Source organism: Perna viridis, chromosome 2, assembly GCF_037379345.1.
Source record: "Perna viridis isolate PV_CMFRI_1.1 ecotype Kerala chromosome 2, ASM3737934v1, whole genome shotgun sequence".
In the NCBI taxonomy this organism is placed as follows: Eukaryota; Metazoa; Mollusca; class Bivalvia; order Mytilida; family Mytilidae; genus Perna; species Perna viridis.
In genome coordinates this window covers 59,592,761-59,824,450 of record NC_142446.1, presented here as the reverse complement: position 1 = coordinate 59,824,450, position 231,690 = coordinate 59,592,761, and the positions used below count along the sequence as shown (strand labels likewise).

At 33.0% G+C, this 231,690-nt stretch overlaps 2 protein-coding genes, 2 long non-coding RNA genes and 2 pseudogenes across 14 annotated transcripts; 4 read left to right on the top strand and 2 right to left on the bottom strand.

Moving 5' to 3' along the window:
• The first annotated feature begins 329 nt into the window (after positions 1-329).
• Positions 330-16,295, top strand: LOC148626290 (uncharacterized). Of its 5 annotated transcripts, XM_088570171.1 has the most exons (6): positions 356-431; positions 660-816; positions 4,426-4,557; positions 8,102-8,149; positions 10,919-11,221; positions 15,930-16,295. In XM_088570171.1, the coding sequence occupies exons 4-6, from the start codon at positions 8,107-8,109 to the stop codon at positions 16,094-16,096; spliced, it is 513 nt and encodes a 170-aa protein (XP_088426297.1). In that variant the 5' UTR covers positions 356-431; positions 660-816; positions 4,426-4,557; positions 8,102-8,106; the 3' UTR covers positions 16,097-16,295. The 5 variants fall into 5 exon arrangements, with proteins under 5 accessions (XP_088426299.1, XP_088426295.1, XP_088426297.1 ...); XM_088570170.1 differs by lacking the exon at positions 660-816; XM_088570172.1 differs by lacking the exon at positions 4,426-4,557.
• Positions 16,296-32,708: 16,413 nt separating this feature from the next.
• LOC148626287 (poly [ADP-ribose] polymerase tankyrase-like) lies at positions 32,709-204,731 on the bottom strand. The gene is made up of 51 exons (XM_088570167.1): positions 204,557-204,731; positions 198,409-198,490; positions 196,321-196,504; positions 195,539-195,889; positions 191,822-191,893; positions 190,375-190,434; positions 184,706-184,835; positions 183,306-183,423; positions 174,352-174,521; positions 170,246-170,333; positions 166,909-167,028; positions 166,104-166,217; positions 158,169-158,249; positions 157,185-157,348; positions 153,455-153,564; positions 151,908-152,023; positions 140,686-140,842; positions 138,787-138,998; positions 136,944-137,043; positions 134,867-134,988; positions 131,670-131,729; positions 129,387-129,512; positions 124,455-124,604; positions 121,932-122,162; positions 116,411-116,573; positions 113,399-113,577; positions 110,691-110,779; positions 106,778-106,887; positions 98,172-98,406; positions 96,557-96,716; positions 95,225-95,301; positions 92,185-92,431; positions 88,213-88,371; positions 85,485-85,605; positions 84,141-84,255; positions 82,427-82,691; positions 77,628-77,805; positions 73,806-74,000; positions 68,138-68,403; positions 62,868-63,040; positions 62,198-62,303; positions 60,247-60,416; positions 57,546-57,684; positions 55,538-55,659; positions 53,484-53,574; positions 51,100-51,277; positions 48,005-48,112; positions 46,599-46,792; positions 42,288-42,380; positions 39,362-39,497; positions 32,709-37,394 (listed from the first exon to the last, which is right to left on the bottom strand). Exons 1-51 carry the CDS (start codon positions 204,562-204,564, stop codon positions 37,252-37,254), a joined length of 7,338 nt encoding a protein of 2,445 aa, XP_088426293.1. The 5' UTR covers positions 204,565-204,731; the 3' UTR covers positions 32,709-37,251.
• On the top strand, positions 160,454-162,521 carry LOC148626289 (uncharacterized; annotated as a pseudogene).
• LOC148626288 (uncharacterized) lies at positions 162,474-163,629 on the top strand (annotated as a pseudogene).
• Positions 204,732-206,064: 1,333 nt separating the features above from the next.
• Positions 206,065-225,606, top strand: LOC148626285 (uncharacterized). 7 transcript variants are annotated; one of them, XR_015920023.1, is made up of 4 exons: positions 206,065-206,205; positions 223,107-223,215; positions 223,713-223,808; positions 224,377-225,606. It is a non-coding gene; the product is annotated as an uncharacterized LOC148626285 (long non-coding RNA). The 7 variants fall into 7 exon arrangements; XR_015920021.1 differs by lacking the exon at positions 206,065-206,205 and adding an exon at positions 218,201-218,317; XR_015920020.1 differs by lacking the exon at positions 206,065-206,205 and adding an exon at positions 222,176-222,314.
• On the bottom strand, positions 215,680-218,210 carry LOC148626286 (uncharacterized). Its single transcript, XR_015920018.1, has 4 exons — positions 218,071-218,210; positions 216,890-216,956; positions 216,152-216,222; positions 215,680-215,825 (listed from the first exon to the last, which is right to left on the bottom strand). It is a non-coding gene; the product is annotated as an uncharacterized LOC148626286 (long non-coding RNA).
• Positions 225,607-231,690: the final 6,084 nt, after the last annotated feature.

Genomic DNA, 231,690 nt, shown 5'->3' with positions numbered 1-231,690 from the left:
AGTGATTATATAGGTTTGTTCCCATTTAAGGCGAATTGTGTAGTTCAATGTTCAAAATTTATTATATCCAAAATCAATGGCCTGCTAAGGACAGAATAACAATACAAATTATATGATTCAATAACGATACCGTATTTGACAAAAGAAAAAAAAAAGAGTATGCAATAGTGTACATGAGTATATTTATAAAATAAGATAAATAATGCTGTAGGATATATGATAGTTGGGATTCGTTATGGGGTTACAGGCGTTTGAATTGCGTACTATAAGGTATGCTTTTTCCCTATTAATTAACCCTCCCTGTGCCTAGTCATTCGGGGTATATAAACTAAGTGACGATCTGTCTAGGTATGAGGCCGATTTGTCTTGGTATCGAAAAGTCTTTCATATGTACCGAAATGTTCTGGTGATTCCTTCCACTCGTTGCAACTGTAAGTGTCCAAAATAAGACCAAGTAATGCATGTTTCTTTGTAACACGTATAACACAGAGACCTGAAATCCAAAATTAATTTCAGAAGGAGCTTCTCTCGTAGAGATTAAAAACAATATACCAAATCCTCTCCAACACTACTTGATCAATCAATGCAGTTCATGTGAACACAGGAGATGGAAAATACTTATTTCCACACTGCTCAAAGCGTAGTTTTCGATTTTTCAGTGCCATGAAATTCAAGTTGAGTGCCAAGCATTGTTTTTCTCGAAGTACACATGAAATATTACTGTCAATGACATTGGCAATTAAATCTAGTCAGCGAAGTTAGTGCAATCTTCTTGCAGTACGATCTGGAACAATTTGCTCCAGATTAGCTTTTAAGGTTTGTACTAATAGTGCATGTACAACAAATAGATTAGTTGATACTGCTATTGCACAGATGCTTGATGCATGTGCTTATTCACTATAAAATGTGTTTACATATAATTTCATGAGATCAATTTTAGATCATGCATAAGTTGAGAAAATTCACCCTTTGTTTTAGTGAATTACATGTATGTGCCATTCACAAAATTGTCTCCCTCGACAATGATCAAAGTGCCATTGTTGGAATAATATTTGCTTTTCCTATTTTTCCCTAAAAATAATGTAATAGTAATTGAAAGAGTGTGACAACTTTAACCAAGGCTAATTTTTTGTTGCATCTTGAAGTAAACAGATTGTGGGAAACAATTTCAGTTGTTTTACTTGCATCAAGCAGATATACATGTAGATTAGAATAATAATAAAAAAGTCAACTTCTTACAAGAGTTAGTTTGAATAAATGTAAAGCATTTTGTTTGCTTTGCATGAGAAATCAAATTGTGCACGAGATTCTAGACCAAATGTGTAAGTTTGTGATAATTAAAAATTTACTAAAAACATGAGGAACTGGTACAATTAAGAGTGAAACCTGTTCATTTTGTAAGTTGGTAATTTGAAATAATCTTGATATCAAGAGTTTGGTATGAAATAAAATGCTGAAAATTACTTATGTAAAAATAACATCAGCCTGAAATCGGCTCCCTGGCACTGTATGTTGTATGCACAGATCAGTCCAGACTATGCTTCAGTAGTATAGGGATTAGTTCAGAGTCAGAGCTTATTCTTATTTTCAATTCCTCAATGACATACCCATACATGTAGATCTTATATCAACAAACAGGTTATTTGCAGAGGATAAAAATTTGAAAAAAGTACAGGAAAGGGAAGCTCTTTTCAAAATGGCTACTAAAAGTAGACCACAGGGAACAAATTGCAAAATTTTGTCAATAACTCTTAGCTAAAATCTGGCTGGGAGTAAAGTTGTTCAGCACAGTTGGATTGACAGAAAGATTTTCAGAAAGATCTGTTGATGGATGTTCGAGTTATAGGTCCTGAAATGGATTTTTTCCCCCAAATTTGAAATTACTGGATGGATTGAAACAATACTTCAGAAATGATTTGGAATTAGAAACTGTGAAAAAAAGATGTAACAAATTTCCATGTTTACAGTATACATTTCATGTAAAGGCAGTTGATCTTGTTACTTTTGTGCATCTGATTGCACACTCACTAACTTGATAGAGAGAAGATAATGCAGTGTTCTAGGATTTTTCAGGAATTGAGGTTTCCTCAGGAAATAATCCATATAAAATCAACTTTCCCACAGTCAATGACTGCTTTCCTAACAAAACAAATCCTAACAGCATATGAAGTTTTCAACTTGCCACAGGAAAGTGTAACTAAGTACCTAACTTTCCCTGACTCAATTTTCACTTGCCCCGGGTATCAGGAAATATGAAGTAAGAATAAAGGTATGTTCAGCCGGTGTGGCTATCATCATTAACAGATTTTTTTTGTTGTTTTAATGTGTTCAACTCTCTGAAAACAATTGCAACAAAATTTATTGAAAGTTGGCATAATTTTTTTTTAGGATTTTCTCCACAAACTGATCATTTAAAATTTTTCATCAGTCAAAAAACATGGCAGTTGTTACTAAAAATAGTACATACATGTAGTGGACTAAATGCTTTTTTTGCTATTTTTTCCTCAACTATAGAAGAATAAAGAAAATGATAGCTACCCATAAGAAGAGGCCATGTGAGCTATTGCCATCACTTGGTGTCCGTCGTCGTTGTTAACAATTTTTCAAAAATCTTCTACTCTGAAACGCAGAGAGGAATTATATGAAACTTTGCATAGATGTTCCTTAGGGTATCTTGCACTAAAATTGTGTTTAGATTTTTGATCCGTCAAAAAACATGGCTGCCATTACTAAAACTAGATCATAGGGGTCAGACTGTAGTTTTTCACATATATCTCCAAAACTGCTAGATTAAGCCAAATTTTGACATAGGTAAAAGTGTTCAACATGATGAGATCTATCTGTAATCAAATTTTCATTTTAATCTGTCAAGGTCTCACTAACCACTTCTAACGTTTCCATTATTTTACATGTTAAAAAAAAGTAATTTTGAAAGTTTCACTGTGAATTCCCAGGACAAATGACATCTTAAAGTTGCATACCATTGCGAAGCTTGGAAAATAAGGCTTCCAAAATCATTATGCTAATGGTACGATGATTGTAGAAATTCTTCACAAAGTTTACTTGAATAAATAATACAGAAAATCCACATTTTTACCTTTTCTGCTGACAGCATGGAGGCAAATTACTCACACATGTAAACAATATTCATACACTTTTGTAGTTAATTGCATATATGATTTTAAAGTACACATTCTCAGCTTTATTTTGACTACTTTTAATCATAATACACACAAATAATGCACTTACAATGCATATGTCTAGGTTCAGTGTGTTTTGGATACTACATAGAGGGGTGGCCATTTGACCTGGAAGTCGTTAGTGAGACCTTAAAAACATTTTATGAGTTCTTATATTTTTCTGTTTTTACATTTTATGAAAGCTTGTGGTACTGTGAGTCTATTAAGACCAAAACTATCAAAATCAGACATAGGACTTAAAAAAAATGGTAATTTTTATATCATGCCCCTCAGTGATATTTTCCTTAAATTACTAAAAAATGACAATTTGTCACACCAAATTGATACCTATGATAATTCAAGAAGTTGTAATAGTAAATATCATTTGTCATTATGAAAGAAGGATAGATTTCAACAATTTATGTCATACCTATTTCATCACTGTGTGACCATTTGAGTACTTTGGGTATCCAAGCAGTGACGTTAGGTATTTCAGGGATGATGTCAAGTTATGAGTCACTTTTACTGGTAAAAATCTTGTTATTTTTTAAAATACCTTGCACAATGCACCTCTTAAAATATAGCCAGATTACCAATATCACTACACTGATTTTATGGGAAAATGGAAATAGTGACCCGGTAAGGCAATTTTCCTCAAATTATGCATTTGGTACTACATAGAGGGGTGGCCATTTGACCTGGAAGTGGTTAGTGAGACCCAAGCCATTTAGGAGTTATTGCCCTTTCTTTGATGTTTTCTTGCTATTTTTAATGTTACATGTATTTCTTTAAAAAATCTTCTCTCACACTACTTGACCAATTGGAACCAAACTTGGTATGAATGTTCTTTGGGGTACCTTGCACAAAAAGTATGTTTAGATTTTTGATCCATAAAAAACATGGCCGCCATTACTAAAAATAGAACATGGGGTCAGACTAGATTTTCGATTATATACATGTATCTCCAAAACCGTTCTGATTAAAATTCTGACATAGGGTAAAAGTGTTTAGCCTGATGATGTAATGATCCTTATGATATTATTAGGCAACTTTTTGTTAAATTTATTGTCATTGAAAGACAAAATTTAACAAGGTGAGCTATTTCGGCTCCTGGGAGCCTCTTGATTTACTTGCTTTGATTTCAACGATAATTGATTTATATAATAGACATGGTCTCCTGATGTGAATGGTAATTATGAAAATTTTGGATACCCATGGTTTAACTTCATTTTATGTTCTTTTGCAGCAAATGTGTAACGGGCTAATGCCCTCTCAGACCTGATGGAATAATAGGGCATAGGGAGACACTTGCCAAAATTTTTTTCCAGAGATTCTGAAAACACTTTGAAGGCATTTCCAATATTTTACAGTGTCTTAGGTACTCTTTTGAACTTACAGCATTTATCAATATATGCTCTTTTTCCGCAGTTTTTCATCAAACATGGTAACAAAGCATGATACCTTTACTTACTTATTTAATGCGGTATGGTTTGTCAGGTGAGCGATTTGGGCTCTATGAGAGCCTCTTGTTTTTACATCTGATTGAAACGGATCTCTTGGATACAATGTATTATCGCATACCAGATGAATGGAAACACTATTGATTTTTGGGGAATTTTGTTTGCAGTCAAGGTCACAGTTGTCAAAAAAACTTTTTTTAAGTTTCTGGATAATTACTCGACATGTTTGCATTCGATTCAAATGGAACTTTGAGATATTGTACCAGGTAAGTGAGAACCCTATTGATTTATGGGTAATTTCATGCATGGCCAAGGTTACAGTCACAAAAAACTTTTTTTTTTCATGAAAGTATTTTGGTACAAATAGTGTAACGTGCATTAACTTTCAATGTCATTACATTCCACCAATTTTGGTTGAAAACAAGTTACTTTTGAGCTGTGTAAGGCTATTTACCATGTGGTCAATTTTAAAATATTTGAGGAGTACATAAGAATTACTCTTGTGTGCCTATCTGTCAATAACTGTTCATCTTTCTGTTCACATTTCACATAAATGGAACCCCTATCAACTATATGATGCATTTCAGTGAAACTTTTTTTAAATATTAACCATCATATGTAGACAAGTGCATGAAGGAAGGTAATTGCTGATGGCATACTGTAAATTTTTAAAGAATTTTTTTTCATGCTAAGACCTTGCCAGCACTAACATCTTGAAGGATTTTTTACATCCAGTATACATTATTTGTTCAATTTTATACTAACATCAATACTGACTTAGGTAGTCTTTTTTTGTAACTACTACTAGAACAACCAGAGCATATGAAGGATATATTAAGAATTTAACACCTGTATGAGTGCAAGATAGGAAAATCTCAGACACCCATGGGTCATTTTCTAATCATTCTCAAACAAGACTCCACAGAGGTAAAGAACTATAATCTTACCCAAGGATGTCTGAAATATCCCAGTCTAGCATGAGAAGAGCTGGTGTATGCTCCTTTTTCTCACTTGAGTTTGTTTTCGGATTAAGGATTAAATGTTTGAATTGAAATTACCTACATTTTTAACAGCTGATGACATGGCCAGTGACAATGTAACTGCCTTCCATCCTAATATTTAGGAAAAGTGTAAATTTTTACTTGAAATTGTGAGTTTCGTATAAAGTTATTCCCAAAGTATTTTGAGCCTTGCTGTTCTTACCAATTGGTTGTGTTTACCTCCACCTTAACCTGACATCTTTGACCTACTCCTCTAATAAACCAAGGAATAACAGACAGACACACACACACACACACACACACACAAAGAAATGAAACACAGCAGAAAAAAACTCAAAGAAATAAAGTGGGAATGAAATAAGAAATGATCAAAAAGAACTAAATTCACCAATGTTGAATTTTTAGCTCACCTTGCCAAAGGCCATGTGAGCTATTTCCATCACTTGGTGTCCGTCGTCGTCAGTCGTCGTCATTAACAATTATACAAAACTCTTCTTCTCTGAAACTACTGGATTGATTAGAACCAAACTTGGTTTAAATGTTCCTTGGGGTATCCTGCTTAGAACTGAAGTGGGGATTTTTGATTCATCAAAAAACATGGCTGCCATTACTAAAAATAGAACATAGGGGTCAGACAGTAGTTTTTCACATATATCTCCAAAATCATTAGGTTTAACTAAATTCTGACACAGGTAAAAATGTTCAACATGATGAAATCTATCTGCGGTCAAATTTTGGTTTCAATCCATGAAGCCATGTTGGAGTCATTACCCTTTTTCAACGATTTTTGCCATTTTTAATGTTATTTCTTTCAAAAATCTTCTCCTCTGACACCACCTGACCAATTGGAACCAAACTTGGTATGAATGTTTCTTGGGGTATCGTGCATAGAACTGATGTGAGGATTTTTGATTTGTTGAAAAACATGGCCACCGTTACTAAAAATAGAACATAGGGGTCAGACAGTAGTTTTTCACATTTATCTCCAATACCATTGGGTTTAGCCAAATTTTGACGGGATAAAATTTTTCAGCATGAAGAGATCTATCTGTGGTCAAATTTTGGTGAAAATTTGTTGACCCATGTTGGAGTTGTTGCCCTTTTTGGACATTTTTTTGCTGTTTTTAATGTTATTATTTTAAAAAATCTTCTCCTCAGTAACTACTTTCCAGATTTCAATGAAAGTTGGTATTTTTGTTTTAAAGGGCATTCTTAACAAAATGACCATTTGGATTTTTTATCTGTTGTAAAGCATGGCTGCTGTTACTAAAATTTGAACATTGGGGTCAGACAGCAGATTTTTGCATATATCTCCAAAACAGTTGGGTTTAACCAAAATCTGACATGGGATAAAATTATTCAGCAGGAAGAATCTATCTGTGGTCAAATTTTGGTGAAAATTTGTTGACCCATGTTGGAGTTGTTGCCCTTTTTGGACATTTTTTTGCTGTTTTTAATGTTATTATTTTAAAAAATCTTCTCCTCAGAAACTACTTTCCAGATTTCAATGAAAGTTGGTATTTTTGTTTTAAAGGGCATTCTTAACAAAATGACCATTTGGATTTTTTATCTGTTGTAAAGCATGGCTGCTGTTACTAAAATTTGAACATTGGGGTCAGACAGCAGATTTTTGCATATATCTCCAAAACAGTTGGGTTTAACCAAAATCTGACATGGGATAAAATTATTCAGCAGGAAGAATCTATCTGTGGTAAAATTTTGGTGAAAATTTGTTGACCCATGGAGTTATTGCCCTTTTTGGACGTTTTTTTCTGTTTATGATGTTATTACTTTAAAAAAATCTTCTCCTCATAAACTACTCTACAGAATTCAATGAAACTTGACATTTTTGTTTTATAGGGTATCCTTAACGAAATAACAGATTTTTGATCGTTGAAAAAACATGGCTGCCATTTCTAAAAATAGAACAATGGAGTCAGCAGATTTTTGCATACATCTCCAAATCTGTTAGGTTTAGCCAATAGCTTTCAATTGCTGAACTGATCCTTATTATAAGGCTTACAAATGTATCCAATGAATCAAATGGAGTCAAAATTGTCTGACAACTCCTTGTTAGAGTTATTGCCCTTAAAAGGCAAAAATTTACCAGATGAGTGATTCAGGCTCCTGGGAGCCTCTTGTTTTATGTTTGCATTTTTATTTATTAAAAAAGCTACATAAATTACATAAAATTTTAATAAAATAACCCATTTGTAAACCCAAACTGTATACATGGTAGTTACCAGAACATGTACATCTGTATTCATCCTTCTCATCTCTCAGAAGAGTATGAGGTGATTGGTTTAAATAGTTTGAATTGATTAGATGTTTTTGATAAACCTTTGCACCAGGCAAAATAACAAGAATCTTTTGAACTTTGACCTTATTTAACCTTGATAACCCAAGTTGCTTGTATTAAGTGAACAATTTTTTATTGTAACAACTTTTTTTCTTTCTGCAGTAAAAATGGGTAGTATACTGAGTGAAGAACTGAAAAAGATCTATGGAAGTAAGATGTTATTTATGTCAATATTACGCCAGAGTGTATATTCTTCCCTTTGTTAGCTCAGGTATATAATTGTAACCACTTTGCATTTGTCCCCTAACACCAGGATAGGTGTTCATTATTTGATAGATTTCCATCAAATTTCAAGCAATAAAAGCTTTGATGGGAGTGATTTTCAAAGAAATCTGTCCAGGAGAGACCAATCGTTTTGGGAGTTGGACTAACTAAAAAAAAAAGAATTGATTGAAGCTAGTGACTCCATTTTCTTGAAAGATTTCCTTCAAAATTTGGTGAAAGGTTAGTTGCAATTACTTTTGCCATTTACCAGTCTTCACTTTGACATTCAGAGCACTGTGCAGAAATAACAGTGTGTCAACACTAGGTGACCGTCATGGCAATGTTTTAATTAGATGCTCTCTATTGATGTAATGATTCTTGTGACAATAGTACAGTAGGATCAAGATTTAAATGGCTGACAAGACTATTTTTGACCAGTGGAGCAGTTCAGTCTCTAGTTGAGTTTTTAGTTTGATTTTGATTTTTTTCCTTTGAAAATCCGAACCAGTGTTTTTCAATCAGATTTCAGATATCTCTTACGTTTTTGCATTATAAGGGGTCATGAGGTTCATCACTCATCTACTTTCTGTTTACTGATAGACTTTTAGTAATGTTTCACGTGAGGCATACCAGTTAATTGGAATTTTTGTAACAGATTTCTTATCTTCTATTGTAGGGAACAATAAAATTGCTTTTGCATGATGACTAGTACTGTTGCTCGTCCACTTCTTCTTTACTGTACTAGGACTAAGTAATTTTTTAAGTGATGCATAATCAAAATTTTTGTAACTGATTTCTCAGCTCCTTTTGGAGGGAAGTTTAAATATTTTGTGTATTGCTTTTGCATGAAATCTATAAGCATTTGTGATTCTATATAGATGGACACCATGCTGTAAGCGATTTTGGTTGCTGTGAAATATCAACTTCCTTTTTTGTGGGCTTGTACAAGTGGCGGTATACCTAGTACAACATTGCATGCAAATATTGGTTTAGTTGTATTATTAACACTGTTACTGTTTATTGATATGATCATAATGTCAATGTTTTGTCCCATGTGGTTGAACAAAATTCTTTGACATTATACATGTGTAATTTTCAAGTATATTTAGAACTATTAAATCAAATATAAGAACAGCGTTCCAATGAAAATTTTTTTAACTTCACTGAAATTTTCTAAGTCCAAAGGCCATAAATTCCGTAAAAATCATTCATCTGTAACCAAAGTCAAACTTAATCTGTAACTTCTCATAGTAACACTACATAAAAATATAAAATCATTTGGTAAAAGCATTACAAAAAAAGTATGGATAACTAAACTCACTGAAATTTTCTAAGTCCAAGGGCCATAACTTCTGTAAAAATCATTCAACTGTAACCAAAGTCAAACTTAATCTGTAACTTCTGAGAGTAAGACCACATACAAAATATAAAATCAATTGGTAAAAGCATTACAAAAAAAAGTGTGGATAACTTTAAATTCACTGACATTTTCTAAGTCCAAGGACAATAACTTCTGTTAAAATTATTCAACCATAACCAGTCAAACTTAATCTGTAACTTCTCAAAGTAAGACTACATACAAAATTTATATTTAAAATCAGTTGGTAAAAGCATTACAAAGAAAGTCCAAAGGCCATTACTTCTGTAAAAATCATTCAACAGTAACCAAAGTTGAACTTAATTTGTAACTCCTCATAATAAGGCCACATACCAAAAAACAAACTTATTTGGATAAAGCATAACAAAAAAAATGAAATTAGAAAAAAAATAAATAGTAAATACTTTTTGAGATTACCAAAAAAACGCCTTTAAGTAAGCTCTGACAGGTCCAGACAACAAGAACAACAAAATCCATATTAACAAAACAATCAAAGTAAAACAAAAAGATAAAGTAATGACTCAAAGACACATTAATGACCAACATCTCCTGAGTATAGACAGGTGCATGTCTGTTTTTTTTGTTTTTGCCATTTTGCCATTACCGGTAGCTGTATTAAGCTGAAATTTTATCAAGAAAGGGGCCAGGAACAAGCCATTTCCGATTGTTTAAACCTCATAAGTACAACTCCTCTGAAACAACTCGAAGGGAATTTGATGGAATTATAAAGAAAGGTTGGGCAACATATATAGATGTACATAATGGAATATACTTACTTACTTAGCAAATGCTTAGACTATCAAACTTTAGGTTAAAACCTTGTAAGCCCAACTCTTAATCCACTGAAGGATTTTTATGAAGTTTCATGGGAAGGTTGGGTATCATTTGTAGATGTGCAAGAAGGAATATAATTACTGTTTTAGGACTTAAAAGGGAGATAATCCATCTTAAGGCATTTTCATTTCTTGATAGTGTACAGCCAAATGTGGCCTGTAACTGTTTCTGAATTAGAAATTTGCATGCATGATTCACCTCCTCTCTGATTTTTATAAAGACTATTACTTTAATTCAAGACTGTTGTTTAATTCTGATTGGTCAAAGTTGTACCATTGCCACTTATAGTTTTTTTTTTTTTTTTTGGGGGGGGGGGGGGGGGGGGGGGGGGGTGGGGGGTTAATGTAAACTTGCAGGTGAGTAATCCCATTCAGGCTTTTTGCAGATTTTTTTTCCGGGTTTTATTGGGATTAAAAGCAACAAATAGGGTGATTTGCCTATCATATGCTTCAAGTGAAGCTATTCATTCACTAGTTGCCTTATTATATAATATTCTATTTTAGGTATAGCAAAGGAAAATAATATTGCAGATAGACAGAAAGAAAGTTCTGAAGCAAATCAGATTCATAAAAAGGCACATTCAAATTTAGATAATACAGGGCAAACTTATACAGAAAATGACTATCAAAAAGTAGTGGACAAGTATTTAAATGGAAAAGACTGTTTCTCATGCAAAGTGATAGCAACTGTTAATCCTCTATTGTTGGCAGGGTTTACCTTATTTGCTTATAGAAGAAACAAAGTAACACATTTGAAGCCAGCTTCACGGTATGCTTTCCATGGGCTCTATCTATCAACCATTGGGTGTAAGTATTTTTTGTTGCTGTACATTAGAAAATAGGATTGATATTAGTTCCCTGGGTTTACCATAGGGGACTTCTACTATGTTATTCTTTCTGTCAGTCTGTTGTGACACACATCCTTTATAATTTTTTTTTCTAAATGTGTTTAGATGCCAGTCTCTATCAATCCTCCTATCACACATACCAATAGTTTATCCTATTTATCTGAATACTAACTCATATGTTATGCCAGAGCTTGCTGAAACCACGCTGACTTTATGTTTTGTGCTAGATTTCTTACAATTAGACTTCCAGAATATGATTATGTTGCCACAAGTCATCACTACAAAATGTTTATGGTACCCACCTGCACCATTAGAAATGATATTTGTTTATTGTATCACAGTTTTTCTAAACCCTTTTTCCTCTACCCAGGATGTAACCTTTTATTGGCAACTCAGTGTTTCTAGAAAAGCAGAGAACAATGCACCTGGTCTCAAGTTTTTGGTAGAGCCCAGGTTGCTCATTTACTTTTGTTTCCTTGTTTATTTCTTGCTCCTTTTTTCCCTGACTAGTTTTGAATATTTTGGTTATGTTCTTTTGATTACTGTTCAAATTCTAGATTCCATATGTTGAAATGATTTTTAACCACAAAATTTGTGGTTGTTTAGTGGTTTGGGCACTGTCCTCATATGTGTCTTTATCATTTATGTCATTGCCATGTCTTCATTGGTAGACACCTTTTCTTTGTGATTACTTGTATATTAGTTAGTTGATCTTTTTGAAATATAATGTCAAGGTTCCAAACCTCAAGAGGAAATATGAGCTAAAAAAGGGCCAAAGCACGCATTTCATTGATTTAACAATATAACTCCAAGAAAAGCATATGGATGTATACATGTATGATATTCTTCTGCAATATTATATACCATTTGATGGTTGAAAATTTTATGTTTTCAGATGGTACTCTCATTTTATTCTTCTGACAGAGCTTTAATACACACCAAAAGGTTATTTAATTTCATGCATGAATTCCTTTTAGAAATTCTGTGTTCTAAATATACTGTTATCACAAAAATCACTATCTATTGACTTTAATATCTTTAAAAAAAGAGATGGCCGATGCAGCAAAATTTTGTTCTTTTAACTTAAAATTTTCTATATTTCATTCAAGAAACACATGGGATGCAATTTCAATTTCCGATGCAATTTTTTCGAATGCCACTAAGTTATCAGTATTTGGCCAATCGGGAAACAGAATTGTGATCAGGTGACTTGGGTTTCCATAAAATAGCATCTTTAAGGTCAAAGGGTAAAAAGCGAAACCATACCGATTGCGTTGAAAAAAAACACCATGTGCAACAGTTGTGACATATCTCTTTCATAACAGTTTATTATATCTCTTGCCTATATAGTGTCCATCCATTTGTCTATTTGTCCTGTCCATCCATTCGTTTGTTTGTCCATTCCCAGATCTAATTGGCAGCACTTCTTAAATTGCTGAATGGATTTCAATTAAGCTTTCAAACTTCTTTTATCTCATGATCCTATTTCAGATCTCTTATTTTGTTTTTCCATCTGAATCCTGCTGCAAAACACAGACTTAGTCTTTGGTCAACCTAGAAGAACCATCTTCTAATTCCCAACTCCTTTTAAATGGCTGATTGGAATTCAATTTAACTTTTACACCTTCTTTATCACATGATGCCATTTTGCACCTCCTATTTTATTTTTCCATCTGAATTTTTTTTTAGATATCCAGATGCAAAATATGGACTTTCTTTTAGGTTATGAGTGGTTTATTGTATATAGTATTCTTTATGAGAGTTAAAGAAAAATACACCAGCTAGGTCAGGGCCATTTTATCAGTTGCCTTCAACAAATGTGGTGCAAAAATAATCGCGAGATCGATTTCTGTTGGTAAAGAAGATTGATAGGTTTTTGTGTATGGTCAAGAGATGAGAATATTCTTGACAGGCCAAAATCAAAATAAAATTTCTTCCCACTTACACTACCTACCCATAAACATTGGCCTTATCCAAATAATGTTATTGCCATTATTATTGACAAGATTTAAAAAAAAAATTCAAGGCAAAGTTATTCACTTTTCATACAACTGCAAAAATTTTGTGGTCCTGTAATGGTATGATACTCTCTTTTTGTCAATAGACATAAGCATTTTCTGAATGTCTGAATAATAACTTGAATTGAAAGTGAATGAATCTCTTTGAAATTGTATAACAAGGTGCCATGCCAGCAAAGTAAGGAGGGGGATGATTTTTGGGGTTAAGATTTGAACCTTTTTGGAATCAGGGTCCTGAAACAAGCATTTTCTGAATGTCTTGATAATAACTTGAGTTGAAAGTGAATGCATCTGTTTGAAATTGTATAACAAGATGCCATGCCACCAAAGTAAGGAGGGGAATAATTTTTAGGGTTAAGATTTGAACCTTTTTGGAATCAGGGCCCTGAAACAAGCATTTTCTGAATGTCTTGATAATAACTTGAGTTGAAAGTGAATGGATCTCTTTGAAATTGTATAACAAGGTGCCATGCCACCAAAGTAAGGAGGGGGATGATTTTTGGGGTTACGATTTGAACCTTTTTGGAATCAGGGTCCTGAAACAAGCATTTTCTGAATGTCTTGATAATAACTTGAGTTGAAAGTGAATGGATCTCTTTGAAATTGTATAACAAGATGCCATGCCACCAAAGTAAGGAGGGGAATGATTTTTGGGGTTAAGATTTGAACCTTTTTGGAATAAGGGCCCTGAAACAAGCATTTTCTGAATGTCTTGATAATAACTTGAGTTGAAAGTGAATGGATCTCTTTGAAATTGTATAACAAGATGCCATGCCACCAAAGTAAGGAGGGGAATGATTTTTGGGGTTAAGATTTGAACCTTTTTGGAATAAGGGCCCTGAAACAAGCATTTTCTGACTGTCTGGATAATAACTTGAGTTGAAAGTGAATGGATCTCTTTGAAATTGTATAACAAGGTGCCATGCCACCAAAGTAAGGAGGGGGATGATTTTTGGGGTTACGATTTGAACCTTTTTGGAATCAGGGTCCTGAAACAAGCATTTTCTGAATGTCTGGATAATAACTTGAGTTGAAAGTGAATGGATCTCTTTGAAATTGTATAACAAGGTGTCATGCCACCAAAGTAAGGAAGGGAATGATTTTGGGGTTAAGATTTGAACCTTTTTGGAATCAGGGCCCTGAAACAAGCATTTTCTGAATGTCTGGATAATAACTTGAGTTGAAAATAAATGGATCTCTTTGAAATTGTATTACAATATGCCATATTTATATATATATGGATTGATTTAATGGGTTGTGACTTCGACCAAGTAAGAATTAGGGACCACAAAGCAATCAGAAATAAGTATTTATTTCTGATTTCTTGATAATAAGGTCAGTAATAGATATGGATTGCTTTGAAATTGTACCACAAGGTACCACACCATTCCCCCAAAGGAAGGTTGGAATTGATTTTGGTGGTTTAGTCTGGAACCATTTAGGAATTAGGGGCATAAAAGTAATCACTTTTATTCTGGTTAAATTATTATTCTATGTCAAACATCTAATTGTAATCAAATTTCAAAGATGTATCAAGTTTGAATGGTGTGTCCATATTTGCCCCAACTCTTCAGGGTTTCGGCCTCTGCTGTGTATCAAGCTGTGCCCCGTGAAGCATTTTATTTGAGTATGTTTTTTTTTTCAGAATCCAGTTGAATTTTCATTGGAGCAAAGTATATTTCAGTAGAACAACAAGTAATAATTGCACTTACAGCTAGCCATACGTCAAATGTTCAGTTTAAGAATTTTTTACTATAAATGTTCCAAGAAAAAATATTTCGACCTTAAAATTTCAAACCATTAATTGAATTATTAATTAAATATTTAACATAAGCATTGTATCTAAAGTTGATGAACTTGGCCAAATGAAATAATCTGTGGTGTTTTTTTTAACTATGTTAATTTTCACCTGGGTTAATTACCTTTATTTATTCAATTTATGTCATGTTTGGCTTATGTCGAACTTGAGTTGTCTCTCTTAATCTGCTTGTAGTGGTATGACTTTGAGAAAGGACAAGAATGTAAAGATTATTATTATTTACAAATCAATCAATCAAAAGGTGTAATATTGGTGAAGATAAGACATACATTTTGTATTTAGATGTAAGGCATTTACCATCACTGTCAAAAATAATATTAAAACTAGGCAGATCCAAGGCGTGGCCCCCTTATAAATTTGATACTTAATGAAAATAACTTATTTTGATGTGTATATGCACACATTAAAAAAAAATGTTTAACAAAAAAATATTTTTGTGGGGCCTTCTGCCCCCCCCCCTCCCCTCTTTCGATGATTCTCTGGATCCACCACTGTCTGTGATACTCCTTTATGTAAGGAGAAGAATGTTCACCCTTCCTTTGGGATCCTTCCTTAGGGCTTAAGTGCTAAAATGTGTTCCATCAATGCAACCAAAACATTTGGAATTCCTGTCATGGTAAAAAAAATCTTATTTAATTTCCTGTTTCCTTGCATTTATTGGCCACTTTATAAACTCTTCCTTCCTTTCAACTAGCACAAGTTACTTGTACCTTTAGGCTTATCAACAACCCTTGACACCATGCTCTTATCAAATCACTTGGTGTCCCATACAACAGTTGAATATTCAATACAAATGTAGTCACTATTCTTGTATTATTTTACTTTTATAGTTTTCCTAACCATGTCATTTCTGAGTTTAACTGGATCATATACACTAAAAGACTCAGAGGAAGGTTGGTCTGAATATTTGCGAAGAGACAGACAGACAATGGTAAACCAGATACGCTCATTGTATAGGTCACCAACTTCGAAGAGATGTGAAAGTGTAGACAAATGATGCATATTTATTTTTATATCAAGGCAAAGGAAATGTGTTTGTACAATATCATGGCACTGGCAGTGATGCCCATAGACATCTAAGCAAGCACTTGAAGGTTTATAAAGTTGTACCATAAGGTTCAATACCACAAAAGATAGGCTGAAGTTGGTTCTTATGACTTGAACCATTTAGAAATAAAGATCTTAAAAACAGTGAATATGAAATTTATTCTGATATTGCACTTTTTTGTAATTTGTGCAATATATTACTTGGCATGTCAGTTGGTCTGGTGGTGTTTCATTGTCGCCGTTAAAAGAGGCCAAAAGTCAAAGTTTTCTTTGGTTCAGACATGAACGTAACCATTTCTTTGAAATTGTACCTAGATTTAATATGTCCATTTAAGGATTACCATATTCTTGGTATCTGCACAAAACTTGGGTAAAATTGTATGAATTTCTTTGATATTGCACCACAAGGCTCCAAATTCTGTAGAGTGCCTAGGCTTGAATGGGATTATATGTTGTGACTGGGATCATTTGATAAAGCCAAAAGATACTTTAAATAAACATTTTTCTGGTTTAAATTCAATGACTTGTGTAAAAGTGTATTGTAAAAGTTTTCTCTAAATTTGTAGCAAAATGTTTCTTAAAACATCAAGCTGGGAGAGTAATCTAAAGAACCAATATTCTAGCAGAAATCAAAAGAAGAAAATTCAGGGACAAAGACCAGACATGGAAAACTGACGCAACAAGGAATATAAAATAACCAAAATAATACATACAAAGCAACAAAAGTAAATGAGCAACTTGGACTCCACTATAAACTGGGAGCATGAACCAGGTGCAGTGGTAGGGAAAGCGTCCTCTGCTTTTCTAGAAACACCTGCTAAGCTGCTCATAAAAAATCAAGTTCAGGGTAGATGAAAGAGGAAAGGAAAAGTGTGACAGGTTGAAAAAATAGAGATATTCTTGGGAATTGTGTTATCCCCCATTTTTAGCTAATTTTTACTAAATACAGGCCATAGGGGTCAAATTGCAGAATTTTGCAAATAACTCGAAAACAGTTGGATTCAGCTGAAATCTGGTGGTGTAAAATTGTTCAGTATGATAGGATGGACCTATGCAGAAATTTTCAGAAAGATTGTTGACAAATGAATGAGTTATGGGTCCTGAAATGGTTTTCCAGAATTTTACATTTCCAACTTTGAAAATCTCTGTAACTTCTATATAGACTGAAATAAAATTTAGCATAAATGTTATTTAGAACATCTTTAACAATCTGTGCTTGGGGATTTTTTTATCTAGTGAAGAACATGACCGCTGTTACTAAATATAGACCACAGGGATCAAATTGTAGAATTTTGCATGTAACTCAAAAGGAGTTGGGTTTATCTAAAATCAGGCAGGGAGTAAAATTGTTCAACTTGATTGGATTGACCTGTGCTGAAATTGTCAGAAAGATCCCTTTATAGATTAATGAGTTATGGGTACTGAAATGGATTTTTTTTCAGAATTTTTGTATTTCCAACTTTGAAAGTCTACTCCTGAACTACCAGATGGATTGCAACCAAACTTGGCATAAATGTACCTTACAATATCCTTAACAATCTTCCTGTTAATTTTTGATCTGGCAAAAACCATGGTCAATGTTACTAAAAAAGAACATAGGGGGTCCAATTGAAGATTTTTGGAAATTGGTTTAAGCTGAATTCTGATACAGTAAAATTGATCAACATGGTGAGACTGACCTATGCCGAAATTTTCATAAAGATCTGTTGACCAATGTCGGAGTTATTGCCCTTGAAGAATAAAAAAATGACGAGATTTGTTTTATAATATGAAAACTCAGTAGATAACTAAGATGTTTTCTATGATTAAATGATTCTTGTTACAATAGTACAGTTAGGTCAAGAGTCCAGCTTTAGATAGATAAAAAAAACTATCTGTGATCAGGTGAGCGATTCAGGCTCTCTAGAGCCTCGAAATACATATTTTTTTTCCTTTCTTTCTGTCTTGACTCCCTTTTGGACGTGCAACTCCTGGATGACTACTGTGCCATATTTTAGGAAACTATGTAGGTAGTGATCATGAGGACATGATATGTAGTTAAACAACATGAGGACATGCACCAGCGTACAACCTAAATAGAAAGACCATCAAAATGTCTTTAAAAAAGTGTAAACATGTCTTTAAGCTCTGAAAGGCCCTGACAACAAACGATCCGCGGTAACAGAACGGTGATAATTCTTTAAAATCAATTAAAATGTCAAAATCTCGATCACATGCGCTATTAATCGGAGACTCCTATATCACCCAAGGGCCACAGGGTTGATACCACATGTGATACAGATTTTTACATGTCATGTTCATTATATCATATAGATATATATTAACTATACAATTATAGTTAGTGAAAGATGCAATATAGGTCCAGGTGTGATATAGCCGAAAGGCCGTAGCAAAGGGGTGCGACGGGTGCAATCGCACCCCCCCCCCCCCTCTTTTGAAAAAAAAAAATATAAAAAAAAACTTTGATTTACATCTTACCCTGTAATTAAAGAGAAATCATACCTAATAACCAAGTAAAACTGCTTATCAGTGATCACTTCACAACCCCCCTCCATTCAGAAAACCTGGCTACGGCGCGCCCTATTAGAGTATGTCATTTAGGTCTAGGGCGCGATATAGGTCTAGAGGTGTAATACAGGTAATGCGATATAGGATTTAACTGTCAAATCAGCGAAGCAAATTTTGGTCGTTCCCTCCGCGGGACTCGAACTCTTACCGCTGTGGCGTCTATGGCAACACCGCCTGCACCCTTGACCACTTGGCCAGCTAGGCGATATAAAAATGCAGCTTTCGCTGGCCGGGTCATTCCATCTCGTAGATTAATCTAGGGCTTCCCATGTAGATTTTGAAGGTGGAGGGTTGTGATCATGCCAAAGTACTTTGATATGGATTGAAATAAGTTTTTCGGGCTTAAAATGTTCCTATATTTATCATCGAACATATTTAATATTGACGATAACATCAACCGCATAATACGATCGAGCACACAGTTTGTAATTCAACACTTCTGATTTCCTCTTAAAAACAGCTATATGTCATAAATAGCTGGTATACATACATCGAATACCATATTAGGTACATTGACTCCATGAATAAATAACGTAAGAATACGTTTATCTCGAATGATATTAAAAATAGTCTTAAATGACCAGGATTAGTGTAATGTCCGGACGAAAATAAATTACATACGCGTCTTGTCAACTTACAGCAAGATATGTCAAACTATTGGAAGTTAAACATTTGCCTTTTAATTGAGAGATGGGGGCGTAGCCAGACTTTCTTTGAAGTGGAAGCCCAGATTCGGCAGGGGGTCTAGGGACCGCTCAAGGCCCCCTGTGGTTGACAGGAACCGAAGCACCATGAAGTTTCCGGTGTTAGAGCGTTTTACACCCATAAAACAGGGGCGTAGCTAGGCCTGTTTTAGTTGTACGCAAAATTACGGCGAGGGGTCTTGGGGGGGGGGGTCGCTCAAGGCCCCCAGTAAGTCCGGCAAGGCAAAGCCATGAGGGAAACTCCTGAATTTTAACGATTTTGGAGCCAGTTTTTCAGAGCCTATACTACGTTCATGGTATGCATATGTGATAAATAACCTTTATTTCATCTTTAAAATGTGTGTTTTTATTTTTGTTACTTTTTCCTAAAGTACGCAACTGCGTATTTGCGTATAGGCAGCTACGCCCCTGCATAAAAGTTAGTCAAAGTTTATGCTAAAAAAAGGCTTTACTGCCAGATAATTTTGTGGATTTTTTATTTCTTTTTCTTTTTTTTATAAACAATAGTGGACACAGACTGGTATTTCCCGAGGGGCAAGTAAGGATGCAGACTGGTATTACTTGAAGAGCAAATTTGAACATGCATACTTTTGTCTTGAATGTGTTTGCATTGTCTAGAAAACTCCTCAATTTATTGATATCAATAATTGAATTATGCATATGTTGATAAGTATCCATTAACATATGTTACTAAATATCGACTGACGCCATTACATGGGGAACAAATTCCACAATGGCTTGCCGTAACCATAAGACACGTCATATACATATAACAATGTTTCTTTATCGAAGGTGTACATGCATGGGTGTGTTGAATTTGATATGTCGTGTTAAGGATTGACCATTTTACTTTATGTACGTTAACTTGGTAAGTTCTGGACTCTCAGTTTTTTTTTTAAATTAACAGAAACCAACAGCCTGGTATCTGTCAGTTACAAAGATGGCCCTAATTTGAAAACGGTAGGGGTCATAAACTCAAAATTAAAGAGGTGCATTCCTTTAGTAGTTAGTAAAATCATATCAAAATTTCATAACAATTAATTAACCATAACTAAAGGCATCTCACGAAAACCAAGTGAATATGGACGACGACGACAAGGACGCCGCCGACGATGACGCCGCTGTCAGCACCATACCAATATACGACCGCATTTTTTTTACATATATAAGGTCTTTGATTTTAAATTAGTCTTAGACAGTTCTATATTAAAACAGAATAAAACTAAAAATTTTCCCACCTACAGTCATGTACTCAACAGAAAACATTCAAAATTCTTATGAATCAAAATTACAATACCGGTATATGAAGGACGTTAAGGCTAAATTCCATCGATACTGGCTCACAGTTAACACTTCAAAATCAATATTTCAACTAAATTTGGTATCAAACAATTTTATCAACTTCTAAATAGCCTGAAAAATGTTTCCTATACTATAGTACTTGTTTTGCAGCTGTATAAAATATATCTAGAGGCACTGCTAGTATTATTTGGTTTCAGAACCAACATAACGCGTATGTACATTCAGTACTTCACAACACTGTCATTTACTTTAGAATCTCTATTTCATTAAATCTTGTAAATCTTCACAATTTAACAAAACTTAGTTGTTTTTATGTGTGTAGTATTAATGTCTTGATACTTAATAAAATCCCCACCCTTTTAAAAAATGTTCAAGTATAAATGTGACTAAAATTATATTTTTATGTACATGTACAAACTTTACTTTATCAGCATGAAGTCATACACAAAAAATTGTTCAATTAAAATCATATAAAGAGTTGTCAGTTCATGTAGTCTGACATATACATATATAGCAAAACTAAAAACCGTTGGAGCACTTACATGTACACTGTACTTTTACGTGTACATAATGTCTATAGGTATAATGTAGAGTCCCCGAAACTTCATGTTACAGTAATGGGCAGCTAGTTGGACTACCTCAACTCAACAGATTCCTCAATGCCATGTGTTTTGCGACTAAATAGCTTGCCAGACAACCTCTAGCACTGCTTGAGTAATAAATAGACCATCCTATTAGGCCTAAAAATATGTTATGTTTCCGCTCGCCCGACCGACCCTCCTTCAGCCCCCTACCCGAAAGTTTTTATTTGTTATTTTGAAAAAGAATAATTATAAAGTCTGCCGATTGTCATTCAGAAAAAAAAGAAGTCGAATATAAAGCCATAGATTTTTTTCCTATCTTACATGGAAAAACAAAGAGAGATATTGGTTGTTTATATTTAGATTCGATTGTAAACACACATGACGTGAGTTGTCTCTTGGCACTTTAATTAAATATTTTTTCATTTTGACCACCGCCGTTAAAACAAAAAAAAATATCTCAAGGACCGAATCCCCAAATGGATTAGGCCGTGGACTAAATCTATTAGTTTTTTCGTATTTGGTTCATTGTTTTCTAAGTTTGGTGTCACTATGACTTATTACATTTTTTAAATTTTAAATAAAAATAAATCCCTACCTACCGACCCGACAAAATTTTAGAATGGTGATCGGAAACATAACATTATTTTTTCGGCCTTGGAGATTGACTGGCTTGCACTATTAAATTGACCAACCTTTCGGTCTTACATGCACTTGGAGGTGTTGATTTTATCCAAAAAGTATTTTGCTGGGTCAAAGATTCAGCAAATGTTGTAGGCTGTACAATATATAGCGCACAGATTACAAATTGGAACACTACGTCACGGATCGACATTAAATCACGTGATAATGCATTTAATGAATTTAATGAATGAATGATGTCCATACTATGCCCGGGGACTGTGTAAACGTTTCAATGCTTTACAGTAACACCGTCCTTGAGAGACTCCAAATGATGGCCAAGAGCGTTAAGAAGCCCCTCTGGCCGTCATGTATTACAAATATCACTTATAAGTGCAAACCGGGACTAACAGTATTGAGTATATATGTTAGAACGAAAACGAAAATTAAACCAAGTATAGGAACACGTACAGTCAGCTGATGGTCGGCGCCACTCATATCGTGCAAATGATTGGCTAACACTGTGTTACGAAAGATTTTTTTTGGGGGGGGATATTAGTGGGTGTCATCCCAGTTGTCCAACATTTTATAATTACAGGTAAAAATGTGTGGGACAAGTGGGAATTGTGTACATGTTAATTAGTTGTTTTCACACCCTTATTACAATAGGTAATTATGTATAGTCTCTTTCAGATTCTTTTTTTATTCTCTAAACACCATTACAGTACAGAGAAGACAATACAGTTAATACATAAATATTCAGCGCATGACAATTGTGGAAACTATAATAAGATAACAGAAAAAAAGATTAAGTAAATAACATTTTAACACATTTTGACAAATTTCAGATAGTGGCATTGTAGAGGACTAACCTTGAGAAACATTTTTAAAATCAATTTCGATGAGTTTAACAAATTTACATAGGTTTCGTAATTCATGCTTGTTTTTTGTCTGAAACAGATCTTTAAATTTCAGAATATTCACTCGCTCGAAATATCTTTTGTTTAAAAATTGCTTCCTCGTGTCCGAAAAATGGAGACATTGGAAAATGACATGGAACTCATCTCCATGTTCTCCATTATTACATAAGGTACATAAACTTGAGTTATCAAAGTTTTGCCAAGTTGCTGTTTCGCTTGGTAGTCTATGGTTGCCTACTCTGAATCTACAAAGAGTAATAGCATCCTTTTCGTGTAAAATATCTAAATAGTTTTCGAATTCAAATTTTTCTTTAATCAATTTATAACAAAAGCATTTATGCGAGTTTTCTACGTCGGATCTCCATGTTTGTTGAAACTGGTCTTTTAATCGCAGACTAATAGATTTTGTAAACCACTCTGAATGAAAACCTCCCGCAAACTGAATGTGCCAAATGTTCCCAAACCCACAATTATCTAGAGTGTTTTTAGTCATGTTAACCCATGGGGATTCAAATATGTTTTGAATATATAGTTCATACATATATCTATAAAGTACATTTGAAAGTTTACTGGATTTGCCATTTACGAGTCTAGACCAATATCCCATCATACGAGACTTAATTTGAACAGCTAAAGGGTAAGCACCGAGCTCACCATATATCATATCATTTGGCGTGCTCCTCTTTAAGTTAAGCAATAGCTTACAGAATTTCAAATGAACCCTCTCAATAATGTCTAAGTTAGTATGGCCCCATATCTCGCAACCATATAAAAGAATAGGTTTTTACTATCTTGTCAAATAAGTCATATTGGTCTCGTATTGACAGGTTATGTAGTCTACCCTTCTTAAGAACATCATACATAGCTATGGTAGCCTTTTTAACATTCATCTTTTTCGCTGATGTTAAACTGCCTGATCTTGAAAATAATTGACCGAGGTATGAAAATTCTTTAACAATTTCAATCGCATTACCGTTATATGAAAAATGTGTATTTCTAGGTATGCGACCTGAAGAAAAAATGACTACTTTTGTTTTATTAGTATTAACATACAGTTTCCATTGAGTGCAATATTCATAAAATTTATCAATTTGAAACTGTAAATCTTCTTTTGCCTCTGCTAATAACACTGTGTCATCAGCATATAAAAGTAAAAATAGTTTGATAAATATGTTGAGTTGATCACCTATCTCATCAGATAGGCTGTTCAACCCCCTAACATCAGTCTCTACGAAGAATTGTTCTAAATCATTTAAAAATAAGGCAAATAAGAAAGGAGATAAATTTTCTCCCTGTCTAACACCAATATTACATTCAAAGTATTCAGACATACTACCATTGTATAAAATTCTCGACTTAATACTACTATACATGTTGAAAATAATATTATACATTTTACCATTTATATTGTTTAGTAACATTTTATTCCAGAGACCAAGACGCCAGACTTTATCGAAAGCTTTTTCAAAATCAATAAACAAACAATATAATTTCTTCCTCTTATATTGTCTTATCAGATCAAAAAGGGAATTCAGAACAAATAAATTATCTATCGTTGAGTATCCTGGTCGAAACCCTCCCTGATTTTCACATATCAGGTTCACTTCTTCTGAAAATTTGTTCAATCTATAGTTTAAGACAGAGGTAAACAATTTTCCAAAACAGCTTATAATAGTAATAGGCCTAAAATTCTTTGGATCGAATTGGTCTCCTTTGTTCTTATAGATTGGTATAATATTACCAAGAAGCCACTCATCGGGAACAATGCCACTATCAAAAATTATATTAAATAATCTAACATATACATTAGGCATGATAGAGAATGAATATTTCAAATATTCATTTACAATATTATCGTCACCTGACGATTTGTCATTTTTCAAGCGTTTTATAACTTGTTCTATTTCTTCATAAGAAAAAGTATGATTAATTTGTTCATTTACAACATCTACCTCGGGTAGATCAAAATCATCATTGTGTGGATTAATGTTAAGGGTTTTGAAAAAATCAAATAAACTTTCTATTTGAATATCTGGTGACTTTTTCTTTTTATAACCATTTATAGTTTTCCAATACTCCTTTGGGTTTTTAGTTTTCAAATTATTTAATTTCCTTTTTAACTGCTGCCTGTGTAATTTTATATTAACATCCAAAGTGGATTTGTATTCTTTTTCTAGTTGCTTTGTTTGATTCTTCAAAGCCTCTGTTTTAGTACTTCTAAATTGACGTTTTGAACGTTTATAACGCCTTCGAGCTAATTTACAATCAGCACTGAACCACGGTTTATCATTTTTCTTCTTTTTATTTTGCTTATTAGAAGGAATATATGTTCCAAAGGTATTTTCGGCAGCATCTGTCAGAATTTCACCAACTTTCTGAACGAGCCCATTTATAATATTTTTGTCAATATTGTTCATGTTGACATTTTCTATTTCTTGCAAAATAATATCAATATTTTGAGTATTTAAATAATTTTGAAAGTCGCCAGCTTTTTCATTATCCCATCTCTTAGTTTTCTTGATCAGTGATACGTTTTCTTGCTCCATTTCATTTGGTTTACTAATACATTTCAAAACAAGATGGATAGGATTATGTACATCAGACAATAACTTACTAAAATCTAAAATTGAAAACTCATTTATAATGCTAAAAAATACTGGAGAGCAAACAACAAAATCTACAACACTAGTTCCTTTACAAGTAAAATTTCCAACATTTTTATCATCTCCAGCTCTACCGTTAACTATAAATAAAGAGTTGTTTCTACAGAACTCTAGTAAGGAGTTACCAAAATTATTCCTTATTTTGTCACAATTAGTTCTATCTAATGGTACATTCAATTCGTTCAGAATTTCTGAACCATTAGTTTGACTTTCTAACTTTCTGAATATTATCTAATTGTATTATGTAGTATCTACAGATAAATTGTTCCTGAAGTATATTTATTGCTATAAAATATGTAACTTAATATAAAATAAAATAGATCTTTTCCAATCCTTTGTACTGATGCCTGGTAACAGAGGGAGATATTCCATGTGGATAGTTTGAATGCATTTTGAACTGTGCTTTCTGATGATGCTTTTTCCATTTTAATATTTTTCTCCTTGGGTGATAATTGAAACAACAATAATTTTTTTCTAATATTTATTAATTGCTTTATGATATATTTCAATATTTATGAAAATAACAAGATTCACAAAAATTAACAGAATGATAATAATGCACTATTACAGTATAAAACAAACAGTAATATGTTCATACACTTCTACCCAAGGTGAATAAGCTGAGATGCCGCATCAGCATAATTGATAACTGTGATTTCCCCGTTGCGTAGTCTTTGTTTGAATAGTTGCAGTCTGTTGTCAATATTTCTGTATTTGCGGCGCTTTCTTGTTGGTAGTCCCCCTGCTCTAATTTGGATGATATTTACTTCATTGGCTGACTGGATCTGCTTGAGATGAGTAATGAATGTGTAGATGTTCGGATGTGCCTGCTGTATTTGTTTCTTAATCTTGGAATGCCATCCCTCTAAGTGGTTGGTTGTTCTGGATTCATCATGGTCAAAGTGGTTCCAGATTTGCTGATCAGACTCTACCAACTGCGTTGTTACATAGTCTGTAAATGGTATTGGGTTGATGTTAATATCGGCATTTTCCAAGTCAGTCAAAGCATTAAACCACACATCTTCTACACTCTGCAGAGGAACTAAGGGTAGCACTGCTGCTCTGCGTACCAGTGTCTTGATGACTTCATTTTCTTTGTACTGTGTTTGTAGTCCTGATTGCTGTGTCTTCCTCCAAATACACTGCGTGAAATGAAAAAAAAAACACCCTCGAATTGCAATGTTAGGAATATATATACCTCTTTTGAGATGTGTTCACATTGATTTCAACAAGCTGAAGTGGGATGTTGCTCATAAGCAAGCCCACTTAGAGAGAAATTGATTAGCCAATTAATGTGGTCAGTTATTAAAAGTTATTATATGACTGCTGGTTTAATTAGTTAAAATAATTAACTTCACTTATTATTTTTATTATTATTATTTTTTTTTAATTCCAATCAAAAATATGTATCTACATGTATATGACTAGATGGTGATAGTGGAGTACTAGAAAAATACTATAACTTTGTCAAAACACTAATTAATTATTTGTTGTTATAAGAATGTTGGACAACTGGGAATATAGTTTTTTTTCAAATGTGGGACAAATGGGAATAAACCTATTAGTGGTTTATTTCCACAAAGACAGTCGAATTATCAGCTCAAAGCAACCATGTCCTAGCTTTATAATGCACGAAATGAAGGATGTAACGGATATACGGAAAGCGCTATCTTTTTCAATTTTCTTGTTATAGTGTTATTTAATTCGGATAAAACTAAAATGAAGAAATTGTCCTCCCCAATTTGATATGTTGTATTTTGTATTGTTTCGGCACCTGTGAATGGAGTTTTCATATCACAACTCGTAGGATATGCAAGAGCTTGCTGTAATTACGTAGACTTTTTGTACCGCGCTAGACTTCTGACAATTAAGTATCTGGAACAGGGTTTTGTTGCTACAAGATTGAAGTCGTCACTACAGAAGTTTTATGGTCGTTATTGTGAACTCGTGGATCGTTATGGTGTATCCATCTGCACCATGAGGACCGGTTTGTTCAGCGTGTTATATTTTTGCTATCCTCTTTCATCTTCCCCAGACTTGACTTTTTATGAGCAACTCGACGGGTGTTTCTAGAAAAGCAGAGGACACTTACCCTATCGGTACACCTGGTCCATTCCTCCAGTTTCTTTGTGGAATCCTAGTTGCTCATTTACTTTTTGTGTTGCTTTGTCCGTGTTATTTTAGTTTTTTTTTTTGCGGGTTTTTTTTGCGCATGCGTCGTCTTGTCTATAGGGTACATTCTTTTGAATCTAGAATCTTGGTTCCCTTGATTACTAATTGTACCTTACAGTGGTCTCAGAAATAGTTGTATCTCGACTCAGGTTCCATAGGTTACCTGATTTTTAAGCTTTTGAAAAAAAAAAACAATTTATGCAACATATTCCTTCAACTATTTTGGAAAGAATCTGATACACTTTAAATAAAGAATAGTCCATCAAGTTTTGAAGTAATCATTGCAATCACCATCAATTTGGTAAATCGTCATTCATGTCTAGAGATCAATTAAATTTCGAATAAGTAAATGCTGCTCATTCTGCGATAGTACACCTGAGTCTATATGTATTCCTTCTATGAGGTCTGATTGTTTTTGTCTGTTTTTTTTTTCAAGCTCATATAATGACTTTTAATCCGTAATTAAAAGTGTATGATATAAAGTACTAGCAAATGGGTAACGTTGACATTTGACTTCTTAAGGTCCAATCCAGAGGGCCTGGGTCCAATCTTTATATTAACTGACTTATGGTCCACACACAGTATACATTGTTTGTCACTTTTTCAGACAAACTAGATCTGTCTTGAACTTAGACAAATTCAAACCATTTAAAAGACGTATATATGTTACCTTTATGAAAATGGGATTCCGAGTTTTACATGATAAACCCGTGTTTTTATTCAATGAGGACATAGTAAATCACGAAACAACATAAATATCCTCATACAATATCGCTTCCATAAATTACCTCCTCATCTTCATTTTTTTCTATCTCTTTATTTTATTCTACTTCATTTTGTTAATTTTTTTTAAATGATGTGGAAGCTCAGGAAACGCGCCAGAGAGTATCGGAAGTTTATGTATGTCTATGAAAATAAAAATGTCCTTTCCCGGGGTAAACATTATTTGCATCCTAAATATAACGAGAACAGGTATGATTGTACATGTCAAAGAGACAACAATCCTACCGGGATGAAAATGTCAGCCCAAGGCCATCCATTGGTCTTCAATGAACGACGAGGATGCCCTCATACCACAAGGCAGGTTACAACTAAACTCTACATATGTAAAGTTTTATGAACGTTCACCGAAAACATATTATTTTCTAACCAAGAATTTTAAACAACGTATATAAAACACCTTTAGCATATTTGTAGGTTTGCGAAGAACAAGAACTATGGTAAAATACGTGAATTAAAATCAAAATGTTTTTGTTTATTGACCAGGTGATAAAAGTTTTGCATTAATACTGGGAAAGGACACCAAAGGGTATCCAAACATCCTTGGGTATACAAGCTTATTATCTTACAATGTTACATCAACACTTTCATGTTGTTGTCTGCCACTGTGTGTGTGAAATTCCTGGCCTCTGATGAGAGACTTGATTTTATTCTCTTTAACTGTACATAAACTTTTCACTGTTATTTATTGAATATCAATTTTTCGTGAGTTTTATACGGTAACCCCTCGTTTTTGAAATGAAGGGGTTTCCCGTCCTTTACTTTCAGCTTTTTAATTGTAATAAACTTTTAACTGTTCTTTATTGACTTTAATTTTTCATGAGTTTTATATGGTAGCCCCTTATTTTTGAAATCCAGGGGAATTCCCATTCTGTAGTTCAGCTCATTGACACCTAGGAGCGCCCCGTGCAGGTCCGGGTGTTAAAAGAATAGGCCTGCAGCAGCGCTAAGCTTGTCGTATAAGGCGACTAAATAGTGCTCAGAAACCTAGCCAGGGGCTAGGCGCTCTGCCCACAGAGCAACTGGGATGTGTGCCCCAGGTGGTGGAATGGGGTACCCCTGGCGTGTTACATGCTGGGGTTGTCAGGCTATAATACGGAAAACCTGACCGCAAACCATAGTGGTGCACCGTGTTGGGAAAGATGCCACGTTCCTCGCACGTTAAAGAACCCTGCTGTAGTATTTGATAGGAGTAGGAACCTTTGCGCTCCGCCACAGGAGGCTAAATTGCCCGACCTTACCCATTCCCCCTTTTTCCAGTGGCAATCAAAATTTGGCGACCCTATTGTCCTTGTGTCCCATCCTTTTTTTTTCATTTCATGTTCATTTTATCATCCATTTCATGTTCATCGTCTGAATATAGCTGAAATATTGCTGCTCGGACGTTAAACCCCAACAAACAAACAAAACAAACAGACACCTAGGAGCAGGTGTTGCACTGAGGGAATATAAGGGTTTTTTTGTGTATACATGCATCATATCTTCTTCAGGTTAAACTTCATGTTGAAGTGTTTATATAATGTATAATATATTGTACGAAGTGGAAGTGGAATTACTATTACAGTAATAATCATTAAAAGGTGTGATGGTTTAAAAATTCCTGCAAAACATTTTCAGCGCACTGCCAGAAATTAGTGCAAGATGCTAATGAATAATTAATTTGATTAATTAACAGCAATCGGTCATACTTTTGAGGCTCAAAATAGTAAACAAAATGGATTAATACTAATACCTCGCATTGGAAGAATTGGGATTTATTTTACAAACGATGGGGACATAACTTTTTGTAGGTTTAAACTGGTCTTGAGCTGGCATGTCAGTTAACTGCTAGTAGTCCTTAGATAGTACATTTGTGTAATTTATATTCAGTTTCTTTACTTTCGTTGTAACAGGGGACGCAGACCTTTTTGAAATGATTTTTATGTGTGTCTTAATTGTTCACACCAATGGGTGGCCTTGGGCTGATATTTTCATCTCGGTGGGGTTGTTGTCTCTTTGACATACACACCATACCTATTCTCGTTTTAAATTAAGTAATTTCACTTATTCGTTGGCATAAAATTAGTTATTAAAATAACTTTACATATATGGTTCATATAAAGACTTGTAATTAATAGTTTTATTGCATTCTTATTGCATTTATGGGGAAATGTCCGAAATTCAACTTTCGTCACATTTGTTTTAATACCACTACAGCTAGATTAATTTTTTTTGTTAAATATTTTCTTTTCTGTTTAGTAATTATCGTATCGAGATGTTACTTTTATAAGAATGTTTCATAACTTGTGGGTTTATTTTCAGTTATACAACACAGACAGAAATCAACCATTAAGCAGGGAGACTTTTTCTCGTATCGGCGTATAGTAGACATTATTTTGCGTTGCTTTTATATAGATTTACTTTGGTTTTCCTGCTTCTACTTCTAAGCTGTTCTCGCATTTGTCAAATCTGTTTTTATATAGATCTGTGTATAATAATTAAGTAATTATGGGTGTTCCTAGGTAAGTATATATATATATTGGTATTTTATGAAATTGCTGGAACCAGGATTCGAAGGGTTATCAAAAGAATATAATAAAAGGATAACAACTAGACAGGGAAAATAGTCACACACTTCAAAGAACATGAAATAGGGGTGTTGCTACAGATAAAAGGAAAGTTGATGATACGGAATGAGCAGTCGTTGCACTTGTCGTATAGTTTGGTAATGAGTTTTCCCTTTCCATCGATCTGTGAGAGTAAATCAGGATAAGAGGCTGACTTCGTATCAAATTCTTTGGGGCAGATGCGATGTCTAAAATCTCCGAATCTAGGATTGTTTGTAGACAAAGCGCCATCTATAAAGCATATACTAAAGTGTGTCAGTCCAATACGTGTGAAGGAATAGGTCAGCGAGTAGTACAGTTTGTTCACATTTGAACGCCGACCGTCGGTGAAGCTTTTATTGTACTCGCTCTCCATGTAATTTATACAGAATCAGTTCTTTACATTACCTTTGACTCAAAGTGTCAACAATTTTGAAAATAATAGTTTACATTGCCTTTAACAGTCAATAATTAGGATCGAGTTTGCATAGGTTTTAGTTTCCCATTGTATATACTGTTTTTTTCAACACAGCAAGCAAGAATCCGAGAATAACGACCCTATTCTGAACAGATTAGTTCAGCTCATTTTTACTTAATTTTAACCAGGCAAGACCCGAACTTATAAGGGGGTTACAGAATTCTAGACAGCCGGATACAGGGTACCCCAGACCCAAAATGTTAACATTCTGTATCCGAATCAAACCGGACCCAGAGTTATGCGACACCGGTCGTATAAAAACAGAGCTTTTTAATGGTATTTAACATTTTTTTTTCTTCATTGGAAAACTCAGTTCTCACCAAATTTCATCAGTTTTACGTCACAGTCGTCACTATTTCTATAATCCTGAGCTAGCGCTACACTTATTTTTTGGCAAACAGGCAGAAATGTGTTTCAAATACTTCAATAATGAACGCTAAATCCCTCTAGGCGGAGTTGGTATGCGGGTCAATGGTAAAAAAAAAGACGGGAGTATAAAAAGAAGGATCAACTATGAAATAGATACATGCAAAAATAGTTCAATATCAAAATAAGACATATTTTTGTATCATAGAAATAAATCGATTAAGCGCCATGGAATTCCTTTTCTAGTTTTAAAGTAAACAATTGTTTTCTGCCAAATAATGTTTATTTGATAAAAATCTTACAAGGGATGCGGAATAAATAAGTTTGATCAGTCATGAGTGAATCCAACGTCTTTGTAGCTTCTGTAGAATAGAAAATGAAAATTCAAAAGTGCAGTTACATCGAACTACACTCCAAACTTAAGAGCATACTTCATCTTACAAAGTTATAAATAAATATCGGTGGAATTTTCTTGCATGAATATACTTATAATACAGACAGTCAGTGTAAATAAATAAAGGAGAAAAACACATTTTTTCAACGAACACATGTTCATAATTCATGTATATAATGCCGCCACAAAAAAATATAAAAAAAAAATCCTGTAAAATTTGCTGAATTAAAATGTCGGCGCAATATGGTCAACTACAAATGGTAACCTATTATCCAACAAAAAATGATCAAAATCCGTCAAGTGGTTTCCAAGGAGTTGCGTCCACAATTATGACCGGACGGGCACCAGTATTTCTGTCCATTTCCTGTGGGGGCAAAGACCACAAAACAGTGTTCACTGGGTAAGGAAAAACCAATAACAATACCAAATAGGTGACATATTTATTTATACAATATTACAAAATACAATTCATTTTCACAATAAGTCTGATTGTAACGGGCTTTTGCCTCAATCTCATTACACATTTGATGGGTTTAAAACATACAACAATAAAGCCTAGTGGTCGACTAATCTTTGTGCAGGTGGTGTTGCCATAAATGTCAGAGAAGGGTTCGAATCCCGCCGAGGGAGCGACCAAATTTGCAGGCTCGTATCAATTCCAGAGTTTGGATTGTATATAAACAAAGTTTTGAAAACCAGAAATATTTCATATCTAAAACTATATCTGTACACTTTTGTTGCCCACTTCTCTAACACGTTTTACTTTACAGCATTTTTGAGTACCTATTAAAAATGTATCCTCTAAAAGGTATTCCTTACAATACACAATTGTCAGGGCTATAATCATTTGGAACCTTTTTGATAAAAGGACTCTCCGAATGAGAATAAAAAAATTACCTTGAATAATTAGCATTGCAATACATGTATTCCAATCTTAAACGTTGAAAGTAAAGCTAGCTCTGTTTGTCAGCAATATAATTAGTCATCTTGTGAGTAGTCAGCTGGACCATTGGATAAAATTAATTCTATTTTAAAGATTTAAATAAACGACAATCTGCTCAGGGTAATATGTTTTTTCCCTTATTGCAGCACTGCTTTCCGTGAGAGGAAATTCATCTTTACTTAGACACACTTTACGATAATTTAGAGGTAGTATTCATAGAATATTTCCTAGACCAGCCTATATATGACTTATGCAGATGTGTTGTATGCATCGCGGTAAAAATTCTTCTCAGGACTTACTACACCCTTGAACATTTAACCCAAAATGAGAATTTATTTTTATTTCATTCAATGGTACAATAATAAAATTCTAATTATAATTGGTAAAAATATCTAGAATATTCCTAGAATCAATTGTCATTTTAAACTTATAGTCTGGTTTCCTTAAAAAAATTGTAAGAGCCCTTAACAAATTACTTTTGGTGAGAAACATATAAAAAGTTAGGAATGTATTAAATGAAGCAGCAACATAATACCAGAAAAATGTCCTACAAATACGGTTCATTTCTCATAGAATATAAACCTATCAACCCTGGTGTTAACGGTTCAATACCAGATATATTAAACGCTTTCAGACCAAGTTCAACCCTTCCCTGTGTTGCACGACACATTGTGATAAAATTTCACATTGATCTATACACTTATACTTAAAGGTATTGCCCGTACATAAATTTTGCAAATCAATAATAACACTTAAAAAAATCTGGAGTTAACATTTAGCTTGCAACCATCTCTATAAAGCTAAAAATTGAAACTAAATTTGGATGCCACAATTCTAAAGACCAATCTTGAAACACTCTCTGCAGAAATTAAAAAAAAAACCAACAAAAATGTAAGCTATTAGGAGCATGGGTTCAAAAGTAACAGACTTTCTATGAAAATAAACACAAAAAAATAAGAAAAATGAATAAGAAAAAAAATCAAGCTTTTTAAGTCTACAAGACCTGCTTCGTCAATTAATTTCTCTTGTCTTAAATGAGTGCTCCAGAAATGTGTAGGTCATTTAGTAGTTTTTCATATTCGTACCAGGTCATTACTTGTTATCATGCGAATTGTATATTGAACTCGAGAAAACAATGAACACACGATTTTTGCAGCCTTATAAGCTATGTCCAATTCATATCATTTTTAACTCTTGGGATCATAACCCCTAAAATATATACAAATTCCCTTTTGTCGTTTGAAACCTTGTTATAATTTATACTTATTGACTGGGTATAAGGGAATAACAAGTTTATTTTTCCCAAAGTATATCATTTGCCTGAGGCATAGTCGAGTGCAATAGTTGTAACCTATGAGAAAATAAACTTACAATTCCCCGAATATACAGTCAGTAAGTGTTCATATCTTATCGAAAGATACAATAAACATAAATTTATACCAAAGACTGGAAGAGACAAAAGATAGCAGGAAATTAGTAATGCCGCATACCTATTTCATTAGTCACATTTGGGACCAACCGACAAGCAAATCGACCTGCCGAATTAGCTCTGTTCATGATTGAAATCTGAAATCTCTGGACTCAATTAATCTTGAATAACTATGAATGCTGATCATGAGAATTCCAATTGGAGTGTTAAAAACCTAGCCAATGAAAATTCGGTGAAATATGATTAGTACAATGTGATCAAAAAATTTCGGGGAGGGTAATAGTTAGGAAAGTATTGACACCTAAAGATCAACCAATATTTAAATTTGTGCAGGAAAACCAAATGTCTATGGACAACAACCACTGGGACATAATGACAACATGAAGTACAACAGAACCAAACCATTATACGACTGAAGTACAACAGAACCAAACCATTATACGACTGCAGTACAACAGGACCAAACCATTATACAACTGCAGTACAACAGGACCAAACCATTATACGACTGCAATTTTTTGCAGGTTATATAAAAAAACATCAGTAATCTCTACTTTTATTCAATTTTGTCTTAAAATACATAACCCCAGATATTCAACTAAACAAGGATTTTTTTTATAGTGGACAACTGGTGAACTTGTACTATTTAACCGGATGGAATATCCGCCGTTTCAATTTCGATACAAAATTTCAGAAATATGGGAAAATGTAATATTTTTTCTCCTGCTTTTGAATACTTAAAAACATTTATATTCCATTCACGTTATCTTTGGTTGAATGAAATTCATTCGAAGTATCAACAATCAAGTATCAACAATCGTTGTTTTCATTTTAGGATATCTAAAATACCTACTTACAAAAATATCACTAGTAATATTTTATGAAAAAAAAAAAACATGTTGAACTTTTACAACCTATTATAACCTGCTTCTTTATGGTTTTATTCTCCCACATATAATCACTGATCTGATTACATGCAACTTTTGCCCTTAAAATTGATTTGGATCAAAATTCAGAAAAAGGAGCACAATGCTAATCTGTGACTTTCATTAAATTATGGTCAGGGGTGAAGGAGGAGTAATGGATAAGAGATCAGTACCCTCATGTCCCCATATCCAAATATGACAAGTCCACTGTTTGCTATGTAAACTCCCAACTGCAAAAGTATTTTGGGTCAAAATCTACATTAGCAGGTACACAATGGGTTCATGTAATAAAGATTCTGTGAAAGTTTCATCAAATTAGTTGTGAAGAAGTAGCAGATAAAAGATGGGTCTCCATCTGCTTAATTGAAGAAAGGAAGTACCGACACCCCTATTACTATGGAATGTAGGACCTTTAGTGACAGGGCAGAGAGTCACAATTGAAATTTTAGTTCCATTAGGACGGAAGGTCACTGAACAAAAATTAAGTAGTTGGGAGAAGGTCACTTTAATCAAATTTCTTATGTTTTCATGTCAATATTTTTCCTAAACTGTCAAATAAGTTGTTGAATGATCATATTTGCAATATTAAACAAAAAATACAACAAGTTTAGTAGGTGCATACTTACTTAGCCTTTGGTATATTTACCACTGTCAAAACAAATTGTCAATTCTGTTAAAGGCATGTATGGATTTTTAATAAAATTTTCTACTGATTTTGAATTATCTGGTACTTTTGCAAACAATGAGAATGGAGACATTCCATATTTTTCTTCATGTATAGAAAAATAAACAAAAATTTCTAGTGTCCAGAAAATGGTGTACCAGTACCTTAAATTAAGAAGCTTCATATGTTTATTCTTTCAGGTGGACCTAAAACTGTAAATTAAGTCCACTATAAATGAAGGAAATTTGTATTTTTGTAATATCTGATCAGGTCATCTAAAATTTTATTTTTCATGATTTCGTGACTTTTTGCCTTATGATAGTTTTGTCCTATGAAGTAAAAAATAAATATTGTGACTTTTTGTCCTACCAGATTTGTGACTTTTTGCATGTTTACCTCACTATATATCCTCACTGCAATTGGGGATGCAGTGAAGGTATAATGGAAACAATTCATCTTTCCATTGTTATTGAATAAATAAACATTATACATGAAAACTAATTATATGAACTAATTGGTACAAACTAATAACATAAAGTAATCAACAAGTCCCATGTAAGGTAATCATTGATTAACTGTTGACTGCACATCAAATAACTGACACCTGTCCAACAATAAACAATGAACTATATTATTCAAATAGCAGTTTAATTCTTATACACATCAATTGCCTGAGAGCTAAGCTAGACATAACTTTCAGAAATTATTGAAAGTACCTAGAACATATCTTACAATCACTTAAATTAACACTTATTTCCTTGCCAACTGAAAGCTTGAAAAAAAAAGTTGAAACTTTAACATAATACTAGCCAGCTTTGCCAAAGATGAATCAGTCCAAAATTTTAAAACCCATTAAATGACAACAAATCTGATCATCAAAATCATGTAATGACACAAAAAATCCAGAAACATGATCATTCAAAAATATCTGTATTCACAAAATAAAAAATGAAGCATTACACAAAACTACATCTACCATTTGATGAGATATATCCTGTCTACACTAGAGTTAATGCCTGGGAGTAACTGTTGAAAACTCCACCAGATACCTCAAACAAACCTGAGATGAATCATTTACAACGTATTCTCTATATGGCATCTTAAAGCCACCGGATTCTATAGTAATCAGCTGTCCAACAGGCATTACAGCCCCTGTAATGAAACATTTCATTAAAATCCACTATGATGTTGGAATTTTTGATACACAATTACAGTCTTAAAAACATTTTTAAATAAAAAGCTTAGCTCAACGCAGCATGACACAAGCGTAGCCAGTTTAACTGTTCACTAGAGGCAAGTGTGGACATAATATTAGTTTTTGACACACTAAACACGGGGACTTACAGTTCATTACTGACGCAACAACTTATTTGGACACAATACTGCACAATTGTTGAATTCAATTTAAGTATAAAAGTCTGCTTCTGGATGCATTCATGAACTACTTTGTATCTCATTATCTCAAAAACAGTAAATAATAGGAGCAATCTTCTTAAAACCTTTGTATTAAGGCTGGGTTTTTCATACAGAATCTAAATAAGTCCATTTTTTGAGGCATGGTCCGCTTCGGCCCCTATAATTTGAAAACTGTAAAAGATATCTGAAATCTGATTGAAAAAATGCAGGCAAAGATTTTCATCCGGAATATAATAAAAAAACTGTTTAAAATCAGACCAGTAAAAAACAAACTATTTTTGGGTCCAATAGTGGGTAAGAAATGTAATAAATGTGTCCTGTAAAAATTAGACTTGATTTAAAAACGATTATGACTGCAGTATAAAGACAATAACAGAATTAATAATTGACTGATGCAAAAACCATATACGAATTTGGCACAAATCAGAAAAAAAAAAAAAAAAAAAAAAAACGCTTAGTAAGCCCTCCCGATTCTAGGCCTCATCCATGTAATTGTTTTTATTTCAAGTCAATTCACTGTTATTGTCTGCATCTATGAATTGGAATTGCCATTAAATATATGGCAAAGCTCAAGATTCTGACACAGACCTTAACATATGAAATTGAATAATTACCTATTATGTTACAAAATCAATAAATTGCTTCCACAATTCAACAAAACAGCTGGAACTAGTATAGAAACAACATCAAAGCTTCATTTACAGCTCTGAATTAGAACAGTATTAAATGGCTTCATTTGTGTCAGACTGAAAGTGATAAAAAATATGGCTTCACAAGAAGAGGTGGCCTCTTGTGAGAAGTTTGGTCATATTTTAAAAAATAATCTTTCATAAGTTTGTCTACTTCAAGCTATATTGTGAATTGTTTAACAAATACAATTTTAATTTTATTTCATAGTTGTTGTTTTACTCATTTAACTCAGATAACATTAGACCAATCAATTATACAAGGTGTGAACAAATGTCACTAATTCGTCAATCCACATGTATATGGTAAATTGTCTCTAGATGACAATTAATAATTAAGCTAGACATAATTGTTTAAAATGTTGGGAGTTGAAGCATTAACTGTATTGAAATCCCTGATTAGCATATTTATATGTCAAGAAAATGCTAACACTTAACCTTACTTTATAAAAGGAACAAAACATGCCTTGTTGACAACACATTAGATTCACAACGCACCAGACCAAGTTCTGCTGAAAAACGCTTAAGTCCAACAGCAGTCATTTCTACAATTTTTGTTCAAACGTGAATTCCTGACAAAATGCACATCTCCATATGGTAGTCTAACACCGTATTAAGTTTCGTAACAATTCTGTAAATTGTTAAGGAGTTATGGACCACCCATGAGACCAAGTTTTTTTGAAAAGCGCCTAAGTTCCAACAGCCATCATTTCTACAATTTTTGTCTAAACATAAATTCCTGACAGTATGCACATATCAAATCACACAAAGTTTCAAAATAATGTTCTTAGCTGCTTAGAAAACAGTTGGACAGACGGATAGACAGACAGGATGAAACCTAAATACCCCACTTAACTTCATTTGCAGGGGGTATAAGAATGTTAAAAAAATAAAATGCAACAGTTGTTTTAACTATCTTATTCCTTCTATGTCATCATGGAAAATCATGGTCAGCGAAATGAAATTTTCTTAGCATTTCATGTAAGACTATCTTTGATTACCAATACTTCTTCTTACCATAAGGTAATGTCACATTAAAATCTTTGTTAGGTAACACACGTCCGTCTACTACTTTACTTTGATATTCTGAGTTTCTCAAGTCTTGGTCCATATCACTGCGACGTCCCACATCATAAATGTTACCTAGGGCAACCTACAATTTAAAGCATAAATCTTTGTTTACAAAAATTGAAAATCTTGTCTTTAGATTTGTTAAACTCTGACACAATCAAATGAGTCACAGCATACAGCTAATGGTACAGCAACAAAGGTTGAATCCTGAATAGTTGGAACAAGCGTCAGGACACAACACTCAAACTGGATACAGCTCAGAATTTGGATTGTGCAAGTGCTTGACAGAGTATAAGATTCCTACTAGAATGATAGAGGTCAAAGAACAAAACAAATAAAAATATTATACTAATATACTATTTCCTGTCTCTTTTTGGTCCACAATTTGTAAAATGTAAGGAATATAAGCTTATATCAAACAAAACATTCCACTGTGTTAGGATTTTATCAAGATCCATAAACTTTTACTCTAGAATTTGCATAGACACAAGAAAATGTTTATTTCTAGATCCTATCAGACCATTAATTCCTCAACTGTTCACAACAATTGATTCCAATTATCCCTTGGTAAAATTTAATTTCAAAGAGATGCACATAATTACACTCAATTACTGTTCTTATATCTATCATCAGGAAACTAAGCTTGTTTCCAGTCCCTGATTCATATGTGATTCCAGTCAAAACCTCAGAATTCATTCTTGATTTTGCTCATTGCTAAAAAAGTGGGAAAAATAGGAATTTGGGGGTATGTTCCAGAAAAAAAAAGCTTTCTGCCTGTTCACACAAAAAAAGTATGAAAAAAATCTATATCTGAATATTAATCCCAGCTTTCGTTTTAGGATATGGAGCAGTGTGCTTCAACTTGACAAAGATACATTCACTTTTACTCAAAGGAGACATGACACAAAAAAATATCTTTTCCTTGATTATAATAATTAGAAAACCTAAATAAGTCTATTTACAAGTAAAAATTAAATGTGTGCTCACCAGGTTAGCTATACATTTTGTGGTACTGCAGGTATATGTACCATAAAACTACCAAGACTTAGTGTATTCCACCTACTTTGCAGTTCAAAATTATTTAAAAACAAGCATTATTGGCTTAACTAGAAATCATTGAGGTGAATCCGTCTCCGTGCCCCCCCCCCCCCTGTACAACAGCAATGTATAAACATTCAATTTATCACATAAAACTCATTACAACCCAAACACAAAAAAGATATGCAAAAATCATTAATATGACCTTGAGGTCAAGCTCAAATGTAACCAACCATGGAATGAAACACCTAGTTCTGAGTTGATATACCTTCATTTCCCCTGTCTAACAGGATAAAAATAGAATTCTTGTCCCTTTCATTGCATAAATCCTAACTATTGAAAAACAAATTAAAAATAAAATGCTTTACAGGGAAAAGCTTAATACAACAGCAGAGGCCGAGCCGTTTGGCAAGTATGAACATACCATTCAATCTTGATACAGCTGTGAATTATAATTATGATTAGATATTTGACAAATGATAAAAATTTGACCAGAATTGAAGCAGTCACTTTTTGGCCCCTTTTTCCTAAATGGTTGAAAGTTGAAACCTACAAACTCAACCCAAAACATCCTATGGTACAATTTCAAAGCAATTCATTCCCATTTACATAAATTATCCAGATTAAAAAAATATATACTTGTTTCTGGCCCCTTTGTGGTCATTCTTACTTGGCTCAAGTCACAACCTGAAAAATCAATCCCAGTTTTCCTTTGGTGGTATGGCACCTTGTAGTAAAATTTATGTGAGATCCATTCATTGTTACTCAAGTTATTGTCCGAACATAAGGAAAATGCTTGTTCCAGGCCCATTTTTGGACCATAATTTCTTAACTATTCAAGTCTTAACCCCTAAAATCCATATCAGTCTGTTATTGTGGTATACAATATTGTGGAATATCATATGCTTTAACTAGAGCTACAAGTTAAATTCTATGAAATGCTTTGTGGTCCCTTTTTCCAAAACAGTTCAGGCCATAACCCCCAAAATCAATACCAAACTTCCTTTTGTGGTGCAGAACCTTGTTATAAAATGCTATGGGAGGAAAACCAAGTGTCTACAAACAACAACAGAAATGACTACGAGAGCATTTTACCATTATATGACTGAGGAAAGGGATTGATTTGTGGTATCACACCTTGTAGTACAATTTCTGGAAGATCCATTCACAATTAATCAAGTTATTGTGCCCTAAGGAACAATAATGCTATGTTTCACCCAAATGCATTCATTAGTTTCAGAGAAGATGTTTAAAAAATTATTATCGACGAAGACAACCATGGTGATGGCAGACGAAAGTGATGGTAATAGCCAACATGGCCTATGGCCAGGTGAGCCAAAAAGACGTTTCTTTTGAGCATGGCCCCTTTTGACCACTTGAACACCGTAATAGATATCTGAAATCTGGGTTGATATATGAAGGCAGAGATTTTCAACAGGAATCTTAAAAAAGATTCAAAATCAGACTAGTTCATTTTTTTTTTTAAGATTGTTGATTGATTGTTGGGGTTTAACGTCCGAGCAAGAGTGGCCCCATAGACTGAAAATGCTAAATCCAATTTAAAACCTGCTAATTATTCTTAAATCAGAATTTAATAAGAAACAAATCAAAAAAGTATTGTCATAAACCTACATCACTTTTAAAAATACACCTATTTTACCCCTTTTTTGCAGAATGGTGTAGCAAGCTTCCTCAGGCTGCAAGTAACAATATATCAAAATTTCATGACATTTGGTTCACTACAACTAATGATGATGATAATAACAATTATATAATACAAAATAATAAACAAATCAGAGCATACAGAGATGATGAAAAGTTTAAAATAACATACCTGACATAACAAAGCAAGTCTGGTGTTTGAAGTCGGGTTAGAATTGTAGGAGTACATCTGGCATTTGAAAAATGCATCTGATGAATACAAACCCTAAAATACAAAAATAATAAAAAAAAAATGATTTTAAACACAAAGAATGACACAACAATGTAAAAAAAAAACCAACTGGAATAAGACCCACACATGTCTTGACCTGCATCACCTTCATATATTTGTAAGAACATAAGGCCAAATAAACTTAAACAGTAGATTCTCATCCAACCTTAAAAAAAAATATGGGACATTTTTTTATTTCTTACTAGAAATCTGCAAGCCTTATTTTTGCTATTTGAAGTATGGATATGTTCTATACTTAAAATAGCTATGTTCAGTTACATCATGTGCTAATGTTAATGTTCGCACTATAGATTTACTTATGAGAAAGTATCACTCGGTTAACGAAAGCCATATTTCTATATAAAGCCTAGTGGTCTAGATCGTTGGACTTAGTGCAGGTGGTGTTACCATAGATGACAGAGAAGAAAAGGGGTTTGAATCCCGCTGAGGGAGCAACTGAATTTGCATTGCAAATTTGCAATCTGACATTGATTCCAGAGTTGGGAAGCTTAGACTTGATTATATATATATATAAAATAAATGAATTTGCATTGTTATAAATTCCGACTATTGAATACATTTTTTTTACAATACTAAAAAAAATATTTCAATATAGCATAGAAAAAATGACAAAAGAAAAAAAATCAAACTGCTTTCACCCACACTTTCACACAAGTCTCTCACATTCTCTGTGGATTTGATAAGTAAGCTTTTTTCACTTTTTTTGCTTATGCAAATTATTTTTACAACATATAAATACAATGTATAAAATTTATGGTAACATTTGTCTAAAAGGGATCAATCTCCTTTCAAAAAGTAACATCTGCTTATTCTTTAGTGCAATAATGGTCTGTCTTAGGTATTTTTATCAGATATTATTGAGCATATCCATCTTGCTAAATTATAAGGCATGTTCAATTTGGTATATTTTGGGTGGCATGACTGGAATATTAGGTACTGTTTCTAATCTGTAGGTTTAAAATAGAAGTCAGTTTTGATTATATTTTTATTCTTTACAATAAGGATGTCTAAAAATTGAAGCTTATAAATTATCAGTTGCTATTTATTCTATTCAATAAGACTGAATTCCGTAAGTTTTTCATTTGTATATTTCCAAAGTATGAAACAGTCATCTAAATATCTTGTTTTTGCAGGAAGTTACAAACGAATTCACCAAATGTAGCTTGAGATTGTTCATATCTCTAGATAGCCCGTTACTAGGTTAAATTACTTAGGGGCAACTTTAGCTCCCATTACTGTCCCTGTTTATTGCCTAAAACATGTAGTTGAACATGAAGCAGTTGGTTCCAGTATGAATTTGAATCCATTTGTATATTGATTCTGCTTCGAAGGATGTTGGGGTATGTTTTAACCAATAAGATATTGCTTCTTTGGGAAATAGTGTAAAGATTGAATACATCAAAATAATACTAGTATTGTTTCTTTGCTCACTGTTTTTGGAAGGTGGTTGAGTTATCAATATTATCTCTGACATAACTCTTTATATAATGAAGAAATATCTAGATAATTGCTGAATCTATGAGACTCACATGCTGGTTTCAAAATTATTGTTAAGAATTTTAGATCTGGTCGTGAGCTCAGTGTTGATGAGTTTTTGCAAGCACCGCTTACAATTTTACTTTATGCCAGTTCTTTTTTTTTTTTTTTTGCTTTTCAGAATTTTTTCACAGCACTTTAAACAGGTGGGGCTAGGGTAAAAATTTAGCACAGAGGAGAAAATTTTAGAAAGAAATAACATTAAACACAGCAAAAAAAATATAAAAAAAAGGGCAATAACTTGAACATGACTTTACAGATGAACACAAACATTTGACCACTTATAGACCTCATCATGCTTAACACTTTTACCCATGTCAGAATTCGACTGTACAATAAATGATTTGTCCCAGTCACTGCCAGTGGTAAATGACATAAAATGTGCTAGTGATTTTTTGTCAGCCTATAAAAGCATAACTTAAGTATGACATAGTTAAATACTCCCATTTGCTTGAGTCTAGAATAAAATAAACCATTGAAATGTATTCATTTTGATGCATGGTACATGTCAAGAAAAAATGATGCAGGAGAAATCTGTGGTGCATGAGAAATATTTTACTATTTAGATATACTTCATACAAAAGTTTGTAAAACAGATAAAAAGTATGTAGGTTCCTACTCTGAGAGAATACAACAGCAGGGTTCTATTATGTGTGAGGAATATGGCATCTTTTCCCAACACAGTGCACCACTATGGTTTGTAGTCAGGTGTTCCATGTTATGGCCCGACTACCCCAGCATGAAGCATGTCAGGAGTAACCCATTCCACCATCTTTGACACACAACCCAGATGAGATCCATTCACTTTTACTAAAGTCATTGTTCAGACATGTTTCTGTTCCCTTTTTGGCCCCTAATTCCTAAAAAGTTTAAGTTTTAACCCACAAAATAAATCAAAATAATCTTTTGGTGGTATGGCACATGGTAATTCAATATCAAACAGATCCATTAAAAATAATCAAGTTTTTGTTTTGACATCTGAGTAATACATGTTTCTATTCCCCTTTTTAGCCTTAAATTACTGAAATGTTCTAGTCTCAACCACTCCCCCCCCAAAAAAAAAATAAAAATAAAAAATAAATAAATAAATATATATATCTCCCAGTCTACCTTTAGTGGTACAGAATTTGTGGAACAATAAAATTTATAGACAGCCATACACTTTTAATGGAGGTGTATAGTTAAATTATATGAAATACTTTTGGCACCTTTTACTAAAACTGTTGAGGCCATAACCACCAAAATCAATACCAACCTTTCTTTTTGTAGTTTAGAACCTTATTACAAAAATTACTTATACTCTACATGTTTAGCTAACAAACATATAGTAGTAGACATCATACATGAGAACCTATCAATCAGTAGGTCATTCCTACCAGAATGCGAACCTTTCTACAGTTCTACTATTGGAACAGGAAATCTATTGCTTTCTGAACATTACAGTGACTATTGCTAATCTGATCTACAAAATTTCTAATTCAAACCCCAAAATCGAATTTCACTTCCATTTCTTTGATAAGTAGAGCTACTAATTTGACAGAAGGTAATAATTGATGTCTAAATAGGTAAAGGAGTGTTTAATGACAGGTAAATAATCACTAAGGAGCAATCAGCTGATCAAGCCTATCGATGATGACTGACAATTAAATAATTGATCTTGATTGGATATATCACCATTTTAAGGACAGCCATTTTCTGAAGATTAAAGTCTACTGCTTCATTAATTGGACAAATATAGTCAATTTAACAGGTCTAAATTTTAAAGAATCACATTTGTATACAAGTTATAAAATGACCATTGTTGAGGCAAAATGTCAGTTACCTCCCTTATAATTTTCTTTAATTTCAACAGTACAGTGTATTTCTCAAGTTTTGTTTGCAATAGTTATAGGAAATACTATCCCTTTAAAATGGTGATCATTTTGGAAATTTCGTAGCAGCACATGAAAAAAAACATCAGTCATTTATGCTGCATGCACTTGATCAACTCGAAAAAGCACTTAAGTACTACAGAGGTTGATTCAAATTTACAATACTATAGATAAGCCCATGCAGTTGGCAAAAATGCCTGTTCTCACATTACCTTTTCTTTGTCTACTACAACAAAGCCATAACTTTGTTTTTGTTTGTTTGTTGGGGTTTAACGTCCGAGCAGCAATATTTCAGCAATATTCAGACGATGAACATGAAATTGATGACAAAATGAACATGAAACGATGATGAAATGAAAAAGGGATGGGACACTAGGACAATGGGGTCGACAAATTTTGATTGCCACTGGAAATAGGGAGAGGTGGGTAGGGTCGGGCAATTTAGCCTCCTGTGGCAGAACCCTATGGTTCCTACTCCGGGAGAATACCACAGTAGGGTTCTTTAACGTGCGAGGAACATGGCATCTTTCCCAACACAGTGCACCACTATGGTTTGTGGTCAGGTTTTCCGTATTATAGCTTGATAACCCCAGCATGTAACACGCCAGGGATACCCCATTCCACCACCTGGGGCACACATCCCAGTTGCTCTGTGAGCAGAGCGCCCTAGCCCCCGGCTAGGCTTCTGAGCACTATTTAGTCGCCTTTTACGACAAGCTTAGCACTGCTGCAGGCCTATTCTTTTAACACCCGGACCTGCACGGGGCACAAGGCCATAACTAACCTCTCCAAACAGAGCACCAGTAACAGGTGCTTCAGGTGGTGCTACCAATAGTCCACGATGTAAGATGCTTATGAAATTTGACATACTACTTCCATGCCACAAAAGTTTATGATTTTTCATATTTAAACTTCGTATCCTAGTATCTTCACCTGGACGGCTGAGTTTGTATACTGCTTGAACATGACATTCTTTACCTGTTAAAATAGTGTAGTTTATTCAAGAGTTTCAAAATTTCTTTTCACACCACATGGAATATATTTTAATTTTAGAAGTCAGTATCAGACCAAACTAATTTAACTTCTTGTTCTTCAGATTTGTGGCCGCCAGAAAATGGAGCAAGCAAGCAATTTAAATTAAAAAAAAAAATATTTAGGAAGTTAAAGAGGTGAAGCTTGAAAAGTTTGGGTGAGTAATTAGGCCACACCAATTTGATTTCTTGTTGGATGGACCCCCACACACTCAATTTTTTATAAAACAAATATAACTAAACCTTCCTCCTCCCAATACTCCAATAGATTTTTATACCCTGCCATTATATAGCTGTCATTGAAAATAAAACAATTTCCAACCAAAGATCATTTGAAGATGAAAAAATGCACATACATTCATTGAAATGTGCATTCTTTACAAACTTTTCCAAACAATGAGATTTTCAAACTTAATTACTATAAAGAACCAACCATTAGAGGGGTAGATAGTAACCCAAGTTGAGGGTTAACTCCACCTTCCCAACCTAATGGAGGTTAATATAGACATATTGTAAGGGTTTGACAAATGCACTTTCAAAGCAATCTGGTAAGTTTAGTTCTAAAACATCTAAAAGTGTACTAATTAGGTGTTTAACATATATGTCCTCATTTTCAGTAATGTTCCCATGGTGAATACATTTCTGATACAATTCAAAAACAAAGTACTACCAGAAAAAGTCTAGAGGTGTTAATTAGAACTTCAATTCCATAGTCACCTTTAATGTTAACGACAAAGATCGTCATTACAATTACATTATGTATTTCACCTTGCTATCCTCGAACATCTCATGATAACCATTGAAAAAACATTCTCACAATCACAGTGAAATATCGTATAAAACTATAAAAGGGAGGCAGTAAATGGACTCAATGGTTTTTGGACGCGGAAAGTGGGATTTAAACAAATAATTATTATTTCCGTTTGAATAAAATATTTGTGCATAGGTCTGTCAAACAAGAAATCAATACGATGTTGCCTAATCTGTATCAATTGTACAAAGTTTTTAAAACATTCATTAATCCATTCCTAAGGACATACAAGTAACTTTTTGATGGGCATCACATAATACCTTGCCACTTTGTGGGGGGTATGGAGGGATTAGGGTTTACTTATCTTTCTTATGGACTAAGTGTACATGCATACAAGTATAAACTTACATGAAGCATGAATATATTTAAGTATATACTGAGATTCTACACATTCTTCACTAAGAAGCTGAATTTTACATCCAATGGCTTGATAGATGTAGTCAAGTGGGTTCATACCTAAAAATAAAATGATTCTATTAAGAACAGCATGTACTGTGAGATATTACATGTCAAATGATACTTCAGCTATAATAAAATAAAATGCTTGGCAGGGTGCAGCTCAATATGACTGCAGTGGTCAAACCCAGAACAGTTGGGGCAAATATGGACATGACATTCATGCTTAATACAGTTAAGAGTTTGGATTGTGATTAAATGCTTGACACAGTATAAGATTCCAACACAGAATGAGACTGTTCAAAGAACTTTAGAATTTCCATTAAACATTTACTTAATTTTACCTGATATCCACAATTCAATAACAAGTACTATCTTTAAAAAAGATAGCCGACACAGTAAAATTTTGTTCTTTTTCAGAGTGCAGCATGATACGACTACAGTGGTTGAACCCTAAACAGTTGGGGCAAGTGTGGACATAATAATAATTTTTGACACACTTAAGCATAGGGACTTACAATTCATTATGGACACAACAACTTTGGTTTTGGACCAAAGCTTTAAAAACTTCGAAGCCCTTGTGGGTCATAATATATCAAACTTCAGCAGACAAAATTGGATGTTTTTGTCTGTCTCTTACATGCTCAGATTGAGAATAAACTTTTTTCTGTTGTCTTATAAATATAAATATAAGAATTTGTTTTATTTCATTACATACTGTTTTTGTTAAAAATATTAGAATATGTCAAATAAAGAGCTGCGCTTAAGGACATGATACACCCGTCCTTATGCTATTAATGAATTTATATGATCAACTTGAAATACTGCAAGCCCTGTCAAATACCCTCCCCCTCCCCAAATAAAAAGTAAATAAAAAATGCACAAAAAATTTGGCACTATCAAGGCTACCTCAAGTTTAACTAAGTTTGTTGTCTTGATTTTTAACCCATACATTTCTATCTTGTTTAAAACACACTTTTCTGACAAGGTTACCAAGTACCTTTTATATTTATAAGTCAATCATCATAACAAACTGTCTGTTTAAAACGATTTTTCAATGAATAAAATTTCCTTGGCCGTTTCCAGCTTTTTTTAAAGAGTAAAACTTCATTACACGGAAACATAAAACCTGACATTTATACAAATCAGAAGGGAGCTTACTTCAATAGATATGAACAATTCACCAAAGTTTCATAAAAGTTAGTGAAAGTGTTTTTGAGTTACTGTCCGAAAACTTGAAAATCCCCCTTTTATTAAATAAAAAAATTCATAACATGGAAACAAAAAATCTGAAATTTATAAAAATCGAAAAGGAGCTTACGTCAATAAATATGAACAATTCACCTATCTATGCAATCAACTTATCAGTTACAGGTAAATCACAGTCACAGGTGGCTGCGCATTAGCAATTATGGACACCCACCTGTCAATTTCCAATATACAATCAGGAAACAAGTAGACAGGATGTTTAGACACTAGTAAAACCATGCAGAATGTAATTTATAAGAGTTGACAATTTTTTATGTCCAATATTTTGGAAAATGATCATCGGTTATCACAAAATTTATAATTTAAATAAAAATTTTCAAAATCAGACCAAAAATAACAAGCATTCTGACAGTATTGCTGATGCAATACAGTGTCCTCTTTCGGCCTTTGAACTCATTGCTTTTTTTTTTTTATATATATGTGAACTAACAATGGATGGTGTAATTTTTTAACAATCAAGAGAAAATAACTCTTGAACAGCAAAAGCAAATTCCATCAAAATCAAACCTGAACAGTAGATAATAACATTTTTGCATTACAGAAAGCTGCATAAAGACATTCTCTTTCTATCACCTGGAAAGTTGAAAAAAACTTCGTTATTATGAATTAAAGGGCAAATAACTCTAGAATGACAGCAGCAATTTGCATCAAAATGATGGAATATAAAATTTTATGTCAAAGGGCCACAAGTTCCATATAAACCATTTTGCTGCAATAATATTTAAATTTAATTTGTAACTTGTCATGATAAGACTAGCTAACAAATATGAAAAAAATTGGATGAGGCATTACAAAGAAAAGTCTGGAAAACAAAATTTCATGAAATTTTCTATGTCCAAGGGACACAACTTCTGTAAAAAATCATTCAAATAACATAATTCGAACTTAACTTGTAACTTGTCATGATAAGACTATATACTAAATATGAAATCAATTGGATGAGGCATTACAAAAAAAAGTCCAGAAAACATAAAATTTCATGAAATTTTCTATGTCCAAGGGCCATAACTTTCGTAAAAATCATTCAACCTTAAGGTCATTCAAACTTTACTTGTAACTTGTCACGATAAGACTATATCCCAAATATGAAATCAATTGGATGAAGCATTACAAAAAAAAGTCCAAAAAACATAAAATTTCATGATATTTTCCATGTCCAAGGGCCATAACTTCTGTAAAAATTGTTCAACCATAACCTAATTCGAATTTAAATTGTAACTTGTCATGATAAGACTATATCACAAATATGAAATCAATTGAATGAGGCATTACAAAAAAAAGTCCGGAAAACCAAGTATGACTGACAGACTGACAGACAGACGGACGGACGGAGTGCAAACCTAAGTCCCCTTTGGCATTTGCTGAAAGGGGACAAAAAAAGTTGACTTTTTGGGGTGTGGCCCCTTTGACCTTTTAGAACTTGAAAACCATAAGAGACATCTGAAATTTAATGGAAAAACACAGGCAGGGCTTTTCATAAAGAATACAATATATGAAAATTTAAAAAAATCAGACCAAAAATAAAATCTTTTTGGGGTGTGGCCCCTTTGACCCCTATAGCGGATATATTATTTATAAGGAATCCAATAAAAAAAAATATTGAGAAAAAAAAAGATAAAAAAGATATTAAGATTGACTTGCAGTCTGTATGAAATACCACAAAGTGATAAGGGGCATTGAAAGTTAATTTATAAGAGAACTAAACAACACCAATCTGGTGCTGTTACATTAGGTATGGAAATTGATATTGTATAAAATTCTAAATATTTCAGTATTACTTGAGACTTTTGACTGTGCTCCAAGGACTATCTTTTCAGCACATTCAATATCTAGTAGATTGGACAGATACTGCTGCTGCTTTTTGTACATTTTAACGTCTGTAATGGGTAGTAATTTGTCAAAGACAAAATCTTGCTGAGGTACACAATGATAATAGTTGTTGGACAATACACTGATCTGAAAAGAAAATATCTACATGTACATTGGCTTCGACTCAACAACTAAAAGCTCCAAAGAGTTGCTCACCTGGTTCATTTTTCATTTTTCAAGAGCAATAAATTGTAACACTAACAAGGAGTTGTCTTACAACTTCGACCTAATGGACACACTTTTGTAGGCCATGTCATTAAGTCTCACTTCTAACGTTTCCATTACTTTACACGAAAAAAAGGGATGGGGTGGGTTGGTTTACTCCACTACAAAATTAGTAAATATGTGCCAATTATGGTGGTCAAATTGCAATCTTTTCTTAACTTGAAACATTTAATGTTCAAAGGTAACAAAGTTCATGACTTAATGATTTGGAAATTCATGACCTGTCAATGACATTCAATGGTAAAATGCTATACTGCTATAGATTACTAGACTGTCATACTTTCATCACTGATTAATAAGCGTCTGCTAAACATGCGTTAAAACATAGGGTGATTTGTAAGACCCTTTGCATGACAAGTGATGTATACATTCCATAATATTACATCAGCCATCATTTCTACAATTTTTGCCCTAACTTAAATTCCTCACAGTATGCGCATCTCCATGTAGTTATATAACATCCCACAAAGTTTCATAACAATGCTGCAAGCTGCTTACACAATAGCTGCAGGCAGACAGACAGGGTGAAGCCTGTACTCCCCAAAACTTTGTTTGCAGGGGGTATAATTACATCCTAGTTCCTCTCCGCCTGACCATATAAATAAAATAAGTTAGAAGCTCTTGAGAGCCTGAATCCCTGACCCGGAGAATTTGAAATCATATAGTCCTATCATTTGATGTTTAGAATTTTCTATACTTACATCATTTCAGCCACCCCCTATGCAACCTGAGCCATACTAAAAGTAGACTATTTGTAAAGTGTATTGGGGTAATTAACGATCAAGTTGATCTTTAAAAATTGACTAATCAGAACCTTAAATGGACTCTGGCAGCCATCTTGTTTAATCAAGTGGAACAAAAATTTTACCACATTAAATTTCTGATGCCACCTTTATTGTTTCTGCCATATTTGGTCACCATTGGCTTTGTAAAAGCGAAGACAGTCTAAATGTGTTTCCCGATAGGGTTTCAATGCCAACTTTGAGTGGCTGCAGCCACACAAGAGTACATTGTTTGTAGAGGGCATTGTTATCTACCCTATCGTTTTAAAACATTGGCACCTGAGGTTTCAGTGGAGTTGATCTCTGATAATTGACCAATCAGAACTTTAAATGGCCTCTGGCAGCCATCTTGTTTAATCAATTGGAACCAAAATCTTTCCACATGTTCAAGTCATTCCTTTTATCATTTTTGAAAAGTTTGGTCAACATTAGCTTAGTAAAAGCAAATGTGTTACCCCAAAGGTTTTACTTTGAGAGGCTGCACCACATGAGCCACAAAAAAAGTGGATAGTTTGTACGACATTGGGAACATTAACCCTATCAAGTTTCAAAATATTGGCACCTCTGGTTTGGGAGGAGCTATCTTTGAAAATTAGCCACTCAGAAGCTTAAATGGCCTCTGGCAGCCATCTTGTTTAATCAAGCAGAACCAAAAGTGGATGTTTCGTAGAGGCTTTTGCACACATCATTTCTGCCAAGTTTGGTTCAATTAGTCAAGGTTTTTTTTATGTAATATAGTTTATGAATGATAGAAAATAGACAACGGAGATGGCATAAGCTCACAGGAATCTTTGGTCCAGGTGGGCTAAAAAGGTAGTTTCCCTCATGTGTGTTTAAATTTCTTATTTAATCTGAAAACATGATTTCAAGCTTCTTGCATCTTAGTTATTTAGCATGATTTCCAAAACAGTACTTACTTTTAGATGTATTCTGAAACCTGACTGCAATAATAAACTTTTGCTTCAAGGCAATTAAAATTAAACATTTATAAAATAATTTCATGAAAAGAGCAGTCTTTAATATTTTTTATGAACTGTTTATACATTTACTGGATTTAAAGACCATCTTTTATCTCTTTTTTTTAGAACTAAAAAGTGAAAAGAAATTTATTTGGTGGTAAAAAATTTTGAAAAATCAAGATGGCAATCAGAAATTCATTTTGCCAGTTGAAACAAAAATTTAGCCAGCTACACTGTAAATAAAAGATTTCACATACCACACTAATGGTAAATTTATTGGACTAATTTACCATAGCATGGAAAACTTACTTTCACTTTTTTAATTACCTTTTCACCCAATTCTTGCATTTGATTAATCTGTGTCTGATAATCCTTTGTTCGATCATCTTTAACTTGGATAAGTTTTTTTATCTGAACACTGCAAGAAAAAAAAGCATCATTTTCCATATAAATGTCTTTCAAAGTCATAATAAATGATATATGTGGTGAAGCCTGCTACACACAATCAATACATGGGCTTTGCAAATAAACTGTTATCACTGAGATATGTCTCACCTGTCGCAGATGGACACTGTTATTCAAAAGTTGATAGTAGCATTATTACTAATTTTGTATATCAAGGACAATTTATCATATCGGTACAAAAATTTGACACCGCTTAAGTGGACAGATCCATCAGGTATAGTTGTAGTTTGCATATATGGAACTGTGATAAAGGAATCTTTTAGTAACTTTAAAGTCAATGGACTGTGACTAGGGCAAATGCATGAAAGAGATACAGATCTGTCAAGTAGTGATGCTAATGCAACTAAATAACAAATACAGTTGACCTAGTACAAGTGATTGGAAGGGCATATGCATGAAACAGATACAATAAATTAGTAATTTAAAAATCTACAATAGACCATGAGATCTTGGGAAAATGTATGCAATGGACACAGCATTGTGATATAGTGATGCTAATGCAACTGCATAACAAATATAACTTACCTAACACAAGTGGTTCATATTTAAGTGACCTAATCAGAAATGTGGACTCCAAAGTCTCACCTTATTTCACATTTGTCACAGGCAAGATAAAACCTACACATAAATTTGATAATTTGTCTTAAAACTTATACTTGATCTTATTTCATCCAAAACTGCTGGGCAGCGAAATACTTTCCTGTCTAAAAAAGCAAAAGGGGGATAGTTCATTTTTCTGGTTTTATATTATGAATTTTTTCAAGAAGTCTTTAAAAACTCCCAATTTTTATATTGGGCAAATAGGAACTTGTTGTTTAGTACAAACTGCAATCCTGAAATCAATGATATTTATAGTGAACAATGAATTCTAATATGTACATGGCTGGATAGTATAATTTATCAAATAATATGAGTTATGCACAGCCTACAACTGAGCATAACACCACTACATTTTTTTTTTAATGTTTGTTAAGGCATAAAAACAGGGACAATAGCTGAAAGGGGGTAGGATAGGTAAACGGTTGTCCGTTTTTGTTGTTGTTGTTGTTGTTTTTTTTTTTTTAAACAATTCAGTGTACCAGCTCTAGATACTGTAGAAAATTCTTTTTTTTTTTTTCATTTTTTTTTTAATTGCATATCTTAATTTTAAATCAATCTGAAGGCTACTTTCACTTTGAATTCACTTCCATGACCCATTTCTGCAGGTCTGTGTGGAACCTATTCCCATTTGACTGAAAATCTATAGTTAGCCTTACATTCAATGCAAATAAATAAAAATATAACAAGAAGCTCCCAGGAGCCTAAATCGCTCAAATGGTTAAATTTTTGCCTTTCAAAGGCAATAACTCTAACAAGGAATTGTCCAACAACTTTGATCCCTGGTGACTCTTGTAGGCCTTACAATAAGGATCATTTCAGCAATTGAAAGATATTGGCTAAACCTAACAGTTTTGGAGATATAAGCAAAAAACTACTGTTTGACTCCTATGTTCAATTTTTAGTAACGACGGTCATATTTTTTAACAGATCAAAAATCCAAATGGCTTTTTCTTGCAGGATACTCTAAGGAACAAACATCTTAAGTTTTATCCAAATCTATTCTGTAGTTTCAGAGGAGAAGAATTTGAAGAAATTGTTAATGACGATGACGATGGACATCAAGTAATGGCCATAGCTCACCTGGCCAACTTCCAGGTGTTCTTAAAAGTATCAAAAAACCTGTGAGCAATTCTTACAAAATCAATAACCCCACCCCTTTCTATTTGATAACACACACCTTTTGATTTCTTCCAAATTGAAAAGTGAGGAAAACTGATTTGCTGTACAGATGGATGAAGTGTAAGCAGTCATCATCTACAGTTTTATAAAAGGTGAACAATTACTACATTAATGAAAAGTATGAATAAATCCTTTACCCTATTTCAGATAAGATTTTCTGAGCCTCTATAAGTGTCTTCTTTTTAATTCTTCCAAATGGCATCATATTGTAATTCAAATCTAATTTGTTGATCGCTGCCTCCATCATCTTTATACTACTCTGTTAAAATAAAATATAATAAAGACAACAAAACAAGCATTGTAAAGAGTAAGTATTATATGGCAATGTAGTTCAATTAGCTGTATAATACGACATCATTATGGCAAATCTGCCTTGATACAGCTCTTAACTTGTATTTAAATAAACAGGCCCAGATTCTTAAGATTGGACCTGGCATACATTTTTTTTAAATGAAATCTCTTAAACATATTTCCACCCCCCCCCCCCCAAAAAAAAAGGGAGGTTATGTTCTGTTTATATCAAATTAAGCCATGATTATAAACTTGGTCAAATCAACACAGATATTGCATTTATGTGCAAACCTTGCAAACATAACCTATTTGCTGTTCACCCATGCATAACATGGAAATTGAAGTGTAAAATGGAGCCAAAATGTATTCATTCTGCCAAACTGGTAGAGAAAACTTAATTTCATTACATTTGTCTATTGCAGGAGATATTGGCAACCAGAGTTGACAACTTAAGTACTCCAACCATGAACATTTTAACAACTTAGGCCATAAAAAAAATTCCTAGATTCTCATCCCCATCCGTACATTTCTAGAAATATATTGCATCTTGTCTGGACTTGGTTTACTTAAATTGTTACTTAATTAGTTCTGGTTTGTAAAACAGAGTTTTCTCTGCTATTTCTTAAAAAATTCCGAATTGATGAAAACTGGTACAAAAAAAAATGTACAAGTGTAAAGAAAAAAAAATGAAATTAAGAACAATTTTTTATTTCCAATGATACTCTTACACTTCCTAATTCAAGTTCCAATCTAATTGCTTAGAAGAGCCATAAATCTGACAAAAGATGTTGATTGTTGTCAAAACAGGTAAGGGGAAATTTTATAACAGGTAATAAATCCCTGATGGGCAGTCAGCTGACCGGACTATTGATAATGGTTGACAAGTAGAAAATGAATCCTGATTGGACCTACCACCATTTTATGGGCAGCCAATAATAGTAAATGATAATTTTTTACCGAGCAATTAATTAGACAAATAATGTCAATCAACAGGTCTAAAGTTTCCCATAAATATTGCCCCAGAGGATAGACCTCATCATTTTAAACAGTTTTACCCTCATGTCAGAATTCTGCAAAACGTAATGGGTATTTGGACTTGCATTTAAATAATTATCTCCCTTTGCAGACACAATTACACATCTCAAGCATGACAAGATAACAATTCTTCTTCCACATCTACATGTGATGTCTAACCTTACTACAAACTTTCTATGTATAATTCTTCTTTCACATCTACATGTGATGTCTGACCTCACTATAAACTTTCAATGAAATCCCTTTTAGTGGTTAAATTAGGCAGGAATGCACAAATGAGCTTTAACATGTAAACCTTTAAATGAGTTTACCTCCCTTTACAGGCACTGGAAAATACTGTGAAAGTACTACTATCAGTGGGGTACCAATTTTTGTGGTTTTCATTGGTGAGCCAGATCACGAAATCTGGTTCCCAATGAAAAGCAGATTCCCATTGACGTATGTACTGAAACCTCAAAACCACAAATTCAAGAATCCACAAACTCATTTATTTTCTCTAATCCACGAATAAAAGTACTCTCACAGTAGTTAATACCCTTCATGTTCATCTACATAAAATGCTTATTCTTCCTATAAAATTCCAACCAAAAGCTTTTAAAGGTTTAAGAGGGGTTTTTAACGTGTGGAGAGAAGAACAGACAGACACATGTACAGACAGATAAAATCTCCCTCAGATGTTCCAGTAAAAAAATACTCAAAATCTTTATAAAAAATACCACTTTAAGATAATACATGTAGTATTGACATTTCACAATGTTCATATAAATTTTCAGTTTGAACAATAATAATAAGGATACTTGATAATTAAAATAATCATACAATCTCTTTGACTAAGTCTTGGACATATGATGGCAGTTTAGATGGAATATCAGACTTCAGTGTGAAATTGACTTTTGTTGGCTGAACACTGGATCTCTCTGGTTCTACTAATCGGTACTTTTTTGGTTGTTCTTCAAATCTGTTAAAAGAAAATTAAAACTTACTCAGGCTACAGACATGAGATAGAGTAAAAAAAAACAAGTCTATCATATGAAACAAACAAAATGCTTTGTAGGATGCAGATTGATACAACCTCAGACATGGAACACTGAATAATTTGGGGAAAAAAATTCTAGAACTGTATTCTTTATTAGCTCAAGTTACAGCCCAATAAATTAATCCTAGTCTCCTTTAGAATTCGGACAATTTCTAGTACAATTTACTTTTCATTTTAACTCAAACTCTTGCTTGAATATCAGGAAAAAAGTCTCTTACTGGTCCCCAATTCATAATTGGTTTTAAGTTGTAGCTCCCAAAATTAATCCAACCCTTCCTTTGGGGTGTATCATCTTGCGGTGCAATTTTAAAAAGATCAAATAACTTAGTCAACTTTTTGCCTAAACATCAGGAAAATGCTTGTTTCTGTCCTCTTTTTTGTGCCTGATTCCCGAAGAGTTCAAGATCAACCCATGCCTGACCATTGTGGTATAGAATATTGTGGAATAGTAATCCAAAAACAAGAATTTGAGCAGTTATCAAAATATAATCCAAGGATAAAGACTAGACAGGAAAAATACACACACAGCAAAGAACACGAAATAACAAAATAACAGCTAGTACAAAGAAACAAATGTGAATTAGCAACCCAGACTCCACTCAAAAATAGAAGCATGGACTAGGTCTACCTGTACATAATGGAGCAATATAATAGATAACCATATTCTTTCCTGGAGTTTTATAGTTAAATTCTATGAAATGATTGTTTTGGGACATTTTTGGCCCTTAATTCCAAAATGCATAACCAACAAATTCAATACCAAGCTTACATTAGTGGTTTGAAACTTGTTATCAAATTTTATGAAGATCAACCAACTAATATTTATGCTTTCACATGAAAACCAAACATCCATCGAAGATGACAGCACCATACCATTACTGGACATTTTTCATGGCCAAACAAAAAAAGATACATTTTCTGATTAGGCAAACATCCAACATTTAATTTAAATACATTTTATTTGCAAATGAAAGAAACAAACTGGATCAGATGAAGTCATATCAACATTATTTGTCCTCTTCCTGTAGAATTACAACAAATCATGACTAAAATGGCAATAGTAATTGCATGAAACATTCAAATTACCAGTATATACAAACAAAGAAGCTCTGGAGAGCATGTATCACTGGAAAAATTTAAGTTGTCATACTAATCCATCATATGAATTGGGGACCAGTAAGGGACTTTTTTCCTAATAAGTAGGCAAGAGTTTGAGTTCAAGTGAACAGTGAATTGTACTAGAAGATGTCAGACTTCTAAAGAAGACTAGGATTAATTTATGGGGCTGTTACTTGAGCAAAATTGCACCACAAGATGATACACCTCACTTTTTCCAGAAGCTCTGGGGTAAATCGTGTAAAATCCTGCATTCGGCATTTGTAAAATTTAATTCTTTATTGTTGCTTAAAGTCAGGAACTTTTGTACAGGAAGATGATATTGAACAGCAGCCAAAATTGTTCTTTATATATAAAGCAACACATCTGAAATCAAACCATCAATTGGGAGCCTAGACTTTTATCTACGGAAAGGGAAGTTGCAGAGTCCCTCTGCAAAATACGACAAGAGGACATGCTCCCACTCACAACACTGAGACGTAGGCAAATCAAGACTGTTGCTGCTTTAAGTCAAGAACTTTTGGCCAATCAGCATGTTCTTTCATTTCTGGTTTGTATAATCCAACATGGAACAGGGAAAAGAGCATAAAAAAATCTGGATTTTCGGCAATGTGAATTTTAAAATAAAAATCAGATGACGGTCAAACGAACGAAGACAAAATCAGATTTAAAGCAGAAAAAAATCAGGTCTGAAGACACTAGTCCTATTAGAATCGAAATGAATCACAGAAACTCCATTTTATCATTGGTTTACCATGGGCTGGCCATTTATGTTGTTATGTAACCCCTAAATATTGCTTGGGTAAAACAATGACAAAATGTAGTTTCCATGCTTTATTACTTAAAAAACGTATGGCAGATTATATTGGCTGGTGTAAATTTGAGTGATTTTTAGGCAAAAAGGTGTACAAAAAATTTTCATTTCAGCTTAGTGGTGCACAAAGTACTTAAGCCAAGAGTATATATTTGCAGGATTTTTTTAGCACTTTCGGACAGACCACTAAAATATGCCAAAATTAGCACTGAGTAAAAATTACCCACTATACGGCATTAGAAAATAATTTGTAGTACTAATAAATTCAATATTTCACTGTTGTAAAATTCTGTGCAACCAACTGACACTCACAAAAGCAACTAAATTGAAAATGAAATATTACGTACATAGTGAATTGCAAGCTGACCTTTTCTGGTTAAGTAGGGTTTTGAGCAGAATAACTGCAATATACCATTCAAATGGTTAAATAACTATAACTTACCAGTTACTTTGTTTACAACTTATGTCTACTGAAGATAACAAACACTGTACAACTGATATGTTTTTTTTTTCAGTTGTATACAAGGAGTTGCTAAAAATCTTCTCAGACTTACAATTTTATATTTGACCAATAGTTTCCAGTTTTTGATCGAAAAATTTTTCCAAATTCTGTTATGGCTTCAGACTTTTTTTGGAATGGTGTGTGCTGGTATTGTCCACTGTCACCTACTCTACCCCATCTTGTAAATAAAATGTACAAATCCTGAATCTTGTGGTACACAACCTGAAAAAGGTTATTTAAGAACTGTTTACTGGACAAAACTGGTTTTATTTCAGTACCCCAATTCAATTTGACATGCATACCTCACTTACCAGTTACCTAATTGAATCTTGGATTTATTGCCTGCATGTTGATACCATATTTATTGTAAAGATTTAGTTTTAATTGAAATTTCTATTATTTTTACGGGAGAACCACTCTTAGTTGACATTTCAACACATCATGCGATATAAATAAGTTAACACTACTAATTCAACCCATGAACTTTCAGAACAAAATACAATAGTCCTACTCAAACTTTAATGTAGAGTGGAAAAAGTGCACATCAAATCTGGCAAAGTGAACCTGCTAGTAACAGAGAATAATATTATCTTTATTTGTATATAAACAAATGTAACTGTAATTTACTGAATTAATTTATTATGAGTTCCATATGAAGAATCTTCCTAATACCTATTGACCTTCTGCAAACTCTTTTCAGAAGAACTCCTACAATCAATTCCAAAATTAAGGAGGTTTTTTGATAAATATTGTGTATATATTACATATATTGTATAAGTCAGTATGAATTAACCTTAGATATTTTATGCAGTTTTCACACTAACTAAATACATATACACATCACATAGGTGAAGCTTGGTAAGAAACTTCTCTACAATTTTAATAGCTGGAAACATTTTTTACCAGTCCTGTAAAATTGATCTTACATCAGAAAAAGGTGAGTCCTGCTCAGCAATAAAACTATAATTAAGAAGGGATTCCTTTGAATGCTTTGTGACCAGCATTTTATGCATGCATTCATTCCTCTGACTACAACACTGAAATTTGAATTATACAGTTGGTAGTATGCTAAGTCACTGTCCAATGAACCAGATTTGAGCCATGTGCGCAATTTAGTCCATTCTGGTAAAACCTTGCAAGAATACTCTTTTTTTGTGTGTGGAAGTGTTGGAAGTAAGATGATGACCCTAATGTTTTATTTTTCTTGAGAGGGAGATTCTTTTGGTTAAAAGATTGAAGAATCAAATTTGATCAAAATCCATTGCAAATGGTAAACTATGCAGAGGTTTCCTTGTTAATCAGGAAAAACCTCCAGAGCTTCCAAGAATAAATCAGCTGTTAAAAGCTTTGAATTAATCAAGTACATTCTAGACTGTAATTTCTACAAGGTTTTATAAAATTTCAAAACACGGAAATGAAAAATTACAAATTTATAAAAACCGAAAGGAAACTTATGTCAAAAGATATGAACAAATCACCAAAAATTCATAAAAGTTGATGAAAGTGTCTTTGAGTTATTGTCCGAAAACTTAAAAATCCCCCTTTTTTAAGTATAAAAATTCATAACACGGAAACGAAAAATCTGAAATTTATGAAATTGAAAGGGAGCTTACGTCAATAGATATGAACAATTCACCTAAGTTTCATAAAAGTTGGTGAAAGTGTTTTTGAGTTATTGTCTGAAGTGTTGACGACAGACGGATGGACAGAAAACGGTATACCATAATACATCCCGTCTTAGACGGATGTATAAAAGCATGTGCACAATGGCTTTATGTGATACAGAAACTGTAAAGGTTTCATAAAAAATTCCATTTAGCAGATTACATGCAGATAAAAAACAGGTGATAGATAGATGGAGATCAATATACTCTCACAAAAAGAGGTAGGGGAATAAAAACATAATTCATTGGCATTTAATGGAGCTTCAAAATATACTCCTGAGATAAAAGCACATAACCAATATGTTTCCATTCCATCTGTTTGCACACACACTGACTCACCTGCATTCTGTAAAAGTTGTACATTCCCCATACACCAAAACTGACATCAACTTTTGATAAAGTTACATCATATGGAATCTTCTGTGATTCATCCATCAACACATCACTGAAAAAAAAAAAACAGGACATTAATGGAACATTAAATGATACCCCACCACAAAAACCATCTGGAAGCTGTTGTGGGACAGACAGATTGTAATGCAACTTTTCGGAGGGTATCATAAAATACTTTGCCAATTCATGTGGCCTAGAATAATATGCAGAGTATAAGTAAAGTATCTGCCAATTGTTTTACATATGAATAGATTTTATAGGTACAAAAATACAAACCATCCTTTAAATCACTGATCTCAAAATACTTGTAATAGTCTATATTCCTTAGTGCACAACCACATATGATGCTTAATATTCCTAGGAAATTTCCCTTCATGGGTTTAGGAGGAGTTGCACTTATGAGGTTTTACTTCATAATCAAGACATACCTTAAGATGTCAGGAAACTTCAGTGCCGAGCAACAGCTCTTATTTCAGTATTATTTGCAACATCATTTTCAAAACCCTTGTAAAGGTATTCAAACATATGGTATTCATGTATACTTCCTGACCTTAACTTTGGATCTTCACATTGGTTCTTATGTTGACAAAGATATACATCAAGCTCTTAATCTTACCCAATTTTTTTATATTCACAGCAGTAATCCACTTCGGCTGTAATATCTCCATCTACCTCCATGTCCTTATCTTCTATAGATTTTAGGTATTCCATGGAGTCAGATTTATAGTCTACAGATAGAGGAACTGGTAAACTGTCCTTAACTTCTATTGAAGGAAAAACTGGTTTCTCCTTTAAAAAAATGAAATCAAGACTATTCTTTAAATTAATGCAGCAGGGGGTACAAATATTACAACAGGGAGGGGGTTGTTATAGTATCATAACAGGGGGTTAATATATCACAACATAACAGGGGGTTAAAATATCGCTGCAGGGGAGTTAAAATACTAATAGATCCCATCAAGCTGAATGTTTTACCCATGTCAGAATTTTGCTACACCTAATGGTTTTGGAGATACATGCAAAAAAAAAACTTCTGTTTGACCGCTATGTTCAATTTTTAATAACAGTGGCCATGTTTTCAGACAGATCAATAATCCCTACAAAATTTTTATGCAGAATATCATAAGGAACATTCATACCAAGTTTGGTTCTAATTCGTCAAGAAGTTTCAGAAAAGAAGAGTTTTGAAAAATTGTTAAAGATGACGGACACCAAGTGACAAAAATAGCTCACAAGGCCTTTGGCAAGGTGAGCTAAAAATACAATCCTCCACATTTTTTGTGACGGTTGAATGAAAATCTACCATTTAAGTTTACTTACGATTATTATTATTATAGATTGAAAAAAAAGAAGAAAAATTCAACTTTTATGTTGTATTTCTATGTCATAAACAATTTATATTTAGGAAAAAAAAAGGTTTTATTTTTAGCATTTTAACAAAAAAATAATAGAAATATTTTTTTTTCTAGTTAATATTATAACGGTAGTGTTCATGCTTTTTTTAAGCTTTAATAATTATAAAAGTTTGAGCAGAATTTTTCACAAGCAAAAGTGATTCAGATAACTGTTCTATAATGACCTTGTATTTTAAATCTGTAATAAGTTTGAAGTCTATCAAAACTTTCTATCAAATGAAAATAAGTTTTAATGCGGAACATGATTAAGTGCTAACTACAGGTATTTGACATACCCGGTATATGCTCCCTTTCACATTTGAATTTGCTGCAATATACTAAACCCCACGCAAACTCATTATTAACCTCCACTGCAGTGAATTAATCACCCTGCTGCAATACTATCACCCTTTTGATAAACTTACCTCCCTTGCTATGATATTTTAACTCGCCTTAGATAAATTAATTCCCCTGCTAAGATATATTGTGAAGGTATTTTTGGTTGTGGGGTACCAATTTTAGTGGTTTTTGTGGGTAGACCAAACCACAAAGTTTGGTTCCCAACGAATAAGATATTCTCATTGGTGTATGTACTGAAAACTTCAAAACCACGAATTCAAGAATCCATGAACTTGCTTTTCTTCCCTGATCCACAGAAGTTGGTATCTACAAATCAAAGTACTCTCACAGTGTATAGGTATTCAATGTCCTTATATAGTACAGGGATGATTTTATGAGATCAGCAATGCAGAAATTGGCAAAATTGGAAGTAAATATACAGTAAAAAAAAAAAAAAAAAAGATTAGTTGTTATAAAATACAAATTTGAAATTAGGAAAAAAAAATGTCTCTGACCTGCTGAACAGTTTGGGCAAACATGGACAAAACAGTCAACCTGAATACTGTACAGAGTTTGGATTGCAACTAAATGCTTGACACAGAATAAGATACTGATACAAAATATGACCAAATATCCATAATCAAGAGTTAGAAGTTGCATGCTAGGTTGTGACAATACCAAAGCATCATCACTTGTATTCTCAAGGATGGGAAAGATAGTAAACTTTTCAGTAAAATTAGCCTTCTAAATACAGATATTAAAATAGCTTCTGCTGCAATTGTAAATCGACTGCAACATGTTTTGCCACATATCATTAGTGACATTTAACAAGAGGCTCCCAGGAGCTTGAATTGCTCACCTCTGACAACTTTGATCCCTTGGAGACTTCTAGGCCTTACTATAAGGATCATTCCAGCGATTGAGAGAATTTGGCTAAACCTAAAGGTTTTGGACATATTATAAGCAAAAAACTACTGCCTGACCGACCCCTATGTTCTATTTTTAGTAGCCCAGTGCAGGTCCGGGTGTCAAAAGAATAGGCCTGCAGCAGCGTTAAGCTTGTCGTAAAAGGCGACTAAATAGTGCTCGGAACCTTAGCCGGGGCTAGGGCGCTCTGCCAACAGAGCAACTGGGTTGTGTGCCCCAGGTGGTGGAATGGGGTATCCCTGGCGTGTTACATGCTGGGGTTGTCAGGCTATAATACGGAAAACCTGACCGCAAACCATAGTGGTGCACCGTGTTGGGAAAGATGCCACGTTCCTCGCACGTTAAAGAACCCTACTGTGGTATTCTCCTGGAGTAGGAACCATAGGGCTCTGCCACAGGAGGCTAAATTGCCCGACCCTACCCACCTCTCCCTATCTCCAGTGGCAATCAAAATTTATCGACCCAATTGTCCTTATGTCCCATCCCTTTTTCATTGCATCATCAATTTCATGTTCATCTTCTGAATATAACTGAAATATTGCTGCTCGGACGTAACACCCCAACAAACAAACAACAAACAAAACATTTTCAGTAATGGCAGCCATGCTTTTTCAACGGATCAAAAATCCCAACATCATACCAATATGGTTCCAACTGATCAAGTAGTGTAATAGGGGAAGATTTGTAAAAGAAATAACAGAACAAGAGGCTCCGAAAATTTTGACTCCATGAAGACTTTGGTAAGATTTATCATGAGGATCATTTCATCAATCAAAAGTTCCACTATCTATTATAGTTTTCAAGATATTGACTGAAAACTGCAAAAAAATGTAATTTTTTGCCTTTCAAGGGCAATAACTCTTATATGGATTCGTCTGACAACTTTGATTCCTGGAGACTTTTGTAGACCTTAGAATAAGAATCATTTCAGTAATTGAAAATTTCATTCCATCAATCATAGTTTTCAAGATATAGGCTGAAAAAAAGTAATTTTTCACCTCTCAAGGGCTATAACCCATACATGGAGTTGTCTGACAACTTTGATACCTGGAGACTTTTGTAGGGCTATTTTAGCAATTGAATTATATTGGCCAAACCTAACGGTTTTGGAGATATATACGAAAAACTACTGTACGACCATGTTCTATTTTCAGTAACGGCAGCCATGTTTTAGAACCAATCCAAACTGTCATTTTGTGCAGGCTTCTCTAAGGAACAGTCATTACAAGTTTCATGCAAATCTATTCAGTAATTTCAGAGGAGAAGATGTTTGAAATTGTTAACGACGATGACGACGATGGACGCCAAATGATGGTAATAGTTCACATGGCCTATGGACAGGTGAGCTAAAAATAGCAAAATAAACATGGTAAAAGGCAATAACTCCAACATGGCTTAACAGATTAAAACGAAAATTTGACCACAGATAGATCTCATCTATTAAACACTTTTACCCATTTTCAGAATTTGGCTTCATTTAACAGTTTTGGAGACACAGTGAAACTTCTCCAAAGCGGCCATCACTGGGACAAGAAAAAATGGCAGGTTTATAAGGGTGGCTGGTTTTGTGAAAAAAACCAATTCATTCTAAGAGCTGTTTCCATTAGTGTGTTCTGTAACCCTACATCTTGTCAGTTTGTTGGTTGAGACATGTTAAATGCAAATTCAGAACTTTTGGCCTTTTATTACATTTCAAAGCTTGCATCATTTGTAAATGATTTGATTTTACAAACGGACTGCCGACAAAATAATGTTCACGGTTTTGAAAGAATGTGTATTAAAGATCACAGGGCTAATGGTGGTATACTATTAATGATTTGTATTGTTTTCGTACATTACCTATCGGCAAAGTCTAATAATTTCACCCCTATGTTGTTTTTTCTTGGACACTTGTCACATTAATTGACAGTTAAAAGATGGTAAAGATTGTACTATTAAATGACCCTGGTTGCCTGACGTGTGTACACCTCAATTCAAAGCCAACCAGTGACAAAAGTGATTAAATTTGTTGTTTAAACTACTGTCCCCTTCAAATATCATCTGTCCACTGATGAAATGCAAACCGGTCAGTGAATGAATTAATAATTACGTAATATTGCATAATCAATTACAGTTTTGTTGACACATTTATTACAGGTGAACAGTAACCAGGCGCCGGAATTGAGAAGTTGTTTTTATTTGAAATATGTAACTTAAACTGTGAAAAAACCGGCCGATATACAGTTTTACGGGGTGGCTGGTCTATTGAAGACAAAACACACGTTTTAAGGTATATTGGCCGGGACTTTTGAAACGACCGGTTTGAAGGGAAGACCGGTTTTTTGATGGTCCGGTCTGGAGAAGTTTCACTGTATATGCAAAAATCTGCTGTCTGACCCTTATGTTCTATTTTTAGGGCGGCCATGTTTTTTAACCGATCAAAAATCCAAACTGTCATTTTGTGCAGGATACTCTAAAGAACAGTCATTATAAGTTTCATGCAAATCTATTCAGTAGTTTCAGAGGAGAAGATGTCTGAAGAAATTGTTAATGACAACAGATGCCAAGTGATGGCAATAGCTCACCTGGCCTATGGCCAGGTGAGCTAAAAATAGCAAAAAAAAACCATGGAAAATGGCAGTAACTCCACAGATAGATCTCATCATGCTGAACACTTTTACCCATTTTCAGAATTTGACTTAACCTAACGGTTTTGGAGATATATGTAAAAAACTACTGTCTGACCCCTATGTTCTATTTTTAGCAATGGCGGCCATGTTTCTCAATAAATCAAAATCACCACATCACTTCTTAGCAGAATACCCCAAGGAACATTCATACCAAGTTTGGTTCCAATTGGTAAAGTAGTGTCAGAAGAGAAGATGATGAATCAAAATCCCCAGATCAGTTTTATGCGGGATACCGCAAGTGATGGCATTAGGTCACATGGCCTATGGCCAGGTAAGCTAAAAAGGCAATTTGACCACAAAGTTCTATTTATAGTAATGACACCCATGTTTTTCAACTAATAAAAAAAAATTAAATGATCAGTTTGGGCAGGATACCCCAAGGAACAGTTGTGTCAACTTTCAGTTATAAAGGTGAAAAACTACAAAAAATCTGTTTCAAGGGCCATAACTCCTACATCAGGTAGGTGATGGTGAACAATATTACCCTCTGTCAGAATTTTGCTAAATTCAATGATTTTTACTGTTGTATAAAATGACAAGTAGCACAGAAACCTTACCATCTTTTCATTTTCAACATTACTGAGTGTCTGTAGCCTTTTTGCCAATCTTATTGCTCCTCTGATCAAAGCATGATCTAAAGGAGATAATCCAGCATTATCCTTCCTTGTGATATCTGCTCCAGCTTTAGCAATCACATATAGCATTTCTTCATTATCAAAAGTTCCATAGTCCAGAGGACAGACTAAATGGTGTGCAGCTGTCCAGCCCTGAGAATCTGTAGCATTGACATTTATATCATTGGTTTTTTCAACACTTTCGAATTCTGTGAAAAAAAAAATATTGTCATGTGAAAGATGGTAGGGGTTTTATCATTTTTTTTTTTTAATACAGGAACCTTTGGTTTAGTGGAGGTACTTCTCATCATTCTTATTTATAAACATATATGCAATTTTAAATTCAGGAGGTACTTTTCAGTGGTTTAGAAGGGTAAAAGTACCTGATACCACCACTTAATGAAAGGCCTGACTCATTTTCAGCTCTTATTATCAGACAAAAGTCATTGAAAGCAGCAAGACAGTTAAAACTTATTGCAGTAATAAAATGCCTGCATTGAAATTTTATTATGAATTAAATCATAATGCTTCACATAATGCAGCTTGATGCAACTGCAGAGGAACATCCTAAACAGTATGGGCAAGTATGGACAAACCATTAAAGCTTAATACAGCTCTGCATTTTTATTGTGATTCAACATTTGACAAAGGGTAAGAATTGGACCAGAATAGAAGTGGTCCTTTTTGGCCTCCTATTCCAAAATAGTCTGCTAACAACTCCTAAAATCTTTTGCAGTATGGAACACTGGAGTACATTTTCAAAGAGATACATTCATTTTTAATCAAGTTATTGTCCAATCATCAGGAAAATGCTGGTTTCTGATGCCTTTTTGACCAATAATTCCTTAAAAATTCAAGTCACGACCCCAAAACTCAATCCAAGCTTTCTTTTAGTGATACAAGATCTTCTCTCCCTCCATCATACTCTAATTTTTTTTGTACCAAGAACAACTCATGGACAGAATACTCTTAATCTCAAATCTAGAATGAATTATATATGACTGTTTCCATTTGCTTATTACATCAATAAATTCTCATTTACTTTACATTGTGCATGCTATTTATAGACAAGTTGATTAAGATAAATCTAAATTTGCACATGTGCATGTCACTATAAATTGTAAAGCTACTCGATATCATTGAGATGGAATCCATCTCTATGGGTACCACTATGGAAAAAATTTTGTATATTAGCATGGCACACTACATTCAATTTATCACATAAAACTTATTACAGCCAAGAAATAGAACAGTTATGCAAGAATAATTAATTTGACCTTGAGATCAAAGTTCAAGGTCAAGTCAAACTTTAAGTCTTTTTACAGGACAAGTGGACCAGTAACAATGGAACTTAAAAAAATACCACAAGCAACTGAAATTTATGATAGTCCTTAATAAAAATTGCCTTTTAATAAAATTTTTAAATAAACCTACCTACAAAAATTAACATGAAGTTGCACGCATAGTAGACATACCACTTTATATACAGGAAGTTGATATCAGAGAGCACACCAAAAAGGACAAGTATTTCCCACAAAATTAAAGTGTACCAGAAGAAAGTTGTATAATGGCAAAGTTCATCATTACCTTACAACAAATATGGGCTCGATTTCACCACAAATTTCCATTTGACTACAGACAATCCTGAGTATCTAGTAGAACTTTAAGCAACAAATCCCATAGATATAAGAAATTTACATTAATTTTTTGTTAAATTATATAAAAAACTGATCTGACTTTTGCTGTTTCAATTTTATCAGAGTGAAATATGTGGTTAAATTATATTTGTAAAAAGGTAACGATGAACCTTGGTTTCAGTCGGTAGAATTTGTTTAATGTTATTATTTGAACATATATGGTCATAAAAGCCTCTAAAAATTGGCTAAAATTGGAAAATTTCTGAGAGAAATGCTGAAAAAATGCCAATTTTGCAGTTTTTAGCTCTTTTAATACTGTATGGATGCACATTTACTATCAAGTTTCATATATTTTGTGTAAAAATATCAATTACAACCCATGTGCAAATATCTTGAGTGAACACATGTGTGGCCACTTCTGTTCCACTCCAAAACCATCTTAAATATTACAGAAATGTTAAATTTTGAGGGTTTCTTAAATTTTGCATAAGTACCTACCCCAATATAGTGCCCACAGAGATTGATTTCATCTATGATATCTAGTTGCTTTAAAATTTATAGTGACATGCACATGTTTTAATTTAGATCTATCTTAATCAATTTGTTTTAACATGTAACAATGTCCTTATCTCACTTCACCTCAAAAGATAAACACGTTAAAAATTAATAAACAGTTAATATGCAATGATATTGAACAAGACCTAGAAAATGAACTACTTGTGTGTTTGCAATTCCAACCAAGTATTTTTACTTTATCTCATGGACAAATATTATAAAATAATTAACACATACTGTTGATAAATATTTTAACACATGTTTAAAAACCAATAAGTATGGGCACAACATTCAAGCCTAATTATTGCTACAGCTTTGAATCAGGATTGAGATTAAATGCTTGAAACAGGATATAAATTTGACCAGAAATTATGTGGGGCCTTTTTGGTCCCTAATTTCTAATCAGGACAAGTCACATACCCCAAAATCAATCCATGCCTTCCTCTTATAGTATGGCACCTTGCTGTATAATTTCAAGGAAATCTCAAATTATTGTCGGGACATCAGGAAAATACTTGCTTCTGGCCCTTTTTGGACCCCTCATTCTTTAATGGTTCAAGTCACAACTACCAAATTTAATTCTGGTCTTCCTTTTGTGGTGTGATACCATAAGATACAATATCAAAGAGATTCAATAAACTGGTCATTGTCCAAACTTAATTAATGCTTGGTTTCTGGCCTCTATTTTGGGACCCTGATTCTTTAACATTTCAAGTCAAAACCCATAAATTCAATCCCAACTTTCTTTTTGTGGAATGACACATTGTGGTAAAATTTAAAACAAATCCATTTACATTTACTCAAATGTTTTTTTCTGGCCCCTTTTTGGCCATCATTCCAAAACAGTTCCTGTCACATCACAACTCCAAAAATCTATCTAACCTTTCCTTTGATAGTCTGGAACCTTGTGGTACAATATCAAAGAGATCCGTACACTTGAGATCAAGTTATTGTTCAGGTAACAGAAAAATGAAGGATTGTTCATGATTCAATTTTTTTGGACCCTAATTCCTAAATGGTTCAAGTCACAACCATAAAAATCAATCCCAGCATTCCCTTTGTTGTATGACACATAGTGGTACAATTCAATGAGTTCTATTTACAATTTCTTAAGGTTTCGTCCGTGTATCATGAAAATGTCAGTTTTTGGTGCCTTTTTTTTTGTCCCCTAATTCCTAAATGATTCAAGTCAAATCCCCCACATTCAATCCTAGTCTTTCTATTGTGGTATGACACCTTGTGGTATCATTTCATACAAATCTATGAACTTACTATCAAGTTATTGAAAGGACATCATGAAAATTCCTTTTTTGTGGTAAAATGTCATTAAGATCTATATACAAGTTATTGATTGGACGTGGTAGTGTCTATGGTCGATGATGAAGCAAATGACCATGACAGCATGATACCATTATTCAACTGCAAATTTTTTGCAGTCATATAAAAAACCTTCAAAATTAGAGAAAATGACAGATGTCTTGATAAAATGTGACCATATCCATGTTTAAATGTACAGGGTGAAGTGCTGCCTTCTGTATTTTTTGACTAACTGTTCATAAAAATCAATGGCACATTACCCCATATCCTTAGTAAATGGTAATCATTTTGACTGATGCCTTTGCTTTTGTTGTAAAAATTGCATTTGTTGTAATTGCAGGGGTGTTTACCCGTTTTTGTTATCTTCAGTAATCTTAATGGGATTTTTCAATAGTTTTGGTTATTTATCAGTAATCTCCAATTTGTTGGCAGTGGCTGCTTGCCATTCGTGGATGTAGAGCCTCTACATGCTAATCATCCATATATCGGTTTAGAGTCAATCACACATGGTGAAAACAGTTGATTTATGTTAGTAATGTGGACATTGAGAGAATTTTTTATACAAATATGTACAAAATGATACAAACACAATTTAAATTGTAACAGATGTAACAAATAATGATTAAAATTCATTCAGAATTAATACATAAAACACATTTAAGAAACTTGAAAGACTATTTTAAACAAAGTTTGCTCATGGAGAAGGATTGTTTTGGCACATGATTCAGTCTGGCACATTTTAAATCATAATGCTGCCATTCCATAGGGCAGATGTGAAACATATCCATTCACACTGGTCCTTCCCTGTTCCATGCATTTTTTAACACATGGACTGTTAATATTTTCGCAAGATTTATTTATTTCTATTTTTTTAACATTCAGTAAAGACATATGCATCAACTTTGACACCAGTCATTATAACTTCAGTGACTTGTTCTGTGTCTCACCAACATAAATCCCATCCATTTTCAAACACAGGAACTTGCTTCCCCTATCAAATATGCTGTCCTACTAGCATATAACATGTACAGAAAACTATTCAAGTTTACTAATTGTGAACACAGTTCGCTATGACATTAATAGTAGTACATTTGCGGATAAATATTGGACAACAATTCTGTATCGAATCAGGCCTTCACATCACAATTCCTTAAGTTTTTGACGCAAACTGGATGTGTGGACAATTAGCCTGAAGAGGCTCCCCATCCTCGAAAATGTGGATGAGGAGCCACTGCCTCTGAAAAACGCAAAAAAAAAACCAAAAAGTTTTGAAGCAGACTCAGCGCCCAAGAAAAGGAAAAGCCTTCAGAAGTTCATGTTTTCTTTTCAATTAAACAATGTCTCTTAGCTGTCTCTTCTGTTAAAACTGAAATAAGACACTTTTGTGGACATCTTCAAAACTTTTGTTTTTGCATTTTTCAGATGCCGGCATTCTGATCCATGTTTTCCAGTTAGAAAAATTTTATCCCTATCATATATGCGCTTTAAACAGCAGTGATTCCCATTCATAAAAGCACCTTTAATACACCAACCGCCAAAAGCAGAAGCAACTATGAATTTTTTTCAGGATTGGTAGAAAATCGATACTTTTTCATAACGAATCCGTATTGTGTAATTTTATTCAAATATCTGTATAAAATATGGACAATCTGTACAAATAAACAGCTCTGTAATGGTTGAAAAAGTAACAAAAATGGACAGAAAAACACTTATTTAGTGATTCGCAATCCTAAATACAGTACCTGAATCGATAATCAATCCATCAGACCAAACAGGTGATCAGTTCTATTTTACATCATGTGACCAGTTAATATATATTTTACAGATTATTTTGTTTACTTTTTAATTTTTGCACAAATTTACTATATGATATAAATTCAAACTTTTATTCATTTACTGTAATCCTCCTTTCATGATCATTTCTCTGACTCGACAGTGTGGCATGGGTTCAGCAATACCAACAAAACCAAAGATTGTAACGTTTGCATTTTTGAAGAATAACTTTAATTGCAAAAAAAAAATCACGTTTAGAGGACTAGTACCACTACTATTGCAATAAAGGTAAGGACAAACTCTTTAAATTATTAAGACAGGTAGTTCACCTTCTTGATTTAGTTTGCCTTCTATCTGAGGTTTAGATGAATGGCTTGTCAATGACGGGAACCTTTCTGGGCCAAAATCATAATTATCAACTTCCTCCACATCTTCATCATCATCTTCTTCATCTTCATCTACCTCATCTGTGTCATGGTCACTAGATTGAGTTACTGAATCATCCCTCTGCTCTTCACTGTTTACTGCAATAATGAATCAAACCAATCATCAGTAAGCTGTGGCATTTTCCTTTAATAGACACAGATTAATGGCTTTGATAAAAAAAAAATTAACAGGTCAGGCAAGCCGGACAAAATTGTGGAGATATTTGTCAGCAGGTCATGTTAGTAAATGCCATTCTAGTTTCTAATGTGAACAAATGACAATCCTCCAGAAATTAGTTATTAAATATTTTAATAACAAAAAAAAAAAACAAGAGGCCCCCAGGAGCCTGAATTGCTCACCTTGTTAAAGTCTGCCTTTCAAGGGTAATAAATTTAATAAGGAGATGCCCAATAATTTTGACTCAAGAAAACTTTGAGAGGACTTATCATAAGGTCATTTCAGCAACTGAAAGTTTCTTTCTATCTAATATAGGTTTCAAGATATTGGCTGAAAACTGTTTAAAAAAAATCCATCTTTCAAGGGCAATAACTCTTACAAGGAGTCGCCTGACAACTTTGATCCCTGAAGACCTTTGAAGGCCTTATCATAAGGATCATTTCAGCAACTGAAAAAGTTTGGCTAAACCTGATGGTTTTGAGGTATATGCAAAAAACTACTATCTGACCCCCATGTTCTATTTTTAGTAATGGGTGCCATGTTTTATGATGGATCAAAAATCCCCACACCATTTCTATGCAGGATATCACAAGGAACATTCATAGAAAGTTTGGTTTCAATTGGTCAAGTAGTGTCAGAGGAGAATATTTTTGAAAGAAATAACATTAAAAATAGCAAAAATCGTTGACAAAGGGCAATAACTCCAACATGGCTTAACGGATTAAAACCAAAATTTGACCAGAGATAGATCTCATCAAGCTGAACACTTTTAACCTATATCAGAATTCAACTAAACCTAACGGTTTAGGAGATAAATGTAAACAAGAGGTTCCCAGGAGCCTGAATCGCTCACCTTGCTTTTCAAAGGCAATAAATTAAACAAGAAGTTGTCCAACAATTTTGACCCAAGAAGTCTTTGGTAGGACTAATACAAGATCTTTTCAACAATTGAAAGTTTCTTTTAATCTATCATAGTTTTCAAGATATTGACCGAAATCTATTTAAAAAAAAAAGTGATATTTCCCCTTTCAAGGGCAATAACTCTTACAAGGAGTCTGAAGACTTTTGTAGTCCTAATAATATGGATCATTTCAGCTATTGAAAAAATTTGGATAAACCTAACGGTTTTGGAGATATATGTGAAAGACTATTGTCTGACCCCTATGTTCTATTTTTAGTAAGGGCGGCCATGTTTTTTTTGACGAATCAAAAATCCCCATATCAGTTCTACGCAGTATACCCCAAGGAACATTCATACCAAATTTGATTTCAATTGGTCAAGTAGTGTCAGAGGAGAAGATTTTGGTAAGAAATAACATTAAAAATAGCAAAATTGTTGAAAAAGGGCAATAACTCCAACATGGCTTAACGGATTAAAACCAAAATTTGACCAGAGATAGATCTCATCATGCTGAAAACTTTTAGCCACATCAGAATTAAGCTTAACCTAACAGTTTACGAGATATATGTAAAAAACTACTGTCTGACTCCTATGTTCTATTTTTAGTAACGGCAGCCATGTTTTTCGACGAATTAAAAATCCCCACATCAGTTCTATGCAGGATACCCCAAGAAACATTCGTACCATTTTGGTTCCAATTGGTCAAGTAGCATCAGAGGAGAAGATTTTTGAAAGAAATAACATTAAAAATAGCAAAATTGTTGAAAAAGGACAATAACTCCAACATGGCTTAATAGATTTAACACCATAACTTGATCAGAGATAGATCTCATCATGTTGAACACTTTTACCCAGTCAGAATTTAGCTAAACCTAACAGTTTTGGAGATATATGTGAAAAACTACTGTCTGACCCCAATGTTCTATTTTTAGTAACGGCGGCTATGTTTTTCGACAAATCAGAAATCCCCACAAAAATTCTATGCAGGATACCCCAAGGAACATTTATACCAAGTTTGGTTCTAATCAATCAAGTAGTTTCAGAGAAGACTTTTGTACAATTGTTAACGACGATGACGACAGACGCCAAATTGAAATAAAATTTCTCCCTTCGAAGAATAACAACAAATTTCTCAACTACTTTAGAATATTTTCGGCTTGACAGCACTTGTACAACTACACACTTTAAAGAGCCTGAATCACTCACCTGTCTCAATGAGCAACATTCTATTTTAATAAATTAAAGTGGCCATATTTTTTCTTGGATAAAAATTTCAAACACTCATACCTAAGAAACAATCATATCAATTTTCATTAAATTCTGTTCTGTAGTTTCTGAGGAGACATTTTTGAACAGTAATAACATAGAAATAGCAAAAAGATGTCAAAAAAAAAAGAGCAATGACTCAAACATGGCTAAACAGATTTACATGCAAATTTCACCACAGATAGACCTCATCATGCTAAACATTTAATCCATGTCAGAATTTGGCGAATCATAACGGCTTTTGAGATATATGCAAAAAAACTTCTATCTGACTTCTATGTTCTATTTCAAGTAATGGTGGCCATGTTTTCCAACAGATAAAAATCCCCACATCAGTTCTACGAAGAACACTCTAAGGAACATTGTACCAAGTTTGGTTTTAATTGGTCAGGTAATGTCAGAGGAGATGATTTTAGAAAGAAATACATGAAACATTAGAAATAGAAAAAAAACAATGAAAAAGGGATATAACTCAGACATGGCTTAACAGATTTTACAAATATGCTGTTTATACCCAGTTGATAAACAGCTATTGGATCAACCAAATTAAATAAAAAAAATGAACATATTCTTTCTTAGAGATAAAATTCGAATTTTTGTGATTTATTTAACATGTAAAAAAATAACATAAATTGTTACCAACAAATTACTAATTAACAGAATATATAGGCAAAAAGGCTTTGGATACTGGCTTCAAATATCAAATGTTTATCTTCAAGCACAACGGTAAAAAAGGTAGAAACCAATTTCAACATGCAGTCTTCAGAACATTTCCAACACCAATCAGTACTATGATCAATTTAAATTTCTTACAGCAAGTTGAAAAGAACCAGTTCTAATTTCAATACAAATCTTGGTGGGCTAGCTATCATAATTGACAGCTATTCAAACTTAAAAAGCAGTGACGAAAAGGTCACTTGGGTGTTCTGAAGTACTTAAGTAGGACACATTGGTATAATGTAGGGCAGATTTCTACCTAGAGAGCTACTTAAACTACTTAGTAGCCTACCAAAATTTGTATTGATATTGGAACTGGTCTTTTTCAACTAGCTGTAATAAGTGATGACATATATAAATATATACTACAAACCAAGTTATTTGGAGTGTTCGAGAAATCAAAAATCAAGAAATCCAAGGTTATTTATAATGATTAAATAGGAGAAAAGTTTGGTACTTTCAATTAAGTAAGTGAAATCCTGGGTGTTAAAGCCGTCAAAGTTAGAGCAGGTGAATTTTGACTGTACTTTGAGAAAGATCTTACGACATCTTCTAAAGTAATCATCTGGAAACCATCAGGAAACAGACAGATGACTTTTTGAGTGGTAGAATGTAATACCTTGCCATTTTGTGTATAAGTATGAGAAAAGACCAAATTTCTCACCTTCACTTTCATTTTCAGATTCAACATCCTCTTTTTCACTTGTTTCATCCTCATCAATTTGTGATATAACAAAGACATTCCTTGACAATTGTTTGGCCAGTGAAGGTTTTTTCTGATGTTTGGATGATTCTACTTTATAGCTGGAGTTGAGTAATATCTTAACCATTACCAGATCATTCTGTAAACAAAATATGAAAGTGAAGTCATAAAGAACAGGTTTTTAAAACATTAATTCAGAAATAATATTCAATACTTCATCTAAGTTTTTTCAGTACTTCTGAAAAAAATATTTTGATGAAACTATGCAACTTTTAAGTTTTATGCAGTCAAACATACCAGTGAAACACATTGTTAATGTTGTAAAAATTCTTGGGTGAGTCATGTATCAGGAAATAAAGAGCTTTGCTGAGAGCAGCATGTTAAACTCTGTTCATTTGGGGCAAGTGTGGACACAATATTCATTTTTGACACAACAACTGGTAGGGCACAATATGCACAAAATTTGAAATTCAAATAAAAGGTGAAAAAAGTTCTGCTTTAAGGGTGCTAGTCAAAGAACTTAGCCTTTGATTCTTGCAATTATGATAATATGAGATGTAAATCTGATAGAAAAAAATGCTGGCAGGAATTGAGATAAAAATTCCAATTAAAACAACAGGCTCCCAGGAGCCTGAATAGCTCACCTGGTTAAGGGCAATAAATTTAACAAGGAGTTGTTCAACAATTTTGATTAAAAAAAACTATTATAAGGATCAGTTCAGCAATTGAGAGTTTCTTTCTATTTATCATAGTTTCAAGATATTGGCTGAAAACTGGAAAAAAAAAATCATCTTTCAAGGGCAATAACTCTTACAAAGAGTTGTCAGACAACTTTGATCCCATCAAAACTTTTGTAGGCCTTATAATAAGGATCATTTCAGCAATTGATAGAATGTGACTAAACCTAAAGGTTGTGGAAATATATGTGAAAAACTACTGTCTGACCCCAATGTTCCATTTTAAGTAATGAAGGTCATGTTTTTTGACAGATCAAAAATCCCCACATCAGTGCTATGCAGGATACCCCAAGGAACATTACACCAAGTTTGGTTCCAATTGGTCAAGTAGTGTCAGAGGATAAGATTTTTGAAAGAAATAACATTAACAAGAGGCTCCCAGGAGCCTGAATCACTCAACTGGTTGAATTTTGCCTTTCAAGGGCAATAAATTAAACAAGAATTTGTCCAACAATTATGACTCAAGAAAACTTTGATAGGACTTATCATAAGGATTATTTCAGTAAATAAAAGTCTATATCTATCATAGTATTCAAGATATTGGCTGAAAACTGTAAAAAAAAAAAAAAAACCCAAAAAACTGTCATTTTCCCTTATCAAGGGCAATAACTCTTATAAGAAGGCATCTGACAAATTTTATACCTGAAGACTTTTGTAGTCCTAAAAATAAGGATCATTTCAGCTACTGAAAGAATTGGCTAAACCTAACGGTTTTGGAAATAAATGTGAAAAACTACTGTCTGACCCCTAAGTTTAAATTTTAGTAACAGTGGCCATGTTTTTCAACGGATCAAAAAATACCACTTAAATTCTATGCAGGATACCACAAGGAACATTCCTACCAAGTTTGGTTTCAATTGGTAAAATAGTGTCAGAGGAGAAGATTTTTGAAAGAAATAACATTTAAGTAGCAAAAAACTTTAAAAAAAAAAAAAAAAAGGGCAACAATTCCAACATGGCTCAATAGATTAAAATGAAAATTTGACCGCTTATAGATCTCACCATGCTAAACACTTTTACCCCTTTCAGAATGGGCTAAACCTAACCGTTTTGGAGATGTATGCGAAAAACTGTTGTCTGACTCCTATGTTTTATTTTTAGTAATGGTGGCCGTGCTTTTCGACGGATCAAAAATCCCCACATCAGTTCTATGGAGGATATCACAAGGAACATTCATACAAAGTTTGGTTCCGATTGGTCAAGTAGTGTCAGAGGAGAAGATTTTTGAAAGAAATAACATAAAAATAGCAAAAAACTTTAAAAAAGAGCAATAACTCCAACATGGCTTAATAGGTTAAAATGAAAATTTGACTGCAGATAGATCTCATCATGCTGAACACTTTTACCTGGTCAGGATTAAGCATTACCTTACCATTTTGGAGATGTATGCGAAAAACTATTGTCTGACCCGTATGTTCTTTTTTTGGTAACAATGGCCATGCTTTTCGACGGATCAAAAATCCCCACATCAGTTCTATGCAGGATACTCCCAAGGAACATTCATACTAAGTTTGGTTTCAATTGATAAAATAGTGTCAGAGGAGATGTTTGAAAGAAATAACATTAAAACAGCCTAACCGTTTTGGAGATATAAGCGAAAAACTATTGTCTGACCCCTATGTTCTATTTTTAGTAACAGCGGCCATGCTTTTAGACGGATCAAAAATCCCCACATCAGTTCTATGCAGGATATCACAAGGAACTTTCATACAAAGTTTGGTTCCAATCAGTCAAGTAGTTTCAGAGGAGAAGAGTTTTGAAAAATTGTTACGACGCCAAGTGATGAAAATAGCTCACATGGCCTTAAGCCAGGTGAGCTAAAAATAAGGTCAGATCAGCCATAAAGTCAGCCTTAAAAGATTGAAGGAATAGGTCAGTAAGTAGAGGAGCACAATTTGTTCCCATTGGAATGCCAACCGCTTGTTGAAAAACATGTCCACCACACTGGACAAATATGTTGTCAATTGAAAATTCCAGCATTTTGTAAACATCTTTTTCTGTATATTTGGAAAATGATTTGGAATTATTTCTTACAAAGTATGAGGAATCTCTACCAAGAACTATATATTTGTATCAGGTGAACCATCTTTTTTGGAAAAACAACGATGTATAATGTTTTTAAGTTGGGATTTTAGCTGAGTATGGGGAATCGAAGTATACAGTGTTGAAAAATCATAGGTTTTAATGCTATTATATTCTGATAATAGTCTTGAACTGATTGTCTCAGTTCTTTTAAGGTTTTTAGGATCCACACTGAATTAATACCACTACGGGTGTAACAAGTGTTGTGGCAGGACTGCAGACCCTCTTTGACAGCTGTGAGTATAGAAGAAAAAGTTTTGAAAGAGGTTTGGTGGTACATTTTGCAGATCCAGCTATGTAACATTGTTTGTATGGACTCTTGTTGTGGAGTTTAGGAATCCAGTACATAGACAGTAAATCACAATCATCGTCCTTGGTAGAGATATAGCAAAGGTAGCACAGAATTACGGTTTTCCACAATCTCTTCTTTGGAAAGTGTGGTGGAAGAATAGGTCTTATCACTGCTATTATTTTCTATGTCTATCACTGATAATAAACATTGGATGTAAAACGTTTTGAAGATAAAAATAATGTTGTTTTGGGCTTTGTCTGCTGGTACGACAACATATATGTCATGGTATAGTAGACAATGTTTTTGCTACATCAGGGTCTTTAAAAACTGATATAAAGAGATATAGAATAGAATTTGGTTCTAATGTGATGAAGTACAAGAGGTTTTTGTATGAAAGGAAGGAGACCATCTATGGATGGCGAGTGTGAATACAATGTTGGGAAAACCTAATAATTAGGACTTACATTTAATTGTGGATGCCACAGATGGTATGGACACAATTTTACATAATTTGGAAGTTCAATTTAAGTTGGAATAAGTTTTGCTCATTACTCATCCCTTGACTTTGATCCTTACAACAGGAAAACTGAAATCTGATTGAAAAAATGCAGGCATGGATTTCCTTATGGAATATAATATTAAAAAAAATCTTAATCAAACCAAAAATGAACTAGAAATACTGTCAGCAAACATAAAAAGAATATACTAACCAATAATGGAGTTAAACACTTAACAAAAACCTCCCCTGAGAGGAACTAAATTCTTTCATGTACATCTACATATGATGCTACATTTTCCTATAAAATTTCATCGAAATCCCTAGAGTGGTTTCAGAGGAGTTTTAACATGTAAAAACCATAGGTGTCCAATAAACCATTGCTACATTTGACATTGTTTGAGTATAGCATATCATCATCTCCTGTTTACCTTTTTCATATTGCGCAACACTGAATGCAGAAAAATTAATACATTCACGTTTAATGATAAAATTCATCTTACGCAATGTCTTCCTTTTGGACTCAACACCATTAACATTACGGTAATCATATTCCTTCCCAAACATCTACATAAGATGCTCATTAGCAGTTTGAGATATCCCACAGAGTTACAATCAATGTCTTCTTTGTACAGGAGCTTCCAAAATTTGTCAATTAAAAGATAGTTTGGGAGGGCAACCCAAACATTATTTTTGCCAAGTTTCAATTGGCACATTATCTTGAGATATAATCTATAATATGTTTGCCATTGGGTTTCAATGGATATTTCATGTGGTCACATGTGCAAAAAGAGCAACCTGCACCACATGAAAAGTAGAATTTATAAAAAAAAAAAAAAACTATGGCTGTCAATATTTATACCAATCTTCACATATGAAAGTTTTAGGGGAGTTGATATTTGTATATTGGCAAATTCAAATAGTATGATGCCTATGGTTAATATCCCATTCAAGTGGAACCAAACATTGATCAATTGTAGAGAACCAGCTATATATCACATCTGCCAAGTTATTTCAAAATTAGATTTTCAAGAACTTGAACAAATTCTATAATTTAAAGTACACAGACGGACAGAGTGATGCCATTAGCTCATCCCTGAAATTCTGTAAAGATAAGCTAAAAACTCATTATAATCTATGTATAGTTCTATACCTTTTTGACTGCATGCATGAGTGGTGTTAAACCTCGACTGTCAGCAAAATCACAACTTGCTCCATTTTGCAATAAAAATTGTAAAATTCCAACTTCACAGAAGTTTATTGCAAAGATCAGAGGAGATATCCTATATTCACAGGCTGTTGTAAAATAGTCACAAACTGTATTACAAAGCATGTCAAAAACAGGCACTTCTGGTAATGGGAGATCGAACAATGTGTCTAAACTACATCCTTTTGATAAGAACAGTTCTAACCACTTCCTACAAAAGATAATGATATAACTTTGACAACATAAGTACACATGATATATTCAATATATCATATACCTAGATTAAAATATAACTTTTTTGTATATGCATTATAAGTGTTTGTTTAAACCCTATATTATCAACCCTATATCACACCTCTAGACCTATATCGCATACCCTATATCACACCTCTAGACCTATATCGCATACCCTATATCACACCTCTAGACCTATATCGCATACCCTATATCACACCTCTTGACCTATATGGCATACCCTATTTAACACCCTAGACCTACATCACATGCAGCTTTATGGCCACTGAGGTCAAACCTTCAACAGTTCAGGATATTCAAGCTTTATATGTCTAATACTTATACATTATGACAAAATGTTTCACACAGCGTAGGTTTCTGACAAAGAACAAAAGTGGTAAAAAAAAATTTAAGTTTGAAATTGAACATTAACTAATTATGATCATATATTAAATACCTAAATATAATGTTAAAATCAACATATTAAAGAATCACTAAAATTTATATTTAGGACATCATACAGAGTTTAATTTTGAACCTTTCAGACTACCTTGAAAATAGGGAAAAAAATCAAGTACATAGCAAAAAAACTGAAGACCTTAATTCACAGTTAGATAAAGCATATCAGAAAACCTCTGACAACATGCACATCCCAATATGGTAATCGAACACTCCATTAAGTTTCATTACACTCCTGCAAGTTGTAAAGGAGGAGTTGCGAAAAACACATCAAACTAAGTTTTGTTGAAAAATGCCTCGTTCAACCAGCTGTCACTTCTACAATTTTTGTTGAAACATAAATTCCTGACATTATGCACATCTCCATGAGGTTATATTAATCCTAGAAAGTTTCATAACAATGCTGCAGGCTGTTTAGAAAATAGTTTTGACACGGAATGAAACCTATACACCCCAAAACTTATTTGTGGGAGGGCATAATAAAAACTTATTAACTAAATAATGTACTGACAATCAATTGTTTCATAAACTCAATTAATAAAGTTAATATTCTATGTCAAAAAGAAGACAATAATGAAAGTTTTATAATTTAAGACTGAAATTAAATAATTTTATATTTCAATTAGATTTTGTTGTTTAAAAAAATCAAATGAAAAAAAATATGAAAACAAAACAGATTTAAAATAGTTGAGTTTTTTTTAATTTTGGAAAGGAAGCCATTTAAATTCCTAATATAATTATTAAATGTATTTGAAATTTTAATCCAAATTTAAACCCCATTGAAAATATAAGTTTACAATAAAAAAGAAAAGAAAAAGATTTATTTTTGATAAGGGAAAATGCAAGGATAACAGCGCCAGAACAATACATATGTATAGGAGAGCAAAATTTGTTCAACTTTAGACCCTAAAAATAAAAGATTTCAGGTCTATTACCATGCAACTAATAACTATGGAATAGTACTCACGTATTCAGGTGTCCATTTGAAGGTTTAGTCACTTTCTGATGGTCCCAGAAAAATGCAGCCAATACTGACCTATCAAATTTATCTTTTTTGTTCAGATCTGTCGACAAATCCTTATCTACAACATACAACATAAGTCCTAACTAATCACTACTAATGTGTCATGACTTTACATGTTTAAACTAGAAATACTGTAAACAAGCTCACAAAGAGAACACCCCCACTTAAAATGGAGTTAAACATAATATATAAAATACTACAGATAAAGGTTACAGACCACCAATTCAACCAATGAGCATTTGGAACGTATGCAAAAATAGTCCTACGCAGAAATTACCCCTGTTCCTCATAGTGCTGTGAAAAAAGTTCTCATCTTATTTAAAAAATTTAAACAGTTTCTGAAAGGAAAAACATTTCTGTACATTTTATAGGTGCATTTTGCTTCTTGTGATGTGAAGCCTAATCTCCATAATGATGTTTAAATATACCCCTATCTTGTGAAAACACTGGGATTTCCCATGCTATTTATAGACCCTTCACTTCCGGTGACCAGTACTGCACTGCAAGTCTGCTAACTCCACATGCCATTCTGAGGATTGTGAGCTGACATATGTAGAATCATGCTGATATATAGTCCTCTGCAGGTTAAAGTTAAGGTAAAGTCCAGAGAAGCCATTGAATATTGTGAAATTAGCATAGAAGCCTATGGAAAGTGGAATTTGTGGTTTTTAGCCTAAATTATCTTCCATGGAGTTCTACTACAGTAATTATATGACTTAATGCTCATCTACATATGATGCTAAATCCATTATAAAAAGCTTTCCCAAGCACAGCATCATATGACTACAGTGGTCGAACCCTGAACAGTTGGGGCAAGTGTGGACACAATATAAGTTTTTGACATACTTAAGCATAGGGATGATGCAAATGACAACGACTGTGCCATAGCATTATACGACCACAAATTTTTTCAGTTGTATTAAAACCCTTGAGTGGTTTAGAGCTGTTGAAGTTAGATTATCTCCCTTTGAAGTTCTGCAACTGTCAATATGTTGCTTCATGAACATTTGCACACTTCCTGTAGTATTTCATCATAATCACTTACAGGGTTTAGGTGGTGTTAAAGTTTTTAACATGAAAACCCTCGAGTGATCCCCTTTTGGAGTCCTTTAAATGTAATTATAATCTTCCATGCACATCTACACTTCCTAAATAAATGATGAGTAGCTATCAGGAATTCTTATACATGTATTGACATAAATCTATGATTTTCAAACAGGGTCATTAAAATCTAGTGGAAATCTGAGTTTGGATAAGTCAACTTCTAAGTGGTCGAAGGACATTTACCTATGAGAAATTTCGCTAATTCATATTGCTGGTGTGTTAGAGCTGCATAATGAAGTGGAGTACATCCATTTTCATCTGTCTGACTCAGTGACACTCCTTTGTCATACAACATTTGTGCTACCTAAAATGAAAACAAAATTTCCAATATTATTAAAAAAAAAATAAATAAAAATATTCAGTATTCAAAGGTATGTATTTATGCATTATCAATTGCAGTGTTTGAACTACCTAAATTTCCCCCAAAATTACAAATGTATCTTGTTTTTTTCTCCTTCTCAATAATGATCACACATTGAAGGCTGATGGTGGTTTAGGGGTTACAACTTCCTTGAGGGGTATGTTATTATCAAGAAATCATAAAAAATGCTTATTTCTGGTATCTTTGTGGCCCTTAATTCTTACTTGGTCAAAGTCACAACCCCTTAAATTAACCCAAGTCTCCTTTTTGTGATATGCCATCTTGTAATACAACTCCAAAGAGATCAATTCACTTTCAACTCAAGTTATTATCCAGACATTCAGAAAATGCTTCTTCAGAGCCCTGATTCCAAAAAGGTTCAAATCTTAACCCCAGAATGATTCCCCTCCTTACTTTGGTGGCATGGCACCTCGTTACAAAATTTCAAAGAGATCCATTCACTCAAAGTCAAGTAATTATCTGGCCATCAGGAAAATGCATGTTTCAGTCTCCCTCCCTATTGGCCCCTAATTTCTAAAATGGTCAAGACTCAACCCCCAAAATCAAAACCAGTTGGACCATTGTGGTATAAAATATTATGGAATAATATCGAAGACATTCTTAAGATTTTCACTAGAGTTATATAGTTACATTCTAAGAAATGCATGTGTTTGGTCCCTTTTTAATTCTTAAACAGTTGGTACAAAAAAATGTATAAAATGTATATTACATTAAAAATGGATATTGGGAACTGAGAAAAAGTAAGTCATAACTTCAAAAGACACACAATATGCAAAAATACTTATGAAAGGTTAAAATTGTATTTGAGTAACAAAGAACAGGGAGTTGGTTGGAAAGGGAAATTATCTAAATCCCAAAAAGTGTCCATTGGTGTATCTAAAGGTTCTATACTTGGGCCTTTGTATTTTTCTATTTTTTGAAAATGATTATCCATTATGTCTTAAATATTGTCATCCAATTATACATGCAGACGACATATCTACTGTTTGTGACAAATCTGTACAAATTATTGAAGATAAATTCACTGAAGATTTACTTAATTCTATAATAAACTGGATGAATAAGAGTAAATCAACTAAAAACTTGAAGAAAACTTAGATGTACACTTATAGGAACAAGCCAAAAATTGGCAAAGGTTAATAATACTTGTATTAGAATCAATGATGTTGTATCAAAATGTTACCTCAGCCAAATTATTGGGTGTTACCATAGATGAATGAACTTGGAAGCCACATCTTAATATAATTTCCAAGAAAATATCTAAGAAAACTAGTGCACTTAGGAGCCTTAGACCACTGATGTCAAATGAAGCTTTACTTAAAGTTTATTACAGCATTATGTTTCAACTACTGTTGTACTGTATGGTGTAGTACAAAAAATAAAAGTAATATTGATGTAATTTTTAATTTACAGCAGACATATAAAAATGTCAGGTAAAACTTACCAAATTTCTCCATTATATGTTAATTAACACAATTCAAATTTTGAATTACACTAATTTGTTACTACCCACAACAGAAAGTGACAAAAAATGGCCAAGTTCAACATGCTGAAGATGTAAGAATTTATCAAATTTTCCCATAATATAATGTGCACATCATCAACATGTATGAATAAAACAAAGCTTAAATAATACTTGATCTAATACTTTTTGAGTGACATATTACACAATATATGTACACCCTAAGCATGATGACAGAGTCCTGCAGCAACTAGACTAAAGTTAATCAAAAGATAATGAATTAATGTCTGTTGAAACAAGTATTCTGAGAGTATTGCATTGCGATACAAAGTCCCCTACTGGAAGGAAGAAATTTCTATTCAAGAGAACATAATACAATCCGCATGCATAATTTTGTCAGCAAGAAATGTTCAGAAAGCTGAGTCTGGTCCAAGTGTCAAAACTTAATAAAAAAAAAAACAAAACATGTAAACAGAGTTTGACGTTGATCTATACTTGCTATGGTAAAGCAATGTATGAAATATCATATGAAAAAAGTGCACAAAACTAAGTTGCTGAATGAATGAAAGTAATGTACCAAATATCAAACTTATATATGTAAGCAAAAAAAAGTGTAGAAAACTTTTCAAGGAGTCATCTGACAAGTTTGATCCCTTGAGTCTTTTGTAGGCCTTATAATAAGGATCATTTCAGCAACTGAAAGATATTGGCTAAACCTAATGGTTTTGGAGATATAATATGCATATGTCAAAAACTACTGTCTAACCCTATGTTCTATTTTTAGTAATGTTTTTTGATGGATCAAAAATCCCAACATCAGTTCTATGCAGGATACCCCAAGGAATATTGATATCAAGTTTGGTTCCAATTGGTCAAGTGTTGTCAGAGAAGAAGATTTTTGAAAAATAGTTAATGATGGCGGATGTTAATAGATGGCAATAGCTCACTTGGCCTTTGGCCAGGTGAGCTAAAAATTGGGCAAAACTGATTTGGCAGACTGACAGAGTGCAAACCTTAAGTTCTTTGAGGGAGTCGCCAGTAGGGGACTAAAAATAAATTATATTTACCTTTAACTGAAGAGAGTCTTGTTGTCCAGGTGATGTATATAGAGCTAATACATGAAACAAGTTTTGTTGTTGGTTATTGGATATCTGTACAAGACTTCGGTCAGTTATCTTTCTCAACAAGCGCAATGCAACATTGTATTGATTAACATGTAGAGCTGCCTAAAACAAAAATGTAAGACATGTTAACATATAAAGCTGCCTAGAAATCAAAAAAATAAAAACAAGACCCATTGGTCTGAATGTACTTCACTATCACATATTTGTCAGCAAATAGGTATCTTTAATATGTATATTAACATTAAGCAAGTTAAATAAAATGCTTCGCAGGGTGCAGATAGACACACCAGCAGAGGTCAAGTAGATAGAGCAAAGACTAACACAACATACATGCTTGAAACAGCTGTGAATTTTAATTGTGATTCAATATCAAGCACAAAATATATATTAATCAAAACGGACCTTATGTTGAATAACAAACTAGAGGCTCCAAAAAGCCTGAATCACTCACCTAACTTAATTAGCAACACTCTACTTTTTTTTTGTAAAAGTGGCCATGTTTTTTGTTGGATAAAAATTCCTCCTACTCAAACCTAACTTACATTGAGCTCTATCCAGTAGTTACAACAGAAGATTCTCCAAGAAAAAACCACAAGAATAGCAAAAACCAGAAATATGGTAAGCTAGCACACAAAAAGAATACACCCCACTACAAATGCAGCTGAATGAATAACCTAAGTTCAACTTTTGCCCTTAGCAGTCACCTGACCTAAACTATATTCCTTCATGCACATCTAGGTACGATGCATAATCTTCGTAAAAAGTTTCATCAAATTTCCTTACATGGTTTAGGAGGAGTTACCCTTTGCTTACAAGGATAAATCATGTAAAACCCTTATGTTGGATTACCCCCCTTTACAGTCCCCTTCATGCACATCTACATATAATGCCCAACATTCCTATTAAGTTTCATAAAAAAAAAACCTGGAGTGCTTTAGGAGCTTTGCACTTACAAGGAATGTCGACAGACAGATGTGGTGATTGCTATATAGCCCCAAACCTGTTTCAATTCTAATGATAACCTCTATTTTCCCCCATTAGCCTCTTATTTCCAAAAATGGTTGGGCAAGAGCCTTCAAAAACTATAGGGTCCACCAACATGTCCATGGGAACAATGTCTTAAAATTTTAAAAAGATTTGATAAGTTTTACTCAATTATTTTTAAATAAACTAAAGTTAATGAATGCCTGAACGAAGCTGACGATGACAGGATGATACCATTATATGACCCAAAAAAATGTTGCAGTCATATAAAAATGGCTAAGTACATCATGCTAAATATGTTGGAAAACATTTGTTAAATTTCTGCACGATAAGAGGTGCACATATGTACATAAACAGGTACCCCCCACAGATGGACAGATGGAGGAAAGGTGTCAAGCACCTACTAGACCTGCTTTCATGGTGACACAGGACAAATGAATTATTTCAAAGAAATTAACCAAGTCCAAGTCAATAAGCAAGACACACTATAAACTCTCTGTGTAACCTATCAATGAAGCAAGACACACTATAAACTCTCTGTGTAACCTTTCAATGAAGCAGGACACAACATAAACTCTCTGTGTAACCTTTCAAAGTAGGCTCATGTACTAAAAATTAGCTCAATTAGATGAAATGTCCTGATAAGTACTGTCTGAAATGAGATGTACTAGTTCCTGTGAAAGTACCACTGTTCATGGTGTACCAATTTTCGTGGTTTTCATGGGTAGGCCAAACCATGAAATTTGGCTACTGACGAAAGGAAATTTCCATTGATGTGTATACTGAAAACCTAAAAACAAAAAATTCAAGAGTCCACGAACGTGTTTTTTTTCCCAATCCACGAATAAAAGCACTTTCACTTCAACTAAAAATCACATGTAAACTTGATCTGAAACCTTATACTCACATAGCAAAAATCAATATCAGCAAGGGTTTAATTAGCAAAACAGTCACAAAACTGTTAGATGCAGAATGATAATAACGACGAACACTGGTAAAACTACTTGCACCAGGTCCTTCATGGAAGGGCATTAAAATGTCTCTTGCAAAATAAAAGAATGACAAAAAAAAACAGAGGAAAGACAAGAACTAGACATTGCCCCTAACAGGACAAATAACCCTGCCTGTTGAACCCTATACATTTGGGGACCAATGTGGACATCGGATTCATATTGGACAGAATTTTCATGGTGGAGAGACTAAGCACTTTTGAAACATAATTTGCTGCCATTTCTAAAACACCAAACTCCAAGCAGCAATCTGTACTACTTTTTGTTGACAATACATTAACAGAAAATGACTAATTCCTGACAATATGTCTATATGGTAATCTAGCACTCCATTGAGTTTTACATCAATCCTGCAAATCCTTGTGGAGTTGTGGACAATGCATCAGACCAGTGTATTGCTGAAAAATGCAAATGTTCCAATGGTCATCATTCTACTATTTTTGTTAACACATAAATTTCTGACAATATGCACATCTCCATATGGTAATCTAACATTCCAAGTTTTATAACAATCCTGCAGGACAAACAGTTACAGACAAAGCATCAGACCAAGATCTGCTGAAAAATCCCTAAGTTCCAACAGCCGTCATTTTTACAATTTTTGCCCAAATATAAATTCCTGACAATATGCACATATCCATATGGTAATCAAACATCCCATAAAGTTTCATAACTATCCTGCTAGTCATTAAGGTGGATTCAACAGCCATCATTTCTACAATTTTTGTCCAAACATGTATTCCTGACATTATGCACATATCCATGTGATTATATAACATCCCACAATGTCTCATAACAATGTTCCAAGCTGCTTAGAAAATAGTTTGGAAAGACGGACGGACAGACTCTGTGAAACTTACCGTATTTTCAGGACTATAAGTCGATGTTGAGTATAAGTTGAATTGCCTAATCTTGACCAATATCGACGAAAAAAACATAGATAAGTCCAATTCAACAGATAAGTCAAAGGTCAGACGTGAGCGTGTCAGCGGAGATCTGAGTCTTTGTTTTCGACAACAGCATATTATTCCAGCGATGTTACTAAGTATAAGATTTCTTAATTAAATAAATATCTGTGTTTTTGTTAAAGTGTACTTTGTCGGTGAGTTCAATTATTTTTATTGAATGGCGTGTCAATGGCTCTGAAGCCATAGATCATCAGGGGCACGAAATCGTAGTTATGTCAAACAAGGGATGCCATGTGTGAAATAAGTGGGAAATTCGTTTGATGAATTGGTCATAACTACGAGCGGTAATTAGTAAACAATATTACCTGGTACTACAAAATACAATAAAAAATAATTGTTACCTGCAAATTTGGTTGCAATAAGCCATTTAGATAACACCTTAATTGAATTATAATTTGAGCCACGTGCGAATGTGTTACGACATCTGTAAATGAGTATAAATTTGCATATTAAAGGACCGATAACTTAAAAACACTCGATAATGTTTTCCAAGTTAAAAACGAGTTTTGTTAACGTATCTTCTATAGAGTTTATTTATAAATTTTAACGGTTTCAAAGTCTCAGAGTTTTTGTTAACATCATCGTATTCATTCCTAAAGGATAGCGGCAATGATCAATTAGATTCAAATTCAATCGACGGTTTGACTGTTTGAGTGACAGCTTTCATTGATTGCACTTTACTATAAATTTTGAATTAAAGCAATCAAAAGTGAACTAAACAAATCTAACGAAAAGCATTGTTGATGAACATTTTTCTTGAAAAAACCTTAGATAAGTCGAAGTGGACGATAAGCTGAGGCTGACACTTTGCTTAAAAAAAATCTGGACTTATAGTCCAGAAAATGTGGTACATATACCCCCCCCCCCCCCGCAATAAAAAAACTTTGTTTGCAGGGGTATAATTAAACTATATCCCCAAAATAATTTGTGGCAGAGGCATAAACATATCATACCTCTATTACACTGCTATCTATCTTGCCTTGAACATCTAAGACCATGTGTGATACACCCTGCAATTCTTTTTGAATTGCCTTCTGAAAAACAGAGTATGTTTTCTTCTCAGGGGTGACATCTGGTATTATTAATGGTTTCCACTTCCACAATGGCTTTTTCGTTTTTGCAGTCTCTGGTTTATTCTTTGGAGCTAATACTACATTACTCCGTACATTGGCTCCATTCTGAATTAATATTATTGCACAACTGAAATTAAAAGTATATATAACAGATGTTTTTGTAGTGGAGATTTTGAAAACATTGTATTTTTATCTAAGTATCTTGTCATTAGTAGGCTGATTTATTTACTGTAACAGGATCATCAAGTTAAATCCAGCCTTCTTAGCTATGTATCTATGGTGACGCAGCATTGTATTTCACTCCATGCCACCCTGTCATCACAGTCCCTGCAATATTTGTATACCGTTAATTCAATAATGAATTTACCCGTTGCTATGCAACTGCTGTCTCTGCTTTTTATGCTGAAGTTCGACACCACTATCCCTACTACGTCACAAAGGGATTCTACACAAATTTTGTTTGTCACCATGTCACAGCCCTCACCCAAAATGCATGTTTTTATAGAATTTTATAATGAATCTACTGGTCACCTTGTCACCACTGTTCTTACACTACCTAAATACAGTATAAGTTTATGCTGATCATGTTTGTCACTGCTGTCCAGCTGTCTAGATAGCAAAGATTCTTTAGACCTGTGACCAAGGATGGGGTTAATTATTTCAAATTGTAAACATCATGATTACATTGTATATAAAATGTTATCAATCACATTCTTACTGGCTCAAGTCACAACTCCAAAAATTCAATCCAAATCTTTCTTTTGTAGTATGGTACCTTGTGTAAATTTATACAAGATCAATTCCACCTTACCAAAGTTACCATAGTGCACAAGAAAAATATTTCTTTCTGACCCCTTTTGGCCCCTTATTTCTACCCGGTTCAAGTCTTAACCCCAAAAATCAATTCCAGTCTTCCTTTGAAAGTATGGCACCTAGAAATACAATTTCAAAGTGATTCATTCATTAATAGGAATCATGTCTGACAGATATTCAAACTTAAAAGGCAGTGTCCAAAAGATCACACAGGTGTTCTGAAGTAGATAATTAGGATACATTGGAATAACGTAGGCAGATTTCTACCTATAGAGCTATTAAAATTACACACTAGCCTACATAAATTAGTACTGAAATAAATTGGAACTGCTTATTTTTTTAATTAGCTGTAAGTGTCAGTCTCTGTAAGAATAAGACAGAAGATACAACATGGTATGAAAAAACCTACCACTTTGAGAGTTTAATTTGACTATTTGCACCCTTTAGAATAAAGGAAAAAAAGACGAGATTTTCCATACCATTTCGGTTAACTTAGTTATAATTTCATTGAAATGTTTTGAAAATGAACATTTCAAGGGCCGATAACTCAAAAAACTTTATTTTCAAACAATTTATGGAAAGTTTCTGAGGAAATCCAGTGATGCAGAGATCAAAATATTGCTCTTTTCAAATAGCGAATGCAGCTTTGAGTGAAATGGTATTGTCAGATCAGTGGGTTATTGTTTCTGATTTTCCCATTTCGCCTGATTCTTACAAAAATTACACTTGAACTGTACAACAAGGAAAACAAGATGCAACACAAAAAAATTAAAGCATTTAGGATAATCAACTTCCACAAAAAACTGAGAGTGACATCAGATTTACTGGAATGGTAAGCATGTACTGCTCCCAAGCAAGTATAATCCTGATATAGTCTAGCAACAATAATGCAGCTCCTGACACAAATCACAAAGAGGTCTCATAAAAAAACAACAGAGAGATTCACTTGGGCAATATCATTTAATTCAACAAAGTATCAAGCTGTTAATCAAGTAAATAATGCAGAAATTGTGGAAAACATTCAATTACATTAAATTCAAATAATCAAAAATCACCATAAAACATGGACCAATACCAACTATATAAATGTATTAACACCAAAACATTTGATCTTGAATTTGATGTAACACAGCATTAAATAATGCACAAAACTGATATTAAGTGAAGAATTTAAATGAGGATTTCAAAGGAAATGAAATGTATCTCTGGACATATTGGTCAAGTACTAATACACAGATCAAACTTGATATAGCATATTACTTGGAATGTGATCACAGCATATGTTTCTTAGATAGAAAGAAAATTTTAATAAAATGAAAGATCAAAATAAAAGGATAGATAAACAATTTAAAAAAAAACTTAAATCCTTTGTAATGAAAAATTTACCAAATTTTCTATTTGGACAAGTCAAGACTACAATTTATCCCACAAAATTTTATAGGTCATAATAAAGACCTATGCCATTAGCGCATGATACACCCATTTGCCGATATACTAAACATTAAGCGTTTCAATTAACAACGAAAATCCTTCAGTTTGGTGGTATGTGCTGAAAGTGTCTTTTCAGTTCAAGCATAAAAACAGAAAAAATGAAAAGGTGAAATCAAAACCTAATAGAAATAGAAAGGAACCTATAATAATGAATACAGACTATCTCAAATTTTTGTGCCTATTGCTGACAGCATTTTTTGTTACAGAGCAAAAACGTAAAAAAAACACCTGTTTTTTCATAAAAAAGTGCCAAAAATATAAAAAAAAAACATGAAATTTTAATTTTATAGAAAACAAAAAGAGCCTATGACCATGGATACAAAATATATCCTGAAGTTTTGTGGCCTTGGTTAAAAGCATTTTTTTTAGTTAGAGCATGAAAACAGAAAAACCACCCCCTTTTTTAAATGCAAAAAGTCTTTTAACTCAAAAACTAAATGTTCCAAATCAAAGTAAAAGTAAAAGGAGCTTTTTTCCATCATACAAACGAGTGATCTAAGTTTCATTTTAATGGCTTGAAGAGTTTTGGAGTTCTTGTAAGAAGTGTCGATGAAGGGCATATGAACTGAAAGACAGAGGTATATCCACAATATTGAGAGATGTATAAAAATCAAACCTGTCATGTCCATTGGATACAGCAAATGATAATGGTGTATTACCATCCTTGTCCAGTCTATTTATATCAGCTTTTCTCTATAAAGAAAAAGGACAAACAATTACTTAATAATAAATAAAAGGGTGAAAATAAAACATCTGGTGGTCATGTCAATCTTGTGAAGTTTTACATCAATAAAAAAGTTTCTTTCTATCAATAATTAATTTTAATATAATGTATTTAGCTAAAACCTGAAAAGAATACTATTTTATCCTTCAAGGCCAAAAACTCTAACAAGACCAATGACATGTCTGGATCAGTATCACTGCCATATAATAGTTTTAGTCAATACTTAAACATCTTAAAATATACATAAACTATTTAAAAAAAAAGAAAAAAGAAGCTGACACAGTAAAATTTTGCTCTTTTTACTTATAACCATCTACATTTCATTCAAGAAAATAATACATGGCACGCAATTTCAATTTTTGAAGCAGTTTTTTTTTTTATTGCTATTGAGTTAACAGCATTTGGCTAATCGGGAAACAGAATTGCGATTAGGTGACTTTAGACGTTTCCACAGAAGAGCATCTTTAAGGTCATAGGGTAAAAAGAAAAAAATATACCGACTGTGTTGGAAAAAGATAGTTGTGTTAGATGTACTTATGATAACATATAGTGCTAAAAAATTGCTAAGTTTAACAGGTAAAAATTCATATCAAATATTAATCAAATTCCTCAAATTAGGAGGTGCTCATCTTAAACATATTTTCCAACTAACAAGTCAATGAGGAGTACAAGTTGAATTGCAAATTTTCTATCAAATTAGGGGAAAAAATCAAAGAAAAGTCAAATTTGCCACATAAATTGAGAGGTCAGATATCTGTATGTCGTATAAAAACTGAACACTTTATGACTAATGGGGCCAGGTTATATTATTGTTTATTGTATGTTAAACATAGTTAACATGGTAGTTCTCATTGCTAAGTTCATAATGCTTCATAATCCTGTAGAAGCACCATTTTTGCCTTTGAAGTTGTCAACCTTCATAGCCTTGGCAATCTCTTATGCTTTCATTCTTTACAGGATAGTATAAATTGCTCTGCATACTGCTCTCTGTTCCAAGAGGTAGTCTACAAACTTGTCTTCCCTGGTTTCTGTGACAACACTGCACTAATTTTTTGGAAAACAGGCAAATTTATGTTTTTAATATACATTTAATATACATATCTATCAACCTATACAGGTCTGCAAAAATCCCTTTGGGGGGGGGGAGTGTTTCATTATCTAGCCGATTGACTTAAACCATTTGATCAACAAGAACCTTTTACAGTTTGTGAGAGTAACATTTACCTTAATCAGATGGAGACATGAGATGGTGGCTCCTCTTTGAGCTGCCATGTGGAGTGGTGACTGACAACTACTGTCTCCTTCATCTATCTGTTGGTCTTTCATTGCATGGCATATAAGATCTAGTAAATCAACAGGATCTATGGCTACTACAGTATCAGGTCTTTAAGAAAGTAAAATAACAAACTGCATCAATTTCTGTGAATGAACTTTAATTTCATAGTGTGTTTTTTGTTTTTGTTTTTTGTTTTCTTTAATTTTCTCAACATTATTTAAAACAAAAAATGTCACAAAAACATTCAAATGCTTTAGAGGTTGCAGCTTAATACATGAACACATTTCAAACCTTGCACAATTTGGGTGAGTACTAATACAAATACTCAGATTTTGGTTTGTGATTAAATGCGAGAAACAGCATAGTTTTTTTTTAAACAGACTGACGGTTCACCTAATACGTTACCTCACACACAAAATTCAACATAAAGTCTCATACAAATATATCTCCACTCACACAGGGAGTTGATATTAGACAGCAACCTAATTCTCATACAATGACACCAAATCTATATAAAGCCACCATGTATGTAAAAAAATGACTAACAAAACAGGAAGTTGATGATGGACAACAATCAAAATCATTAAAAACGTATGCCATATTTATATAGTCACATACCAATCTGAAATCTATCAATTTATTGGCAGTTTGAAATACCATATGAATGGAAGGACAAGGTGATTCATATATACCATCCACTCATTAAGTGGGGGTATTATACACTGATGGATTTAACACGTCAAAAAAAACCTAGAAAATTAAATTTTAGGCCCATCATATCAACAAGACAACTGATATGAATAAAAAGCTTTTCAAACTGCTGCATGATACAACCACAACATGTTGAACTCTGTTCAGTTGAGGCAAATGTGGACACAATTTAGTTTTTGACACACTTAAGCATAGGGATCTACATTTAAATAAAAAAAAATGTTTTGTGGAGTGCAGCTAGACATGCCTGCAGATATTGAACCTTGAACAGATGGGACAAATATTGATACAAAATTCAAGCTTGATACAGCTCTCAATTATGATTGTGGTTAACACAACATTATATTTTGACAGAAATGCTTATTAAGATTACATGAACAGACAAACAGAGGGGTGGACTAAGTGCTTACGATACATCCAAGAACTGTTTCAGTAGGGTATGATGAATAAAAATAAAAAAAAAAATAAAATAAAAAGCCTAGATCAAAAGAAATAAACAATCACTATGTTGAGACATTTAATGGAAGCAAGCCCAAATTGAACCTTCTGATACATTTTCATAAAGATCTTTATACATGTATTCATACTTGAGTTATTGCCTGGAAAACAAATGTCCTCAAAGATACTGATGACAGGACCAAGAACAACAACCATAGCAGGCAATAACAATGAGGACAATGACATAACAATAAATAATTACAGTATAAAAATATGTGTAATGAAGTGTGAAGAGACTGATATTGCAAATCTTCTCTGAACCCAACTACATGTGAGTTGACAATTAAACCCTGTTAAAACTTGAAATACTATGGGACTTGGAATCCATGTATGCATATATGCAAATCAACTTACGATTCAATTTTTTTAAACACATAGTGAATCGGCATTTTATTAAAGCAACACTTCTGAAATATATCTGCTCCATTTCCTAGAAGCACCTCTTCATAATCGGTGCTTGAATCTGAGGTTCCTAGGTTGGAATTTACAGCCAAATGTAGTGGTGAGCGTTTCTCAGCATCAATGGCATTCACATTAGCACCCGCTTTGATAATGCTGGTCAGAATCTTTACACCAATCACTTCATCACCTAGTGAAAGGACAGAAAAAGGTCTAAAGATAATGAGAAAGACATGTCGTATCATAAGGATTTAATAGTATACTACCAATGAAAAGTTATTAACCATGTGACATGATCAAAGAAATTGTGCAGTTCACATTTCATTCATAATAAAATACGTAGTGGGATGTAGCTTGATATGACTACAGTAGTCAAACCCTGAACCTTTAGGGCAAGTATGGACAGAAGATTTAAGATTGATATAGGGCTTATAATTTTGATAATAATTCAACGTTTGACACGAGAAAAAATTTTCATCAGTATGAAAGTCTAAAAAGTCTTTTAAAAAAAGTCCCAACTTTTCAAAAAATGGGTCAAAGACAATAATGGCCGAATTTTTACAGGAAGTAGTTGTCCAAAGAGCCTAAAATCATATACCATATGGGACCCGATGCTAGATACCAAAAATCAAGAGGCTGCCACTAGTAGTTACATGAGAAAAGTGTTACAAGTGCCAGTCTGCCAGACCAGCATTCATCATGCTATAACCTGAATTTAATATGGGAAATTCGGCCACAAATGAACAAGAAAATGAAAGTACTAGACATTGCCCCTAATGTGGACATAGGATACATATTGGACACAACTTTTATGGTGGATAAATTAAGCAATTTTAAGAACTTTTGACACACATTAGCCCTGTGGGGATCCAGGTGTTAAAAGAATAAGCCACAGCAGCGCTAAACTTGTCGTAAAAGGTGACTAAACCGTGCTCAGAACCCTAGCTGGGGGCAAGATTGCTCTGCCCATAGAGCAACTGGGTTGTGTGCCCCAGGTGGTTGAATGGGGGAACCCAGGCTTGCTACATGCCAGGAATGTCAGGCCATATAATATCGAAAACCAGTCTGTAAACATAGTAGTGCACCATGCTGGGAAAGATACCACGTTCTTTGAATGTTAGAAAACCCTGCTGTGGTATTCTAGGAGCCTCGGCTTTGCTACTGGAAGCTAAATTGTCCTACCCTACCCACCTTGCACTTTTTCCAGTGCCAATAAAAATTTGTTGACCCTATTGTACTTGTGTCTCATCCTTTTTTTCATTTTACCATCTTTTCATGTTCATTTTATAATCTATCTTGTGTTCATTGCCTGGATATAGCTATAATATTGCTGCTTGGGTGCTAAACACCAATCCATCAATCAAAGACACAATTTGCTGCCATTTCTAAAACAGTAATCAGTACTTTTTTTTATTGAGAATTCAATAACAGAATCTGACTAATTGCTGACAATTTGCAGGAGAAGTCAGGAGGAGTTGTGAACAAAACATCAAACCAAATTTTGCTGACAAATGCCTTAATTCCAACAGTCATTATTTCTTTAATTTTTGTTTAAACATGAATACCTGACAATATGCACATCCCAATTTGGTACCTGACAATATGCATATCCCAATTTGGTAATCTAACACCCCATTAAATTTCATAACCATTCTGCAAGTCGTTTAGGAGTAGTTGCGGACAATGCATGATACCAAGTTTTACTGAAAAGCCCCCAAGTTCAACAGTGATCATTTCCACAATTTTTGTCCAAACATAAATTCATGATGATATACACATCTCTATGTGGTTATATTACATCCTACAAAGTTTTATAACAATACTTCAAGCTGATTCGAAAATAGCATGGACAGACAGAGAGACAGGAAGAGAGGGTGAAACCTATATACCCCCCCAAATTTTGTTTGCAGGGAGGTATAAATATAACAGTCAAAGAAAAAATCAATGTGTTAAACAGCAGACTTATTACGGTAAGTATGATCCCTGATAGCCCAAGAAAATCTGAGAAAAATAACTATATTGGGTGAAGACATCTGCTCACGATCTAAAAACCTGTGTGGAAATATTTAAATTAAAAGTTTTCAACTCCTTGATACCAGAAAATAGTATGTCCTAAAAATGACAAAACCTACCTACTAAAACAAAGGCGACAATTGATATCCTAAAGACTATTGTAAGCTGCTACAGAAATATTGCTACGGACAGGTATCAAAAAGTGCTCTAGTTTTTGAATTTAATGGACCTAGAGGGTATACGGCTATATCATATGTCAGTGAAAAGATAAATCAATGCAGTTTTTGAATATCGTACTTATCAAAGTGAAAAACGGCAAAGTTTTCTGTTATTTTGCATTAATTAGGGGAGGGGTCAAAGATCAATCAACCCCAGTAGACTTTGATAAGTAATTTAAGTGTAATTACATGTATTTATTGTAGGTATTAGGAAGCAAGTAACATATAAAGGTCACATGTATAGAATTTCAAAAATGTAAAAAAAGAACTTTTTCTGACAAAAGTTGACTATTTAATCACAGGACAAATTTGCCCCTAAAAATGGTTGCATTTTAGTGCATTTTCAATGATTAAGAGATAATAAGACACAGTATAATATTACAATTTATATCTGAATATTCTTTACTGAATAACAAATAAAATAAACACGTTCTCAATTTCATCTGCAACATGAGCTTTACAAAATGTGTTTGAAGTTGCAAATTTTCACACATTTTAACTAATAATAATACTAAAATTGCAAAATATGAAATCATTTTCTGGTCAACCTGTTCTGTTTCCAACTGTTGGTACAACAGAAAAGCATGAATATTACCAAAAGTAACTTATTTTTTGACTTGATCAATATTTTAAGTGCTCTTTAAGCAGATAAATAAAAGTTTGACAATTTTTTTTCATTCATTCAATAATCGGGTGCTCAACAATGTTCGTTTTGAGAAAATTGGAATAAAGAACAGGATATTCAGTCAAGACAAAGCACCAAAAATACAAAAATAGTCAAAAGAAAAACATATATAAATTTAAAAAAATATTCAGCAAGCCAGGCTTGATAAAAAAAAAACTGGGTTTTGGACCAGGTTCATTGGTAGGATATTAATTTGAACACCTTTTCTCTGTTTTTCCTTAAGCGCCCATCAATCTGGTCTTACATAAATGATGTCATTCTGGTTTAAACAAAGGAGGGAAACTCTGGCATCGTTTGAAAGTAATCTAGTATATGACGGTGAAAAAGAGAACGTTACAAAGATTTTTTTGTAAATGGATTATTTCAAAGAAAATTGGCCTTTACTATCATATAGACAGATGGAAAGTTTCCAAGTTATGAATGGCTTATTTCCAATTCCTAGATTTTACAGCATCTTTGTTAGGCAAGGAATATGGTCCTGCTCCCCCCTCCCATTGCAAGAAGGGAGGGGGCAAGACCATAATGCTAGGTTAGAGAATATGCTATTACAGTTAGGATCCCATATTCAGTTTAATTCTTATTGGTATTTAGATTATAACAAATCAGAATCAGAATGAACCATAAAGTGGCTCACTTATTCATTCTTTGTGTGAAGCAGACAGACATGCCTGAAAATTGAAACTATGACATTGTAAATGTTCAAAATGTCATAATATGACAACAGAAGTAATGCACAATTCAATTCACAAACCACATACTACAACTGCTCTGTACATGTATGTTTACACCGCAAAAAAAGTAAGTTTATAACAACTTATAGACAGCAGATATAGCAAACAATAGATTGCATCCCCTGTTTTCAAACGTCTTGATCAGAGCCTCTCTTTTTTCAATATTCTTGATCTGCCCCTGGCCTGGACAATGATGTTTCTTATGAACTACTATTCTATAACAACTATGTTGTAAACCATTGTGTCCTATTCATATGGCTACTAAAACTGGAGTCTTTTTGAGAGGTAAAAAAATCACAGAAGTTTTTATTGCGTCTGAACTTTCTTCTTTTTGCATTACAATTTTTACAAGGAATCTGGTTCGTTTTTATCAACTCGTTTAGTATATAAAAAGCAAACCAGTATAATCCGTTCTGAGCAGTGGCCGATCCAGAGGGGGTGCATGGGATTGACACTCCCCTTTTTTATTGGAAAATTTGTCATTTTCATGTGTAAAATTGACAAAAAACGGTAAATAATATCCAAGCACACCCCCTTTTCTGAGGAACCCCGGCTAGCACCCTCCTTTTCACAGTGTGGATCTGCCACTCTTGAGGATATTGCATTACAAGTATCAGCTTGGCGCACAGTTAAACATCATAAGACATAAATATTGTGACAACATGCATGCACATGTTTGCACATGCTTCCATGCAAAGTTTGAAGTTCACAATTTATGTATTGTCAAATTTATTATGAAATCCAGCCTTATCATGAACCCCCGAGTCACATTTTTTGTTTGGGAATCCCTGATTCATGGTTAAATCTTACCATTTTATTTGAAGTCCAAGCATATCAAGACAAATGCAACAACCAACAAAAGGCTCCCAGAAGCCTGAATCGCTTACCTGGTTAAATTTTGCCTTTCAAGGGCTATAAATTAAACAAGAAGTTGTCCAACAATTTTGACTGAAGAAGACTTTGATAGGATCATTTCAGTAAATGAAAGTCTAAATCTATCATAGTTTTCAAGACATTTGCTGAAAACAAAAAAAAAAAAAAACTGTCATTTTCCCCTGTCAAGGGCAATAACTTTTATAAGAAGGTGTCTGACAAATTTTATGCCTGAAGACTTTTGTAGTCCTAGAAATAAGGATCTTTTCAGCTATTGAAAGAATTTGGCTAAACCTAAGGGTTTTGGAGATATATGCGAAAAACTACTGTCTGACCCCTATGTTCTATTTTTAGTAACAGTGGCCATGTATTTCAACGGATCAAAAAACCCCACTTCAATTCAATGCAGGTTACTCCATGGAACACTTATACTGAGTTTTGTTTCAATTGGTAAAATAGTGTCAGGAGAAGATTTTTTAAAAGAAATAACATTAAAAATAGCAAAAAAACTTTGAAAAAGGGAAATAACTCCAACATGGCTTGATAGATTAAAATGAAAATTTGACTGCAGATAGATCTTATCATGCTGAACACTTTTACCCCTTTCAAATGGCCTAAACCCTAACCGTTTTGGAAAAAAACTATTGTCTGACCCCTATGTTCTATTTTTAGTAACAGCAGCCATGTTTTTTCGACAAAACAAAAATCCCCACATCAGTTCTATGCAGGATACCCCAACAAATATTCATACCAAGTTTGGTTCCAACTGGTCAAGTAGTTTCAGAGGAGAAGAGTTTTGAAAAATTGTTAACGACGACGATGGATGACAATGGACACCAAGTGATGGCAATAGCTCACCTGGCCTTAGGCCAGGTTAGCAAAAAATATGTAAGATTTTTGCATGTACAAAAATAAATCTCAAAACCTTAAATCTTTTCATCAAAACGAAAGGCAGACTAGATACTTTTCATAAAACAGTTCGGAAACTAGATAAATTGTCTTGAAACGATTCCGTCTTATACAATTTTAGTACAATTAATAGTTTAAATATGTGAAAATTTGCAACTTCAAACTCATGTTGCAAAGCCCACATTGTAGATCAAAGAATACTCAGATATACAATACATTGTAATATTCTACCGTATCTTATTATCTCTTAATCATTGAAAATACACTAAAATGCAACCAATTTTCGGGGCAAATTTGTTCTGTGATTAAATAGTCAACTTTTGTCAGAAAAAGTTCTTTTTCACATTTTTGAAATTCTATACATATTATCTTTATATGTTACTTGTTTTCCGATACCTACAATGAACGATTTCACTTAAATCACTTATCAAAGTGTATTGGGGTCAATTGATCTTTGACCCCTCTTCTAATTAATGCAAAATAGCAGAAAACTTTACCACTTTTCAGTTAGAAAAGAATGGTATTCAAAAACTACATTGATTTATCTTTCCATTGACATATGATGTAGCCATATACCCTCTAAGCCCATTAAAATTACATAAAAATCCTTAGTTCTCGGCAGCACTAAAAAGCTTTACAGAGGTTTTAAATAAACATAAAAAAAATTAAATGCTTTGCAAACCACACCTAGCTACAATTGCAGAGGTCACACACAGAAAAGTTGGTCTTTATTCTAAAACAATTCAGTGAACAACCCTGAAAATTAATCCCAGCCTACCTTTTCTAATATAGATCTACACTATACTCTTATACCCAAGGTGCTGTTCAGACACCAAATGTCTACAAACAGACAACAATAACAGCATGATACCAGGAGCCTGAATCACTCACCTGGCTAATTTTTTGCCTTTCCTTTCAAGGGCAACAATTTTTACAAGGTGTTTTCTGACAATTTTGACTCAAAGAAGACTTTGGCAGGACTTACTGTAAGGATTATTTCAGCAATTAAAAGTTTCATTCTATGATAGTTTTCAAGACATTGGCCGAAAACTAAAAATATCATCCTTTTTCACCTTTCAAGGGCAACTCTTACATGGAGTAGTCAGACAGCTTTGATCCCTTAGAGACTTTTGTAGGCTTTATAATAAGAATCATTTCAGCAATTGAAAGAATTTGGCCTAACATATCAGTTTTGGAGATATATGCAAAAAAACTTCTCATTGACCCCAAATGTTCTATTTTTAGTAACGGAGGCCATGTTTTTCAACAGATCAAAAATCCCCACAAGTTCAGTACAGGATACCCAAGGGATTCATACCAAATTTGGTTCCAATTGGTCAAGGAGTGTCAAAGAAGATTTTGGAAAGAAATTAAAAATAGCAAAAAAGAGCAATAACTCCAATATGGCTGAACGATTAAAGCGAAAATTTGACCACGAATAGATCTCATCGTGCTGAACACTTTCATCAGAATTTGGCTAAACCATACAGTTTTGGAGATATATGTGAAAAACTACTGTCAGACCCCTATGGTCTATTTTTTATTGCCCCCGTTGGAGTCCAGGTGTCAAAAGAATAGGCCCCCAGCAGCGCTACACTAAATAGTGATCAGAACCCTAGTCAGGGGATAGGGCATTGTGCCCACAGAGCAACTGGTTTGTGTGCCCCAGGTGGTGGAACAGGGTGCCCCTGGCGTGTTACATGCTGGGGTTGTCAGTATAATACAGAAAACCATAGTGGTGCACCGCAGTGTTCACATGTTAAAGAACCCTGCTGTGGTATTCAACAGCAGTAGGAACCTTTGCTCTCCCCCACAAGAGGCTGAATTGCCCAACCCTACCCATCCCTCCTTTATTCTAGTGGCAATCAAAATTTGTCGACCCTATTACCTTTGTGTCCCATCCCATCATTTCATGTTCATCACCTGAATATAGCTGAAATATTGCTGCTGGGGCATTAAACCCCAACAATCAATCAATCAATCCATTTTTATTAACAGCGGCCATGTTTTTCTACAGATCAAAAATCCCCACATCAGTTCTATGCCAGGATTCCCCAAGGAATATTCATACCAAGTTTGGTTCCAATTGGTCTAGTAGTGTCAGAGGAGAAGTTTTGAAAAATTGTTGACGACAACGAACACAAAGTGATGGCAATAGCTCACATGGCCCTCCGCCAAGTGATCCAAAAAGTAATACTTCAATTTCAACTTAATGTAGACTTTTGGTAGCCCTTATACCAAACATCATTGAATTAATTGAATTTTTATCTATTTATTACAGTTTTTTAAGATCTACGCTAAAATCTGCATATAATGTCATTTTTAACCTTCCAACGGCAATTACTCCTTCAAGGAGTCATTCTAAAACTTTACCCTATTAAGTCCATTATCATAAGATAATTTCATCAATCGAAAGTTGTTTTTTTTTATCACTATGGCTTTCTACATATTGGCTAAAAACTGAAAAAAATCATCTCTTTCGCCTTTCAAGGACAACAACTCTAACAAAGGGTCATTTTGAAACTTCAACCAAATGGAGACTTTGGTAGCCCTTACCGCAAGGACAATTTCATTATTGAAAGTTCTTCTATCTATAATGGCTTATATGATATTGGACAAACAAATTTTTATCTTTCAAGGGCAATAATCCTAACAAAAAGATGTTCTGCTGTTAACTGATTCTGATTGTATCAAAAATCTCTCTGACTTGTGACAAACAATCATTCAGGCTGATTTTGCTTGATTTATCCTAAAAAATATTGAAAATCAACTCAGTTGATATCAAAACTGCCCTCTTGCAAGGGGAAACAAATGCAAACAAGTATACCAAAGACATACAAAAGAAGCCAAGAATGTGGAAGCAAAATAAATCTGTCTACAGTCTAGCTGATGCATCCTTAAAATGGTACTCATTTGACATATAAAGGAACAATGTTAAAAGTTGATCTCATATGTTAACTGACTAACCAGCAATGGTTCAGCAAAAGTCTTAAAGACATTGCATCTAACGATAACTGACCATGGATGCATGGACTTGACACCAATAATTGACACCAAGTCCCTCAGTTCTTTTGTGATGGGTATATACCTATACTTTTTGGTACAAAGGGAAAACTACATTTTTCTACTAACCCCTGTTACAAACAGCTATATGCAGACAGGTTCTTTTATTTTTACTGTTCCTTTCATCAGGCAGAGCACCAGCTGCCAACAATTTGTCAACTATCTCTACTGACTGGAATCTAAATTAAAAAAAAAAATACTTTGCACAGCATGAGTAAAACCACAGATGTAAGACCAAGAACAGTCGTGACAGTATGGACAAAAATTAAACTTGATACAGCTCTTGATTTAATGTTTGACAAGATTCTGACCCAAATTAAAATGGTCAAAGAACTTTTAATATGTAGTTAGACAGAATTTTTGCCTTAAGGGGGTAGACCTGGTGTAAGGGAGGTAATCCTAATTGAATGGATTTTAGTCACTAGAGGTCTCACTAACCACTTCCGGGTCAAATGGCCACCCCCCCTATGTAGTACCAAAAACACACTGAACCTAGACATATGCATTGTAAGTGCATTATTTGTGTGTATTATGATTAAAAGTAGACAAAATAAAGCTGAGAATGTGTACTTTAAAATCATATATGTAATTAACTACAAAAGTGTATGAATATTGTTTACATGTGTGAGTAATATGCCTCCATGCTGTCAGTTAGCAGAACAGGTAAAAATGTGGATTTTCAGTATTATTTATTCAAGTAAATTTTGTGAAGAATTTCTACTATCATCGTACCATTAGCATAATGATTTTGGAAGTCTTATTTTCCAAGCTTCGCAACAGTATGCAGCTTTAAGATGTCATTTGTCCTGGGAATTCACAGTGAGACTTTGAAAATTACCTTTTTAACATGTAAAGTAATGGAAACGTTAGAAGTGGTTAGTGAGACCATAAATTAAATTATGGCACATTCAGAGAAATGCATAATTTGAGGAAAATTGCCTTTCCTGGTCATTATTTCCATTTTCCCATAAAATCAGTATAGTGATATTGGTAATCTGGCTATATTTTAAGAGGTGCATTGTGCAAGGTATTTTAAAAAACAACATAGCAACAAGATTTTTATCAGTAACAATGACTCATAACTTGACGTCATCCATGAAATACACAACGTCACTGCTTGGGATATTGAAAGTACTCAAATAGTCACACAGCACAGACTTAGAATCGCACAGTAATGAAATAGGTATGATATAAATTGTTGAAATCTGTTCTTTTTTCATAATGATAAATGATATTTACTATTACAACTTCTTGAATTATCATAGGTATCAATTTGGTGTGACAAGTTAGTTAAAATTGTAATTTTTTAGTAATTTAGGGAAAATATCACTGAGGAGCATGATATAAAAATGACCATTTCTTTGTAGTCCTATGTCTGATTTTGATAGTTTTGGTCTTATTAGACTCACAATACCACAAGCTTTCATAAAATGTAAAAAAAGAAAAATATAAAAACTCATAAAATGTTTATAAATTAAATTATGGCACATTTCAGAGAAATGCATAATTTGAGGAAAATTGCCTTTCCTGGTCATTATTTCCATTTTCCCATAAAATCAGTATAGTGATATTGGTAATCTGGCTATATTTTAAGAGGTGCATTGTGCAAGGTATTTTAAAAAACAACATAGCAACAAGATTTTTATCAGTAACAGTGACTCATAACTTGACGTCATCCATGAAATACACGTCACTGCTTGGGATATTGAAAGTACTCAAATAGTCACACAGCACAGACTTAGAATCGCACAGTAATGAAATAGGTATGATATAAATTGTTGAAATCTGTTCTTTTTTCATAATGATAAATAATATTTACTATTACAACTTCTTGAATTATCATAGGTATCAATTTGGTGTGACAAGTTAGTTAAAATTGTAATTTTTTAGTAATTTAGGGAAAATATCACTGAGGGGCATGATATAAAAATGACCATTTCTTTGTAGTCCTATGTCTGATTTTGATAGTTTTGGTCTTATTAGACTCACAATACCACAAGCTTTCATAAAATGTAAAAAAAGAAAAATATAAAAACTCATAAAATGTTTTTAAGGTCTCACTAACCACTTCCGGGTCAAATGGCCACCCCCCTATGTAGTACCAAAAACACACTGAACCTAGACATATGCATTGTAAGTGCATTATTTGTGTGTATTATGATTAAAAGTAGTCAAAATAAAGCTGAGAATGTGTACTTTAAAATCATATATGTAATTAACTACAAAAGTGTATGAATATTGTTTACATGTGTGAGTAATATGCCTCCATGCTGTCAGTTAGCAGAACAGGTAAAAATGTGGATTTTCAGTATTATTTATTCAAGTAAATTTTGTGAAGAATTTCTACTATCATCGTACCATTAGCATAATGATTTTGGAAGTCTTATTTTCCAAGCTTCGCAACAGTATGCAGCTTTAAGATGTCATTTGTCCTGGGAATTCACAGTGAGACTTTGAAAATTACCTTTTTAACATGTAAAGTAATGGAAACGTTAGAAGTGGTTAGTGAGACCAGAGCATTTGAATGTCTCCTGAAATGGAAGCTTAAATTGATACTGATGTTAAAAGGAAATACCTCTAAGAAAGGGTTCAACTTCTAGAACAAAGATGCCAGCCCCAGTAACTCAGCTCTTTCGAAGTATTGATTAAATGTTTCAAATAGGTATAATGAGGAATATATTTTATAAGGTGGGAAAATGTTTGAAATGATACCTTTTACGGTAAACCAGGATTCCTTCAGATATAATATTAAAATTGAAATATGAAATAATCTCTGTCATGAGACAGTACGGCTTACCAATAACATTGCCAGTTTTATAACTTCTTAACCTTTTAGATGTAAAAAAAAAAAAAAAAACCTTTTCTATAATCCTTGTAAGACTTTAAGCTTTCTGTTTTCATTTTGTTGCTTTGTTCAGCATATGACTCTAACCAGCTTTGAACTACATTTAAGATATAAATTTGTCCCTTCATGCAGGAGTATGTTGACTCAAGCTATGCCTGGCAATGCTCTTTCATCAATATAAGTCATCACAATTTGATACTTTGTAACCTTATTGAATATTAACATGATTTTAGCCATAATGATTAAATTATCAAAAAAATATTTCAATGCCTTACCCTAATATCATTAAAACATTTTAAAAAAAACTACACAGTGAACTTTTCTGAAAGTCCATATAATATCAGTTTTGTACGAAAATTAAGTTATGAATTTTTTGCAAAATAGAGGTTTGTATTTAAGCAAACAGCTGAAAGTTACCAACCCCTTTTCTATTATTTTGGTAAATTAAAAGCCTAGCATCTCTTCTCCAAAATGGAAAAAATAAAATTCGATATTAAATCTGATATATTAGTCCTTTTAAAGTGTATCTTACTTAATATTCAATTATATATTTAAATATATTGTCAAAATGACCCTAAAATACCAGATGTGGTTCAGTTTGGCCAACGATTCAGATTTTAAAAAATAGCAATATTTCAGGCTTATTGTTCAAAATCTGTACAGTGAATTTTCTTTAAAATTTTACAAATAATGCACCATAGTTAGTGTAATATCATGTACAAACTTAAAGAAAATTGAATTATGGGAAAATTTTGAGGGTACCCCAGGTCTACTACCTAAATTCTTATAGGGAAATCAATCCCAATCTGACTTGTAGTATGGAACATTATGATACAATTTCGTGGAGATCCATACACATATACTGGAGTTATCAGAGGTCACACCATGTTGAAAAAAATACAAACAAAAATTTTTTGTGGTTGTATAATAACCAAGTGTAGATGAAAAGGACATGGATGACAACAACCATAGCACCATACCAGACATCTTGCATTGATAGAAATTTCCAGTCCATGGTGATTGGTGCAAACACTATTCAGTTATAATTTGAAAACTGCATCCCCCCCTAAATCCAATAACTTCATACAATCGTAAGTGTATAAAAAATACAGTGCTTTCCCCCTTAACATACTTTACCTTGTAGCTGTTTGTAAAATTGGAGCTTCAAAAACAGTTTCACCTTCTTTCCAAGAAATGTTCACATTAGGATTGGCTTTTGCTTTCAACTGAAATGATAATAAACAATATAAAGAAAGGAAAAAATTAATAATGTATACAAATTTATTTGTCAAAGGGCATACAATTATTCCACCATATAAGTATTCTATTCTACATAACTATGAGCTTACAGCCTAGGTTTGTTTGTAGTTTATTAGGAACAGAAGTCAACTATGTATTTTACAGATAAAAATATGCTTCACAGGGTGCAGCTTGATAAGACTGCTGAGGTCCAACCCTATAAAGTTGGGACAGGTATGGACACACAATTTGAACTTGATACAGCCTTAAAATTTGATTGCGACTGATTAGATATTTGACACAGAATAAGAATTGGATCAGAATCAATGTAGTCCCTTTTTGGCCCCTAATTTTTAGCTCCAGTCACAACCTCCAAAATCAATCCTAACTACCCTATTGTTGTATTGCATTTTATGGTACAATTTCAAATAGATCCATTCTTTTTTACTCAATTTATCATCCAGAAATAAAAATGCTTGCTCCTTGCCTCTATGTAATCCAAAACTCTTAATTGGCTCAAGTAACCATCCCTAAAATCAATCCAAGTCATCCTTTTGCGTAATGACACCATGTGGTAAAATTTAAAGACAATCTATTTACACACTGTCAAGTTTTTGTTTTTACAGAAAACACTTGTTTCAGGACCCTTTATGGTCCCTTATTCCTTAAGGGTACAAATATTGAACCCCATTATCAACCCCAGTATGACCATATTAGTACAGAATTTTGAGGAACAATATATATATATATCTATATAGCCATCAGGCCTTTTATTAAGAGGCTGTACCAGATACTTTTATCCTTCTTAACTACTGAAAGGTACCTCCAGAATTTTGAAATTTCATACATTTTCATAAAACAAAATGATGAAAAGTACCTCCTACAAAACCAAAGGTACCTACATTGCAAAATAATAATGAAACCCCTGAGCCACATACTATAACTACAGTTAAATGTTTCAGTTCTTTGATTGGCACTTGATTCCAAAATGGTTAGGGCCATAACCACCACAATCAAATTAATACCAACCTTCCTTTTGTTGTTTGGAACTCCTTGGTAAATTTTTTTTAAAGACTCAAACCAAGTGTTTTTGGAAGACAACACATATGTTGAGAGCATCATACCACTTTAAGTAATAAAAAAACAAAGTTAGATTTTCATTATATCAACAATGCTCCAATCCCTATTGAGAGAAAAGGGTAATAGCACTGGAAGGGGGGATCCCAGCCAACACCTATCTCAACAGAGGTGAAAACTGTCCAATTTAGACCTTAGTTATATAGCCAACTGTATGTCAAACAAGCATGAATGTGACAAAATCAACAGTTAACTTCTCTGTTTATGTACTGATTCCTTATCACTTGAGAACACTCAGAAGAAACAATATGTTTTTGTTTGCCATTTTGCACAACAATAATCATAATATGGTACGAAGACATCATCAATAAGCATCCAATTGGAAAAAAATTAAACACCTCACAAACTTCCACTGGTAATAGAAGTAAATCCAGAGTAAAAAAAATGTAGTTTGAACATTTCTAAGCATAACACCTAATTTAGGCAGAAAATATTAGAAAAAAAATATTATAAAATCACAATGGTTGGCAGGTCAGTGTAAAAAAAAATAATTTTGTTCATTAAAACTGGACTTTATTTTACCTCAATAAGAACAGATTTAAAACAGGGTGTAAATCATAAATGTTAAAAAGGAAAGATTCAACATATCAATGAACTAATACAGTTCAATTTTTGTACAAAAACAAGATTTATATTTTTGATCCATTGGAAACTCAAGTTGACTAGTTAGCAAACAGAGCCCAAATATGAAGTTAAATTCTTCATATAAAAAAAAACCCCAAAAAATCAAGTTTCAGTTGAAATCAAAGTTTAATTTTGGGCCATTTTGATCTTGATGTAAACCAATTTTAAATAAGGAACCCCCCCCCCCAAAAAAAAAAAAAGGTCAGATTTAAAATAAAATACCTTTTGGCAGGTTATTTTGAAGGTTTACTAAATACTTTATTTTTCCTGAATTTTTTTTATATTGGTATTTTTAGTCCTACTCCTAAAATATGCCAAAATGAGTACCCAGCAAAAAGTACCCACTACAGAGTATCAAAAATCCCCATAAGTTATACTTTTTATATGAAAAATAAATATAATTTTACATTGTACCAACATGAAAACAGTGCCTATTTTTCAATAATGTAAATCCAAGGTTAATTCCAGCATATCAAAGAAACCCAACTCCACTAAAATTGATCAAAGTTCTAGTATTAGTAGAGTATACTAAGTTTTCTAAAATGCTGTATATGGCATCTTTTCAATTTTTCTTCCAAACACAATACTAAGTGAAGTAACACAAAAATGTAGAAATACATATGAAAAATAAGGGTGTTTTAAAGAATTCCCTTTGAATTTCAAGTTTTTTAGGGAATTTTAGCCAAACTGAAAAAAATTTAGTAATTTTCAGGAATTATATGGTCGCTGGTCAGTCTGTATTTACACTTAATACATATTGAGTATTGTAAATACTTTTCAAATATCTACTGGAACAAAATATAATTCGACCATATAAAATTAAAAAGAATTGTCATTTCACTTACCAGCAAGTCTATGGAAGAGACACTTTTAAGTTGTACAGCAAGAGCCAAAGGTGTCTCTCCATTCAGATTCTTTACTTCCAGGTCTGGCTTGTAACCAAGTATAAGATTCAATCCAGCAGAGGATTCTTCTTCAGATCTTGAACATGCTTGTACCATATAATGTACTGGCGTCCACTTACCTGTAACAGATATATAGCCCATTGTCTACTATATAATATACATAACAATAGTTCAAACTTAAATAATCTAACTCTAAAAAGGAAAATAGTAAATCTAAAATTGTAGGGTAAACATAGTCCCTGAACCAACAACTAATTTGAGGGATGGAAGAGTAATCAAGGGAACCAAGGTTATAGTGGTAATCAAAAGAATGTAATCCAGGGACAAAGACCAGACATGGAAAACAGACATACACAACAAAGAACATAAAGTAACTAAAATCTTACATACAAAGTAACAAAAGCAAATGAGCAACTCGGACTCCACTAAAAACTGGGAGCATGGACCAGGTGCACTGGTAGGGTAAGCATCCTCTGCTTTTCTAGAAACACCCGCCAAGTTGCTCATAAAAAGTCAAGTCCGGGGTAGACAAACGAGGAAAGGAAAACTATGGAAAACTAGTGATCCAGATATCACTAACAGATTGATAACCAATATGATCATGGGTTTTGTTTGTAAAATAACATATGATTGATTAATCTGAATTTCAAGTTTTCATTTGAATCTAATATAAAATTATGACTGTTAGTATTTCAGCAATAAAATCTTCAATGATCTTCACATGGCACAACTTGATAGAACGGCAGAAGTCAAACATTGAAAAGTTGGGGCAAGTATAGACAAACCATTCCAACTTGATACAAGTTAGATATTTTATTGTGATTAGATGTTTGACATCTAAGAATTTGACCCTTATTCCTAAATGGTTCCAGTCACAACCTCCAAAAATCCAAACTATCCTTTAAGGGTATGGAACTTTGTGGTATAATTTCAAAGAGATCCATTCCCTTTGACTCAAGTTATCATTCAGAAATCAGATGAATTCTCGTTTCTGGTCCCTTTGTGGCCCAATATTACTCACAGACTCAAGTCACAACCCATAAATTTTAGGTATGGCACCCTATAGTATAATGTAAAAGAGATTCATTCACATATATTCAAGCTGTTGCCTCTACAACAGGAAAACACTTGTTTCTGGTCACTTTTTGGCCCCCAATTTCTAATTGATTAAAATCACAGCCCCCAAATTACTCCAAACATGACCTTTGTGATATATAATATTATGGAGAAATATCATGGGCATCCATTTGCTTTAACTGGAATTAAACTGAAAAATTCTATGAAATGTTTGGTTTTTTTTTTCTTTTGGCCATTAATTCCCAAAGTGGTTGGAGCTATAAACTAAAAATCAATGACAATCTTCCTTTTGTAGTTTGGAACCTTGCTGTAAAATTGTCACAGAAAATACAGGCATTCTCCTTATGTGCCAATTTGATTAAAAATCATAGTTAAATTGCATCCAAGAAAAATTTCTGTGTAGTCCTTTTCTGCCAGAAAAAGAGTACCTTTTGCTCCAAATACAAATAAAGAAATTAAATATCAAAATGATAAAAATCTAAAGTAAAACAATCATAAAATAAAAACAATAACTTGAAAATGAATAAATTAAAAATTAGAAACATAACAAGAGGCTCCCAGGAGACTGAATTGCTCACCTGGTAAATTTTGTTTCTCAATGGCAATAAATTTAACCAGAGTTGTCCAACAATTTTGACTCAAAAAAGCTTTGGTAGGATATATCATATTACATTACATTACATTACATTACATGGCTTAACAGATAAAAATGAAAATTTTACCACAAATGGATCACATCATGCTGAACACTTTTACCCTATGTCAGAATTTTGCTAAACCTAACACTTTTGGAGATATATAATCGAAAAACTACTGTCTGACCCATATGTTCTATTTTTTTTTAATGGCAACCATGTTTTTTGACTGATCAAAAATTTAAACATGACTTTTGCACAACATACCCAAAGGAACATTCATACCAAGTTTAATTCCAATTGGTCAAATAGTGTCATAGGAAAAGATTTTTGAAGAAACAACATTAAAATATTTTTTAAAAATGTCGGAAAAGGGCAATAACTAATAAATGGCTAGACAGATTAGAATGAAAATTTTAATAAAGATAGATCTCATCATGCTTAACACTTTTACCTATGTCAGAATTTGACTAAACCTAAGGGTTTTGGAGATATATGCAAAAAGAAACTACAGTCTGACCCGTAAGTTCTATTTTTAGTAATGGCAGCCATGTTTTTTGACGGATCAAAAATCTAAACACAAGATACCCTAAGGAATATCTGTGCAAAGTTTTATATAATCCTGCTCAGTAGTTTCAGAGAAGATTTTTAAAAAAAAATTTTAACAGACGACGACGACGGACACCAAGTGACGGCAATGGCTCACATAGCCTTTGGCCAGGTGAGCTAAAAAACACATATATTTATTTAAAAATGTATCCAGAATAAAAACCAAATATGAATTATTTTTATATACAGATCTGGATTAGTCACAAAAGGCCTCCATTTTGATGTAAAAGGAAAACGCCAGAAAAAAAACAAAGAGTCTAAAGATGATGGACAACAGCCCCATACCATAATACAACTACAAAGTCGTGGTGTATAAAACTCATAAGCTTTTCCACTTACCACTAATATACTAGACTTCCTCTATATACAGGAACAGATGGAAATTAACAAAATCAAAAGTAAAAAAAAAACAACAGTAAAATAAAATATTAAAGCAGTAAGGTACAGATTTGTAAACACAGAAAAATCATTTCCATATATCAGCCTATATTTTAAGCTTGTTATGCAAAAATACAAGAGCTCACTGTACCATATTTATATTTATATCTTTATTTTTTTGTGTCATTGGCATACTCATACATTTACATTTCTTTATGACTATCGATGTCAATACTATCAACAAAAATCTTACCATATTCAGTATACTGCTGTTTTTCATTCTCTGGCACCAAGCCTTCAAAATATTTCTTCTGAACCATTTGAGACGGATTTACTCCTGGTAAATCTAGGACAGCTTTGATGAACTCCCTGCCATTTTTCAGCTTTGTGATTATTTCGTCATGGCCTGATGACTTCTTTAAAGAAAGGCAATGAAAATATTCAAACAATCTTTCTCAAACTGTCAATAACTTCTCGTCAATATAAATGTTATTACCCTAAAGTATTTACTGGAATTGACAAAAAAATTGAGAGTTATTTTCAAAATAAATATGTTAAAATGTTTTGCAGGGTGCAACTTGATACAACTTTTGAGGTCAAGTACTGAAAAATGGGGGTAAGTATGGACACAACATGATACAACCTGATTTTAGATTGTGGACAAGGTATAGGTTTATGACAGTAAGTGGAAGTTTTCAAAGATCTTAAATATTTGAAATGGGAAATTTACAAATTATGGGCCAATATCCAAAATTTAAATACAAATCAGGTGTACAAAAACTGTTGTTTTATGATGAAATCCCTTTGTGACTCTGTGTTAAGAAGCTACGTTACTGTATCTAGACTATTACTGGATTTTACTCATTAGCAAAGTAACAGAGCAGGACATGCTTACCCTACCAGTGCACCTATTGTCTCTCCTAGTGATTTATTTTTTTGTGTGATGTCTTTTCTTCCTTATCTTGAGTTTTTTGGGTTTTTTTTTGTTTTTTTTTAATACCTTATGTAGATTAGTTTTGTTTCCTGTTCAGGCCTTCACTACTAGACAAAATAAGGACTGATACGATCTTTCACAGACACAGTCTATTTTTTGTCTGCCTATGAGAATTACATTTTGTCTACCACAACCATAAGAAGTGTTTAGTCAATCATTTTTTGTCAACCGAAATAAAACATTTGTTAAGTAAGAAAATCATTGATTGTGTCAACACTGTTTGGTTGAGCTAATAAAAAATGTCTATGTCAGCACTTTTTTGGGATTGAGTTCGACAGAAAATGTTTATGTCAACACTAGATATGCTTTGATGTTTTAAGACTGTCAACAACAAGGCATGTATGTGTTGAGTTAGACTGTCTAAAACAAGGCATGTATGTGTTGAGTTAGACAAATTAATTTCAAGTGTTGAGATGGTCAAAATATGACAGAACAAAACTATAATTTATTTTTATCAGTTCAGACTGTACATGGTCATTACAGTCAATATCTTAGCCAGCAGTAAATGTACTTGGATTTTGATGCATATGCATTGTCCCATTACTGATACTTCTGAATTTTTTTCCTGACATTCAGATTCAGCTCTTTAAAGAATCATTAGATTTCAATTTTCCTTGAAACTCACCAAATTTGACTCAGAACACCTTGGTCTCTGATATGGTTCCAATTGAAAACAAGGTCCAAAATTGAAATCTTAACAAACAGTAAGATTGGGAAAAAAACACAAAAATCAAATCCTGTAAGATTCAATTTTAACCTATCAGAAGCTTCCAATGGAGACTAAATTCTCAAGTTTAGAAGCAGTATTTGAATCTGCAAATTAAATACAGTCGAGACTCGAATGTCTTTAACACATGGGATTTCTTAAATACATTTTAAAGTACATCTTTTCCCTGTATAATCAATCTAAATATCTATGGATTTCTGAAAGTTCAATTTCTAAAACACTCAAAGTAAATTGTTGGTCCACATGGTAAAAACTTAAAAAGTGCCAACTCAAACATGTCAGCCAATTTGTCAACTTTAGAAACAGGGTATTATTGAGATGAAATCCATCTCAGTTGAATGGCTGTGGTAAAAATGCTATATATCAGGTATGCATAAAATCATTAATAACAAACCATATTACGGAATACATTGTCTTTATCTGACCTACCCTCATGTCCAATATCAAAAGCCAGCACAAAAAGACTGAAAAATCATAGCCTTGACACAAATCTGTCATAAAAGATCATTAAATATACTTTGAGGTCAAGTCACCAATCATGGTACATAAGGTGAGTAATTCAATCATGCACAACATTACTGAATATGATACTTTAATGAGGTCCTGAACAGTTTACCCAATACCTCTAATGAACTTTGACCTGAGACAAATGAAAAGTAGTACTGGACAGACATTAAATCCACTGTTACTTGGATATCCTGCAACAATATCAGTTACACTAATTACTCAGAGTGAGGTAGCAAAAAATACCTGTCCAAAAATGTTTTGAACCAAATGGAATCAATAATTGAATGTCTGTGGCCAGTTATGGCAAAATCAGTCCCAACCTTTCTTTGAGGTATGGCACTTGTGGTAGAATTTTACTCAAACTATCACAAAATAAGAGACTCCCATGTGCCTGAATCGCTCACCTTATTAAATTTTTGTCTTTCAAGGACAATAACTCTAACAAGAAGTTGTCTGACAATTTTGACTCCATGAAGACTTTGGTAGGACTTATCATGAGGATCATTTCATCAATCAAAAGTTTCATTCTATCTATTTTAGTTTTCAAGATATTGACTGAAAACTGCAAACGTAATTTTTTACCTTTCAAGGGCAATAACTCTTATATGGAGTTGTTAGACAATTTTGATCTCTAGAGACTTTTTGTAGGCCTTATAATAAGAATCATTTCAGCAATTGAAAGTTTCAATCTATCTATCATAGTTGTCAAGATATAGGCTGAAAACTATATAAAAAAAAAAAAAAAAAAAAAAAAAAAAAAATAATTTTTCAAAGTAATAACATCAAAAACAGCAAAAAAACATACAAAAAGGGCAATAACTCCAACATGGGTAAACAGATTTTCACCAAAATTTACCTAAACTTCACAGTTTTGGAGATATATGCAAAAATCTGCTGTCTGACCTCTATGTTCTATTTTTAGTAACAGCAGCCATGTTTTTTAACCGATCAAAAATCCAAACAGTCATTTTGTTAAGGATATCAGAAAAAACAAAAATATAACTTTCATTGAATTCTGTAAAGTATTTTCTGAGAAGATTTTTTAAAGTAATAACATCAAAAACAGCAAAAAATGCTCAAAAAGGGCAATAACTCCAACATGGGTCAACAAATTTTCACCAAAATTTGACCACAGGCCAATCTCATCATGCTAAATACTTTTACCCCTGTCAGAATCTGGCTAAACCGAAATGTTTTGGAGATATATGCAAAAATCTGCTATCTGACCTCTATGTTCTATTTTAAGTAATGACGGCCATATTTTTAAACCGATCAAAAATTCTAACGGTAATTTTGTGCAGGATACTCTAAGGAACAGTCATTATATGTTTCGTGCAAATCTATTCAGTAGTTTCTGAGGAGAAAATGCTAAAAGAAATTGTTAACAACGACGATGGACGCCAAGTGATGGCAATAGCTCATATGACCTACAACAAGGTGAGCTAAAATCAGAAAAAATGCTTATTTCTGGTCCCATTGTTGCCCTTGATTCTAAATTGGCTCAAGTAACATTTGGTGATATGACACCTTGTGATACAAAAAAAAATGATCCAATGGCATTAAAGAACCTTAGTGAGCATTCTCACATACCCCAAGCACCCCTGGACTGTATAAAATGTTCGAAATTACAGAATCCAATGTATAATAATTTTACTTTAATTCTGACTTATGTTGCCATTGCACCTGAGGTCCATGTATTTTAAGCCAGGCTTAGAAGTGAACTGTGCATGAAACAGGGGACTATCAACATGGGTCCATCCAATTCTATGTCCTAAGGTATTTCTACACCATTTCTAGCCAAAACAAATTCAATTTCTTGAAGAATAACATTACTAACATTTATGTTGTCCCCATCAACTTCCTCAAGTTCACTTTCAATGTGAGATTCACCAAAATCTAATTGGATTAAATGCACATCATCCCTGTCTGCCATTTTGTTTGACACTTAGATGATGGTGCATAGGGCATGGTAATCCCAATCACTGAGTACCTAGACTTTAAATGCAAAGGTGACATAGATATACCTTTATAACATCATGTAAAATCTAGAGGTCTCTTTAATGAGAAGAACCCAATGGTGGACCAGCAAAATCTGGTAGTGAAAAAAAACAAAGCAGCCGTCACTGGATAGGTCATCATGGCATATGCCGTGATAAGCATTGAAAAGGCTAGTGTCTGCAAGTGTTAAGACTAAAAAAAATTAGGAAAACTTATGTTGGACTGACAGACTGATGGGTGGACTGGTAAAAACATTGTATCTATCACAACTTCTTGGCATGAGATATTATTGAGATCAATACCAATGTTCCTTTTGCAGTTTTGGAAATCGGAACCTGGTTATAAAATTTCATACAGATCAACCAACTAATATTCATGCTATCTCAGAAAAACCAAGTGTCCACAGGCAATGACATCACTATACCATTATATGACAGCAAATGTTATGTGTTTGTGTAAAAAGTTACAGCCCCACCACAATTTGTTACAGGCAGACTTGCAGACTGTTTACTTTAGGGCCAAAATAAAACATGTCAAAAGCTAAAGACTTATAGTTAATGAAAGGGTCATTTAAGATAATTAGTGGTAATATTTTTAACTTAACGTGGTACATGTTGAAGTTCAAGGACGTCTCTCAGTTGGCATGATGAAAGCGACTAATAAAGTCAATGAACTACAAAAATCGACCAATAAAATGGAACTTTGTTAGTTTTAAAAATCAAACCCAGTGATTGCAATGTTTACAAATGAAAACAAAGAAAATTTGAAAGAAAATGAAAAAATATGTCAAAACTTACAAAACTTGGTAGGAAGTAAGCAATACCTAATTGTAAAGTCAAAGTTAGACCAAATACTAAACAAATGAGGAAATCTTCAAACTTCATTTCCTCGAATTTCTGATAACTTGAACGCAACTGAATGATCCCTTGGAGTTCAAACTACTGAGGATTTGCTGTAATCCTAAGATTTAATTCTCTCTAAATGAATCAAAGTTTAATTTTTAACTCTAATTTGGATTAACTTGACAAAAGAGGCCAAAAATCAAAGTTTCAATTATATGATCAGATTCATCATATTCAACAATCCCAATAACTTTAAATGTTACAGTAACCAATATATATATATTAAAATTTTTAAAGAAAGAAGCAATTTATTTTATGTACAAGTGTAAGAAAATGCTTGTTTCCGAACAACAAATAAAAAAACCTTTAAAACAATCTAAACCTACCTTTAGTGGTATGAAGCCTTGAAATATAATTTGAAACATATTCCAACATAAATACTCTGGTTATGTTCTAAATACATGTACTAAAAATGCAGATTTGTTGTCCCTACTTCCTAAAAGCCCCAAACCCAACCAAGTCTTCCTTATGAGATTTAGAATTTAGTAGAAGATTTTCATAAATGTTCTTACACTGACCAGAAACTGAATGCTTCACAACACTGACAATGATAATTACTAGGGTATGACTTAAAGTACACATATTTCAACTTTTAACTGGACAAATAAGTGTGAGAAATGTGTCTTGTCATAACTACAGAACTCACATTAACGGTAGCATATTGTTCACAAGCTACCATAAGAGGTGTATATCCTTTGTGATTAACATCTGTCACCATCAATTTCATGTAATCCGGTCTGGCTTTAGACATCTCTTTTTTCAATGTGGGCTTTGGAACATTGTTTTCTGGAGCACGAAGATCTAAAGCTTTTTCATTGCCATCTTCAATCTCCATCTTTTCTGGCAATCCATTTTCCTTTATTTTTTCTTGGTTTGTCTACAACAAAGATTACAAGAAAATGTATTGATCCAACACTTAGTAATGTCCATTTAGTTACAGCATTGCTCACAAAAGGATATGCACCATTCCCCCACATACACTTACAAGTACACTTGAAAGTAATCATAAGTATGTGGTGCCAAAACAATTTTTCTATGACAAATGTTACCTAGAATACAAACCTTGCATTCATACCTCATATTTAAGTCAATGAAAAAGTTCTTAATGAGCAAAAAAAAACCAAAAACAACCACTAGTAGATAAGTGAGGAACTTATCAAGGCAAGATGCAGTACAAGTCATCATGCAAATGCAATATGCAATATACCAATATCTAAGCATTTCCTCTAAATAACAATCACAACACAAGTTTCATGGTTCACATCACAATATGATTCAAGTCTTACAAAATTGACTACCTATCAAACTTGACATTTACGAACTGCAGTGTTTGTAGCTCCTTTGACACAAGTCAAAAAACAGTATTTCTGTGTGTTTAATACCCAAGTATGTATTGTACACAGTGCAATTTTGAAGGTCCATCCATGTGAAAAAAAATGTTTTAAGACTTAGATTGCAGTAGAATTTTGCACTTGATCAGTCAATTTATTTACCTTGATGTGGTATTTCCAACGAGAAAGTGAAGGAAAGAAACTTAGAGTCACACTAAAACTTCATGTTAATTCAGTAACTACATAAATTGGATAATTTTCAGTTTGAAAGCATGATAAAACTGCCACAGGATGTATGAAATGGCTTATACAACAAAATCAAAAGTCAAGAAAATCAGACAGTACTGGTTTTGGTTGTAACTCAAATTTCGTGATTTTCTTAAAGGAAGAAAATTTCTAGAAATAGTAAAAATAAGTTTTAAAATACTTAATTTTGGCTGTAAAAGTATTTATCAAGGAGGGTTTGACAAAAAAAGAACTTTGCTACTACCGGTTTTTAGTTGTTTCATTTTAATCTCTAACCATGTTTTATTTATAAGAAATATTGTACTACCTTTCTCTGAAACATATTATTAAGACATTAAAACATGATGTAAAGAAAAAATCATTTAAAATTCAATACTTAAAGAAGTATTTGATGATTAGATAAACTTTCTTTCAGTAACATTTCACTTCCGGTTGTTTATACATTACATAATCTCTTTCTTCCCACACAAAAATCTTTCCTTTCAGTCAATTCTCATATATTGATTCACAATATGCATCCCCATGCCTTAGAAAGGATCGCTATGTAAAAATGTGCGTATTATACACACTAAAATATGGTAGATGATTCACAATGGTTCTCTATTACAATTCTAAATCACACCAATATCATGTGAGTGCATGGTTCTCATGGATCTGCACCATAGAACCAATTTCTTCAATGCGTCACTGTTTTCCTTTAATCTTTCGTCTACCCGGATTTGACTTTTTATGAGCACTTCAGCAGGTATTTCTAGAAAAACAGAGGAAGATTACCCTACCAGTGCACTTTGTCTATGCTCCCAGCTTTTAGTGGAGACGAAGTTGCTCATTTACTTTTGTTAATTTTTATGTATTATCACGGAAAACAGAAAGTAGATAAGTGAGATAACTGGAAAAGTGGGTTGATTGATTGTTGGTGTTTAACATCCAAGCAGCAATATTTCAGCTATATCCAGGCGATTAACATGAAACAGATGATAAAATAAACATGAAATAATGATGGAATGAACAAGAAACTCCCAGGAGCCTGAATCCCTCACCTGGTAATTTTTTTCCCTTTCAAGTGCAGTAACTCTAACAAGGAAACTTCATGCACATCTACATATGATGCCCAGACTTCCAATAAAATTTTCTTAAAATTCCTTGAGTGGTTTAGGAGGAGTTTGAACATGTAAAACCCTTAAGTTGGATTATCTCTCTTTGGGGTCACCTGTCAGTAACTATATTCTTTCATACAAGGTTACATATGATCCCCAAACTTCCTATAAAATTTCATCAAAATCCCTAAAGCAGTAATTCTACTACGAATTACTTTGAAAATTTCTGCCTTTATTGTGACACAAATCAATATAGAAATTCTATCCAAAAAAAAAAAGAAATGGATTAATAAATCAGAAGATTTTACAACAGCCTCCAAAACAATTACATTTGCCACCAGGGCTAGAATTTTAATGATTGATTGTCACCAAGCACAATTTTTACTTGCATTGGTGACGGCAACCATTAATTTTATTCCCAGCTTCTATTGTAAAAGACACATCAGGCTGTCATGAATTGTAGTACATATAGTAGATTCTACTTAGTATACTTACATCAGTATTCAGAGATTTTATAAGGTCAGACATATCATGTTCCATACAAACAGATGCTAATAAATGTAGGGGATTGTCTCCATTATCATCTTTCTCTGCTGAAATAGCACCTCCTTTTTCCACTAGATATGAAATTAGTTTGATGTTTACCTACAAAAAACATTTCAGTATTCCATTTATGAGTATCTAGATAAAACTAAAAGCATCAACATATAAATGCAGGCATTACCCATTTTATGGACAGATAAATTATAGATATTCTTGGACATTTTGTTTCTAAAGCAGATTCTGAGCTTCACTGAAAATATTATGTTAATGACAATTACTTTTGGTGCAATCAGACAACAAGACAACCAGAGAAATGATAGTTTCTGGCAGTTTTTTAAATACAGTCAAATCTCAGAAGCTCAAATTCAAAAGGATCATTGAAATGTGCTTGAGTTATCAGGAGTTTGAGATATTGAAGATCATATATTTCATAGAAATTGCTAACTTCCTATGAAGTTTTGTTACTTCTTGGATATTTTTCAAATCAAAAAGAGAGTAGTACTGGATACGCAGACTAGGTACTGCAATACCTTACGGATGCAATGACAACATCAAAAGTATAGGAAACCTTTCAAGCCAATATAACAATAACATAAATGTGATGAATTTATTTGACAAAAATCCAAGACAGGAAAGGAGTCATGGCCATCGCCACTATACGTTACATAAGTTACATGATGTCTCCATAGATGGCCTCCTTCCTTTCATACAAAAACCTCTTGGACTTCATCACATTAGAACCAAACTTTATTCTATACCTCTCACTCTACTACACTCCCTTTACAAAACAAGTCTTGACCCTCCTGTTTCTGACCCCATCTGATCATTATACAGACTTGTTGCCATCATTTTGGATATTGGTTTCCACAGACTCTTTAAACCAGTTTGTGTGAAAAGTCAAAATGAAGAAAAATGATCATTTCTTCCACTACCGTTTGTCAACAAAGGTATAGATGCAATTAATTTGGCTAACATCCTCCATCACAAAAATGGTACCAACAAAATTCCCCCATATTTCAAAGACAAATCCATACCAATTATTTCATATTCCTATACTTCACCCATCGCATCCAAAATTTTCAATTATAAAAGGCTATTGCAGAACCTCGAGATTGAGGATGTCAAGGCTAAACCACCTGACTGTTCTTGCAAAACCTCTCCATTCAAATATGGTCCTTCTGGTCACGTCATTACGAGAGATTTAACCATTATCGAAAATGAATCTCTGCATAATATCCTTTCTAAAGGTCCCAAGTACCGTGAACCACACTCCATAAATTGGAATTATAACTTTAAAGTTCTTATGGATGCCGTCGAGGACTATGCAAGAAAATGGACAAAACGAGAACAAGAAGACATTGATTCTCTGTCAGAGTGGTTAAAAGCCGTGAGGTCTTTAATTTTGGAAAGAATGAAAGTTTTAAGTAGGTCAATGAGTGCCAAGGCTACATCAGTCTTCAAAGACCCCGATGTAGCAAAAACACTGTCTACTATACATGACAAATATGTTGTCGTACCAGCAGACAAAGCCCAAAACAACATTGTTTTTGTCTGCAAAACGTTTTATATCCAATGTTTATTGTCAGAGGTAGATGTAAAAAATAATAGCAGTGATAAGACCTACACTGCTACCACTCTCTACAAAGAAGAGATTGTGGAAAACCATAAATCTGTGCTATCCTCTTTTGGTCTCTCTACCAAGGACGATGATTGTGATTTACCGTCTATGTACTGGATTCCTAAACTTCACAAGAATCCATACAAACAACGTTTCATAGCTGGATCTGCAAAATGTACCACCAAACCTCTTTCAAAACTTTTAACTTCTATACTCACAACTGTCAAAGAGGGTCTACAGTCCTACCACAACACTTGTTACTCCCGTAGTGGTATTAATTCAATGTGGATCCTGAAAAATTCGAAAGATCTTTTGGAGACAATCAGTTCAAGACTATTATCTGAATATAATAGCATTAAAACCTATGATTTTTCAACACTGTATACTTCTATTCCCCATACTCAGTTAAAATCCCGACTTAAAAACATTATACATCTTTGTTTTTCCCAAAAAGATGGTACACCTAGATACAAATATATAGTTCTTGGTAGAGATTCCTCATACTTAGTATGAAATAATTCCAAATCATCTTCCAAATATACAGAGGAAGATGTCTACAAAATGCTGGAATTTTTAATTGACAACATATTTGTCCAGTGTGGTGGACGTGTTTTTCAACAAACGGTCGGCATTTCAATAGGAACAAATTGTGCTCCTTTACTTGCTGACCTATTCCTTCACTCTTATGAGGCTGACTTTATAGCTGATTTGATCAGAAAGAAAGAATATCGTTTGGCCAGATCCTTCAATCTCAGTTTCTGCTATATAGATGACATATTATCTTTAAACAATCCTAATTTCGGGGATTTGATACATCGCATCTACCCAAAAGAACTTGAGATAAAGGATACTACAGACAATGTGAAGTCAGCCTCATATCTTGACCTACACTTAGAAATCGATGGTAGAGGAAAACTATTGACCAAACTTTACGACAAACGTGATGACTTTTCATTCAGAATTGTCAACTATCCTTTCATCTGTAGCAACATCCCTTCGGCTCCTGCGTATGGAGTGTTCATATCACAACTCATAAGTTATGCCAGAGCTTGCCGAAACTACACAGACTTTTTGTATCGCACTAGAACTTAAACAAATAGGCATCTGGAACAGGGTTATGTTGCTACAAGATTGAAGTCATCACTACAGAAGTTTTATGGTCCTTATCATGAACTCGTGGATCGTTATGGTGTATCCATAAGCACTGTGAAAACTGATTTATTCAATGGGTCATAGTTTTCCTTCCCTCGTTTGTCTACCCCGGACTTGACTATTTATGAGCAACTCGGCGGGTGTTTCTAGAAAAGCAGAGGACACTAACCCTACCAGTGCACCTGGTCCATGCTCCCAGTTTTTAGTAGAGTCCGAGTTTCTCATTTACTTTTGTTACTTTGTATGTATGATTTTAGTTACTTTATGTTCTTTGTTGTGTATGTCTGTTTTCCATGTCTGGCCTTTGTCCCCAGATTACATTCTTTTGATTACCGCTATAACCTTGGTTCCCTTGATTACTCTTTCATTCACTTTAAGAAAGTTATATTGATTTGAGGACATTAAAAATGCTGCGTTTGCTTTTAAAACTTTCAGAAGTTGAGTTCCTTGGTCAATAATTCGTTTTCATCTAACTTTCTTTGATGCTTTCATTATGCTGACTTCTCAAGAACATTCTCTACCTAATTAGTGATGACTTTTAAAAATATTACCTGTAATTAACTAAAATTACACTTCCATTAAGATAGGGTTTCAGTTTTTTCACACCTTTAATTACCCAAGCTGACAAAATGACTGAGGAGTTCAGGGAGGGTTATTCTCTAAGATTTATTAACGAAGGGACTACCGAGTCAATTACAGAGTTCAAGAAGTCAAAGTTCAAATACTTCCAAGGTTACTTATAATGCTTATATATGAGAAAACTTTGGTACCTAGTATAATGTTCAAGAAATCCCAAATGTTTTAACATTTGACATTTAAGTTCAAACAAATGACGTTCAACTGTAGTTGTAGTCACATTTGTTGTATGGCACCTTGCTGTACAGTTTTAAAAAAAGATCCTTTCACTTATTAGTAAAATTATTTTCTGAACCAAAAAAGGCCTAGCTTCAGACAGCTTCTTAGCCCAAAATTTATAAATGATTCAAGTCATAACCCCCAAAACCTATCCACGCCTTTCTAATGTGATATGACACCTTGTGGTAGAATTTCAAAGAGATCCATTAACCTAAAGGCAAGTTATAGGCCCCATTTTCTCCCGTAATTCCTAATAAGTTCAAGTCCCAACCCCAAAAACACTCATAGATTTCCTTCTTCAGTATAGCATCTTGTGAAACAATTTCAAAGAGACAAATTCACTTATTATCAAGTTTTGTCTGGACATTTTGGTGCCCTATCATAAGACCCTTGGCAGAATAAAAACCAAGTGTACAGGATGAAGATGTTAACATCATACAACTGAAATAAAACTTGAAGTATCAAATAAAAACAGCTCATGGCTATGGATTTATCTTATCAAATTTATTTTCTTGTTTTGGACTTAACCCTGATGCCCAACATTCATGTACAGTTTCATAAAAATCCAATAAAATTGTTCTTCAGAGCATTGATCTTCCATGTATTTTTAAAAAGTTATTCTTATGCAAAGAGAATTGGATTCTTGTCAAGTTAAGAACTATTTTGGTCAAAAGAAATACAAGAAGAAGTCTGTGAGCAATGGCTCACTAGTGATACCCCTAATTTTAATCACAATATAAGGGAAATAAACAAAGTTCTCATTAAACAGGAAGTTCTTGTTGAATTTTTGCAAAAATGAATTCCACCATATGTCATACCTACAGGGGAAAAGTGCTAAATTTCAAGCCACTATGATGAGTAGGTACTGAAAAAAGGTGTGACAAATATTTGAAGCAAAAAATAAACAAAGTCCATTGTAAACAGGAAGTTGTCAAAATTTTCTGAAAATGAATCCCACCATATGGCATACATACAGAAAGAATGTCTTAAAAATCTTAAGCCCCTGTGATGAGCAGTTGCTGAGAAAACAAACAGAACAAATTGTCCAAGATGCACGGACACAGAGACAAGGTTAAAACAGTATGCCCCCTTCTCATTCCGGGTGGGGGTATAAATAGTAAGCAAATAGAACTGAAGTGAGTTGCTACTTGAAAACCATCTAATTTTAGTAAAGTCTCAATTTAGGTCATGGAGTTTCCCATTAAATCACAAAATGAGAGTAAAAAAATGTGTGACTTAATACATTGGATGTAGTTTACCCTTTGTATTGCAAGTGTAATTGCAGTTTGTCTCTTATTGGTTCTGTATGTTGGTTTGCATCCAGCATCAATCAATAACTCTGCTATTTTTAATGTGAGGTCCATTTTTTCATTTTTCTTTTTTTCCTAAAAATAAAAAATAAACAGAACTGTATCAGCACTACAAATATTGTGAATAATACATCAGCTTTGCTTGCACTAAAAACTGGGAATACTTATACCTGTTTAGTTGGAAATCACAGATGAGAGGACAGGCTGACACTCAACTACAATATTTTTAGAGGGTAGCACATAACACCTCACCACTTTGTGTAATGGGGAATAAAAACTAAGCAATGCTAACATATCCTTCACTGTCCATGTCGTAATCCAAAAAATTAATCCCAGTCTTCTTTTTGTGGAATTGCACCTTGTGGCTACTCTTTCAAAGAGATCCAATCACCCTAAGTCATGTTATTGTCCAGATATAAATGGACAACAACAACAAAGACAATAGCATGATACCAATAAAGGACAGCAATTTTTTCTGTGGTCATATAAAATGTTTGATGGAATATTGATTGACAAATGAATAAACAATTAATAAAATCCATACAACAAATTGACATCACCCTAGTCGACAGGTTCCTCATGACAGGTTTGAGTCATACTACTTCAAAGCATATAGAACATTTCTTATGATTAAAAATACATGTTTATGTTTATTTCTACTTCAACTAAAGTTTGACAAAATTTGGCATTGTTTGGATGTTCCAGGGTGCACAGTTCTGAAGTTGTTGCCATTGGGTTTTAGTGAAAAAAAGTGTGACATTTAATTTTCCGTATAGGAAATTAAAAACATGTATCATACTTTCATTTGATGTTATATAGGTTACCATAATATTTAGAATTCTATTAGGTACCAGTATCGTATTGCATATCCCTGAGCGGGTGTACGTCAAAACATGGATGCCATAAAAATATAGTGCATTTTCTTTTTGCCTCTCTACAAACTAATGTTTTGTCAAAAGACATGAACAATGACTTAAAAAATAGAGCAAACATCACACTGTAAGATGAAGAACTTTTTTAAAAGAAAATCTAACATAATATCATAAAAATGTTCCACTGAAAAGGTCGGTTTGGTGAGTGCAAAACGAAAGTGAAAGTAGGGAAAATGGCTATTTATAGTTCAAGACAACTTTTCTGTCCAATCTTCGTGGACTCACCCTATTTTCTTTGCGGGAAATTATTTTTTCACATGTCCTTAGAAATGCTACATAAGTGAAAGTTTTATTGAATCAATTTACATATTTTTTAAAAAATCCTAAAAATATGCACTTCACTATAGAAGTCTATGGGAAAATTAATACGATACTGAGACCTAGTAAGCCAGTTTTTCAAGTAAAGTTGGATATTCAGCAAGTGGTCTTTACCAGCTGAAAAAAGTAGTACCCCAATACAGGTAACACTTTTAAGATGAATTAGCCAACTTTTGAACCTGATTTTTTATGGTAGCTCAGGTTTTTTGCATTTATGGTTAATCTTTACCAAATTTGGAAATGCATTTTGTTTTCATGAATTTGTAGGATATCAGTTCAATAAAATTATTATCTTGACTATTTATGATGAGCATATCTATATTCAGGTAACCTAAAGCAAGTAATACTTCTGCATAAAGGATAGTTTTCAAGTTACAACACATTTTAAGTATGTGGTTAGGACTTGAAAATAGTCATTTTCCATACATTGCCTCTTATATATGAAAAAATGAATATTTTTTTTATTTTTTGTTTTTCTTTCAAATAAATAGCTAAAATGAGTTGCCATATAACTGTGTGGTTGATTTAAACACAGAAATGTCATAAATATACAAATTTAATCCAACTTCCATATGGGGGAGGTTAAACGGAACAGCTGTTATTTTGGCTACGCCTAGGGAAATTTATGTAAAAAAAATTACTGTATTTGTCATATCAGTATTAAAAGAAATAATTCCTTCCGGGGGTAGATTTGTACTCATTTTAATGTGAGTACAGCATTCATATTCTCATTTAAAAAATAATCGAATATAAATGCTGTACCCATGTTAAAATGAGTACAAATCTACCCCCTCCACAAATTATTTCTAAAACACTGAATAACATTGATGCTGAAAAAGTATATCCTTAGTCTTGCCATCTGCATCATTTGTTGCAGGCCAAAAAATTAAAACATGTATATCAAAAATTGTTTATCACATATTACTTCAAACTACTATTTATATCCACATTTTTCTTTACAAATCTGAAAAATGACACTTACATCTTCAGAATCTCTTCTCCATCTGGTTTCCTGTACATTATTTGCTGCTAAATGATGTAACTTGAAAAAAAGGAAAACATATATATTTTTGTGTTGTGGAGAACTTTATAATAATGTGAAGAGCAGGTCAGCATTGTATTTATCAAGGTTTTTCCCAGACAATGGAAATACTTGTATTTATCAAGGTTTTTCCCAGACAATGGAAATACTAACTGTAATTTTTTTTCTTCCACTGTGAACTTTTTGGGATGTATTCCAAATAAGTCTTTTTAACTTCAAAAGGTATGGAGTTACCCTGCTAAGCAGAAAAAAAACCTGTCATAACAAAGTTATGTCCCTTTATTTGAAAAAAAAACACACACACAAAACTTTGCCCCTTCTCCTCCTACACTATAACTATTAAATCAACACTATTTATGTTATTCTGTTCATTAACACTTCGTGTTCTGCATCCTGGCAGTTTGAAAAAAAAAATATGAACATCATATGAAGATTTATTGCTCTTCAAACTTTGATACTAATTTTGAAATTGAAAAACTGAGGTCCTGTGAAAATGTAACAAACATCTAAAAATGAAATGTAAACTATTTACGTTATCATTCTTGTTAACAATCAGTGGTCAGGTCCTTAGTGGATCAAATTTTTTATCAGAAACTCTGGACTAAATAGCCTCTATTTGTAGTCATATTTTGAGTTCAATCTACTGATAAAGTGACTCTGATAGTCTTAATCCTTGACCCATTCAAACCATAATGATCCTTTAGAACCCTCATACCAATGCAGAAATGATCCTTTGGCACCCTCATCCCTATGCCCAAATTATCCTTCAGTATACATGAATTTCTATTTTATGACTTTGTTTTTTGAAATACAGATATGTGCGTCAAAATAACTCAAACTCCCAATTAAAATAACTAGCTTTTGAGGATCATCTTGCTGATTTTATCAAGGCACTGTTTTTGTTATCAATGAAGCTTATCAAATTATTTTTCTAAATAAATGGGGAACTTTCACAAAATGGCAGTCAATTTTAACACTTTGATTTGTTTTTAAAAATTGTCAAATTTAATATTTAAAATGATTTGATATCCAGTTGTCCTAACAATCTTTGCCTAACTGGTTTTCCATTGAAGACTGCAAAATATATTCAATCAATCTTACAGAAAGCTGCCCATTTTGTCTGTTTTGAGATTTTTGGTAAAGTGATTGTGTTAAATAGCTTGTGATGGAAACAACTGAGTTTAATCAATTAAAAGAATCTTAAACTCAGTTGTTTTCATGTGTTTATTTTAATTTATTTAAAATCACAAGTTCTAATAATAGAAGAAAAAAAACTATCACTAAGATAATTATGTAAACAACAGATCACATTAAGATAATTATGTAAACAACATAACAGATCACATTAAGATAATTATGTAAACAACAGATCACATTAAGTATTATACAAAGGAAAGACACAAAATATAAGTGGCTTTACAACTTAAAATTATATTGCTAGGTTGTACAAATATCCAATGGCTACTTTTCTGGTAGTATTTCTAAAACTTAAATTTCAAAGAAAACAGCCACAGAATTTGTGAAAAGAATGTTATTTATATCCTGATCCATTTACCCAGGTTGCACTTGGTTGTTTCTGAGATATTGTTTTTTACATCCTGGACAAAAAATCATCTGATTCTGATGAATTTGATGGTTTTTATCATTCATGGGCTCAGGAAGCCGATGCTAGACATCAAAAACTATTGCAAATATATAATGGGGATGGTGATACTGATGCTGATTGTTAAATAAGTTCTGAGGAGTCTGACATTGACAGATTACCTGGACCTTCAACTTCCTTAAATTGTTTTTGAGTGTAGCATTCATTAAATTTCAAAGAAAACAGCCACAGAATTTGCGAAAAGAATGTTATTTATATCCTGATCCATTTACCCAAGTTGCACTTGGTTGTTTCTGAGATATTGTTTTTTACATCCTGGACAAAAAATCATCTGATTCTGATGAATTTGATGGTTTTTATCATTCATGGGCTCAGGAAGCCGATGCTAGACATCAAAAACTATTGCAAATATATAATGGGGATGGTGATACTGATGCTGATTGTTAAATAAGTTCTGAGGAGTCTGACATTGACAGATTACCTGGACCTTCAACTTCCTTAAATTGTTTTTGAGTGTAGCATTCATTAAATTTCTTCTCACTGAAAGTGACAGGTATGCACGTTTACAAAAAAGAATTGCATCCAAATGAAAATAAAATGTCATGATCATGTCCAACAATAGCTTTTCTGAGACTCTGTCAAGATGGGCATTAATCAGAAACCTTCAACGGAGATGTATTGGTCTACTGATTCATTTATTCTTCTTGCTTTGTTTTATTGAACTATGAGCAGAGATCACAACCCACAGATTATGAGATTTCTTAGAAGAAATATAACTATAGATGAGACAATGACTCCATTAAAGGTAGATTATAGTTCAGACAATACATGCCTCAAAAACCTCACAAATAGGGAGTGAAAGCCTGGGTTAAGGTGGGTCAATAACTTTCCATGTGCAATACATTGATATGTATCCCGGTAGTAATAGAAATCCACAAGAAAACCTTGGGTCATATGTAATGTAAAGGTGTCTACATAATTCAAATTTGATAAACTGTAACTATCATGTTTACACTGACAACTTCTAGATTTGGCACAGTGAGATACAACAGAAGAGGTCTCCCTTCACATTATCTGCAAAAAAACCTGTTGGCATTAATGAGAGGGGTTATATGAAATTTCAACAAATGTGATGTCTAGATGCCTCAGAATGGAAAGACAAGAACAATGAAAATGTCTACATGTTGTCAACTATCCAAAACAATGGAACATCAGAGGTTCAAATGGTAGCAAACCAGGATGGAAATTTCACCAGAGAACTATTTCCATGTCCCAAGTCTGTAAAAGATGATTTCACTTACATGGGAGGATTAGACACAGCAAATCAGTATATTCAGTACTACTGCTTTAAACACAAAACATAAAATGGAGTATCACGCTGATTGAAATTACAATACTTAATATTTTTGAGTTATTTCAACAGACCACAGACCGTTTTGTTTTTTCCATTATGGTTTCTAAGGGTTTGATATAAAGTTTTGACTACTGGGTTTTTATGATTTAAATTATTAAAGGTAAATATTATAGAACTTACAGCATTAAACCCATTAATGTCACTGATTGTAGGGTCACAACCTTTCTTCAGAAGATAGATGACTTGATCTTCTAGACCATTCTGTAAACTGCTACTACAGGCTAAACACAATAGAGTCATTCCTGCCAAAATAACAAGATATATACGCCATACCAGTATGTTTCCTCACCGTGGCTGAATAAGCTATTGAAATATAACTAGAGAAGAAGTTCATTGTTAAAGTGAAAAGAGTAAGACAATTTGTCAAATTCAGAAGCAATGGATAAATGATATCTGGTTTAGATTATAAAACATTATAAGTTTCATAGAGACGCATTAAAATCATCTTCGTCCCATAAATCGAAGAAAATTCAAAAATTCAAAAATTGTACAAAATGGTTTTGTAGCATGCACATCTACAATACAGCATACCAAATATCAGAAGAATTATTTTTAAAGTGGTTAAAGAAAGTTGTGTTCACAAAGACTTCTAAAGAAGCTCAAACAAGACCTATACATGTTTGGACCTTTGTCACCATCAGATATTTACTAGTGTCTTCATGACTTAAATATGTATATAAACTATAAGCAAGTCGAAAACTACTGTTTGGTTATAATTTTTTTTTTTTAAGTAATGTACTCCAAAAATGCCTCAGTTCAACAAGCTAACAATATAGAAAAAATAATAGAATTTCTCCAAAATAGGTGGTGCCCATCATCAATATGTGTATAAATACTATGTTTTAATAATTTTTTCGTGTTATTTGTTTCATACTTATTGATTTACAGATACACAAAATATGTAATGTTCTCAACATAAAGTGACAAAAATGGCTAAATGTGATATGCTAAAAACTAAAAAAAAATATGTGGCACTTGTTTCATACTTTTTGAGTAACAGATTATGTAGGTACTGACACCAATATAAAGTCACAAAAGTTGGCTTAGTTCAGCATATGGAAAAATGTAGTAAAATAAATGTATTAAATGTTTCTTTAATAGGAGGTGCACATCTTCAATATAAACACTGTGCAAGGTTTGAATACTTAGGTAAAGCATGACAGACAATGGGTCAGATTGACAGAATCAACCACCTACTAGACCTGATTTCACAGTACCAGTGTTAATGATGCAGAGTTCATAGATCAAATCAAAACAGTTTAAGAACCTTAGTGAGTACAATCACATATTCAACACGTTCACATATTAGACTCTCAAATAAAAAGTATATGAACAAAAAGTTCAAAGGGCCTTAATTCATAGAAAATTTCAAAGAAGCATAAAAATGATCTGTAACTCATCATGGTACATTGTAGACTAAGACACCAGAAAAAACCTCAATATCTGAAAGTGTTGAGAAAAAAAATCAAAAACTTTTATTTTCATTAAATTTTCTCAATCAAAGGCCTGTTAATTCAGTAAAAATCAACAGAGCAGAACAAAATGTAAATTTGAACTGTAACTCATCATGGTGAACTTAAATACCAAAAACAGCTAAATATCTGCAACTGTTTAGAAAAAAGTCAGGAAAACTGTTATTTTTGTAAAATTTGCTAATGCAAAGGCCCATATTTTTGGTAAATTGATAAACTAGAAACACTGTGAGCAATGCTGACTAACTTGATACTCCCCACTCCTCCACTTGATAACATACACCTTATGATCTCCAAATTGATTACGGTAAAAAAAAATTTTGTAGGAAGAGTAACAGATAAGAGATGCACCCCTCTTTTCTTCATACTCAGAGATGACAGTCCATGTTTTGCTATGTGAAACCCCCAAATTGAATAGATTCAAAATCTAAAATAGGAGGTGCACAACAGGAACATGCCATGAAGAATCTGTAAAAGTTACTTCCATTTGGTGGTATAGAAGTAACAGATAAGAGATGGGTAATAGAAGGAATGAAGTATGGACTGACAATGAATAGACAGACATCCCTATCACTATATACCACCACTTTGCAAGTGGAGGTATAATTATCCAAATATTCAAATTATTTGTAATGCTTGCCAAGGAATTTGTCTATTGTCTCTATATAAATTTACATCAACATTCAAATGATGGTTCACTATATCTCTTATTCAATGTAAATCACCTGTGTCATTCTTGAAATTGATATCAACACCAGGCATCTTTAAAAGGAAGTCTACCAGCCCCATATGTCCTTTCATAAAAGCCACACCAACAGGAGTTATCTACAAAACAAGAAAATGTAAAACAAAAAGGAAATCAGCTTTGTACTTTTGAGTCAACTAAAGGCTCCACAAAGCCTGAATAGCTCACCTGGAAAAAAGAAATCTTAATAGCAGAACAATGATAAAATAATTCACATTACGGAAACCTTAACTGTTCTAGCTAGGATTTGAAAATAGAGGGGCACTGGGAACAGGGCACTTTAACAAGCATGTTTTTTTTTTTTCAACCAAAAAGGGACATCGGTCTTAGTTTTTTTAAGATAAATGTTTCCATCATCAGAAATATCTTCCTTCATTTTCTGCTTTTCTTGTATGTTTGTATTCTTATTGCATATCTGCCAACTTTTGAAAATGAAGGTGGCACAATGTGTGAATGGACAGTGTTGGGGTCATATTTCGCAAACTGGATAAGTTTTACTATTAATATATGCATTCCAACCTTATTGTATTTAAAGACTTTTCTCAGTTGACAAAATGCTTTGTGAAAACATAAACATGTTAGATAATAAATAGAAGATTCCCCTTCTATCACACTATACAGGGGATTCAGGGCAAGTGATTCTGTACATTTATGACATACTATGAGGTAAAATGATGCATGAAATGTAAAAATATTCAACATTGCTCCAATTAAATTTCAAAATCATAAAAAATAACTACTGTAATCATAACTTTTGATAAATGTTCTGTACTGTTGAAGATATGGAGATAGATCCAATCTAGATTTAATTTCTACTTGTCAATCATCATCCGATAACCCTAATCAGTTGATTGATCACCAATAATTACCCAAGGTTTACCTGAGGGTTAATTACCGCAAGATGTAATCAATGAAGGTGACACTTAATTGTAAGAGTGTAATCTTAAAAGAGACATTCAGATAATTGTAAATGGGCACTAAAGGGGTACTCAATAGGGGCACAGGGACACAGGCGTGATATGGGCAGGGCACGGCGCCCTCCATTTTGCACTAGCAAGGACACTGCTTATAAAATATCACTGGAGAACTATCATTTCATCAATTGAATTTTTCTTTCCTTTTATTATGATTTTCATAATATTATTCAGACGCAGTCAGTGTAGTTTTGCTTTTCACCCTTTGACCTTAAAGGCGCTCATCCTTGGAAACTCAAGTCACCTGATCAAATTTCTGTTTCCAGATTGGCCAAATACTGATAACTTAGTGGGAATTGAAAAAGGAAATTGAAATTGCGTGCCATGCGTTATTTCCTGATGAAAATTATAAGCAAAAAAAAAATGAACAAAAATAAATTTTACTGTGTTGGCTATCTTTTTTAAAGATAGTACTTGGTTAATAATATACTCTACAAGGCACAGCTTGATATGACCGCAGAGGTTAAAAGTTGGGTCAAGTATATACAACATTCAAACTTGATACATCTTTGAATTTTGATTATGAATAGATATTTGACACAGAATACAGGTGGTCCCTTTTTACCCTTTTAGCTAAATGGTTCAAGTCAAAATTCCTTCAAGCACACCGAATTATGATGTCAGACCTTCCTATAAAATTTAACCAAAATCCCTTGAATGGCTTAGAAGGGGTTGCATTTCCAAGAAATGTGGACAGACAGAAAGGCTGATTCCTTAATAGATATTAAAAAAAATTGGTCAGTGAGCAAATGGTTACTGATCCTTCAAAAAGTTGCCCATCTCAGTTCAGAGATTGTACATGTGTACTACTTTTCATACAACGTAATAATCATGAAATAAATATCATACCTTCCATTCATTAGCTGTTTTAGGATCAGCACCTCCTTCATTCACCAACAACTTCAGAACAAAGTACCAGCCATAAGCTGTGGCATAATGCACAAGAGTATTACCAGAACTGTCAGCTGTATTTGGATCAGCACCAAGATACAACAAATAAGATACTACAGGAACACTACCATTCATTACTGCATGGGTAAGTGCTGTCCTCTTATATTTGTCTGAATAATGAAATCAACATCAGCATTTAATTTAAATATTTTCCTCTCAATATGTTGAAAAATATTAACTATTTCATGTATAAACTAATACCTGTATTCAATTAAGTATTGAAACTTAACACAACATAATTTCAACTAGCCAAAAAGACTAACTAGGAATGATTTATACAACAGATTATTATGAATGAAGACATCCTTCTCCAGCAGTGGCAATAACACAAATTCTGCAAATTTCATGCAAAAATATGTAAATACCCACAAAACCTATGGCTTCATGTGTAGTTATACAGTAAAATCTGTACTAGCAACCCCCTCCCTAGAACAACCTCCTGCCTATAGCAACCTTTTTCATCCCACCCAAGAAATTTCTTGTCCATTTTAACTCTATATAGTGACAACCTGTAAAGCGTGACAAACAACCATAAAAAAATGTTCCCCCTCAAAACCCAATTCCCTGTATAAAGCAATTTTCTCTGTGCTAAGACGATACCTGTAGTTGACATGTTTCGTATGTAACTGGATTTATGGTAGCCAATGAAACAATTCTCAATTATGCTGAAAATCTACTTGGAAAAAAAATGGCATCTCCAAAGAGAGAAGTGTTGGATCTTATAGAAAAAAGGGGAAACTATAAAACTTTTAAACAGCGGGAAGCCTGCAAATAAAGTTGCAGAATCATTTAACGTAAATAGAACACTGATTCTGAATTTACAAAGAAACAAAAACTCGAGGTGTTAAACAACTATGAGAACAATGTCCTATGACCTCAGAAAAAATAAAGGCGAATAAGGGGGAATGAAGACATCAATAACCTTTGTTTTGAAAGGTTTAAGGATGCCACGAAACAGCATGAATTACCTATGTATAAAGACTCCTGCCTATCATGACTTTTTTACCAACGGCCCTTGAAAGGTCACTATAGACAGGCTTAACTGTACTGCAATATATTTTAAGCAATTAAATCAAATATATCGTGACCAACCTTCATCAAAATCCAATGACAAGTATAGAAGTTTGGCTTCCAAGATACACAGAAGAACAGATTATGTGATTTCTTTACCACATATAACAACTTGAAAGCATGGAAAAGAACAAATCTAAAACAATAAATCCATAGCAAAGCACAGCTTGATACAAGTGCAGAGGTTGATCCCTGAACAGTTGAAGCAAGTTTAGGACACACCATTAAACTTTGCATTTTAATTGCCACTATACATTTGACACAGGATAAGAATTGACAAGAATTTAAACTGGCACCTTTTTTGACCCCTCACTTTTTAAAGGCCTAAGACTCTAAAGTCAAGCCCAGTATTATCTTAGTGGTATAAATTATTGTAGAATAGCAGTCATCCATGCACTTTACTAAAGTTAGATAGTTAAATTGCATGAAATGCTTGTTTTTGCCTCTACTTGGAAACTCTAAAATGAAATGGGCCATAACTACCACTTCCTTTTATGGTTTGGAACCTTAAATAAAGATCAACCAACAAATTATTAAGTTATTGTTGGGAAAACAAGTCCATACAGGCAACAATACAGACATCAATGTCAAACCATTTTAATACAACAGAAAATGTTTTGCAGTTGTTAAAAAGGAAATTATTCTAGATTAAAATATTTAAAATGTAACCTTTATAGTGTGTATTAGTGCTATTTATGTAATATTATTTTACATTACATTACAAACCTCTCTGTTCAATAACAGCTCCATTTTGTACTAGCAATCTGACCATTTCTAAATTGCCTTTACCAGCTGCTATCATTAAAGCTGTTACTTTGCCTTTCCTTGCTGATTGTGGTTTGTTGACATTCACACCATGCTTTAATAAAACCTTTAGAACTTCCTACAAAATAACCAAATATCTAGATATCAGGCCCTAAATATTCTCAATCACACACCTTCAATTCATTTCTGTGCCTCATTAATATTTAATACCATGAGTTAAAGAATATTCCAGCCATTGAAACTTTTCTCTATCTTCCAGGGTTCTTATTAAGTAGGATAGTATTTTTGCAAGGTGCAATTTGACATGACCCCAGAGGATGAACCCTGAACAGTGTTCCAATGTCACCACGTAAAAAAAAGATACATCTCAACCAACAAATCGCCTTCTTTATCAGTGTCAATGTAATGTTACAATAACACTGAACAAGGCTATAAACATTTAAAAAACATGTTTTGCTAACATTCTGTTATACAATGATTCAAGTAGGTATTCAATTTAAAACAAAGCTGAACTATCCAATCTTCAATAACTTTTAAGTCTAAGGTCCGTAACTTCTGTAAAAATAATTCAACAATAACCAAAGTCGAACTTAATCTGCAACTTCTCATAGTTACACGATATACAAAAGATAAAATCAATCGGCGAAAGCATTACAAAAAATGTGTGGAATTCACTGAAATTTTTTAAGTCAAAGGGCCATAACTTCTGTAAAAATCATTCAACAATATCCAAATTCAAACTTAATCTGTAATTCTTCATAATAAGGCTACATACCAAAAAAAAAAAAACTTCTTTGGTAGAAGCATTATAAAAAAGTGTGAAAACCAAGATGGATGGACAAATGGCATTTCTATGTCTCCTCGCGAAGTGTCGCGGAGGACAATAAAAGCATCCCATTCATGGTCGTTTATTCATAAATAGTTGTAATCACAACCCCAAAAGTTTTTTTATAATTTTTTATTTTTTTCCAAAATTTTCAACATACAATATACATACAATACATTACACAATTATACATCATAATCATCTTTTAACACAATATGTATATATAAATGTTCAAAAATTGGTGATTTTCAATTTATAGAAAAAGAATGAGCTACAGAAAGATAAAAAAGGAACTAGGGATAGCATATAGAAAAGATTTAGAAAAGAAGAGAGAAAAAAAAATTAAATGAATAAGTTGTTGTCCTGTTTACAATATTGACACAATTATGTTAAAACATTTTGGAATTGTTGCCATTTCTTGTTAAATAGTTCAACTCTCTTGTTTTTTACAGATAACATTTTTTCTATTTTATACATGTATTTAAGTTTTTCTTTCAGAGCAGTTAAAGATAACATTTGTTTAAAACAGCGTGTGTTATAAATATATTGTTTGATATTTAAAATTATAATATTATATGGTTCTCCCTTGGAAGTATATTTTCCAAAAATGAAATTTAACTTAGTTAATGGTATGCTTATGCCATGTATCAAAAACCAATTATCAATTTCACTAATAACATTTTGTACAAACTCACAATTCCAAAATAAATGCTCAATAGTTTCTGGTTCTACATTGCAGAATGTACAAGCAGAATCATTGATAACATTTATTTTAAATAAAAATTTGTTTGTGGCTATTATACGATGGTTTATTCTGTATTGTAACCATTGCAATTTCGTATTATTTGTGACTGTAAATGGTAGCACAAAAATCTTTTTCCAATTCAAAGAATCGTTATCAAGTACTTCAGTCCACTTAAGTTGTCCTTTTGGAGTAGAATCATTTTGGTTTAGTACTTTATACATATCTCTTGAGCCCTTTTTGCTTCTTAAAATAGTTTGCAAAAAAGATGGAATAAATGGACGCTGTAATTTACAATTTCCTACATAGAAAGCTTTAGCAGCATGTTTTACTGCCGACATTATACTATTATACTTCATAAAATTAATATTGATTCCATATTTGTGTTGTAACTGTTCCAAAGAAAGATATGATCCATCATCATTTATTAAATCATTTATATAATGAACACCACTGACAAACCAATCTTTGTAAAAAACAGTTTCACCACCAATCTTAATTAATTTATTATACCAAACTGGATTGGCAAGAAAGAACTCCCAATCTACATGTTTTTCTTTCTCCAAGACCATTGCCCAGGAATTTAGAACATCTTTCCAAAATTTATTTTTTAAGTTTTTTTGAACATTTTGTACATATCCATCCCCACAATTAAACAGTTTTTCAGAATCTAAAGATGACATAAAGATACTTAGCCACTTTGAATTATTTTGAAAAGCTCGTCTTATCCAAGTAGTTTTTAAAGCTGTAATGAATGAAAACAGATTAATCATTTTAAGACCCCCATCTTGATACTCTTTTTGCAACACATTTTTCTTTACTCTACTGATAGGAGAATTCCATATGAATGTAAAAATCATGTCATTAATTTTTTTGATAATATCGCTGCTTGGGTTAGGTAATGAAATAATAAGATGATTTAACACAGGCAATATAAGTGTTTTTACAACTGTTATTTTACCAATGACTGTAAGGTTTCTTTTTGACCATTGATTTATTAAGTTTTTAATTTGTACAAGTCTTTCGTCATAGTTCAGTTTAATCATTCTATCTAGATCAACATCAAAATTCAGACCAAGGAGCTTAAATGATGTTTCACCCCAAGTAAGATTCTTGTTTTTGCACAAGATATCTTCACAATATCTTTTACTTCCAATCCAAATTACTTGGGTTTTGGAGAAATTAATATTCAAACCTGAGATTCCAGCAAACCAATCTAATTCTAACAATGATTCTTGTAAAGATTTTTCAGTTCCGTCTAAAATTAATGAAGTGTCATCTGCAAATTGTGACAGTTTATGTTCAATTTGTGTAATGTGAAGTCCATTAATGTTTTTATTACCTCTAATTTTTATTGCCAGAATTTCAGCGCATAAAATGAAAAGATAGGGAGACAGTGGATCACCTTGTCGACAACCCCGCTCTATATTAAAAAAATCTGATAAGTGTCCCCCCTGTATTACTGCTGACTTAATATTACAATAAAATACTTTGACCCAATTTATGATACTGTCCCCAAAATTGAAAAATTTCATAACAGTCTGTAAAAAATCCCAGGAAATAGAATCAAAGGCCTTCTCAAAATCTATTAATAACAAAAGCCCTGGAATTTCATGTTCTTCTGTATATTTCATAATATCGTATATAAGTCTCAAGTTTTCTCCAATGTATCTCCCACTTATAAAACCAGTTTGATCTAAGTCAATAATTTTATCCAAAACTTTTTTAATCTATTTGCAATTGCAGCAGAACCTATTTTATAAATTGTGTTTAATAAAGAAATTGGACGCCAGTTTTTTAAAAAGTGGCGTGGTTTATTTCCTTTTGGCAAACATGTTATTATGCCTTGTTTTTGAGTTATAGAAAGTTGGCCTATAGTAAAAGCATGATTTAAAGATTTAACTACAAAAACTTGCAAGTCTTTCCAAAAAAATTTAAAAAATTCAGAAGAGAAACCATCTGACCCTGGTGTTTTATTATTTTTCATATTTTTTAGCGCTACTCCAGCTTCTAGTAAAGTAATTTCACCTTCTAATATATTCTGTTCCTCATCAGTTAAAACATTATAGTGATTATTTCTTAAATCATTTTTTAAATTTTGAACGTTGACCTCAGCATTTATATCTCTTTGTCTATACAGATTTTCGTAAAATAATTTAACTTCACTTAGTATTTCAAATTGATTTGTTACTACACTACCATCATCTCTTTCTACCTTGGGTATAATTTTACTTGTAAAATTTCTGGATTCTAGACCACAGAAATAATTTGTAGGCTTTTCGCCCTCCTCAATCCATTTAGCTCTTGATCTAATGATTTTACCTTTTATTTTATTTTTTCTTAAAGATTCTAGTTCCTGCTTCTTATTCTCCTAATTAATTAAAGAATTTTCGTCCAAATTAGTTTCTAATTGTACAATATCATTTTTCAACTGCTGTTCCTTTTTTTCATTTTCCTTCTTTTTATAACTTGAATAAGAAATAGTTTTTCCTCTTAATTCAACCAATAAGATTTCTAAAAACAACTGACTATCTATTGTAAATTGAATTTCAGAATTACTTATACTGTCAAAATTATCAAAATTATATACAAGTACTGCATATTGTTTTTTAATTTCATCAATTTTTTCTTTTATAGTGTTCACATACTCCTGATCGTACAACAAAGAATTGTTAAATTTCCATAGTCCTTTTCCCCTAACAAAAGGGTTGAATTCTAAATGTAAAACAATCATGGAATGATCTGATCTATAACTAGGTTCAACATTACAATTTTTCAAATTATTTGACATATTATCTGTAAATAGAAAGAAATCCAATCGTGCCTGTTTAAAAGGGGTCCTTTTCCTCCATGTGTACCTCTGTAAACTTGGATAAAGCTCCCTGAATGGATCAATTAAATTTCTTTCTTCTATAATTTCTAAAATAGTATTTCTAGCATTAGGATTATTTATATTGACATAATTACAATAATCAATGACTGGATCTAACACAAGATTAAAATCTCCACAAATCACATAATATTCATTTTCGAAATCTTCAACTAAAGATATAACATGTTGAAAAAAGTTAGGGTCATCTAAATTTGGCCCATATAAAGACACAAGAGTCATTTTTATTTTGTCAATCAAAATTTCTAAAATTAGATAATTTCCATTTCTATCTTTCTTTTCTTTTATAATCTTACATTCAAAATTATTATTAACGAGTATAGCAACACCTCTAGAATTTGAGGTATAAGAAGCAAAGAAACATTCATAACCCCACATAGATCTAATACTGTTTTCAATTTCATCTGTGAAATGTGTATCTTGAAGACAATATATATTGTATTGCTTTGATTTCAAAAAATTAAATACATCTTTTCTTTTTGCATAATCATGTAAACCTTGACAGTTAACAGATAATATCTTCAATGAACTCATTAGGTATTATTATAATATAATAGCAAATTGTAAATATATGTACATAAAATAGACACAAGTAATAACACAATTTCCATCCTACACAGGACAACTAAATATAAAGCATATATAGAATAAAAGTAAGTCAAAAGAAGAAAGCATAAAAGGATAGAAAAAGAAAGGAAAGAGTATAAATCTTTGATTGAAAATTTCCATCCTACACAGGACAACTAAATATAAAGCATATATAGAATAAAAGTAAGTCAAAAGAAGAAAGCATAAAAGGATAGAAAAAGAAAGGAAAGAGTATAAATCTTTGATTGAAATGAATGAACACACCAAGTATACCAAGGTATTACATAGTAGAAAAATAAAATAAAAATACAAAATCAAGATACCATGCATCATGATGCATTTTTCTCAGCTTTGCAGCACTAATTAAGTTTGTAAATCTGAAACCCTGAAAATTTTTAATCTTCAATTTTAAATGAAAATTTTTTTTTCTTAAAATTATATCAAATGAATATTTGTTAAATACTTTTCAATTGTTTACTTTTGTGACGTAAATCCGAATATAACAAATCAATGCACAACCAAAACAGTGAATGTAAATTAAAAATTTTCCAGTTATCTCCCTTATCTAACTAGCTACATCTAACATTGCATTTAATGTTCTATTTTAAGTCATGCTATTTAGTATTTAAATGAATCATCAAATCATTCCTTAGCAAAAGCACTAAAAAAATAAGGCATGTAATTCAATTGCAGAAAAAAAATTTAAATTCAAAAAATACAGTTAACTCACAGTTTACCAAGTCTTACATTCAGATCACTTTCCTTGCCTAATCCTCAAGTTAATGTCATCATACAGTCCAAACTTTAACCGTAGATCACTTTCAGTTACCCCATACACATTACAGTTATAATACCACACCGATGCAAAACATCCTATGTTTTTCATTTTTGTCATAAAATCCAGATTTCTTTTTGTGATGTCGTCGTAAAATCTTACATTGTTTTGCAAATTTTTTTTCTCCTTCATTACTTGTCTCTTCACATCCATACTGAATAGCTTCACGATTAATGGTTTCGGTCCTGGTTTATTTGAAGGAAGTCTATGAATTGCCACTACGTCTCTTTCTTCCAATTGCACATTAAGATCCTTCTTTACAATTTCGATAAAGTCCTTGCGTAAGTTTTGACGTTCTTTCTGTGGAAAATTGTGCACTTTGATGTTGGTTTTTCTGGAATATTGTTCGTTATAGTTGCTACTGATGATCGCTTCCTTTGTCAATTTGTTGGTTTCTGCCATTTCTTTCTTGATAGTTGCTGTTTCAAGTTTTAAATATTCAGTTTTTTGTTTTAAATTCTCATTTTCAATTGACAGGGCATCGATCGTTTCCTGCATATCTTGTTTAACTTTGTTTAGTTTCTTTTCCATTTTCATTTCAACTCTTAGTTCAATATCTTTAGTCATTCTTCCCACTATATTAATGACCATTCTCTCTACATCATCTCTTTTTATTAGATCCTTTGTTGAGTCATCAAGGTCTTTCTTTGTAACAATACCTTCAAGTTTGTGTTTAATCTCATCAAGGTCCTTTTGTAAGCTAATTAACCCGGTTAGATCCATACTTGAATTTGACTCATCTGACACTTCAGAAAAATTTCTTTTCACAATTTTAGTAGGTTTTTCCTTGTCCTTGTCAATCTTAGCTGCAAGCAATGTTTGAACAGTTTTTCCAGATTTAACTTTGTCCTGTCCTTTTGTTTTCTGGCTACCACTAAATCTACCTTCAGGCTTTTGACTTTGGTTTTGCATGTTTATAAAGAATACTAATGTACTAAGAAAATCAATAATCCAAATATATTATATGTCCATATAGAAAGTGAATAAGTGTAACTTTTTCAAAAATTCATTTTTTCACTTCATAATTCAACATCATCTTCTATATAGAATTCCAAAACTTCTGGTCAAAAAATTATCCAATTTAACATCCAAATAACTACAAAATACTGCAAAACTGAGGAGCTGAGTTTTATGGTGTTAACAGCTCGGCGGCCATCTTAATCCCCTCCACAACCCCAAAAAGTTAATTCCCTCTGTCTTTTGGGGGAAATGCCACCGTATGTTTCAATTCCAGGTGTCTTCCTCAAATGCCAACATTTTATATGTTACCTATTCCTTGAATGCCAACAAAAATATTTCAATTGATGTTTATATTATAACAGTAGGTGTTTTTGTTACAATTAAAATGTTTTATAACTATTTAACTGCTGAGATTAATTAGTGAAGTTGATAAATGGAACATTTTATACCTTTTTTTAAATGAAAAAGGTTTTTAAAAAATATGCAAGAATATAATTTAATTGAATTATTAAAAATTTATAAAAATATAATTTTAACATTTTTTTACTTTTATTTAAAGAAATTCAGAAATTTAACATCAATAAAAATTATTTCAAACTCTGAACTTATTGAAGACTACGATTTATTTCATTCTTTATCATTCTAACATTTTAACTAATTAATATGAATATATTTATTTTCTACTTTTCATGCCTAATGCAGTATCAAATTATAGTAATAAGAGTATAGTCCTTAAACCACTTACAGCAAAAAAAGATCTTCTAAATTGTGTAGCAATTACAAATATTTTATTAAATTGAACAAAAACCTCATACTTAGTAACTAGTACTAGTGCTTAGTACTAGTATTCCTACATAAAGTAGAATGATAGATTGAAATATCCAAGTTATTGGACTACAAAACTAATTCAAAAGTCTATTGTGCTAAACATGTACATGTATGATTTTGTGAAGAAATGTTTGAGTAGAAACAGCAAAAAATAAAGTTTTAACAACTGGAATAACTATCTGAAATATGAACTGAAATAAGTCACCTGTAATTTACCTATCTGTTAATTAGGTAGTTTTGATAAGCATGCACTTTTTTTTGTTATAACCACTAACACCTATTCCTTGAATGCCAACAAAATTTTACAGGTAAATTGTCGGTAGATCAAAGGATGTTGGCATTCGAGGAATAAACCCAATTCCATTCAATTATAGTCAATTTAAAGTCCAGACATAATGAAAATGCTTTTTGTCTGGTCCGTGTTTGCTCTTAATTAGTCAAATTCCAACCTTTACTTTGTGGTATTGCATCTTGTGATGTAATTTGAAAGAGATCCTTTAACTTATATACTCTTATACTAATGTCTGTAAACCAAATGTCTAAATGCCACACACTGACAACAAGGGCAGCATCATACTTTACTATAACAGCAAATTTTTTGCAGTCCTCAAATAAGTGTTAACAACAATAGACTGAGGATGACGAGTCAAACCATGTAATGGCAATAGCAACAATAGACAGAGGATGATGAGTCAAACCATGTGATGGCAATAGCACATGGCTCTTTGAGCCACGTGAGCTAAAACATTTTTATTAGAGCTATATGGTCAAAATATAAACTGAGTTGACTACAAGATGATGTGGCACAAGTCTAAAAATTTATCTCAAAGACATAGACCTATAGAAAGCATGGGTCAAAATATCAGATGCAGAGGGGTTCAAATTAGTGCAGGTTCCAGGTGAAGCCCCCAGAACTATTGAAATTTTATTTGCCTAGGTTCTGGACCTACGATTCTTTACATTTACTCTTATTCTGATGGACCTTTCATTTCAAAAGCAGTGATTTCCAGAACATTTCACTATTGAAAGTGTATTTGAAATCCTGTACAAAAATGTGTGACTGAAAGATGGGGCCAAAATAAAAAGATTGTTTGTTTCCCCTCACCCGACCGACTCAGTGAAACTGCATCGTCCCAAAAGTTTTTATTCCAATTTTTCAGCAATATTTTTTTTTTATTTTCAGAAAAAAACGGAGTCTCATTCCCGTAAGCACAAACTTTATTTTAGCCTAACCGGAAGTCATCAGAAGTCTCCTTTTTCTTTTATATCTTCCCAAATTCAAGAAACTACTCGAATAAAAGCCTTGTCTGCTATATGGAATGACTTTACGTCGTCTACACCTGGAAGGCTGAAGGATGACGGTTAGTTCACCCTTTGCTCATATGTGTCTGTTAAGTGTTGAATGAAAAGCAAAAAATATGTGTAAAAATAGATTGTTTGAATATGAGGCTGAGGGCATATTGAACAATGTTCTTCGAGATGTTTTGGACCGTCATGACATTGTCATTGATGATTTTACTTTTCACACAACAAACACTGTAACAGCACAGGTGTCAGACAAACTCACAGGAACGACTAACTTTTTACCTGACATGGAAGGACCAATTCGAATTTTGAAATAATTAGATAAAACATTGAAATACGTTACATTTACAATCAACCGAGACCAAGATGTTGGGGTGACAATGGGTGCCACTTTTGCAATTCCAAATTGAGGGAGCTGGGTGACGGAGTGGTTAAGGCACTGGACTTTAAACCAAAAGATATTGACAGCGCTGTTGGTTCAGTTCCCACATGCCATGGTTTCCAGACACCTGCCAAAAGGGGTTTCACTGATTTTCAGTCTTGAAATATCAGGCTCCCCCTCCCAAGCCTGGTGACCATGCAAGGAGAAGAAAAAAATTTGAATCCTTCAGAAATGCTTTGATCTGCACTAGAAAGGGGCTTATATAAAAATAAATATTATGGCAGTGCTCGCCTTAAGCCACTTCCCCGAAGCCCAGGGCTAGTAAATATTGATTCGGGCTAGTGACATGATATGTACTTTTCTTGTTTCGGGCTAGTTGAATCCTATACAGTCCTCTATTATTCATGCTGGTTGTTCAGAATTTTGAAGGAAAGGACTGTTATGAGTTTGTGCGTATGAGGAAAACAAATATTTTGATCATAAACAGTGAAAATGAATATTTTGATCCAAAGCAACCTTCACAGTCCCCCATTAAAGTCTAATGGTCCTTTCAAAAATAAATCTTATCCTTTTTTTCCCCCTTTCTTTTTTTTACCTGCTAATTTTCCCAATTCCTGAACTAAACACTTCTCTTTTTCCAAATTATTTCCTAATTCTCAATCCCCAAAATAAATTGACCCATTTTCCCACTTCCAAAGACTGTAGTCCACTCCAGCTTTAGAATGGGGGATCCCTACTTTTTTCCAAAGGGTATATTAATTTATTTCCTATCTGTTCTTTCTGATTTTGAAATATCCACTCTAAATCTGCAATTTTGCTTTGTATTTTTAGCCAATCAACTTTTTAACAACCTGGTACAAAAGTTCAAATAAACTGGTGATGGTTTTCCAGGATAAATGTATGAAACATCCATAGCTCAAAAGTTTTAGTTACTGGTGAATGCAGTTTGAAAGAAATGACACTCCTCATAACTTTCCTGAAATGACTATTTACATTTCTCTTCAATGCCAATTCACTGTTTCTACTTGCCTGATTCTAGTCAGGATAAAAATGAAATAAAATTGTAAGAAATAATATATTTTTTCTTTCTCAACACAATAAGCAAGACTTAATGTATTAAATACCCACAGACTTTTTAAAAGGCAAATATAAAATGTAATAATTAAGGCTGCAATTTAAAAATTACAAATTTATGTAGCATTAAATTGTGCATTTGTTCTGCAGAATTCAAATAAAGGATTTCATACAGCTTGGAAAAAAAAAAACATTTTGCCTACCTACCTACCCATCTGCAAAATTTATGGTCGGGTGAGGGAAACAAACATATTTTTAATTGTGGCCTGGACAGACAGACAAACAAACAGAAAGCAGTATAACAGTATGCCCTTCCCTTCTTTGGAATGGGGTATAATGATAAAGTCAACATCAAAGACTTGTCACATGAATTATGCTAGGCTTTCTGTAACAAGACTTTCAAGCAACATTTTGTAAAAAAATGCAGGTATATTTTAGGACAAATTTCTTAAATAAACAAGGGTAGTTTTCAGTTGAAGGACTTGTATCAACTATCAAAAGAAAAGAAAACAATGTGATTGCAACTAGTCTATACTGAGGTAAACCCAGATTTCAGGACAGGAAGGCCCAAGCAAAGATGCGTGGATATTATTTTGTAATATTGTTGCTGAAAAACTTTATCATGCTTAAATTATTTGTTTCCTATTTTTGGGCAAGGGGCCATGTCACCTATATGAATCAATGGCAGGTTCAAAATTTGCTTGAACAGGCACAAAGAAGGACATTCACATTAAAGACAGACTTCTTACATACCACATTTCCTGATTCCGCAGCCATATGGACAGGACACACACATTCCCAGTTAGGGTGATTTATTCCACCAATTCCAAACTTTTGAGTGAACAGGTCATCATCTACACCATCTTTGTCTGTAAAAAACCATTTAACATGAACATTAAATTTCTTCAAATCAATTCTCAACACAAATTTAAAATAAACAGCTGCTCTTCAAGCGCATGATACGCCCATTGCCCTTTTAACTTATTATGCTTTTAATGAATTTATATGATCAACTAGATATACTGTGAATACCCTCCCCACCCCCCCCCAAAAAAAAAAAAAAGTAAATAAAAAATGGTCTGTTTTAAACGATTTTTCAACAAATAAAATTTCTTTAGCCGTTTCTGGCCTTTTTTAAAGAGTATAACTTCACGGAAATGTAAAATTTGACATTTATACAAATTGGATGGGAGCTTACTTCAATAGATATGAATAATTCACCAAAGTTTCATAAAAGTTAAGTGAAAGTGTTTTTGAGTAATTGAGCGAAAACTTGAAAATCTCCCTTTTTTTTAGTATAAAAATTCATAATACTGAAACGAAAAATCTGAAATTCATAAAAAATTGAAAGGGAACATATGTCAATAGATATGAACAATTCACCAAAGTTTCAGAAAAGTTGGTGAAAGTGTTTTTGAGTTATTGTCCGAAAACTTGAAAAACCCCCCTTTTCTAAGGAAAAAAATTCATAACACAGAAACGAAAAGTCTGAAATTTGTAAAAATCAAAACAGAGCTTACATCAATAGATATGAACAATTCACCAAAGTTTCATTTAAGTTGGTGAAAGCATTTTTGAGTTATTGTCCGAAGTGTGGACGACGGACGGACAGTGTGACGAACAACAGTATACGCTTTGAGGGGCAAAAAAAATACATTCTGCAGGGTGTAGCCTGATGCTGCAACAAATAGTACCCCCAGCAATTTAATTTAAATTAGATCCATCAATTGTTCTATCCAGTCACTGCATGTAGGATCTAACAACAATCCATTTTACTTTCTGATCAGATTTCATCTGTCATAGTTTTGAAGGCATTATTCAAAGACACTTATTGTTAAAGTGGAAAGGGCTAAATACTCAAATTCCGAAGTAATGGATATATAATATATGGTTTATGTTTAGAAATTTTAATGTTAGCTTCAGATGAGTTCTTCCTATTTAATACACACTCCAACAAAACTTGCAAAAACTAAGTAGCAGTGTAGTGTACATAACAATATCAAATAAAATATCAAAAGTTTGGAAGGAGTTGCATCCACAAGGTCTTGCATTACTGAATATGATGAAAATAATCTAATTACAGTATCTACAACAAAATTGACAGAAACAAACATGCAGTACAGTATGCACATCTACACTTTATAATAATACACCAAAACACATAAGAATTTGTCAAGCAGTTTCAAATGAGTTATATAAAAAAAACCTATCCGACAGATGGATGGACACCTACACATCCCACCAAGCAGCCGGGGACAACAATACATGTACTATAATAGTGTGACTAACTACATGCATACCTGTCTTGCATTTTTTTAGGATAAAATCAGCATTATCTGGTCTACCAGCTGAACAGGCATAAAATAATGGTGTACATTTTCTTGGAGAAGTATCAATTGGATTTGCACCTCTGAAATCAAAGAAAATCAAACATAGAAAGCTTCTGTACCTATATATTGGTGTCATCAGGCAACCTATGGTAAAACATACTTTACATAATATATAAATATAGGTGCCATCAGGCAGCCTGAATTACAAAATACTTCATACGCTCCTAAAGGGAGCGTTTATGGTTGTATTTTCAAATTGGTTCTGTATAAAAAGCATCAATATCCGCTTTGAACCTTCATTTTCAGGAGCTGAAAAGCAGCATAATGGAAGCTTCATTTGCATATACTTGTATATATGCTATTGAGAGCCAAACCAGTCTCAGAAAATATTCACTAGTTTCGATAATTAAAGATAAATCAAATCATAGCTTTTCCTAGATAGGGTTGGCCACAATAGTCTGCAGTATGGCGCCCACATTTTTATGAAAATCATGTAATCAATACTATCATAATTCTTGGGTCATCAAAATTGCGAAACGAAAACGAAAACAAAACAAAACGTCAGGAAAATAATCTATAAAAGAAAGAATCGAAACAAAGCAATTTAATTAAATGAATCATATTGTAATGAAAACATAATTTAACAATACAAATCGAAACAGAATGAAGCGAAACTAAATCAATTAAAAGAAATCTTTTAAGACATTTCACAAATTATCAGAACCATAATGTTTACCCATGCCGGACATTTTGGACCATGAAAACCAGTAAATCCTTATGACATTTCGGCCAATAGACATATCAAAACAAGACAATTAGTATAATGCTATAGGATATAAATCATTACAAAATTTACCATATTTGAAGATTGTAAGTATAATATATCAAATCTGAGCTGACAAAATTATCAAAGTTGTTTTTAATTAATGTTTCTTCGGGAGCGTTAAAAGGTTTCACCTTCATCATATTATATACATGTATAAACAAATATAGGTGTCATCTATGGAGGGGAATCGTCATTAAAATAAAATGTTTGTACATAATGCAATGTTGAGTATACAACATTCATGTTACAAAGTCAATTTAACAAAAAAGAAAATAATACTGCAAAATGTTAGATGATATTATGAAAAAAAGAATATTATTTTGTTATATTTCTTGAGAACTTAATATTCACATTTAACAGTGCTGATTTTACATTCAAAATTGCCTTTTTTTCATGAAACTGTATGGAATTTAATTTCCATTCACTATACGATTCAACTCAGTAATGCATTCTTTTCATACATTTCTCAACAAATATTTCTTAATCAACATTTCATCATTGTAAAATCTTGCAAATGCTGTGCCCACATACAGGACTCCTCATCATTTATCACTAGAACCATACGCAAGAAATACAAGATCTTCTCTTGTTCTACTTGCAAGATCGCAAATGTGATACATCTCATTGAGTGTCAAATCTGTGGTCTCCAGTATGTTGGATAATGAATACAACCCTACCACGAATGGGTAAATGGCCACAGTAGCAACCTTAGAAAGAAACTTCTGCATATTATCTGTAAATTTTTGTTTTCAAGATCATCTTATTTTTTTGAATGTTTTAGATCATTAGCTTTGTAAATTGTTAAATCAAGGTCATTTAATACAATGATGTATGTCATAGTAAATGCTTAGTAAATAGTTTTCAGAAACATACACTCACTTGTTATTTGACACTGAAGAAGGCCATATGTTGGTCGAAATATTTGTCAATTATCTATCTTATAACATCTTTTAATCAGTCCTGTTTTACAAATCTCCTTAGACTTATACATGTATATTTATCTAATTTATACTGTATCATTATTTGTTGACTATTAGATTCATTAGTTTGCAGATTCCTTCAGACACTCTCTCTTCACATATATTTATAAAATCAAACCTCATTAAGTCAAAGTCAAAAGGATCAGGCAAAAATGTTGGAGTTATCAAAGGTTTGAGTAATCCAAGGTCGAGTATTAACCGGAAATATATTGGTCAGTGATTGTTTCTGCTTTTAAAAATGACTTACACATGTTGTATTACTTGTACTTGTACATGAACTTTACTTTATCAAAGTACTTCTTGGTGTCTTGCTTATTGTATCAGATAATTTATACTTGTTGTACATCAAATATACCACAAATACTGAGGAACATCGAATGTTTGGAAGCAATTCTTATTTACTTGTCTACATCAAAATCCTGATAAATATGTAATGTGTTGCTTTGAATAACTTAAAATCATAAGTATCATCAAACCATATGCACTACATTACAATGATAAAATTAAAAATTTACTAGTGAAACAAATGTAGTCATTAACAAATATCTTTTACTATCATCTGTTTCCTGTGTAGTTAAATGTCATAAAACCTTTTTTTACCTGTTTAGACAGCAATTAACACATCTCATCAGATCTATGGCTGTACTAATCAAAGAAATGAGATTGAGACACAAATTACGGCATTTGAATACTGGGTTTTCTAGATAATTTTGATAATGGTCACTGTGATATTCAGAAAGCGGAGATTTTCTGTTCCCACTGTAGAAATGCATTAAGGTTCTCATTCTGGTAGAAAAGACCTACCAATCGGTAGGTTCACATGTATGGTGATCAATTTTACCAGCACAACTTAAACAGCTCTATCAAAGTATATGCGAATCTAATGCTACACCAAGAACAGTTTTTATCAATATTCCCATAACAGCTTTTATCAATCTGGAACCATTTTTCAAACACAACAGCAAAACCAAGTTGTTTTTTTTTTATTTTATTTTTACAAACTAGTAGTTACCAAATAACAAAAAAAATAAAAAAAAAACAGGTCCAGACAAGACACAAACTATTTCTTAAAAATTAAGACAGGGATTTAACTTCAAAATAATTTTTTTTTTCAAAATAAAAGAGAGCTTCAGGGAGCACAGCATAATACAACAACAGTGTTCAAACCCTGAAGTTGAACAGTTGGTGCAAGTGTGGACACAAGATTAGTTTTTATCACATTAAAACACAAGGACTTATACTTCATTATGGGCGCAACAACAAGTTTGGACACAATATAGCACAAAATTTGAAAGTTAATGAAAAATTTTGAAAATGCAGGCAGGGATTTTCATAAAAGTTTTTTTTATTTTTTTTGGGTTGTTTTGTTTTGTTTTGTTTTGTTTTTGTTTTTTTTTTTTTTTTGGGGGGGGGGGGGGTGACCCAATTTTTTAACCCTTTAACTCCAAAAATGGTTAAAGATATGCCTACCCAGTATAAAAAATCTAAAGAAACAGATTAACATCTGAATCATAAAAATCAGATCAACAATAAGCTTTATCTATCAATTCTAATGATAACAATTATTTTTCCCCTTATTTCCAAAAGGGGTGGGGTAAAAATATCCAAAGGCCATGGGGCCCCCAGTCATGTTCCTAGGAACATTGTCTTAAAATTTCAAAAAAGATTAGAGAAGTTTTACTCGTTTTCCTAAAAAAAACTGATCAACAAAGCCAATGACCACAGTGATACCATTATACAACCAAAAAAAAAAAAAAATTGCAGTCATATGAAAAATCGAGGCAGGCATGAAAATAGGATAAGGAAGGGATGAGAAACAAGGATTTTTTTATTGTGGCCTTTTGCAATATTTTTATCAACCAAACAAAATAAATTGTATACTAAGTTTACTTACCTTTTAATGAGGACTTCTAATGGTCCAATACCCTGACAACAAGCAGCATAATGAATGGGTTTTCTATTTTGTTTGTCAGTCAAGTTAATATCTGGTTCAATCGATAACAGCCTTTCTATGTACTTCTTGTTTGGGTTTATACATGCACAATGTAGTGGGGTCATCTACAAAAACAAAGAACTGTCATGCTTCAAACAAATGCAGCTTGATAACAAATGCAGGTCAAAATTTGACAATAATAGACACACCAATCAAACTTGAAATAGCTCTGATTTTGATTGTGAATAAAGCATCAGTTTCTGAATGGAATGAAAGCGATCACTTAAAAGTTTGCATTTAGACATAAGAAATGAGCAATTCATAATAAAAATACATATTGCAGTCCTCTTTTTAAACACTAATTCTGAAATGGTTCAGGCCATAACCCATTACATAATTCAAAACCTTCTGATTGTTTTTTACCACTCTTTGCCCCTTATTTCTTCACACTTAAGGTCATAACACAAACAATCAATGACCTTTGTGGTATGAAACCTTGTGATTAAATTTCATTTAGATCCATACACTTATGCTTCAGTTATATAGTTAAAGCTTATAAAAAGTTAGTTTATGGTCTCTACTTGGTAACTAGTGTCCTTAAAAGCAGTTGGACCATAAGGCAATAGTTCGAATTTCCTTGCAACCCTCCTCTTCTATATTTGGATATTAATATGTCGGGTTGGAGTCAGAACGATGTGCCATACAAAAAGTTGGAGATTTAGCGGTACCACGGAGTACCACTCTTCAACCGCTTCTAAAGAATTTCAAGTTGAAATCATGCATGTCACACCTACCTAGTTCGATTTCGGAATCATTTTCCTGTATGCTGATACCATATTTGCTACATTGATCAAAACTTCAATGAAAAATGTGAATTTGAAGCAAATATGGTATCAGCAAGCAGGAAAATTAACTTGAGTTCAAGGCAAGCAACAATTTTCTTACCATTGATAAATCTTTTGGCTTCTTTCTGACAGAATCTGCTCTGATATCAGACTTTAAATCTTCATTCTCCTTTGTCAAAACCTGTGGATGTATCATAATGAATGAACTTTTGTTACAAAATAATTTTAATCTGTTTGTATGCTGGACTACTCTTTTAGAAAAGAACAATTCATCACAAACACAAACCATTTGGCAATGTCATTGAATAATATTCATCAATCTAATATAATTGAAAAGACACATATAATTAATTATTGCACTTTAAAAAATTACAGTTTTTTGTTTTGCATTTCATAATATTTTTTTCATAGCACTTTAAACAAAATTAGACACCAAGGTAAAAATTAAGCACATTTCACATAGAGCAGCTTGACACAACTAGAGGTCAAACCTTGAACAGTTGGGACAAAGTAAGTTTAATACAGCTTTGAATTTCAATAGTGAGTAGACATTTGTGAGAATATGACAAAAATTGAAGTGGTCCCTTTTTGACCTTTTCTTGATAAATGGGTCTAGTTACAGCCTCCAAAGTCAATTCTAACCTTCCTTTGAGGGTATGGTACTTTGTGATACATTTTCAAAAAGATCCATTTACTTTTACTCAAGCAATCGTCTAGAAATCAGAAGAATACTTGTTTCTGTCCCCTTTGCAGTCCTTTATTCTAAATAAGCTCAGGTCACAAACCCCAAATTAATCCCAGACTTTCTTTTGCAGAATAACACTAGTAGTACAATTCAAAAAGAAATCTTAGTAGTTACAGCCTAGCCTTGTCCAGATATCATAAAAATACTTGGGGCAAGTGAACAGAGTTTGACACGATGCCTTCATGTTTTTGACATACTAAGAGTCCATTGTGGACACAACATCTGTTTTGGACAAAAATAATCTAAAAATACTGTAAGCAAGCTCACCATGAAATTACTCCCTGCTTCAAATGGACTTTTAAAAATGTAAAATCCTTGTTGGATTATCTCCCTCTGGAATCCTCCACTGAAATTGTTTTTTCTTGCAAATTTACATAAGATACCCTACCTTCCTATAAAACTACATCAAAATCCTTTGAGTAGTTTAGGAGGAGCTGTGCTTGCAAGGTTTTAAGTACTTCTCTGTCTAAGAATCAGGAAAAATGTGTATATGAAGAAATGAAACACCAGTGATTGGGATTAAAATTTTGCCAATGGACTATGGCCCCCTTACCCTTCAATACAATGGGACATTTTCAATTTCAATATGCCATTCTAAAAAAAACATGGAACAAAATTTGGAATAGCAGGTAGCCTCCTAGACATAGACATTGAAGACCACATGTAGCATAAACAAACTTTAATTTACACTGCAGATCAAATGTTTATTAAGAGATAACAATTAATGTGTCAATCAATTGTCACATCAAATCATTTCTTTTCTGTTGTTTGAGTTTTTATACTGATGTATTGTCTACTGCTTTATCATAGTCCACAGATCCCCCATCAGTTAGACCTAATGTATTGTCTAGTGCTTTATCATAGTCCACAGATCCCCCATCAGTTAGACCTAATGTATTGTCTAGTGCTTTATCATAGTCCACAGATCCCCATCAGTTAGACCTAATGTATTGTCTAGTGCTTTATCATAGTCCACAGATCCCCATCAGTTAGACCTAATGTATTGTCTACTGCTTTATCATAGTCCACAGATCCCCATCAGTTAGACCTAATGTATTGTCTAGTGCTTTATCATAGTCCACAGATCCCCATCAGTTAGACCTAATGTATTGTCTACTGCTTTATCATAGTCCACAGATCCCCCATCAGTTAGACCTAATGTATTGTCTAGTGCTTTATCATAGTCCACAGATCCCCATCAGTTAGACCTAATGTATTGTCTAGTGCTTTATCATAGTCCACAGATCCCCATCAGTTAGACCTAATGTATTGTCTACTGCTTTATCATAGTCCACAGATCCCCCATCAGTTAGACCTAATGTATTGTCTAGTGCTTTATCATAGTCCACAGATCCCCCATCAGTTAGACCTAATGTATTGTCTAGTGCTTTATCATAGTCCACAGATCCCCCATCAGTTAGACCTAATGTATTGTCTAGTGCTTTATCATAGTCCACAGATCCCCATCAGTTAGACCTAATGTATTGTCTAGTGCTTTATCATAGTCCACAGATCCCCCATCAGTTAGACCTAATGTATTGTCTAGTGCTTTATCATAGTCCACAGATCCCCCATCAGTTAGACCTAATGTATTGTCTAGTGCTTTATCATAGTCCACAGATCCCCATCAGTTAGACCTAATGTATTGTCTACTGCTTTATCATAGTCCACAGATCCCCCATCAGTTAGACTCTAACTTTGCTATTAAAGTAGTTTATCACAAATGATAGGAAAGAGTCTATTTTTTTGTTTGGCTGCAATCAGATTTTGGATTTTTTTGGGGGTGCTTCAGGACCAGATAATATAACTCCACCATTATCAATATTTTCAATAGGTGTTCATAATCATGTCCAGCTGCCAAGCTCCTCTTAGACAACTTGTAGTTGGCTTGTAACCAAACATTGCATGAATGTTTGTTAGGATATTCTTAACAATTTTTTATCTGTAAAAAACATGGCCACCACAAATAAAAATTGATTTGCTGAAATAACTTGAAAACCAAAGGGTTTAGCCTAGTTTTCTAGGGGGTGGGGGAGGAGGGGAATTGATCAGCATGGTTAGACTGACCTATGCTGAAATTTTCAAAAAGATCTGTTGCTCAATATTGGAGTTATAGCCCCTGAAGAGAAAAAATGACAATAAGAGATTTATTGAGAGGTCTTGTTCTTTTTATAAAATTTCAAATACGGAGATGTTAGATATTCCATTTGTTGTGAATCCTTTAATTGTTTCTGTTCAGTCAAACAACAAAAAAACGGTTAACATTAGATTTGAGAGAAAAAAACAGACATTTATGGAAGCAGAGTGTAAAATTTGAAGATACGCGTATTGCAAAACATTATATAAATACCAATTCATATATGTTTATGTATGACGTACATTCTGGATATCATCATGTTGATATTTTCCCACCTCACACTAAATTTCTAGGATTTTGTACCTAAGGCTGAAAAGTCTATGTGGACACCTACTAAAAATCTCACTTTTTTAGAAACTAACATTGATACAGATAAAGAAGTGTTTTCTATTCCTGACAATCATATTGATAAGATTGTGAGTACCATTTCAGACATTGATTTGTGTTTGTAGGGAAGGTAGCTTCCTTGGTAGGACAGATTTTATCTACGTCTCCCATTATAGGCAATATAGTATATTTAATGACAAAACATTTGTCTATTGACATTAATAGTGTGCATTCATGGAACATTTATATATATTTATCTGTAGACAGTATTCATTTTAATTTTATGGAGGTTTAATTTACATGAAGCCAATATTAAACCCTTTAAGAATGATGTGTCTTGGCAGTGATGCAAGCAATATGGGTTACGGTGGCTATATTGTGGAAAACCCATATAATATTGCTGATGGTACGTGGTCAGAATCTGAAGTTTCCACTCGTTCCACATGGAAGGAGTTAACTGCTGTGAAAAATGTATTTTTGTCACTAATAAACTTTTTAAGGGGCAAGAATGTAAATTGTTTTAGTGACAACCAAAATGTTGTTAGTATTGTTAGTAAAAGGAGCACTAAATCAGTACTGCAAAAGTTAGCTTTAGACATTTTTAGCACATGTATTAAACACAATGTTAGTATAGATATGGTTTGGATACCACATACTGAGAATGACAGCAGATTATCTTAGTAGGATTATTGATTCAGATGATTGGGCAATTTCTGAATTTGCATTTCAGGTAATTGAAACCCTTTGGGAACCTCATGAGGTTGATTAGTTTGTCTCAGACTGACAATTTTAAATTCCAGATTTTGGAATGTGAATTTGTCAGGTGTTGATGCTTTCACGGTTGACTGGCAAGGGATCAACGGGTTGTTTGTTCCACCTGTTTCTTTGATTCCACCCGCATTAATGTATATGCGGCAGTGTAAAGCTGTTGGTACTTTAATTTTACCTTACTGGCCCTCTGCCAGTTATTGGCCAATGCTTTGTCCTTTTGGTGATGGTTGTATTTCTGAGGTGACAAGTTTTATAGATCTTCCTACTTACAAAAATGCTTATATAGCTGGTAAGAATAAGAAGGCCATATTTGGCAATGTTGATTTAATTCAAGGCATGTTAGCATTAAGGATGGATTTTTTATCCAGTTAGATCATTTTGATGGCAGCATGTATCATAGATCTCTCTTGATCTCTTCATATAGAATGTTAGTTTTACAAGGAGTATAATGTATTGTGATTTTGTGTTGACAATGGCAGTGACAATTAGAGTCCTAGTATTTAGCTGATTGTTATAATTTTAAATAATTTTCATTATTAATGTTTCCTTTTAATTACAAATATATTTTTGCAGGCATTTGCTGGAGAATTGCCAAATCTATCTGTCTCATTAATTAGTAAAGTGAATTCACTTCTAGAATTACTTTCGGAATCTCAAGTGGTTTCAACAACAAAAATGATATTATCACAGTTTTTTACAATGGAAAAAATGGGCTACGTTGAACGGAATTGATAACAGTGACATTTTACCAGCTAAAGCCTTTTACGTTGCTATATATTTAGCTTCTTTGACAGTCATGCAATACCGTTAGTCCAGTCGTTCAGGCATTTTACTCATTTAAGTGGATACATTCTCTTATTGGATCATCATGTTCACCAACAGATTCAAATAATTAATATTTTAGAAGGTGCAAAACATAACCTGGCTACTCCTATGAATAAAAAGGAACCTATTTCGGTAGAATTGCTGCATGAGATGTATGATGCCATGTTTTTTTTGGTAACTTGTATAATCAATGTATAATTTGTGCATGTTTCACTGCATTTGCTGGTTTTTTTAAGAGTTTCTGAGTTGCTTAATATTCGAAGAAGTGATATAGTTATTTTAGAGTGTTACATGTATGTGTCAATTCGCATTCAACATAGTAAAACAGATGTATATAGAGATGGAAATTCAGTATTAATTGCCCGTACACATTCAAATAAGTGTCCAGTAAAAAACTTGGAATTATATTTGCAATGGGCTGATATTTCGAAATTTGACCCAATGTAAAAATGTCTATGTTTTGTGTAAAGAGAATACACCATTATCATATTTGAGGATGTGTGAGCTGAAGCATTCAAGCCTTTTGTTCCTAATATTGAGCAATATGGCTTGCACAGTTTGAGGTCTGGAGGTGCTAGTGTTTGTGCTACTTTAGGTTTACCAGACTGTCTTTTTAAGAGACACAGTAAATGGCATTCCGAAACGGCCAAAGATGGTTTCGTTAAGGATTCCTTAGATGATTTGCTTAAAATGTCCAAAAATTTAGGGTTATATATTTATTGCTTTAATTTTAAATTCTTTTATTGCATGATATAGAACTTTCTTCAAAATTTTCCCGTTTTATGTGTTTTGGCCATCGGCTCTGTCTTGTGGTATTGCACTTTACTATTTCTTGTTATTATTATTATGAGAATAATATGAGGTTCTGATATATGGATATTAACGAAAGAAGAAATATAATTTCAATCGGTTGATTTTAAGAATTACAATGAAATTATTTTCTTCTGAATTGTCTGCCCATAGATGGCGTTATTAGGTTGTGTGTTTTATGTGATTTGGCGGTTAAGTCATTCGGCACGTTTACGTTGATTTTTTTTTTTTTTTGATTTTTTTTTTTAGATACTTGTTATTTGAGATTTTGTATCATGCGTTAAGAAATTTGTTTGCTTTACATAAGTGTTTGTGTTCATTGAAATATTTACATATTAATGAGGACATTATAAAGATGTTTAGGATTCTGTATATGTAATATATTATTAATGGTAATTAAACCGGCCATTAGCTCTGTCATGTGGTATTGGGTCGTATTGCCTAGCGGTATCCCAACAACTTTTAAAAGCTAACTGCTATAGCCTTTATGTAAATAAACAAAAAACTGCAACGACAAAAATGATAAAAAAGAGCATTTATGGAACATTAAGTGATACCCTGTCACATTATTGTGAAACGAGAGGCTCGCAGGAGCCTGAATCGCTCACCTGTTAAAGTTTGTCTTTCAAGGGCAATAAATTTAACAAGGATTTGTCCAACAATTTTGACTCAGGTAGGACTACCATAATGATCATCTCGGCGATAGAAAGTTTCTTTTTATCTATTATAGTTTTCAAGATATTGGCTGAAAACTGTAAAAATTCAAGGGCAATAACTCTTACAAAGAGTCACCTGACAACTTTGATCCCTTAAGACTTTTGAAGGCCTTATGATAAGGGTCATTTCAACTGTAGAAATAATTTGCCAAACCTAATGGTTTAGCAGATATATGTGAAAAACTACTGTCTGACCCCTTTGTTCTATTTTTAGTAATGGCGGCCATGTTTTTCGACGGATCAAAAATCCCAACATCAGTTCTATGCACGATAACCAAAGGAAGACCTTTTAAAGAAATTACATTAAAAATAGCAAAAAACATCGAAAAAGGGCAATAACTCCAACATGGCTGAACAGATAAAAATGAAAATTTGACCAGAGATAGATCTCATCATACTGAACACTTTTACCCAGTCAAAATTGGGCTAAACCTAACCGCTTTGGAGATATATGTGAAAAACTACTGTCTGACCCCTATGTTCTATTTTTAGTAACAGGGGCCATGTTTTTCAATGGATCAAAAATCCCCACATCAGTTCTACGCACCATAACCCAAGGAATATTCATACAAAGTTTGGTTCCAATTGGTCAAGTAGTGTCAGGGGATAAGATTTTAAAAAAAAATAACATGATAAATAGCAAAAAAACGTTGAAAAAGGGCAATAACTCCAACATGGCGTAACAGATTAAAATGAAAATTTGACCAATGTCGCGATTTGCGTTTTTTTTTTTTATTTGATCTGGTGACAAAAATAACCAGTTGGCGATTTTCTTGGCACCTAGGTTTTGTATATTAAAATTGACATAAAATTTGTCAGCAACAGATATTCTCTCCAATTAAACAATTGTGTTGACACCTGGTCAAAGTTAACTGACCATAACCAATTTACAACTAAAGCCAATCAAAAGTATTTAGACCAGGTGATCGTGACTCACAATATCCTCCTGGGAGGTGTCAATCAGATGTAAATATATTATTGAACCAATCAAAACTCTTATCATCTGGTCAAAGGTGAACACAATCATGGCTATGTGCATTTGGCTACATACAAGCTTCACAGCCCTATTAAACCATATGATACATTCAGAAACAGATTTACTTATAATAGAATAAATTAAATCCAATTAACAATGATTATCCCATCAGGAAGCGTCTAAAACACTTTGAAAAGCAAGAATTGATTAAAGAAAATGGATGACATTTGTTAACATTTTTGTCATGTGCCTTTTTTACTAAACTGAAAAATCTAACCAAGTTACATTGAATCCAGTCTGGTAGTTTCAGAGAAGAAGTTTTTAAAAAATGGTCAAAGACAAAGGACATGGGAGGGGGAGGGGGGTTTAGAATTTTAATTTGTCAAAATTCTACGTCAAAGACTTTTCATAACTTTATATCATCAGTAACCAATCACTACTTACATATACAAAAAAAAAACCCAGAACAATATACAAGAAGACCTCACGTCCTCAATTTCAAGTGATTAGATGAATCAAAATTTGAGTTGAGGAAAGATTTGAGGAAATTCTCAAAATTTGAAATTTTCTATGAAACCAGGGCCAGAATATGTAATCCCTCCTTTTTTTTGGAAATATACTAAACTGACCATATAATCATCTAGATAAGGTTAGTATGCATACACCAGTATTATTAACAAGTGCAATTAAGAATTGTATATGGAAGTCAATGAGAACTGCATACTTACATCCACATGAAGATAGTTGTAGCCCAAACCATGAGCTTTCTTAACAATATCACCAGCAACTTCCAGGTTTCCTCGTAATACAGCTTTCTCCAAATGCATTGACAACTGATTTTTCTAACCAACAAAAAATTGAAGTTAGTGTTTTTTTATAAGGTAAGTCACTTTTTATATATTTATTTACATAAACAAAGTATTCAACTTACATGCAAGAGCCCCACTGTGAAATATCTTATCACAATACTAGTATACATTTCAGGATTTACATTTAAATACTGCACATATTAGTATTAAAAGCATATGATTAAAATTATGATGTAGTCATGCTAATACAACTGCATACCAAATATGCATTGACTTGCAGTAAAACTGACATATATACAAGAGGCTCTTGAGAGCCTGATTTGCCTACCTGGCAAAATAAGCTTTGCCGAGCACAGCATGACTATGACAAAAACATGTAGAAGTGGGGGTAAAATAAAAAAAAACTTTCTATGAAAATGGTATCAAAATATAATTTGTTGATTGATTGAAACATAGATACAGTTCATAAATCATGTGTAAACACCCTTACTTCCATTTAGTATTGTAAATAATCCCTTCTAGCTTGCTCCTTATCACTATACAGAAACTTGCTCTGTATTACCTGATACATTGCATGCATTATATTTAGTAGAAGACCCATAAGAAGTCATTGCAATATAATGAAAGATCTAGCAAAGAATTTTATTCATCCAATATAGTCAATCAGAAACATAAAATGACATCTAATGTTGTATCACCATATTTCAGTTTGTTATAAACCTACCAATTGATCTGGAGTAAGTACATCCTGAAGATGAGTATATGCTTCTATTGTCTCTTTCTTCACCCCTTTCACCAATAAATTAGGGACAATAGCCACACATTCATTATAAATTGTTGGATCCTTCAATGATAGAAAACATCAAGTATATCTTTAAATCTTATTTTGGAAAAAAAAAAAAAAATATTAAGTAAATTGTCAAAATCAGTAGTATAAAATATCAAATCAGTAGAATAAAATAATGCTGATAGAAATAAAATGCTTCAAGGAGAACAGCTAGATACACCTAGAGAGGTCAAACCCTAAACAGAATTGGCAAATATGGAGACTAAGTTAAAGCTTGATACAGCTCTAAAATTTGATTGTGCACAAACCTATGACACCAAATAATATTTTGATCTGAATGGAAACTTAAATATATGCAACAGGACAGACAAAGTGCTTTCAATAAATCCAAGAATTTGTTTCTGTATTTGAAGGGTATGATAAAACTAACAGCTCTAGAGAGCTTGAATCACTCACCCGGAGAATTTGAAATCATGTGGTCATAAAATTTGATCATTGAAAAGGTTTAGTGTTATCTATACCACAATGGACAACAGACACAAAGTATTGATATAATCTCACAGAGACTTTTGGTCCAGGTGAGCAAAAAGAAATAAACCCCAGATCAATAGAAATAGACAATTCACAATGACTGAAAACTGCAAAAAATGTCATTTTCCTCTTTTCAATGTCAATAACTCGAATAAAAAGTGACCTGACAACATTGACCCAATGGAAACTTTTGTAGAGCTCTTCATGCTAAAGAGGGAGGGTCATACTTATTTTCATATATTGCTTATAATTTTTTAGATTTATGTCAAAGTTGGTGAAAGTGGTCTAAAAAAAAAAAGCAATAGGGGCAATGTTTCATGCTTGATCTCTTTAATCAATACAATTTTAAAAGTATATACCAAAACAATGCTGTAGACTAATCTACTGAGTGGTTTCAGAGAAAATTATGCTGATAACAGATGCCAAATGATGACAAAAGCTCACTTGGCCTTACGTGCCAGGTGAGTTAAAAAGTTGACTTTTAGTGTGTGACCCCACTTCGGCCCCATGTAGACTGAAAATGCTAAATGCCATTTTAAATCTGTTAAATGTTCATAACAGAGAATTTTTGTAAGAAACAAATTAAAACAAGAATTGTCAACATTAAATGAGAAATAAACCTTTTACATTCATCTAAAATGAACACCTATTTTACCTCTATTGGCCTCCTTTTTTTGCAGCAGGATAGGGGGCAGTAACCCCATTTTAAATAACATGCTTCTTCTAGCAGCAAGTAACAACATATCAAAATTTCATGACATTTGGTTCGCTACAACTCAATTTATCACACAGAAACAAAAACATTAACAACAACAACGAAGACAAAGTCAATGACAGCACCATAACATTACACATCCACATCTTTAATGGTCACACAAAAACATGGCTCCGTCATGAAACAAATCATGTAGTTTTAACTAGAAATACTGTGAGCAAGTTCACAATACCCCATGCTTCAAATGGACTTAAAATATAAAATTTTTGGTGGATTATTTTTCTTTGGAGTCAGCCAACAACAACAACATTCCTTCAAACACATCTAAATATGATGCTCAACCTTCCTGTAAAATTTCATAAAAATCCCTTGAGCAGTTTAGAAGGAGTTGTGCTACGATGTTTTAACATGTAAAACCCTTAATTTGGATAATCTCCCTTTGGAGTCCTTCAACAGGAATTATTTTATTCATTTTTAGCTACGATATTATACTAAACGTTCCCATTAAATTATATCAATATCCCTTGAGCAGTTCAGGAAGAGTTGTTCTAACAAGGTTTCAACATGTAAAACCTTTAATTTGGATTATCTCCCTTTGGAGTTCTTTGACAGTAATTATATTCATTCCTGGACATCTTCATATGATACCCAACCTTCATGTAAAAATACATTAAAAGGGTTGAGGAGTTGTGCTTCCCAATTTTTAACATGTACAACCCTTTCATTCTGATTATCCCCCTTTGCATTTCCAGTAAACGAGATGTGCCAAAACCTACGCAACGGTCCTGATCTCGTATTAGTAGTCAAACGAAATTATCTTGGTAATTTATGAAATATTACCTTGCAATTTAGTTGTTTATTGTCAAAATAAAATTGAACAAGAAGAAAATGATAAACATTTTCTTGTTCATAATGATGAATTTGTTGAAATATAAAATTATTTTTAAAACATGAGTTCAGAAATGGAGTACTTCAAGTACTTAAAAAACTTCAATGGGAGGGAATATTCAAAAATGGAAAAGAGTTTGATAAATTTAGAAACAAATGAAAAGATAGTTGATAAAAGAAAAAGAAAGACAGAAGATAGTCAAATACAAGAGAAAACAGATGATAGTACAGAAAAAAAAAAAAAAAAAAAAATTGGCTAGTTGAATTTCTATTTGGCTAGCAAGATCAATATTCCACTAGCCAGTATGGCAAGTTGTGAAAAAAAAATGGTTTCCCACACTGCAATCTTCCTATAAAACACATCAAAATCCCGGTTAAGAAAATTACAAGGTTCTAATAGGTAAAACCCTTAATTTGGATTAACTCCGTTTGGCATACTTTGACAGTAATTAAACTCCTTTATGACACCAAATATTCCTATAACATTAAATCAAAATCTCTAGAGCAGTTAAGGAGGAGTTGCACTTATGAGGTTTAAACATGCAAAACCCTTAATTTGGATTATCTCCCTTTGAAGTCCTTCAACAGTAATTATATTCCTCCTTGTACATCTATCTCCCTTTAATACAATATCAAAATCCCTTGTGTGGTTTAGGTGGAGTTCCACTTACAAGGCTTCAACATGTAAAGTCCTTAATTTGGATTATCTCCTTTATGAGTTCTTTGACAGTTATTATATTCTTTCATGCACATCTACATATGATACTCAACCTTCCTGTAAACATATATCAAAATTCCTTCAGGGGTTAAGGAGGAGTTGTGCATTGGAGGTTTTCATATGTACAACCCTACATTCCGATTATCTCCCTTTGGAGTCCTATTCCTTCATTCTCATATACATCTGATATCCAACCTTCATATAAAATTTCATCAAAACTCACCTGAGCAATATAGGAGTTGCTGTTACAAGAAATGTGTACAGACAGAGGGTGATTCCTATATACCCACCCAATTTACTTGCAGGAGGTATAATTATAACCAAGAATTACCACAAATAGACTGAGAAGTGGACAAGACAAAAATTTCTACGATCAAATAAAATGTTGTCATCTTAGATTAACAATTAAGACACAACCTCACCTTAGTAAATGCAGCATTACCCTCCCTACTGCCACGACTAGCTGTAAGCTTCCTTACAAAAGATACACCCAAAGAAGCTGGATTATAGCTGAAATAAAATATGTACTGTTATAATAAATAATACAAAGATGTTGTGCATACTATCAGTATCAATTATAATTTCAGGATATGTTGTTATTACTTGCTAGTTTTCTCACTTAGCAGCTACAAATGTTTTTGATATGAATAGTAATATGAGGCTCTCAAAGAGCCTGAATAGCCCTATTAACTAAGTAAGTAAAGGTACCATGTTTGACAAAAAATTGCTGAAAAAAAAGCATATATTGATGATGCTGTAAGTTCAACTGAGTACCTAAGGCACAATAAAATGTTGGAAATCACTTCAAAGTGTTTAAGAGCCTTTGGAAAAAATTTGGGCAGGGGTCTCCCTATGTCCTGTTATTCCACTGGGTCTGATGGGAAATTAGCCTAGTATACATTTGCTGAAAAAGAACTTAAAATGAAGTTAAACCATGGCTTTACAACGTTTTCATCATCACCATTCTGGAGACTATGTTTACTATATAAACTAAATATCGTTGAGATCCAAGCAAATATAAAAATAAGCGGGAAAAGGGCCACCTAGAACAAACTTTCATCATCACCATTCAACTTAGAACATAATGTTTCTTCTGGAAACCAAACATCAATGGAATCTGAGCAACTGGTGAAAATACTTCCAAAATGGCAGCCATTTTGAAAAAGGCTGCCTAAAAAAAAAATTTCAATACTGCCAGTCAACTCAGAATATCATGTTGATCTTATAAGTAGCTTTCATCCTCATTATTCTTCAATAGATGAGGAAACAATAGCCCAAAAAAAGCATTCTGACCCCAATGTTCTATTCTTAGTAATGATGCCATGTTTTTTGACTGATGAAAAATTTTAAATGATCAATTTCTGCAGGATACCTTAAAAAACGATCATGCCAACTTTCCTTAAATTTTGTCTCATGATTTAAAAATTGTACATGTGAAAAACGACAAAAAAATCTCTTTCAAAGGCCATTACTCCTAGATCAGGTGACGAATCATTTTTAAATTTTCGGCAAAGGTCCATCTTCAGAAGGTGAACAATACTGTCGCTTTTAGAATTTACCATCAGGAAAAATCACATTAACTTATACTGCTCTTCACTTCCTGTTCATAAATGTAAAATATTAATGATGGGATGGATAATTTGACTCATAAGTGCTTTTAAATGAAAATATTTAACACATTTTGTACTTCCAGACACATTACTGCAAGAAATTAGTTCCCTAAATGTAAATTTATTACTAAGTACCTTTCTAGGCCAAAAAGGAGTCCCTCAATTTTGAGTTGATATGAAGATTAGATCTTAATTTAATTAGCATAAATAATAAATATTATTGAGCTGATAAATTGCAAGAAACACATTTACTTGTTATAAAAGAGGTATTGAATGATATAAAAGGAATTACATTTGGACTATATTTTTGTGTAATGTTCAGAAAAAGTAGGGAAGTTCAAGTAATAGACCCATGAAATAAGGAATTTTGATCCTGAAGGATCAAAATCCCCAAAATATATCACGTTTAAGTACAGGTCTTTGTGTATATACCAAGAGCAATGACATTCACATGGTGCATTAACATAATAATGTTACATGGGGTTTGTTATCTTGACCTTTGTGAAAGAACTATTAAACACCACCACCATACCAGAAAGCATGGAATAAAGTACCTTTGTAAGAACTTATTAATTCAACTGATAATGTAGATGTCTGTATGTTAACCAGTAGGATTTATTGAAAACATCATAAAATTCATAAGTAAAACAATGTCTTAGTGCAAATTTTGTATGACAAAAGTCCTCATACCTCAAAAATAGAAAACTGGAAAATTACAACTTGCATGTGTTGTTAAAAATACCCCCACACAAACAGGAAGTTTAAAAAGTTTACAATTTATACCCTATCTAAAAAAAACAACATATCAAATTTGAAACAAATCCATCCTTTTCTCTATCAAAGGCAAAGTCCTATGAAAAGTCCCATTCTTGTTGAGAATCAAGATTCACGGTAAAAAAATGTCCATACTTTAGGGCAAGTAGTGGGCAGAGCTGGTTCAAATTTAAGCAAATGCTTCACCAAGCACAGCAAGATACCCTCCGCTGAGGTTGATTTGGCATATATATATGGATACAAGCTTGATTGTGATTTAATGTATGACAAAACATAATATTATGACCAGAAGGGAAGCAATCAGGTAACTTAAATATTTGCAAAAAAGACATTTTAAAGAAAACATGAACAGACAAACAGGCCAACAGACCAAGATAAGCCTACCCTGTCAAAAAAAAAAAAATCAAAACCCAAATTTTTTTTTAAAAATTGAAAGAGAGCTTTGATCAATATAAATAAAAAAAACTAAAGTTTGATTGAAATTGCTGCACAGATTTTTGAGTTATAGTCCGAAACTAAAAAACTAAAATATCACCCAATATTTGTACAAATTAAGTCCCATAACTGCCAAAAAAAATGGAAAATTTATAAAAATCAAAATGGAACAGACATCAATAAAAAAAAACAATTCATAAAGTTTCACAAAAATTGTGGAAGCTTTTTTAATTTATTGTGCAAAATGAGACCATGGACAAATATTACAAAATAATTAACACCTACTATTACTGCAGATTAGAACACATTTTCAATTCCAACTAGTAAGGACTGACCATTTAAACCTAATTAATTGATATAGCTCCATTCAATAGGTACAAGAACACAATTAATTCCCCTTGGTTTTCGTTGAATATAGTTCCAACTTTGGTAGTAGGTACCTTTCACATTTTTTCATATTTTTACTGGAAACTATTTGCTGAAGTTTTGCCTCTAATTGGTAGAAAATAGCTTAAAATTACATGGGATTTTTTTTTCATTAATCAATTCTGACTAGAAGTTGTGATTTGGTTCAGTGGAAGAAGGTTAAAATTTAGGACTTTTAACTCAGTTCATTTGTTATGTTTACCCAATTTCTGAGTTATATGTATTAATTTCAGAAAATTATGGTAAAATTTTCTACAATTTATATAGAAAATTCTGTTTGTACATATCTTTAGGCCAGAGAAGTTTTATTCAGTGTGCGCCAGTGGAATTTTTTAAATCTGCTCAAATGTGTATATTGAAATGCACTTGAAACTTAATAGTGGTCTCGTGCCCATTCAGAGGCTCCTATTGATTTCTCGAAAGAAAGATGGTCCCTAACTGGTCATGGAATGACTAAGTACATGGTTTGCCCCCAGGCAGACATGCAAGATAGGGGTGCACAATGCCAAAAAGTGATGAAGAATGTGAGAAAGTTTCATTCAATTCTATACAGGAATAAGCCCCGTGCAGGTCCGGGTGTCAAAAGAATAGGCCTGCAGCAGCGCTAAGCTTGTCGTATAAGGCGACTAAATAGTGCTCAGAAACCTAGACGGGGGCTAGGCGCTCTGCCCACAGAGCAACTGGGATGTGTGCCCCAGGTGTTGGAATGGGGTACCCCTGGCGTGTTACATGCTGGGGTTGTCAGGCTATAATACGGAAAACCTGACCACAAACCATAGTGGTGCACCGTGTTGGGAAAGATGCCACGTTCCTCGCACGTTAAAGAACCCTGCTGTGGTATTTGATAGGAGTAGGAACCTTTGCGCTCCGCCACAGGAGGCTAAATTGCCCTACCTTACCCATCCCCCCTTTTTCCAGTGGCAATCAAAATTTGTCGACCCTTTTATCCTTGTGACCCATCCTTTTTTTTCATTTCATGTTCATTTTGTCATCCATTTCATGTTCATTGTCTGAATATAGCTGAAATATTGCTGCTCGGACGTTAAACCCCAACAAACAAACAAAACAAATATACAGGAATAAAGGAGGAGAGGATATGCATTTGGAACCAGGGAACAGATGGCTGAACAAATAGATGAAGGAAAAGACTGGCAGAGGAACTGAGGGACAAACAGTATGATCACACAGTATACATATACACCCGGGACTCCTGGTATATTAGTCAAGGTCTTATTAAAACTCTGGCCTAAAGCCCAATTTGGTCAGAATTATGTATATCATACCTGCCAGTTCCTAATGCCTCAATTAACACCGGGGGCAAGGGCTGTTTCAACCTTTTGTTGTCCTTCTGGTTTATGTCCTTATAAAGCTCCATCATCATTTCCACATTGTTATTTTGAATAGCAAGTTGCAATGGTGTTCTTTCATCAGAGACTGATCTGGCAAGAGACGCCTAAAAAATTAAGTAAAATTTTAGCGATATATAATGTAATGGGACTGTTATGGAAAATTATTCAATCCTAATTTTCTTTTTCATGAAATCAAAAAACAATTGATCAGTTCGCCTGATGTGTCTTCCATTCCTCATTATATTCATAATATTCTAAACCAACAGTATATATTTAGATATAATGATAATTTACAATTAAAGTAAAGCAGATTAAGTGTGTTTGATAAATGGTACAGAATCCTAAATTTCATACAAAATAATTTGAGAGCAGATCAAGAAAGACAATACCCTTTGTTCCACTTAGGACTATTTGTACATGGACTAAGATAAGCCCCAGTTCATTCCCATAATCATCTTCAACTTGGATTTTTCAGGTATCATTATACCTCCCATTTATGAATCAATGACTAAAAATTAACTAAAAATGAACTGAAATATTTTTGACCAAATCCCCTCCTAGGAAAATAGTGCATCTTGACTGAAAGAAAAAATCAATTACATAAAGGCTTTTATTTGTTATTAACCATTTTCATCAAAAATGGATGAGCTATCCTGAGGAAAAACTCATTGTCACACCAACACATCAATAAAAAGCTCTGAAGGGTGCAGCTAGTCAAACCCAAAGCAGTTGAGGCAAATATGGACACAACATTACAGCTTATTACAGTTCAGAGTTTGGATTGTGATTAAATGTTTGACAGAAAAAAAAATCCATCACAGAATGAAACTGTAAAAAAAAATTGAGAATTTCCATTTAAACATTTATTTAATTTAACTTGATATCCAAAATTCAAAAATTAAACATGCCAAAGAAAACCCTTAGTTTCATTTTTTGATATTACATCAGTGAACATCTAACAATGTTAATAAAATTATGTAAACAAACTTATTGAACTATATATTATCTTTTTCAGGTTTTGATATAAAATATTTCACATTCTGAAAAATTTTCAATCTCATTAGAGGCGAGTCAATGCCCCCTCTACTCCCCTAGATCCACCTAAAAAAAAGTCTCCAAAAACCATTACACTGTACCATGACTGAACCTTTCTTATTTGTAAAAATGTGTTACACAGCAGATCGTAGAAATTGAAAAATCATTAAATTTCTCAGCATATAGTATACAATAATTATATTAGTGGAATACATTTATATTGATCCCTTTTTAAAAATAAAGTAATTATATATTACATAGTGTAATATTTTTTCACAGTGGCCAGATTTTAAAGGGGGAGGGTTAAAATCATGCCAAGAAACTTTAACCCTGCCACATTTTTTGTGCCTGTCCCAAGTCAAGAATTTCTAATCTCTACAAGATACCAGATATCTTGTTCTTTTTCACTTTTAATTTTTTATTTTGCTGGAGTCTATAAGGGCAATCATTTAGCTGTATTAGGGTATGTTTTGGGACCAGCTGCAGCCTACCCCATGATGAGAGGGTTTCTTGTTGTTCATTGAAGATCCATGGGTGGCATTGAGCTGACATTTTTCATTCAAGTCAGGTTGTTGTCGCTCTGACATATTCACTATATCCATTCTCATTATACTGATAGATTTGAACAAGTGATTCTATTCCAACAAGTATGGACACACCATTCAAGCTTAATTGATACCACTCCAAATTAGGATTGAGATTAAATGTTTGACACAGCTGAAGAATTTTACCAGAAATGTTGTGGCCCCTTTTTAGCCTCTAATTCCTAATGAGTTATATACACCCAAAATCAATCCTTATCTCCCTCTCACTGTATGGCACCTTAATGTATAATTTCATGTCTCGCCATCAGGAAAATGTTTGTTTCTGGCCCCTTTTCAGCTCCTCATTCCTTAGCGGTTCAAGTCAATAACCTTTAATGGTGTGGTACCTTATGGTACACACCCTACTTTATTTTTGTGTAATTACACATAGTAGCAAGATCCATTTACATTTACTCAAGTTATTGTCCAAACATCAAGATATAACAAGAATGGATATGGTGACTATATTAAAGGGCCAGGTGAACTAAAAAGGCAACCACAGTTAGATCAAATCATGCTGAATACTTTTACCATGTCAGAATATGGCTAAACTTAATCGTTTAGAAGATATATGCAACAATAATGCCGTCTGAGCCCCATGTTCTATTTTTTGTAATGGCTGCTGTTTTTCGACGATCAGTTCATCAGTTCTAGGTGGAATACCCTTAGGAACATTTATCATCAGTTCATTGTTGTTAGAGATAATTTTTTAGATAAAATTAAGAATAGTGAAAAATAGGGCAACAACTCCCAACATGGCTCATAATATTTAAATTTCACCACAATTTGACCACAGATAGATCTCATCATGCTGAACACTTTAATTCCATGTCAGAATTTGGCTTAACAGTTTAGGAGATATATGCAAACTAAAGGCTCTAAAGAGCCTGAATAGCCACATTCATTTTTTTGTAAAAGCTACCCAGTGCACCATAGTCATAATTCCTCTTAGAATGGCACATTAAATGACTAATGTGTCTCGTCATGTGCGTGCATTAAGTTTCCATCATTGATGGTGGAGTGTTTTCCTCTACTTGTGACAGTAAAAATGGAAATGAATGTGTCATTTAACAATGTTTTTATTAGCTGCAGACGGATGTTTTGATCGCCATGTTTTCGAGGGGATTTGAAGACCAGGGAACGAAACGGTACTTTGTCAATTTTTTATTACTTATTCTTGATCACTTACACGTTTAAAAGAACAATAAACATTGTTTTAAAGAATAAAAATAATTTTATAATATCAGATAAGCGTGGACTGGCGGTCCCACTTGAAATTGAATATGCCACCAAAGACAAAAGACTAGATATCTTTGTCTTCAGATGATCCCATGAATATCTTTTCACCCATTAGAGTAAACATTGCTGGATGTATGTTAACATTGTCTACATCCAAGATTCAAAAGTTGATCTCTCTCAAACTTATATATAACTGTCTTGCTTCATCTTTAAGATCATACATTCTACAGGAGGCTTAAAAAGCACTTCATGGTCTAATTGTTCTCCTTGTAAGAAGGCACGTTTCAACGGTCCACTTTTTGCTAGCAGCAACTGTAAGAAATATTCTGATACATCCTTTCCCATTCTAATATGGTGACCTTAAAAGGCTTTGAGACCACAACTGTGGTTGATTTTCAATTGCTATACCAGCAGCACGCAACTTATTGGGCGTGGCTCGTGTGTGTGTTTAAATTACTGCCTACCTTAAATCATGTTAACAAATACAAGTAACATTCCGATGTGTATCAGCTGTTTTCATTCATTTCAGTAGCGTGAATTAACATCAAATTAAAATTTAATGAAAAAAATATTGAACGTTATGTTTGAGAAAAGTTATATTATATTCCGTAAAAATCACTTACACATGTACACTGTAGCACTCGACATATGTGCCATCATGTATGAAAACAAACAATAACAATCGTCAATGAATGAAATATTGTACCTGTCCATGTGTGAACACTGTGACCTTACAATACAAACAACTATTGTCTTACCTAACATTGTTCTACTTAATTTGCCCTTTCCATCATTATAAATAATACAAAGCACTAAATTTCACTAGCGACCATTTCAACTAACATAGCGTAAACTGTACAGCCAAATATGGACAAATATAGTGGGTCTAAGGTTACCGTAATAGTCATGAAAATGTAGAAAAGTACCGTAATTGTCATATCAGAATCAAAATAAATAACGGAAACTCCATCTTTGTTTTACCTCCAATTTGTTCAACGTGTCATAGTTTTCCTTTCTTCTTTTGTCTACCTTGGACTTGACTTTTTATCAGTAACTCAAGTCTTTGTTTCTAGAAAAGCAAAGGATGCTTGCCTACTGATGCACATGTCCATGGTCCAGGCTCCCAGTTTTTAGTGCTGTCTTTGTTGCTTTGTACAAATTAATTCAGTTATTTTATCTTCTTTGTTATCTGTGTCTGTTTTCCCCCTTTGGTCTTTGTCCCTGGATTACATTTTTTTTATTTTTCCACTAAAATCTTGGTTCCCTTGATTACTCTTTCAAAGCCACAGACTCTTAATCGTGCTCTTACATTTCCATTTTTGCTTGTAATTACAGATTTTGATGAGACTGTCTTTTGTCCAGTGTATTCATTTTCCACATAAGTATCAAATTGTTTTAGCTTTAGTAACTCTAACTGTTTCGCAACTTCACTGCCATTCTGATTTTCTTCAAGAACTGCATGAACTTCTTTCTTCTACATGGTTTTCCATTCTAGTTTGCTGAAGTCTACTCTTATTTCATCTGATGTTTCATTATCATTTACATTGTACCATACTTTGTGCTTCCAAGTTGCTTCACAAGTCCTTCAAAGTACAATTGCACTTGTCCATTGGTCTGAGTCTCGAAGTTTAAACTGAATATTGTCATTTTTCTGAACAGGTACCCAACTTATATTAAAGACAAATCACACTAATCAGTTCTGACGTTAGGAATTTCGTGAAATTTTAATGGAATGGTCTCAAGTATAAACGCATTGAAATAAACTTCTAAAAAATATAGGTCACCGTGCTTTTAACAAAGATATAGCAGTTCAAAAATTCATAAAATTGTGAGTTTTTCAAATTCAATTCTTGCCTTTATTTTTACGAATGACACATGCCATACACCAGTAGATTGGAAATTGTCTGTAAAAACATTAAAAACAAAATACAATGAGTTTTATCCACCTAAAAAGAACCTTTTATAGTAAGAAAAACTAACTTTTAAACCATATTCACAGTAATCTGAAATACTTCTCACGTTAAGATTTTTTTCAAACTTGAGGTGAAAAGGTATCTATTAGCTGATATTATTAACTCTTTAAAAAGTGGGGGTCCGCGATAAAATAAGAAAGTTAATCACATTTGTGTACCATTTCTGCAGAATTTTGTTTGGTTATTGATTGTTTCCTACTCCAAATGTTATGATGGATGATGTTACGTTATAGTTAGTGACGAAATGTCTTTAGAAGAAATAGAATATTAAAATGGCAATACAAAACTTGACTGTGAAGAAATAAGCTGAAGACAAAAAGAATTAGGACTGGAGAGAACAGAAAATTGGGCAAAAGGCGATATATACATAAAACTATTCTGGTTGCATGATCGTGTCTCTTTGTGTGAATATGTTATAATTTGCATTCATATTTGAAGTTACACGTACCACAATGTTTTATTTATAATACTTCAATAGTGAATGACTTATCAGGATCTAAAGTTCAACATTTACAAATGTACATGGAGCGTTTCAACAATTAGTAGTAATATTTATACTAAACAATAGGAAGAAAATATTGCACAACTGCCACCGGTGAAGTATTTTTACATGTAAGAAAGTGCATCTCCCATATGTACTTGTACAAGTTTGTGTCTTCTTGAGGCGTACTTTGTGTCAAATTTGAAATAAAAATACAGGATTGAAATTTTCAAGAAATATTTTTTGATTACATTAATAAATATTTCAGCACTATATGCGGAAGAAAGAAGTTTTCTAAAAAAAAACGGGGGGCAGGACAGAAAATTTGATCCTAGAATCAAAGAAAATAAATTGACAGGCCATCCTTGTCAGTAAACATACATCCTGATTGTAAGGCTCTAATATTATTTTTCCAGTGTTTCTACTCTGATACTGCATAGATTTTTTTGGAAATGGATGACAATCAATCATGATCTCATACAAAAAAAATATCCTCAGATTTCAATGGAGGAGCATTCGCGGGATCCGCCCTCTGAATCCGTGCCTGGTTTTATTTGCAATAATACAGGACTATCTTTAATATTCCTCATTTAAACATCGTCAGAATTAGAAAAACTAGCTCACATTCTCCAAGAAAAAAACATTGTTCCATATCTCCCATCCAATCCTTGCTAAAATGTCTGATAATCAAATTGGCATTACTCCCTCTAAAACTATTGGACAATGCTGATTATCCTTTTTTTCAAAGTCTAAGTATTAGTAACATTGGTATAAGTTTCCTCGGAATCAGTTGTGAAATTGTAGTCACGAGTTTGTGTAGGACAGACGGACATACAGACAGATGCCTGACATTTACAGAAGATTTTCCAGAGCGGCCCTTGAATCTCAATGTCATATTGCTTCTACAATCAAAGGGAGATATATCGCGAATTTCGCACAAAAAGCAACGTCACAAACTGACGACAATATAATAGTTTGGGCCATACAATGCGGATAAACAATAGTGTGATTTGTCTTTAACAGAAGTTGCAGTGTCATTTGATACTTGTTCATTGCAGTTATTTTCCTGTGCACCCAGTTTTACTTCAGATATAGTGTCATATGTTTCTTTTGTGCATTTACATGTTCTACAGTTTTGTCAGTAGATGGAGAAGATTGATCATCAACTTTATCCTGTTCAACTTTAGCTTTGTCTTCAAAACACGTGTTTACTTTGCAGTCTGATACTATAACAAAATTCCAATATGTCTGACAAAGACAATTCTACCATATTGAAAAAAACAATTTCCTGGTCCAAGTCAATGCTCCTTCCCTTCTAGCTTACAAAACACCATATCCCTGTTCACATTCACTTGTTCTGCTGCTCTAACTTTTGACTGCAAGGAAGACTTGATGAATTTGTTTTATTTAACCTGCGCTGCTCTGTAGATAATTATTAGTTATCGCTCTTTGTTCTTTATCTATATAACGATTATTATTAGCTAGCAAAACTGTAATTGTTTTGATTTCTGTGAATAACTATAGTGTAAGTTTGATTTATTTACTCTTTTTAATTTACGATAGAATGTTTTGGAAGGCTTAAGTGATAATAATTCTTGTCAATCAATCAATAGTTCAATATTTTGACGTCATATAGGAAAATCTGTAAGTCATTTTTTTTGTGGTAAATTTCTATTTTTGAATTAAGGTAAGTCCGTTTCATGCATTTATTAACGTTCCCCTTGGTCTATATATCAATTATAAGATTTTTGAGAATTTTTACGGTTTTGCACACGGGTCAGACTTTACCATGTATGGAAAGCAATAACTGTCATAAACCAAAAAGTGTATAATATTTGTAATCGTTATGAGACTTGATATGTTGTTTAGACAAGTACTTGAATGAATGTTTCTTTTGTATTTTGTAGCCTTTTACCTGGTTACATCCAATAAAGCAATTTGAAGCAATTTCTTGTATAAAATGTTGGATCTTAAACTGGTTGAAACTTTCTGTCAATCTGGTGACAGAACAAACATTTCACTACTGGTTGTTCCCTTTAGTGCAGGTAACTCTGCATTAAATTTGGCCAGTTAAGATTTTTACCAAAAACTAACTGGTGCCATATTTGCCCATGCAAACACTGTTTCAGTTTTATACATTCTTGTTTTCTGCCTCAAGTTTTATCAGCATGAACATTCACATAGTCCATTCTGAAATGGGCTCATGCCAGCTGTTGTTCATACTTTAACATTTAAGATGGATGCAACCTCCCTCGTCTCATCAGAAGTAAATTTGGTGCCATACTTGAGAGCCCCCATGACTCAAAATATTCCTATCCAATTCTTCATCAAGGCATAAATGACATTACTTGGTTTCGTTCTGTTGATAAATACTGACATGGAAATTCAGTTTCTTTTATGTCCATGGGTATACAATAATGTCCTGAAGATGTTAGGTTCAAAGCTACCTCTTTACCCATTGTTACTGCTGAATCATTTATCCATTATTACTGCTAAATCATTCTCCAATTTGAGACAACTGAAATCCTTGCCCTCAACCTCAACCTCTACTTTGCCGTCCTCCATGCAAATTACTATGCGTTCCTTTCCACATATGCAGCAGCAAATAAAGCCTCTTTGTTTTCAGCAAGAAATGTTGGTTCAAGTTCAATGTTTGCACCCTCACTTTTGGTATGACCTCCTCCTCCCTTGAATTTTTTCAATGAACTTTTTGCTTCATCAAAAAGTGTGATTTTGTTTTCATAGTTTCATACTTATCTTTTCAATTTTTATGTATTTACTGTCAAAGAATATTCACATATATTCAACCCACCATTTCGTTTCAAATGCCTGTACCAAGTCAGGACTATTGCAGTACCAGCTACTCAAGTGTTGTAATACCAGGATTCGACACTTGCAGTAGTCCAGTAGTCCTGTGACTACCTATTTTGAGAGAGGACTACCTAAAAATTTTAATTGGTAGTCCTTTGGGCTACCTAAATTTATTTTTAAAATCTTACAATACCTAAAGACAATGCCTTAAGATAATTTTAGGCCTATCTAATTTATCAATCAGAAAGTCCTTTGGGCTATCTAGCTAGAAAAATTAGTGTCAAACCCTGAATACATCTGTTTTGTCAGATTAAATTTGGACTTGACTTGATTATGGATTGGATTAGTGTTTGTTAATTTTGTTATTACCCTTATTTAGTATCAATGTTGGAAGTTGTCATTAAGAGCCAAAATATTGTCCAAATATATGAAGGTGTTATTAAATTTTTCTACCAAATGTTGTTTGGAAGGGTCTTTATTTGTTCTAGACATAAAATGTGATTCATAACAATACAGAAAGAGGCTTGCAATAAGTGTTCCCCACAGGAATTCCAATAACTTGACAATAAACAGTATCGCCAAAGTGAACGAAAAATTTGTCTAACAGAAATGTTTATTTCCACAGAATTCTTGGAAGGGTTTCTTGTCATCATTTCTTGAAAATAAATACTGGATTTCCATTGGTTCATTTTAGTACTGTGAAATTTTATACTCTAAACATATATAATGTGTAGCATAAGCAACAGAAAAATTAACACTACTTACACTGTGAATATGTTGATCATCTTCAAGAAGAGTCTTTAAATACTCTAAGTCATTCTGTAGAACTGCTCTAAAGATCAGCTTGCTGTGAGCCATCTTTGATACAAAAGGTACATGATCCCTGTCAAAATAAAAAGTATGTTACAGTTAGGACAGAGCAACAGGTAGGCAAAAACATGTACTATGAATTACTTTGTAAGCAAGGGTTTTCAAAACAATATTAAAAGAAATTCAACAGGTAAGAGTGAATTGGCAAAATCGGAAGTAAATAAATTGTAAAATAAAGAATTGTCCTGGTAAAATCTGGATTACAAATAAAGGAAATATCAAAAGCCTAGAGCTTAAGACAAAAAGTTACAGTCCAGAAATGGTAGGAAGGACAGGCTGATTACTATAGGATGTCTGCCTAATTAAACTTTTCATAATAAGTGTTTTTTAAACTATCATATATACAACTACATTATGTATGTAGTAGTGTATTAATGTCTTTTTTTCAAAGTATTTCTTGTGAGTATGAATGTTTTTCAGAAGAACAAACAAAGAAAAAACTATTTTGTGTAATTTTAGTTTATGACAATTTTGAATACAACATAAGGGCATGCTGTTTGACTTAACTGTTTCTATCTGCCTTGAGCTAATTATCTTTTTGAGTTGTTATCGTGGAATCGTTTGAGTTGTTATCGTGGAATTAAAAGATTAACTGTTATTAAATTAATTTTTATTTACATTTATCTATCATAATTGTAGTAATACTAACATGTCATTTTTGATTGAGATTGAAATTAGTCAGCTTTTGGTTTAGTAACCTCACGCTACTCAAGTCAGCGTTACTTGCTCTAAATATCTATCCACCAGTCATCCTGTAGACTGAGATGTGCTGAGTCAAAATTATGTAATCACTCATTATCTTTTATTTTGGACTTAAAACTTGATTGTTTATAATTATTGAATTGTAAACTTAATTTTCGTACTTTTCTTTATAAATTACTTGAAGTTGTATTTAACATGTTGAAAGACTTTTGGATAACAATATAATTATCTTTTTTCATTGCTTTTACTTTAGTTTATGCTTGGTACTGGAACTTGACCATATTTTTAATTTGATTATTATTTGGACCTGAATTGATTAAATATTGTTAATGTTAATTAAATGACAGAAAAAACCTACTGGTCTTCTAGCTATCCCTTCCATCTAAATATAGATGAGTTTACTGTGACCTGGGTACAGGCACTGCACAAGTTAGTTCACTTTATCTAACAGTGCTTGAACCCACTATGATAGATGAATAGATATCAAAATATTAAAAGAAAGATTCCTTATTTTTTTCTTTATGTTATATTTGTCTGTTCTAGTCTTCAAGGAGAAACAAACAATATTTTTATTTAGGCCTATCAACACTTACTTTGTTTCAAATAATGGATCTTTCTCTATTACTTTGATTTTAAGATTAGGCTTCAGATTTTTGTCAGGCCCTCTTTTCTTGTCAGATTTCCTGTCTTTTTTACCATCTTTCTTAGCAGACTTTCTTGTATCTATAAAAACAAAGAATGGATGAGTGTGGAGCTTAAATAAGTAAGGAAGATACAGCAATACATTTCAAAGAAACAAAATTGTAGCAGTAATCTATGTAAAATATATCCTCTACATTCCACAGCATTATGATTTTTTTTTCAACAGAGCAGACCAATTTTTCTGTTTTTTTTCTGTGCAGAAGCAAGAAAAAACTGTGAGTAATGCTCACTAAATTGATATCCCCATGCCTGCATTTGAATATGCACCTTTTGACATCAAAACTGATTTGGATCAAAATCTTAACAAGAGAGTGTAGAATGGTAATATGTAATTAAGATTCTCTGAAACATGCTCCTGTTCAGTCAAAGTACATCATTTTACATCCAAATACTGACTTGTACTCCAATGAATTGAGAACTGCAAAAAGGGAAAGACAAAAAGCTGAAAGAACCATGCGCAAATCAGGTCTGGTGGTTCACAAAGAAATATATATCAAGAAAAGTACATGAAGGTAAACAAACTTCTATATTCAAGCAAGAAAGAATTCTTCCCGTAAAAAAATAGTGAAATTGGGAACGATCAAAAGAGATTTTAAAATCTCTGCAATGATATCATGGGTAACAAAAAGGAAGTTGTCCTCCATCACACACTGGCAACAAAGAACTTGCAAACAGATTCGGTGATTTCTTTCTTGGGAAAGATCAAATCGATTGGAGACAATTTGAACATGTCCCAAGCAAACCTTAACTCGGAAGATGCGTTCAACACTTATTTAGAGTTCTACTGACACATTTTTTATTATTATCAATCCCTGAAATCAGCAAGAAATATTGAGAAATCTCCAGCAAAATCTTGTGAGCTCGATCCCAATGATATAAGGTCGGTTTGATAAAGCCACAGTGACATTGTGGAACAAAAAACATGTTAAGAAACATCTTTTTCCAGCAGCTTATGGAGACAGTGTGTAAATTTTGATCATTTTATTTATTACTTTATCAGACCTTAACAATCAGATGTACTTGATTATGTTTCAGTCCCTCATTATTATAATACCTTTAACAAGATTTTTATTTCTATAGTTTTTAATATTTTAATCAGGAGAAGTTCCATATTTTATTTTTCTTTCATTACATTTTATACTTGTTTATTCATAATATTTTGAGAAAATCAGGTTTTTAATATTTTCCTTACTACTATTTTTGCTAATACTTTAAGTAGCCTATTATTTTTTTTTTTTTAAACTTGTTATTTTTTAATATTTTTATATATTTTCATTTTATTTGTGTTGTTTGTATTTGTACAGCACTTAGAGGAATTTTTATTAGATAGGCGCTTAATCAGTACTGTATGATAACAAATAAAAAAAATCAAAAAAAGTTTCATTAAATTCCATTCAGTTGTATAGAATAAATTACAGAATGATAAGGCCTAAAATTGTTAAAATTGCTTAAAATGACTATTGTTATGTTTCCAGTCACCCTACAAACCCTCCTTCAGACCTCACTACCCAAAAGTTTTTATTTGTGATTTTGAAAAAAAAAATTACTAAAAATCCTGCCGACTGCTGGTTGTTTATATTTAGAATTGATTGTAAACACATATGTGAGTCCGCTCTTACCCATGGACATGGTCTATTGCATGTTTAATCTTTGCAGATTTGGTTTTAATTGTATTCTGAGTTGGTGTCACACTAATTTCATTTCAAAATTAAAATAAAAACAAAATTCAAATAAATCCCTACCTATCGCCCTTACAAAGTTTCAGAGGGGTGATCAAAAACACAACATTATTTCTTTTTTTTCATTTTTGCTGATGTGTCAGACCGAAAAAAAATTCAGATCAAAATCTAAAATAGGAGGTGCACATATTCAATACTAAAAAAAGACTCTGTGAAAGTTCTATTCAATTCCATTACCTAATGTTGGAGGAGTAATAAATCAGAGAAGGGTACCCCATGCCCCCATATTCATAAATGACAAAGTCCATGTTTTGCTATGTGAAATCCCTAAACTTATTTGGATCAAAATCTTGAATAGGAGGGGCCTAATTGAAATATGCACTAAAAATTCTGTGAAAGCTTCATTAAATCCCATTAAGTGGTGTATAAGGAGTAACCAATAGAGATGAGTACCTTCCCATATTCATAAATGACAAAGTCCATATTTCGCCATGTGAAACCCCAAAATTAATTTGAATCAAAGTCTAAAACAGGAAGTACACAGTGAGAATATGTTATTAAGATTCTGTGAAAGATTCACCAAATATTCTTTTCCAGTACTAGCATATATCTTTATCCCACTAGGACAATAAGCTAAGATTTATGTGACTCAATTGTTCAAGCCTCTGAGTTATCCTCATACATCTCATAAGAAACTAAATATATAGATATCTTCATGAAGCAAAATGTCAGCTTTCCAGTGGTACAAAGAAAGTTGCAATAACACTTCTGGTATTTGAGTGAAATGCAACACATGTTCACCTACTCCACCGAAAAATCAGGAAGTTGTAGTTGATTTTTTTACCTGCTATGATGAGAAGCTGAGAAAAGTGTGAAAATTTTTAAATACTTAAAGTAAAAAAAATAAGCAGTCTTTGGTGAACAGGAAGTCCTTGAATTTTTCCAAAATTGGATCCCACCATAAGGTATACCTACAGGAATTAGAATCTCTAGAGAGCCTGAATTGCTCACCTTGTCAAAAATTGTCTTTTTAGCCTTCTAAAGCAATAACTAACTAGAGGCTCTAGAGAACCTGAATTAAAATCCATCCTACAAGTTGCCTCAGAGCAGAAGATTTTCAAAGTTGGAATTGTAAATTAGAAAAAAATCTATTTCAGGACCAATGACTGACAAATCTGTATACAGATCTTTCTGAAAATTTCGGCATAGGTCCAACTCATCATGCTGAACAATTTTACTCCAGCCAGATTTTAGCTAAACCCAACTGTTATTGAGTCATTTGCATAATTCTGCAATTTGACCCCTATGGTCTATTTTAGTAACAGTGGCCATGTTTTTTCTCCAAATAAAAAATTCCCTATCCACAGATAGTTAAAGATTCTACATAACATTCATCCTAAGTTTCATTTCAATCCATCTAAAAGATTCAGAGGAGAAGATTTTCGAAGTTGGAAATGTAAAATTCGGGGTAAAAATTCAATTCAGGAACCATAACTCATTCATTCGTAAATAGATCTTTTCAGAATAGGTCCATCCTATCATGCTAAACAATTTTACCCACAGAGAGATTTTAGCTTAACCTAACTGTTTTTGAGTTATTTGCAAAATTCTACGATTTGACCCCTATGGTCTATTTTTAGTAAAGGCTGTCATGTTGTTAAAAAAAAAAAAGGAACATTTATGCAATGTTTGGTTACAATCTGATTAGTTGTTTCAGAGGAAAGATGTTTGAAAAAGTTAATGGACGACAAAGGAAGACAGACACATAGTGATGGCAATAGCTCATATTGCCTTTCGGCCAGGTGAGCTACAAATTGAACTCTTGACCCTACTGTACTAATGTCATATGAATCATTTATTGTGAAAGTACTTTATTTCGTGGATACCAATTTTCGTGGATTAGGGAAGAAACACAAGTTCCTGGATTCTTGAATTCGTGGTTTTTAGGTTTTCAGTATACACCTTCTTTTCATTGGGAACCAAATTTTGTGGTTTGTTCTTCCTACGAAAACCATGAAAATTAGTACCCAATGAACAAAAGTACTTTCACAGTTATCAATAGAGCATCTTATTTCTTCCACAGCTTTCAAATCATAAAATAAATCTCTCATAGATATTTTTTGGCCCTTCAAGGGCAACATAGGTCAACAAATCTTGAAAATTTGGGCATAATTCCTTCTTACCATGCTGATCAATTTTACCTCAGTCAACTTCTCATCATTGGTTTTCGAGTTATTTCCACAAATCTTCAATATGATTTCTATGGTCAGTTTTAGTAACAAAGGCCAATTTTGACTTACATTCAAAGCTGAACAAATTTATTACCTGCTATATTTAAGCTAAACACAACTGTTTTCGAGTAATTTGGTAAATTCTGCAATTCTACTCCTATAGTATACTTTTAGTAACAGGCCATATTTTTTTGCCACTACTGCAAGAAAGTGTGCAGCCATTGTTGTTAATATTATAGATACCTAGTCTGGTCTGGAAGATCTGGATTACTGTTTCATCAATATAGGTGCAACAGCTATTAATTTATATTTGATAACTGTGACATACCCTCTTTTTTTTCATAAAATCACGAATTTTCAAGAAGTAAAAAGGAGCTTTCATCAATATAAATAAACAATTCATCGAAGTGTCACTGAAGTTGTTGCACATGTTTTTCAGTTCTAGTCTAAAGACAGAAAGTCACTTCATTTTTGTACAAAAATGTACCAATAAAATTTGAAATTTATAAAATAGGGCATCTAATGGGACAATAAATGATACTCTATCACGTTGACTTATCAATATTCCATAATACCAAACTAGCCTGAATCCCTCACCTGGTTCAATAAGTAACATTCTATTTTTTATTAAAGCAACCATGTTTTCACTTGGATAAAAATTCCTAACACTCATACCTAAGGAACAATCATATCAACTTTCATTAATTTCTGTCGAGTAGTTTCTGAGGAAAAAACTGTTCGAAGGGTTAACATTAAAAATAGCAAAAAGCTGTCAAACAAGGGCATCAACTCCAAAATGGCTAAACAGATTCACATGAAAATTTGACCACAGATGGATCTCATGATGCTGAACATTTTACACTATGTCAGATATTGGCTTTTTGAATAGTTTAGAAGATATAAGCAAAAAGCGTCTTTCTGACCCCTATGTTCCATTTTAAGTAACAGCTGTCATGTTCTTTTGATTAATCAAAACACACCACATCAATTCTATGCAAAAAACCCTAGGCAACATTCACACCAAGTTTGGTTCTAATTGGTCAATTAGAGTCTGAAGAGTAGTTTTTTTAAAAGAAATAACAATAAAAATAGTGAAAAAACAACGAAAAAGGGCAATAACTCCAAGATGGCTTAACAGGTTTACACGAAAATTTGACCACTGATATATTGCTAAAGTAAACAAATTAGCACATTAATTGTGCCATGTTTTAATCAATGTCAAATACCTGCACCTGCTAAACTGTTTTTGAACCCTCCTGTCATGCACACAAATAATCCTGATGCTGAATTTTTAAAACAGAATCTGCTTTCCATACCAGACATGACAATTAATTTTTTTTGGCATGAAATAAAAATTGCCTACAGGGGAGTTTTTTAAGGAATGTGGGTGAGGCTGAGAAGCTGGACAATTTTTTTTAGCCTTATATATAAATTTCATTTAAATCTGTTAGAAAATGTAGGCATGAGAAATTTTCAATCTGCAAAGCATATAAAAGTAATTATCATGCTTTCTACACATCTCCATGCCTTATGTCCTAGATTCAGTTATAGCTTCATCTGTCAATATTTTTAATACATTTACCTACAATAGATTTTACCTTAGAAAAAAATCTACTTTTTGTCAGTGACTTTTAAATACCATTAACTTACCTTTTGTATCATTTTTCTCGACTTTGTTCTTCAATGTAACTTTCTTACCAGAGGTTTTTCCTACAAAGATTTTTTTGTTATAAATACCATTATTACCATTGATTGGAAATAAGTAGAAAGAATATTACCAGAGCTGAATTATAAGCATTCTAGACAATTCCCACATTTAGTCCATTCAGTTTGAAAAGACTGACAGACAACCATCCTTACTGAGGTACAAATGTAATTCAGAACAAGAATATTTTATCATTTGAACAGACTCTGCTTTGTATGGTATACTGTGCTAGCTCATAAAACAACAGCCTCCAAGTATGAATGTTAACTCAGATAAATTATTTTGAGTCTAAGCCAACCAGTCATCACTTTTTCTCCTAAATGCTCCATGCTTGACAGATAAGCAGTGAAAACCAATTTAAAAGTCTGGTATGTATCGGCCAGGAACTTAACCAACAACGAACCTGCACTCAAGGCATCCATGCTACCAAGAGACAAAATACAATATTTTATTGAAATTATAATATGTCGGGTAATATTACCGCGATATTTATTTTTTCCAGTACTAATGGCTCAAAATCACTCACATATTAATAAAAGTAAATTATTTCTAATGAATGCAAAGTCTTACTTTGCATTGTATTTGTTTCCATTTACTACCATAAAAAACAATACAATGCTCACATGCTTTGATAAGCATCATTCTATTTTTGAAAATTAAACGAAGGCTTCCAGGAGCCTGAATTGCTCACCTGGTAAGATTTTTGCCTTTCAAAAACAATACCTCTAACAAGGGGCTGTCCAACAATTTTGACTCAAAGAAGACTTTGGTAGGACTTTTAAGAACCATTTCATCAATTGAAAGTTTCTTTCTATCTATCATAGTTATCAAGATATTGGATGAAAACTTTTTAAAAAAAATCTCATTTTTCACCCTTCAAGGGTAATAATTCTAACAAGGAGCTGTCCCACAAATTTGATCCCTACAGACATTTGTAGGCCTTATAATAAGGATCATTTCAGCAATTGTAAGAATTTGGCTTAACCTAATGGTTTTTGCAATATATGCGAAAAAACGTCTGCCTGATCCCTATGTTCTATTATTAGTAACACCTATGTTTTTCGACCAATCAAAAATCCAAAACAGTTCTATGCAGAATATCCTAAGGAACATTCATATGGAATTTGGTTCCAATTGTTCAAGCAATGTCAGAGGAGATTTTCGAAAGAAAAAACAAAAGTGATGGCAATAGCTCACATAGCCTATGGCCAAATGAGCTAAAAAGTGTTATGGACAAACAAGGTCATTGCAATATAGTTTACACTCTGAAGAGTGGGGGTATAATATGCAATTTCAGTGTTCAGTAGTAATACAACAGAAAACAAAATCAGAGGTGTTTTATCATTTTTTTTCAAAGTATTGAATTAACTGTTACATGATTCTACTGCATACCTTTCTTTGAATGAAGCGACTTTGACTTTGACATTTTAGGCCTTTTACTTTCTGGCTCATCATTCTCTAAATCTGGTAAAAATAAGAATAATACATGTTACTCAGGATCAAAAACAGGATATGCAGTGTTTGTGCACAACTAGAAATACTGTGAGCAAGCTCACAAAAAGCTCAATCTGTATCTCCCTTTAGAGTCCAGGAATAGAGTAATCGTAATTAGTAATCGAAATCCCCTGCCAGAAATTACATTTTCATATGTTATCATATGTAATCAGTAATCATATGTAATCAATTACTGGGTGAAAAATGGTGTAATCATGTTTATTTTTTGATTACATACATTTTGTATTGATTACATAACCCAAATATTTGCTCTGTAAAAAATATATTATTTAAGAGTACTTTTCTTTTTTACATTATTTATCAAACATTACATTTTAATTGATTTAAGCAACTGAAAATTAAGATTGACCTGTATGCATTTTATTTAATAGTGATGTAACACTCCAATTAATTTTGTATTCACTTATGTTTGGTTTTCTGTAAAATTTGGTCAAATTCCATCAAGCAGTTTAGGAGTTGTGTTTACCAGGTTTTATCAAGTAAAACCCTTAATTTTGATTGTTGAGGATTCCAATAGAATAAAGAGTATGCACAATTTCTGCATTTTATTCATCTTCACATACAAACTCAGTATTTGTGTTTTTTTGTACTAATAACGGTAATTGTGATTCTCTGAAATACATTGAAATTAAACATAAATGCAAGATACAAAACAAAACATAATTCTTCAAACATACGATAGATAATTTTATAAACAAATCGTAAAAATATTCAAGACTTTTCATGCACCATAAAATATTGTCTTCAAAAAATAATGAAATTGTGTTCATAAGAACAAATCTTTTAACTAAGTGAAATATCTTTTCTGGCTAAATAAAATATTTGTTAGACTAGATATATTTGAAAATACTTATCTTCACAAGTAAAAATTATCAATTATAATTATAAAATGTCAAATTTTATCAACTATGGTCTCTTTTCTAACAATGAAATCCTCAAAAAAAAAAACCATGAAAATTCATACATCAAACATTTCAAATCCCTAAATGGCCCAGGCATAAAAAAAACGTTACAATAAAGTGACATTACAACAACCCATCCTATACATTTTCCATCTTCAACTTCCACATTCTATACAATAAAAATATGACCAGTATAACTGACATTGTAAACAGAATTAAATCTAAAATTAGATATTCTACATGTGTGTGTGTGTGTGTACATTTTTGTACATCTCCATTACAGCTAATATTTGTATGAACTACCCTTCCTAACAACCACTGTCCTCAGGGTATGTTCTCCTGAGCACAAGTACTATATCGCCCTCTTTTAAACTTCTTAGCGGTCGTTCCCATTTATTACGTGCATGTAGGGCTGGTAGATATTCACTGATCCATCTTTTCCAAAATATACTTGCTAAATATTGCACCTGCCTCAACCATCTACGAGTGTCATTTTTTTCTGAAAACTCCTTGTGGAATACAAAGAATTTATCTCCCTTTTGAAGTCCTAGTACAGTTATATTTCTTCATGCACATCTAAATTTGATGCTAAAACTTCCTGCAAAATTTCATCGAAATCCCCTAAGTGGTTTAATGGGAGTTGTGCTGAAGTGAAGTTGGATTACAGTGGTGATACGTCAGGATGGTTTCGGGGGTTATGCTACCCTTTTGTAAAAAAAAATGGCCAAAAAATGATTGGCAAATAATAGCCTGAAACCCCTATCCTTACACTAGTTTCTTAATCGAAACCACTGCCCCTTTTATCCGCCAGGGCCTACATGGAGATGGCTCTTCCAATTGGTACTCAGCATTCCTCTCTATATTTCAATACTATGATTGATAACTATTTATAATCTCGCAGGGTTTTCAATTCTAGATAAACATCAAATGGTTTACTATGCGTCTAAAAATAAATAGGCAACTTGAATATATTGACACTGAATGACTGTTTCATTCGGGTAACAGCATAGAAATAAATAGGCACTGATAAGAGGGTAGAGGTCAACTAGTTTTACTGTTGTTTATACAATCCAAATTAATCAGCATAATTATTTAGTTCGCAGGAAAAGTTGTTTATTGGGTTCGTTTATTGCCGTTAATTGTGTAAGGGATCTCCATGGATCAAAATGAACACATGGCTCACTCTCCAGTTGGACCAATTTTCATTGTGGCATGTGCCCTTTCACACAGAAAATAAATTGCCAAAGAAAGTATAATACAGGGGTTTCATTAATTTTTTGCAATGCAGGTACCCTTGGTTTTGTAGGAGGTGCTTTTCATCATTTTCTTTTATAAAAATTTATGAAATTTTAAAATTCAGGAGGTACCTTTCAGGAGCTTAGAAGGGAAAAAGAACCTGGTACAACCTCTTAATGAAAGGCCTGATGATAAGGTTGAATGAGACTTATTTAATAGCAAAAGCTACATGTACAACATAGAAATTAACAATGAACAATGGTAAATGTAGAGAAGTTAAAATCTTTGGCAGGTGTGGTCATTTTGTTGATACCACTAAACAAATAATACCATTAAACAAGTTATACAAGTTTATAATTTAACCACAAGAACTTAAGACAGTTGTACGTCGTTTTCATCAGAATCTGTGTTATTAAATAATCTTTCAGAGCTTTGGGAGTCGATCCATCACCCTTTCAAAAAAGGTTTGGCAAACTGGATTGCTTTTCTGTGCCAAATAAATGCGGCAATCATTAAGACATTGTTGTATAAAAGATCGTCTTCCTCCTCTCCGTTCACATCGATCTTTCTCAAATTTAATTCAACTCTTGATACTTTCTATATTTTATTAAATGAAAAGTTACCAAATTTTATTCATTAAAAAACAATAGAAATCATTCAGCTTCTTTGCATCTTACTGATATTGCCAATGGTGACAATCACGAATTTGACCAATCCGAGATTTGTTTACACAGGCGTTTCACTCACTGACACATTAAACCCCCGGAAATTACCAATAAAAACATTTTATTACATCAGAATGAACAGAAAAGTGCCAATCACATTGATTTATGACAAGTGTAGGTAATTAATAAGCAAGAGTAAATTCTATTTTTGATTTTTTTCCCCAATTTACAATGTACATGTAGGTCAATTTCTTTAAAACTGACAGCATTTTTTCATGTAAATTGACAAAAAATAAAAAATGAAATTGTTGGATGAGAATCAAGGAATTTTTATGATGGCCTACATAATTTTGAAGAAAAACCCAAGCATCAAGGCTGGAAAAAATTACAAATTTGGAGGTCATATATTCTTTTTTAAAACAGGACACCTGTGCAATCTTTTCAGCTTTCAAGTTTGAAAAGCTGTCAATTATGATCATCTTATCATAATTACCCCATAATTGACAGCTGTTCAGACTTAAAAAACAGTGTTCAAAATATCACACAGAAGCTCTGTTGTAATCAAGTAGGATACCTAGTGATTTCTACCTAGAACTAAGTACTCTTCTCAGATTTGTATTGAAATCAGTATTTCTTTTAAAGCAGATAATAATTGTACTTTCATTGCCTTTTGATCTTGTATTTTGGATACGATGGTAAAAATAACATACAAAAATTTCAATTACAGAGTGACCAAATCAAAAAGGAAGAAATGTATAGTACTAAGTATCACGTTTTTCCTATTTGTTTACCTTCATTTTGTTCTTCATCTTCCTCCTCCTCCTCCTGCTCTTCCTCCTTCTCCTCCTCTTTATCATTATTTTGAGAAAAAAGATCAATATCATCTATAGGCATGCCTTTCTCTTTCCGTATAGCTTTTGTCAAAATCAATTCTATTCGACTCTTTTCATCATCAGGGAGTTTGTAAGTCTCTCTAGCCACACGATCCATTTTTATGTTGGTTAAAACACATTCAATGTCTGTTGAATCCAGGAAATCGAACTTGTAACATTTGGACTGATCATCCATATCTAGCCATTGGATTTTGAACTTCTTAGTGTAGTTAAACACATTTTGCTGTGTTCTACATAAATAAAAGCTCTCTGAAAGAAAGAAATGATAATAGCTACAGCATACCCATGTAAACCATGTACATAAGAATGTCAGGTATTTAGGCAGTAAAATGCTGTGGGGTGCAGCTACACATGTAGATATGCCCGTAAAGCTTGATTCCTGAACAGATGGGGCAAATATGGGCACACTATTCAAGCTTGTTACAATTCAGAATTTTGATTGTGAAACATGTAATACAAGGATGAATAAACACAGTATTAATTTTAACCCCAAGTATTGCAAAATGCAAAAGGCATCTATTGAAATCATTATTGACTTTCTATACATTACAATAAATCCAGGAAAAATTTAAGTGACTATCCAGACTTGACATGAGGGTTGACCTTTTATCCAACTAAGTCAAATGAATCTGATTAATGTGGTATTCATCAGTCAGGTTCTATATTTTAGCGTTTCTTACCTCCATCCCCTCTCACAGCAAGGAAAACTCCCCTTTTATATACAACTTCAATATCATCATGGTGTGGTGTTTTGGGTTTTGGTGGCTGTAAATCTTCAGAAGGTGACTGAAATCTTTCTACAGGAGCTCTCTGTCTTTTCAATGGTGTTCTAGGTTCTATTGGTACAGGGGCTTTCTTTTTAGACTAAAACATTATTGAAATAGAAAAATAAATGTTCTACAAGGGGTAGAAATAACTGAATCCTTTTAAAACAACTTCTCTTTCAACATATTTGCTTCCACTGAAAGTTTCAAGGGTTAAAAAATTCTACAAGTCTGATGTCAGGGACTTGGAATTTTGGAACTACCAGCTTGTCATTTAATCAAACAAAAAGCCTGCTGTGTTGCTCTTAAGACATTTTTATTAACTCTTTCCCTTACTATCCTGTTCAAAATTTTCAGGTCTCAATCACTTTAGATAATTAACATTAATAGTTACATGTATTTTGAGAATGGCAATACATGTTCTTGACATCAACTCATTCATATTGTTAGATCTCAGTCACCTGAGTACTTCACTAACTGCAATGCTTTTTTGATCCAAATGCTGCAGCAATATTGATCAAATGTATGTTCATCCTTTAGAAAAGAAGTCTGTACTGTTTAATCTTTCATTAGTCCCCATTATGAACTCATGGATCGCTACAGTGTATCCATCTGCGCCATGAAAATTGATTTGTTCAACGTGTCATAGTTTTCCTTTCCTCTTTAATCTACCCTATACTTGACTTTTTATGAGCAACTCGGCCGGTGTTTCTAGAAAAGCAGAGGACACTTACCCAACCGGTGCACCTGATCCATGCTCCCAGTTTTTAGTGGAGTCCAAGTTGCTCATTTGCTTTTGTTACTTTGTATGTATGATTTTAGTTACTTTATGTTCTTAATTGTGTATTCTGTTTTCCATGTCTGGTCTTTGTCCCTGGATTGCATTCTTTTGATTACCGCTATAACCTTGGTTCCCATGATTACTCTTTCATTAAAAACACATACATGATATTAGAGAAGACAAAAACAGGATATTTGACTTATCATATGTAAAAATCTAATCCCAAGGATTATCTTAAATGATGCAACAGTGTGACAGAACTACTGGAAGTCAATTTTGCACATTTATGATATATCATTCTACATGAGAATAATCAGGAAAACTCGTTATGTTCAAAGCATGGATTTTGCTTGATAAGATATTAATTTAAATTTGATGGGGCTTAGGTCTGAAGAAATACAGATTCCAGGGTTTGAACCTTAAATTTTGGTAGCCAATGTGTACTGATCTTTACAATCACAGTAGAAATGTTTCAGCCCACATCAAAGTCATGGGGCCTTTGGCGAGTGGGCCCTGTTAAACCCTGGATTCTCCTTCAGTAATGAGTAGTATAAATTACTTTTTTTCAGCAAGTAAGTTAAAATCTAAATTTCAGCATTCAAAGAGAGTGGAGAAACAGTTAAAAACAAGAACTGGTTAGAAGAGAATCAGTTTCTCCCATGAAATCAGTAGAAAACTTGGGAAATGTATACTGGAAGGAAATCTGTGACGGAACGCTTTCATGCATCGTTTATGGTGCTTTTACACATTGTTTTGCATTCATTTAAACGAAGGCTCCTATGGTGCATTTAAACGAATGCAAAACGATGTGTTAACGCACGATAAACGATGCACGAACGCTAAAGTGGGAAACATGAACGTCTCAAGGAGTGTAACTCTGAAATGCTCGATTCAATAATGTACATGAAATAAGTACATTGAAAGAGTTACCGTTCTTGATTTGCTTTCATTTAATTTATTTTAATGTGAGATGAATGCATGGTTTTCTCAAAAGTACTGATTCCAAAACAGATGAGACTACAGTAACATAAAAATAGAGCATCAGAAGACCAAATAAACATTGTTAATTCAGTGGGTTTTTGTATACCATGTATCACCCGTATCATAAGCAGTATCTGAATTTTATATGGACTGGTACTTAAAATGTCACAATACAAAGCACAGGCCTTAAATTTAGTATTTTTAAATAGATGTAAATATAACAAGCAATAGAGGTGGAATACCTTCCTAGAAGATCCTGATGTTGAAGGTGCAGGCTCTGTCTTCTTTTCATCTGTAGGTGACTCTTTTTTATGTTTATCCATTCTGTGAAGGAAAAAAAAATGAAGTGTTTTGTTATCATTATATACAACACATATAGTTCATTGGTGAATTTCCCTATAGAATCTTGAGAGCAGAATCACCACACAAAAATACAAGTCTACAAGACATCACATCAAAAGGAATCTTAGGTTACCAAACAGGATGTCTAAAATTTACTGGGATTTCATTTTTTCCTATACAAACCAAATTATCAACTGCAACTTGTAATCCTAAACCAATGAAAACCTTCACCGAGTGCAAAATGATACAACCTAAACACATATAGACACAATATTAGTTTTTTACTCACTTAAACATAAGTACTTACAATTCATCATGGACATAACCAACATCTGGTTTGAACACAATATCGCACAAAATTTGAAATTTAATCAGTTCAATTCTAAGAAGTCCTACTATCATGGTGCTCATCAAACACTTTTGTCTTTGATCCCTATAACCCTAAATCAAGCAGGGATTTTAGTAAGGAATCTTATTAAAAAGTTCAAAATTGGACCAAAAAAGTTTCAAAAATATTTTTTTGGAGTATGGTCTACTTTGACCCCTTATTTCCAGTATGGCAATTTTTTTTTTTAGGTCTTATAAAAATGATATGAATTGACTGTTTCATATGTCCTTTGGATAAGAGACTTAAATTCAATGTCCTATATACTAGGAAACATCACAACCTGTTCTTGTAAAAGAACCCTCATGAAAGCAAGAAGCACTTCCCTTGTCAAGTTTATTTCAGCACTGAACTTAGGCAATACTTTTCAGTGCTGCTGATTTGATGTTATTTTAATTTTCATCTAACATAGGTCATCTTAAATACATGCAGTCCATTCATGAAAAAATATTTGTAGATAATTAAAACATTTCAATTTCTCATACAATATCCATTTGTATTTCTTGATGTTAGACAAATCATAAAAATCAACCTTTCACACTTGCAGATTCACAGCATTTGATTAGATTCTTTGATTGAACTCCATTATGATGTATATTTATTTGAATGGACAGTTATGATTCCTTTCATTGTGATAAAAAATCATAATCATCTTCATTAAAATAGACTTTCCTTTTCCCTTAGCTTCATTCTAACACTGTGAACGGCTCAAGTCCATCGGTCTTCCTTGCCATTAAATAACCACTTAAGCTTTGCAATCTGATTTGTTATTTAAGATGCCACCCTTACAGCACATACCCAGATTAAGGCACCTATTTCATGTATTTAATGCATTTTATTTGTGGATATCAAATGAAATTATACAGGAAAAGTACAATTTCAGGGCATAATCTAGGTGGCGAAATGGAGGTTTAAGTCGCCAAGAATTTTTAAAATAGTTTAAAGTCGCCAGCTCATGTTCTTGTAAGAGAAGTGAAGTCGCTGTGAAATTTGGCCAAAGAGAGATAACTCTAGCCCTTCCTGGTAATAAACAACCAAAATGGCGGCAATTTTTGTTACGAAGAGAAAGCTTGAATTGGAAGAATTTCATTTCTTTCATCAGTTCCAAGCAATCAAGGGAATATTTCACCCCTTCTAGCGACTTGGATATTGGATAAAACCAACAGAACTTATTTGAATGAAATGTATTCAACTTGTTGAGTTCAAAATCAAAGGGAAACATTCACAAAAGGTAACACAGTGTGGGAAACCACCGCTCACCAGCTTGCAAAATACAAGTAGATGTTTAATTTGGCAAGATCTCATTAGCTTACACTCGTTAATTTGGCAAGTTCCAAGGAAAGTTAACCAGCCAACAGGTTATTCAGTTAAACATCCCTTAACATCATACATTAAAAATATGTTCCCTACATAAGAAGTTAAGCTGGAATATGTCAAATGAATTTTGGCATGATATGCACAATTTTATTGACTTGTAAAGCATTGTTTACGATTTGCCATTTTAATTTCCGGTAAACGGGATGTGCCAAAACCTATGCGACAGTCCCAATCTTGTATTAGTAGTCAAACAAAATTATCTTGGTAATTTATGATATGTTACCTTGCAAATTAGTAGTTTATTGTCAAAATAAAAATGAACAAGAAGCTTATGATAAACATTTTCTTGTTTCATAATGATGAATCTGTTGAAGTATAATTTCATTTTTATAATATGAGTTCAGAAATGGAGTACTCATTTTGTTACTGCAAAGTACATGAAAAACTTCAATGGGAGAGAATATTTGAAAATGGAAAAGTTTTTGATAAATTTAAAAACAAATGAAAAGACAGTTGAAGAAAGAAAAAGAAAGGCAGAAGATAGTCAAATCCAAGAGAAAACAAATGATAGGACAGACAAAAAAACAAAAATATTTGGCTAGTTGAATTTCTATTTGGCTAGCAAGATCAATATTCCACTAGCCAGAATGGCAACTTGGGGAAAAAAATGGTTTCCCACACTGGTAAGGTACATGTACATTTTGTGTTCCTTGATTAAAAAATTAATATGATGAAAACAACTAATTTATTTGCTAAATGAGAGACTATTACAGTGATTTCAAAGGTTTTAAAAGAAAATTATTGGTAGGTTCAGCTTGGATCATAGTTATGTGTAAGAATGCATGTGGGTTTGAACTGACACTTTGTTTTGATAAGGCCAAAATAAAAATAATTAAGCTAACAATTATCACTTATAAAAAAAATCAGGGAAATTTATTGGATAATAGACTACCATATAAAGATGCAGTCATTCATTTATCAATTTCAATTATAACTAATATTTATTTGAAAATAATCCCACTAAACATTTGTACATGTAAACATATATGTACATGCATGTCTATGCAGGTTGATTTGTGCTTTGTATCAATTACAATACAAGTGTACTCATCATAATGTCAACACAGAGATGATTCACATAAATTATCTTTTTCTTTTTCAGGAAGAGAACACATGAAGTTGCAGACCATTCTTAAACTTTAAGAACATGTTACCATAAGGAACAAGTTCTTAATGACAATTTGATCTCTTACTATATTCAATTAAAGTTACTTATTATACATGTACTTATTCATTTGCAAGTATAGAAAATGGAATTACAGTATTAAACTTATCTTATTTGTTTATTATTTATTTGATTGCATGTCCCTGAGATACAACTTCATATTAATGTAATAAAATATTCTAGCAGTGAAGTATGATTTCTCCCCATTCCAGACTCACTTCTCCCTATCACTCCAGGAAAGGAGATGTAACTTCTCCTATTTACTGAATCCTACATTATGCCCTGCAATTTAGTAGAAATAATTCAAAGTTAAAGTATATTTCAACAGAAACAAAAATTTACGAAAATGACAGCTAATGCAGCTTTAAGTATAAGGTGATGTGGAGTATAAATAGAAATGCTGATTTTTTTCACCCAAATCAACAAAAAAATATAGTTTTTGCAGGATAAGTGGGGGGTCAGACGTGCATTTTCATTTGTTGGTATAAAATGAAGGTGTGAACAGAGACCTAAGGTTGAGCATTTTTTCCCAGCACATCATTCTGGCAAAGTAACTTAAAATGGTATTGTTTAGTTTTTGTACATTTTTAATAAAGTATAATTTCAACGAGAGTTTTATTACTTTCACTTAATTGAGTGTCAATTTCTCTGAAGCCATAAGGTCGGTGGGGGGAAATACAAATTGTAAACATGTCAAATGTGGACACCCAGATGTGAATTTGGTCATAATTCCAACTGGTAATTAATAAAAAATAGAACCTGGTATTTTTAATTATAAACAAAAGTTTGTACCTTTAAATCTAGTTACAATTAGCCATTCAGGTGGGTGCAAAATGGGTGCCAAAAAAAATTATTATAATTTTTAAAATATGACATTATGAAGTCTACTGATGAGTTATTGTTGTCAATTCATCAAAATAACCCCTTCATTCATGACATAATTCACTCTTCATGCCTGTATAAAGCAACTTTGTATAAAGCCTTTGTCAGGATCAAAAACTATTAGTTACTATCAAGGATTTATTTAACTATACTAATATAGTCCCTAATTTTAAAATATGTTGATATTTGTCCTTTGTGGTCTAATCAAATTTATCTTAAAATATAATTTGTTTTTTTATTTATAAATTTCGACAAACTTGATTATTTTTTCAAGTGATTTCTAGCAAATACCCATGGACCATTAATTGTGTCCCTTTTTAATTATCTCCTGTTCTCTTATACTCCTGCTTGACATCTGAATATTATGACTTAACGCCTTCATTATTTCCTTAATTAGATTCTGGGAATCCCCATTTTATTTGCTTACCAACTTCCCCACCAAAAAAAAGGCACATGACAAAAGTGTAAACAAATGTCATCCATTTTCTTTTATCCAGTCTTCGAATTTAGCCACGGGGGCAATGGCCCAGGCCCCTAAAACTATGTTCTTAGGAAGCCAAACAGAGTTCCAAAAATTTTAGGATGTTGCAGTGTTCTGTTTATTTTGGAGTTCTTAGACATATCTAAATAGTCTGAACTGAATGAGTGTTTGTTGTTATGTAACTTCATTATAAAAGGATATTCTTACCTAACTAGACATAGATTCAGATGATTTAGGAAAAATGTTTTCAAATAATTTTTAATTTTTCTGGGGCAACTGAAAAATCATCTGGACTTCCAATAATTGTAACTTTGGAAGTCTGAATGGCTTCTGTCTGAAAAAGTTAACCATGAAGACTGTTTATCAATTCTTGATTTTTGAAGTGTTTTGGACACTTCCTTAGGGAAAATCATTGTTAAATGAATTTTAATTTATTCTCTTATAAAGTATCTGTCTCTGAATGTTTCATATATATGGTTTAACTGGGCTGTGAAGCCTGTATATAGCTACATGCACATGGCCATGACTGTGTGTACCTTTGACCACATGATGAGAGTTTTAATTGACCTAATAATATATTTACATCTGATGGACACCTCCCATGATGAGGATATTGTGAGTTACAGTCATCTGGTCTAATTAGTTTGATTGGCCTCAGTCGTAAACTCTGACAAGGTGTCAGCACAATTGTTGAATTTGAGATAACAACTGTATCTGAAAATCTTTCTGTCGAATCTTATATACTAAACCTAGACCCCAAGAAATAGCCAACTGGTTATTTTTGTCACCAGTTCGAAGAAAAAATCGTAAATTGCGACAATGAAAATAAGTAATATTATAGACTGAAATATAGGCAAAGAAGGAATGTAGGTAAAACAACTAAGTAGGTGAACATATTTCATAGAAAAACAACCCTGATTCCAAAAGTCACTGCTTGTATAACTGCAATAACAACAAAACACAACTTATCTACTTAAATTAAGTCAGACATAATTAAAACAGTAAGAAAAGTTTATGTGTACATTATTTTTTGTTTCATCTATAAAAGGGAGCGACTATTTGATTTTTATTTGGGGGTGGGGGGGGGGGATAAGGATCGACCTTGAATTAAAAAGGCAGGACCCTAATGAATGATAAAAAAAATCAAGAATGAATTATTGGGTAAAATAAAAAGGCAAGATGCAAGTGTTAGGGAAAAAAATATGATCTGGTTTGAAAAAAATTCAAGTACAGACTAAAGTAAAAAATAAAAAGTCAGGTCAGAAATAAAACTGAAAAAAATCCTGGTCTCAAAATTTGATCCTAGGGACCTACATTTAGCCCTCTATAGAGATCAAATGGTTGCTCCATATTAAAATTGTTATTTTTCTGATGAAATGACAGAATGTAAAATTATATCCGTGTACATGTTTATGCATGCAAAGCATGCTAGATGTATTCCTTTCTTTAAAATAATGTCGCTTTAAATGCACATTATGGTGCTTGCTTATTTTCTTGAGTATGCATTATTAAATTTATGTGTATCTACTCACTTTACCATGACCGTGTGCTTAGCCTTGTTTTGTCTACTGCTTTGTATGCTTATAATATTCTTTATCTTGTATGTTGCTTTTTGTGCTCAGTTTCGTAATTTAAATTGTAAAACCGACTGTAATTTAAATTTTTATGTTTATTCGAATTTTAATTGATAACCTATAATAATAGAGCGACACACTCACACATGCTGGTCAGGGTGTCTGAAAACAAGTCATGTCATACCTTTTCATTGCTATATTACGATCTTAACATTTAAGAATGTGCTAATTATGTACTGGAACAGTATGAACAACTAATAAAAAGTTGCCCGGCACTACGATTTCACCGGTTAATAGCTGCACATGGCCGCCATCTTAACTGGCTGTTCTGTACACCTCCTGACATGTTCCATTTCGGAACTACTCGGCCTATTAATTGTTTGAGAATGTCTTTTTCTCTCTGAAGAAAGCAAACTCGAATGACGTTAACATTGCAAAAAAGAAAACACACAAACAAGGGTGGATGCAGGAATTTATGCAGGGGGTTCCCAGAAGCTTACAAAGAGCTATAATTAACCTCTAGACCCAAAGTTTGCGCTAAAGCAAAAATAATCCAACCAATCAATTTCCCTGCTGAGTTATTTTCACTACAGGGAAACGTGGATTCTGTAATATTATTGTAGTATATTTATAATCTCTACTTTTATACTGATGTGGCTGAGAGATAGCTAAGTTACTAAGTGAGTGGGAATGATCGATAGTCTTCAACTTTGATATGAAAAGTATATTTCGTGTAAAGAATAATGAAATAAAGGTTGTCATTTTTCAGAACGGCTGGATGGGGATACATAGTTTTTTTTTCTCTTTTTGTTGATCCGAGATGAGGAGACCTTCCTGTCGGTAATTAAAAGTCCCTTTAAGTTCGTGACTAACTAATTTGCATGCACTAATTATAACTTAACTAAATAAACATTTTCAAAACTTTATAACTTTCTTATTTCACACAAAATTTTGGTTCTGTAAAATGTTTCATTAAGATAAAACTACAAACATCCTTGGATAAAATAATTCATATTTTGTATGTGAATTTAAGTTATGACCTTTTACTTGAAAAATAGATTTGTAATGATTTTATTTTCATATTAATATTTCTTGCTCACTGAATATTTATTTAGAAATTACATGGATGAAAAGAGTTTTATTTGCTGATATAATTTTGAGGACCAACATATTTTTTTTATTTATCTGAACAAAAAATTGATAAGTTATGATGATTTAAAGTTGATTCCCAATGCCACTCCAATTGGATTTTTACCAATTAACCAAATAAGTGATGACATCACGAAGAACTCTCCTTTAGTCTAATCTTATTTCCGAATATGGAACGTCACCTGAAAAAAAACCATTTGATTTACCTTTCCCCTTCGTCTACCACGGACTTGACTTTTTTATGATCAATTAGGCGGGTCTTTGTAAAAATGTAGAGGACGCTTACCCTACGGGTGCACCTGGTCCATGCTCCCAGTTTTTAGTCAATCAATCGATCAATCAATCAATCATGTCTTTATTTCCTCTATAAAAGAGATATCATGATACAAATTATACAGAGTTTACATAATAGAAAAAAAATTAGCAAACTATATCATCATAATTATATATAGGACAAGTAATATATATTTATATACAAGTGTTTTTGAAAACAAAATTATGCAAAGTAACTACAACCACACAAAATCTCCGTACAACCGATGTATTACAGATGACATTGCCCGCCTTCAAGATAAAATCTCAATAGGTCTCTGTATAGAGGCTAGAGAACGATTATATTCGGCAGCTGATTTTGCAATGTGTAAATAGCACAATGAACGAAAACTTTAAATCAGTGTCACATAGGTAAGTAGATGGTAGTCTTCCAAGATAAATGCAAAAAAGTATTTTGCTATCGTAATGAGATAGTTCTACATAGAGAATCGGAACAAAATTTTCGATGATTAAATCAAATAATGTATCAATCAGATGTTTTGTAATTAAACAGTCACATGTTACATGAATCATAATGTCTACGAAAGTTTTATCGCATATAGCACATAACTTCATTTCGGTTTCTAGAATCGAAGTCCATAATTTGGCTATAAAAAAGCTCTACGAAGTTCGGTTGCACTTTTTGGATATTTCCAAATGTTTGCTACATGCAGATATCGAGTCATGAAGTTTATAGAATCTAGAGAATTCGGAGTCTATGGTCACACCTGTAGTCCAATCATTGTGTTGTATAGCGTTGATGACTGTTCTCACCGTTTTGTTCCACACAGATTTATGATTTTAGTTACTTTATGTTCTTTGTTGTGTATGTCTGTTTTCCATGTCTGGTCTTTGTCCCTGGATTACATTATTACATTCGTTTGATTACTGCTATAACCTTGGTTCCCTTGATTATTCTTACATAATTATGAAAAAATGATATATACCTAAATATGTACAAAAACATCGTAGGACAACTCAGAGTTATAAAAATCAGTCTGTAAGTACAGTTGAGCAACAAAATGCAGGCAACAAAAGGTGCAATTACATGGCTTGGTCACCGTTATCACTTTTTCTTTTTTTCTGTAGTGCAGGATTTGTTGTTCAACGTGACAGACGTCACCTGACCTGTCAATGAGCGTTTGATCATTATGCCATTTTCTGAAAGACTTAAGGTTTCTGAATGCAACCAATGGACTTGTATGTAAGTGTCATTGGTCGGCCTAATGGAGTCAACTTCTAACCAGTAACTCCTCTAAAACCGCTGAATTTATTTTTTTTTTTTCATGTGGATGTCTTTTGGAGTTTCCTTACGAAAAACATGGATCGACACATATAAGGAGAACCATCTTTTAATCCGCAGCAACAGAAAAAAAAGAAATCAGTTGCAAGTAAAATAAAAGTACTCGTGTACTGAATCAATTTATATCGACCGTTTGAATATTTACGCCTCATATGATCGTCAAATTGCAAAAATATGAGGAAAAAAACGGGGCTCGAATTCAAACGTTTATAAACACAAGCTTATTGTTGTAAATAGTTAATATTAAACACTATGATTTATTTTTAATTTACCAGACATTAAAAAAAACACACAAACTCATGATGCATCGTAGCAGTGCGACAGTTTCCCTAATATTCAGGTTCGATGTCAGTTTACATGGAACACTTAGATGAATGTGACTCTACAATAAACTGCATTTATATATAACTGAACTAAAAACTATTAATTGGCTTTTCCCAGTTTCTACATTTTCAAGTCAAAATTCAATTTATCGACCTCCTGACTAGGTAAATGTTCTTTGGTATCTAAGTAAAAATCTCTTCTTGTAGTGTATGGCACAAAAGCTGGTAGTGCACAAGTCCAAGCTAGTTGACTTCCCTCAAAGGTATTCAGGTACCAGCATCTAGGAGTTAGTTTCTCTCATTTTTCACCTCTGAGGACTGCTTTATCAATTCATACTTAGTATGACATTGTACAGTGTCTAGGTACAGTTTTCCTTTTATACCACGGATTGAAATTACACTGGGAATTTTAACCAATCAGCATTACTGTTCTATCATGTAGTTAAAGGTATTTTGGCGCCAACTTGCTCTAGGCTTGTAAATACAAAAGATACGAGCTTGATTGTTTCCTTTGTAAGTAGACCATCGTAAAGTGGCTATCTGTATTCACTAAAACAAAATCCCGTGCAACATTTGGACAGAAAGTGTGCCGGTTTGCCTACGTGCAGAAACCTATAACTCAAATTTCTAAAGGAGATGAAAAATGATAATATAGATTTTTCATTCAGATGCTTATGCAACATAAAAAAATATAAAGTGATACTAAGGTGGTGACTTTTGTAATTATCAGTGCCACTGCACATACATGTAACTAGAAACTCGTATGAAGTTGGGCTACTTTCTTCAAGCGTTCTTTTTATCTTTTTTTTTTCTATTCTTTTTTTTTCTTCAGAAATATGCATATAAGAATCTTTTTCAAAGTTTTCGATGGTTCTGTCACAAAATGATGCTGTTCAGAAATCTACTGGTTTGCACGCACCACAGATTCTCCGGATGCACCATGGATATCACCACGCACCACCTTCCTTAGGCGTATTGGCTTTGTCTTTCTTTAACCTTCCTTCACTCCCTTGGACACACATCCGCGTGTACTAACTAATTCCTTTCTTTACATTATGACGATCAGGACCGACGGGCAACCAAAAACAATATGTAAGCACGACCGTGATAAAAGCAGGCTGAATGCGAAGTTTTCAAGAATGTAATAGCACATGTACATATACACCGTCGTCCACTGTTATCTATGTTGCTTTTTTTCCCTCAAAACGGCCCATATATATTATGAATCTAACAAGTTTAAGGGAATTTTTTAGCAAAAGACGGATATTTTGAGATACATTATCAGTTAGACCGGGCTTAGCTTTTATTGATTATAGTTCGAGATTGAATAAAAATGGGGGACAGAAAGTGAGCCGTGTTCACAACTCTAAAAGATCTATACACATTGATTACATGTACATGTGTTGTTTAACGGTATTGTTGGATAATATGAAAGCCAAACAAGATGTAAACAAATGATATATTAAGGCTCTACACATCATATGCCCTACTCCTCCTACATGTACATATACGTATGTAAGAAGTACATGTATCAAAATCGTGCTTTGGAAATGAATCGTGTACAGTAAAGGCATAGCAACGCACAATCTGGTCAATGTTACATTATGTGCCCGTGCATATTGACACATAAAAATGAATGCATCGGGCTCAAATTTCTACCTTGTACATGTTTACGTAGTTTATACAAGAAAAATTAAAAGTATATTTAGTTCGGATTTAAATACTTCTATTGACTGATAAAAGGGCCTTTAGATTTTTTTCTCAGAAATTCGGGGATGATAACATGACTGTATGATAGCTTATAGATTTAACAGGAGAAAACTACAGTAGGGGCCCATTTTAATGCCATTTTCTTTCTTTGGTTTTCAATTTAAGAATCTTTTTGAAATATATTAGGTAGCCCTTAAAAGGGCCGTTTTATGTATGAAAATCTGGCATCTTCTCCTTGGAGTCTGCGACCCTCTGACTGGATAAATGTTCTTTGGCATCTAAGTAAAAATCTCTTCTTGTAGTGTATGGCACAAAAGCTGGTAGTGCACAAGTCCAAGTTAGTTCACTTCCCTCAAAAGTATTCAGGTACCAGCATCTAGAAGTTGGTTTCTCTCATTTTTCACCTCTGGGAACTGCTTTATCAATTCATACTTAATATGACATTGTACAGTGTCTAGGTACAGTTTTCCTTTTATACCACGGCTTGAAATTACACTGGGAATTTTAACCAATCAGCATTACTGTTCTATCATGTAGTTAAAGGTATTTTGGCGCCAACTTGCTCTAGGCTTGTAAATACAAAAGATACGAGCTTGATTGTTTCCTTTATAAGAAGACCATCGTAAAGTGGCTATCTGTATTCACTAAAACAAAATCCCGTGCAACATTTGGACAGAAAGTGTGCCGGTTTGCCTACGTGCAGGAACCTATAACTCAAATTTCTAAAGGAGATGAAAAATGATAATATAGATTTTTCATTCAGATGCTTATGCAACATAAAAAAATATAGTGATACTAAGGTGGTGACTTTTGTAATTATCAGTGCCACTGCACATACATGTAACTAGAAACTCGTATGAAGTTGGGCTACTTTCTTCAAGCGTTCTTTTTATCTTTTTTGTCTATTATTTTTTCTTCAGAAATATGCATATAAGAATCTTTTTCAAAGATTTCGATGGTTCTGTCACAAAATGATGCTGTTCAGAAATCTACTGGTTTGCACGCACCACAGATTCTCCGGATGCACCATGGATATCACCACGCACCACCTTCCTTAGGCGTATTGGCTTTGTCTTTCTTTAACCTTCCTTCACTCCCTTGGACACACATCCGCGTGTACTAACTAATTCCTTTCTTTACTTTATGACGATCAGGACCGACGGGCAACCAAAAACAATATGTAAGCACGACCGTGATAAAAGCAGGCTGAACGCGAAGTTTTCAAGAATGTAATAGCACATGTACATATACACCGTCGTCCACTGTTATCTATGTTGCTTTTTTTTCCTCAAAACGGCCCATATATATTATGAATCTAACAAGTTTAAGGGAATTTATCAGCAAAAGACGGATATTTTGAGATACATTATCAGTTAGACCGGGCTTAGCTTTTATTGATTATAGTTCGAGATTGAATAAAAATGGGGGACAGAAAGTGAGCCGTGTTCACAACTCTAAAAGATCTATACACATTGATTACATGTAAACAAATGATATATTAAGGCTCTACACATCATATGCCCTACTCCTCCTACATGTACATGTACGTATGTAAGAAGTACATGTACCAAACTTGTGCTTTGGAAATGAATCGTGTACAGTAAAGGCATAGCCACGCACAATCTGGTCTATATTACATTATGTGCCCGGGCATATTGACACATAAAAATGAATGCATCGGGCTCAAATTTCTACCTTGTACATGTATACGTAGTTTATACAAGAAAAATTACAAGTATATTTAGTTCGGATTTAAATACTTCTATTGACTGATAAAAGGGCCTTTAGATTTTTTTCTCAGAAATTCGGGGATGATAACATGACTGTATGATAGCTTATAGATTTAACAGGAGAAAACTACAGTAGGGGCCCATTTTAATGCCATTTTCTTTCTTTGGTTTTCAATTTAAGAATCTTTTTGAAATATATTAGGTAGCCCTTAAAAGGGCCGTTTTATGTATGAAAATCTGGCATCTTCTCCTTGGAGTCTGCGACCCTCTGACTGGATAAATGTTCTTTGGCATCTAAGTAAAAATCTCTTCTTGTAGTGTATGGCACAAAAGCTGGTAGTGCACAAGTCCAAGTTAGTTCACTTCCCTCAAAAGTATTCAGGTACCAGCATCTAGAAGTTGGTTTCTCTCATTTTTCACCTCTGGGAACTGCTTTATCAATTCATACTTAGTATGACATTGTACAGTGTCTAGGTACAGTTTTCCTTTTATACCACGGCTTGAAATTACACTGGGAATTTTAACCAATCAGCATTACTGTTCTATCATGTAGTTAAAGGTATTTTGGCGCCAACTTGCTCTAGGCTTGTAAATACAAAAGATACGAGCTTGATTGTTTCCTTTATAAGAAGACCATCGTAAAGTGGCTATCTGTATTCACTAAAACAAAATCCCGTGCAACATTTGGACAGAAAGTGTGCCGGTTTGCCTACGTGCAGGAACCTATAACTCAAATTTCTAAAGGAGATGAAAAATGATAATATAGATTTTTCATTCAGATGCTTATGCAACATAAAAAAATATAGTGATACTAAGGTGGTGACTTTTGTAATTATCAGTGCCACTGCACATACATGTAACTAGAAACTCGTATGAAGTTGGGCTACTTTCTTCAAGCGTTCTTTTTATCTTTTTTGTCTATTATTTTTTCTTCAGAAATATGCATATAAGAATCTTTTTCAAAGATTTCGATGGTTCTGTCACAAAATGATGCTGTTCAGAAATCTACTGGTTTGCACGCACCACAGATTCTCCGGATGCACCATGGATATCACCACGCACCACCTTCCTTAGGCGTATTGGTTTGTCTTTCTTTAACCTTCCTTCACTCCCTTGGACACACATCCGCGTGTACTAACTAATTCCTTTCTTTACTTTATGACGATCAGGACCGACGGGCAACCAAAAACAATATGTAAGCACGACCGTGATAAAAGCAGGCTGAACGCGAAGTTTTCAAGAATGTAATAGCACATGTACATATACACCGTCGTCCACTGTTATCTATGTTGCTTTTTTTTCCTCAAAACGGCCCATATATATTATGAATCTAACAAGTTTAAGGGAATTTATCAGCAAAAGACGGATATTTTGAGATACATTATCAGTTAGACCGGGCTTAGCTTTTATTGATTATAGTTCGAGATTGAATAAAAATGGGGGACAGAAAGTGAGCCGTGTTCACAACTCTAAAAGATCTATACACATTGATTACATGTAAACAAATGATATATTAAGGCTCTACACATCATATGCCCTACTCCTCCTACATGTACATGTACGTATGTAAGAAGTACATGTACCAAACTTGTGCTTTGGAAATGAATCGTGTACAGTAAAGGCATAGCCACGCACAATCTGGTCTATATTACATTATGTGCCCGGGCATATTGACACATAAAAATGAATGCATCGGGCTCAAATTTCTACCTTGTACATGTATACGTAGTTTATACAAGAAAAATTACAAGTATATTTAGTTCGGATTTAAATACTTCTATTGACTGATAAAAGGGCCTTTAGATTTTTTTCTCAGAAATTCGGGGATGATAACATGACTGTATGATAGCTTATAGATTTAACAGGAGAAAACTACAGTAGGGGCCCATTTTAATGCCATTTTCTTTCTTTGGTTTTCAATTTAAGAATCTTTTTGAAATATATTAGGTAGCCCTTAAAAGGGCCGTTTTATGTATGAAAATCTGGCATCTTCTCCTTGGAGTCTGCGACCCTCTGACTGGATAAATGTTCTTTGGCATCTAAGTAAAAATCTCTTCTTGTAGTGTATGGCACAAAAGCTGGTAGTGCACAAGTCCAAGTTAGTTCACTTCCCTCAAAAGTATTCAGGTACCAGCATCTAGAAGTTGGTTTCTCTCATTTTTCACCTCTGGGAACTGCTTTATCAATTCATACTTAGTATGACATTGTACAGTGTCTAGGTACAGTTTTCCTTTTATACCACGGCTTGAAATTACACTGGGAATTTTAACCAATCAGCATTACTGTTCTATCATGTAGTTAAAGGTATTTTGGCGCCAACTTGCTCTAGGCTTGTAAATACAAAAGATACGAGCTTGATTGTTTCCTTTATAAGAAGACCATCGTAAAGTGGCTATCTGTATTCACTAAAACAAAATCCCGTGCAACATTTGGACAGAAAGTGTGCCGGTTTGCCTACGTGCAGGAACCTATAACTCAAATTTCTAAAGGAGATGAAAAATGATAATATAGATTTTTCATTCAGATGCTTATGCAACATAAAAAAATATAGTGATACTAAGGTGGTGACTTTTGTAATTATCAGTGCCACTGCACATACATGTAACTAGAAACTCATATGAAGTTGGGCTACTTTCTTCAAGCGTTCTTTTTATCTTTTTTTTCTATTATTTTTTTCTTCAGAAATATGCATATAAGAATCTTTTTCAAAGATTTCGATGGTTCTGTCACAAAATGATGCTGTTCAGAAATCTACTGGTTTGCACGCACCACAGATTCTCCGGATGCACCATGGATATCACCACGCACCACCTTCCTTAGGCGTATTGGCTTTGTCTTTCTTTAACCTTCCTTCACTCCCTTGGACACACATCCGCGTGTACTAACTAATTCCTTTCTTTACTTTATGACGATCAGGACCGAGGGGCAACCAAAAACAATATGTAAGCACGACCGTGATAAAAGCAGGCTGAATGCGAAGTTTTCAAGAATGTAATAGCACATGTACATATACACCGTCGTCCACTGTTATCTATGTTGCTTTTTTTTCCTCAAAACGGCCCATATATATTATGAATCTAACAAGTTTAAGGGAATTTATCAGCAAAAGACGGATATTTTGAGATACATTATCAGTTAGACCGGGCTTAGCTTTTATTGATTATAGTTCGAGATTGAATAAAAATGGGGGACAGAAAGTGAGCCGTGTTCACAACTCTAAAAGATCTATACACATTGATTACATGTATATGTGTTGTTTAACGGTATTGTTGGATAATATGAAAGCCAAACAAGATGTAAACAAATGATATATTAAGGCTCTACACATCATATGCCCTACTCCTCCTACATGTACATGTACATATGTAAGAAGTACATGTACCAAACTTGTGCTTTGGAAATGAATCGTGTACAGTAAAGGCATAGCCACGCACAATCTGGTCTATATTACATTATGTGCCCGGGCATATTGACACATAAAAATGAATGCATCAGGCTCAAATTTCTACCTTGTACATGTATACGTAGTTTATACAAGAAAAATTACAAGTATATTTAGTTCGGATTTAAATACTTCTATTGACTGATAAAAGGGCCTTTAGATTTTTTTCTCAGAAATTCGGGGATGATAACATGACTGTATGATAGCTTATAGATTTAACAGGAGAAAACTACAGTAGGGGCCCATTTTAATGCCATTTTCTTTCTTTGGTTTTCAATTTAAGAATCTTTTTGAAATATATTAGGTAGCCCTTAAAAGGGCCGTTTTATGTATGAAAATCTGGCATCTTCTCCTTGGAGTTTGCGACCCTCTGACTGGATAAATGTTCTTTGGCATCTAAGTAAAAATCTCTTCTTGTAGTGTATGGCACAAAAGCTGGTAGTGCACAAGTCCAAGTTAGTTCACTTCCCTCAAAAGTATTCAGGTACCAGCATCTAGAAGTTGGTTTCTCTCACTTTTCACCTCTGGGAACTGCTTTATCAATTCATACTTAGTATGACATTGTACAGTGTCTAGGTACAGTTTTCCTTTTATACCACGGATTGAAATTACACTGGGAATTTTAACCAATCAGCATTACTGTTCTATCATGTAGTTAAAGGTATTTTGGCGCCAACTTGCTCTAGGCTTGTAAATACAAAAGATACGAGCTTGATTGTTTCCTTTTTAAGTAAACCATCGTAAAGCAGCTATCTGTATTCACTAAAATAAAATCCTGTGCAACATTGGGAACACAAGACAATTTAAATTTGCAAAACACTGAATTGCAAATCTTGCGCCGCTTTTTCTTCAACCTACCATGGCATGTGAGTAACCATTGGATGCAGATTTGCATGGGATTTAATAAAATGCATTTTGTTTTACAATATTTACTAAAATAAATTTGTAGTTACAATTAGAAATTCATGGGATTTTTTTATCCCATGGGATTTCATGAAGTCCCATGGGATTTTTTTGTGTCCCATGGGATTTTTAGTTCTCTCATGGGATATCTTGTGTTAAAATACAATGATAGTCATAGAGAGTGTATGCCTTACATATTCACTTAGTGTATTTTTCTTCTGTGCAGTATGAATAAAAAACCTGAATGACTAAAAGAGAGAGGTTTTTTGTATTGTTTTGGGATGTTTTTGAAGTTTTTAATCTTTTATAGCTTTGAAATGAAATCACTTTGAAAATTCACTTATCAACCACAAATGTAAAACAACGAAATAGAAAAAAATATTCAAAGACACTCTAACTATAAATATGCTGTTTAAGAATATAAACTTAGAATGCTATATGAGCAGTACTTTTATCTTAGTATTTAAATAAATTATAAAAATTCTAATGGAAGTCTAAATTCAGGTCCATAATCAGCTTTTTGGCACTTCTTTTTCTTCTTGGTCAGCTTCAACCCATGAAACATGCTTCCTTTCTCCTCTCTGTAGAATAAAACAAGTAAAAATCTTTATGCAAACAAAATATATAAAATATTTTACAATACCATTTTATTTGTAATCAAAGTGATCTTATTTTTTCTTACTTGATATATGTTCATTTCTAATATCAACAGCTGAAATTGCTTGCAATCAGACATCTTAAAGATAACATGAACAGACAAACAGACACACAGATAAAGTGCTTTCTATATAAGTTCGTGGCAGCACTTTTGATTTATTGTGCAAAGTATGAAGAACAGATGGACGGACACCAGTATGCCATAATATGTCCCGTCTCAAAAAGCAGGAGTACAAAAAACAGTGTATACCTGATATAAGCTATCAAGTTTGCATATACTGAATTAGTCAATCACCATAGAGGCAAGCAGGTGGCTGGTCCCTGAAATGGTGAAAAACAATTCTGCATGATAAAACATATGGTACCTTTCAATTTAGTTGAATTAATTTTCATTGCAAGCATCCTTAAAGCAGTTATCTTGTAATGCACATAAGTAACATTCAACATGCTGGGGGTAAGTTTAATCAAAATTAATTAAGAGATTGTGGAGAAAGCTGTCGTTGAACTTTCAAAAAATGTAACAAGTTTAGTGTAGTCTGAGTTGCTCATTTGCTTTTGTTACTTTGTGTGTATGATTTTAGTTACTTTATGTTCTTTGTTGTGTATGTCTGTTTTCCATGTCTGGTCTTTGTCCCTGAATTACATTCCTTTGATTGTCGCTATTACATTGGTTCCCTTGATTACCTTTGAAACACAAGGTATGTTAGTGGTGCAAAGAGAAGAGCTTAAAAAATAATGGTCCAGTTCAACTATAATTTTAGAATAGGACTTGACAAACTCTATTTGCAATTGAATATTCACACAATAAAGATATTTGTTTTTGGCTTAATCATATAACAAAAGCATCTGTATATAAAAAGAGATATCTCCTGATAGCAAGTAATAGTGATTTTTACCAGAACTTAACATCTAGCTAGAGCTTGTTTATCTTTCCTCAGACATAGTTGGTTTAATATTTAATTTTGCAAGTTCTTTATATGTCACTCACCTTTTACGAGTCATTACTAAGAATCCGTTCATGCATCCTCTAATCTCTCTTGAGCATCATAGAGCACCTTCAAAACAAAATTATACTTATTATGCATTATTTCAAAATTAGATAACTTTCAGATTCTGTATATAGACAGTAAAATGGAGTTATAAACATGTAACTGAAACAGGGGCTGCACTGGCTTCCAATTTTTTTTAATCAATGTTCAGAAATAAGAGCAAAAAGTAGTGCCAAAAAAAAAATATTCCAATTTTTTAAAATATGACAGTACTAAGTCCACTGATGAAAGTCCATGAGAAGAAAAAATGAAATCAGTACAACTTATATGCCATATATATACAATTTCCAAATTGTAACACAATTTCTCTTCAAACACAAGAAATCTGACACCCCAATTTCCACTAATGAAAACTTGCATCCAATCTTCAGTGTGTGATGGACAGGTTGAAAAACTAAACTAGTATTTTTATATTTAAAATGCTAAAATCAAAACTCTGTACTACATTTGGGTCTATAAGCACTGAATCTATTATGGTTTCAAATGATCATATCTATATTGTTAATTTCAAATTTAAAGCCTTTCTGAATTGTTAATACAAAAGATTAACAACATAAACAAGTTACATTTGTACCCATAACTATCCATATCTACATTTTAACCAAAAAAAATTGGACTGTATCTTATGTGAGACAGTACCTACCTCTATCTAGTTTGTCTTACTGTGTGCACAGATAAACTTGTGGAACATATACAAAATGTATTATTCCAGCATTCAAAAATGGTCATTGCTTATACTGTTTTAGTCACATTTTTCACTCAATATTTATTCCATCACTTGTAGAAGAATTACCATTGCAGTACATAAATAAAAACCATTGCTTAAAATATGCAAACTATAAAGTTTGACTCTGCCACATTTGCCCAAAAAATGGCAAAATATTGAAAAAAAAATCCAACAAAAAAGGGGGTGTGTAATCCAGACCATACCCTTTGAAAAGCCATCATGTTTACATGGCTTTAGTAAACATTATCTGGAAGTGAGACCTGCTGTTGTTGTCCAGTACATGCAGCCCCACTTGTAGCAGTAAATTGGTTATGACTGACTGATCCTTCAACTCGCGTTTATTTCCGTTTAGTAAACGACAATATCGAATACTCGGGAATGAATGATACTAACCTGTTTCTATTTTGGAAAGAACGAGTATAAAATATTAATTGCATCCAAAATTTTAAAAGCAGTGAAAGTTCTTATTCTCGCGTGCTTATTCTCATGCGAAGAGTTTCTCAATGAGTTTGGAAATACAGGGGAAAGAAACGAATTATGGTGTAAAGTGACAAGTTATGATTTCACCACGGACCAAAACGTAACAACACATGAAAACGTTCTATCGTGCACCACATTTCACACTCCTATTATTTTAATCGTAAGTACATTTTTTTATCAGGCTTTCTAAAAATCAGACAGCACGTCAAAAACCAACCCAATTTAATTTTATTTCTTGTTTAGAAACAGTTACTGATCACATAACCAGTCTTAGTTTTTTTATTTGTTTGTTGCGCTAAATAGAGAAAAAGTTTGTACATAAATGTAGATTGTAAATGGAATTTGTACAGAAGCATCGTTTGTTTGGTAGGTTTTTCTTCACCGTGAATTACTTTTTATCCAAAATGAATCACTTTTCCATTAGCAGTGTCTGAATTTTATGTTCACTGGTACTTAACATTTGAACTAAACGGGACCTTTCAGGACTCTCTTAAGTGTTATTTGTACAAATTTGTTGTTGAATTTGTACCAAGTCTGCAAAAATATTTAACAAAACGGACTTATTACAAAAAAAATGTCTCACTAGATGTAAACTAAGATAATCATCACTTTCCTTGTTTGTTGAAACTGGGGGTTACTACGGTATAGAGATGTCAAATAGATAGTGTGCTTTGTGCACAATGAAAAGTGTCGAGGATGAATTTCATTTTGTATCGAGTTGTGACGCCAGTATGTCTAGCCTTATTATTTTAGAAGCCCCTCCTCTTTCAAAATATAGTACATGCATATATTTCAAAATCACTGGAAATTTCAAGGGGATGCGTAATTTATGTAGGTTCCTTTTCCATGTATTTACAGTCTTAACTTAATTACTTTAATTATGATTGTGTATTTGCATTTGTAACGTATATCATCTTCTGTTCAGTTGTTAGAATACTGGGATATGTACTGTTGTTTGTTGTAACATTGTACTGGTGAGCATGATTGCCTTACTTAACTTATACAGATATTGATTTGAATTGATCTTTACAATGAATTTAAAAAATCAAAATCTGCCGTCAAAATGTAGCCGTAAAACTTAAATTTTCGTTTATTACGAGAAAATGACGACAGGTATTAACAGCTCGATATTCCGTTTTACTGTTAATTAAGTACAATATACAGGAAGTGGTCGGTTTAGCTGGGGGCACTTATAATCTAGGTAATAAATACATCCCGTAATATGGCTTCGTACGTGTTTCGTGTGGCAGATCAAGATATTTACAAAATAGGAGCTGACATAGGACCCTAAATTTACCCAAGAAAATTATGAAAATGATACATTCTATTCACTTTTATCGAAAATATGTGAAGCAACTATCTGTTTGATTATTTCTTATGCACAAATGTCACATTAAAAAATCAATTTATAAGGGGACCAAGGACAGCCGCCATAAAACCTGGTTTAATCCTCAATGTCCAAAGGAAATGCCTGTACCGAGTGACGATGACCATTGCAATGGTTGCAAACTTTCCGGTTGTACTTTGATAATACCGTTTAAATTTTATGCAGACTTTTCATTTTGACTCTTATATAGAGTTTATCACTTCGATAACTTTGTTAATAACCATTCATTTGTTATGGACAAATATTCATGTTTGTCTCTCACCCTTTGTTTTACGGTAATATTCTACACATAGCACGGAAAGCTCGACACTCGCAATAGTAAACTGAACTGTTGAATAGGCTTATTCGTAAGGGATATGTTCTGATATTCTTGTCAGATCTTTAAGGATGACATTTTTTTGGTATTTCATTGATTCGCTCATGGAGTCATGGAAATTGGACCACTATAGGAGAGTTCGCCAATCTCATTAGTGATGTCATATTCACTAATTTTCATATCATTAAGTGTCAAATTGGTTGGCAAATAAACAACGAAATAAACAATTAGCACATTCATGATTAGAATCCCAATTTTCAAAACTTTATAACTTCTGTAAAATGTTTCATTTAGATAAAATAATTCATATTTTGTGTGTAAATTTTTTACTCTTTTACTTAAAAAATAAATTTGAAATGATATTTATATGTAATCCTCTATTATCATTAAAAATTATTTTAAAATTTTTATGATCACATAGTCTAATTACTGAATATTTATTTTAAAATTCAGTGGATAAAAAGAGTATTATTGGCAGTGTAGAGAACAAAAAGAATTTTTCAATTATCTTAAAAAACGAAAACGTTATGATGATATAAAGTTGATGCCCCATGCCACATGGATTTTTGCCAACCAAATCCAAATCACAGGTAAGTGATGACATCACGAAGAACTCTCCTATATTTTAAAACAGTTTTTGGCATGACATGGGTTGTGTCCTTATTGTATGACGTGTGAAGCACCGTGGCTCAACCGCGCATGGGAAGAATTGAAATTGATTTTACATATGATGGGGACATCCAGACTAGGGACCGGCAAGTTATCCGGGCGGAGTTAATGTCCATTTAAAAAATTTTTCAAAACTAGATCCAATACAAGGTAAATCTATTTAAGTGTAGATTACATCTTTTGGGCATTTTTTGGATATATATATTCTTAACTATTTTATTTTCATGTTTTTATGAAATATTTGATATCACTACTTTTTGCAGGTAGACTGACACAATTAGTGCCAGTCTTTTTAAGCGCAATTCAACCACGGGGAAATATGTTGGAACAATTAAACTAGTTTTTTTTATCCAATTGGCGCAAAAGTTGAATCGAAAAACGCGCAATGTACACTTTCATTGAACTTCAACGTGTAGACACTTGGTAACCAATATGAACTGTACAAAATAGTATGTTCAGTGTACACCAGGTATAGATTGTACATATAGATTCCACCGTATAATGTTTCGAAAAGTAGAATGGGTGAATCTTATTACATGTATGTACAATACAGTTTAATGCATATCATATAAATTATAGCTATAACCAGCGGTATGACAAACTTTAGAGCTTCAGTTTCCCTTCATGTATGTAGGCGATTTTGAAATTATACAATTAAAGATTTTTACTGTAATGTTGGAATATACTAGTATACCTTTGTCATCATCTCATCTGTAAAAGCTTCTTGTATATAACAGGAACGCACTTTTGTACACTATATACACACGGATGATCAGAACTGTAAGGGAACGAACATCTTCTACTGCAATATTGGACAGGTAAATCCTGTCACCCGTTGAGTCAACTGATCTGTCTGAGCCATAAAACAATTATTTTTTTTTAAATTACCTCAGGGCGATTCTATTCGTCACCTGGCCTGTGTAGTGTCGTACGTAAACTTAACCGAGATTTTGAAAGTGGGTTCTAAAAGGGGTGGGGTCTAGAAAAAAGGGGCGTGTCATAGTATAACATTTCCTCATTTTCACCAAAATTTTGCATTAAATTATCCACATAAATCCAATTATATCATTTTTAATACTTCTTTTTTGAATATAACAACCAAAGGATTTTGATAGGCTATTATAAAAGTCCTTGTATATAATTATATTTACTGAAAGGATCTGCTGACTAGTGAATGAGTTTTTTTTTCTTTTAATTTATATAAGGTTTTTATAATTTACTAGCGAATTAAAACCGTACGTGTAACAGGGAGTTATAATTAATTACAGGTCTATGCGTGTAACTGTCACCAATGATTTTACAGCCCATGCTTTAATTTAAATTACAAAACCGAATTACTGCAGCCCGTGAAAGAGGTTCGCATGCATGGAAGTTATTTTCTGATATGGCACCATCCTATGGACGAACGGAAATGCCAGCCTCTTAGTATTCTGGGTATTAAAATGTACACGTACTATGTTTAATCAAGACGAAGTCCCGAGAAAGTGCAGTTTCATTCTTTAGCCCAAGGATTTATATTATATATAGCATTTACCTAAATTTAACTCCTTCGCTAGCTATGAAATAACTTTTTGTACAACTATTTACTACGTTACTGGAATGCTCATCTTGTGCGTTCCTGCATCGATAAAACAACATGTGTTATACGAAAGGATAATTACAGATGAAACCTCAGATATGTATTGTCAGTCAGTGGCGAAACGGGTGCCGAAATCACGCATGACACCAGACGCTTTTGTATACGGTTCATTCCCCGCTATGACCTCGTCCCAGCAGCGAGATAAGGTCTCTGCATCGTATTAATTTTCCCATAGACTTCTATAGTGAAGTGCATATTTTTAGGATTTTTTAAAAAATATGTAAATTGATTCAATAAAACTTTCACTTATGTAGCATTTCTAAGGACATGTGAAAAAATAATTTCCCGCAAAGAAAATAGGGTGAGTCCACGAAGATTGGACAGAAAAGTAGTCTCGAACTATAAATAGCCATTTTCCCTACTTTCACTTTCGTTTTGCACTCACCAAACCAACCTTTTCAGTGGAACATTTTTATGATATTATGTTAGATTTTCTTTTAAAAAAGTTCTTCATCTTACAGTGTGATGTTTGCTCTATTTTATAAGTCATTGTTCATATCTTTTGACAAAATATTAAGAAGAATTAAAGTATTTGTAATCAATTCAACCTCATTTGAACATTAATTACAAGAACAAGTCACGAGTTTTCAGTCAGTAGAATAGACTTACAATTTGTTTATTTATAGTACAAAACAGTACCTGACAATCCTGCAAAAAGTTTTAACTGGATTTGTTGCTTAGTATGTGTTCCTAATACATGTTAGTTCTTAAAAGTTCTTAAATAGAACTTAAAATAAGATATGCTGTGTGCAAAGATTGAAATATGTTGATTGGCATTTGTTTTTTGTTTTGTTTTTTGTTTTTTTTTGGAGGGGGGAGGGTTCAATACCAACAGAAATTTTTCAACAGAACCATATTTAACTCAATCTTTACACATGTGGCTGGCATTTTAATACTTGTGCAACTAAATTTGTCTAGCTGTATTTTTATTTTTTCAGAACTTTAAGTGAAGACTTGTATTTAAAAGAGAGACACTTACACATTTCTTAGAGAAGAATATTGACCAATTAAAAAGTGTGATTATCATTTGACACAATTACTGTATCAGTAAGTACTTATACATGCAATACTCAGTGATTATTAAATAATTAAACAATTTTTTTTCATCCACAGGTATGCATTTTTTAACATAATCTTGATGACATTGTCAATAGGCTGAAACAGTTTTGCTTTGAATACACATGAAGCTTTCATGACGCACATTTTAATAGAAAGCACACTTAAACTCGCAAAAAAGTAGTGGAGGTGTTTGATTTTGTTTTTCGTTTCATAGACTATCAGAAACTTTCATGCATACTGTTTGAATGATTAAAAAGTCATATAATTTTTTATATTATTAAAATTGGAAAGTTAGGCTTTATGTAAAGATATAATATATGCACTAGGCCCATAAAGGAGGATAATTAAACTGATTGGTATTTAATGTGAAAACCTTGTTATCACAGCCCCTCCAAAACCACTCAAGGTATTTTAAAAAAAAAAATTATGTGAAGAAATGCATCAGTAGAGATTCAATGCAGTACTTTTAGCTTTGTATATTGTAGGGACAACCTGATAATACCAGATGACTATCGACCAACCTGATGGATTGGGTTTTGGATCCTGTAGTGAGAGCAACATGTGATAACTTGTAATTACAGGTATTCCTATATATGCATGGTAAAGCATTTCTTGTACATGATTTTGATGTCTTTTTTAGGTAATCAGTTTACTTCAAATTGTTATTAATGTTGTGCACTCTGTTAGTTAATTGAGCACAAGAAGCATATTACTTGTAGTTATTTTTTCAACTTAGCACATTAAGTTCTGTCTTTATACATGAATGAGTTCCATATAAACAGAATACATTAACAAGTTATAAATATTTGTAAGAAACCTTTAAGAGTTGAAGACCTACAGATTATGCTTTGCATGGCTTTGAAAAGTGAGGGGGTGGTTGTTGCCTGCTGAAATTGACCAATCACCCTCAGTAATTAGTCAGCCAGTAACACAAATCATGTTTACACTAGGTTGTTACTTTATTATCTTTCAAGGTAGGTTTTTGATAATTGGCATGTTGTTAAGCATTTTTAAGATGTATAGCCTTCTACATGCTCTAGGGTTAATTACCATTGACTTTGACATCACATTTTTGTGCTTTGTTTGCATTTTTTTTAATTAAAATTTTACCCAATACTATGACATTTTTAGTTCTTAACTATTTTTTAGGTATCATTATTGGTTGGGATTCTATGGTCAGAATAGCTACTGGTATACAGCAAGAAATTCCTGCAAAATTTTAGGAGGATTTTCACATTATATTTAAGAGCAACACTATCATCATCAGATCATCACTACATAGTGTGCAGTACATAACATGAGCTTTTACTATTATAACCATCAAATGAGAAATTGAGAATCTTCTTTTGGTGATACTGGAGTACAGTTGTAAAGAAATCATCATTGCTACCTAAATATGATATATGTACATACATGTACTTGTGACTGCTAATATTATTCCCACTGAAGCTAAAGTGTTGATATTCAAGAAATAGTTTAGATGTATCAGCCTCATTCACAGAAGGGTAAAATTGGAGGAAACTGTAGGGGTTTAGACATAAGCAACAAACATGTAAATTTTGAAATAGGAATGCAGTTATACGTTTATTCATCAAAAGAAATCAATTCATTTTATTCAAAACCCCACCATTGCAAAAAAGGTTTTAATTTTTTTAAATAATCATTAATAAATGTCTGCCGATTCAGGAAAAACTTAGAACATACATTATTGTACCTTACTATGATTTGATGTGCTGTAATGTGTATCAAGCATTCATTTTCTGTTAAAGTAATTTTATATCTGTTTACATTCATGACAATATTAGGTGTTTTTATTATGTCTATGTTAGCCAGATTGGAATAGTTTATATGAACTGTGGTTCTTGCCCATGATATAAGGTTCAAAATGATAAGTTAGACTTTGATTCAGACATTTAATTCCTGTCAAATTGCATGGGCATCTATTTCATATTCTTAGAAATTATGAAAGAAGGTTTAGGCATTAATTTGCTCATTTTTGCCAAAATTTTGCACAAAATCAACCCAATTTTTACACAAAAGGGGGGGTGTATTAAATAAAGTTGATTTTGCATTTTAACACGTTTTGTTTAAGAATGGACATAAAATGCCAAAAAATACAGATACTTTTGTGTTGAATGTGGATATGTTTATGAAATGTTATGAAAGACTAACCTTTTTGTAGTTTATCAACAATATCAGTACTTTTGCAATGCAAAAAAAAAAAAGAACTATATTTTGTTATAAAGCATGTTCAAGAAATAACACTTATCAAGATAATTTAGCTTCAATTCTTTTTTAAGTTGAATAGTTTAATACATAAAAACATGCATATTCCTTATAAAATTTAATAAAGTAATAAATATACTTACTAAAAGTGAATGCATTGATTATTACTTGCTTATAAATAATAGAGATGTAAAATTATTTAAATTCTATAGCTTCATTCAATCTACACACACATTTGTACTTTCTGGTATCTTATCATACTACCTCTTCATACACATGTACCCATTTTTATATGTTTCTAACTGTATTGATTTACAAACAAAAAATCCCATGGGACAGAAATAATCCCATTGGACAAAAAAAAAACCATGGGACAAAAATAATCCCATGGGACACAAAAAAATCCCATGATTTTTAAATTGAAATTATAAGTTTATTTTATCAAAAATTGTAAAATAAAATGCATTTCATTAAATCCCATGCGAATCTGCATCCAATGGTTACTCACATGACATGGTAGGTTGAAGAAAAAGCAGCGCAAGATTTGCAATTCAGTGTTTTGCAAATTTAAATTGTCTTGTGTTCATTAAGATGCTTATGCAACCTAAAAAATATAAAGTGATACTAAGCTGGTGACTTTTGTAATTATCAGTGCCACTGCACATACATGTAACTAGAAACTCGTATGAAGTTGGGTTACTTTCTTCAAGCGTTCCTTTTATCTTTTTTTCTATTATTATTTTTTTTTTAAATATGCATATAAGAATCTTTTTCAAAAATTTCGATGGTTCTGTCACAAAAAAATGCTGTTCAGAAATCTACTGGTTTGCACGCACCACAGATTCTCCGGATGCACCATGGATATCACCACGCACCACCTTCATTGGGCGTATTGGCTTTGTCTTTCTTTAATCTTCCTTCACTCCCTTGGGCACACATCCGCGTGTGCTAACTAATTCCTTTCTTTACTTTATGACGATCAGGACCGACGGGCAACCAAAAACAATATGTAAGCACGACCGTGATAAAAGCAGGCTGCAGGTGAAGTTTTCAAGAATGTAATAGCACATGTACATGTACATGTACATGTACACCGTCGTCCACTGTTATCTATGTTGCTTTTTTTCTCAAAACGGCCCATATATATTATGAATCTAACAAGTTTAAGGGAATTTTTAGGTTATAGACCACCAATTCAACCAATGAGCATTCGGAACGTACGCAAAAATAGTCCTACGCAAAAATTACCCCTGTTCCTCATAGTGCTGTGAAAAAAGTTCTCATCTTATTTAAAAAATTTAAACAGTTTCTGAAAGGAAAAACATTTCTGTACATTTTATAGGTGCATTTTGCTTCTTGTGATGTGAAGCCTAATCTCCATAATGATTTTTAAATATACCCCTATCTTGTGAAAACACTGGGATTTCCCATGCTATTTATAGACCCTTCACTTCCGGTGACCAGTACTGCACTGCAAGTCTGCTAACCCCACATGCCATTCTGAGGATTGTGAGCTGACATATGTAGAATCGTGCTGATATATAGTCCTCTGCAGGTTAAAGTTAAGGTAAAGTCCAGAGAAGCCATTGAATATTGTGAAATTAGCATAGAAGCCTATGGAAAGTGGAATTAGTGGTTTTTAGCCTTAAGATGAAGCCATGGCAAAATGAAAAGTTTCTTGAAATAGCTTTAAACTACTTGAAGATCTTGTTAACTTTGCCATGAGAGGAATACACTACAAAAATCCTTCAAAATATGCATTTTTTTTAAGTTATAGGTCCAAATTATGGAAAATTGGTCTTTTTGGCTGATTTTTATGTCCTATCTTGTAAAAAGTGTAGAAAATTTAGTAAAAATATCAAATATTAAACTTTGAGGGCTATATTTACCTAAATATGGTGGTAATAAGCACTTGAAATCAAGTTTTGTGTAGATTTGAGCAAAAATTAGGTTAGAAATGAGGAAAAACTCACTTTCATTACTGCGGTTAAGGTCATATCAGCATTCCCCTATGGCAACATGGAAAATCCATTATTGAGTACTTTTTTTGCTTTAGGTGCCCTTTACTGGTCATGTTTTAATGTGAAAACACTGTATTTACAAATTTAAAGCCAAATATATCACCTTTTGTGAAAATTTAAAGATTTAGGATTTTTGACATGTGATCAAGAAAAAGGGGGAGGCATGTCAGAAATCATTTTTTAAAAATAGACCAATTTCTCAGAAAATGATTACTTTTAAAACTATTTCTTCATTAATATTGTTAAAAAACAAGTTGTGATTGATATTTTTTATTTGAAAAGTCAGAAAAAGTTCTTTGCAAATATTTAATGCATTTAAGTATGGTAGAATATTGTCACTTTTTTGCTCGCACAACTTGATTACCCTATATTTAAAAATCAAATATTTAAAAAAGTGCTTGTCACATTTCACTGAAACTTTGCAAATGCATTCAGTATGTGTGTAGGAAGATACCTGTATAGTTATTTATTTTTTCTAAGACAAAAAGTGACTCTTTAGGTTATAGACCACCAATTCAACCAATGAGCATTCGGAACGTACGCAAAAATAGTCCTACGCAAAAATTACCCCTGTTCCTCATAGTGCTGTGAAAAAAGTTCTCATCTTATTTAAAAAATTTAAACAGTTTCTGAAAGGAAAAACATTTCTGTACATTTTATAGGTGCATTTTGCTTCTTGTGATGTGAAGCCTAATCTCCATAATGATTTTTAAATATACCCCTATCTTGTGAAAACACTGGGATTTCCCATGCTATTTATAGACCCTTCACTTCCGGTGACCAGTACTGCACTGCAAGTCTGCTAACCCCACATGCCATTCTGAGGATTGTGAGCTGACATATGTAGAATCGTGCTGATATATAGTCCTCTGCAGGTTAAAGTTAAGGTAAAGTCCAGAGAAGCCATTGAATATTGTGAAATTAGCATAGAAGCCTATGGAAAGTGGAATTAGTGGTTTTTAGCCTATAAGCAAAAGACGGATATTTTGAGATACATTTTCATGTAGGTTGGGCTTCGCTTTTATTGATTATAGTTCGAGATTTAATAAAAATGGGGGACAGAAAGTGAGCCATGTTCACAACTCTAAAAGATCTATACACATTGATTACATGTATATGTGTTGTTTAACGGTATTGTTGGATAATATGAAAGCCAAACAAGATGTAAACAAATGATATATTAAGGCTCTACACATCATATGCCCTACTCCTCCTTCGTGTACATGTATGTATGTAAGAAGTACATGTATCAAACTTGTGCTTTGGAAATGAATCGTGTACAGTAAAGGCATAGCAACGCACAATCTGGTCAATGTTACATTATGTGCCCATGCCTATTGACACATAAAACTGAATGCACCGGGCTCAAATTTCTACTTTGTACATGTATACGTGGTTTATACAAGAAAAATTACAAGTATATTTAGTTCGGATTTAAATACTTCTACTGACTGATAAAAGGGCCTTTAGATTTTTTCTCAGAAATTCGGGGATGATGACATGACTGTATGATAGCTTATTTAAATGCTATTTTCTTTCTTTTGTTTTCAATTTAAGAATCTTTTTGAAATATATTAGGTAGCCCTTAAAAGGGCTGTTTTATGTATGAAAATCTGGCATCTTCTTCTCGGAGTCTGCGACCCTCTGACTGAATAAATGTTCTTTGGTATCTTAGAAAAGGTCTCTTCTTTTAGTGTATGGCACAAAAGCTGGTAGTGCACAAGTCCGAGCTAGTTGACTTCCCTCAAAAGAATTCAGGTACCAGCATCTTGGAGTTGGTTTCTCTCATTTTTCACCTCTGGGAACTGCTTTATCAATTCATAATTTGTATATCATTGTAAAGTCACAGTTGGCACTTTGATTGCAACTTTAAAGTTAGACTGTATCTTGGTACATCAAAATCTAATAAATCATCTAAATTTGGGTTGTTCACATCCTTTATAAAGACGTTGAAAATAAATTCAAATGATATGTTGGAACACTTCCTCAAAGTCGACAAAAATCTGTCGACTTGAAATTATATCATTTAAACATCAGACTCAGTGTACTTCTGGTTGGAATCGGACTGTGTCTGTGTGCGTATGTGTGTGTGTGTTTTTTTTTTGGTTTGTTTTTTGTTGTTGTTGTTTTTTTTCCTTTCACATAAAATAAGACGTTACGCACAATACTTATGATGCTATGTTTAATACTGTCTATGTATTTCAGTCCATAGTTCAGTATCTACATACTTGTCAACGACAAGAGTTTCTGTGCACGTGCTTTTCTTGGAATATTGGTATTCGGACGAACTTGTTTTTTTTAATCACCAAGACTTATCAATAACAAAGATATATAAGTTAAGTAGTGTATCGTATTCTTTAATGTATAAACTAAAGTGTTTAAATGGAACTGAAAGTTTCAAATGAATAAATGTTATTGATTGTACATTTAAATAAACTGGCTTCAGATATTTGTTCTCAAATCAAGATGTTTGACTTGAATCATGTGTAACTATAATTCTGCAAAATCTCTTTATACAAAAATGTTTAAGTGACATAAATTATTCTTTAAGGAGGCAACTTTAATATGGTTTATTTAAGTTCGAATTTCAGTAGATTGATATCTTAAAAGACTTCCCAAAGCATGTAGAATTTGGATATAAACTAAATTACATACTTCAAATCTACATCTGCCTATAAACTGGTAGATGGTTTAATGTACCAAAAAACAAGATAGATTGCATACTATGTGTAAGAACGGAATAGGGGATGAATGTCACACTTTATTTATATGCAATAATAGTGTAGTAACAGAATTTAAAGCAAAAATATTCCTAACTATTACATTGTGCATACAGTATCCAAGAGTGGATAAATTTACAAAATTACTTACATACTCTCATATTGATGTTTACAAAAAAAAAAAAAAAAAAAAAAAAAAAAAAAAAAAATGGCTCTTTAAAAGAAAGATAAGATAAAGGTATTTTAGGAATAAATTGTAAATATGTTTAAACTCGTGCTTTAAAATGCTAACGCAACTAAATTCGCCAGTATTTAGGTTACGTGCCACTAATTCAACCAAAATAGTCCTACACAAGTTTTAGTGCACTTGACTGTGTTGTATTGCTGTGGAAAAAGTGCACATCAAATCTACACAAGTGGCCTTGTGTTTGGCATGGAATTATATTATTTTTATTTCTACATTAAAATGGTCAATGTAACTTACTGAATTACATATTTTTTATGAGTTCTGCACGAAGACCCCTTTTTGTGAAATGTAGGAGAATTCCCATTCTATTTTCAGCTCATTGTCTTTTAGGAACTGTCGAGTTTTCAGGGCTATTAGTGTACACATGCAGATTTTAGGTTATGTATAGCCTTCTTCAGGTTAAACTTAAGGTAGAATCTCCATAATTCATTAAACTTAGTGAAATTAGCATTAGAGCCTATGAGAAGTGACAACAGTAGCGGTTTGTATCCTTTATGTAAGACACCCTTTACAAGACAATTGAAGTAAAAATACTAGCAATAAAATTTTGGGAACATATTTCTAATTCAGCGAATACATTGGTAAACAAAATATATACAAATATCCCTGATTCAAATAAATGGATAACAACAATTAAATTATGGATAAAGAAACTTGGTTTTGGCTACTTAATTGATAATAATAGCAATATAAAAAATGTCTTATCTAATATCAAACAAAGACTCCGTGATCAAACCCTACAAAACCAAAATAGTAGTATAGGTGAAAGAAAACAATTTATTATAAATTATCTTTCTATAAAACTATCTACATGTATAGACAAAACCAAAGGCCTTCCTATGCTGATGTCTGTAGATACAGGTCTGATAGGTCAACAATTTGTAAATATAGAGTAAGTGCCCACTCTCTAGCAATAGAGAAAGGTCGCTATAAAATATCCCTCAAAATAACAGACTGCACAAAATGTACCACTGTGCAAATAGAACATGAATTGCACTTCTTTATTCATTAATCATTGCCCAGCCTACAATTCATATCGAAAAGAACTAATTACTAAGCTTAAAAGTAATAATGAAAGCTGTAACTCATTAACAGAAAACAAAATATAATTTGTTTTGAATAGCAGTTCAAAATAATAGTCCTCAAGGCTTTCATTGACTATATCAGTAAATGTCAAGACCACTAACTTTAAATTGTTGAGATAATGAGATGTTAAGACACTCGGTTTTCAAAATAATTAAATATTAAA

What these genes read in the sequence shown, in the direction of transcription:
- LOC148626290 (XM_088570169.1), top strand. Translation starts at nt 389, where the DNA reads ATGTACCGAAATGTTCTGGTGATTCCTTCCACTCGTTGCAACT. An exon ending in TCCTTCCACTCGTTGCAACT is followed by an intron (nt 432 to 8,101) that starts GTAAGTGTCCAA and finishes TTCTTTCTGCAG; the next exon opens with TAAAAATGGGTAGTATACTG. An exon ending in ACTGAAAAAGATCTATGGAA is followed by an intron (nt 8,150 to 10,918) that starts GTAAGATGTTAT and finishes ATTCTATTTTAG; the next exon opens with GTATAGCAAAGGAAAATAAT.
- LOC148626287 (XM_088570167.1), bottom strand. An exon ending in GGAGAAGAGATTCTGAAGAT is followed by an intron (nt 129,513 to 131,669) that starts GTAAGTGTCATT and finishes TTTTATTTTTAG; the next exon opens with GAAAAAAAGAAAAATGAAAA. An exon ending in TGTGAATATAAAAAAATTGG is followed by an intron (nt 62,304 to 62,867) that starts GTAAGATTAAGA and finishes TTTTTTTTTCAG; the next exon opens with TGATGTGTTGATGGATGAAT.